This window comes from Notolabrus celidotus, chromosome 4, assembly GCF_009762535.1.
Source record: "Notolabrus celidotus isolate fNotCel1 chromosome 4, fNotCel1.pri, whole genome shotgun sequence".
Taxonomy (NCBI): domain Eukaryota; kingdom Metazoa; phylum Chordata; class Actinopteri; order Labriformes; family Labridae; genus Notolabrus; species Notolabrus celidotus.
The window spans coordinates 37,423,850-37,696,111 of NC_048275.1; the positions used below are offsets into that span (position 1 = coordinate 37,423,850).

The 272,262-nt window shown below is 41.5% G+C and overlaps 5 protein-coding genes and 1 long non-coding RNA gene across 8 annotated transcripts in view; 3 read left to right on the plus strand and 3 right to left on the minus strand.

Moving 5' to 3' along the window:
* shtn1 (shootin 1) overlaps positions 1-8,670 on the plus strand; it is an 85,882-nt gene extending 77,212 nt beyond the window's left edge. The window contains exon 17 of one of the 2 annotated variants that reach the window (XR_004631006.1): positions 8,253-8,670. The gene's annotated coding sequence lies outside the window, so the exon portion shown is untranslated. Of the gene's footprint in view, positions 5-8,252 lie in introns of those variants that run through there. The other variant, XM_034681740.1, reaches the window with a different exon arrangement.
* A 71,499-nt stretch (positions 8,671-80,169) lies between these two features.
* Positions 80,170-83,164, plus strand: LOC117811967. Its single transcript, XR_004631097.1, has 3 exons — positions 80,170-80,327; positions 80,546-80,638; positions 83,118-83,164. It is a non-coding gene; the product is annotated as an uncharacterized LOC117811967 (long non-coding RNA).
* Positions 83,165-87,753: 4,589 nt separating this feature from the next.
* On the plus strand, positions 87,754-190,249 carry hspa12a (heat shock protein 12A). Of its 2 annotated transcripts, XM_034682440.1 has the most exons (12): positions 87,754-88,120; positions 116,919-116,995; positions 120,734-120,858; positions 132,551-132,737; positions 135,643-135,747; positions 138,990-139,106; positions 162,900-163,071; positions 171,293-171,379; positions 172,961-173,065; positions 173,156-173,414; positions 179,276-179,379; positions 183,512-190,249. In XM_034682440.1, the coding sequence occupies exons 1-12, from the start codon at positions 88,078-88,080 to the stop codon at positions 184,141-184,143; spliced, it is 2,013 nt and encodes a 670-aa protein (XP_034538331.1). In that variant the 5' UTR covers positions 87,754-88,077; the 3' UTR covers positions 184,144-190,249. The 2 variants fall into 2 exon arrangements, with proteins under 2 accessions (XP_034538331.1, XP_034538332.1); XM_034682441.1 differs by lacking the exon at positions 171,293-171,379.
* LOC117811941 lies at positions 148,270-159,506 on the minus strand. The gene is made up of 2 exons (XM_034682442.1): positions 159,000-159,506; positions 148,270-149,559 (listed from the first exon to the last, which is right to left on the minus strand). The coding sequence occupies exons 1-2, from the start codon at positions 159,195-159,197 to the stop codon at positions 148,351-148,353; spliced, it is 1,407 nt and encodes a 468-aa protein (XP_034538333.1). The 5' UTR covers positions 159,198-159,506; the 3' UTR covers positions 148,270-148,350.
* Positions 152,972-154,555, minus strand: LOC117811942. Its single transcript, XM_034682443.1, has 2 exons — positions 153,843-154,555; positions 152,972-153,764 (listed from the first exon to the last, which is right to left on the minus strand). The coding sequence occupies exons 1-2, from the start codon at positions 154,457-154,459 to the stop codon at positions 153,053-153,055; spliced, it is 1,329 nt and encodes a 442-aa protein (XP_034538334.1). The 5' UTR covers positions 154,460-154,555; the 3' UTR covers positions 152,972-153,052.
* A 25,637-nt stretch (positions 190,250-215,886) lies between the features above and the next one.
* On the minus strand, positions 215,887-237,039 carry LOC117811602 (inactive pancreatic lipase-related protein 1-like). Its single transcript, XM_034681980.1, has 14 exons — positions 236,783-237,039; positions 236,412-236,597; positions 236,268-236,322; positions 233,808-233,959; positions 233,466-233,585; positions 233,087-233,221; positions 230,012-230,120; positions 228,101-228,220; positions 227,842-227,958; positions 224,610-224,728; positions 221,752-221,878; positions 220,763-220,877; positions 219,994-220,161; positions 215,887-216,016 (listed from the first exon to the last, which is right to left on the minus strand). The coding sequence occupies exons 2-14, from the start codon at positions 236,514-236,516 to the stop codon at positions 215,947-215,949; spliced, it is 1,512 nt and encodes a 503-aa protein (XP_034537871.1). The 5' UTR covers positions 236,517-236,597; positions 236,783-237,039; the 3' UTR covers positions 215,887-215,946.
* Positions 237,040-272,262: the final 35,223 nt, after the last annotated feature.

Sequence of the window (272,262 nt, forward strand, 5' to 3'; positions counted from 1 at the left end):
GAACAAAGAGAAACTAAACCATGGTGCAGGTCAGTCTTTCTAAACATACTCCACACTGTTGTTGTTGTTGTTGTTGTTGTTGTTGTTGTCTCTGCTCTCCGACCAGTTCAAAGTTATTTCTCTGAGATTCAATATTTCCGTAATACACTAAACATCATAGACTTTGAGTAAAAAATAATATGAAACATGATCAGTCACTCAATGCAGAACAGGTCACGTTCACTGAGAACATCTTTACGTTAGAATCCGCTCGTCTTTGTTTACAGTGCAACACAGCTCATGTTGTGACAGTGTTTACCAAACCCTGACAGGAAGATACATTCTGCTGCTTCATTTCCTAAAACCTCATTTAAATACGTTCTCCTCCTGTGTGATTGATTCAAGACGAGGTGCTAAATATAAATACTGATATTATCTCTCCATGAATATTTTCCCTTTTTTCATAATTCCTGAACATGTTTCTGTAAAATAAGCGAGGGTGTTTCTATGCAGTTCAAGAATATATCAGTGTTTGTAATAATAAGAACACAACACTCTTTACCCTGGAACTACGTGCGTTTCGACCAGTAGACCCAGGGTCTAAATTTAGTTCAGGGGTAGATAATCTCCCCCCTGAAAAGCCCCTGCTTGGGGGGTAGTATTTTTCAAAGGTCCCGGGACTTTCGGGGGGCAGTGCCTGCAATGCTGAGCGTGTCTGATTGGTAGATTAACCTCAGTGTTTTTATTCCTCCCGCCGTCCACAATAACATCACACACATCTGTGATTCACTTGATTTCTCTTTCTTTCATTAGTTTTTATTTGTTCTATCTTTTTTGTATGTGTGTGTACTTTTCAAAAGAAGAAGCTGTGATTCTCTTGATTTAGCAGCTTGTAACAGTAGTCTTCTCTCAGCCCACCGTGAATGCGTCTCTCCCGGTGTTACCGTTTTAAAAGTGACCCTGTAAACTGGAGACCTTCAGCTGAACGTGTCAGTGTTTGTAGAGTTTACACAGCTGTTGAAACACAGAGGGAGTTCCTGGGAATGCAAACTAGTTTAGTTTTTATTAAGATTTCAAAATATCCTCATCAGATATTTAATGATGGTCTAAAGACGTTTATGAGGGATGCATCCGGCTGAAAGTCTCCAGTTAACAGGGTCGCTGTTTAAACCAAAACACCGGTCGATCTCTGCCACAGCTTTTTGAGTTCAAAAGGATTTTAAAGGCGTGTTGAAACATCTTTGCCACTCGCGCTTATCTCCTCTCACGTGTTGATTCAGTGAATCCATCTGTGATGAAATATAGCACCATCTAAAACAGACCAGCTGAGTCTCTTCATGCTAACAGGCTAACTGTTGTGTTGCTCATAATGATACCTGCCTGTCCGTCTGCTTCTATGGTGTCATCTGTGATGAATGGTATTCCTCTTTGTTTTACTGCCCTCTACTGGTCTGGTGGTGTAGTGCATTTACTTTTTTTTCTCCATACGTCACTGGCCTGATTTACACAATCTACTCTGGACTTCAGGCCGCGGTTGAAACGCAGACAACAATGGGGGCACAGGAACCTTTTAGTTCAGGGTAAAGTAGTTCTGGGGGCTGAAAGACCCTGGAACTCTTGGTCGAAATGCACCTTCTGATCAGATGTAGAGAAAGACCCTGAATCACCAAACCCTCCCTCCTCACTCCACTCTCAGGGCTTTCGTAGTTCAGAAAGAACCCCAAGAAAGTACGTTCAGTGTGGACCCAACATTTCAGCTTCACACAGAGGAAACAGAGACGTGGGATGTACTCATGTTTGTGGTTCAGTTTGAGTTTGTTCACATGTTTTTGTTTAAAGTGTAACAAACATAATTCAGCTGCAAAGCATTCTAGTGCATTAATACAGAAGGCCTGACACACATCCACACATTTTATTTACTGACTCATTTATCTCGTTATCTGAAATCATAACGCTGGTTTCCTGTGACAAGACGATGACAGATCACTATTATAAAATGAATTCTTCTTAAGTTGGCATCAAGCTTAATGGTGCATTACCTCCACCTATTCTAAACACAGAAACAGGCTTCATTTATAGGATCAGTGTGGGCAGTGTGACACGTCGTGGTCTGGCCTGTCACAGACACCAGCTTGTTTTTTTGATTTCTAGACCGCCAGAACTCCATCCAGAGAAATAAATCATGAGAGACAATCTTTGTAATCTTGTTATATTGAGATAAATGAATCCATTATGAAAGGAAAACAAGCTTTGTTATCCCGAGGTCATGAAAACTATACACTGAGATCTGTAGAAAACAACCGCAGCTCCTCATTATCTCTGAAAAGTGTTCTTACCTTGAGATAACAAGAGAGATCGGGATCTTAGCGGGACAATGGAGTCAATAAAATGTATGTTTGCGTGCACGGGGCTTCTAGGAGAGATTTCTACCATGTGTATGTCAGAAGAAGATGTTTGCAGCTGCTTTAAATGCATCCTTTTTTTGCAGCCATCATATTCTAAATGAGGGGTTCCCAAAGTGTGGGTCACAACCCCCTGGGGGGTCACGAGACATCAATGGGGGGTCGAGAGAAGTCTTTCACAGCAGCACAGGAAACAGCCACACATGCATGTACTCATTTACGTATGAAGCAACATTTAACCACTTCGAGGGGCAGTGGGGGTCACAAGTCTTTGGCACCTATATTTTGGAGGTTGCGGGCTGAAAAATTTTGGAGGAATAAAAATCAAGAAGACTGTCAGACCTCGAGTATTTTTGCGACAGTCCAGAAATGCAGGCGCCCTCAACACAGGCTCATGTGTTACAGTGTTAAAGCGTCTTAAGATGGATTTTGCCTCTAAGCCTCAGTCAGAGGTGTGTGTTGGTCCGGTCTGGAGGAGGATCAGCCTGTGCCCTTTGAAAAATCACAATGACTGCGCCGGTGATTTTACCACAATGGAGGGCTGCTCGCGTGTCGCCCTGTTTCCCCCCCGACACCTGCCCAAATTTCCCAGACACTTCCTCCAGTGAGGAGGGATGGAAACATGAGAGCTGTGAACTGTGGATAATGTCCATCACCTATTGTGTTGCTGCTGTTAATTAAAGCTCAGGCTTCGTTTAGCACTGAGGTGCAATTTCCAGCTCCCAATCCCCCCTCCAGCCGAGAGCGGAGGAAATGTCATTACGGCTCAAAGTCTCTCCTCTCTAACCTGATTCATCTGCAGCAGCTTCAAAGACTGCTCTCCATCTTCTGCACTTTCATTCATTCCTCGCTGCGCGGAACCAAATGTCGCAGAGGAAGCCACACTCTAATTCTATTTAACAGCAGATTAAGTCACCACAGTGGCCGTGGTGAAAAAGGAAATGGTCTGTTAGGCGATTCAACGAACTCAGAGAGCAAATGTGGCGTCTCCTCTCTTCTCTCATGGCAAGAGTAGCATGAGGATGTGGGAAGTCTGGACCCAATCTTAAAGAGTAGAGTGCGAGTGCTTGTAAAAGAAGAGAAGGCCTCTGTATCGATTTATATTTCAGCCTGCTCATATCCTCCATATCTGACGAGGTTTCTCTAGTAGAGGTCATCCTGGCACAGCTCGATAGTGTGCCAACATACAATGCGCTCTTTGATTCAGAGGAGGAGTGTTGTTTGGATCTGTTGTCTCCCTCTTCCTTCCTTTAAGAGAAGCAAAGTCAATGACCAGCTCGATTCCTTCCTCTGCCATCTGCTCCGGCTCCAGTTTGCTGATGTTGATTGACGGACGGGTGCACACACTGCTGATGGAGGCAAAACATGTAATTACAGCGAGCATGCTGTGTCCTTTTCTTCCCCTCAGCCTGTCCTCCATCCTCAGCTCTCCGTCGTCTCCCTCGTCATCGTCGGCCGATACAATATAATGTTTTGTTGTTTTTGTATTTTTGTGCCTTCAGGGACCAGCAATTAGGGAGGTTCTTTTAGTGTGTCTGGGAAACACTTAATTTGACCTATTTTGTTAGTCATTTCATTTATTTTCCCCAAACACAGTAATTGCCTGCTGGGGAGCCGGGGCTGAGACGCCGCTGTGTGTCCGGCCTGCACGTTTCATTGATTAGAGGTTGTCTTCAGCCCCGACATTTGGAGGAACAGCGAGTGTGAGCTCGCAGCAGACCAAGAAACCATGAACAATGTGAGTGGAGGAACGAACAGTGGGAGCGCTTTTCATTTAATTTATTTGCAGATGAAGTCCATTTAAAAACAGGACGGCCAAGAAGCAGCAAAAAACACAACGTCATGCTAATTGTTGTGATTGTTTCCGCGAGGACAGAAAGGAACACACGTGTCAGGTTTGTGTTTGGACGACTTACGGATCAGTCTAAATGTGTATCTGCAGACTTATAAAGTGCAGCAGGCTTGTATAGGAGTGTCAGCAGGGCCGTGTCAGTTAGATTCTGTGTGTTTTTACAGAAAGGAGGCTGAATGAGGGATAACTCACTTGACAGGCCCATTGATGCAGCTGTATGCGGCTGGTACACAAAGCACTTGTGAAGCTCCTCCATGCCTCACTGTATACAAGCAGCCTTTTCTCCCCGGTGCAGCGGGGCCGGGCGGAGAGATGCTCCTCCAGCCTCTCCTCTCCCGTCTTTACACACTGACAGAATCACTTCCTCCAGGAACTGAGGAGCCATGAGAGGGGTCAGTGAGGGGGCTGACCAGCGATGAAGAGGCCTTTACCTCACCACGTCCTGAACAGACGGGAGGCAGGCTTTGTTTGACAACACTGACACAGCTGTGTGTGTGTGTGCGTGTGTGTGTTAGTGTGTGTGTTTTCTGGCATTTATCCTCCCACTGCTCAGCGCCTTTTATTATTTAGTTGTATTAACATGCCGAGCTTTCCTGACAAAATACACACAATGAACCAGGATCTGTGTGTTTCAGTAGAATCCCTCTCTTTGACTCTTACATCTGTTTTACTGTATGTTTATTTAAAGCCTCAGTCACACATAATTTATTAAATGATTTATGCAACATCGTCTGCCGGCTCATATTGACGTTGTTTCTAATTTTTTTATCAATCTTAAAATGAGTATTTTTGAAGCGGGTCCCGGAGAGGTCTGAACTTCAAGCTTTGTTTTTAAAGATTTGGAGGGGGAAACAAATCTGAATCAACACGTTGTTTGTCAGACTTTTCAAAGTGAAACCAAAGAAGGCCAGGGACACATGTTGATGCAAAATAAATGTAAAAAAAAAATCAAGTGTGTGAACATCTAGAGTTTTTCTACCTTGACTTTCAGGTTAAAAAAATCCTAATTAAACAGCAACGATCTGAGTTCATTCAAACAGGATTGAAATAGCAGGTGTCACATGAAATAAAGAGCTGTACCAGTTGATCTGACTCCATTGAAGCAGAGCCTGCAGGCTGTGTGCAGCTTGCTTGTCAGGAGTGCTGCTGTGTTTGCAGATGATTGATTGTGACCTAAAGCAGAGCAGTGCTTGTGTGAGGAGTGTACAGCACCTGATGGTATGTTTATACCTGAAGTGGAGACGAGACGTTTGAGGGTTTTAGAAACTGTTTTATCGAAGGTCGTGTTTCTCCACTTAGCCCCTCGCTAAATAGGCTCATATTGATTTTTCCCTCCGTTTTTTTAAATCAAATAGGACAGTAAGACTAATGCACTCAGTGCAGAATCAGATAAGCCGCTTTTTCTCTCTCCCGGTGAAATCCTGACCTGGAATAATGAATTGAAATAAATGCAGCAGCAGCAACAGATTTGAAATGTTTCTTATTTCCTGGTAGAAACAGCCGGAGCTGTGATGTGGCTGCGTCAGGCAGAGTGCCCTGCAGCACCGGACTGCTGCCGTGCTTTTTCAGTGGGCGGTGAAGAGGGGAGCGTCTCCTGTGAGACTGTGGACCAGACAAAATAAAGAAATAAAGAACTGAAGGGACAAAAGCTGCTGCACCAAAGCCTCAGATACAAGGATGGAAACGCTGCTCCTCGCTGTCGCAGCTGCAGAACACTGAGCCGTTCATTTCAGGATCCAACGTGTCCCGTCAACACAAACATTAAACATCAATAAACATGTTCGATACACTTTAAGGAGGAAAATGATTGCACACAGATTTGGGCTCATCTCTCATTAACCCTCCGTGTCCCTGCCGGCTTTTGGGGGGAAATGACGGATGGGAACAAATCTGTCCCTGTGTGTAATTAGGCAGCCAATTAACAGATCCAAAGGAGGGGTCTCCATTCTTCCTCTCTCTCTCTCTCACACACACACAAATACACATTTGTATGATTCCTCACACAGTTTGCTTTCAGACAACAGAGAGAGAGAGAGAGAGAGAGAGAGAGAGAGAGAGTGTGTGTGAGAGAGATGTGCTCTCAAGCATTACCCCTCTCTCTCTCTCTTTCTCTCTCTGTCTTTGTCTGGCCTCCTTTTTCCCTAAAAAAAGACAAGGGATGAGTAAAAAAACCTGCCCAGGATTCCCTGTTGGGCCAGTTCTTCCTCTAAAGAAAAAAAAGCTGGTTGTATTTGGTCATCCTCTCAGCACCGCTCAGACCTCCCAGTTTGACAAAGTCCAGGCGCAGACCCAGAGTCTGAATGAATGCAGAGGGTTTGTGGCCTGAAGCAGACAAACTTTTAACAATCATCTGTCCAGATTTATTTAAGGTAACCGTGTTTCAGACGTGTTAGTGACACTTAGTTCAACTCCACCTAGATATTTTTTATATTTATAGTTATAGAGGTTTATTGTTATAACTTGGTGGCTCCAAATTATTGTACTACAAAGAAATAATATTAAAGAGTTTAAACTCAGAGAATATCGCAAACATTTTTACCCATAAAAAAACATGTTTTAACACAACTTCTTACAAGTCTACCTTCCACAGGGACAACCAAGACCAACCAAGAGGGCTGCGCTGCAGACAGCCGAGCTCTGTCATCATCATAGACTGTATAATAAATGGACGTAGTATCCGTGACGTCACTCATTTGTTCCTGAGCGCTGTTTTGAAGCAAATCGACGGGAGCCATATTGGAAATGCTGAACTCAACCAAACTTAGTGGGAAGTAAAGAGGTAGGGGTTTGAGCCTCCTAGCCAACAGCTATAGGTTCCTGCCTGTCAACCAAGTCAGTCATGTCCTTATTTGGGCAAAAACGTATAATCTTAATATCTTCTGAACTGTTGTGCTAGAAAAATATTCACCCCCCGTACAGTGTGTGCCGATAGAGAAATGAGCTACATAGACCCAAGCCGTTTTTTTCTACCAGGCTGTAAACATGTTTATTAATGCTGCAAAGATTGTCTTTTTTGAATGGGTGTGTATGTGCTTTCTGGTGTTTCTGCAGCCAGCCTCTAGTGGACGCTCGAGGAACTGCAGTTTTTAACACTTCTGCATTGGTTTCATATTTTAACACTGTAGGTCTTGGTCTGCAGCCAGGTCCCTCTCCATAATACAGCAGACTGTCTTTGACACACAGGTCATACTCCTGAAGTCTGCAGGGACCCCAGCAGAGGGCGCTATGATGCCATCAATACAGTACGCACAAAACCAAAAACTACCAAAGACTTCATTTAAACCAAAACCTTTATTAAAAACCACATCATGGGGCGCCTTTGGCCTAGTTGTTGAAGCGTAAGCTCCATATACAGAGGCGACAGTCCTTGTTGCAGCGGTCACAGGTTTGGAGGTTTCGCAGGTTCCTGTGGGCTTGGTATGACTGCTGCAATAAAGGTAAGATAAATTAGCTTTATCGCCCCCTGGTGGCTAACAATCTTAATCTTTACAGATGGAACATAGGCCAAACTAAATTTTAGTTTGTTGTTTGAGCTTTAAAGGGTTGTACATCATGATGATGATATCATGACAGACTGCACAGAAGATACTAACTAATGCTATGCTAATCCCTTTATGTGCACAGACAGGACCAGACTTTGGAAGTTTTCGTGTATCCATGTAGTCTGAGTAGTACTAACCAATCAGGTATCATAAGGCTTTGGTGTCTGCAGGAAAAACAGTCTGTATGGAGAGCAAAAGCAGGAGGAACACAATGAAGCGTAATGACAGCGCCCATGGTTGTTAATGTGAGGAGGATTCATTTCTCTATGAACAGATATCTGCATGAAGAGCAGCTAACAATCTGTTCTAGATCAAACATTTACACTGAGACACAAATCTGCTTGATGCTGTGTCACTAAAGACTATCAGCGTTTAGATTCCCTGACTTCCTGAATGCATCAGAAATTATTGATTCAACATCAGACAAAATGAGATGTTCAAATTCTGATTTTATTTCCTCTGTGTGAATTTTCATAGGATCAGGGTGATGCACTGAGGGAGTGATATGTCCTCACACCCTGTGGCCTGGCTTTGGTCGGATGGACACACCGACTGCCCAAAGGTTGATGCCCACAAGCTTCCTGAACATACAGCCAGACAAGAAAACACATTAAAAAACATCTCTGAACTTGTGCAGTGACGTCTGCAGAGCACTCAGCGCAGATCAAGACCTCTCTGTAATAAAACTTCACTGTTAAGTCAAGCCAGAGATGCTTGTTTAAATGCCAGCCATCATCACAGCCTGGCAGCACCAGGGCAATCAGCAGGGCTGCTTTTTGCCACATGTTTGAGGTGGGAGAGAACTGCAAAAGGTCAAAGCTGCAAGTTTGTGGAAACTTAGTTCTGAGTCATGATTTTCCTAAAAAAACAACAAATAATAAAAACTTGAGTCTTTAGAAGGTGTGGCCTCCTGTCATCACTGACTGCGTCTTATTTTACCTCCGCTTCTTAATTATTGTTGAACCCCAGACAGTCCAGTGTTCACATCCAAAAACATCCAAGATCTTGCATGCTATTTTAGAAACTACCATCTGAGTTCTCCTTATCTCTGCAGAATACGCCCAACCGGGACTATAGTCTCAGTAAAACAGCTTTGAATAGCTACTGCATCACTGCTTTTAATACACAATACTGTCTGCAATATTCAAATATTGTCTGAATTTGGATACGTTGAGAGAAACTGGACAAAAGGTATATTGTTTGGTCACGCAATTTGTCTCTTAAGTGGCATCACCTGAGATTTGTGGGAGGAATAACAAGGGATGCTGCAGCTTGGGAGTAGGGGAGAACGGGGTTGGTTGTCACACGGGTTGGTTGGCACACTCGTTATATCTCACCACTAGAGGGCACTGTCTCTCAAATTGGGGTATGGACATTTCCAGAGTTAGAATCAGAGCTCACCTACATAGTCTTCTCTGGAGTAAGACAGCTGAACTTGAGGTGAGAGGACTTTTGTGTTTTTCATGTCAAATTGTAAATATTTTCAGCTCCTCAGTATTTTTCTTCTAGGCTTTTAAACGATGGGTTTATAACAAAACAAGTGTTACCCTTACAAAGTGTGAGGGGAAAGCTATAGTTTAGATTTTTATTAGCTAGTTAAGTAGTTGTTAGATGGTTGTTAGCCTGGATGCTAGCAAAAAATTACAGTTTGGGTTGGTCGTCACATTCTCTTTGGGGTTGGCAAAATCATGCATGGTGAAATGAGTTGGAGTGCGCAGACCCTACATTTGCCATCACTGTAACTCAGACAGTGGCTGCATGTAGCCTAGTTGAGTAGGTCATCATTGTTAGGCCTATTTGTTTGTTCTTTATGTTGTTATATAGGCTGGCACTAAAGATGTGTTTCCTGTTCATGTTCCTTGCTCATTTTATCTTAAAATGCATTAAGTTATGTAGGCCTATCACTTGTCAGAGCAATTAAACTTTCAAATTTAGTTCTGCCTTCTTGCCTTTTTTAAAAGATTTTTCCCATTGAAATACCATTGTGACAACCAACCCCATAGTGTGTGACAACCAACCCCATAGTGTGTGACAACCAACCCCATCGTGTGTGACAACCAACCCAATAGTGTTTGACAACCAACCCCATAGTGTGTGACAACCATCCCCATAGTGTGTGACAACCAACCCCATCGTGTGTGACAACCATCCCCATAGTGTGTGACAACCAACCCCATCGTGTGACAACCAGCCCCATAGTGTGTGACAACCAGCCCCATAGTGTGTGACAACTAACCCCATCGTGTGTGACAACCAACCCCATAGTGTGTGACAACCAACCCCATTGTGTGTGACAACCAACCCCATAGTGTGTGACAACCAACCCCATCGTGTGTGACAACCAACCCCATAGTGTGTGACAACCTAGTGTGTGACAACCAACCCCATAGTGTGTGACAACCAACCCCATAGTGTGTGACAACCAACCCCATAGTGTGTGACAACCAACCCCATAGTGTGTGACAACCAACCCCATCGTGTGTGACAACCAACCCAATAGTGTGTGACAACCAACCCCATAGTGTGTGACAACCATCCCCATAGTGTGTGACAACCAACCCCATAGTGTGTGACAACCATACCTGTGATGGGGTTGGTTGTCACAATGTTTCAGAGTGTCTTTGATAGTTAATTGCCTCTTTGTTACAATTAGTAACTCAAAAAAACACTTTAAATCAGATTTTGGTCTGCCTGAAAAACCCTCTTCTTCAGCCCTGCTCAGAACAGGCTGTTTTCTCTCTGACCACGCCCCCTCAGGAAGTGGATGTGGCCTCAGCTCTCCAGCACGTTGATCTAATGTTTACATGTTGGCTGAATATACACGGCTGCTCTCAGACCCGCGTTACTTCAACCCTCTGAATCTGATCCAGAATCTGATCCTGACGGAGAGGCACCTGCAGCAGGACCTTTCTGAACCATTGGTCACAGATTTAGTGTTTCTTGTTGTTTTATCTGTCAGTATGTCGACAAGGGCGGCTGGCCAATAGGGGTGCTAGGGCGCCACCCCACCACCCACCATAAGACATTTAAAAAAAAAATTAAATAATAAAATTAAATAATAAAATAATATTCTGAACTGTATGTATATATATATTTTAGATGAGAAAGATAAATATTACATAGTTAAATAATTATTAGTAAAGCTGTTTCGTTAATCTGTGTTGTCTGATTGGTGACGTATGTTCCCCATGGGGTTTCCCCATAGACTGGTTTTCTCCGGTTTTCCTCCGGGGCGCAGAAATCTTTGGCCATAGACTCTGGTTAAAAGTTGTACATGCGCAGTAGCTCCTCTTCAATACAAGAGATAGGGCCGTGTCGGGGCGCACCTTTCCTGCGCCCAGAGCTGAATGCAGCTTGATTTACATACCACCACCCTCCTGTCATGGGGCTGACGTCACAGCTGTCAAAGCGCCGCTGATTGACAGCTCGAGCGTGGGAGTAGGAGACGATCGGACAGAGACGCAAAATGGAGGGAGAGAAAGTAAATAACTCAGTGAAGTCACTCAAAACATCACCTTTAGAGAGGAGAACGTACCAGGAGAGTGCGGACCTGATCAGCCCAACATCAACATTAATCATCAGTCCACAGAGAGAGGGAGACAATACACCCGGTCTTTTTCCAGGACTTGGTTTAGCAACAAGGCTCAGCTAACTGTATGCAGTGATGCTAATGCGTTATTCTGCTTTCCCTGCCTCCTTTTCCAAACGTCAGGATCTGACCCAGCATGGATAAAGACAGGTATTACTGATCTAAAGCACTTTTCAGAAAAGTTAAACTGGCAGGAATAGTAATGCTATTATTTGACAGATTATTTGTTAACAAGCATTATACATAATGTAACAGTGCCCTCTGCTGGCGAGCATGTAATATCATTACTACACACACATTAATTGGTGATACATGAATAATATCTACACCTCTTTAAATAAGTACTGAGACAATGATTAGCTTACACAGCTTATACAAATGGTAAACAAAAATCTTATTAATCAATGATCTACTGTAGCTATTTAGCCTACTGCACCAGTGGCAGCATGAATACTACAGTCACGAGACCCCATCACCATGGTCACTTATCTATTACAGGTGATGCAGCAAGACAATCAAATGAATCTCGCTGAATCTGAGAGGTGCTTCTCAACACTGAAGAGAATCAACACCTTCCTCAGGAACACAATGTCACAGGATCGTCTCAATGCATTGGCCGTGCTCTATATGGAGAAGAAACTTGTGAAAAGCATCCCTGACTTTAACCATAGAGTGATTGAGAAATTTGCTTTTCTCAAGGAAAGAAGAGCAAAATTTATGTACAAAAGTTAGAACAGTACATGACATTATAATGTTGCTTTTGCTGTTTTCGTGTATGTAAATACACTGGTGTGATACCTCAGACATTTACCAAAAAGCAAGCAAACATGTACTATTTTGGAGTTATAGCCCCCCCTGGAGAAAACTCCCCTGGGGTTGAGTTGTATTGTATACAGTCTATGGACTGAACAAGCTCTGAGCTCTGACTCCGTGACAGACCGGATATTGTTGTTACTTAACAAAAACACTGAAAACTGAAACGGCTCGTTTCACACACATTTACAGAAAGGTGGAGAAATCAAAACAGGGGCAGAATGGATTCCTTTCATTCTCGGGGGGTTTGTAGACATGCCAGGGACACATATTTCAGGTAGAGAACCATTAAAAAGTCCATTTTGCATGATATGTCACCTTTAAAGTATGATTGTTTTCAGCCGCCACATTTATCAACACTTGGTCAGGCGTACGCCGTGATTGACCCAGATATGCATGTTTCATAAATAACAAGTGAACGTTGTTGTGAGCTGATATCTGCACTCAAATCTGCACTGGTTTCAACGAGATTGATAAATGAGGTCCACTATGTGGGCTTGGTAATATGGCAGATCATTTATTAGACTGATGTGCAGTATGTCTTGCATCCAAAATGTATTTGTCATGTTGATCTTGTTTGGGTTTGGATTTTTCTGTGTGTTTTATCCGTCTGTGTTTCCTGATTTGTTTTGTAGATTCCCATATGTCATGCCTTGTTGTGATTATTCTGTGTTATTAGTTTCCTTTGTCTTTCCTTGTGTTTAGTGATCCATGTCTTGTGTTTCTTAGTCTTGTCTTGTGTTTCCTGTTTTATTTTGTAGTTCTTGATCCCTGTGTACCAAGTTTAGATTACTTCCTGTTCTTGTGTGTTTCCCTCCTTTGTGATTCCCCTCATTAGTTTCACCTGTGTTCACACCTGTGTTAATCACTCTGTGTATTTAGTTCCTCTGTTTCTCCTGTCCTGTGTTGGATCATTGTACGTCTTTCTTGTGTTTCCAGTGTTTTCTTTTGGATTTAGTTTCTTAGACATTTCACTAAGTCTTATTTGAACCTTTTTGTTCTTTTATTATTAAAATCCTACTTTTCTGCACATGGATCCCCCCCTCTGTTTTTCCCATCTTGACACTTGTGCAATTTAACTTACATGGTGCCTCCAGAGGATTCATCACATTCACCTGATTTGAGTCTTAGTTTGATGCAAACTTATATTGTAGCTTATTATTTGGTCGCAGTAATTGTGAATATCATGTTGAACTTAAAGCTAAGTCTTAATGTAGGGATGTTTATGAGAGAGGAAATGTTCTTGATTTGAGGTCCATTTGTGGTCTGCCTCAGGAGTCATTAAGGACACATTAGATTCTCTTTATGCCGATAGTCTCCATCAGCTGTGGGTTTGCTGGATTTGCATGTGAGCCGACCTCTTCGTCTGTATGCCTTTAGAATTAATTTACACGAGGACTCCTACGCAAGGACTCTCTGCGACTTGGCTCATATAAAAGACAGGAACTTCAGCTCACATTGTCCATTAGCTCAGGGGCGGCACAGTTTATTGCTAAATGGATCTGTGTCCCTTGTGCTCCTGCAGAGTTAGTGCAGGCCTGAGATCCAGAGACTGCTCATGGAGCTGGATGTCACAGCTGCTGCTCGACTGTTGTGCGGCCTTGGAGCAAAGACGCGGTTCACCTTGACGGCATCATCACACTGAACCACGATAAATACATTAACCTACACTGTTCTTTACATCCCCTCTGTGGATACACGTTGAATAGAAGCTGGATGTGAACGATAATAGATGAACATTCATTCAAAGGTTTGAATGAGACGTGTGCCACTGGAAGTTTACCAGGAGACGAGTTTGTTCTGCTCACCCTCAGCAACGTGAAAGTGAGGGGTCAGTGAACAATGCAGGAGATAACTGTGTTAACAGTACATGTAAGAAAAGGTAAATAGGAGAAGTAATGAATGCTTCAATAAGCATTTAGACATACCTCAGCTCTACATACCTGAGTTAATTGGAAGATAAACTGTGAAAGTAGAAATGAAATCACCTTTTTTTGTGTGTCTTTTAGGAAAGCTTTGAAAACCCCTCCGACCCCCTCCACCCCTTACATTCTGTTTTCTCTTTAAGCCTGTTTGAACTCAGTTCTTATCCTTCAAGCAAATAAATAGCGATGTCCCTCACCCTGGCTTTTGTTGGAGTGTTTATTATTCTCATCATCTCCTTCTGTAGCTCAAGGGTCATTGTGATGGTCTGTTGAAGGAGTTCACAGGTCATGGGTTCAGTAAATGCCATAATGGAGACTGAATATAGGGAAACCGTGGGGCCAATTACCAATAATATTCCACATAAAAGCAACAACAAAGGAAGCAAAGGAACACGCACAAAGAACAGCATCTTTACACGGTGAATAGGCTTAAAGCAGATACTCACTCCCAGAATGAAGACACAACATCACAACGTCACAGAGATATCCACTGGAGAAAACTTCTTCCAGTCTTTGTCCCACCTCAGGGATCAGGAGGACTTCCAACTCTTTAACTTCTCCAGCAGTTCTCACCACAAGGGAGCAAATTACAGAGGCTGACTTCCACCAGATCCGTCTCTGATCCGCTGCTACCTGGCTCCATGTTCTCTCATCTGCCAACACCCACCTGTTGTGTTTTTAGAACGCAGCACGGAGCAGGACTGACAGACAGCTGGAGTCATGTGACCGAGGTTTCCCGTGGCAATCACTGAATCAAGGATTCTCCTCCTCCTCTCCTCATCCATGTTGTCTTTCTGGTCCTCTGAAAACCTCTGACCTGTTGACTCCAGGCCTGGTTCCGCTCATCATGACTTTGGTTTGTTGTTGTAGTTAAGTGAAATACGATCTGGTGATAACACAGAGTGTTTTGTTCTGAAAAATAACCGGATGTTTTCATTTTGTTTTGTTGAAACCTGACTTCCTGTCCCGCTCCATCTGCTCTGTTGAGATTGATGCGTCGTGCTCTGCCATCGGGAAAAAATAGAAGTAGTGTGTATCTGATCCGGAGGACTCCGACCTGCCGGATCAGATACGCAGCAACGAAGCGGATCCAGTGGATGTTAACACATTGACTAGAATAGAAACCTATCAGATCCTGTGTCATGACTGATCGGAGACGGACCGGACACGGATCTGGTGGAATTAGGCCGTAAGGAGTCCAAACTGTACTGGAGATGTTGAAGACATCATGAAGTTGTTGCTCCTCCTGTTTTTTTGTGATCATGTATGTTGTACCTCGGCTTGTCCAGCCTTTCTGTTCTGCAGAGCAGCACCTGAAGAGAGGGGTCCCTGCAATCAGCCCCAGTTTTGATTCACTCCAGAGACAACAGTCACAAACATATCGCAAGTCTGCAACAACTCGATAGCGAACAACTTTGTTCTTTCATATTGATCTTGCAACGGTCACTGGTGTTTCAGGATTTCACATTGCATTAAGACATTGAGGAGGCATGAGAGGTAAACACACGGTGGGAGCTTCCCATACAAAGCAGTGTTCTGCCGGCTCACAGTGATCCTGTCTCGCCTCTGTTACTACCTCTGTTACTGCATCTACCACAAGCCCAGTGTAGAGACAACTCAATCCCACCAAGGTGAGACGACACAGGGGCATGAATATTGTGCCTTGGACTGCGCTCCTGAGTGAATCACCAATGTGGTTCTGGTGGATCTGAAGGACACAATGGACTACAGTGTTCCTCTCATGTCTGCACATTTTTGGCTTTCAGGTTAATGCTCTCACTAGAGTATGTAAAGTAACAAAAACATCAATCAATCTTTATTTATATAGCGCCAAATCGTAACAAACATTATCCTACCAGAGCAGGTCTAGACCGTACTCTATGTTCTATTATTAACAAAGACCCAACATCAAGACAGGATAAGATCCAGTCCCATCTTACAGACAGGACTCAGTCTGATCTCATCTTAATCCACCATGAGCAGAGCACTTTGCAGCATTTAGCAAGTTACAGTGGCAAGGACAAACTTCCTTTAACAGGCAGAAACCTCCAGCAGGACCAGACTCATGTTAGACACACATCTGCTGAGACCGTGTTGGAGAGAGGGATAGAGGGAGGTGAAGAGAGAGAGAGATGATAGTGGTGAGACGGACAGTAGTAGTTGTATCTGCTGGAGTCTGGCACGTCCACAGCAGCAGAGATCCAGAGGAACCTACGAGACAAGGGAGCTCAGGGACTCCAGAAAGGTCTATGGTTAGCAGTGGTGGACAAAGTACAGCTTCATTACTTAAGTCAAAGTATAGATCATCCAGGTCCAATATTACTCCATTACAAGTACTTGCTTTTAAAAATACTTAAAGGTGACATATCATGCAAAATTGACTTTTTAATGGTTCTCTACCTGAAATATGTTTCCCTGGCATGTCTACAAACCCCCTGAAAATGAAAAAAATCCATTCTGCCCCTGTTTTGATTTCTCCACCTTTCTGTAAATGTGTGTGAAACCAGCCATTTTAGACTTCAGTGTTTTTGTTACGTAACAACAATATCCGGTCTGTCAGGAGTCAGAGCTCGGAGCTTGTTCAGTCCATAGACTGTATAAAATACAACTCAACTCCTCCTCCGTTTTTCATTCCCTGCACAAATGTGTGCTAACAAGGAGCTTAGGGGGGAGGCATGCTAGTTGTAGGCTGTCTTAATAAACACAGAGGTCGGTTTTACTCCCCACGTCTGCAGATTTGAAGATCTAGTGGATGATTTTTATTTATCATGGATAAGTGCTAGCGCTAGTTAGCATAGCTACATAGCTACATGTCGTAGCTGTAGCTGTGTACCAAGACACACGTCGACATACTGACAAATAAAACAACAAGAAACACTAAATCTGTGACCAATCCTTCAGAAAGGTCCTGCTACATAATATTCCACATAAAAGCAACAACAAAGGAAGCAAAGGAACACGCACAAAGAACAGCATCTTTACACGGTGAATAGGCCTAAAGCAGATACTCACTCCCAGAATGAAGACACAACATCACAACGTCACAGAGATATCCACTGGAGAAAACTTCTTCCAGTCTTTGTCCCACCTCAGGGATCAGGAGGACTTCCAACTCTCCGTCAGGATCAGATTCAGAGGGTTGAAGTAACGTGATCTCTGAGCAGCCGTGTATATTCAGCCAACATGTAAACATTAGATCAACGTGACGGAGAGCCGAGGCACATCCACTTCCTGAGGGGGCGTGGTCACAGAGAAAACAGAGTGTTCTGAGGAGGACTGAAGAAGAGGGTTTTTCAGGCAGACCAAAATCTGATTTCAAAGTGTTTTTTTGAGCATAAACTTTAAAGACATGTTTTGGGGACCTCTTAGACCAATATATATTGATGAAAAAAGCATGATATGTCACCTTTAAGTATTCAAAGTACTTTTTAAAGTACCTCAAAACTTTGCATTTTCACAATACATGAGTGCAGTCAAGACTGCAAAGGAGAACATTATGTTATAATATTATATATATTAATATCTAGAAACCATTACTTGAAATCTCTAAAAACTATACCATGGAATAAAAACTAAGTTACTCCAAGCACAGACACCTTAGTTTGAAATGTTCATCTTGAATTTAACAAATCTTATGTAGCTCGATACGATATGTATCATTCTTCATTTCAAAAACCTCTGACACGGGCTGAAGATATGACCATGGGTGCTCAGGTGGAGAATTATAGCCATCATTACCACCTCTAAATGAACTGCCTGATCTGAGTGAAATCTGCTCTGTGTTTGCTCCACGTTCAACCATGGAGACGCACGATATACAGGTACGACTAAACCACTGAGACAAACAGAACTACACAAACACAGTTTACTGTCTTAGGATCAGATTTCAGAAAAGAGAAGGAAATTCATGATCTGACTTCAAAGATAAAGTAGTGAGTAACTAGAGCACCGATAGAAATGTAGAGGAGTAAAAAGGATGATATTTGTCTTTAAACGGAGTAAAAGTAATAAGCATCCCCAAAAAAATAATACTCAAGTAAAGTACAGATACTCAAAACATGTACTTAAGTACAGTACTCAAGTACATTTACTCCGTTACTGTCCACCACTGATGGTTAGTAACTTTAATGGGACAGGAAGAGTTAAAGTAAGAGACAGGCAGAAAGATGAGAGAGAGGGAAAGACAGGATCCCAGTGTGTCAGTCTAAGCCTATAGCAGCATAACTAAGAGCTGGTCCAAGCCTGATCCAGCTCTAACTATAAGCTTTATCATAAAGGAAAGTTTGAAGCCTGTTCTTAAAAGTAGAGAGGGTGTCTGCCTCCTGGACCCTGACTGGTAGATGATTCCAAAGGAGAGGGGCCTGATAACTGAAGGTTCTACCTCCCATACTACTTTTAGAGACTTTAGGTACAACCAGCAGACCTGCATGTTGGGAGCGTAGTGTTCTAGAGGGGTAATAGGGCACTATGAGCTCTTTAATATAAAACATGTTTTTTTTTTCATTTCAGTCCAGTAAATAGAAGTATTTGTCCAACAATCCACATGTGTATTTAAAGTTCTTATTTTCAAAACAAACATTCACTGCTGTAAACTAACCAGATGTTGCAGCATTATCACTGAAAACGTAAGAAACAGAGTTTATAAAAAGTTGTCAGAGTTAGGAAGGAAAGATATGCTGTGATGTGACATGAAAGCTGCAGCCCTTCACAGTCTTTGTGTTTGTTTTACCAACGTGAAGCTACCACAGCTCATTAAGTGTTCATCAAAGGAGAGATTACTCATTTAGTTTAGAAAAAACATCCATCTGGTCGGGGGATAGTTTGCTGGAAATCGCTAAAAAGGTTTGAGAGCCACTCCTTCAGAGGTCCAATGAGGGATTGGAGCTGGTCCCAGCTTCCCCACTTGGTGAGAGGCGTTTTACACCCTGGACAGGTCGCCAGGTAATCACAGGGCTGAGACAGACTACCATTCAAACTCAGTGACAATTAAGAGTTGCCAGACATCCTAACCTTCCTGCTTTTGCACCGACAACACTGGAGGGGGGGAAGAAAGATTAGAAACCAGAACCTTTCTGATGTAGACCACACCACCGTGTGTCCAAAGGATTGGTAACGTAGTATTATAGATTATTAACCTTAGAAAAGCATGAATGAGGGAGGGAGAGAGGCATCGATGAAATATGTAAAAGAAGCACACAGATAAACATCCATATGTTGACAGAGCGTCATGTGTCTCTCTGAATGTGAGGGCCTTGAATTTCTAAAGGCAGCGCATGAAGCTGAACTGAAGACAAAGACCCAGAATGCCACAATTTTCACTTACTTCCCATAATGAGTGGAACGCAGCCAAGTAATGAGTGGAAAGTTGTCTAATAATGAGGGAAAAGCTGCCTAATAACATTGGTGCATAAATACAGGCTCTCTGCGCCTGTCAAGGTCATGCATATGTATGCAAATTATATCTCGCTCGAGATGTTTTCAAGTCACGTAATTAATTTGTTGGCAGGGTCATGCAATTCAAAACCTACTTACTAACTCTCCATTAACTCTATGTAACATTTCCAAGAGTGAAAAGCCGTTTCGTTGGCTCCGCACATTAAACAATGAGAATACTGTTGTTCTGTGTGTCGATTTTCTCAGTGAAGGCTTTAAATGAAGCAGAGTTGTGTCTGCGGGGCTGAATGGGGCAAAGGAACATTTATTTCTGTGTTTCATGAATGAAGCAGATGTTCAAAGAAAGCCTGAGGAGAGCACCCGGTGTGTCTTCAGATCTTAAAGGGGACATATCACGCTTTTTTCATCAATATATATTGGTCTAAGAGGTCCCCAAAACATGTCTTTAAAGTTTATGCTCAAAAAAACACTTTGAAATCAGATTTTGGTCTGCCTGAAAAACCCTCTTCTTCAGTCCTCCTCAGAACAGTCTGTTTTCTCTCTGACCACGCCCCCTCAGGAAGTGGATGTGGCCTCGGCTCTCCAGCACGTTGATCTAATGTTTACATGTTGGCTGAATATACACGGCTGCTCACAGACCCGCGTTACTTCAACCCTCTGAATCTGATCCAGAATCTGATCCTGACGGAGAGGCGCCTGTAGCAGGACCTTTCTGAAGGATTGGTCATAGATTTAGTGTTTCTTGTTGTTTTATTTATCAGTATGTAGACGTGTGTCTTGGTACACAGCTACGAACATGTAGCTATGTGGCTATGCTAACTAGCGCTAGCACTTATCTATGATAAATAAAAATCATCCACTAGATCTTCAAATCTGCAGACGTGGACCGACCTCTGCCAGAAAGGCAGCAGGACCTTTAATGAAGGATTGGTCACAGATTCTGTTTCTTGTTGTTTTATTTGTCAGTATGTCGACGTGTGTCTTGGTACACAGCTACAGCTACAGCTGCAGCTATGAACATATAGCTATGTGGCTATGCTTATTAGCGCTAGCACTTATCCATGACAAATAAAAATCATCCACTATATCTTCAAATCTGCAGACGTGAGGAGTAAAACCGACCTTTGTGTTTATTAAGACAGCCTACAACTAGCATGCCTCCCTCCTAAGCTCCTTGTTAGCACACGTGTGCAGGTAATGAAAAACGGAGGAGGGATTCAGTATTATTTTATACAGTCTATGGGCTGAACAAGCTCCGAGCTCTGACTCCGTGACAGACCGGATATTGTTGTGACGTAACAAAAACACTGAAGTCTGAAACGGCTCGTTTCACACACATTTACAGAAAGGTGGAGAAATCAGAACAGGGGCAGAATGGATTCTTTTCATTCTCGGGGGGTTTGTAGACATGCCAGGGAAACATATTTCAGGTAGAGAACCATTAAAAAGTCAATTTTGCATGATATGTCACCTTTAAAAACATCTCTGACATGTTAAACTCAGTATTTGGACGATTTGGCCACTTGATAAGCTGAAGTGAAGGAATGTGAAAGAGAAGGGTTCCTACAACACACATAGGGTGTAAGAAGGCTTCATCATCTCTGGGGGGCCTCGTATTTGTGCAGTTGGTTGATAGGAGATGAATGGAAGGGGTGAGAGCCAGCGTGCTTCATGAAGGACTCATTGAAGATTACCTAGACTTGCTTTATGTGGAGAGAGCTGCTCGTCTCCTAAAATACTTTGATCAGGGTCTGAATGAGCACTGGGATGTCATCTGGGATTTAGTATGACTTACAAAGCAGTCACCAAAACCGCTCCAGTTTACCTGGAACCCCTCATCCAGGTCTACTGCCCTTCTCGCCCGCTACGCTCAGCCTCTGAAAAGCGCCTAGTGCTTCCAGCACACAAGGCCTCAAAATCACTAGCTGGACTCTTCTCTTCTGTTGTCCCTAAATGGTGGAATGAATTGGCCAACTCCATTCGATCTGCAGAGTCCCTCTCTACTTTCAAAAGACAGCTAAAGACCCAGCTCTTTAGGAAGCACTATGCACTTAGCTAGACTGTTCTCCACTGTTGTCTCCAGTGGCAGATCATGTCTTCCAGCTACAGTTGACTCGCACTGTCCTGCTCTACTCTGGGAATCTGTGTTCAGGTCTTGAGTGACCCAGCACTTGGTACTTTGGTCATTATTCTGTCTTGACTTCGCACAACATTTTAGATAAATTTCAATCTGGTTTCCGCCAGAAGCACTCTACCGAAGCGGCTCTTCTGAGAGCGTCCAATGATATTATGATGTCCTCTGATGTTGGTGAATGCTCTGTTTTGGTGCTGCTGGATCTTAGTGCGGCCTTCGATACGGTTGATCATTGTATCCTGACTGAGAGGCTGAGGCAGTGGGTAGGTGTCTCTGGGAGTGCCCTGGATTGGTTCTCTTCCTATCTCTCTGACAGGAGTTTTTCTGTGTCACTTGGTCCATACATGTCTGAAACTGCTGCTCTCTCCTGTGGTGTCCCTCAGGGTTCTGTATTGGGCCCTGTATTATTTGCCTTGTATTTGCTGCCCTTGAGTCACATTATCAGTAAATTCAAAGGTATTTCTTATCATTGTTACGCTGATGACATCCAGCTGTATGTGTCTTTTAGGCCTGATGACACAGACAAGCTGATAGTTTTGCTTGATTGTCTGACTGCCATTAAGGACTGGATGTCTGACAACTTCCTGCAGCTAAACGCTGACAAGACAGAGGTCCTTATTGTTGGTTCTGATACTATAGCTTCCAGGGTTGCTCAGTGTATTGGTTCCCTCTCCTCTGCTGTCCAGTCTAAACTCAGAAATCTTGGAGTTATATTCCATCAGTCCATGTACTTTGATCACCACATAAAACAGTTGTCCCGGTTATGCTTCTTCCATTTACGAAACATTGCCAAACTCAGGTCTGTTGTGTCACATCCCGAACTGGAAATGATCATACACGCTTTTGTTTCATCCCGACTGGACTATTGTAACTCACTTTTCACCTGCCTCAGTAAATCGTCCCTCCATCGTCTTCAATTAGTCCAGAACGCTGCTGCAAGGCTGTTGACCAAGTCCAGCCGGACAACCCACATCACTCCGATTCTAGCTTCCCTACATTGGCTTCCAGTTAAATTTAGGATTCACTTTAAAGTCCTCGTTTTCGTGTATAGAGCTCTGCATGGTCAGGCTCCTGAATACATCGTCGACCTGCTCCACCCCTACCTTACCAGTAGGCCTCTCAGGTCTTCTGACCAGGGCTTGCTGGTTGTCCCTCGAGCACGCTTAAGAACAAAAGGTGACCGTGCTTTTGAAGTTGTGGCACCGACATTGTGGAACGCTCTTCCTGTAAATGTCCGTTCTGCTATATCTGTTGTCGCCTTTAAAAAACTTGTGAAGACACATTTATTTAAACAGGCCTTCGACTCACTGTGTTCAGACTAATGTTCTATTTATGCTATTGTCTGTTTCTTTTAATGTGTTGGATATTTTCCTGTGAAGCACTTTGTGATTTTATTCTGTGAAAGGTGCTTTACTAAATAAAATTTACTTACTTACTTACTTGTGGTGATGTTAGTTGTTGATGATGATAATGGAAGGTCTTAAATTGTTTGGTTGCTTCATTGTAGATGTTCCTTATTTAAAAAAAAAAAAAAAAAATGTACTACTTTTATTTACTTTTGTGCATTGCCTTTACACTGCTTGGCAGTACCTGCACCCAAATTGGTTTGAAGCACTCTGTTACTCGTACTGATCTTGTTTCCTCTTGTCTAGATCTTTGCTTGTGTTGTTCTTGTTCTCGTATGTACGTCGCTTTGGATAAAAGCGTCTGCTAAATGACATTGTAACATTGTAACATTGTAGTATGGGAGGTCGAGCCTTCAGTTATCAGGCCCCTCTCCCTTTGGAATCTTCTACCAGTCAGGTAGTCCGGGAAGCAGACACCCTCTCTACTATTAAGAGTAGGCTTCAAACTTTCCTTTTTGATAAAGCTTATAGTTAGAGCTGGATCAGGCTTGGAGCAGCTCTTAGTTATGCTGCTATAGGCTCAGACTGACACACTGGGATCCTGTCTTTCCCTCTCTCTCCTCTCTCTGCCTGTCTCTCACTTTAACTCTTCCTGTCCCATTAAAGTTACTAACCATAGACCTTTCTGGAGTCCCTGAGCTCCCTTGTCTCGTAGGTTCCTCTGGATCTCTGCTGCTGTGGACGTGCCAGACTCCAGCTGCTACAACTACTACTATCGGTCCCACCACGATCATCTCTCTCTTTAAGAGACTGAGGATAACATTTGTTGGGAATTGGTGCTGTATAAATTAAGATTGATTGATTGATGTGGTCTGTGGTCATGATGTTAGTGCTGATCTGTGTATATATCCTTTTCTTTGCATATGACAGAGTGCTGCACAGTTTGTATATGGACCTGTACATCAGAGCTGAACTCTGTGCCTATAAGACTAATGTGTTTCACTCATTAGAACCTCTTAAGACCTCATGCCTGAGCCTGATTACAGAGTTATCCTGTACTTTCAGTCTGCTCATCCATCCATCCACCCATTAGCTATACCCCTGATCCTTAAAGAGTCAGGGGGGTGGGGTAGAGGGGGTGAAGCCGATCCAAGCTGACACCGGATGGGATGCAGGATACACCCTGGACAGGTCGCCAGAGTTATCACAAAGCTGACGCATAGAGAGAGAGACATCTATTCATGTCCACATTCAAACCTGGAGGGCGAGTTAGACCTATAACTCACATGTTTTTATCTGCTGGAGGAGGCCTCCCTATTCTAACTAATGAACAACAGCTAATACACAGTCTGATATTATTAATCCTCAAACATCAATGCTCTACATTTCATTACATTACAAGACGGGCAGTGCCATAGAAATATATGATGTCGCCCAAACATGCCCCAGAGCCATACAGCTGCATAGAAGCTCATTAAGCATGTGGAGTGGGTCATGAAACAGATGGAAGAAGCGACCAATGAGAGTAGCTCAGTGCACCATGATGATATGATACGCTGTGACAATAAGCAAATGAGTGAAAAGCATTGACCCCCGCATGACCCCATTTCAGGAGGTCAACAAACGGCAAACTACACATGACCCCATTGGAGGCTAATGCACAAATATGTCTTGTTATGTCTGTTGATTTCTAACTGAGTTCATTTATGACTTAACGGATTGAATTTTAGCACCATGTGAGCGACGGTCCCATTAAAGTTACTAACCATAGACCTTTCTGGAGTCCCTGAGCTCCCTTGTGAGCTCCACTCCAGCTGCTACAACTACTACTATCCGTCTCACCACTATCATCTCTCTCTCTCTCTTCATCTCCCTCTATCCCTCTCTCCAACACGGTCTCAGCAGATGTGTGTCTAACATGAGTCTGGTCCTGCTGGAGGTTTCTGCCTGTTAAAGGAAGTTTGTCCTTGCCACTGTAACTTGCTAAATGCTGCAAAGTGCTCTGCTCATGGTGGATTAAGATGAGATCAGACTGAGTCCTGTCTGTAAGATGGGACTGGATCTGATCCAGTCTTGATGTTGGGTCTTTGTTAATAATAGAACATAGAGTACGGTCTAGACCTGCTCTGTTTGGAAAGAGTCTGAGGAGAACATTTGTTGGGATTTGACGCTTTATATATAAAGATTTATCTGCATCTATATTCTTTTTCAGTAGAGCCTCCTATACTTCAGTCTCCAGCCCTTAATCACTGACATTTACTAAACTACATGAATTACTGTATTCTACTATAGAATTATAGACAGTTATTAAGTGTAAAAGACAAGAAAATCCATGTTAAACATGAAAAAACTGCAGATTTGAAAACTTAGAAACACACGTAGAAACAACTCTACACGCCGTCAGCTGAATATTTGGCAAAAGGATCCAGGGAAAAGAGGGGAAAGAAACACTGAACAAACACTAAGGTGAACTACTCCTCATTCTCAGAAAGCCACACCTCTCTAAAAGCAGACCAGCTTGTTGGGGTCTATCCTGATTCATTCAAAAAACTCCTTCAAATGTGACAGCTGCTTCCCAGGTTCCGCTCACTACATCTGGATTACTAAAAGTACAGTATAAGCCATGCTGAAGGCCTGTAGGGTGCCGTAAACCTGACTTCAGCTACAGTAAACACAGCACTCTGTAACTCTTGATAACACCCGATGGATCCTCTCTGAATGTGAGCGGTCATTCTCTGCCTCCATAGTGAACTACGCTAACGTTCCTGTTCATGAGCTGCAAACCAAACCACGAGTGTGTTCATTTTAGTGCATTAACACTCAACACTGGATGTAACCCCTAACTGCACATGACTGAATGTCTTGAGCCAGTTGTGCCAGACTCAGTGGGTCTCATTCATGAAAGGTGAGTAAATCTGTTTGTAGATTTGCACATAAAAGCTCACGCTACTAAAACTCCACTCCGGATTCATGAACGGTGCTGGAAACTCAGAGTTGAATGTAAACACGTGTGTAAGATCATGAATGATCGTAAACTGACAGCGCGTTCCCGGTGATCATCAATTAGCATAAATCCCCGCCCATGATTAGCAAGACCTGTGCCCTGTGCCCTGCAATCATGGCGCAAGGAAAGAGGGATAGAGAGGGAAAAAAGAACTTCTCCAAGGCGGAGATTGAAATTATTTTGGGCGAAGTGGAATCTAGGAAGCACATTTTATTTTCTATGGATATAAAATGTTAAGTCTCTACATATAAAACACATGCATTTGTATAGAAGACTACATTCTTACCGACAAGTCAACCATCTCTCACAGCTCCATTCTCCAAACGGGTGCTAGTATGAAGCTGTCATGCGTCCCACCGGGTCACCAAGCCACCATGTTGAGCAACACACAGTCTGCATCACATATCAGCTGCACATTCACGGAATGAAAGTTTTTCAGGTTTATGCATGCAAATGCATCATCAGATGGAGCCTTGTGGCATTTGTGTGTGCAGTCTACGACACCGATGAGATTTGGCATGTTGGCCTTTACCTCGATTTGCCGTTGTGCGCCATAGGGGGAATTGAATGTACTCCGGCCTTAATTCAATAATGCCGGCAAGTACTGCTGGGAAAATGCGGCTCATTGATGGCTGGGAGATTCCAGATCTATCTGCCATCTCCCGCTGGAAGGTCCCTGTGGCTAAGAATCCCAGCACAGAGAGAGCTAGCAAATGTGCGGGTATGGGTAAGGCTCCAGAATGTTGCATAAATGCAACAGAATTGGTCTCGGTAGTCAGAAACGACTAATCAACCATTCATCACTCTCAGCCAACAAATCTGCCCGGTCCCTGAAAATCCTCTCTGTCCAGACAGCACCTTGTCCCAAATCATGCAGAAGTGCAAGTTCAGCCATTGTTACCATTGTCTGAGACGAAAGGCCTTTTATACTGTGATGTATTTCATTATAATTGACACCACCTGGTGAGCCATATGTTGCATGACCGTGACAATGGTTCACAAACTTTTTTGTTATTATTATTATAATAATATATTTATGGTATAAATAATATATTTATTTTTATTGGTATCATTAAACATGTAGATAGCACATTTAGTCTGTGTGGTTTTTAACAAGTAGTTCACCTTCTATATAAACCTAATCTAGATCTGAAAGCTTTAATTGCCAACTTATTTGTTGTAAAAATATGTTATATATATATTTTTAATATTGTGTCATGTTTAAATGACGTGTCTCACAGGCATCTGTGTATTGTGTACATAACAGAGAACAGTATGTATTACAATTGTTATTTCTGACAGTGATAAGCAGTATTTATGTGTATTCCTACATTTACACAAGCTCTACACACAGTCAGGAGCAGGTGTAGATTTTGTGAGTAGTAACTCACAGATCAGCTCTACTAAAAAGTTTGATGAATGTGGAAATACACAGAAATTTCTGCTGCACGTGATTTACACACAAATTTGTGCTGCTCACGTTTCATGAATGAGACCCAGTGAATATAAACATGTGACTTCTAAAGGAGGTTTTCTTTTAGGTTGTTTGAAAATGTTGAATAGAAACTACAGCGCAGTGAGCAGTTTGTTGTAGCACAAGGTGTGCAGGACCTCTTCGCTTCAAGGCATGGGTCCAGCTCACCCTGAGGGGACTCAACCCGCTCACTTTACATTATAATACTTATGACTCGGCTGCTTACAGTTCCCTTACACACACAGTCTGAGTGTCAATAGTGACAGGCAGCTCTGTATTAATCTTACTGCCACAGAGGGGTTTTAAGTAGCCAGTGTGAGTGTTGATCTTATCTGAATCCATAACCTGTTTGGACCATGGTGTCTTTTGGAGCCCCCCTGCTGCGCATGCGTCCTGGGTTCAGAGAGGCATGTTGAAGAAGGCGTCCTCTCTCGGCTAATTCCAACAGATCCGTATCCGGTCTGTCCCTGATCTGTCACAGCACTGGATCTGATAGGTTTCTATTCTAGTCAATGTGTTAACTTCCACTGGATCCGCTCCGTTGCATTCCGGCTGCGTCTCTGATCCGGCAGGTCGGAGTCCTCCGGATCAGATACACAAGACTTCTAGTTTTTCCAGATGTCCGAGCACAATGCATCAATCTCAACAGAGCAGATGGAGCGGGACAGGAAGTCAGGTTTCACCAAAACAAAATGAAAACATCCGGTTAATTTTCAGAATAAAACCCTCTGTGTTATCACCAGATCGTATTTCACTTAACTACAACAACAAACCAAAGTCATGATGAGCGGAGCCAGGCCTGGAGTCAACAGGTCAGAGGTTTTCAGAGGACCAGAAAGACAACATGGATGAGAAGAGGAGGAGGAGGAGAATCCTTGATTCAGTGATTACTGTGGGAAAACCTTGGTCACATGACTCCAGCTGTCCGTTGGTCCTGCACGGAGTCGGACCGCAGCGGATCAGAGACGGACCGGACATGGATCGGACATGGATCTGGTGGAAGTCCTGTGTTACAATGAGCTAACTTAGCTTAACAGAGTAACAGAATAATAATAAGAGATTATTTTCTTATTTTCATCATGTGATGACACAAATATAGAAACGGTCTTCTCAGAAGTAACTTCCCAATTTTCCCCAAGTGCCTTTTTCTATCAAATAAGAACATTTTATCAGGTTTTAATGTCCAAAATAGAAGATTGATGCACAATCCAAAGGCAGAGCACCGACAGTGATGTGTGAGGATAGGAAACCAAGTGTAAGAGTATACACTTAAGAAGGGGAGGTAGAAAGAAGGATGTTGTGGATGATGGAGATGGCAGATATGAACTCAGGTCAGGTGGATGTGACTGAATCCTTAGTTCAGCTTCTCAAAGATTTAGCTCCACGTTTATTTTGGCAGCTTACTTGAATAAAGTTAATTTCAGCACAAACCCTCTTCCTCTGAGAGAAAGTCCCTTCAGGACCTCTTTGGTTTTTGCTACAGAAACTGTGAGCAGACATGCTTCCATACATGTTCCCCGCTCTGTTTACATGTGATAACTTCGGCACTCCGCTGTTTGTAAAGGTCTTGACCTATTTTCCTTGTTATCTCCAGAAAACAAAGCTGTCTGTCCCATTTTAACGGATTAACTTATCCCATTATCTCATTATCTCGAGATAACAAAGCTTGTTTTCTCGTGATAATAGGATAATTTTCTGGCGTTTTAGAAAACAAACAAAAGGCTGGTGGCTGTAAAAGGCCAGGCCTGGGACACGCTGACACTGCCCACAGCCTGTTCCTGTTTGTTTTGAGCTTTCACGTCTCTGGAGAAACGAGTGATGATCATCTGAAGTTAATTTGATATCACGGGAAAACTGAGTGAGTACAGTGAGTGGATGCATGTCTGCTCAGGGCTTCTGTATTATGCAGAGTGTGCACTGCATGTTTTTGGATGGTTGAGAATGAGGCAACCGTTAAAATCAGGGCATCTTTATTGATTTGTGGCAGATAGGTTGTTGCTGTGAATGCATTGTACTGTATGTTTTTGTCTCTTCAAGCGTTCAGAGTATGTCCCCAGCTGCTGTGACGAGCCTCTCTGGACCCAGGAAGATTTTAGAGGACAGGAGAGCCAGTCTCTTTTTTTGTCTGTATTTATCAAGCAGCAACCTCCAGCGCTGAGAAATGATGCCAAAGCTGAAGTGCAAAATCACAGTTCTTCAAGTGTCTTCTTAAGGCTGGCTCCAAAAGCAGAGAAATCCCCATCAGAGCCCAAATGTAAGAGTCAATTTTTCCAGCAAAACTGAACGTTTACGACCTGAGGGGAGATCATTATACCTCATTAGTTTTAAAGGTTTGAAGGTAACAAGTTTTTCTGGCTTGACTGTTGTTTGTCAGAATACTCACCTCAACTCAACCGCTCTGCCTTTTTGTTAGGTTGAAACTTTGCAATATGGCTTCAAAACTCCCCTTCAGAAACCAGTGGGTGACATCACCGAGGCTACGTCCATGTTTTATACAGCCTCTAATATTTACCTGTGAATTGCTCAGGTTTCATCTCAGGGACCAATACAATATTTGATTACTAGCCCTGTAAAACCTGAACCATCAAATAATTGCAAGGAAATTCTAATTCTTTGAACATGGAGTGTTTATTGGACCTTCTGATAAATAAAAAAAAATAATTAAATAGCAATTTTCATATATGAGATTTAATTTGTATCATATTTGATACATCAGGCATTTTGGTGCAAATGATTTTGCTCAAAGTTTCTTCTTTTTTAAACAAACTAAAATATATAAAAACATCATTTTTAGCCTATTAAACTTTGAGTTTCCTTCAAATTTTTCCCAAACTAATTTCAAACCTAGAAATGATTTTTTTTCGAAATTGCACGACAGCATCATACATATTCTGTATCTACTACACAACAAAAACAAAAAAAAATTGTATATTTCTTCTCTGAATTGTTCAGTTTTTAGAAGAAGTCAATGAGAAAAAGACAATTATTAACTAGGGAGCCATGGCAACATTCAACCAGTCATTAACAGCTCCACTGGCTCCCTGTTCAGTTCCGCATTCAGTTCAAAGTCCTCCTGTTGACATTCAAGACCATCCACAACCTCGCCCCCCCATATCTGTCCGACCTCCTCCATGTTCCCACTCCCTCCCGCTCCCTCAGATCCTCTTCCTCCATACACCTGTCTGTCCCCTCCGCCCGTCTCACCACTATGGGGAGCCGAGCATTCAGCCGCTCTGCTCCCCGTCTCTGGAACTCATTGCCACCTCAACTCAGAAACACAGATTCTTTCCCCCATTTCAAATCACAACTCAAAACATATCTGTTCAACACCGCCTACTCCGTCTGACTCCAATTGCACTGTCATTTTGTTATTGTTTCTATTTTTTTCTTACCCCTTGTTAGTTTATATTGTTTTCATTTCTGACTCTGATTTTGTTTCCTTTAATGTGAATTCGTGTATATATATATTTATATCTGTGCAGTGTCCTTGAGTGCAGAGAAAGGCGCCTTTAAATACAATTTATTATTATTATTATTATTATTAATCATCATGTTACAACAGGTTACATATATAAAAATACATTATACTTTATAAATATCTCATTTAATTGTCTAAATATACCTCATTATGTCATTTAAAAATGTTCTTAAATAATACAAAAGACTGTATGTTGCTTTATGGAATGCATAATGTATGACATTTAATACAATGATGATTGACAGATCTCTAAATAAATGTCCTTATATACCTGCTGTATCAATTCTGATACACACATTTTCAACACGGTTTGACTATAAATTAAGTAATGAAATATTAATTAGTTTTACATTGCATCAATCCAGTAACTATTCCTCTTGAAGTTTCAGGAACAATTTGAAAGTTTTTTTTCATCCAAACTTTTTCAAACTTGGTAAAAATATCCCTGAAAAACCTCGGGTGGGTCTCTGATCCACAGCTGACATTTTGGATGTCTCAAGTGACGTCCTTCTGCTGCATGAGTTACTCACACCTGGTGGATTATCCGTGCACTGCTTGTATCTGATTGTATACTTAAGTTTTTTTCAGAAAAAAATATATCACACTGATGATGTAGAGGTCTCAAAAACTGATGTTTCAAATATGATGCGCTTGGCGTTATAGGATTAAGAGAGTTAACCTCTATGGAGAGGTATTGAGACCTGTCTGTTGATACTTCACACATCAAATAGGAGTTAACTTACTATTACATCTTATATCACATTTGAAATACTTTCTGTTGCTTTGTCCCTTGCTCGCTTTAAACAGAAATGAAATATCTTTATTATTATCATTCTGCATCACAGACAGACACCTCCTGCTGACACTGACAGTAAAAGCACTGATGCATGCCTTTAGGCCACGCCCCAGGTTTGCCCCCAGTGACCTCACCGCGACCTTAGTTCATGGTGTCACATCTCATCCGTCTGCCTTCAGACGTACTGTACGAACTGAAACAAGAAGGGTCAAAGGTCGTTTACTGAAAGCTGCCTTCTTTCCTCGCTTCTCGCCTGCAGCTGCCTCTTCACGTCAGGACGCTCTCCGTCATTTCAAACCATCAGCACATCAACAATGAGTCACAGCTCTTCAGTTAAATCTTTACACTTCATGGATAAACCCAACTGAACTATTGATAGATAGATAGATAGATAGATAGATAGATAGATAGATAGATAGATAGATAGATAGATAGATAGATAGATAGATAGATAGATAGATAGATAGATAGATAGATAGATAGATAGATAGATAGATAGATAGATAGATAGATAGATTTGTTAGGGACCAGTAGTATTCAAAGCAGCCTGATAATGATGATCCCCTTGCCACAGTCTTACACGCATCGTTAAGGATCTTTAAGTTCAGGAAACGATCTGCCCTTCAGTCTGCTGGAGTAGGGCCCCAGATGTGCAGACCGTTGGATTCTTCCACAGTGCTGAGATTAAGATTTATTCCTTTAAGGGGGTCCACTGTGTCTCAAGGTTTGGAGAAAAGACAAGCACTACAGGGCCATGTTGACCAGGGCCCGATTGCACGTCCAGCCATTAGCGATGACCAATGGTGGATAAAAAATAGATTAGCAGCATGCATGAGTCAGGTTAACACCCCAACAAAGCATTACATTTAATGGAGGTAGACCCCACCATTACAGGTGCTAACGGCAGGATTACCTCACCTGTTAGACTGTTTAAAGGATGGAGGACATCAGGCTTATGTGTTACAGTTTAAGACAAAATATACAAAGACGGCGGATATTTTGGGATTATTTCACATGAATGAATTAGAACATCATTCTTAGGTAACCTACCAGCAACACCGTGAAGTGAATCCTTCCCAAACAACTCCATTAACAAGTCCTCATCCTTCAATGGGGGGACAGGTGGTCCTCAACCTGGACCACTTTGGTGGCAATGCTTGTTGTGCAAAGCCGCTTTCATGGTTCAAGACCTTAAAGGTGACATATCACGCTTTTTTCATCAATATATATTGGTCTAAGAGGTCCCCAAAACATGTCTTTAAAGTTTATGCTCAAAAAAACACTTTGAAATCAGATTTTGGCATGCCTGAAGAACCCTCTTCTTCAGCGCTCCTCAGAACACTCTGTTTTCCCTCTGACCACGCCCCCTCAGGAAGTGGATGTGCCTCGGCTCTCCAGCACGTTGATCTAATGTTTACATGTTGGCTGAATATACACGGCTGCTCACAGACCCACGTTACTTCAACCCTCTGAATCTGATCCAGAATCTGATCCTGACGGAGAGGCGCCTGTAGCAGGACCTTTCTGAACCATTGGTCACAGATTTAGTGTTTCTTGTTGTTTTATTTATCAGTATGTCGACGTGTGTCTTGGTACACAGCTACCAACATGTAGCTATGTAGCTATGCTAACTAGCTCTAGCACTTATCCATGATAAATAAAAATCATCCACTAGATCTTCAAATCTGCAGACGTGGGGAGTAAAACCGACCTCTGCCAGAAAGGCAGCGGGACCTTTCTGAAGGATTGGTCACAGATTTAGTGTTTCTTGTTGTTTTATTTGTCAGTATGTCAAGGTGTGTCTTGGTACACAGCTACAGCTACAGCTATGAACATGTAGCTATGTGGCTATGCTAATTAGCGCTAGCACTTATCTATGACAAATAAAAATCATCCACTAGATCTTCAAATCTGCAGACGTGGGGAGTAAAACCGACCTCTGCCAGAAAGGCAGCGGGACCTTTTCTGAAGGATTGGTCACAGATTCTGTGTTTCTTGTTGTTTTATTTGTCAGTATGTTGACGTGTGTCTTGGTACACAGCTACAGCTACAGCTACGACATGTAGCTATGTAGCTATGCTAACTAGCGCTAGCACTTATCCATGATAAATAAAAATCATCCACTAGATCTTCAAATCTGCAGACGTGGGGAGTAAAACCGACCTCTGTGTTTATTAAGACAGCCTACAACTAGCATGCCTCCCTCCTAAGCTCCTTGTTAGCACACATTTGTGCAGGGAATGAAAAACGGAGGGGGGATTCAGTATTATTTTATACAGTCTATGGACTGAACAAGCTCCGAGCTCTGACTCCGTGACAGACCGGATATTGTTGTTACGTAACAAAAACACTGAAGTCTGAAACGGCTCGTTTCACACACATTTACAGAAAGGTGGAGAAATCAGAACAGGGGCAGAATGGATTCTTTTCATTCTCGCGGGGTTTGTAGACATGCCAGGGACACATATTTCAGGTGGAGAACCATTAAAAAGTCAATTTTGCATGATATGTCACCTTTAAGCCAAAATTTCCCTTTCTCCTTGTTTGTTCTCTTTGAGGATTGACTTGCTGATAACCGCTGTTTGTTCATTCTGTATTCTTCTAATCAAATGTTCATTTCTTCTTCTGCTGAAACATTGTTTCTTCTTGATCTTCTCTCAGTCACAGCGGTGCCGCTCGCCATGTTTATTATTGTTTATGTGTAGTAGGCATGCACAGTTTGAATTTGTTGGATAGGGGTTTTCCAGGAGGTTCACTGGACATATGACGTTTTGCACCAGCCTTGCTTTCATGGCGCAATTAGTTAACTGGCCAATTATTTGCAGTCTTGCATGCGGCTAACACCACGGCCAAATGGGCCGTTCCATAACGGTACGTTAAGACTAATGGTCCCGTTTGTGTAATGGCTGGACGTGCATATGGGCCCAGGACTGAAGTATTCAGGCCCTGGTCTGGTTCTCAGATACATGAACTCCCAGAAACTGTGTGACTATTCAGGGAGTGTATGTTGTATTTAAGTTCTGCTGTGAAAACATACCTTTACCTTCTTGCAGAAGACCTGTGTCTGATTGTGAAGTTGTCTTTATAAACACAGACCTCTGTGTCAGTCAGCTGATGGTGCTGCTGCAGAGAGTTTTGTAAGTAATTTGACTAAAGTGAAAAAAGAGAATTAGATAGATTTTCTGCTGATCTTGTTTGGAATGATGTGATCCTTTCAGCCTTTGAGTCTGAGTGTCATCATTAGCGGATGCTTTTACAACTCATGCCCTTGATTAGAAAGCTCCTTACAATAGCAGTTTGCAGAGTAATTTAAGATCATCTCATGGAGATGTGTTTAAAACTGTTTGATGTACAAACATTTACCTTATCAATATAAGCTCATTCAGATCAAATACCCTTCACTGTTACAGTCAGGGACAGACAAAAAGTTCATTCTTTAACTCTTTATTCATCAGGGAAGTTTATACATATGGTATTAACTCAGGTTTTTTAAGCCTCTCTATCTTTCACAGCGATGAAATGCCATCACTGAGAGGAACAAAAGAGAAGTCTAACACGGCAATTCAAACATGATTGAAAAACTGTGGAATGAAATGCAAAAACATGTTTGGGATCATTTTAGAAAGACCTCTTAAACATTGGTTATAATCACCCGAATGAAGTCCTTCTTCCTCTCAGCCATTAAAACCAAGACATGCAAACAAGACGTTACTCATTACAACCAACAGATATACATAGTTTGTGTGCAATGTGGTGAACTTGATTGTATTTTGTCATTACCACTCAACAAATATAGAGAAACACCCTGTCCCTTTATTTACAGAGTGTATTTACAATCCAAGATGAATTAAGAGGGCTAGAAAATGAACTACACAGAAACTCAATAATAATGTATTATGTTAGTTGAGTTCTGAGACTTAAGGAAGTAAGGAATACAATCCTCTGAGCTCAATCAATCGATCTTTATTCATATAGCACCAAATCCCAACAAATGTTATCCTCAGACTCCTTCAAACTTCCTTTAACATGTTAGACACACATCTGCTGAGACCATGTTGGAGAGAGGGATGTGATGGAATTCAGCAACAAACTGGACACTGGACGCAGAAGACTCAGGAGACTCGGACGGCTTACGTTGAAATAGTTTATGTAGAACTTGATCAAGGAGAAATAACATAACAGTACACAGGCAGGAGAGTGCAGTGCAATGCCAAGTCAGTTCTCACAGACAAATCCTCAGGCCTGGTATTTATTCCCTCTGAAGACAACACTAAAGTTAGATAACCCTGTTTGGACAATAGGAACACAACAAGTGGGAAGAAGACCTGTGCTCTAGTTCTGGAGACAGTAAGTCAGCCACAACACATAGATAAAGACGGGAGCAGGGGGAGAGACCTTGACTACTACCCTGACACTATCTCGCCCGTCACAGACGACATAGGAATCAAGTTACTCTAACTTGACATTTAGACTGAAAGAATACAATAGTTAAAAATTCTTACATACACATATATAAGACTATGAAAATTCCACGACAAGGGATAGAGGGAGATGAAGAGAGAGAGAGAGATGATAGTGGTGAGACGGATAATAGTAGTTGTAGCAGTTGTGCCAGGAGTCTGGCACACCCACAGCGGCAGAGATCAAGAGGAACCTACGAGACAAGGGAGCTCAGGGACTCCAGAAAAGTCTATGGTTAGTAACTTTAATGGGACAGGAAGAGTTAAAGTAAGAGACAGGCAGACAGAGGAGAGAGGGAAAGAAGGATCCCAGTGTGTCAGTCTAAGCCTGTAGCAGCATAAACTAGGAGCTGGTCCAAGCCTGATCCAGCTCGAACTATAAGCTTTATCAAAAAGGAAAGTTTGAAGCCTACTCTTAAAAGTAGAGAGGGTGTCTGCTTCCCGGACCCTGACTGGTAGATGATTCCAAAGGAGAGGGGCCTGATAACTGTAGGCTCTACCTCCCTAATCGTTTTAAGACATTTTTTTTGTCCCAGCTAATTAAACTTATTTGGGCTTCCGGTGTGTGCAGCATCATGTTCTTCACATTTTATTTAACATGCTTGATAACCCCTAAAAGATGGTAGAAGGTAAAGACTGGGAACATTAAGATCAGTATGAAGGTTGCACACATGTTGTTTATGTCTCACAGGCATGCAGATTTAAAACCTGTAAGAGATGGCGTCTTGGATTTTGTTTATCATCTGATAAAAGAAACATTTAAATGTGACACTTATTGAATGTGCTGCTGAATTTTGTACACATTAAATAAAACATCTCTTGTGAATTTTGTGCAAGCTATCTTTTAAGTTTTTAATAACATCATAGTGCTGTTCCATTCTTTACAGTAGCCAGTAGTTTACTGCAGTTTAACAGATAAATGTGTCACAGTGTTTGGGACAGGATGTGATTGTTTTTCATTGACCTGCTGATTCTCTTATTCACCTTCTCTGAGCTGAAAGTGTTCCCCTTAAAACTGCCCTCCTGTCCTCAGACATGTCCGGTCTCACCATGCAGCAACCTCAGGTGTCGAAGAATGGAGAAGCTAAAAGCTTTAGTTCTTTGAGTGTTGGCTGCTAAAGTCAAGGAAACCCCATTAGGTCCCTTGTTAAAGTGCCTAACTTAGCAGCAGAATGAGATGTGGTCTTCGTGAAGATAATACAGAGGCAAGGTTAAACATAATTAAGTATAATTATAGGTGGGTGTGTTGTTGCTGTTTGCCAGGCAGCTAAAAGCCGCCTCAGCTTCACATCTTTACATGTGTTTAGGTTGACCAAAGTCAGGTCGGGTCAGCATTTCCAACACGGAGACCACAAACTCTGGGCTTCAGAACGCCTCTTCAGAAAGACTACGTCCATGTTTCATAAAGTCTGTGAGTCTGACACAGATCACACTGTCAGCCAAAAAATAGATAATAGAGCTGAGACCCTCACCATATAGTCTATGTTAAATTGAATATATTTATGATTATATAAATACTACAAATACTTTAGAATCTCTGTGGTAACAAAGCTGGTTCTTCTACGATGATGGAATAACAAGGCTTGTTTTTATCTTGTGATAAAACAGGTCAGCAAGGTCTCATCAGATGTGTGTCTAACATGAGTCTGGTCCTGCTGGAGGTTTCTGCCTGTTAAAGGAAGTTTGTCCTTGCCACTGTAACATGCTAAATGCTGCAAAGTGCTTTGCTCATGGTGGATTCGGGAGCTGCTAGTCTCCTAAAAGACTCTGATCAGGCTCTGATTGAGCACTAGGATGTCATCGGAGATTTAGTATGGGAGGTAGAACCTTCAGTTATCAGGCCCCTCTCCTTTGGAATCATCTACCAGTCAGAGACCGGGAGGCAGACACTCTCTCTACTTTTAAGAGTAGGCTTCAAACTTTCCTTTTTGATAAAGCTTATAGTTAGAGCTGGATCAGGCTTGGACCAGCTCTTAGTTGTGCTGCTATAGGCTTAAACTGCCGGGGGAACTGGCACACTGGGATCCTTCTTTCCCTCTCTCTCCTCTGTCTGCCTGTCTCTTACTTTAACTCTTCCTGTCCCATTAAAGTTCCTAACCATAGACCTTTCTGGAGTCCCTGAGCTCCCTTGTCTCGTAGGTTCCTCTGGATCTCTGCTGCTGTGGACGTGCCAGACTCCAGCTGCTACAACTACTACTATCCGTCTCACCACTATCATCTCTCTCTCTCTTCATCTCCCTCTTTCCCTCTCTCCAACATGGTCTCAGCAGATGTGTGTCTAACATGAGTCTGGTCCTGCTGGAGGTTTCTGCCTGTTAAAGGAAGTTTGTCCTTGCCACTGTAACTTGCTAAATGCTGCAAAGTGCTCTGCTCATGGTGGATTACTTACACACTGGACTCTCTCATAATTTTACCTTACAAGAGGTCCAGCATGTCCATATCAGCTGGAGTCTGGAACGTCCACAACAGGAGGATGCCTACTGCAGCTCATAGGAACCTACAAGACCACAGAACTCAGGGACTCCAAAAAGGTCTATGGTTAGTAACTTTAATGGGACATGAAGAGTTAAAGTAAGTGATGAGGGGGTTGGGGGAAGGGGGTAAGATAGGATCCCAGCGTATCAGTGTGCCAGTTCCCCGGCAGTCTAAGCCTATGGCAGCATAACTAAGAGCTGGTCCAAGCCTGATCTAGCTCTAACTATAAGCTTTATCAAAAGGGAAAGTTTGAAGCCTACTCTTGAAAGTAGAGACGGTGTCTGCCTCCCGGACCCTGACTGGTAGATGATTCCAAAGGAGAGGGGCCTGATAACTGAAGGTTCGACCTCCCATACTACTTTAGAGACTTTAGCTCTTTCAGATATGAAGGTGTCTGATCATTAAGAGCTTTGTAGGTCAGAAGAAGGATTTTAAATTCTAGTCTAGATTTTATGGGGAGACAGTGTAGAGAAGCTAACACTGGAGATATAACATTTGAGTCTAGGATGGTCATGTTCTTTGTCACAGTCAGGGGAAAGAAACTCCCTCCAAGGAGCTCCTCTGGTGCTCTCTCTCTCTCTCTCTCTCTCTCTCTCTCTCTCTCTCTCTCTCTCTCTCTCTCTCTCTCTGTGTGTTAACCCTTTCAAACTCTCCAGCAGCTTCTTTTTTTTATGCCATAGCTGTCCTTCCACCTCTCAAAAAGACAGCTATTGAACCTTTAGTGAGACATTTTCCAGGTGTCATCACTCACTCCCTCAAGTCTTTGTGTTGTCTGTTACTATAGAAACAACCCGTTCAAGTGTCAGCGGGAGCCCAGGAAATCAGAGTGACGTTGCTCCCTCCTTTCATTACCATCCTGTGTGGGGTTTTTTTTGCCATCCCGTGCCTCCTTGGAGCCTTTCACTGTTCCGCCTGTGACGGTGTGATACTGTGGAATGTGTGGGCTCTGTTTGTGACCCCCTAAAACTGAAAAACATAAACACAAACATGTGTTCGGCCTATGGTCAAACATTCAGGAGTACTTTTATTACAACAGTAATCAAAGTTTAAATGCTTCCTCCTCTTTTGCTCTAAAGGAGTTTTTCCACCGCAGGGACTTTACCCCTGAACTACGTGCGTTTCGACCGGTGGACCCAGGGTCTAAATTTAGTTCAGTGGTATTCAATCTCCCCCATAAAAAGCCCCTGCTAGGGGAGTTGTACTTTTCAAAGGTCTTTCAGGGGGCAGGGGCCTGCAATGCTGAACGTGTCTGATTGGTAGATTAACCGCAGTGTTTTTATCCCGCCCTCCGTCCACAATAACATCACACACATCTGTGATTCACTTGATTTCTCTTTCTTTCATTAGTTTTTATTTGTTCTATCTTTTTTGTATGTGTGTGTACTTTTCAAAAGAAGAAGCTGTGATTCTCTTGATTTAGCAGCTTGTAACAGTAGTCTTCTCTCAGCCCACCATGAATGCGTCTCTCCCAGTGTTACGGTTTTAAAAGTGACCCTGTAAACTGGAGACCTTCAGCTGAACGTGTCAGTGTTTGTGGAGTTTACACAGCTGTTGAAACACAGAGGGAGTTCCTGGGAATGCAAACTAGTTTAGTTTTTATTAAGATTTCAAAATATCCTCATCAGATATTTAATGATGGTCTAAAGACGTTTATGAGGGATGCATCCGGCTGAGAGTCTCCAGTTAACAGGGTCGCTGTTTAAACCAAAACACCGGCCGATCTCTGCCACGGCTTTTTGAGTTCAAAAGGATTTTAAAGTCGTGTTGAAACGTCTTTGCTACTCGTGCTTATCTCCTCTCACGTGTTGATTCAGTGAATCCATCTGTGATGAAATATAGCACCATCTAAAACAGACCAGCTGAGTCTCTTCATGCTAACAGGCTAACTGTTGTGTTGCTCATAATGATACTTGCCTGTCCGTCTGCTTCTATGGTGTCATCTATGATGAATGGCATTCGTCTTTGTTTTACTGTCCTCTACTGGTCTGGTGGTGTAGTGCATTTACTTTTTTTTTCTCCATATGTCACTGGCCTGATTTGCACAATCTACCAGGGACTTCAGTCCGGGGTTGAAATGCAGACCACAATGGAGGCACAGGAACCTTTTAATTCAGGTGAAAGTAGTTCAAGGGGCTAAAAGACCCTGGAACTCTTGGTCGAAATGCATCTTTAGATTATTTCATCTGATTGTACTCATCATCTCTTCTCTTCCTTCCTGCTTGTGAATAGAAACATATATTTTCTCATTTGATCAGATGGCTTGGGACTGAGTGTAACTGCTGTTTCTGCAGCCTGTTGACAAGGCCGCTCTCTTTATGACACTTCAGCATTTGAGTTGAACATAAGCTGCAGCCAAGAGGATGGTGGTCTGCAGCAAGAAACAACAACACTACAATAAGCAAAGAATGACTCTTGGCATACCAAGATATCACACTGGTGCAGCTCTCCTGTGCAAGGTGAAACATACAGACGTACATTATTTGTCGGGTGGAGGTATACGGGGGAGTCAGGAGCTGCCTCAGAAGGTCATAAAGTATTGAAGTTTGTAAATAAATATGAAAGGCTTTTATTGTTCCATGGCCATACATCAATGTGTTCTCAGAGATGTTTAACGTCTCATCCTTGAAGAAGGACCTGATGTTAGAAGTATGAAATAACACAAGTTTATGAAAAGGGTTCAACAACAATATTACAAGTGTTAGGAGTGAGAAACTTTTCTGGTTGCTGTTTCTTTTGTTTCTCAAAAGAAAAAATGAACATGCAAATCTTTTTCATCAGGAGATGAATGATAATAAGGACAACGGGGTGTAAATCATTAAACAGGGCAATGTTAAGCCTTTAATAGTCCAGTAGTTACCAGAATAACAGCGGGGTTAAAACATGTTATAGGGAATGCCTGTTTTATTTTTTCAAACATGCTTAAATAATTATTTGAGTCACCAGATTTGAAAGAAGTATGTCCTCTATTTAAATAACCACTGCTTATTTTTCCTGGCCTGAGAGTGTGTGCTGTGTCACTCCTTTCTCTTCTGTCAAACTTCAATCCTTCATTTCACTTCACATCCTTTCTGTCCTTTAACAGGCTTTCAGTCCCTGCAGCCGAAAAAGATCTACATGCCCTGTGCTGGAAATGATAAAAGTGAGCACATTGGCCATCCACTGTAAGCAACTTCAATATCAAAGTATTGGCACTCAAACCCACTGATTGTCCACGGACAAACCCACTCAGTGTGCCCCCTCCCCGCCTGAGAGCGTGCATTATTTTGAAGGCCTTAACCCCGCGCGCGTTTCTTTACGTGGTGTGTCAAGTTATTCCTGAGCTGTGGATTGGACTCCCTGCATTCAGCCACAGCGCAGACACTCAAGGACATAAAGACTAACTTTAGAAATGTATTTCAACAAAGATACACAAGACCAAATCAAAGAACGTGTGTGTGACGCACGGACACGAGGGAGCTATGTTAAAGCAGGGGGTCGGGACCCCTTGGGGGATCCCTAATCACTAATTTGGGGGGCACAAGATTTTTTTTTTTAAAGTAATTTTAAAATATGTTTACATTACTGTAAATATATATTTTTGACAATTAATTCATTTAGAAATAAAACCTTACAACTACCTTTTTGTCATTCGTTTTCTGCCTTTCTTTAGATGACTCCTAAGGTTAGGGTTAGCATTAGAGTGAGTTTACAGTCAATTAACAAAAGCATCAGTAGCTGCATGTTAATTCATAAAAGCCACATGTGCATGTAGGTGGCTACTTTTCTGCAGACGAGCTAAATTAAACCATGGAGCTAAATTTTAACCATTTCGAGGGACAGTGGGGGTCGCAAGTCTTTGGCACCTACATTTTAGGGGGCTGAAAAGTTTGGGAACCCCTGTGTTAAAGAAATTGCTGCGGGTTCTCTGAAGGAGGGGAACTATGGGGAAATTAAATCAAATAATATTAATTTATTAATTTAAATAACGTGTATTTCCAGTCAGATTCGTCCTGGTTTTTCCCTCCTCTGTCTCACACACGGGGTCCTCCTCACTGCTCCCGTCCTCCGCTCGTTTCTGCATGATTTCCTGACGCATGTGTGAAAAAATCCACGACCTGAACCCTTGGACGGTTTGTGACCTTAATCACCCGAGGGAGACCGTTACACACCCACAATGAACTCTTGACTTTCAAATCCTGTTGCAGAGATAATGGACGATTCTCTCTCACACACACTAACACCCGTTTAAGCCTCACAGCAGCAGCAGCAGCGGCAGGAGCAGCAGCGGCAGCAGGAGTGAGAGGATGGAGCTTTCATTGCGTCAAGCCGGTTCCGGTGCGGCGCCTGCATGCGGGCCTGCATTCTGAGGAAATAATAAAATACACTCCAGAGTTCCAGTCCTCCTTGTACAGTCCCTTTAAAATAGTCAGCCCTCGTGTCTTAATTTTAAAGGATAATTCAGGGAGGCAGCTTTAATTCTCACCTGCTCCTGTTTTAATAGTTTAATTTATTTCTGGAGAGCTGTGATATTCACTGGGCCCTCTGCTCTGCCACGCTGATAAAGACCTGACATGTGGACAGCTGTCTGAGTGTCTGTGTGTCTGTGTTTGTGTCTCTGCAGCTCTTCAGGTTTGTGAGGCAGGAAACGGGCAGAGGTGAGATTTACAGCTCGATGAACGCAGAGCAGCTTCACATAAATAACGAAGGATCAGCGAGTCAAGAGCTCCTTCATGAACACAAAATAAGGTTTAAGGCTGGTTGAACTCCGCAGGTTGTCAACAGAAAAACACCACAGTCTCCGCCTCCCCGTGCACACCAAAAAACCGTCCAGTCACTGTGTGCGTGTCTGACTCCAAAATCTCATTTTATCCTCCACAGTTTGCCTTTTTCTGCAGCTCGTGCGCTTTCTGCGTGTCCACACTTAATTTATCCTCTTTACCTCGAGTCCTGGGGAGGATTAGACTCCACGGGCCTGCAGGAAACGAAGCAGAATAGATTCTTTGATATGACACATATTTATCAAATATAAAGTCAACATTTTAGAATAGTTTAAAATTATGGCTGGCAAACATCAGTGAGACGCATTTTTAATTTTGGCGCATGTGCGGTTGCCTTACTTCTCCCTTCGAATTTTCAAATATTGCGAAACATTCAACTTTTAAAATAATTTTGATTAAACTCTGTTAAATGTCGCTCACGTGGTTGTACATATGAAAACCGAAGGAACGGAATAAATACGTTTAAACATTTAAAATGTAGTGTGCGCGTTAAGCGTCACTGCACGAGAGCGCGAGACATTTCCACTGTTATAAAGGGGTCAGGTAATATACAGTTTTATAGGGTGTGAAAACCCGGCTGTTCTTTTAATACTATTATTATTATTATTATTATTATTATTATTATTATCATTGTTGTTGTTTTAATAATAATAATGATAATAATAATAATACTATGAAGCGTTTTTTGTTTGTAATAGGCCCCCTCGAATTATTTTGTGAAGCGTAGGGTCTGACCGCTGTTGTGCATATAATAATAATAATAATAATAATAATAATAATAATAATAATAATAATAATAATGAAGATAATTATTATAGAAATAAAAAATAAATGTGTCTTTTAGATGATCGCAATGATTCCTCGGGTCCGTCCACTTTGCGTATTTGGAGTCCGTGCTGGACTTGAGGCCCAAGGTGACTCACGAGGCTCCTCCAGCGGCTCCAGGGGTCACCCAGGGGTCACGCTTTTCTCCGGGGCAGGGAGTGAAGCGGGCGCCGGCACCGTGGCTTCACGTGTATTTTCGTGTAGACACACATTAAGAATGTGCACTTTTTTTTTTTACCCTCATGGCTATGCAAAGGTTTCACCTCCATGTTTGATGTCACTACACGATCTTACCTTTCCTCCCCGAGAGGTGCAGATCCGTCCTGAGGTCGGTTACCTTCAAAATGTGAGCAAAGCTCATGAAAACATCAGCACACATTTCTCATAATAGTGTAGCAACAGCTGCAAAACGGCCGTGAGACTGTTGGAGTTATTCATCAGGTGTAAATTATATATATTGTTGCAACCTGTGAAACTGAATCACCAAAACACAGACAATGTAAATGTTTATGTTTCAGATATCAGACAGTTTTTCCCCTAATTCCAGTAAAAAATGAGTAAGTGAGAGCAACCTGCAAGCAAATAATGAGCTGTACAAAGAAATATTTGCTTCATATAATCATTGAAATTCCTATTTAATCAAAGGCCAAAAATAAATGAATAAATAAATACATGTGGACAGGAAATATACACTTTTTTCAGTTTGGCATTATTTATCATCATGTCCTTTAAAGGCTCACACATTGAATCTCGTGTTTCCATGCACATCACATTACCTACTGTAGATCAGGTCACGATCTGAGAGTTAGTGCCGCCACCGCCTGGATGCAGAGGAGAAGAACGCTGTCTTTGCTCTCTTCTCTGCAGGATGAGTCCAGACCACCTTCAGAAATGATAAGAGACTCTGTGTCAACAAAAATAAACCACCACAGTCATAAATAACGCTACTCCACTAAGTCATGCAGGGTGCAGGCCTTCCAGGACCAGGACCAGGACCAGGAGGCCTGGAGCAACAGTTTGAGCCGCAGCCTTAAACAACATTTTAAAAGAAAGTAAAACCCATTCAGGCCCGTCAGAAAGGGACTCACTTTAAAACGCTAAGTCCTAAAAAGGAGCAGCTTTCAGCCAATGAAGACGAGCCGCAGCCTCCTCCAGGACACTCTCCCCTTACATCTGAGGCTATAATAGGGCCATCATTCCTTTCTTTTATTTTTTCCTTCTAAAGGATGGTCGGCTGCAACAGCAGGGTGCCTACAGGCTTTCAAAAAAACACAGGGGCAGCTGCCAAGAAAATGATTCACGTGTGATGGCCAGTTTGGTCTAAGTGACACAAATGGTGTATGAAATTGGACTGTATGAAAAGTGTTTATAGCTAATTTGTCCCAGGAAGGAGAAATCTGAATGTCTCTTTTTTTTAAAGCACTGGTGCCCAATGTGGGGGTCCACCAGGAGACCTTGAGGGAGGTTCAGGGCTCTTCAAAGGACTTTCACTAGCAAATTATGAAACACTACATTTTACTGATATATATATTTTTAAGAAGTTTGAACAGGAAGTCAGAGTTTTGACGAGATAGAGAAAACCGAGGTCACATTTGGTGTGTTTATGAAGCAGAAAAAAGGTCCACATACATCTTACACTCCCACACACATCATTGGCACTGTCTTTAAATATATATTTATGAAATATTCTGTCACACAAAATGGTTTTATGGAGGCTCATCATGTAAGAACTTAAGGAGGAGTTGTCTTAAAGGAAACATGGCTGCAGACCGTGGTTTTAACCCCCTCCTCCTCTGCTAGTCACCTGTTGCTGCGTCCATTCAGACCATTCTCAGCTCAGAGACGACTCATCCCACTGCACTGAATGTAATGGTGTCTGTTTATGTCAACACGCACGGCTCATTCAAATGAATTCCACTTTTAATTGTCAGAGCGGTGGCGTTAAACAGCTTGCGCGGGGTCTCCACAGGTCACATGAATAAAAGTAGCCTCCGGCCTAATTAGAGCATCTTTTTTTCCTTCAGTGTTAAAAGCAGGGGGCTCATCCAGCGCTCTGCATGGCTGCCATCTCTAATTGCGTCTAATTAAAATCCCCTAGTCATGTTTTCAAACTTGACCAGGTGTGGCTTGAATGGTTGGCTTTAAACGTCTGGAGGAGATTCACTCTCGGTGGTGATCCAAGGAGCTGAGGTGCTGCAAGAAACTCCTGAGTGTTATTGATGGCTAGTGTGTGTGTGTGTGTGTGTGTGTGTGTGTGTGTGTGTGTGTGTGTGTGTGTGTGTGTGTGTGTGTGTGTGTGTGTGTGTGTGTGTGTGTTCTATTGAGATGCACCTCTGAATCAGTTTGCAAACATTACAAGTCTTGTGTGTGAACAAAAACAGAATAAGGATTGAGGCGCTCTGAATATGTGCTCAAATATTCACGCATTATTTCTCTCACACTGAAAATGTTGATCCTCGTCACGCCTCATGTTTTACTCACTCGTGTGTGCACTTTGATTTTTGTTCTTTCTTTCCTTTAAAATCCACGTCATGAAAGATCTCAACTTTGAACTCAAAGCTCTGCAGTCACTTTGTGAGTGTGCATTTTTAAAATAATGGATAATAAAATACTAAATGATTTTAAAACCTAGTATTCTGCATAATGCACAGTGCTTTTTTTTTATTTACCAGCTTAAACCTGCAGAAAGGAATTTTATAAACCATACCACAGTTGTATAAAGCAATCTGGGTTAACTGTTTTATTTTGGATGATCTGAAGCTACTTAAAATAATTGTAGAGATCATTTTAATCCTTCAGTTTCTTAAAAAATAAATTGAAAAAATTAAACATAATTTTGGCTGGAAATATATTATTTGTGTAAAAACAACAAATCTGATTTTACCTTGGAGAACACAAACACTATTTTTTTCTGAGTGTATCTTTTTTTCAGTAAATTACATCTTATGGCTGTTTCTTCATTGATTGATTTATTCCTAAATAGATTGGGAATACTGCAGATTAGCAGATGAATAACAGGAAGGGTCCAAAAAAATCTAGTTTAAACACCCTGAAGCTCAATTCAGCTCCATGGGGCCAGTGTGGAAGTATTATTAACACAGGCCTGCATGCTGCTGATCAGAATCTAAATTTATCTGTCAATTATTTTATGTAATTACTGAAAAGTGTGTTTATTTATCATATTATTATTATTATATATTTATATTTATAAAAGAGCTTTTTCCCTTTTTGAATTTAAATCCATCCCAAACTGAGGAAAATGTTTAAATAAAATACTTGTCTGACTCCTCTGAGAGTCATGATATTGATCTTAAACTCACATTAAACCTGACATGACAGCGTGGTCATCATGTTTGAATGTCTGACTGGAGGAATGGCTCGTGTTGCCGGCCGCTGAGACTCCCAGAAGGAGCTGAGAAGAGGTCAGACCATCAGCACGGCTCTTCAGGTAGCTCTGTGCTGTTTTGAGTCACGTACGGCTCTTTTGTTTAAGCCTGAGAAGTGGCCGACCCGTTGGTGAACCCTTTCCCAGCATGCTTAGGGGGGATCGAACTTGTTAAGTCTCAGAAGTGTGGTTTACAAAACAACACGTCTCGTTTTTTGACATGAGCATGCTGGGTAATTCTCACCAGCTATAATCTTTGTTTTTAACATACATCAGCATGTTTGAGCAAACTGTAAATTAATGACCTTTCTGCACACAATGAAATAATCTATATGCATCAAAATATATTCATAATTCCATCAAAATATTGGTATTTTTAATGCATTTAGTTCTTAAAGAGACTTAAAGGTCTTTATGTAACACAGTGAAATATGTAGGCTGTTTTATACTTAAAGAATAAACTATAACATCACTTTTCACATTCAATTACTCTAAGATATTCATATGAAATTATACAGGACCTTTTCCAGACTGCCTCTCCAAAAATCCTCAATAATTTCATGATTTTGAATACCACTCCATTCACTTTGACTGCATGGTTATAACATTAAAGACGTGCTTTTGAGGCCTTTCTTAAGAGCTTGGAGATTTTAGAAACCTGTGCCCTGAACTGCCAACAGGAAATCAGTGATCAAAACACTGAAATTCACTTCTGTCTGGTTCTGCTCACACAGCTGATTGCACAATTTTTGTTTCATAAACGACTTATAAAGTCCACCAGGAAGCTAACTCAGCCTGACAGGCTTTCTTTGTCCAAACCATAAACCAATTACTCCATTCTGAAACCTGAAGTCCTCCAGTCAGCCTCCAGTTTCTGCACCTGTGCTGCCCTCTGGTGGTGTTTTAAGAGTACTACATATCCTTTAATCCAACAGAGCACGTCATCGAGAAACCACTGATATATGAAATTATCACCATGCCTAACAATCAAACCAGATGATAAACAAACATTAAATCACAGAAATGTTTGCTTTATGACTGTGTGAAGCTGTTGAAATTAAAGGTGCAGTGTGTAGAATTTAAAGGTGCACTGTGTAGTATTTAAAGGTGCACTGTGTAGTATTTAAAGATGCAGTGTGTAGTATTTAAAGGTGCAGTGTGTAGTATTTAAAGGTACAGTGTGTAGTATTTAAAGATGCAGTGTGTATTATTTAAAGATGCAGTGTGTATTATTTAAAGATGCAGTGTGTAGTATTTAAAGGTGCACTGTGTAGTATTTAAAGGTGCAGTGTGTAGTATTTAAAGATGCAGTGCGTAGTATTTAAAGGTACAGTGTGTAGTATTTAGATGTAACCGGCTGATTAGCGCTCATGCCCCACAGCTGGGTGGGAACCAATCACCTGCGGTTACCTGGTTGTTTGCGGGGATAAAATTGAGTGACGGAGCTCCCTTCAGTCTCTGCAGAGCTCCGGGTTGAGAGCAGGACGGTGTTCCTTTCGGGTTGGCGGATCGTTGTCCTGGAAGCGCATATAGTACGCGGTACGAGCGTGAGGTAGTGACATGATCGGGTCGCGGACGGCCGAGATTGCCACTTTTGCCTTGTCTTTTTGTCTCTTTTTGCTTGTCTTTTTGTGTCTTTTTGTCTTGATTTAAAGACTCTGCTCAGTAACTGTGTGATTTAAAGACTCTGCTCAGTAACACTGTTAAAGTAATTGTTGTGTTTTTAAAAACTACTTTGTCTAAATTAAATAAAGCTTGTATATATATTTTTCTTAAACCATGCCTTTGTATTCATTTGTGAACTCACCTGTGTATTGTTAAAGGGGAAACCCTCTGTTAAAGGGTCGGTAACTAAAAATAAGTATATTGTTAAAACTCTTTGGGTGAAAGTCCCAAGGTGGCGTTGTTGGTATTTTATCGTCTAAATCCAGAAATCCCTTTCCAGCCCTAGCTTGGTTACATAAAGGTGCACTGTGTAGTATTTTTTAAAGGTACAGTGCGTAGTATTTAAAGGTGTACTGTGTAGTATTTAAAGGTGCAGTGTGTAGTATTTAATGATACAGTGTGTTATATGTAATGGTAAAGTGTTTAGTATTTAATGGTATAGTGTGTGGTATTTGTAGGTAAAGTATGAAGAATTTAAAGGTGCAATGTGTAGTATTAAAAGGTACAGTGTTTAGTATTTAAAGGTACAGTGTGTAGTATTTAATGGTATAGTTTGTGCAGTATTTAAAGGTACAGTGTGTAGTATTTAAAGGTGCACTGTGTAGTATTTAAAGGTGCAGTGTTTAGTATTTAAAGGTGCAGTGTTTAGTATTTAATGATACAGTGTTATATGTAATGGTAAAGAGTGTAGTATTTAATGGTATAGTTTGTGTAGTATTTAAAAGTACAGTTTGTAGTATTTAAAGGTGCACTGTGTAGTATTTAAAGGTGTAGTGTGTATTATTTAAAGGTGCAGTGTGTAGTATTTAAAGGTGCACTGTGTAGTATTTAAAGGTGTAGTGTGTAGTATTTAAAGGTACAGTGTGTAGTATTTAAAGGTGCAGTGTGTAGTATTTAAAGGTGCACTGTGTAGCATCTAAAGGTGTAGTGTGTAGTATTTAAAGGTACAGTTTGTAGTATTTAAAGGTGCACTGTGTAGTATTTAAAGGTAGAATCTGTAGTATTTAAAGGTACAGTGTAGTATTTAAAGGTGCACTGTGTAGTATTTAAAGGTGTAGTGTGTATTATTTAAAGGTGCAGTGTGTAGTATTTAATGGTATAGTTTGTGCAGTATTTAAAGGTGCACTGTGTAGCATCTAAAGGTGTAGTGTGTAGTATTTAAAGGTACAGTTTGTAGTATTTAAAGGTGCACTGTGTAGTATTTAAAGGTAGAATCTGTAGTATTTAAAAGTACAGTTTGTAGTATTTAAAGGTGCACTGTGTAGTATTTAAGGTGAAATGTGTAGTATTTAAAGGTACAGTGTGTAGTATTTAATGGTATAGTTTGTGCAGTATTTAAAGGTACAGTGTGTAGTATTTAAAGGTGCAGTGTGTAGTATTTAAAGGTACAGTGTGTAGTATTTAAAGGTGCACTGTGTAGCATCTAAAGGTGTAGTGTGTAGTATTTAAAGGTACAGTGTGTAGTATTTAAAGGTGAAGTGTGTAGTATTTAAAGGTGAAGTGTGTAGTATTTAAAGGTACAGTGTGTAGTATTTAAAGGTACAGTGTGTAGTATTTAAAGGTGCAGTGTGTAGTATTTAAAGGTGCAGTGTGTAGTATTTAAAGGTGCAGTGTGTAGTATTTAAAGGTGCACTGTGTATTATTTAAAGGTGCAGTGTGTATTATTTAAAGGTGCACTGTGTAGTATTTAAGGTGCAATGTGTAGTATTAAAAGGTGCAGTGTGCAGTATTTAAATGTACAGTGTGTACTATTTAATGGTATAGTGTTTGTGGTATTTAAAGGTACAGTATGTAGTATTTAAAGTTACAGTGTGTAGTCTTTAATTGTATCGTGAGTGTAGTATTTAAAGGTACAGTGTGTGTAGTATTTAATGGTATAGTGTGTGTAGTATTTAAAGGTACAGTGTGTAGTATTTAAAGGTACAGTGTGTAGTATTTAATGGTATAGTGTGTGTAGTATTTAAAGGTAGACGGAGTCCTGAGGAAATGCTACATTCAAATTCATGCTAGTGTTCTGTGACTACCAACCCTAGCTTTAATTGTTGGTTCAACTAAATAGCTGATTTTGAGTGCTGTACCCTTAATGGCTATGAATTAGAAGAACTGTTCAGGTTTTCAGTGTGTGAACATCATAAAAATTTCCCTGAGACCATTTCTGTGGTGGAATGAGTTTGCACTGACGACTGAATGTAAGCAAACAACTTTAAAAGATTAAGATAGCTTCATTTCATCTCTACCACAATGAGCTGTGTTCAACTGTGTGCTCCAGTCTGCACACTGCTGAGAGGCAGCAGTGCAGAAGACTTCATTTCAAGTCACCACTAGGTGGGGCAGGATGCTGACTTGTAGGGTGTAAGAAGAAGAAAAGACCACACCTCCTCAGCACATTGAAGAAATCTAGCTCCATACTGCACAAACTCTGAACATGTTCACCTGATATTCAGCCCTAAACTCAAGATAATCAAAAACCAGCCAGTGGGCCAAGATCATGTGACCACTTTCATATCAATGTTAATGAAATTATTTTATATTACTGGTTAAAGAAGCAAGTAGCAACACTCGAAAGAGGAGACACACCAAGTGAGAAAATTTGACTTGACTCAGAGTGCTGCAGAATTAATAAAAACATGCTTTTAAATATTAAAAGTACTCATCCTGCAGAAGTTATGTGTATCATATTTGGATAGAACACCTGAGGAGAGACAGGAAATGTAGGGAGTACAGAATTGGGGAGACATGCAGCAAAGAGACTGCTGTAACGAGGTCTAAAGCCTCTATACATGGGGTGCACGCCTAAACTGCTATGCCAGCAGCACCCCATTGTTGGATTTTAATGCACTGCAGTCTAAGTGCATCAGTAAAGGTGAGTTCACTGTTAGGTATTCACATGATAAAGCTTATAGTTAAAGATGGATCAGGCTTGGACCAGCTCTTAGTTATGCTGCTATAGGCTTAGACTGCTGGGGGAACTGGCACACTGACACACTGGGATCCTATCTCACCCCCTTCCCCCCAACCCCCTTATCACTTACTTTAACTCTGCCTGTCCCATTAAAGTTACTAACCATAGACCTTTCTGGAGTCCCTGAGCTCCCTTGTCTCGTAGGTTCCTCTGAGCTGCCGTAGACGTCCTCCTGCTGTGGATGTTCCAGACTCCAGCTGACACGGACGTGCTGGACTCCAGCGGCAACAGCTTCTACTACTCGTCTCATCACTATCACCTCTCCCTCTCTCTCTTATTCTCCTCTATCCCTCTTTCCAGACCCAACTCGGTCGAGGCAGATGTGTGTCTAACATGAGTCTGGTTCTGCTCGAGGTTTCTGCCTGTTAAAGGAAGTTTGTCCTCTCCGCTGTAACTAGCTAAATACTGTGAGGTGCAATGCTCATGGTGGATTAAGGTGGGGTCAGACTGAGTCTTATCCTGTCTTGAAGTTGGGTCTCTGTTCATAATTTGACATAGAGTGGTCTGGACCTGCTCTGTTTGTAAAAGTGTCTTGAGATAATGTTTGTTGTGATTTGGCGCAATACAAATAAAGATTGATTGATTGATTGATGATTAGAAGTTTTGTTTTTTAAAAAGCTCATCATGGAGACAGTTGACAACTTACAAAAACCTGAGTTTCCATGTGGCGTACCACATCACAGCTCAGTGATGATTTGATGAGAATGAAAATAATGTGAATCACAAACTGGAGAATTAAAAGAGATTTTGGGTGATGGATCGGATAGAAATCTTCAATAAATGTTGAAAAATACAGATTGCCTTTGACAAGAGTATAGACTAAGACTCAGGCTACATCTGGAAAACTATGTCTGGCACAATGGATGTGATGTATGACAACACTGAAACATGTGTTCTATCATTTAAGATTATAACCCTCCATTGTCGCACAGTTACTGTCTGCGTGGAGAGCAGCAGAGAAGCTGTGGGGATGCCCATCACCATGGAACCCTGGTTCCCCATTATTTAATAATGCAATCCATCCTATCCAATTTCCTTGTAGGAAAGAGAAAAGTATAACTACACTAGGGGACATTTATAGTGATGAGGGTTTACGATCTTTTCAAGATTTTTGCTCGGAGTTCAACTTACCACATTCTTCCCTTTTCTTTGAATTACAGTTGAGATCCGCATTAAAGGTTTGTGGAGTCCACTTACAAAGTCCTCTCACACAACACCCATTGTTTCTCTTCTCTCTCTCTGCCTCCTTAAAGCTTTCTGTCTAAATGTCGTCAACAGTCACTGCTGATGTGGTGGGATCATTGCTCTCCTTTATGCAACAACACACAGAGGCCAGACAGTTGCCCATGGTCTGCTTTCTGATGAAGATATACAGAAGCAAGACTGCCAGAGGACTCAGACTAACAAATATACCGGACGTGTAGTGAAACATAACAGAGTCAAAGCCAGTCGCCTCTAACAGGAACTTAATAATGATGGGCAGGAACAGCAGCGTGTAAGTCAAGTCAAGTCAACTTTATTTATATAGCACATTTAAAAACAATCAGTGTTGGCCAACGTGCTTTACAAGGTAAAAAGTAAATATTACATGAAGACAACAATAAACAACACAACACAACAGGATATTAATGTCCTCTTCACGAGTAGAAGGCCAAAGAGAAGAGATGGGTCTTCAACAAAGATTTAAAACATTCAACAGTTGGGGCCGATCTTAATTGGAGTGGCAAGCCATTCCAGAGCTTGGGGGCCGCTGCTGCAAAGGCTCGGTCTCCCCGGGTTTTAAGGCGACTTTTAGGCACATCCAGGAGCAGCTGGTTTGTTGACCTCAGTGCTCGGGTTGGGTTGTGAGCATGGAGAAGATCAGCCAAGTAGGATGGTGCCAATCCATTTAGGGCCTTGTATGTTAAAAGTGCAATTTTAAAATCAATCCAATAAATAAATGAGCAGCACCACCACCAAAGTTCCAACTATTCGTCGTTTCTCATCAGAGCGGACCGAGACGGAAGAAGAGAGGGCTCTGAGGGTCCTGACCAGGAAGAAGATGAACAGTGGGAAGGGGATGATGAGGATAATGGGGAGTACTTTTATTGTTACTGTATAAGTAACCCAGGGAAACACAATAAGGAAACAAACTGGGACCCCTGGCATGAGATGGTTTATGGAGGGCAGATATCCCGGATCTTGTCTCAGCTTTTGATTGGAATAAAGTCTGGGCAAACATTCTATTGACATCTAGAAAGCCAGACCATCAGCAAATGCATTACAACTTTGTTCATAGAGTTTAAAAGGAACCCCGACTGTGGGGACTAATAGGCATAAATCTGCTTTAATGTTTGTCTCATAGTAGAATGCTTTGTTCAATAGACATGAAGAATTGTTATTTCTTTAAAGAGCGACATTTATGACACATATTCTAACCTATGAGCGCAGCCATTGTTTAACTAGCGCAATGCATGCTGGGTTGATGACATGTAATGGTTGCGTCTTGCCGAGCCTCTGGTTTTCGTGTGTTTACTCGCTGGCTTTCAGGAGCGTGAAAACCATAATAATGCCACACTGTGCTCGTTTGGGTGTAATTTCCAGTGGAAGGGAAACAAGAGGACTGGTGTAAGTCTACACAGCTTTCCAAGAGACACAAAGAGAAGAAAGTAGTGGGAAATTGCTTGTGGACGTACACAACTCCCGAAGGACCCGCGGCTATGTTCTCGCCACTTCACTCCAGATGCATTTCAATCAATCAATCAATCAAGCTTTATTTATAGAGCACCTTTCATACAAATAAAATGCAACCCAAAGTGCTTTACAACGATTGAAAACAAGAAAGAAGCAGAAATGAAACAATGCTAAGACATTTTAGTGGAAGATAATAATAATGATAATAATAAAACTCATAAAAATACAAATTAAAAATAAGAACAACATAAAAATAAAATAAAATAGAGACCAATGCACACCAAAATAAAATATGTGTAATTAAAATAAGTTAAAGCATCAAAATCAAGAAATAAAAATAGTTAAAATAAATAGATTTAAAAGGTAAGGATAAGAGTTGAAAAATAAAACTAAGGCTGAAAAATATCAATAAAACTGAGTAGATAAAATTAAATAAATGAATGAATAAATACATACAAATAGAATAAGATAACAGTTAAAAAAATAATAAAGCAACATTTAAATCAATATTATAGTAAAAGGTAGATAATAAAATTGTTAAACCCTACATAAAAGCCAGACTGAATAAATACGTTTTTAGTTTACGTTTAAAAGTCTCAATATCTCCATCAGCTCCTCTCAGATCCTCCGGCAGGCTGTTCCATAGTTTGGGAGCGTAGTGGCTGAAAGCAGCGTCACCAAATGTTTTAGTTCTGCTCTGAGGAACAGCTAAAAGAGAGGAGCCGGAGGATCTGAGAGACCTACCTGGTTTATATACTAAAAGCATCTCTGAGATGTAGTCTGGTGCAAGGCCATGCAGCGCCTTAAAAACTAGTAAAATAATTTTAAAATCAATACGAAAAGCAACAGGCAGCCAATGTAAAGATTTTAAAATAGGCGTAATGTGTGCTCTCCTTCTGGTCCTCGTTAAAACTCTAGCTGCTGCATTTTGTATTAACTGCAGTTTGTTTATTGTGTTCTTTGGAAGACCAGAAAGGAGAGCATTGCAGTAGTCCAGCCTGCTGGTTATAAAAGCGTGCATTAGTCTCTCTGTGTTGCTCAGAGAGAGAAACGGCCTCACTCTAGAAATGTTCTTTAAATGATAAAAGGCTGTTTTGGTGATAAAACGAACATGTGGTTTAAAATTAAAATCAGAATCAAATAAAACACCTAGGTTTCTGGCTTCTTGGCTTGGATTAAGTCCATGAACATTTAGTGTGGAGGCCAGTTTCTCTCTCTGAGCCTTTGAGCCGATGACAAGTACGTCCGTTTTTTCCTGGTTGAGCTGTAAAACGTTATGTGACATCCAGGTTGATGCATTTAGCCGACCCACGCTGGTGAAAGAGCTCACAGGTGCTGCTGGTTATAAACAGAGACTGAAGCAAATGCTGTGCCGTCAGTTTTCACTCATAAAAGGACAAAACGCCCATGGGAAAAGAGCGAGGTCCGCTCGAGGAAACACCATAGGCAGGAGACGCTGGATGTGCTCCTGCGGGGATGTCAACAACCCGCTCCTGCAGATGTAGCCTCTGATGGCGAACCATCGGGAACGATCACGACCAAGACCACGATCAGGGAGGAAGCTGACGATGAGTCCCCCGATCAGTCAACACAGCAGTCCGTAAGTGTACAGTGTTCTCCAAATAAGAGTGATGTTGATCAGATGGACACATCTGATGCAGCGGTACAGTGGCCAGCTGATGCACACCAACTTATTACTCAAGACCATGTTTCTGCTGCTAACTGTGAAAATGAACTGAAAGAACAGTTTCAGGAGGACAGTCAGTCTCTGGATCTTTTCCTCTCAGATGATGACTTTTTCAGCGAGGGCAGTCAGCCACTGTACAGACAGTCTGCTCCCAAATATAACACAAGTTCATCAGAGCCTTCACAGAGCACCCAGGAATCACATGCTTCAGCTGACACGCATGAAGAAAACAGACTGTTGCAACCAAATGATGTCACTACCCAAACATCATTGCGACGCAAAGAACAATGGCGGCCTACTTTTCCAGTTTTATACAAACTAAGATATTTTGAGAGATTTTATTATCATTTTTATATAGCTGGTACAAACATTCATCATATAGGAAAATACATTTTGGTTGCCGGGGTTCCTTTTAACACCAAGGAGGCTTTTTTCAGTGAAAGTGATATCTGACCCTACCTGCTCTGAGAACACCTCCAGTACTTTTGCTCACATGTTTTGGGAGTTCTCTCCGGTGGCCTGTTTTTGGGGGGATGGTTGCCTCCAATTTATCTGAGATGTTTGAGATCAATGTACCTCTTTTGCCTGCTACACTTGTGTTAAATGATCTTGCTAATATAGGCTTGACAATTAATAAGAAAAGGGTGGTACTAGCTGATCTCACAGCAGCGAAAAAGCTTATTGCAACGTGTTGGAAAGCCCTGCATGTACTTTCCTTTTGAGTATGAGTCTTAATGTCAGAGTTTGTGAGTCAAAAGAGGCAACAACAGAGATCTGGCAACTGATTTCAATCAATCAATCAATCAATCAATCTTTATTTGTATAGCGCCAAATCACAACAAACGTTATCTCAAGACGCTTTTACAAACATAGGAGGTCTAGACCACACTATGTCAAATTATGAACAGAGACCCAACACCAAGACAGGGTAAGACTCAGTCTGACCCCACCTTAATCCATCATGAGCATTGCACATCGCAGTATTTAGCTAGTTACAGTGGTGAGGAAAAACTTCCTTTTAACAGGCAGAAACCTCGAGCAGAACCAGACTCATGTTAGACAGCCATCATGCCTCGACCGAGTTGGGTCTGGAAAGACAGATAGAGGGGAGTAAGAGAGAGAGGTGATAGTGATGAGACGAGTCGTAGAAGCTGTTGCCGCTGGAGTCCAGCACGTCCGTATCAGCTGGAGTCCAGATCGTCCGCAGCAGGAGGACGTCTACGGCAGCTCAGAGGACTCTACGAGACAATGGAGCTCAGGGACTCCAGAAAGGTCTATGGTTAGTAACTTTAATGGGACAGGCAGAGTTAAAGTAAGTGATGAAGGGGTTGGGGGGAAGAAGGTGAGCTAGGATCCAAATGTGTCATTGTGCCAGTTCCCCCGGCAGATTTCCAAACTCAAAAGCCTTCTACGTTGATTATGTTGATATATGATGGCCTGGAATGGGGAGGAGGATGAGCTTTTGGGTTTAATTTCTTTATTATTATCATTATTTATTATTGGTTTATTATTATTATGATGTTTAATGTATGATGTTCCCCCTTCCTTATTTGTATAAGATTATCTTATCTCACAAGCATGCTGTTGCTGCTTGTGTTGATCAATATATTGCTTGTAACCACCGCTTGTATCAACCTATATACATATACCTATAGACATTCGAGAGACTGGTTCTTCAGCACCCGAGGACACTGCTGACTGCTTTCCTGGACCCGCTGCAGTTCGCATATAGGCCGCACATCGGTGTGGAGGATGCCATCATCTTCCTCACCCACAAGTCTCTCTCCCACCTAGAGAAGCAGGGAAGCACTGTGAGAGTCATGCTTTTTGACTTCTCCAGTGCTTTCAACACCATCCAGCCCTGCCTTCTGAGAGACAAACTGCTGGCCATGCAGCTTCACCCGGACACCACAGACTGGATCGTGAACTACCTCACTGGACGGCCGCAGTACGTCAGAGTGGATGGCTGTACCTCTGAGGTGGTCATGAGCAGCACTGGCGCCCCCCGGGGGACTGTTCTGGCGCCATTCCTCTTCACCCTCTACACCTCCGACTTCCGCTTCAACTCCGGTTCCTGCCACCTCCAGAAGTTTTCGGACGACTCCTCCATCGTTGGACGCATCAGTGAAGATGACGAGGAGGAGTACAGAGGACTGATAGAGAGCTTCATCACGTGGTGCGACAGCAATCATCTGAAGCTCAACATCAGCAAGACTAAGGAGCTGGTGGTGAGCTACCGGAGGAACAGGAGGCCCCCAGCCCCAGTCCTCATCCAGGGGGAGGAAGTGGAGAGGGTGGACTCATACAAGTACCTTGGGGTCCAAATAAACAATAAACTGGACTGGTCCACCAACACTGATGCCATCTACAGGAAGGGACAGAGCAGACTGTTCTTCCTGAGGAGACTCAGGTCCTTCAGTGTCTGCAGCAGGCTTCTGAAGACCTTCTATCAGTCTGTGGTGGCCAGTGCTCTCTTCTTTGCTGTGGCGTGCTGGGGTGGAGGTATCAAGACGGGTGAGGCCAGCAAGCTCAACAAGCTGGTAAAGAAGGCCCGCTCTGTGGTTGGCCTAGAACTGGACAGTCTGGAGTCAGTGGCTGAGAGGAGGTTGATGGACAAACTGCGAGCCATCCTGGACAACCCCTCTCACCCTCTCCATGATGAGCTGTGGCTGATGGGGAGCTCGTTCAGTCAGCGCATCATTCCACCACGGTGCAAGACTGAACGCTTCAGGCGCTCCTTTGTGCCCACTGCAATCAGACTGTTAAACAGTAACGGAGGCCACAGACTGCACCATGCTGACCACTGACACCCCCCCCTCCCATGAACAGATCCATAACATCCCTGCTCTGTCTGTCACACTCCATCATCTCATCCTGAACTCTCTCTTGACTGCTGCTGGCATTATAATGTATAATATACTGTATTATATAATTAACATGCTATATTATATTTTGTTATATTACATTACTATTCTAACTACAACCCATGGTCACATTACATACAAATATTCTTTCTATTTATTGCTTAATTTGTCATTTGTCAGAGTTCTATCCAACCAGTATTTCTTGTTTCAGGGTTTTAGTTTGAAAAGACAGTTCATCAGATTTTCACTTTGCACAAGAGGCGTTCCAACATTTAAATCTTTCTTTTGATAATCATCATATGGCATTCAAATAAAGTACTGATACCAGAACAGAGAGTGAAATCAGGTTTCCTGGTTTCTAAGGAATATAGACTTTAAATGATTTTAAAACCATCAAAATCTTTTTTTTCAGCATTTTACACAGTGTCATAATGTTTTTTGGAATCAGGGTTGTAAGATGGACGTTTGGTGTATTTCCAAATTCTTATCCATGTTAATCCTTTTAAGGCCAAAATGTTTGTATACTTATGATTGATCCTTAAATCATAAGCTCATTTATTACTGACCCTTAGATTGCTCTATAAATTGATATTTTCTCTTTTTGGCACAGACTCAGTACCCGAGCCTCTTCTGAGGTGATTGATTGTATCCTCTGTTTCCGGCATAAACTGCAAGAGAAGCAGGACTCACTGCTGAGTCACTGCTGCCACTGACACAACCTCAAATATCAATCTCTAGATTTTTCTGCTGGTTTGATGGATCACAGAAAATAAGCTTGCTGAAACTCTCAGCATGCTCTTTGGATTTAAAGCTGATACCAGAGCAAAGAAAAAGATCTACTGTATCTCTGGTCTGCACATCCAAAACAAAATAAGCACGACACCGTAACTTGACCAAAAGGAGATTTAACTAACACACTGAGCATGCACCACGGTCTGTGTCACATCATTCACGGACCCATAAGGATAATAAATCAGACCTGATGACAGAGTGAGTCAGAATGAGACTGAATGGAGTCTCATGAGATCAGAATGAGTAACAAAAACTTTGGTCCTGGGATGTCTCCAAGTATTCAGTTAGCAGCTCAAACCTTTGGTGACAAGCTGACTCAGGTTTCTTTTAATTCAACACGAGTGTGTAGACTGAAGGAGCTAATGGAAGAAATATTTGAAGACATGTTCATCATTCATCAGTTTGAATTAACTGAAGTAAGAGTTGTTATGACTGTTCAGGCAGACATCCAGGTAAACATGTTCAGCTGGTCTGTTTACTGTGAATGTGCTTTCATTGTGTCAGAAGTCTTTCATGATTTCATTTCATTGAGCTGCCACACTTTGTGATTTTATTTCTGTAGGTTGTCTTATTTTTGTTGTAATGCACTAGATGACCTTGTCTGTTAAAGGGCTACATACATTAAATTACCTGATCTACCTACTGACATGGCTCACTGAAGACCCACAGCAGTGTTTCTCCTGCTCTGTCAATAAACTTCAATCAATCCATCTATATTTATAAAGCACCAAATCACAACAAATGTTCTCCTCAGACTCTTTCCAAACAGAGCAGGTCTAGACCGTACTCTGTTCTATTATTAACAAAGACCCAACGTCAAGACAGGATCAGATCCAGTCCCATCTTACAGACAGGACTCATTTAGCAAGTTACAGTGGCAAGGACAAACTTCCTTTAACAGGCAGAAACCTCCAGCAGGACCAGACTCATGTTGTACGAAAAAAAAAAAGGGAAACTTTTCTAAGCTGAAGAGCGACACCACAGCTATAGAGGTAGAGACATAAATCTGTGTTCTTTGGCAGTCTGAAAAGTGACTTTACATGCAGTAAGAAAAACCACGTCTGTATGAAAATCACTGCAGCAGTCAACATTGTGGGAAGTATAAACATTTCATATTCTCCGTGAGAGTCTCACATTGTTCCTGACTCATACTCGTATGTTTAAATAATTGTAAATGTAGTCCTCTGAGTTACCTTTTCTGATCAAAGTTAAAACTATGCATAAGGGGTTTTGACCAATCAGAGTCAAGTATTTATTATTTTTTTTAATATAATGTTATTTTATTGAGTGTGCAGGTGTAAATACATCAGTACAGTCTGTGATTCAAATAATTAGTCGTCTTGATTCCAAAGAATAAAAAATAAAATTAAAATAAAAACACAACAAACAAGCAAAAAAACAAAACAAAACAAGGAAATCAAATTTCATTTCATAGATCCTGTGTTGTTCATTCACATTACAGTTATGTTAAATTGATCTCACAGGTAGTTTGTATCCCTTACACCCACTCTGACATGTTCACACGAACACTTGCAAACACTTACACACACTTGCATTAATACAACAAGTCTGAGGGGGGGACCTTAGAGTTTATGGTACTCAGGTGATTTTGTGGCTTCTCTTGTCTACAGAGCTTCATAAATCTTGCTCCATATACTGTCAAATAGTTTTCCTTTACTGCTGTCCTCTGATATTGTCCTTTCAATACTCAGATAATATTCCATGAGTGTTTTCCACATGTGAAGTGTAGGTGCTTCCTTATTCTTCCAATTTTTCTAAATAAGTTTCTTAAAAGCTAATGATGAAAACAGAATGTGACATCCAGACGGGTTTCTTACTTTGCCACAGTTTTGAAAAAGACAAATCACAGGTGAGAACTCAACTTTGTAATCACATATTTTAGACATCCATGTTTCAATATTATCCCAAGTTGTCCTAATTTTGGCACAATACCAAAAGGCATGTATGAGGGAGTTACATTTTAAACATCTATCTGAGCAGCTGGGGTCAAATTTATGGATTTTGTCTCTCCTATAGTACATTCTTGTCATTACCTTATACTGGATTAGGTGCAGATTTTCATTAGTGCTTATGTTATATGTTAGTTTTAAACAATCCTTCCATTTTGTTTTTGCATCTACAGTGTTGAGATCCTCATTCCATTTATCATATATCTTTTGTAACAGTTCTTCATTTCTTTCAGCCCTGATAAGAATATTATACACAGCACCTACTAGTCTTTTCTTTTTATTCTTTTATTTAGAATTTCCTCTAATTCTGTTGGTATTCCATTTTTGAGGTTGAGGTTTCCTGTTATCCAGTTTTTCAATTGTAAATACTTAAAAAATGTAGTGTCTATTAGTTGATATTTAGACTTCCGTTCTTGAAAGGAAAGAACAACATTTTGGTTTATGATGTTTGATAAATTCTGAATTCCACAGTTAATCCACGTCTCCCAATGGAGCTGGGAGTTTTGAATAGTTATGAATGGGTTATCCCAAATTTGAATGTGTTTTGGGATTCCTATTTCTTCCCCTATTATTTTTTTTAATTTTTTCCAAACATTTATAGTACTGTTAATTACAAAATTTACTGTTTTCATTTTGTGTTTGGAAAAAGAGCTAAAAGTAAGCTGTTGGGCTGTAACTGTTGATTTTCTATATCTATCCAAGGCTCCTTGTTTGTGTGGTTTATTACATGGTCAATAGAAAACATCTGAGCTGCACTATGATACAGTCCTAAGTCGGGAAGACCAAGGCCTCCTTCTTCTTTTGGGTAATGCAATATCTTTCTCTTCAGTCTGCAAGCTTTCTTAGCCCGAATAAAGGATGACAGGAGAGAGTTCACTTCATTGAAAAAATATTTTGGAGGAGAAATAGGTACTGTCTGAAATACGAACAGAAATTTTGGTAACCACATCATCTTAAAGAGATGTATTCTACCTATTAAATTTATCTTCAAATCACACCACCTTTCCAAGACTTTTTTCAGGTCTTTAACTAATGGGAGGTAATTGTCCTTGTATAGCTGGAGCTTGTCTGCACTAATATAACAACCAAGATATTATCTTGATTTAAATGGTTAGTAATGGAGTTAATAATGAAATTAAAAGAATGTGTATTGGGATTTTTGGGGGGTTCTGACACTTTTGGATAATTGAATATGCACCGGGTCAAATTGACCCAGGAACATTATTCTTGTCCAGAGAAACGAACAGGAGGGTTAATCCACTTGTTGTTCAGAAGGCTGCACTTCTCATCATTTAGCTTTTTATTTTTGTACCTGGCAGGATCCAATTCATGTACAGTAGACAGACTCTCCCCTCTTTTGTCATCTCTCTTCTATCTTTGTCTCCCTTAGTGCTGCTCTCCCTCTCTTGTCCCTGTGAGTCTGCTTCACTCTTTCCTTCACCCTCCTTTTCTGTGTCTCTCTGCGGTTGATCTGCGTTATCAACACTTCTGCCTCCACGCTGTTCTCTTTCCGTTCCTTCATCCACTGTCTGTCCCTGTCTGTCCTCACTTGTCTCTCCTGCTAAATTATAAGGAGGATCATGAAGTTAAATAAAATACACCTCCTTCATATCAACATTGAGACACATTTAAATCATTCAAATACTAAATAGTGACACAACAGCACAAGAGTAAAAGTAAAATTTAGGTTACACAATGATCCTATTACTCTTACAGTTGGTATGTTGTTAAATTTAGGCTATATAAGCTCCATTATGATTGCCACAGAAAACCTCTATGGTCATTACATTGTTTGAACTGGATGAGGACAGTATTGTTTGTTCAACATCAGTGTGTGTGTGTAGTATATGGTACAAGGATAATCCTGTCCTGTGTGGGTAACTGTGGGCAGCACTTGACTTCTCACTCACCACTTTTCTTATTTTTTATCCCCCTATCATCCTCTTCCTGTCCCATGGGGAATAACGTTAAATGTAACCAGGAACTTTTATTGCGTTACCTGCACTGTTGTAGAGGTCTGTACATCAGAAATCGGTATAAATCTAGCAGGCAGTTATATCACCTTATCTTTGTCACTTGAAAAAAATACAGAGGACATGACCTCGGTGTCCTCAATAGTAGTTACGGCCCTGGCTATAGGGATGGTTCTCACTTTCGTGAAAGTGCCATTTTAGCAGAAGATGAATTCAGAATCGCCCTGAGCTTGTATATCGACGACTTTGAGGTTGCAAACCCACTAGGAACATCTAAGAAGAAGCACAAGTTGTGCGCAGTTTATTGGGTTCTTCATGCCATACAGTTAGCTGTTTTATGCAAGGTAAATACAGTTAAAGAAAGGGGGTATCACGAACTTTTGGGTCCACTTATTCAAGACCTAGTATCTCTTGAGGAGAATGGAGTTTACATTGACAAGTTGGGAGCAAGCATCAAGGGGACTGTGCTCTATGTTGCAGCTGATAACTTGGCTGCCCATGGACTGGGCGGATTTCTAGAGAGCTTTATTGTGGATATAATGTGCAGGTTTTGTATGGCCAAACAAGAAGAAATTCAAACAAAAAATGCCAGCTCAGGTTTTTACACTTTGAGAACCAAAGATGCCCATGATGCACAGGTTCAGGAAGTCAAGCAGGACCCATCTAAAGTAGCACATTATGGTGTCAAAGGTGGATGGCTGTTTCCGAAATCGCCTACTATACTAGCAGTACGTACTGATTTGTCCAAAATTCAGTATGTAGTAAGTAGTATGTGAACAAGAGCAAAATCTGCAGTATGCCAAAACTCCCCGGATGTCTACTGATTCGGGAAAATATCTCAGTATGCATCGGACCAGTCTGCCTCGCGTACTGTTTCCCATAATGCACAGCATTATTTTTTTGCCGGAAAGGAAATCCGTTTTTGGGTGCTGTGAAAGTTATCAAATTACATATAAACCCCTTCCTAACTTTTTAAATCATAAATGGATGATAAATAAACATTTTATTTATCGGCTTTGCCGTTGTTTACTTCTGCTTTCCGAAACCGGAAATCCAGCGAAGTCTGGCTCAGCATGCTGCATGACAGATCGAACAGAACAGTCATACTACAGACTAAATTCAAACGCAGTATGTAGTAGGCAATACCTACTGCCTACTACATTAGTAAGTAGTATGTAGCAGGCCGTTTCGGAAACAGCCGATGTGTGCTTAGTGAAAGCTTAAAATATTTTCACGTGATCTATGGATTTCCTCCAGACATTCTACATGATTTTTTTGAGGGAGTGGTGCCGTTTGAATTGTTCCTGTGCATTCAAGATCTGATAAAGAAGAAGTACATCTCTCTTGAGACACTAAGTCAGGCTATCAAAGAATTCCCATACTCCTTTTCTGACAGAACAGATAAACCACAGCCCATTCCAAAGACATTTTCCTCAAAGAAGACGATCGGGGGGAACGGTTATGAAAACTGGTCTCTGATCAGACCGCTTCCTTTAATGATTGGGCATCATGTACCTGAAGGAGAGGAGACATGGGAGGTGCTCATGGTCTTAAAAGACGTGCTTGAGTTGGTTGTTTCTCCGAGATTCTCAGAAGAGACTCTGTTCTATCCAGAGTCTCAAGTGTCAGAGCATAGAGAGCTACTGCTGAATGCTTCTCAGGGTTGCAGACTCCGTCCAAAGCATCACTATATCGAGCACTACGCGTACTTGACAAAAGTATTTGGACCTCTATTAGACATGTGGACAATGAGATTCGAGGGTAAGCACAAGTTCTTCAAAAAAGTAATTTATGAAACTCAGAACTTCAAAAATGTTCCCCTTTCTTTGGCCAGGCGACATCAAAAGATGATGGCGTACCATTTGGACTGTGCTTTGTTTTTCAAACCAGCACTCCAAGCAAACAAAGTAAAGAGCATAATGATCTCTTCTCTCCCTGTGAACATTCAAGAAATGTTGCACCAAAGATGTCCTCTTCAAAACACAGTCATGTCAGCAGTGTCTGTCATTATTGATGGAATGAACTACGCTGCAGATATGGTGGTTTCTGCGGGTTCATTTGGAGACCCTCCGGAGTTCAGACAGATTAAGCAAGCGCTGGTGCTTAACATGGGCATTGTTTTCCTGTGCAAACCAATGATTGCTTGGTATCATGAACATGTCCGTGCTTATGAATTGACCTTAAGCATCTTAGGCTTGGTTACCACTGAGTTGACAGAGTTAAATGATGTAATTCCGTTGTCAGCATACCGAGTCAGATGCAAATTGTTTGTTTCTTTAAAACGTTACACATTATGCTAACTGCACTTATATGTCTCTGTTCTTTTAGGACCATGGAACAGAAGTGACCAGTCAGAGTTATTGTTACTGATGGTGACATTACAGTAGAAGACTCAATCTTGATGAGAAACCAAGCAACCTTGAGTCTCTTTTGACTGATTTGAAAGTCAAATTGGCACTAACATATGACTTCAGACTACAGTATAAAAACCCACTGTTTAACAATGCTCTTTGCAACGTGACAGACGTGTCAGAACAGCCAGATCGAGCCACGCTCAAAATTATAAGTCTTGAGCTGCTCTCTTCGGTCTCTAGCTCACTGCCATCATCAAGTTTATCTGATATAGATACACTGCTGCCAAGCAAAGAACAATCTCAACTGATAAGGCAGGATCCCTGGCCTTCTGCATTTGGCATTCCAGAATTTTCTGTGGACATAAATCTCCGACTGAGACAGGGAGACCATGCCTACATGAACGATGGAACTCGGATGGAAGTTTCTCGGGGCATCAAACATGTGATCTTAGAGAAACTTGCAGAGACGATGTACATGTACACGCCATACCCCAAGGAGGAACACTTTCGAGAAGTGGCCGCTGCACTGATTGCAAAGCATCCCTCTTTGAAAGAAGCTAGATCACCCTCTGGATATTGTGGATGGAAAAATAGCTTAAAGGTCAAGATGGGGAATTACCGTAAAAAATGAGAAGATCTGGAATGGCGGATGTCACAGTGAATGGCAACAAGCGAAGGAGGGATTTCCCTGATGGAGAGCCATCACGATCAAATTTTCCTGATGGTGAAAATGCAGATACCCTCGAGACCATAAGAAGACGCCTTGAAAATGAAGCTAAGAAACGTCTTCCAGACTCAACTGATGTGAGGAAAATGATGGACCAGACATTCTCTCTGCGACGTAAAGAAATCGTGGGAGAACAGCCTCAAGTCCACAAGATGATGGAACTAGTGATGTGTCGCGAGCCGCGCTCTAAGAGCCGGCTCTTTGAAGTGAACGACGGGAGCCGGCTCCCAGTCCCACGTGATTGGTCAAGACATGGTGGTGTCTTGACCAATCACGTGTCTACATTGAGAGAATGGGGAGGGGAGGGGTTACAGACACACACAGCACAGTGAGAACACCAACAGGAGGGAGACAAGAGGGAGAACATGCGCGACAGAGAGAACGCACTGGAAAGGTGAGCAAACGAGTGACTGCAGGAAACACAGTAAACTTTAGACCGCTTTAGACACACTGAAACAGCATAGACTCTTAAAAGGCAGAATGTAGACTGTGCAAGGTGAAAATGTCATGTTATATTACATTACTATTCTAACTACAACCCATGGTCATATTACATACAAATATTCTTTCTATTTATTGCTTAATTTGTCATTACCAACCGTAATCACACCATGTCAACCTGTCACTACTGAAACATTATTTAATACTGCCTGTAATTACTTCTACTTAATTTAAATTCCATTTGTAACATTGTATATATCTAAATTGTACTCTAGCTTTATTTATCTATTTTATTTTACTTATTTTTATTTGTATTTTATTTATTTTATTTTATTTTATGTTATTTTGTTTTATTTTAATTTTATTTTGTACTTTATGTTGTCCCCCCCGGGGGATCAATAAAGTAATATCTTATCTTATCTTATCTTATCTTATCTTATACAAACATTAATAAAGTAAAAATGTGTTCACAAAAAAGATGATAACTCTTTACAGAATGAGTTGTTGAAGAATGTGCTTACATGTTTACTGTGTTACTCCTCTGAGATTTCAATCAGCAGCAAACTCATTTACTTCATTACATTTGAACATGCGTCTTTCATTAGAGTTCTACCGAACCAGTCTTTCTCAATTCAGGGTTTGAGTTTGAAAAGACAGTTCATCAGATTTTCACTTTGCACCAGAGGCGTTTCAACATTTAAATCTTTCTTTTGATAATCATCATATTGCATTCAAATAAAGTACTGATACCAGAACAGAGAGTGTAATCAGGTTTCCTGGTTTCTAATGAATATAGACTTTAAATGATTTTAAAACCATCAAAATCTTTTTTTTTCAGCATTTTACACAGTGTCATAATGTTTTTTGGAATCAGGGTTGTAAGATGGACGTTTGGTGTATTTCCAAATTCTTATCCACGTTAATTCTTTTAAGGCCAAAATGTTTGTATACTTATGATTGATCCTTAAATCATAAGCTCATTTATTACTGACCCTTAGATTGCTTTATAAATTGATATTCTGTCTTTTTGGCACAGACTCAGTACCCGAGCCTCTTCTGAGGTGATTGATCGTATCCTCTGTTTCCGGCATAAACTGCAAGAGAAGCAGGACTCACTGCTGAGTCACTGCTGCCACTGACACAACCTCAAATATCAATCTCTAGATTTTTCTGCTGGTTTGATGGATCACAGAAAATAAGCTTGCTGAAACTCTCAGCATGCTCTTTGGATTTAAAGCTGATACCAGAGCAAAGAAAAATATCTACCGTATCTCTGGTCTGCACATCCAAGACAAAATAAGCATGACACCGCAACTAGACCAAAAGGAGATTTAACTAACACACTGAGCATGCACCATGGTCTGTGTCACATCATTTAGAGACCCTTAAGGATAATAAATCAGACCTGATGACAGAGTGAGTCAGAATGAGACTGAATGGAGTCTCAAGAGATCAGAATGAGTAACAAATACTTTGGTCCTGGGATGTCTCCAAGTATTCAGTTAGCAGCTCAAACCTTTGGTGACAAGCTGACTCAGGGTTCTTTTAATTCAACAAGAGTGTGTAGACTGAAGGAGCTAATGGAAGAAATATTTGAAGACATGTTCATCGTTCATCAGTTTGAATTAACTGAAGTAAGAGTTGTTATGACTGTTCAGGCAGACATCCAGGTAAACATGTTCAGCTGGTCTGTTTACTGTGAATGTGCTTTCATTGTGTCAGAAGTCTTTCATGATTTCATTTCATTGAGCTGCCACACTTTGTGATTTTATTTCTGTAGGTTGTCTTATTTTTGTTGTAATGCACTAGATGACCTTGTCTGTTAAAGGGCTACATACATTAAATTACCTGATCTACCTACTGACATGGCTCACTGAAGACCCACAGCAGTGTTTCTCCTGCTCTGTCAATAAACTTCAATCAATCAATCTTTATTTATAAAGCACCAAATCACAACAAATGTTCTCCTCAGACTCTTTCCAAACAGAGCAGGTCTAGACCGTACTCTGTTCTATTATTAACAAAGACCCAACGTCAAGACAGGATCAGATCCAGTCCCATCTTACAGACAGGACTCATTTAGCAAGTTACAGTGGCAAGGACAAACTTCCTTTAACAGGCAGAAACCTCCAGCAGGACCAGACTCATGTTGTACGAAAAAAAAAAGGGAAACTTTTCTAAGCTGAAGAGCGACACCACAGCTATATAGGTAGAGACATAAATCTGTGTTCTTTGGCAGTCTGAAAAGTGACTTTACAAGCAGTAAGAAAAACCACGTCTGTATGAAAATCACTGCAGCAGTCAACATTGTGGGAAGTATAAACATTTCATATTCTCCGTGAGAGTCTCACATTGTTCCTGACTCATACTCGTATGTTTAAATAATTGTAAATCTAGTCCTCTGAGTTACCTTTTCTGATCAAAGTTAAAACTATGCATAAGGGGTTTTGACCAATCAGAGTCAAGTATTTATTATTTTTTTTAATATAATGTTATTTTATTGAGTGTGCAGGTGTAAATACATCAGTACAGTCTGTGATTCAAATAATTAGTCGTCTTGATTCCAAAGAATAAAAAATAAAATTAAAATAAAAACACAACAAACAAGCAAAAAAACAAAACAAAACAAGGAAATCAAATTTCATTTCATAGATCCTGTTGTTCATTCACATTACAGTTATGTTAAATTGATCTCACAGGTAGTTTGTATCCCTTACACCCACTCTGACATGTTCACACGAACACTTGCAAACACTTACACACACTTACACACACTTACACACACTTGCATTAATACAACAAGTTTGAGGGGGGGTCCTGAGTGTTTATGGTAGTGATTTTGTGGCTTCTTTTTTTTTTTTTTTTTTTCTTGTCTGCATATATATTTCTGGTTTGTGTCATGTTTGTCACAAACTGTCAAATATTAATGCAATTTATTCTTGCAGCAAAAGAAAAGAAAGAAAACCTTTTTCTGACTGTGTGCATGCAACCATCACCATCCCTCTTAGAACTCTGGCCTATCTTTTATTGACAGCTAATATCATGTTCTGTAAAAGAGGGCGTGCACACCTAGGTGGGCCAAAAAATAAAAAAAAATAAGAGAAAGTGAAAGAAAGATTACATAAGGATATACAAAGGGACAGGGAGAGAGAAGGAGAGAGAGACCTAACACACTTAGATGGAGAGGGACCATCTCACCATGATGCCAAAAAAACTCCTTAGGGGGGATACTAATGATTAAGCAACCCTTAGTGTCCACAATCATTACTGAAGCTTGGGTCGCAGAGGGTTGCCGCCTTGCTGTGTTCTATTTGTGTAACAAGACCACCACTGGTGCAGATGAAACCACTTGGGTCAGATCAGCCGAGCGGTACGGCCCGGCACCCGGGCCGCGAGAGCCGTCAGACCGAAGGACCCAACCCGCCGCGGGAGACCCAGGCCAGGGGACAAGCCAAGGACCCAGACCGGAAGCAAGCAGGTACCGCCGGAGCACCCAGGGCGACCCCCAGGTCACCCAGTAGGAGGAAAGGGGGGCGAGGGGGGAGAGATCCCGCAGCCCCCCCAAGGGACACCCCCACAACACCGCCCCCACAGCCCCCCAAGACGGAGCCAAAGGAGCCTCCAGGGCCGAGGGGGCCCGGCACCAGGAGCAGACAGCCAGGCAGACGGGCAGGACCAGGACCAGAGCCCACCAACCGGCGCGCCGGAGCGGGGGGAGGGCGGAGGGGGCAGGGCCAATCCCCCCTGCCCCCCCCAGACGGCCTGACCACTCCCCCCAGCCACGCCCCCCACCCACGCCCTGCGACTGATGGACCAGGCCAGGTGGTTTTGTGGCTTCTCTCGTCTACAGAGCTTCATAAATCTTGCTCCATATACTGTCAAATAGTTTTCCTTTACTGCTGTCCTCTGATATTGTCCTTTCAATACTCAGATAATATTTCATGAGTGTTTTCCACATTTGAAGCGTAGGTGCTTCCTTATTCTTCCAATTTTTCAGAATAAGTTTCTTAAAAACTAATGATGAAAACAGAATGTGACATCCAGACGGGTTTCTTACGTTTTGAAAGAGACAAATCACAGGTGAGAACTCAACATTATAATCACATATTTTAGACATCCATGTTTCAATATTATCCCAAGTTTTCCTAATTTTGGCACAATACCAAAAGGCATGTATGAGGGAGTTACATTTTAAACATCTATCTGAGCAGCTGGGGTCAAATTTATGAATTTTATCTCTACTATAATACATTCTTGTCATTAGCTTATACTGGATTAGGCGTAGATTTTCATTAATGCTTATGTTATATGTTAGTTTTAAACAATCCTTCCATTTTGTTTTTGCATCTACAGTATTGAGATCCTCATTCCACTTATCATATAACTTTTGAAACAGTTCTTCATTCCTTTCAGCCCTGATAAGAATATTATACACAGCACCTACCAGTCTTTTCTTTTTATTCTTTTATTTAGAATTTCCTCTAATTCTGTTGGTATTCCATTTTCGAGGTTGAGGTTTCCTGTTATCCAGTTTTTCAATTGTAATACTTAAAAAAAGTAGTGTCTATTAGTTGATATTTAGACTTCAGTTCTTGAAAGGAAAGAACAAAATTTTGGTTTATGATGTTTGATAAATTCTGAATTCCACAGTTAATCCACGTCTCCCAATGGAGCTGGGAGTTTTGAATAGTTATGAATGGGTTATCCCAAATTTGAATGTGTTTTGGGATTCCTATTTCTTCCCCTATTATTTTTTTTAATTTTTTCCAAACATTTATAGTACTGTTAATTACAAAATTTACTGTTTTCATTTTGTGTTTGGAAAAAGAGCTAAAAGTAAGCTGTTGGGCTGTAACTGTTGATTTTCTATATCTATCCAAGGCTCCTTGTTTGTGTGGTTTATTACATGGTCAATATAAAACATCTGAGCTGCACTATGATACAGTTCTAAGTCGGGTAGACCAAGGCTTCCTTCTTCTTTTGGGTAATGCAATATCTTTCTCTTCAGTCTGCAAGCTTTCTTAGCCCAAATAAAGGATGACAGGAGAGAGTTACCCTTCTTTGAAAAAATATTTTGGAGGAGTAATAGGTACTGTCTGAAATACGAACAGAAATTTTGGTAACCACATCATCTTAAAGAGATGTATTCTACCTATTAAATTTATCTTCAAATCACACCACCTGTCCAAGTCTTTTTTCAGGTCTTTAACTAATGGGAGGTAATTGTCCTTGTACAGCTGGAGCTTGTCTGCACTAATATAACAACCAAGATATTATCTTGATTTAAATGGTTAGTAATGGAGTTAATAATGAAATTAAAAGAATGTGTATTGGGATTTTTTGGGGGTTCTGACACTTTTGGATAATTGAATATGCCCCGGGTCAAATTGACCCAGGAACATTATTGCTGTTCCAGAGAAACGAACAGGGGGGTTAATCCACTTGTTGTTCAGAAGGCTGCACTTCTCATCATTTAGCTTTTTATTTTTGTACCTGGCAGGATCCAATTCATGTACAGTAGACAGACTCTCCCCTCTTTTGTCATCTCTCTTCCATCTTTGTCTCCCTTAGTGCTGCTCTCCCTCTCTTGTCCCTGTGAGTCTGCTTCACTCTTTCCCTCACCCTCCTTTTCTGTGTCTCTCTGCTGTTGATCTGCGTTATCAACACTTCTGCCTCCACGCTGTTCTCTTTCCGTTCCTTCATCCACTGTCTGTCCCTGTCTGTCCTCACTTGTCTCTCCTGCTAAATTATAAGGAGGATCATGAAGTTAAATAAAATACACCTCCTTCATATCAACATTGAGACACATTTAAATCATTCAAATACTATAAGTGACACAAAAGCACAAGAGTAAAGGTAAAATGTAGGTTACACAATGATCCAATTACTCTTACAGTTGGTATGTTGTTAAATTTAGGCTATATAAGCTCCATTATGAATGCCACAGAAAACCTCTATGGTCATGACATTGTTTGAACTGGATGAGGACAGTATTGTTTGTTCAACATCAGTGTGTGTGTACAGTGTATGGTACAAGGATAATCCTGTCCTGTGTGGGTAACTGTGGGCAGCACTTGACTTCTCACTCACCACTTTTCTTATTTTTTATCCCCCTATCATCCTCTTCCTGTCCCGTGGGGAATAACGTTAAATGTAACCGGGAACTTTTATTGCATTACCTGCGCTGTTGTAGAGGTCTGTACATCAGAAATTGGTATAAATCTAGCAGATTTTTGAGGCAGCCCACCCACAAACCACTGCGATGACCAAAGATCGTAGAGTTACGAGAGGATGATCTAACGCACGGTGATGTAAGGGCACAAATGATGTCCTAAACAAAGTATATTTGCAGTCAGTTATATCACCTTATTTCTGTCACTTGAAAAAAATACCAAGTACATGACCTCGGTGTCCTCAACAGTAGTTACGGCCCTGGCTATAGGGATGGTTCTCACTTTCGTGAAAGTGCCATTTTAGCAGAAGATGAATTCAGAATCGCCCTGGGCTTGTATATCGATGACTTCGAGCTTGCAAACCCACTAGGAACATCTAAGAAGAAGCACAAGTTGTGCGCAGTTTATTGGGTTCTTCATGCCATACAGTTAGCTGTTTTATGCAAGGTAAATATAGTTAAAGAAAGGGGGTATCATGAAGTTTTGGGTCCACTTATTCAAGACCTAGTATCTGTTGAGGAGAATGGAGTTTACATTGACAAGTTGGGAGCAAGCATCAAGGGGACTGTGCTGTATGTTGCAGCTGATAACTTGGCTGCCCATGGACTGGGCGGATTTCTACAGAGCTTTATTGTGGGAAAAATGTGCAGGTTTTGTATGGCCAAACGAGAAGAAATTCAAACAAAAAATGCCAGCTCAGGTTTTTACACTTTGAGAACCAAAGATGCCCATGGTCTCTCTGACCATGTTTTATCCTGGTTTAGTTCTTATCTTTTTAACAGACAGTTTTTTACCAGCCTCGGTGCCTGTGTGTCTCAGACACACGATTTTAACTATGGGATTCCTCAAGGAAGCATTCTTGGGCCTATTTTATTCTCTTTATACATTTTACCCCTTGGACACATTATCTCAAGTCATCACATCAATTACCATTTCTATGCAGACGACACCCAACTATACATCTCTGTCTCACCCAATGACCCAAATGCTCTTCACTCCCTCACCGCCTGCCTTTCTGACATCAATGTATGGATGAGCAAGAACTTTTTAAAATTAAACGAAGACAAAACTGAAATTCTTTTAATAGGACCCAAAGCAGCCCGAGAACAGCTCCAGACTACACTGAGAGATTTTAACAGTCAAATTAAACCAAAGGTCACAAACCTGGGAGTGGTTTTAGATCCAGATTTTAATTTTAATGCTCATTTTAACAAGGTCGTAAGTACTTCATTTTATCATCTTAGAAATATTGCAAAAGTCAGACCTTTTTTAACGCAGAAAGATGCCGAAATTTTAATTCATGCTTTTATTACAAGCCGCATTGATTACTGCAACTCCCTTTTTACAGGCCTGCCCAAAATATCTCTCAGAAAGCTGCAGCTTGTTCAGAACGCTGCAGCTAGAGTTTTAACAAGGAGAAAGAAAACTGACCACATAACTCCTCTTTTAAAAACTCTGCACTGGCTCCCTGTTTCTTTTAGAATTGATTTTAAAGTCCTTTTACTTGTTTTTAAAGCTCTTAACAGCCTTGCTCCTCCATACATCACTGATCTCCTGTCATTTTATGTTCCAGCCCGATCACTGAGGTCCTCGAATGCTTCCCTTTTAAATGTTCCTCGTGTGTCTCACACAGGTACCGGCCAGAGGGCTTTCTGTTTTTATGCTCCTAGGCTGTGGAACTCTTTGCCTCTGGACATGAGAACAGCGAGCTCTCTGGGTGTTTTTAAAAGTAAACTTAAGACTTACCTTTTTAATCTAGCTTTTAATGTGGAGTAATTTATTTTAGCCCTGGACTGCATTATCAGTATCATTATTATTATTATTTTTATTATTATTTTATTATTTTATTATCATTTTTATTATTTTTATCATTATTATCTAAACCATTGTTTTAACATGTATTTATTCATCTTATTTATTTATTGTGTTCACCTGATCTCGTTAACTCTACCTTATTTTTAACTTTTATTTCCACTCTTACTTATTTTATTAATTTTACTGTGTTGATTTTCTTTTCTTTTTTAAGTATTTCTTCTTTTTTCATGCCTTCTATAATTCTACCATTGCTGTTGTTTTCTTACTGTCTGTTACTCTGTGAAGCACTTTGGGCTACATGTTTCTATGTATGAAAGGTGCTATATAAATAAAGTTGAGTTGAGTTGAGTTGAGATGATGCACAGGTTTAGGAAGTCAAGCAGGACCCATCTAAAGTAGCACATTATGGTGTCAAAGATGGATGGCTGTTTCCGAAATCGCCTACTATACTAGCAGTACGTACTGATTTGTCCAAAATTCAGTATGTAGTATGTAGTATGTGAACAAGAGCAAAATCTGCAGTATGCCAAAACTCCCCGGATGTCTACTGATTCGGGAAAATATCTCAGTATGCATCGGACCAGTCTGCCTCACGTACTGTATCCCACAATGCACAGCGCTCGTTCCTCTTTTTCTTTTTCCTTCTTTCTTGACAGGAGGAAATCCGTTTTTGGGTGCTGTGAAAGTTATCAAATTACATATAAACCACTTCCTAACTTTTTAAATCATAAATGGATGATAAATAAGCATTTTATTTATCGGCTTCGCCGTTGTTTACTTCCGCTTTCCGAAACCGGAAATCCAGCGAAGTCTGGCTCAGCATGCTGCATGACAGATCGAACAGAACAGTCATACTACAGACTAAATTCAAACGCAGTATGTAGTAGGCAATACCTACTGCCTACTACATTAGTAAGTAGTATGTAGCAGGCCGTTTCGGAAACAGCCGATGTGTGCTTAGTGAAAGCTTAAAATATTTCCACGTGATCTATGGATTTTCTCCAGACATTCTGCATGATTTTTTTGAGGGAGTGGTGCTGTTTGAATTGTTCCTGTGCATTCAAGATCTGATAAAGAAGAAGTACATCTCTCTTGAGACACTAAGTCAGGCTATCAAAGAATTCCCATACTCCTTTTCTGACAGAACAGATAAACCACAGCCCATTCCAAAGACATTTTCCTCAAAGAAGACGATCGGGGGGAACGGTTATGAAAACTGGTCTCTGATCAGACCGCTTCCTTTAATGATTGGGCATCATGTACCTGAAGGAGAGGAGACATGGGAGGTGCTCATGGTCTTAAAAGACGTGCTTGAATTGGTTGTTTCTCCGAGATTCACAGAAGAGACTCTGTTCTATCTAGAGTCTCAAGTGTCAGAGCATAGAGAGCTACTGCTCAATGCTTCTCAGGGTTGCAGACTCCGTCCAAAGCATCACTATATCGAGCACTACGCGTACTTGACAAAAGTATTTGGACCTCTATTAGACATGTGGACAATGAGATTCGAGGGTAAGCACAAGTTCTTCAAAAAAGTAATTTATGAAACTCAGAACTTCAAAAATGTTCCCCTTTCTTTGGCCAGGCGACATCAAAAGATGATGGCGGACCATTTGGACTGTGCTTTGTTTTTCAAACCAGCACTCCAAGCAAACAAAGTAAAGAGCATAATGATCTCTTCTCTCCCTGTGAACATTCAAGAAATGTTGCACCAAAGATGTCCTCTTCAAAACACAGTCATGTCAGCAGTGTCTGTCATTATTGATAGAATGAACTACGCTGCAGATACGGTGGTTTCTGCGGGTTCATTTGGAGACCCTCCGGAGTTCAGACAGATTAAGCAAGCGCTGGTGCTTAACATGGACATTGTTTTCCTGTGCAAACCAATGATCGCTTGGTATCATGAACATGTCCGTGCTTATGAATTGACCTAAAGCAGCTTAGGCTTGGTTACCACTGAGTTGACAGAGTTAAATGATGTAATTCCGTTGTCAGCATACCGAGTCAGAGGCAAATTGTTTGTTTCTTTAAAACGTTACACATTATGCTAACTGCACTAATATGTCTCCGTTCTTTTAGGACCATGGAACAGAAGTGGCCAGTCAGAGTTATTGTTACTGATGGTGACATTAGAAGACTCAATCTTGATGAGAAACCAAGCAACCTTGAGTCTCTTTTGACTGACTTGAAAGTCAAATTGGCACTAACATATGACTTCAGACTACAGTATAAAAAACCCACTTTTTAACAATGCTCTTTGCAATGTGACAGACGTGTCAGAACAGCCAGATCGAGCCAAGCTCAAAATTATAAGTCTTGAGCTGCTCTCTTCGGTCTCTAGCTCACTGCCATCATCAAGTTTATCTGATATAGATACACTGCTGCCAAGCAAAGAACAATCTCAACTGATAAGGCAGGATCCCTGGCCTTCTGCATTTGGCATTCCAGAATTTTCTGTGGACATAAATCTCCGACTGAGACAGGGAGACCATGCCTACATGAACGATGGAACTCGGATGGAAGTTTCTCTGGACATAAAACATGTGATCTTAGAGAAACTTGCAGAGACGATGTACATGTACACGCCATACCTCAAAGAAGGAACACTTTCGAGAAGTGGCTGCTGCACTGATTGCAAAGCATCCCTCTTTGAAGGAAGCTAGATCACCCTCTGGATATTGTGGATGGAAAAATAGCTTAAAGGTCAAGATGGGGAATTACCGTAAAAAATGAGAAGATCTGGAATGGCGGATGTCACAGTGAATGGCAACAAGCGAGCCATCACGATCAAATTTTCCTGATGGTGAAAATGCAGATACCCTCGAGACCGTAATAAGACGCCTTGAAAGTGAAGCTAAGAAACGTCTTCCAGACTCAACTGATGTGAGGAAAATGATGGACCAGACATTCTCTCTGCGACGTAAAGAAATCGTGGGAGAACAGCCTCCAGTCCACAAGATGATGGAACTAGTGATGTGTCGCGAGCCGCGCTCTAAGAGCCGGCTCTTTGAAGTGAACGACGGGAGCCAGCTCCCAGTCCCACGTCATTGGTCAAGACATGGTGGTTTCTTGACCAATCACGTGTCTACATTGAGAGAATGGGGAGGGGAGGGGTTACAGACACACACAGCACAGTGAGAACACCAACAGGAGGGAGACAAGAGGGAGAACATGCGCGACAGAGAGAACGCACTGGAAAGGTGAGCAAACGAGTGACTGCAGGAAATGCAGTAAACTTTAGACCGCTTTAGACACATTGAAACGGCATAGACTCTTAAAAGGCAGAATGTAGACTGTGCAAGGTGAAAATGTCATCAATCAGGGTCCACAACAAACCTGCAAAGGCACATTAGAAGTGTCTGTGAAGGATCTCAGTCCTCCAGGTCATGGACATTAGAACTGTTTATCCATCAGTGCAGTTGGAAGAATAAAGACAGTGAAGGGAACCTGCTGTTAATGAAGGTGTTTAAAAGTTTATAAATAATATACATGCAATCAGAGATTTGACCTTTTTGTCTAATTGTGATGAGTCTTGTTTTTGCACTTTATAATACATTTTTGTAGCACTCTGCTATATGTTTAGTATAAAACCTTATGAATAATAAACATTTGATATAATGTATGTTTTTACATCAGTAATTCATTTTACATATGATTTTATATGATTTTAGGTCATACATTAATTTAAACAAGAAAAAATCTGAGGAGCCTCTTGGGAGCCAAAAGAGTCGGCTCTTTGTAGTGAGCCGAGCCAAAAGAACCGGCTTTCCCAAAAATAGCCGGAATTCCCATCACTAGATGGAACGCTGGCCTGCACTATTCATAGAAAGTCAGGTATGGCCCTCATGTGATGCACTATATAGAACCACACCACAAGTAATCATTATTTACATAGTAGATTACTCTGTTGTTTCATTAGATTATTTTAATGTTTTATGATAAATCTAGCTGTACAAAGTAATGACAAATGGTGATGGGAAATTAGTAGAGCCCACAATACATTTAAAACATCATTAAATAGACCACTCTATGAATTCATGAGGTTTTTTCATTTATCAGATTTTTTTTGTCTACATTTGTCAGTTCCATTCACATACGTTAACGAATTGAAATGTTATTTTAAAAAAACAGTATCTACACCATGTTCCACCATATGCACATACCTACACCTACCTTCCATAATCATTAAAAAAGAGATAAAGCCTTTCATTAAAACTCAATCTTAAAAAAGTAGTGTTACAATATATGAGGCTCCCACACATCGTCCTGCTCCAACTTCAAGTTTATTGTCCTAGTATTAGATCTTAAGTATCCTCCATCCATCTTTGCAATCTGGAAATTAATTTTTGAGGAATGTATATGACAGTTAAGTGAACTGTTGGCATTAAATGATTACCTTGATAGAGGAAATAATCCTTTGAATGTGTTTTTTTTGTTTCTTCAGGTGTTTGCTGAATTCCAGCGAGTTGCCAGTAAGAACCTCAGGAAATACTTCTATGAAGCACTGGACCGCCACACCACTCGTCTAATTGAGATGTTCAGATGAAAATAAAAGAGTTGTAGGCCAGTCAATTGATCGCCTCCTCCAGCAAATTAATACACAAGTAAGTGTTCTTTCAGATTGATCAGTACCAACTTAAATCTGTGTGCTTCCTTTCTGTAACTGTGCCTATATCTACTACTACTACTACTTTGTATAATAACTACTACTTATACTACTGCAAGCGATTGTTTTACTACCTCAAGCACTTAAAATTCAATGTTGTAAGTTGAACCCACAAGTAGTCTTCAGCTTAATGTCTTTTGTCATCTTTTCAATTAGACCCAGAACATCACCGCAACACACACTGCTGTCCTCCAATGTCTGCCCCTGTATCTTGGAGATGTTTCCAGTGAGTTCTTCCTCAGATGCTCAGTAAGTACAGTCATTCATAATGATCACATTATGTCCATGGTACTCAGAGGCATCATGCCCATTGAAATGTGCACGTGCCCCTCCAGATTTTTGATATCTAGATTTTTTAAAAATGTATTATTAGGGCCTGAGCACCACTGGTGGCGCAGGCCCTATTGTTCTTCAAATGATCGATTTTTATTCTTTGTCGCGCGACTTCAAACGCATTTTTGGCCCCCTGAACGTGCATGAAAGCGCGGATATTTTTGCACACTTATCAGGCCTGGTGAAAAATTTACTAATCTATGGGTCTCGCAAAAAAATTAGCAAAATTGTGCTCGCTAGCGGCCCCTAAAATTTTCAAAAACCCCTCCCCATAGGGGTTATTTTGAGCAACATGCTTGAAAAAATGTACACATATTCATGGAATCAGGATGCACAAAAAAGCCTCTTGCACCCATATCCCAAACTCAACAGGAAGAGCGCCACCTAGCTTTGAACATGAAAAATGGCGTCAAAATAAGGGGGCATACTTTCGCCATTAACTTCTAGAGCTTTTCTCCAATTCAGTCCAAACAAAGGGCAACCTATAGTAGACACCTTGAGGAGAAAAAAATATCAGAACAAATTTTGAGAGCTCCTCCTAGAGTTTTTCTCTGATTCAGTCCAAACAAGGCACATTCTATAGCAGACATATTGATGATTAAATTATTGTTAAAGGAATTCTGTTCAGACTAAAATTGTGGGCGTGGCACTCTGTCAAATTTGGAGCTTTTCTTGGCAATCTGCCAAAAACTTGGAACAGTTGCACCACCTAAGGCAGTCTATACTCTCACATCTAGCTTTCGCATTGTGTGGTGGCAAATATCAGGCGGCGGTTTACATGTGGCGGCTGCTCGTGTAGGCGGCGGCCGCGGGTGTGCAAGGGCCCGTTCATCGCTGCTTGTGGCTTTAATTTTATATTCTTTTTGATATGTTATTTAGAATATGCAGTAATGCTCGCTTTTTTTTCTAATTGTGCTCCCCTAGAATTTTGGCTTGCCCCTGATCGTACTGTGTTTATTTTAGCTCCAGTTCCTGTCTTAAAGGGACAGTTCACCCCAAAATCAAAAAGACATATTTATCCTCTTACCTGTAGTGTTATTAATCAATCTAGATTGTTTTGGTGTCAGCTGCCTTGTTCTGAAGATATCGGCTGTAGAGATTTCTGCCTTCTCTCTAATATAATGGAACTAAATGGTGCTCTGCTTGTGGTGCTCACAGCCCCAAAAATATACATTTGAAAATTTCAACAACAATGTCTCTTTACAGAAACTATGACCCCGTTACACAAGATAATCCACAGACCTTATTGTGAGCAGTTAATGTAGGAACTACTTTCTTACTTACCGGAACTATTTTCTTACTTACAGAAAACTACTTACAACCAGGTGTGTGGATTATCTTGTGTTTCAGTCACGATTTCTGGAAAGAGACATTGCTGTTGAGTTTTTCACCACAAGCAGAGCACCATTTAGTCCCATTATATTAGAGAGAAGGCAGAAATCTCTACGGCCGACATCTCCAGAACTGGGCAACTCACACCAAAACTATCAAGATCGATAAATAGCTCTACAGGTAAGAGGAGGAATATGTAGTTTTGACTTTGATTTCTAAAAAATGAAATTCTACCTACTCTTCAACCAATCGATTAGTCGAAAAAATCTGCACATTACTTCTACATTAATTAAATGCGCACCAAAGCGTTATCAATAATCACACTTCTTCGCATTGAGTGCACTCTATCTGGTAACAAGGTTGTGTGTCCACCAAAGCATTATATTCCAGAGGCCAGTGTTGCAATGGGAGCGCCTCATATTTACTCTCTGCTATAAACGGCAGCAGCGTGACAAGGCACTGAGTGTCTATTCTGCGCGGAGTGCTGCACGTTTAGTGGTTTTTTCCTGGTCGACAAGAGTTGGAAAATGTCAAACTTTAAATACAACATACAAAGTACAACACTTTTTACTGTCACTCTGTCGTCCTAGCACAGTCGAGCAGGGACGGGACCAACCGGATCCGTCACATGTACGAGTGCTGAACAACAATGGAGTAGAAATGATACTGCAGACAGCAGTGGGTTTGTACTCTCTCCCTCCGTGCTTCAGCCTTCCCTTTATCCAGAGCAAGGGCTAGAGTTAATACTCTACCTTGTACCGAAATTTGAATACCGCACATTTTCATTATCAGAAACAAGAAGCAACCGAAGAGTCTCATCTGAAAAAACACTGCAACTCCAGCTGGACGTTTTTGGAAAAGCACCTGGTGTTCTCAACGATTGTCTAACCATATTCTAAATTATTTTTCTTCCTGCATAGTCCATATGCTATATTTGTTTTTTCTTCTGTATGACTTTTAACTGTGATCATGCGGTCACATTTATTACAGGAGTAAAAACATTATAACTGTGGGTCAAACACTCTACTTTAATTTATTTCCTTGTGTTTTTTTACTTGTGCAGGATTCAGACACAGCAGCTGACTTCACCCAGGTACCTGTTGGGGTACTTGGGGAAAAATCCAAACTAATGCTTTTTTCAAATGCATCTGTTCCCTCGGAGGGTATCCCCTCAATTAGAACTGTCCAGGGTAAAACTTTAGAGCTGGTCACCAGTTACAAGTACCTGGGACTAATTATTGATGGGAACCTTTCATTCAAAGTGCATGTCAAAAACCTGATGGTGAAGGGTGAAGCTCGGTTTCTATTACAGAAACAAGTCATGTTTCTCCCTTAGAGCTCCGAAGCTCCTAATGTCAGCTACTTTCTTGCCTGTACTTGATCATGGCGATGTTGTGTATATGTGTGCTTCACCCAGCTGCCTACAGACCTTGGTTCCGGTCTACCACTGTGCTCTGAGGTTTATCACTGGTTGTAGCCGCCTCACCCACCACTGCGAACTGTACGCTAAAGCTGGCGTGCCTTCCTTAAATGTAAGGAGGCATACACACTGGATGACTCTGGTGTATGAGGCTCTTCTTGGCTTGGCTCCTACTTATTGATGCACTTTTCTCAGGAGACCTGGAAGCCGTTATGCCCTACGATCAAATGACATTTTGCATCTTTCTACTCCTCGTGTTCGAACTGAAACTGGAAAAAAAGCATTCAGTGTCTCTGCCCCCTCTGCTTGGAATGCCCTCCAATCTGAACTGAAACTGTCAGCATTTGTTTCATTGGAAGATTTCAGCTCTATCTTAAAGGTGACATATCATGCAAAATGGACTTTTTAATGGTTCTCTACCTGAAATATGTTTCCCTGGCATGTCTACAAACCCCCCGAGAATGAAAAAAATCCATTCTGCCCCTGTTCTGATTTCTCCACCTTTCTGTAAATGTGCTAGTTGTAGGCTGTCTTAATAAACACAAAGGTCGGTTTTACTCCACACGTCTGCAGATTTGAAGATCTAGTGGATGATTTTTATTTATCATGGATAAGTGCTAGCGCTAGTTAGCATAGCCACATAGCTACATGTCGTAGCTGTAGCTGTAGCTGTGTACCAAGACACACGTCGACATACTGACAAATAAAACAACAAGAAACACAGAATCTGTGACCATCCTTCAGAAAAGGTCCTCTCCGTCAGGATCAGATTCAGAGGGTTGAAGTAACGTGATCTCTGAGCAGCCGTGTATATTCAGCCAACATGTAAACATTAGATCAACGTGCCGGACAGCCGATGCACATCCACTTCCTGAGGGGGCGTGGTCAGAGAGAAAACAGAGTGTTCTGAGGAGGGCTGAAGAAGAGGGTTTTTCAGGCAGACCAAAATCTGATTTCAAAGTGTTTTTTTGAGCATAAACTTTAAAGACATGTTTTGGGGACCTCTTAGACCAATATATATTGATGAAAAAAGCGTGATATGTCACCTTTAAGAAAACGACAACGGAAATCCTTCAAGCAGTGCCTGTGTTCTTAAATTGTTACTGTAAAATAACTTCTGCACTTTATTTGATCAAATTGCTTGTGTTTTATATTTTAATGTTTGTTGTCGTTGTTATCTGTTTTGTTTACTATGACGTATGTTGCTGCCTCTCTTGGCCAGGTCACCCTTGTGAAAGAGGTCTCGATCTCAATGGGTCTTTTATTTGATTAAATTAAGGTTAAATTAAAAAAAAAATAAAAAGCTTGCAGTCGTGACTGAGTACAGGCCACCAGAGCTGAAGTCCATTGCAATCATCCTTGAAGGAAAAATGGTCATGGATGACATTCCCACACACTCTCAGGCAATTTGCCTTCTATTTGAGTTGATATACACCCTCCATCTGGACTATCCGAACACATTTGAGTTCATCCAGAAGATACTGTTGAACCTTGAGCAACAAAAGCTCAGCCCAAAACTGCAAACGTTAAAAAATGCTCTTTTGAGCTAGATGCAGTAGTAGTAGTTTTGTCCATATGTGTTTATAAAGGTAAGCAGTGACAAAATATTATTATAAATGCAGTTTTGTGGTGCTTCAGGGTCTAAATATTGTATTTTCCATTAATATTTATTTGGTTCAAAACACAGCAAGAATGATCCCGCCCACGAACATTCTGTCAGAATAACTGCATTATCATTTGTATGGTTTTTTTTTTTATTCAGCCTTAGAATGAGTCAGTGTTTGAGAAGGACCCTCGGTGGTAAACACTGTTAACATGTTATGTTACACCTGTTGTTTAAGAAAAAATTGTTAAGCAAAAAATAAAGAAGCTTTTCATAATCACATTGTGTGGGTTTTTTTGGTCAGATGCACTAAGGTATATTGCAGTCATGTATTTAAAAGTGCATTTCATTTAAAATGATGCAGTGCCCACTTACTTGTACACAGTATATTAGGTTAATGTTAATTATCCTTATTGAGTTCCTGCCAACTTCATCAAAGTTGACTATATTTAAATGTATTAATTGTAATGTATTAAGAATTTCAAGTAATGGCCACTTGTTCTGGCAGGATATTTTAAGTTACTGTGACTCATACTTTTGGAGTTGTGATAACTTAGTTAAAGTTGACCATACTGAGATATATTAAGTGTATTTTATTTTTAAAATTAAGTAATGCCCACTTGTTGTGAAATAATATATTGAGTTAAAGTGACTCATCATTTTTGAGTTGGAGCAACTTGGTTGAAGTTGACTATAAAGATATACATTAAAGGTGACATATCACGCTTTTTTCCTCAATATATATTGGTCTAAGAGGTCCCCAAAACATGTCTTTAAAGTTTATGCTCAAAAAAACACTTTGAAATCAGATTTTGGGCTGCCTGAAAAACTCACTTCTTCAGTCCTCCTCAGAACACTCTGTTTTCTCTCTGACCACGCCCCCTCAGGAAGTGGATGTGCATCGGCTGTCCAGCACGTTGATCTAATGTTTACATGTTGGCTGAATATACACGGCTGCTCACAGATCGCGTTACTTCAACCCTCTGAATCTGATCCTGACGGAGAGGACCTTTTCTGAAGGATTGGTCACAGATTCTGTGTTTCTTGTTGTTTTATTTGTCAGTATGTAGACGTGCGTCTTGGTACACAGCTACAGCTACAGCTACGACATGTAGCTATGTGGCTATGCTAACTAGCGCTAGCACTTCTCCATGATAAATAAAAATCATCCACTAGATCTTCAAATCTGCAGACGTGGGGAGTAAAACCGACCTTTGTGTTTATTAAGACAGCCTACAACTAGCATGCCTCCCTCCTAAGCTCCTTGTTAGCACACATTTGTGCAGGTAATGAAAAACGGAGGAGAAATTCAGTATTATCTTATACAGTCTATGGGCTGAACAAGCTCCGAGCTCTGACTCCGTGACAGACCGGATATTGTTGTGACGTAACAAAAACACTGAAGTCTGAAACGGCTGGTTTCACACACATTTACAGAAAGGTGGAGAAATCAGAACAGGGGCAGAATGGATTCTTTTCATTCTCGGGGGGTTTGTAGACATGCCAGGGACACATATTTCAGGTAAAGAACCATTAAAAATTCCATTTTGCATGATATGTCACCTTTAAGTGCTCACCACTTGACACAGTTAAACTAGGTTACTTCACATTACTTACTTTCCCCAAAGTAATCGGTTTCCTAATATTAAGTAATCTTGACTTGTTATAACTTACAGTGTGGTGGATGGCAGAGGAGAAGCCGGTGAGCGAGAAATGATCAAGTGGTCCAGTGTGTGGAAACACTTTGGCTTTTACAAAGACAGAGATGTTCTAAATAAGTCACTTGCTGTTTGTAGGATATGTAAAGGTCAAGTAAAGTTACCACGGCAACACCACAAATCTATCCAACCACCTTCTAAGGCGCCATGGGATTTCACACAACGCCGGCCGTTCAGGCTCCTCTTGCAGCGTTCATCAAGGTAACATCAGCTCTGCAGAAGCCTCAGGCCTCTCCAGAATGTTATTCAGAGACCAGGACGAAACTCAGCTCGGGACAAAAACATCACAGGAGTCTAGGACTGTCCAGTATCAAGGTGTTTATTTCACAGTCACTGAGTCGTTTCAGATTGTATCGTTCTAAATGAACCAATATCGTCCTTTACTCGTATCGGCAACCACGAATCATGATACAAATCGAATCGTTGTTAAAAATAATCGGGGCACTGGTGGCCTAGCGGTCTAAGCGCCCCACATACAGAGTCTACAGTCCTCGTCGCAGCGGTCACCAGCTCGATTCCCGGCCGGTCAACCATTTCCTGCATGTCTTCCCCCACTCTCTGCTCCCCACATTTCCTGTCTCTCTTTGGCTGTCCTCTCAAATAAAGGCAAATAGGCCAAAAATACAACTTTAAATAATAGTAATAATAATCATTACACCCCTACTACCAAGTTCGAACCCTATCATTGTGAGACCCTAAATATTCTAGCACTTTGTTCTCTGTATGCACATACATGGTTTATTAGGGGCTTTATAATACATCCTTTGTCAAATGTTAAAAGTGGTGAGCCAATGTGTCAGTTTATCTGTTGATAATATTAGTGAACCAGCTCCAGGCTGTGTTAAAGCTGGTCTTATTCTCATGGTTGGCTGTATGAGAGGGTCCCTGCCGGCTGTCCTGAGCTGCAGCAGGCTGGGCAGCAGCAGCAGCAGCAGCATTCCTGGCCAGGACAGCCTGAATGTGATTGGGAGGGGCGGACAGAGCAGCAGCAGCAGCAGCAGTCTGGGGTCCAACATCCTCTCTGCTGAGGCTCACGTCCCCCCATTTGCCTACTTCAAAAGCCTCCGGACCCCGACTCCCCTCCATGTGCTTTTCCCACGGCTTGTCCATTCCACGTGAAGCGGTGACACGAAGTGAAGTTTAAAGGAGACCCTGAAAGCAGCGTGGAGGCTGTGCTCGTGAATGTTTTTCCTCTTTGGCCCGGTATCCTCTGTAAACCAGGACCATTGCTTGGTGTAGCTGTATCGGAGAGAAGGCTCGGGAGGAGGTGAAACTGCGGGAGATGATGACTGAGAAAGAAACAGCGGCAGAGAAGATCATATCAGGTAAATCATTTCATTTCTCTCCATGTGTGCAGCTCTGGTGATAAATGAATGAATAACGCGCACTAACGCAGTCTGAGCATAGGTGTCTGTGGGACGTTCATGTGCACTCTACTCTGCTGAGATTTCTGCTACCTGCAGTGCAGGGGAAGGCTTTAAACACGACATATTGATGCATCAGGGGGGGTTTTCAAATCTGGTATAGTATACCGTGCACCTTTAAATGCACCGTGAGGAGGCTGCATGAGCTCTGAAGCCCTGCGTGTGCTTTCCAAGGGCAACCGCAGTGTGCAGGACCTCGCCTACACCGCCCTGCACAGAGTAAGCTCTCTGCACGGAGCAGCTCTCTGCAGGCGAACATGGCGATCCTTCAAACTTTCTCACTCTGGGCCGTGCTTGTGGACCGTGACGCTGCAGCTCGGTGTGCCTTGTGGTTCATGGTCTTCAGGAGAATAGATAGCGACCAGATCGGTTCCTCCATAACGGTGCAGAGTTTGGTCACATGGCCCCGTCCCACTGGAGTTGTGACTCAATGCAGCAAAAAAAAAAGTCTGCTGCACCATGGCCTCAGGTAACGCAGTGTTCATCACCCGCCCAGACCGTGATGCGGTACTCTGATGTGTGTGTGTGTGTTTCAGAGGACTGACACAGGTGTGCACAAGCTGATGTGTGTCTATCTGCAGGAGGAATAAGAGAAGTTATACTTCTTCTGACACAGGTACATAACGTACCAAAATGTAAGTCAGGAGAACCTCATTGGGATTTCTCTGACTTTACCTTCTCACGCTTGTTTAAAGGCACACATGCAAAGAAAGCTCTTCACATTAATCACCATCCTTTACATTTAAGCACACTGTGAAATTCGGCTTGCATGCACACACCAGATAAAGGTTATTTCACCAAGTTTTAGATTATAGATCTGTCCATCATTTTCTTAAACACTGTGGAGGGCGACAGTGAGCTCTGTGCAGAATATAATGCTCTTTAACATCATGTCAGAGGCGTCTTGTAACTGTGTGGTAACATGGATCTCACTGTTAAAACAAGCTTGGGTTCACAGAAAATGTCTGATACTGGATTTGTGAGTCCCTCCCTCTGTAACAAGCCTTCCTGTAGTGTTATGTAACTGGAAGAGTGCTCCACAGACTACACCCTGATGATGTCCCACAGGGAGGAGAGCTAAATACCAGAGTTTCAGGGACTTGAACTCCAAAAGATAAAGGGCTTTCTTGTGCTCCTTAAATGTATTGCTCTGCAGTGAGGACACACAGTTACCTGGATTTAATTATGGGTCAGATGTGAAGGCAGAGTTTTATGATGTAAATGAAGAGATTATCACACTTCACAGGGGTCAGCTGGGAAGTTGTTTGTCTTGACACCCCCTACAGTCTGCAGATAAAGCTTGATTTGACCTTTTTAAAAGCAAATTAAAGTGCCAGTGAAGCTCTCCAACATGCCGTGTGTTAGTCCGGCCTCTGTAGGGGTGTGAGTTTGGTGTGTGAGCAGCACCCACACTTTAAAAACTTTTATAGCATGCTGAATTGCTTTTTTTTTTTTTTTATAGAATAACACAGGCTTCACCGCAGTAAGAGATCACACTGTTGTTGCAGTCAGTTTGAGAGAGTGTGAGTTTTTTTGCCGTGCAACATGAATGCAGCATCATGCCAGTGATCCACTTTATACTAGCCCATCTCTCCAGCAGTGAACTCAGCTGTTCCAGCTTGCAGCAGGAAGTTGCGGTCATGATATAATGACACTCACAGCCTGATGTCACTTTATTGAGTTTGTCTATTATTGTCATTACGCTTAACGTCTCTTAATCCATTGTGTCCGATTCTCCGTGTCTAACTTCATTTACATTGGTAATAAACCACTTAATATGTGTTTGATATCCTCAGAGCAGACAAAGGGGGCCCTTTGTTCATGAATTGTATACTGATATGCTGCAGGCTGGACCCTCTGACCCCTCACATGCAGGGGGGCAAACCAAGAGCTTTATTCTTACCTCACTGTCCACTCAAAGTCTGTGGGTGATAGGAGATGTAGTGCAGTGAAGGCGGCTTCTGTAATGTACTGTTTGAGGGTTTTTATCAATATTTGGAGCTGTAAGTGACACAGCAGTAAGAATCAGTCTTTCCACCTGCATGCTCCTCTTTGCTTTGGACATTACTCTGACACAGGTGTTGAAATGAATGGAAACAATGCACTCTGATTGGGTCACAAACATCTGATGTGACCAGAATGTTGAAGATGTCAGTCAGGGCAGCTTTGTGGATTTATGCTGGTAATCAGAAGAGACAGATCTAATCAGGAAACCTCCAAAGACTAGCAGGTCTGTGAAACTTTCAAAAGACATTCTAGCTCTGCAGACCTCCACAGTCAGGCGTCTACCTCTGCAGACCTCCACAGTCAGGCTTCTACCTCTGCAGAACTCCCCAGTCAGGCTTCTACCTCTGCAGACCTCCACAGTCAGACCTCTACCTCTGCAGACCTCCACAGTCAGGCTTCTACCGCTGCAGACCTCCACAGTCAGACTTCTACCTCTGCAGACCTCCACAGTCAGGCTTCTACCTCTGCAGACCTCCACAGTCAGGCTTCTACCTCTGCAGACCTCCACAGTCAGGCTTCTACCTCTGCAGACCTCCACAGTCAGGCTTCTACCTCTGCAGACCTCCACCGTCAGGCTTCTACCTCTGCAGACCTCCACAGTCAGGCTTCTACCTCTGCAGACCTCCACAGTCAGGCTTCTACCTCTGCAGACCTCCACCGTCAGGCTTCTACCTCTGCAGACCTCCACAGTCAGGCCTCTACCTCTGCAGACCTCCACAGTTTGGCTTCTACCTCTGCAGACGTCCAAAGTAAGGCTTCTACCTCTGCAGACGTCCAAAGTAAGGCTTCTACCTCTGCAGACCTCCACAGTCAGGCCTCTACCTCTGCAGACCTCCACAGTCTGGCTTCTACCTCTGCAGACGTCCAAAGTAAGGCTTCTACCTCTGCAGACCTCCACAGTCAGGCCTCTACCTCTGCAGACCTCCACAGTCAGGCCTCTACCTCTGCAGACCTCCACAGTCAGGCTTCCACCTCTACAGACCTCCACAGTCAGGCTTCTACCTCTGCAGACCTCCCCAGTCAGGCTTCTACCTCTGCAGACCTCCACAGTCAGACCTCTACCTCTGCAGACCTCCACAGTCAGGCTTCTACCGCTGCAGACCTCCACAGTCAGGCTTCTACCTCTGCAGACCTCCACAGTCAGGCTTCTACCTCTGCAGACCTCCACAGTCAGGCTTCTACCTCTGCAGACCTGCACAGTCAGGCCTCTACCTCTGCAGACCTCCACAGTCAGGCTTCTACCTCTGCAGACCTCCACAGTCATGCCTCTACCTCTGCAGACCTCCACAGTAAGGCCACTGCCACTGCAGACCTCCACAGTCAGGCTTCTACCTCTGCAGACCTCCAAAGTCAGGCTTCTACCTCTGCAGACCTCCACAGTCATGCCTCTACCTCTGCAGACCTCCACAGTCATGCCTCTACCTCTGCAGACCTCCACAGTCAAGCTTCTACCTCTGCAGACCTCCACAGTCATGCCTCTACTTCTGCAGACGTCCACAGTCAGGCTTCTACCTCTGCCATCCTCCACAGTCAGGCCTCTACCTCTGCAGACCTCCACAGTCAGGCTTCTACCTCTGCAGACCTCCACAGTCAGGCCTCTACCTCTGCAGACCTCCAAAGTCAGGCCTCTACCTCTGCAGACCTCCACAGTCAGGCTTCTACCTCTGCAGACCTCCACAGTCAGGCTTCTACCTCTGCAGACCTCCACAGTCAGGCTTCTACCTCTGCAGACCTCTGCATTTAAGGCTCTCTTCTTACAACGTATCTCAGCTGAAATGTACCTTTTTAATATTGGAGTACGTTGCTTGAGACAGTACTGCACTATAGGCTGCTAACTCTAAAGTAGAACTTTTATTATTTTAACTTAACCTTGTGCATTATTAAGTGCTGTAATTTAGAAAAGCAAAGAACACAGACTGAACAATGCTAGAAGGTTCTTTATTAATGAACTTTATTATGACCTGGTCCAGCCTCAAACTTCCAGAGGGACCCATGAAGTCTTGGACACTGTGGGTTCACATTTATTGCACACAGGTTACACCAAGCCTTGTGCTTCATGAAGTGATGGAATGCTGAATCTACAACAGATAGAGGAACTGTAATAAGTCAGATCTGCTTGGTAAACAAAGTTCAGATTAAACAAGATTCAATCACGCAGCAGAGCAAAGTTTTTGTGTGCTCATTAATTATGAAATCATGAAATCATGTTCAAGTTAACATTTTCTCCTTACGGCCAGACCGACAGTAAAAGTCTTCATCTTTATTACAAACTTAAAACCTCTTTAGAAAACAAATAACTGATCTGAAAAACCTCTTTACAAAAGTTTTTAACCAAGCTCAAAAATGAACGCTAACATTCGTGGGGAGCGTGCTTATGTTCCCTTAATTGTAAGATTTTTTTCAATCTGGTTTTGTTTGTCTGACTTAAGGAAATGAAAACAAGGGTTCAGCATCTATAAGCTCTGCTTCAGCCAAAACCCTTTTCAATCAGCCTATTTTATTTTTCTTGTAATGATTGTGATTGTGAAGATTTCTGCTGTTGCTGATCGACATAAAATGAATGATTCATTAATTCATGTACTCTGAAGTGCTTCCAAAAATCTTGTGGGAGGATAGAGCTTAATTTGAAGGGAAATGTAGGAACACAAGAGCTTATTTTGAAAATGTCTTAGAAATGTGGGAACATAGGGCTGACACCCATTTGTGAAGCACAGCTAACGCTAACATTCGTGTAACTATTTTAAAACAAAAAAAAACATGGTACTGGTGTGACATTCAGTCGTTTGATTAAAATCTAAAATTAACAAATGTAAGTTTGGACCATAAATAATTCTTTATTCACTGTTTTGGAGACTTAAGAATAGCCACCTACCGTTGTCTCCAGACGTAATCGCTACAACACATTGTACCACTTCTGTCTGCAGAGATAGGGGCCTGGCTGTGGAGGTCTGCTGAGGTAGGGGCCTGGCTGTAGAGGTCTGCTGAGGTAGGGGCCTGGCTGTGGAGGTCTGAAGCTGGACCCTCTCGAAACTTCGCTCTTCTCTGTATTCTGAAGCCTTTGTTTAGAAATTATTCATTTCAGCTGAATATACTACCGCACGTACAATTAAAACGCCTTTTCATGTTCCTTAAGGACACTTATTCACACACTGTTTATGACTCATGCTAAATAATACATTATACATCTCCATCCATGAGTGTGGGTTGGACTGTACTGTAGATCTGTCTCTGCTGAATCATGTCTCTGTCTTCACTGCAGGAGAGGTAGAGTTAGTTGAATGCAGCATCTTCTGTTCACCTCACCAGAATGCTGAATGACTAAGCATTCGTTCAGCCCTTTAGATCAGGGATAGCTCCTTATTCATCCGTCTGCAGAGGTGCTGTCTCCTGCCTCAGCACAGTGTAAGGTGTGGCTGTCGGCTGAGGAGGCGTTTTCTCTGTATTGACCGTGGACGTCTGAAGTCTGGTGGCCTGGACTCTGCAGCACAGAGCGGTGCAGTGAGTTAACACGGCAAATTGACATCAGTGGTATTACCGCTCAGCTGATTACCTCCACGATAAACAACATGAGAAGCAGTTATTGGATAATCAAGTGTTTTATTGAGTGTGTTGGCTCAATGTGTGTCATTTATCTACACACACTTCACCTCTTTTATAAGAACAGGTCGTACGTGAAGGGAGGATGTAAGAATATGACTTTCTCTGACCAAACAGGAACCAAAACTGTGACATTTGCTGAGCATTAATACTGTGTTGATACTTTGACCCTCCTGTGTGTGCATCTCATTTCCAAAATGACCCTGGGATTTTTTTCTGGAGCCCTATTTGTCAGGATCCTGATCTGTCAGGATGCTACTGCAGAGGCAACAAGGAACCTTTGTCTGTACTTCATGTCAGTGTTTGTAAATAGCTCTCATAAATTATTTGCAAACCGAACAGAGGAGGATTGATCCTGAATGACAGTCTGAGAAGGTTACCTGAATTCTGAGGCTAACAGTGACTTTGAGAACACTACTCCAAGACAGGACTGATGATGTTTAAAGGATCATTTAAAATCTTACTGAGTAGTCTAAAGCTACGTTGTAGGAAAACACTCAAGCAGTCAAAAAGAGCACAATATACGTATTTAATGCAGATAAATAAGTGATCACATAGTCTGCAGGTAAATATTGTAGAAGTGTTGAGTGTAGCTAACATTAGCAGAGCTAGCACCCCCAGCCTTCAGTCCTCCTTGTAGGTTAGCGTCCTCATGCCTGTGCTGGTTCCTCATTGCTCTGGTGAAGTGGTTATACAGTGCTGATCAAAATTTTAAGACCAGTTGTAAAATTGCAAAAATTTACATTTTGGACTGTTGGATCTAATGAAGGTTATAAGTAAAGCTTCAAATTGCAAATAGAAGAAATGGGAGGGAGACAAAAAAATTAGAGGAAGCAATTTATTGAAAACAACTGTTCATCAGCAGATCACAAGTTTAAGACCACAGCCTTTAAAAGCCAATCCCCCAAAAAATGTGGATTCAGTGTCATTTCCTGTCAGGTATTCACACTGTCATGACCTCCTGATGGCAAAGGCAAAAAAGCTTTCTCTCATTAAACGTGGTCGGATTGTTGAGCTGCATAAGCAAGGCCTCTCGCAGCACGCCATTGCTGCTGAGGTTGGACGCAGTAAGACAGTCGTTTTTAATTTCTTAAAAGATCCTGAGGGTTATGGAATAAAAAAGTCAAGTGGTAGATCCCAAAAAAATTAACCAGTGCTGAGCCAGAGGATCTGATTGGCTGTCCAACAAGACGCTGGACGGTCTTCGATTCAAATTAAGGCCGTTACTGGTGCCGACTGAGGCCCAATGACCATCAGACGGCATCTGCGAGAGAAGGGCTTTAAGATCTAAAAATGTCTTCAAAGGCCTCGTGGAGGGGGCGCCATCATGATCTGGGGCGCTTTTTCCTTTTTTGAGCTGTGGTCTTAAACTCAGTTTTTTTTGTTTCCCTCCCATTTCTTCTTTTTGCATTTTGAAGCTCTACTTAGAACCTTTTGAAGATCCAACAGTGCAAAATGTATTTTTTTTTATCAGCACTGTATGTCAGTTTAACCAGGCACAGCCTACATACACCTTTATCTCCCTACTAGGTCAACATACTGACAAACCACGCTGTGCTACCAGGTGACATCATCACTAGGGGGTGCAACGATACACAAAATTCAGAGTTCGGTTCGGTACGTTTTTGTCACGGTTCGATAGGTTTTCAATACAGAAAAGGAGAAATTTCCATGCCTTTTTTTACTTGTAGTGTATTGAAATGACCACCATTTGTTTCAGCTCAAAAGCACAGTTTTTAATTTAAAGGTGAAATATTCCGCTTTTTTCATCAATATATATTGGTCTAAGAGGTCCCCAAAACATGTCTTTAAAGTTTATGCTCAAAAAAACACTTTGAAATCAGATTTTGGCATGCCGGAAAAGCCCTCTTCTTCAGTCCTCCTCAGAACACTCTGTATTCTCTCTGACCACGCCCCCTCAGGAAGTGGGTGTGCCCTCGGCTCTCCAGCACGTTGATCTAATGTTTACATGTTGGCTGAATATACACGGCTGCTCACAGACCCGCGTTACTTCAACCCTCTGAATCTGATCCAGAATCTGATCCTGACGGAGAGGTGCCTGCAGCAGGACCTTTCTGAAGGATTGGTCACAGATTCTGTGTTTCTTGTTGTTTTATTTGTCAGTATTTCGACGTGTGTCTTGGTACACAGCTACGAACATGTAGCTATGTGGCTATGCTAACTAGCGCTAGCACTTTTCCATGATAAATAAAAATCATCCACTAGATCTTCAAATCTGCAGACGTGGGGAGTAAAACCGACCTTTGTGTTTATTAAGACAGCCTACAACTAGCATGCCTCCCTCCTAAGCTCCTTGTTAGCACACATTTGTGCAGGGAATGAAAAACAGAGGAGGGGTTGAGTTGTATTTTATACAGTCTATGGGCTGAACAAGCTCCGAGCTCTGACTTCCTGTTACAGACCGGATATTGTTGTGACGTAACAAAAACACTGAAAACTGAAACGGCTTGTTTCACACACATTTACAGAAAGGTGTAGAAATCAGAACAGGGGCAGAATGGATTTTTTTCATTCTCGGGGGGTTTGTAGACATGCCAGGGACACATATTTCAAGTAGAGAACCATTAAAAAGTTGATTTTGCATGATATGTCACCTTTAAATTAAATGTATCAGGGGCAGCTATACCTGACACATGTTCTGCTGTGCATGGGGGGTTGCATGTGTGTGTGTGTGTGTGTGTGTGTGTGTGTGTGTGTGTGTGTGTGTGTGTGTGTGTGTGTGTGTGTATGTGTATGTGTGTCTGTTTGCGTGCACATCTGCTTTGCGCCATAGAGAGCAGAGGAGAATTGTGAACCATGTAGAGACAGAAATGACATCCCATCATGTAAATAAGATAAGTAACATAAGGATATTTAGTCTGTTAAATAAAAGAACAAGGTATAGACCTGATCCATGAGAGAGGGAACCTTAAATCACTTCTGCTTTGACTTCCAAGGGGGGGTGGGACCCGGCGGGTGCCCCCCCGATATAACATCAGGGAAACACTGTCCGGTATCAGCCTGAAGTCTTACACAGCATGCAGTATAAGACCACAAGTAATGCATATACGCACTTATGAACACATCACCCAGTCTAGCATCACTACAGGACCACGGAACAACTCTGCTCTGCAACCAAAGAGGACCCCTGTGCTTCCCTCTCATGCAGGCGCGCGCTCACACACACATACGTGAACATATGAACCCAGCAGACCGTCGTATGGTGAAATATATATTTCCATATGAAGCACAGTTAAAACAAACGTGACAAGCTTGGACTGAATGAATGTGGAAGGAGTGCACAGTTCAGTGGACCTGCGCTCAACACTGCAGCCCAGAGGAGTCAGAGCAGATCCACTGAACTTTCAGCACAGAGTGCCTCGTCAGAAGTTGATCAAATAAATATAAAACTGCGTATTGTTCGGTTCATAGGGCGTACCGAACCGTGACCACTGTATCGAACGGTTTGATACAGATGCACGTATTGTTGCACCCCTAATCATCACCTGTGCTCCTTTACATCCAGGTAGTAGAGCTTTAGAGCATAACGCAGCAGACATTAACCAGAGCCACAGCCCCGGCTCGTGCTGGCTCCATTCCTTCAGTCTCAGGGCAGACAAAGTTTACTTGAAACTCCAAAACACTGTCCAATAATGCTGCATGTGCTAATGTTGTATCTCTGTACCTATCTATTTTGTAAATACTCCTTCAGTTGTAAATTTTCAGAGCACTCACTGCTGTTGAGCTCTAAATTGAAGTTTCCCGCCTGAGTGAGAAAAGCCTCTTCAGGTGAAGTGACTTCATTTGGCTCTCTGCTCTGGGCTCGCGAGGTGACCTCTGCCTGTTGTCGACGTCTGTCTGTGAATCGTCTGAGGGAGGGGGAGGGTGTCAGACGAGGGGGAGTTTGGTGACGGGTGTTGAGGGGGGTTGGGTGATTTAACACCCGGGCCATTAACTTCTTTAAGATCAGCTTGCACCAGCAGTCACAAATCCTGAGTGAGAGACAGAGAGGTGAAAGTTTTATCTCTCATTCATCAGAAATAAAACACAGACTGCAGCTTTGAAAACCTCACTTCTGAAGACTTTGCTTACTTCCACATTTGATAAACTCTACATGAACACAAACAACTAAATACAGATACCAATGTTTGGTTATGAAGGTCAAGCTGCATGTTTTTAATGGTGTGGGAAAAAATGCTCTTAAAATTCCTTTTGACTCTTAATTTCCTGATGATTTGTTCAGATACTTACTTCTGAAGGGTTCAGTGGAAAAGTGGAAACTCCCAAATGTATTTAGCAATTATTATTATTTCCTTTTTCACAGTTTGCTCTCTGAAAGAAAGTTTGGTTTGCTGTCTGAAAGTAGCCTTTTTTTATTCTGAGAATCCACAACAACCCGTGAGGATCCTGAGCCGTTACACAGGCTTTGTTTTTTAACACTGACCCAAACAGTGCTGTGATAAGTGAGGGACTTTACATAGTATTCAGTGATGTTTACACCCCTGTAACGCCTCACCTTCAGTATGAATGTCTCAGAGGTGTGATGGTCGGTCCAAGTCGCATCAGAGCAGTCTCCTCCAACACAGATTTACCTCACAGCTTAAACCTTTGCCCACATTTAGTGTTGCCCTATTAACTTCCTATTTGTTTATAAAATATTAACAAAGCTTATTACCCGGCTCTCTTGCTGATATTACGGTTATGTAAGAGGCTTGATTCTGATTGGTCAAAAACCTGTGACGACGGTTATTAACTTTTACTAACATGAGCAACACGACCAGAGACAAACTGATCACACGTCATGTCAAATCAATCCACAGAAAAGAGTTCAGACACATTTAGCTTCTGCTTGTTGACACCACAGACCGTAAGGTGAGGTAAAACCATTAGCTTCAGTTAGCATCAAAACAATGTAACTAAAACGTTAGCTTCAGTTAGCATGCTAAATCGGCAGGCTGCGAACATTTCCATATTGGAGCCTGTCCATCAATGTAATAATAATAATAATAATAATAATAATAATAATAATAATAATAATAATAACAATAATAATAATAATAATAATAATAATAATAATAATAATAATAACAATTATAGTAATAATAACAATGATGATAATAATAATAATAATAATAATAATAACAATAATAATAATAATAATAATAATAACAATAATAATAATAATAATAATAATAATAATAATAATAATAATAATAATAATGATAACAATAATGACAATAATAATAATAATAATAACAATTATAGTAATAATAACAATGATGATGATGATAATAATAATAATAATAACAATAATAATAACAATGATAACAATAACAATAATAATAATAATAATAACAATAATAATAACAATGATAACAATAACAATAATAATAATAATAATAATAATAATAATAATAATTGTATGTATAGAGCACTGTTCAAAAACCCAGTTACAGAGTGCTTTACATGGGCAGCAAAATAAAAGAGGCAGTTCATAAAATCACACAAGTCAAGATAAAGAAATAAAACATATTTTAAAAGACATAAAATTCCCCTAAAATAACTCTAAAAGGATAAAATGAAAGACGGTTGAAATAAAATAAAATAAAATTCAGGTAAAATCAGGAAAGGCTCTAGGATAAAAGTATGCTTTCAGAAAAGATTTAAAAGAGCTCACTGACTCAGCAGACCTCATCTCCTCCTTATCAAGGAGCAGGTGAGAGAAACTTTAGGTTAGTGATCTCTACAAAGAAAGTTAAACCATGAGCGGTGGTGATGATAGCAGCAGGGTTCAAAGTTGTGACATTAGTTTCTTTTTAAAGGTGTGTGAACCACAGAGCTCAGAGAAGAAGGAGAGCTGAATGAGGACAGGTTCATGTTCAATCCACCACAACAGGCAGAGAAGAATCCATCACCATGGAACGATCACTGACGAGGAATCACTGAGACTATTTTTAAAAACTGTAAACAGAAATCATTTAGATGAATAAAATCATCTTTAATAAAGGTTTTTAACAACAAGTGTGTATCTTCAGTTAGTAGCTTCATGTCAGGGTCTTGTCTCACCCTGTCCGGATTCTATTTCCCATAACTACGTGCTACGTACCCTTAAGTCATACCTCCTCTTCTCATAAAGCTGTTGCAGCAACCAAAGAACTTCTACAAATAACTAACATTAAATACTATAACTTTTCAAAGTTGATAAATCTGTCACAATGGTGTCAGAAGTTTGAACTTGTAATTCCTGAGTTAGCTGGTTCTTGTACGGCTCTGATGCATCTGTGATCCTGATTACACTGAGGTCATAAAGAACAGCGAAAGTAAAAGTTTGTTGGTGCCAAACTGACCTCCCTCTCAAAGACTCCTCTCACCACGGCAGACCAAAACAAACCACAACAGGATGAAGTCATTGTCCCACTCCCAAAATCATATGTTATGACTCAGGACACTGTGGGCCAAAAGTGGGACCAGCCTGAGCCTGGTGTCATGTTGACATGAGCCATGTGGAGGAGGAGGAGGAGGAGGAGGAGGAAGAGGAGGAGGGGTTGTGCTCTGTGGAGTGGGAGTTACAGGATGGGGGAGGTGCCACACACAGGCCATCAGATAGGAGCTGTGAAAGAGAGAGAGAGGAAACTGTGCTCGTTTGGAAACAAAAACACCGTGAGGAAGTCATCTCAGTGACACATTCCTCCGTGTCCTATCTGTGGACGAGGTTTCCCTTTCAACACTCTCACAGGGAAACATATTTGATCTTAAATTCTCACACCACACACACCACGAGTTCATAACAACACGCCGAGTCCTCAGCCAGATGGTAATTGGTTTCATATGTTGCTGTGGCATGTCAAGTATGTAAATCATCACAGTGTTTGCTTTTTGGTCAGAGAACAGAGCGGGTTTATCTTTCTGCTGTTGTGATGAAGCTCGTCTGAGCTAAGAGGAACAACACACCACAAAGCTCACAGTAATATACAGTTGTGCTCAGAAGTTGAAATACCCTGGCAGAATTTGTGATTCTTTTGGCCATTTTTTAGAGAATATGAAAGATAAGAGAAAACCTTTTTTTTCACTCATGGTTAGTGGTTGGGTGAAGCAAAATTTTTATCAAACAACTGTGTTTAATCTTTTTATATCATAAAGACAACAGACACTACCCAAGAAACCATACATTCTGCCAGGGTATGTAAACTTATGAGCACAACTGTAGTTTGAGTCAGGGATTGGATCATTTTCAGACATACAGTATTTACAGGATTCAAGTTTCAACTGCTCAAGAACATCAAAACAGTCTGAGATACACTGTCTCCTTCCGTCACTGCTAACATTTTGGTAAAGTAAATTATAATAAATGGACGTAGTATCCATGACGTCACCCATCTGTTTCTGAAGCGCTGTTTTGAAGCTGACCATCAGCGGGTGCCATATTGGAAATGCTGAACTCAACATAACTTCTGTGGAGCTAGTGTGAGGTAAAGAGGCGGGCCTTTAGCCTCCTCGCTAACAGCTTAAATGTGCCCGCCTGTCAATCAAGTCAGCCATGTCCTTATTTGGGCAAGTTGAATATCTTTAAAAAATACAGTTATACAAAATCCCCCTGTACAGTGTGTGCTGATAGAGAAATGAGCTCTTCAAACCTAAACCGTCTTTTGAACCAGGCTGTAAACATGTTTGTTTCTGCTGTAAAGGTCGTCTTCTTTGAATGGGTGTGTATGTGGTTTCTGCAGCCAGCATCTAGTGGACGCTCCGTGAACTGCAGTTATTTGCACGTCTGCATTGGCTCCATATGTTAAGACCGGAGCTTGCTGCTTGGTTAGCACCAGCTGTTATTGATATTTGTATTATCGTAGGCCTGAAATGTTGGTCATAGGTTGTGTCTGAGCTGTAGCTACAGTCGCTACCAGCTGCCATGATGCTATAATACTCTGCTACCTGGATGTAAACAGGCACAGAGGTCAGACGGCCTATCACAGCGTGGTTTGACATATTTTGATTTAGAGATGAAGTCGTGTGCAGGCTGTGTCTGCTTAACTCCACCAGAGCAGTGAGTATCCAGCACAGGTGTGTAGATGTTAAAGTTCAAGGAGGACTGAAGGCTGATGGTGCTAGCTCTGCTAATGTTAGCCACATCCTGTGCTAGGGATGTAAGGAGACACTCAACCCAGATTCGAATCCTGATGGTTGGTTCACGATACGATTCACTCACGATTCTCTAACGATTTTCAAGAAAACTGGATTGAACTCAAAATTTAAATAACTATAATTTTATTTCAATTCTCAGATATGAACAGTTGCAATATATATTTGTTCTCTTATATTTCTTTGTAAAGAAAGTTTTTCATGTTTAAGGTGTGTTGTAACTCAAATTAAACCACTGCACACGTAAAATGACCGTACAAAAATACCTGGTTGGAAAATCTCAGAACAATTATAGAGAAATGGAAAATGAACAATTCCCAAATGAAGGTATGAAATATTAAAACAAATAAGGTCAATCTCTTTGAATTAGGGATGTAAATTTAAGTATTCTCCTTGATCGATCTTTGGAAATGTTAACGATCAATTATCATTTAATCATTAAAAAAACGTTTTCTTAACGTCAGCTCGCCTGAATTTAAATTTCCGTTGGACTGAGCAGGAAATGAGCCGCTGCAGAACGTCCGTAAGCAGAACATTGTTTGTGTTTGGTGTCTCGGCTCAGACATGATCGCTCCTTACAGATTTGTTTTACGTACAGAAAATACAGGAGTGATGAGATAAAATCTTACACTCTTGGTCAGAGCCTGCAGGTGGATGCCTGGAGGTGGTGCAGGGCAGCTGTGACAATGACAGCCGAGGCAGAGACCAGAATCTGTCCGCTTTAATAGACAACTAAAATGTGTTTCATGCATTAAATGTGAAATCAGTGTAGCTCAAAATTAGCTCGCAGGCATTGCTCCATTTTTTTTTTACCTCGGCCTGTAATCAGGTACAGAAATAACAGTGTGTTTAAGACAGACTAATAAAAGGCAAACGTTCGACCCTTATGGACCTTCATCATGCAAACGTTCATCATGACAGAGACAGAAGTAGTCTGTGATATGGACACTTAGTGTTTTCCAATCAATACCTGTTTAAAGGTCAATGAACTGCTCTAAGGAAGCATGTCTTCTGACCTTTCAAAGCACTTCACCGTGAAAATCCACAGTCATCTCACAGACACTTTCATTCACAGGCTAATGAGGGTCAGAGTGTAGATCACTTTAGACCATCAGATCCTTTCAGAGTGATTATTGTGATCAGAGAGCGGCACAGTTTGAGGCGGAGTTACAGTGAAACACTGTGTTGATATTAGTCCTGGTGTTTCAGAGGAAATAGATGAGTGTTTGAGTTTCAGAGTGACCTTCACAGAGCGGAGGTCAATCAGTCATCTCCAGATTGGTGTGCCGTGGTCTGCAGTGCATCCTTTACCTGAAGCCTGACTCAGTGCACCCTGACTGCAGTCTGTCCAGTGATACGCTGTTGTGGGGTCAGTACAAAAGATGTGAAGACAGCACTGTTGATGACTCGCAATATGAAACGTACTCCTGTTACCTCGTGTTCAAATAGTGTATTGACCAATCCGAGTCTGTGTTTGAAACTTCAGCCAAGCAACATGTAGATTCCATAATCTGTGTTTAGCATCATAATGTACTTTAAAGTATTGACTTGAGTTTCTTTCCATTTCTACGTTTTTTATTTTGCATCTTAACCATAGACTGTATAGAATATAGACATAGTATCCGTGACATCACCCATCTGTTTCTGAAGAGCTGTTTTGAGACCAATCGCTGGCGGCAGCCATATTGCTTCTGTTGAGCCAGTGTGACGTAACGAGGCAGAGTTTGAGTCTCCTAGCCAACAGCTGCAGCTTTCCCGCAGGCAGCTGTGCCTTTCATTGGAAGACTAGTAATCTCAATATCTCTGAAATTGCCACGTTAGAAAAAAATTCACCCCCCTCACAGTGAGAGGACATCAAGAAATGAGCTATCCAGACTACACTTGTGTTTTGAACCAGGCTGTAAACATGTTTATTTCTGCTGTAAAGATCGTCTTTTTCCGATTCATGTGTATGTGACTTCAGGTACTTACAGAGCCAGCCTCAAGTGGATCTTCGATGAACTGCAGCTTTTAACACTTCTGCATTGGACTCATGTTTTCAGACCGGAGGTTGCCACTTGATCTTAACACAGATTTCACCTGAACTCATGTCAGAAGACAAACAGCTCTCAGCCAGCAGCTCTTCATGGAGCCGATCTGTTACTTTTATTATTTAATGTCTTACATCAGACTTACACCAGATCCATGTTCGCCCCCGTCTCCGATCCGCTGTGGTCCAGCTCCGTGCTCTCTAGTCCGTCAACACCCACCGGTTGTGCTTTCTGAATGCAGCACAGAGCAGGACCTCCTGACAGCTGGAGTCATGTGACCGAGGTTTTCCCGTGGCAATTACTGAATCAAGGATTCTCCTCCTCCTCCTCTCCTCATCCATGTTGTCTTTCTGGTCCTCTGAAAGCCTCTGACCTGTTGACTCCAGGCCTGGCTCCGCTCATCATGACGGTTTGTTGTTGTAGTTAAGTGAAATATGATCTGGTGATAACACAGAGTGTTTTATTCTGAAAATTAACCGGATGTTTTCATTTTGTTTTGGTGAAACCTGACTTCCTGTCCCGCTCCATCTGCTCTGTTGAGATTGATGCGTCATGCTCCAGCATCCGCCAGAAATAGAAGTCATGTGTATCTGATCCAGAGGACTCTGACCTGCCGGATCAGAGACGCAGCCAGAACGCAATGGAGCGGATCCAGTGGAAGTTAACACATTGACTAGAATAGAAATCTATCAGGTCCAGTGCTGTGACGGATCAGAGACGGACTGGACACGGATCAAGTAGAAATTGGCCGTCACATGGTCAAGGCCAAACACTACACATCTTTACATCTTTAATTGTAACTTTGAAAGAAGCTGCAAAGACAGTTTATGCTAAAGAAGGGCTGGGACTTCATTAGAGGTGATTGAGATGATCTTCCCCTCCCTCCATGTCTCTGGACTTTAGGCTGAAATTGGAGCATAGAAACCCCATGCACAAGGAGAACATGAAACTACAGGACTTAGAGGATTCTCCTGCTTGTCTCCAGCTTATAGTTTTCTGTTCCTCATTTACAGAAACCTCTCTAAATATAAGTATTTGATGTCTGAAAACCGGTCACATCAAACTCCATATAAACCCTGTTGATCCAGATGTGTGTTGAACAGATTACTACAGACAATGACGTGTTAACATGCTTTTCAGCACAATACAGATCTATTTTTGGTCTTGGGCCTGCTCAGCAGAAGGGCCGTCACTTATCAGGTCCTGTTTGAGCAGATCTGTGGACATTATCAGCCTCTGCATTACAGACAGGCAGGAAGGAAAGCCATTGTTCAGCCCAGATTTTAAAAGCATTTCCTCAGTGTGACCGAAAAGCTCTGCCCTCTGCAGGAACTCGCTCTGTCTCTCCGTCAGACAGCTCTGCTCGTGTTTATAAAAAGTCTTTGTTTCTTTGTAGTGAGGAACAATGAACCACTCGGGTCTTTACACATCTGTTTCACTAAAGTCACGCCCTATACGGCCACGTTTGAAGCACTTATTATATTTAACAGGCATTTAGAGGCAGTCAAAGGATTGATGTTTCCTGGCTTGGAGTTTGGGTGGACTCGGCTGGATACTTTGAACTTGCCCTTAGTCTGCATATCAGCCATTGTCATTAACAGTAGCTCTCTCTACACACATCTGCACTCCTGAAAAGTCCTAACATTACTCGGTGAGCTCATACTGAACTGTTTTATCTTTTTCCTGCTGGCCTCAGTAAAATGTCCGCAGGAAGTTCGGGTGAGCTGAGGTGAGAATGCAGCAGGTAATAGTCTGGAAAATTCCTGGCGTGCATGTTGGCGGGGCGATGATGTCATTTCTGTGTGTTACACTCTTTACTGCTTGCCTCAGCAGGCTGTTACTTTTTCTACCGTGGTGTTTGTTTTCTTTTGAACTTGAACTGTATTGACAGACAGCGTTACCATCCATCAGTCAATCAATCAGACTTTGTATCATTTGTAAAGCACTTTCATACAATAATACTAGAAATACACAAAAACGATACAGTCTAATAAAGTAAAGAAATAATAAAAATTCCAGAATAAATAAATAAAATAGATACAAATAAAAAAATAAAGTGAATAAATATTTACAGTTGTGCTCACACGTTTACTTACCCTGGCAGAATTTATGGTTTCTTGGGTAGTTTCTGTTGTCTTTATGAAACACAGTTGTTTGATAATTTTGCTTCACCCAACCACTAACCATGAGTGAAAAAAAACCTTTTCTCCTATCATTCATATTCTAAACTTTTCAGCACAACTGTATATGTGTCTATGATCATTTAAAATAATAAAGTATATGACTTAAAATGTGACCAAAATTTGAACTAGATAATAAACAAATAAAGTAAGATAGAATAAGACTCAACTAAAGTGAGACTTAAAAGGTAGCCATAGAGTTTGCTTTTAAAAATGTTGATACTATGTGCAGCCCTCTGATCTTCAGGTAGGCTGTTCCACAGACAAGGGCCATAATGATCCATCCATCCATCCATCCATCCATCCATCCATCCATCCATCCATCCATCCATCCATCCAGACAGACAGACAGACAGACAGACAGACAGACAGGCAGACAGGCAGACAGGCAGGCAGAGTTATTTCTTAGAATATTGAAAAGATAAAAATATGAGGTCATGTTTTAATAATGCAGATAAATATTCAGATACATTTTCCCTCTGAGTCAGCAGCTTCTCAAGATCATTGACCCACATGTCCCCACCAAGCGGCAAACTCCGGTCTCAAACGATGAAGCCAATGCGGAAGTGATATAAACTGCAGTACATTGAGAATCCTCTTGAGGCTGGCTGCAGAAACACCGGAAACTACATAGATATGAATGGGAAAAAGACGATCTTTGCAGCATTAATAAACATGTTTACAGCCTGGTTCAAAAAACGGCTTGGCCATATGAAGCTAATCTCTCTAATGGCACACACTGTACGGGGGTGAATTTTTTTCTATCGTGACGGTTAAGAAGATATTAGGATTACGAGTTTTGCCCAAATAAGGACATGACTGACGTGACTCCCGGTCGGGAACACACAGCCATTGGCTAAGAGACTCACACTACGTCACACTCTGCCTAGTTGAGTTCCGCATTACCAATATGGCTGCTGCCGTCGATTTGCTTCAAAACAGCTCTCAGGAACAGATGGGTGACGTCACGGATACTACGTCCATATTTTATACAGTCTATGGTCCCCACCAAGCGGCAACCTCCGGTCTCAAAAAATGAAACCCACGCGGAAGTGTTATAAACTGCAGTTCATCGAGCATCCACTAGAGGCTGGCTGCAGAAACACCAGAAACCACATACACACCTATTCAAAGAGACGATCTTTACAGCAGAAATAAACATGTTTACAGCCTGGTTCAAAAAACGGCTTTGCTCAACGTAGCTAATTCCTCTATCGGCACACTGTACAGGGGGTGATTCTTTTTTCCGAACATGACGGTTCAGAAGATATTAAGATTACGAGTTTTTGCCCAAATAAGGACATAACTGACTTGACTGAGAGGCGGGGAACACATAGCTGTTGGCTAGGAGGCTCAAAGCCCGCCTCTTTACCTCACACTAAGTCAGGTTGAGTTCAGCATTTCCAATATGGCTCCCTCCGACGATTGGCTTCAAAACAGCGCATCAGAAACAGATCGATGACATCACGAATACTACATCCATTATAGTCTGTTTGATAACTGGTAAAAATGTCCTCACAGGAGCTTTAAGTTTTGAATAAATATGTTTCATAAGCACACCAGACTTTTTATGTTTAAATCTGCAAGTGTGAGGTTACATGTGTCTGCTTGAAAAGAAGTTGCCATTATGAACCTGCCAGCTCTCATAAAATCAAACACCCACCTGTACAGAAGCTTGATCCAGCATGTGACGGCTGTGAGGAGTGTGAAGGTGTGGTATGCTGGTAATAGGGATGGGCATTTCAAGCCAAAATACTATTCGATAATCACTGGCATCTATTCGATGATTATTTGAATAATCAACCTCCCACACAAACACAAACACACACACACACACACACACACACACACACACACACACACACACACACACACACACACACACACACACACACACACACACACACAGACCTGTTCCATTAACAGCCCATTTGTGTGGCAGTCTTGTTAACCAGCAGCAGGACGAGGTGCTGCTAGTAGCGGGCACTGACAGCGTCCGTCTCCATCTTTATGTCTGTGTTTCTGTGACGCGACGCGGCGTGGTGTGTGTGTTTACATTTTACAGCCATGCTCAGTCTCTGGAAATATGTGTGTAGTAGTGTGTGTGAAACGGTGAAAATCACAGCGACTGTCACAAATGATTTCTTCTTCTTTTTCTATTAAATGCAGTTAGCATTCCTCTTCTTCAGAAGCTCTGTAGACACCGTCTGGCGGGAATACAGTATTACAACCAGGCACCGGTAAAAACAATGAAAAATTGTACTTTTAAAATGAGAAAATATTCAAAGTAACTCTTTGATTTTTACTAAGAGAACCAATATTTGAATATTCAATAATTATTGCCCATCCCTAGTTGGTAAAACAGTATAATTCAGTGTTATGGTCTATGATGAGTACTTGGACAGAGTGTGGTTCTGCATGTGTGTGTAGTGGTTGCAGCTGTCGTCAGGCTGTTCCTCTGCACTGTGTGTCTGGGCTGATGGCCAAGTGGATGCAGTGAGCCGGGCAGAGAGCAGAGTGTGGAGGGGGGTCGGTCTCTCTCTGCGTGGCATGAATGAATGAGACCTCAGATTGGAAGAAGAAAAAGCACATTCTCTGCCCAAACTCATTTTGCCGTCGCCTTCATGAATGTGTCTCTTTGATAGTCTGTTTTTTGTGTTTGTGCCTCTCAGTTTGCCGCAGTGGATTTAATGAGGCTCCTCTGCTGCCATTGAAGGTAACAGTTGGTGCTTTGCTTTGAGGCTGTCTCCCTGTTTCATCCCAGTCTGTCAGTCAACGCCACTGTCTGCCCAAACAGGCGGCCATTGTCCACCAAAACCTCCCAAGACTCACTGCGGCTTCATTCACAAGTTCATTAGCATGCTATGTCTTAAATGTTTGAACTGGATACAGTGTGCAGACTGAATTCAATCATAGCTGAACTTTCTGGGTGTCAGGCCTGAGGGAGAATGAGGCCGGCTTGTTGTGCGTCTTTTTGAACAGAGGTTGTGTTTGCAGGATGAGAGGACAAGATGCAAAAGGTCATTGGATAATGTGTGCATAATTTACAAAACAACGTTTTTATGCAGGCGGAATAATGGATTGAAAAAGTCCTTTTCAACAGACGCTGTGTTCAGTGGAATAAGGGCGTGCCCAAAGAGCTCTTCAGTCAAAGGAGTAGATAATCCTGCTGTCTAAAGTAGAACGAGCATCGTTTCATCTCCATTAAAGGGAGGAAACGTGCATTTCCATCAAGAGTTCCGGGGTCTTTTAGCCCCCAGAACTACTTTACACTACAAGGTTCCTGTGCCCCCATTGATGTCTGCGTTTCGACCGCGGGCTGAAGTCCCGGGTAGATTGTGCAAATCAGGCCAGTGATGTATGGAGAAATAAAAAAGTAAATGCACTACACCACCAGACCAGTAGAGGGCAGTAAAACAAAGAGGAATGCCATTCATCACAGATGACACCATAGAAGCAGACGGACAGGCAGGTATCATTATGAGCAACACAACAGTTAGCCTGTTAGCATGAAGAGACTCAGCTGGTCTGTTTTAGATGGTGCTATATTTCATCACAGATGGATTCACTGAATCAACACGTGAGAGGAGATAAGCGCGAGTAGCAAAGATGTTTCAACACGCCTTTAAAATCCTTTTGAACTCAAAAAGCCGTGGCAGAGATCGGCCGCTGTTTTGGTTTAAACAGCGACCCTGTTAACTGGAGACTTTCAGCCGGATGCATCCCTCATAAACGTCTTTAGACCATCATTAAATATCTGATGAGGATATTTTGAAATCTTAATAAAAACTAAACTAGTTTGCATTCCCAGGAACTCCTTCTGTGTTTCTACAGCTGTGTAAACTCCACAAACACTGACACGTTCAGCTGAAGGTCTCCAGTTTACAGGGTCACTTTTAAAACCGGAACACCTGGAGAGACGCATTCACGGTGGGCTGAGAGAAGACTACTGTTACAAGCTGCTAAATCAAGAGAATCACAGCTTCTTCTTTTGAAAAGTACACACACATACAAAAAAGATAGGACAAATAAAAACTAATGAAAGAAAGAGAAATCAAGTGAATCACAGATGTGTGTGATGTTATTGTGGACGGAGGGAGGAATAAAAACACTGTGGTTAATCTACCAATCAGACACGTTCAGTATTGCAGGCCCTGCCCCCCGAAAGTCCCGGGACCTTTGAAAAGTACTATCCCCCTAGCAGGGGCTTTTTAGGTGGGTGATTAACTACCCCTGAACTAAATTTAGATCCTGGGTCCACCGGTCAAAACGCATGTAGTTCAAGGGTAAAGTTGCTCCGGTTGAAAAACGCCTTAAGAGTGTGATTTTAAAAAGGTTTGAGCACTACAGGATGCTCCCTCAGCTCCTCTTTCTGGATCAAGTACCCCGTACTTCTCTGTGTTATAGCATCAGGGCATGCTCTGACTTGGCTGCTCTTTAAATCAGGCAGTGACGTCGAAGTGACCACAGGAAGCAGAAAAGACGTCAGAGGATCAACATTTGAGCCCAAAGTTGTACCTGAGTTTTGCAGAAGTACCTGATTATTGTAGTATCTGTCTTTGGTGTCTCAGTGAGTCCTCGGGGGAACAGATGGAATGTGTGGCAACAGGAAGTCCCTGCTCCTGCTGCGAGGAGAGAAAATAAGAGTCTGTACATCCTTTCAGCTGCAGTCAGGACTGCAGTGTCAACACGAGTGCAGCCGGCCGCTCAGAGAGAGTTTCCTGCTCCACATTGTTGTTCTTCACCCACAGGAGCATGCTGTCCTGATCTGTGCTGTGGAAGCTTTGTTAAACACTGGTGTTGTAACAGGACAAACTGTAACATGCAGGGAATTAGATTATTCTGTGAAAATCTCACAATAGCCCCCGATCTCTGGAATAGGTTACCACTTCAGATATGATCCCCACTGTTGAATGTTTTAAATCATTATTGAAGACATACTAACATGCCGAAAACATCGGATCCATCCCACCGGTCTGTTGTCTTTGTATAAAGACGAGGACATGCTCTGTGTAATGTTCTTTGTTGGGGGTTGTTGTGTATTTATTGGTTCCCCTAAAAGAAGAGCTCTTGGAGATCTGGTGCACAGCTGCAGCCCTCAGCTGATCATCTCCATCACCTTCAGTCTGCTGATTCACTGAAACATGCTTTACACTGAAAACTCCTCCCTGATAGCTGAATGTAATATGAGACCACATGATGTTTGTTGATGTTTGTTCAACATGATAGAATATTGTAAACAAAAGTGCATGCTTGAGTAAGTTCCTAATGATCTATTAATCGACATTTGATTTATTGACAACATCCCTACTCCACAATGTTTATTCACTTTATAGTACACAACCGTTTCTCTATGTGCATGGTTTTGCACTCTGTCAGCTCTTCTGTTCATTCGGGATGGTATGATTTTCGAATATTCGAATATTTTTTCACTTTGTAAAAATTGAAGAGTTACTTCGAATATTTTCTCATTTTACAATTGTTCAGTGCGCCGTTGGACTAGCGGTTTAAGTGTGCGCCCCATGTACTGAGACTGTAGTCCTTGTTGCAGCAACCATTTGCTGCATGTGTTCCCCTGCTCTCTCAGCTCCCCTCATTTCCTGTCTATCTTCAGCTGTCCTATCATAAAGGCACAAAAGCCCCCCCCCCCAAAAAAAGAGTACAGTTTTTCACTATTTTTACTGGTGCCTGGTTGTAATACAGTATTCCATCCAGACGGTGGCTACTAACCGCATCAAGCTACAGAAGAAGAATTTTCTCCATTTCTGAAACTCACACTACTGTTTGCTAACCGCATTTCAGTCAACATGACAACTCATGTTTACTTATGATAAAGTTTATTGCAGCATACAGTATTGTGTTTGGCGTCTGGGCTCTGAACCTCATTACTCCTCATAGATTATTTAAATGCAGACATTTAGGAGCAATGAGATAGGACTAACTCCCCTCGGAGCCCGCAGGTGGATGCCGGGGAGGAGGTGGGTACGAAGTTTGCACACAGCTCTGAGCAGGACAGCAGGAGCACTTGCAAAGCACAGGCAGAGACAGAGACGGGGAGACTTGCAGCTTAAATAGACTGCCAAATGAGGATGTAGAGATCAGCTGATTGGGAGGATGATGACGTGTCAGTATGACTGAGCGCAGCTTGAGTTGTCTGCCTGAACTAGCTTGCAGGCAGCGCTCCATTACGTAACAGAAGAAGAAGAATGCTAACTACATTAAATCGCAAAAGAAGAAGAAAACATTAGGGACAGTCGCTGTGATTTTCTCCATTTCTGAATCTCACACTACTACACATGTATTTCTAGAAACTGAGCATGACTGTAACATGTAAACACACACGCCACGTCACGTCACAGAAACACAGACATAAAGATGGAGACTAGGGATGTACATTTTAAGTATTTTCCGTGATCGATTTTTGGAAATGTTAACGATCAATTAGTGATTAATTGATTTAAAAAAAAACATTATTATTCTTACATCAAAAACAATGCCAAATACATTGTTTTACCCCTAAATTGTATTTTCTACATCAACAAAATGCAAATAACTGACGGGATTGAATACGGGTACATGTTTGACACGCAGAATATCAACGATCAGGCTCATAGAAATATTCTCAGCGGACATAATCTTATAAAGTGAAGCCTGAGACTACAAACAGAACAGTACTTCAGACTCACAGTGTCCAGTTTTCTGTCTACTCGTTCTTATTGAGAAAAATAATCATGTGTATTCGGTCAGGTGTCAGCCGGGAGCGCAACCGGGTCATAATCAGTCCCGCTGGAGAAAAGCTCAGACGGCTCTGATGTTGCTGCTCTGTAAACGTAGCGTACCAGAATTTCCCACCAGTCTGTTGCCTTCGTATCCAAAGGTGGGAAATATCCTGTTTAAAGTTGTGAACCTTCGTGTCCGTGTTGTTGGCAGCAGTTTTGTATTGATCCTCTTTTAAAAAGCGCACGTGGAGACCTGACGCACAGCCGCAGCCGCCAGCTGAGCGACTCCGCTGTGCGCAACACCTTTAACAGCTGATTCACAACGAAACATGCTTTAAACTTAAAACACCTCCATGATAGATGAGTGTAATATGAGACCACATGATGTTTGTTCCACGGGACGGAAAATTGATAACAAAAATGTGTGTTTCAAGTCATTTCTTAACAATCAATTAATCGATAATCGATTACTTGTGGTCATCCCTAATGGAGACAGACGCTGACAGTGCCCGCTACTGGCAGCACCTCGTCCTGCTGCTGGGTAACGAGACTACCACACAAACGGGACATTAATGGGACAGGTGTGTGTGTGTGTGTCGGTTGGGGGTGATTATTCGAATAATCGTTGGAATAGATGCCAATGATTATCAAATAGTATTGTGGTTTGAAATGCCCATCCCCACTGTATATCAATGTCTCTTCACTACGGCTGGCTGGAAAAGGTGTTTTTAATACTGGAGGTTGCTCACGCTGCTGTTTGCTAATTCTAACATCGTTGCACAGTTTTGGGGTGTTATCAGGTGGAACTTGTCTTGCAGTCGTTGTGCACGATCTCTCTTCTACAAACTGTACGGACGGACTTAATTTGAAGTCCACATGACCTGATTCTCGAGTCTGTAAATGACTGCTCCAGTCGTTTTCCTGAGAAGAAGCTGAGAACAGTTTGCAGAAATAATACAGCAAACCAGAACACAACTTTGAAACAAGTCCATCAGCTGGTTCTCCTGAGTCAGTGTGTTTACATGATGTTAAAGAAATCAATGTGCTGCTTTAGTCTGATTCACTAACTGGATTTAAAAATACTTACACACACGTTAGTCTGACTGAACTCTCACCAGGTGGACTCTCTCAAAGTGGGACCAACACACTGAGATAATGTGATCGATGGTTCCTGTTGTGTAAAGTAAAAGTTGTATTAAAGTGTTGAAGTTTCTGTTAAACAGCCGCATTAATAGAAGAACAGAAGAAGAAGCTCTTTAGAGAAATGCCTCCTCACATGGAGGTAAACACACGGAGCACAATAACAAAGCACACTCTGCCAAACTGCAGAAATACTGCACTTGTTTACTGCTGCAGCGATCTCTTGATTCCTCTAATGGTGATTTGATTTTTCTGGCCTTTGTTGGAAATAAAAAGTCCAGGTTGTGAAGGTGATTTTGGGAGTGGGCTGGGGGGCTGCAGAGAGACGGTGGGATGGTGGCGAGATGGAGTGTAGCCACAGGTGGTCCGTAATTCTGCACCGTAATTGCCTGGCAAAGTGTATTATGGGTCTTCAGACCACTCATCCACTCTGTAGGGGTGGACAAGAGAAAAGGGTGAGCGAGGCGGAAAAAGAGGATGGATGACATGATGTCCCGCCGTGAGACGATTCTGCCAGACACTTAAAATACATCGAGGGAGTATTATTATTGTGTGCATTCAAAGAACACTTTCTGTGAAGGCTATTAAGCCACACTAATGAAAATGATGGTGGTAAATGGAGAGACAATCTCCAATTCAATGAAATGTCATTGTGTTTTAAAGACAGGTGCCTCGGAGGCTTTCTGAATGGAGGAGTCATGTCTTCTCTGCGCTCTGTTTCAAGCTTCCCTCCTGAGCGAGCCGTGAAGCTCCGTGTTAGGTTACTGAGAATAAAACGCCTGAAGGGAACCTCTGTGAGGCGCCGTACAACACGAGGCTCAGGTGATCGCCCTGTTCTGTAGGATTAAGGTGACACCAGATCACAGGGAGGGAGGGGAGGGATATAAAACCTATATGCTCACCTTTCTCTCCTCACTCTGGGGCTGAATCACTAAATCAACTCACTGATAAGAAAACAGAAAGCTGAGCTGCAGATGTTCTTTTTTTTAAAGTCTTTATTTGATAGGACAGCTGAGGAGAGAGGACATGTGGAGCAGAGAGACGGGAAGACGTGCAGCAAATGGTTAAGGTTTGGAGTTGAACCACTGACCTCTGCAACGAGGACTACAGCCTCTGTATATGTGGTTCACTTAGACCGCTAGGCCACCTGCGCCCTGACCTGCAGCTTTTTATGATGGATTTATAGTCAAACAGAGAAGAACCACATGAAGTTACCATAGACTGTATAATAAATGGACGTAGTATCCACGCCATCACCCATCTGTTTCTGAAGTTCAGTTTTGAGGCCAATCGTTGGCGGCAGCCATATTGGAAATGTTGAACTCAACATAACTGCTGTAGAGCTAATGTGAGGTAAAGAGGCGGGCTTTGAGCCTCCTAGCCAACAGCTACAGTGTTCCCGCCTGTCAATCAAGTCAGCTGTGCCTCTCATTATGGAAAACTCGTAAACTTAATGTCTTCAAAACCGCTGCGTTATGTGTGCTGATTGAGAAATGAGCTATCCAGACTACACTCGTTTTTTGAAGCAGGCAGTAAACATGTTTATTTCTGCTGTAAAGATCGTCTTCTTAGAATTTGTGTACGTGTTTTCCGGTACATTCGGAGCCAGCCTCAAGTGGACACTCGAAGAAATGCTGTTTGTAACACTTCTGCATTGGCTTCATATTTTTAGGCTGGATGTTGCGCTTGAAAGTTACTCAGACTTAAGTCATTTGATCTCAGGTTGTACATGGTGAGTCTGTGTTCAGATATGAGGGGAATCTCTTCCTCTGAACTTTCATTGGCCGTCCACTGACTCCAGGTCAATGACCTCTGACCCCTGCCAGTGGAGGCAGTGAGAGGCTTACAGCCAAAATCCGCCAGATGCTTGTCCGGTCCGTCTCTGATCCATCACAGCTCCAGATCTGATAGGTTTCTATTCTGGTCAATGTGTTAACTTCCACTGGATCCACTCCGTTGCATTCCAGTTGCGTCTTTGATCCGGCAGGTTGGAGTCCTCCGGATCAGACACACAAGACTTCTATTTTTTCCAGATGTCGGAGCACAACGCATCAATCTCAACAGAGCAGATGGAGCGGGACAGGAAGTCAGGTTTCACCAAAACAAAATGAAAACATCCGGTTAATTTTCAGAATAAAACACTCTGTGTTATCACCAGATCGTATTTCACTTAACTACAACAACAAACCAAAGTCATGATGAGCGGAGCCAGGCCTGGAGTCAACAGGTCAGAGGTTTTTCAGAGGACCAGAAAGACAACATGGATGAGGAGAGGAGGAGGAGAATCCTTGATTCAGTGATTACCACGGGAAAACCTCGGTCACATGACTCCAGCTGTCCGGAGGTCCTGCTCCGTGCTGTGTTCTGAAAATGCGAGAGAGCACGGAGCCGGACCGCAGCAGATCAGAGATGGACTGGACATAGATCTGTTAGGTCTGGTGCTCAGCTTCACTTGTGCTGTGTTGAATGTTGCATGATGTTTTTGTGAATTATAAATGAGAGTCTGCTTAAAGGATTTAAAATTTAAAAACAGGATCTAAAGCATGGGACACCAGCTGGTAAATACAGATTTGTAACTGCTCAGTGTCTTCTTAACCACTCACAAAGACACATGCTTCCTTTAAACAAAGTGGATCCCTAATTGCCGGCTTAAAATCTGCTTTTTAAAACTCACACTGCGCCCTGCAACAATCCCCCGGGCTGTCAGCGCTCTGCAGACTCCTTGGAGCTCCTCATCGTGGCGGTGTGGGTCAATTTGGTGTTTTTGCTTTTTGACAGATGATTCAGGCTTTACTGCGTGTTTATAGTCTTTCTTCAGACCAGTACAGCTGGTAGTACAGCTAAAGCTCTCCTGTGATCCTGACGTAGTCCTCTTTCTCTTGCTCCACAGATGCGATGGCCAACCCATCCCCAGCCAAGAGTATGGGCGACCCTGGAATCACCCCGCTGTCTCCCTCACACATCCAGGTAACTCTCCTCTCCTCTCCTCTCCTCTCCTCTCCTCTCCTCTCCTCTCCTCTCAGACGTCAGTAACATCTGTGTCTTGTAGTCCAGTTATATTTGATCCACACAGCAGCAGCTCTCTCTGCTCTGTCCTTCTGGTGCAAACAAACAGTCTGCTCTTCCTCACTCATGAGTCTTCACACATAACGATGTTAGAGGAGCAGATATGATCAATGTAGCAACAAACAGGGAGGTATCCACCCTGCAGCCCTGTGTGTAGCAGAATGAACTAAAACAAGATGACGACAGTGTGAGGAAGTAGATTCTTACTGATGAAGAGGGGGGGTTGAGGAAGGGGCTGAGATAGGATCCCAGTGTGTCAGTGTGCAAGTTCCCCCAGCAGTCTTAGCCTATGACAGCATAACTAAGAGCTGGTCCAAGCCTGATCCAGCTCTAACTATAAGCTTTATCAAAAAGGAAAGTTTGAAGCTCTTAAAAGTAGAGAGGGTGTCTGCCTCCTGGACCCTGACTGTTAGATGATTCCAAAGGAGAGGTGCCCGAGTAAACCGCATCCTAAATTAGAAATCACATTCAAGGCTGCGTTTGAACTTACACAGAGCTGGTGTAACCCAGCGCTGAACCTGTTTTGAAACGTCTAACTTCCCCTTAGTGCTCTCTGGGTCTCTGGATGCAGAAAGAAGGGGAACTAGAGGCGGGGGATAAATTAGGAGCAATGCCACAGCTCCACAAGAGGAGGAGGATGTTCTTCTAAGCCAGGGGTCGGCAACCCGCGGCTCCACATGCCACTCTTTTAACTCAACTCAACTCAACTCAACTTTATTTATATAGCACCTTTCATACATAGAAACATGTAGCCCAAAGTGCTTCACAGAGTAACAGACTGTAAGAAAACAACAGCAATGGTAGAATTATAGAAGGCATGAAAAAAGAAGAAATACTTAAAAAAGAAAATAAAATCAACACAGTAACATTAATAAAATAAGTAAGAGTGGAAATAAAAGTTAAAAATAAGGTAGAGTTAACGAGATCAGGTGAACACAATAAATAAATAAGATAAATAAATACATGTTAAAACAATGGTTTAGATAATAATGATAAAAATAATAAAAATGATAATAAAATAATAAAATAATAATAAAAATAATAATAATAATGATACTGATAATGCAGTCCAGGGCTAAAATAAATTACTCCACATTAAAAGCTAGATTAAAAAGGTAAGTCTTAAGTTTACTTTTAAAAACACTCAGAGAGCTCGCTGTTCTGATGTCCAGAGGCAGAGAGTTCCACAGCCTAGGGGCATAAAAACAGAAAGCTCTCCGGCCGGTACCTGTGTGGGACACACGAGGAACATTTAAAAGGGAAGCATTCGAGGACCTCAGTGATCGGGCTGGAACATAAAATGACAGGAGATCAGTGATGTATGGAGGAGCAAGGCTGTTAAGAGCTTTAAAAACAAGTAAAAGGACTTTAAAATCAATTCTAAAAGAAACAGGGAGCCAGTGCAGAGTTTTTAAAAGAGGAGTTATGTGGTCAGTTTTCTTTCTCCTCGTTAAAACTCTAGCTGCAGCGTTCTGAACAAGCTGCAGCTTTCTGAGAGATGTTTTGGGCAGGCCCGTAAAAAGGGAGTTGCAGTAATCAATGCGGCTTGTAATAAAAGCATGAATTAAAATTTCGGCATCTTTCTGCGTTAAAAAAGGTCTGACTTTTGCAATATTTCTAAGATGATAAAATGAAGTACTTAGGACCTTGTTAAAATGAGCATTAAAATTAAAATCTGGATCTAAAACCACTCCCAGGTTTGTGACCTTTGATTTAATTTGACTGTTAAAATCTCTCAGTGTAGTCTGGAGCTGTTCTCGGGCTGCTTTGGGTCCTATTAAAAGAATTTCAGTTTTGTCTTCGTTTAATTTCGTTTAATTTTAAAAAGTTCTGCGGCTCCCTGTGACTTTGGAAAATAAATGATGAGTAATCAATTTAAGTAGGTTTTTCTTTTTTAATTGTAATGCACAGAGGGATTGAATATTGTCATTCAGATTGTCAATAAAATAATGGCAAATGGTTTAAATCACTGTCAGTTCCGTTCGTTACTGTACGAGGTGGAGAGCAAGTAGGCCTGCTCTGATCTCCTGGCTGTCCAGAGGGGAGCTGCTGAAACGCTTTGCCGCATGTCTGGGACAGGTGCAAACTTTCCTGAGCAGCGAAGGGCTCATCTTTTTTTAGGTGGATAAGCCAGAGTGGCTTGAAAAGCTGCACTTTATGGTAGACATGACAGCGAACCTAAACACACTGAACACAAATCTATAGGGGAGGCCAGGGCTCGAGACTGCAACCTTTTTTCAGCGTGTGCGAGGAAGAATTTCATCTGGTCGCGTTCATGCAAGTGCATATGTTTTAATGCTCCCTCTAACACGGGCACTGTATCAGACATTGTGGTTGAAAGTCTCCCTCTTTTTCACTGGCTTAGTCAGTCTCCTCCACCAGCACTCTCTCCTGTTCTGAAGAGAGAGCGCCATCGCGTACACGAGCAACCCATACGGGCATCACACACCAGAGACAGACAGAGCTTCACAACAAGCGTTTCACTGTTTCCACAAATGAAGCAGTGTGTCGCTGATTATTTAAAAAAAACAGAATGAGGAGAGAGAGGAGGAGGAGGCTGGTGGTGAGGGACAGTCAGAAAAGAAGTGCCAAATCAGACTGTGGTCAAACAAGCCTCCACTTCTGAAACAATAGTCAAGCCGCTGTATTCTGTTGTGTGCGTTTGGAACAGGCATTATGGTAATAACGTGGAAACACAGACTTTACATTTTCTGACTAAATGATGATTTTAGATATTTTCAAAGTGAGAATATTTTGAAAATCCCAGTTACCACTGACTAAATTCAGTTGAGACCGATAGTGGAAAACGTCATGGTCTAATCCTGTCAAGCACTCTGGATCTGATGTGTCATTTCAAAATAAAAGGCCATTGAAATGTAGCATCATTGCAATCATTTGGGATACTTCATTGATTTCATTAGCAACACACTTTAGTTTTTTATACATAGCAGAAAGGTAACTAAAAAACTATATATGCAGTGTTATCTTCATTATAGATGTCAAAAAGGATTGGCGGCTCCCGGTGTTTTCTTATTTGTGGAAAACGAGTCCTAATGGCTCTTTGAGTGTTAAAGGTTGCTGACCCCTGTTCTAAGCAATGCTTGTTATCTAGACCTCTGACACATGAAATCCAGAGGGACTGGACTTTACAAAACAGAACCATGTTTTTTTTTTCTAAACTAAAAGAGCATTGCGCTCGTTTCAGCTCTCTAATTTAAGTGTCTCCTCATTAAAACAATCAGACATTAGCTGCTGCTCTGTCTGATCCTCTGGGTTTGTTTACGCTCACACTGCTCTGGAGATTAAAGCTGGTATCTGTTAGTACGTCGGACTGTAGCGTTGAACAATGACGGTAATGACTCGTCTTTTCAGGGAGCAGGCAGGCAGGAGTGATTTGCAGCTTTTGTCTGTGCTGCTGTTTGTGTGCGAGTCTGTTTTCAGAAGTGATTGTTTGCTTTCTTTCATATTGTTGATGTTATTGATCTGGAGCTCTGATTCTTCTTCTTGTGAATGCTTTTAAATTGTTGCTGCTGCAGCCTGTTTTCAGACGCAAACTCTAGTTTAATGCAGTCAGAGAGCAGCATCATGAGCATGCAGTGTGTCATCACGTGTCCTAACCCTGTCCTCTCTGTCCTTCAGAATGACACAGACCAGGTCCCGTCGGGGCCGGCCTTCGTGGTGGTGGTGGCCATCGACTTTGGCACCACGTCCAGCGGTTATGCTTACGCCTTCACGAAGGAGCCTGAGTGCATTCACACCATGAGGTAGGCCAGCACTGCAATGCAGACACACACCGGGGACGTGGAATGGAGGGAGGGGAGTCTGCAGATTTGCACATCAACCTGCTTAGAATAAAGTGAAACAATACCAGACTCAAACCCTTTAAAAACAACAAACAAAGAAGAAATCATCATGTGATTCTGAGTGAATGTTTGAAACATTACTGATGTCTCTGAAACACGTACACAAGCAGAGGAGACCATCAGATATTACTCTTGTTATTTTAATGCCTGTAACTGCAGCCAGCAGGTCCACGTCTGGTGACGAGATAAACAATTCACACCTTACTCCACAAACATTCAGAGTGAGGGTTAAAGAGGTAATAAATACTGTGCTTACCGGGGTTGCGGTTTAACTTGTGACCCTATTAACTGGCAACCTTCAGCGTCTGTGGTTGACCTACTTGAGGAAAGAGGATCAGTAGTTGTCCATGTGAATGTCTCTTTGTTCATTGTTTTATTATCATGTGAAACATGTTTATAAGATACATCTCTAAAGCCTTGTTGGTGTCAACCAGTGCTGTAATGTCTTTTCAGCCCTTGATAGTTTTAGTCTAGTTTTAGTCGGCGGAAACTCAAAACATTTTAAGTTAAATACTTAAAGCTGGGGTTGGCAGTCTCGGAAAACTAGCATGAATTTGAATGTAGCATTTCCTCAGGACTCCGTCTAACCCCTCCCCTCCTCCCTCAGACGCCCCCCAGCTCACATTCACGAGCGCCGCTGACTTGCGACCATATGATGGTGACTGATTCAAAACCGGTCCTCACGAAAACATTCTCATAGTGAAAGTTAAAAACACAAACAAACATGGCTGCTGTTAGTACTCACAACTGTCATTCTATCATTATCCAGTTGTACTGGTGACATGATATCAGGAGAAAAGTTATAACACATATATAATACTGTAACAGCTCTACTGTTTGTTAAACGTGTTCAGTGTAGATGTTCTTAATTCCTACAGTGTTGACAGTCAGTGAAGGCATCAGGAGAGGTGTAGAGTGTGTGAGCGGGAGAGAGGAGAGACAAGAGGAGAAGTTCTTCATTCATTCAAACATTGATTGTTGTTTTGTTGGTTGGCGTGATCACAGCCGACAGTGACCGGTTATTAAAACTCAACGTGTTCACGAATCGGCTCGTCATCACTACAGTGTACGGACGGACGCTACAGTACATCTACATTTCTGTAGGACTTACTAAATGTCATTCATTCTTCTGCTTGTCAGAGCCCCCGTGGTGAGAGCTTTTCAGACTCTGATCCAGACTACAGTCCTGAGCAAAGCACCTCATCGGGTCAGAGGGGACAGGGCCGATGTTGAGCGAGAGGGGCAGTAAATAGAGTCAGGGGAAGCAGAGGCAGGAGACGGGGACTCGGAGTACACGCCGGGGAAATGTACGCACAGGAGGCGGGCAGAACAACAGGACGGGATTTGAATGGTTTAAAATTTTGGCACCCAAAACGCGGTGATTGGTTGGTGTTTTCCCAGGTTTACTCCGGCTGTAGAAAGCAGCTTTTCTTTGCTCTTTTTTAAGAACACATTATGTATTGATTGCTGTCAGGACATAAAGATCATTTTAACCAGTATAACAAAAAATTTATCTAAATCTGACTACCAACCCCAGCTTTAAGCCCGTCCTTGCTAAAATGTCAAAAGAAAACATTCTTGATGTGACCTCTGTGAATGTATCTTGATTCTATAGATTCACAGAAAAATGTAATTAAAGGGCTGTATTGCACATTTACAACGGTCCCTGAATGCACCTCGCAGCGACAGAGGCAGTGGACAGACGGTCAGTTCACGGTGCTCTGAAATGAATCTGCATCTTTGATGACAAGGAGTTTATCCAAACTTACTAAATGTGTCTGATGTTTCACCAAACTGAACCAGGCTGTAGACAGAGCTTTTCACGGTGATCGTGGCAACAACATCAAATATTAAACAGACGACCCCCGGTTGTGTCTTTGTCACTATAATAATAATAATAATAATAATAATACATTTTATTTAGAAGCGCCTTTCAAAGCACTCAAGGTCACTTTACAGACAGATTAAAACACAATAAATAAAAACAACGTGATAAAATAAGCAGGTTAAAATGAGACAGTGCAATTAGCCAGGGAATGCAATTTTAAACAGATGAGTTTTAAGTTTGGATTTGAACCGGGGTAGTGAGTTGGAGTTACGGATGTCTGGTGGGAGTGAGTTCCAGAGTTGGGCAGCAGAGCAACTGAAAGCTCTGCTCCTCATGGTGCACTAACACACACCGGGGGTAAAAATCCTCAATGAAGATGAGACAGATACATGGAGGTGAGGAGAGCTGGTTCATAAAGCACACCTGCTGCAGGTAGAGACCAAGCTAACACTGAGCCCCTCAGATAATAACTCAGCCTGTCACAGGAAGTCATCACGCCATCTTTAAAGACGCACAGCACAGGGGGAAACATGGATTCTTAATGTCAGACGGTCCACCACTAAAGTTTTCATCTTGTCATTGTCTCGTCAACAAAATCAAAACATAAGTTCGTCTTAGTTTTTATTATCAGTGATGCACTTTAGCTCATCATAGTCTTGTCTTCATCATGAAAAAATTAGTCGTTGACAAAGTGTTTCACAACTCAGCAGATAATCCTCCTCCCTCTCTGTCCTCACAGTGAGCTCCTGTTTATTCCTGATCCCATAAAAACAGGTAGAGTCACAGAGTTCATGGAAGCTGTACAGAGATAGAATCAAAGTGTCCCATATATTCCAGATGAATAAATCTCCACTGGTCCATACCTCACACCACACGTCACCGGGTGATCTGCACGCTGATTGGCTATCGCAGCGTGATAGATTCACTGGAGTTCAGATATTTCAACTCTCGCGAATCATTCGCGCGAATGAATTTGCGTCATTTGTGCCGCCAGACCACTACTCGTGTCTTTTCATTGACTTTACATGTAATTCATTCACGCAAATGATTTTATCCACGTTTGGTGTGAACACACCATAACTGTAACAACCACTGATTCCTCAATCGCCAGTTAACAGGGTCACCTCTAGAACCTAAACACCGGGTCTCTCCTCATCTCCTCATTCAGCGTTTTTTCTTCTTGACTCTGTCAGAGATTTGTACGTTCTGTGTTTGAATGCTAGTGTGCAAGCCTGGTTTGTTCATCGTTCCATGTTAAAAACATTCAGACATCAAGACTTAAAGGTGACATATCACGCTTTTTTTCATCAATATATATTGGTTTAAGAGGTCCCCAAAACATGTCTTTAAAGTTTATGCTCAAAAAAACACTTTGAAATCAGATTTTGGTCTGCCTGAAAAACCCTCTTCTTCAGTCCTGCTCAGAACGGTCGGTTTTCTCTCTGACCACGCCCCCTCAGGAAGTGGATGTGCCTCGGCTCTCCAGCACGTTGATCTAATGTTTACATGTTGGCTGAATATACACGGCTGCTCAGAGATCACGTTACTTCAACCCTCTGAATCTGATCCAGAATCTGATCCTGATGGAGAGGCCCCTGCAGCAGGACCTTTCTGAAGGATTGGTCACAGATTTAGTGTTTCTTGTTATTTTATTTGTCAGTATGTAGACGTGTGTCTTGGTACACAGCTACGAACATGTAGCTATGTGGCTATGCTAACTAGTGCTAGCACTTATCCATGATAAATAAAAATCATCCACTAGATCTTCAAATCTGCAGACGTTGGGAGTAAAACCGACCTTTGTGTTTATTAAGACAGCCTACAACTAGCATGCCTCCCTCCTAAGCTCCTTGTTAGCACACACGTGTGCAGGTAATGAAAAACAGAGGAGGGGTTGAGTTGTATTTTATACAGTCTATGGGCTGAACAAGCTCCGAGCTCTGACTCCGTGACTGACCGGATATTGTTGTGACGTAACAAAAACACTGAAAACTGAAACGGCTCGTTTCACACACATTTACAGAAAGGTGGAGAAATCAAAACAGGGGCAGAATGGATTTTTTTCATTTTTGGGGGGTTTGTAGACAGGGACACATATTTCAGGTAGAGAACCATTAAAAAGTCCATTTTGCATGAAATGTCACCTTTAAGTTCAGTGCTCCATGTCCCCTCTGATATTCCTCCACACACTTTGTGAACTACTGAATCAGACTGATCCAAAGAAGCATATTTATTTCTGAGCTCCTGAAAGCCTCTTCAATCCACCAGCTTCTTACTGAGGGATTAAGTCTCACAAACACAGATTATTTTCCACCAGTGTTGGCCAGCTTTGTTTCCTTCACTTCAGAGGTATCTTCAGTTTTCACACCTCTCAGCCTCTTCGCTTTGCAAGTTCAGACAACAATGCTTGGCATGATTTTTTGCTGACATGATGTGTAGGTTCTGTTAAAAGAGCACATACATCAGGGTTTATTTCCACATGGCTGTCTGGTTAAAAATCATAGACTGTATAATTAATGGACGTAGTATCCGTGACGTCAGCCATCTGTTTCTGAATCTGTTTTTAGTTAAGTTAATCAGTCAGCACTCATTTACATCCCTTCATTTGACTTTTACAACCTCTGCTTTGTTTATCTTTTAAGTGTGATCATTAATGGAAGAAGTGAATACGGTGTGCCTCCTGTGGTAAATGTGAGGGTCATTACATGATACAGTTTTAGTCATGGATTTATAACATGTAAACTGTGAACGTATATTGAACTAGCAAGACCTATGATTTCTCTGTGCAGAGACAAAGTTAGGTCTCGTGACCCCTGAGGTCAGCCCCTCCCCCCTCTGTGCCTGGCACCACAGGGGTTAACAGCTTCCATCGCGCCGCAGGCTGACAGGTGTTTAGTTGACTGGTTCATGTGTGACTCCTCACATTCTCTGCATTGCTCTGTGGAGCTTGTCTTATGTAGCTCCAGTCCATGTGAATCTTTAAATGCTGCTGACCCGGCTGTGTAGAGTAACCAGGCTCAGCTGATACTGAAGATCAATCAATCAATCAATCTTTATTTGTATAGCACCATTCACAACAAAAGTTATCTCAAGACTCTTTTACAAACAGAGCAGGTCTAGACCACTATATGTCAAATTATGAACAGAGACCCAACACCAAGACAGGATAAGACTCAGTCTGACCCCACCTTAATCCACCATGAGCATTGCACCTCACAGTATTTAGCTAGTTACAGCAGAGAGGACAGACTTCCTTTAACAGGCAGAAACCTCGAGCAGGACCAGACTAATGTTAGACAGCCATCTGCCTCGACCGAGTTGGGTCTGGAAAGAGGAATAGAGGAAAATAAGAGAGAGAGGGAGCGGTGATAGTGATTAAAGGAGTAGTAGTAGCTGTTGCCGCTGGAGTCCAGCACGTCCGTATCAGCTGGAGTCTGGAACGTCCACAGCAGGAGGACGTCTACGGCAGCTCAGAGGAACCTACGAGACAAGGGAGCTCAGGGACTCCAGAAAGGTCTATGGTTAGTAAGTTTAATGGGACAGGGAGAGTTAAAGTAAGTGATGAAGGGCTTGAAAGTGTGAACGTAATCCAGATAAATCTGAGTTTATGTAATCTACGCCCTCATGGTTTCACTCACAGTGAAAGAAAGAGAAGACGAGAGAGGAGAAGTGCTGCTGGCTCTTTATATTGATCAGGTGCTCTGCAGCCTCACTGTGCTTCTTTCTTCTTCTGAAGGGGTGAAAAATTGATCTTAGTGAAAACATGAAAGCTTCAATTGTCCTTCTAAATCTCTACGAGGCCGCTGTAGTCCTGCTGCAGAATGAAAATACAAAGTAGCTGACACATTGCAACCTCCTCAGGTCTTCATCAGGGTCTGAGGCTGTTTTCTAAACCGGCTGCTACATACTATCTACCAATGCAGTGTGTAGTGCATACTTCATACTACAGACTGTGTCTGAAGGTACGATGTAGTATGACTGTTCTGCTGGATCTGGTCTGCAGGATGCTGGGTCAGGTGTTGCTGGATTTCTGGTTTCAGAAAGCGGAAGTAAACAACGACCAAGCTGATAGATAAACTGCTTCTTTAGCATCACTTATGATTTAAAAAGTTAAGAAGGGCGCAGACTTAGCCTAATGGTTAAGTTGTGCGCCCATGTAGTGGGTGGCCTGGGTTCGGATCCAGCCTGCGGCCTCCTTCCCGCATGTTGTTCCTCCACTCTCTCCCAGTTTCCTACACTATCCACTGGCCTCTCCTCTATAAATAAAGGTGTGAAAGCCCATAAAATATAATGTATAATGTTTTCTACCTGTGAATCTGTGTCAGCAAATCTAATATTCACTCGTTGTGTCTTTCAAAGTTAGAGCACCACTCCTACCTGGAAGAAGTTCAAACACATTCAAATGTGTGTTTATGATTTGTTTAGTGAGGACACTTCCCTCTCTGACTGAAAGTCTGAATGAAATCTGACACAGAACTTCCACAAGATCTGTGTCCGGTCCGTCTCCAATCCGTTGTGGTCCTGCTCCATGCTCTCTCGTCAGTCAACACCCACCGGTTGCATTTTCAGAACGCAGCACGGAGCAGGACCGCCGGACAGCTGGAGTCATGTGACCGAGGTTTTCCTGCAGTAATCACTGATTTAAGGATTCTCCTCCTCCTCTCCTCATCCATGTTGCCTTTCTGGTCCTCTGAAAACCTCTGACCTGTTGACTCCAGGCCTGGCTCCACTCATCATGACTTTGTTGTAGTTAAAGCTAGGGTTGGTAGTCTCGGAAAACTAGCATGAATTTGAATGACTCCGTCTAACCCCTCCCCTCCTCCCTCGGAGCTCCTCCAAAACGACGCCCCCCCCCCCCGCTCACATGCACGAGCGCCGCTGACTTGCGACCATATGATGGTGACTGATTCAAAACCGGTCCTCACCAAAACATTCTCATAGTGAAAGTTAAAAACACAAACAAACATGGCTGCTGTTAGCACTCACAACTGTCATGCTAGCATTATCCAGTTGTACTGGTGACACGATATCAGGAGAAAAGTTATAACACATATATAATACTGTGACAGCTCTACTGTTTGTTAGACGTGTTCAGTGTAGACGTTCTTAATTCCTACAGTGTTGACAGTCAGTGAAGGCATCAGGAGAGGTGTAGAGTGTGTGAGCGGGAGAGAGGAGAGACAAGAGATTACCATCAGGACATAAAGATCATTTTAACCAGTATAACAAAAAGTGTATCTAAATCTGATTACCAACCCCAGCTTTAAGTGAAATACGATCTGGTGATAACACAGAGTGTTTTATTCTGAAAATTAACCGGATGTTTTCATTTTGTTTTGGTGAAACCTGACTTCCTGTCCCGCTCCATCTGCTCTGTTGAGATTGATGCGTCGTGCTCCGGCATCCGGCAAAAATACAAGTCTTGTGTATCTGATCTGGAGGACTCTGACCTGCCGGATCAGAGACGAAGCGGGAAAGCAACAAAGTGGATCCAGTGGAAGTTAACACATTGACTAGAATAGAAACCTATCAGATCCAGAGCTGTGACAGATCAGAGACGAACCGGACACAGATCTGATGGATATTGGCCGTGAGATCTTCAAAGTGGGCTTTCCCCTTAGCAGCGTTGACAAGTCTTTATTTCAGTCCTGATGTGTCTGTCTGCATCTGTCTACACGCTCTGGCTTCAGGGAAATATGTTTGTACTCATCAGAGGTGCAGATAAAATCTTGCAACTTAATGGTTAAAAGTATCAAAGAAGTGGGCAAAGTTAGCCTACAAAGAACCTTCCAAAGACGCCTACTATACGTGTTTCTGAGACATGAAACACCAGAAGAAATAAAGCATGAGATATATAAAATACACAAGTTACAGCAAAGTGAGACCCTCTGTCATCTCCAGACACACGCTGTCTTTTTTCTCTTCTTGTCCACATTCAGACTGAGTCAGTGTCTCAAAGTCTTAAAATACAAAACTTACATCCTCCTTTTAGAGAGACAAATATCTGACACAGGCCTCTGGACTTTCCTCAGAACTGCTCCCCTGACACGGATCATTAGCTAACATGAGATAAGGTTGAATCAGATAGTCTCTACTCATTACTAGATTTGCAGTGAAAACAGCTCTAGATCCCCCGATTATTTAGTTTGGGTAAGACCGTCCTCAGTTGAGATCCTTACCAAAACAAAGGCTGCTCTCAGGCTGTCTGCGCCCTGTCACAGAGAAGGTTTTTGGTTTCTATTCGGGGGTTCCTGAAAAGAGGTAGCAGAGGGGCGGGGGCGTCTGGTATGAGACATTCCTCACACTATAGTCCTAACATTAGCATTCATCAGCTGTCCTCAAACACATGCAGACAGAACCGGTTCCTAGAATATTCCACACACAGATGAACAACCTGAGGTGTGACGGAGTTTAAGAGTTCATCTTAATTAGATGTTTCTACCTCTCTCAGTGAAATACCGTGTTCATCATCGTTTATAGTCTGACGTGATTCAGACGGTTCATGATGAAAGCTAGCCTGGTTTGTCGTTCATATTGAGCTGCTCTCATTTTGAATGTATCCACAAACAGACTAAAGCAAACAGGATCCTCTCGTAAACAGACAACGTTCTGTTATCTGAGGGTGAAGAAGCTCATTAGAAAATCTCTGCCAGCATGTCAGGAGATCATCAGACTCATTGATTTCCTGTATGAAACAGAAACATGAGGAAATACTGACTTTGTTTGGGATTATTGTTTCAGCATGATAATCCCAAACAGCACCCTCTAGTATTAACAGCTGAAGGCAGTGCATGAGTGCAAAACACTGCAGTTCCTCAAGTGTCCACTTGTCTGTGTAAAGGTCTGTATGAAGTGTTCATTTTTACAGCAGATTAAACATGACTACAGCCTGATACTAAAGCAGTGTTCATCTTTGTTTATAAAAACTATATGTGTGATGAATACTACTATAACTCATTTGTTTGGGTTATATATTAAGAGTTATACAGAGTTATGCATAATTAGTAAGCTGTGCGTGACCTCACTGAGACCAGGTCCATGTTTTCTACACTCTATAAAACACAGGTAGAGCAGTGAAGGTTCTGTGGCCCAACTTATTGACGTCACACATCTGTTCCTGAGCGCTGTTTTGAAGCCAGTCGTCGGCAGGAGCCATATTGGAAATTCAGAACTCAACCAAACTTAGTGTGAGGTAAAGAGGCGGGGTTTGAGCCTCCTAGCAAACAGCTATTTGTTCCCGCCTGTCAGTCAAGTCAGTCATGTGCTTATTTGGGCAAAAACTCGTAATCTTAATATCTTGTGAACCGTTCTATTAGGAAAAAATTCACCTCCCGTACAGTGTGTGCTGATAGAGAAATTAGTGATGTAGACCAAAGCCGGTTGCCGCTTGGTTCCCGCCTGTCAATCAAGTCAGACGTGCCCTTATTTGGGCAAAACTTGTAAGTTTGACATGTTTTTTTTAACCTGGCTGTAAACATGTTTATTTCTGTTGTAAAGATCGTCTTCTTTGAATGGGTGTGTATGTGGTTTCTTGTGTCTCTGCAGCCAGCCTCTAGACTGTATAATAAATGGACTTGGTATCTGTGACGTCACCCATCTGTTTCTGAAGCGCTGTTTTGAGGCCAGTTGTCGGTGGCGGCCATATTGCTGCTGTCGAGCGATTGTGACGTAAAGAGGCGGGCTTTGAGCCTCCACACCAACAGCTACAGTGTTCCTGTCAATCAAGTCAGCTGTGCCTCTCATTGGAAGACTTGTAATCTCAATATCTTCGAAATTACCGCGTTATGAAAAAAATCCACCCCCCGTACAGTGTGTGCCGATAAAGAAATGAGCTATCCAGACTTAAATCATTTTTTGAACCAGGCTGTAAACATGATTATTTCTGCTGTAAAGATTGTCTTTGAATTGGTGTGTATGTGGCTTCTGGTGTTTCTGCTGCAAGCTTCAAGTGGGCGCTCGATAAACTTCAGTTTTTAACATTTCCATATGGGCTTTATATTTTAAGACCATAGGTTGCCGCTTGGTGGATGATGTAGCAGATGTAGCTTATTGCATGCACATAATACTCCAGCTGTGCCAGTCATCAGCAGGGCTGTGAATGATGTGTTATATCTTCTTACAAGTTGTCTTGAGAATGTTAAAGCCAAGCAGCAACCTCAGGTCTAAAAATATGAGTCCAATGCGGAGGTGGTAAAACTGCAGTTCATTGAGGATCCGCTTGAGGCTGGCTCAGGAAGTACCAGAAACCACATACACACTAATTCAAAGAAGTCGATCTTTACAGCAGAGATAAACATGTTTACAGTCTGGTTCAAAAGACGAGTGTAGTCTGGATAGATCATATCTCAATCAACACACACTGTAGAGGGGGGTGAAATTTTTTATAACTGTATTTTTGAAGATATTGAGATTACGAGTTTTCCATTATGAGAGGCACAGCTGATTTGACTGACAGGCATAGCTGTAAGCGAGGAGGCTCAAAGCCCGCCTCTTTACCTCACACTAGCTCCACAGAAGTTAAGTTGGTTTCAAAATTTCCAATATGGCTCCCGCCGATGATTGGCTTCAAAACAGCGCTTCAGAAACAGACGGGTGATGTCACGGATACTACGTCCATTATTTATACATTCTATGGTTAAAGCTCCTGTGAAGAACTTTGGTTTTGGCGCCCCCTGTGGACAATATGATATCTCCTATCTCTTTGCTGGTCTTGTCCTGTGCATGCATAAGTAATGTCTCCTCCTGCAGTCTTTGATCACTCACTGTGAAAAGGTAGAAACACAGTATCTTCAGCTGCTGTCACTCGTCTGGTCTGACACTTCCCCCCTCGCAGAGGTTACGCGTGTTAAAAACACAGTCGAGGAACAATCCATATGTTGCTAACAGGTCTTGTTTGCTTTGTTGGGTCATAAAGAGGCATCACTGATAGATTCAGTCGGTTCAATAAGCAGATAAAAACTCCTCACTGGAGCTTTAAGTTTAGACAAGACAAGGCCAAAACACAAGTTTAGGGCTCGGGTGGGTTCTGGTTTCAGACCACACTTCTCAGAAACTACAGCATGAATCAGAAGAAAAAGTGTGTGTGTGTGTGTGTGTGTGTGTGTGTGTGTGTGTGTGTGTGTGTGTGTGTGTGTGTGTGTGTGTGTGTGTGTGTGTGTGTGTGTGTGTGTGTCTGTTACTGATGTGTTTGGGTGTATTGTTACATCTCATTTCTCTTGAGTGATGCTTATATTAATCACGCTGACTTAATCAGTGATATTAGTCACGGATCATTTACAGAGATCAGATTATCAAACTCTGCAAAGTAAGAGAATTAAAATATCTACTTCAAGATATTTTTTTTTACACACAACAAAACCATCTATCCTGGATTAGAAACCCTGTTAGGAACCCACCACTTCCATATTTCTTATCTTATCAGTCAAACTGGTTCCATCCAGTTCTTCTCAGAAATCCAAAACTGTCTCCTCACATCAGGTGCCTTTTGTAAGATGACCTCGATCATCCCATCATGCACCTCTCCCCAGGAACAGGAAGAGAGATAATAATAGCTGACCTCCATCTGCACAGTTACATGTGGAATTAGCCTCAATTAGCCCGGAGGACTGAATGACACGACTGTTAGATGACTCTGAAACTAGAAGAGTGATGTGCTGACTTCGTACTGATATGAGTACATGTGCACACATACGGTTTTCAGTGGGTTTGATCAAACAGCAGAAACACAGATTGTCATGTACTGATAACGTCCTTGTCTCCTCCCAGGCGCTGGGAAGGCGGAGACCCAGGTGTGTCCAATCAGAAGACTCCCACCACCATCCTGCTCACTCCGGACAGGAAGTTCCACAGTTTCGGCTACGCTGCACGCGACTTCTACCACGACCTGGACCCCAGCGAGTCCAAACACTGGCTCTACCTGGAGAAGTTCAAAATGAAGCTGCACACCACCGCGGTAAGGATGCAGCCATAGTGATGCACAAAGTGAATACAGGCGCAGCAGATCTGCAGGCGCACAGACACTCTGCACCCTCATCACTCAGCGTCTCACCTTGGATGGCGTTATTGAGTTTCTGTCGGGTGAGCCTGAGCTGATACTGCAGCACTCTGCTGACTCTGACTGTTTCTCTAATGTGGGAGGAGCTTCAGCTGGCGGCTGTTGGCTCAGGGACTTTTACTGCATGTAAGTCTGCAGGACATCTAGAGGAAGCTGTTAGTGTCAGCAGTGTGTGTGTGTGTGCTGCAACAGACAGGTCTGCAGTGTGTGTGTGTTTTAGCCTGTTCAGACTGTTCTTCTCTGTGTGCTCACTGGAGGATGTTTATGCTGGCATCACAGAAATAAAAAGAGAAGAAAGTAGATTTTTTTAAGGACTACATTGATCACCTGTTTAAGGAGATAAATGAGCATATTACAAAAAAGGGATGACATGTTTTGGATTCCAAATTTGATATGAGAAAGCTTCACTTAAATTTTGTGCATAAACATTCCAGGCAGGCTTGATACATTTCTTTAAAATCCCCACAATGAGCTTTGTAGTTTGTGGCTGCATTGTTTGGACATCTCAACCTCAAATCCCACATCTTTATCAGAAAATACAACATTCCTGCTCACGTCTGTTTTTTTGGTTTTGATATCAAGGTTCCTCTCTTTGTAACGCAGGTGAAAATCAAACTAGCTTTCTGTCTAAAAAAAGAGGTGGGAGGAAAGTTCAAAGACTGGGTTGTGGCCGATGATAGCACCAAGTCTTGTGCATCATTTGCCCCCAGTATCTGCTCCATCTCAGGGTCTGATTCACAGAGCACAATGCACCAATGACATTCAAGTTCAAACACACCCACAAGGTTTGCAGCTCTGTGCAGTTTGCTCTTGTTTCATGGCTGGTAGTGAAGCTGAGCTGTAAGCATCACTCCTGTCTGCTCTGCATTCTCATCCTAACGGAGCTCAGATCTGTCCACACAAAGACGATAACTAGTACCGTGAAGCTGATTCATGGCAGCATGAAGCATACTCTCTGGAGCGAGCAGGCCAGAGCAGCTCACACCACACAAATGTGGAAAAGTGTGTGAAAAACAATTGATTAGCGATCTGCATGAGCCAGGTTAACGCCCCAACAAAGCATTACATTTAATGGAGGTAGACCCCACCATTACAGGTGCTAACGGCAGGATTACCACACCTGTTAGACTGTTTAAAGGATGGAGGACATCGTGCTTATGGGTTACCGTTTAAGACCAAATATACAAAGACAAGGGATATTTAGTGATCCAATGAATCCTTTGGAAAAGTATGACGATGTTGAAATATACAGCAAATTTAGATTTAGGAGGCGTAACATAATTCTTAGGTAACCTACCAGCAACACTGTGAATCCTTCCCAAGCAACTCCTTTAACAAGTCCTCATCCTTCAATGGGGGACAGGTGGTCCTCCACCTGGACCACGTTGGTGGCGGTGCTTGTTGCTCAAAGCTGCTTTCATGTTGCTGATTTTATTTTGTAGGTCTTCTACTGTGCGCTCAGAAACACCACACGCAATTACCCGGTTCAAGATCTGAAGCCAAACTTTCCCTTTCTCCTTGTTTGTTCTCTTTGAGGATTGACTTACTGATAACAGCTGTTTGTTCATTCTGTATTCTTCTAATAAAATGTCCATTTCTTCTTCTACTGAAAACATTGTTTCTTCTTGATCTTCTCTCAGTCACACCAGTTCCGCTCGCCATGTTTATTGTTGTTTATGCGTAGTGGGCATGCACAGTTTGAATTTGTTGGATGGGGTTTTCCAGGAGGTTCCCTGGACATATGACGTTTTGCACTAGCCTTGCTTTCATGGCGCAATTAGTTAATTGGCCAATTATTTGCAGTTGTGCATGCGGCTAACGTAACGGCCAAATGGGCCGTTACATAACGGTACGTTAAGACTAATGGTCCTGTTTGTGTAATGGCTGGACGTGCATACAGGCCCTGATTATAACAACAGAGCAGCATCAAAGTAACATTAACAGACTTAATGTGCAGGTGATAACATCTTTATGTCATCCAGAGAGTTGTAGTCATGATCACTGATCATGAAACACTGAAGCACTGTTACACCAGCTCTCAGCAGGAGTATAGCTTTCACTCTTAGTTAGCATGCCTGTGAGAGAGTGAGACATGCTTTGCAGTGACGCTTGTTTGCATACATTTCATAATGGCTCTTTTAAATATGTGCAAACAGCACCGAGCACAGAGATGCTGTTTGTTCTGCAGCACGGTTCATGGTGCATTTAACTCTTTGTGTGTGCTTCGTGAATTTGAAAGTATCTATACTGTACGTCTCATTTGGATGGGTTTAGCGGGTGCAGAAGCTGTGCTGTCCTTTTATGAATATGCACTGTCACAGAGAATTACACTGAATAATAATTAAGACTCATTACAAACTGGGAATACATTCATAGTGAGGATATTATTCAAAATCAGGGAGCATGTCAATGTAGAAGATTTAAACCAGAGCCAGATCTCATCCTTTGAATTTAAAGTTATACAAACTGAGATCATACTTAGAGGAATGGTTGTGTGGGGTGTGATAATAACAGTATCCTTCAACTCGTGGGCAGAGCAGGAGGAAGATCTCTGACGTACCAAAGCCATTAAGAGTCCTCCTCTGCTGCTCATGAATATTTGATGGTTGTCTGTCTGACAACATTATGGACTAAAGTCTGGGATCAGGGATTTTACTGACGATTAGCAGATAAACACTGACGTCTTCAGATGCTGCCATGAGAAGACAGAAGTACACAGTCTTTCCTGAACCTCATACCCCATCTTTGTGGTTTTTATGTCCTCTCTGCATCTCTAACTCTGTCCTCTTCTCCCTGTGAACAGAACCTGTCCATCGACACAGACCTCCATGCAGCCAACGGGAAGCGAGTCAAAGCTCTTGATATCTTTGCATATGCACTGGCCTTCTTTAAGGAGCAGGCACTTAAGGTAAAACACCTCCAAACTCACTCTCATATCCAATCCTGTTTTAACATACATTGTTTTGATGCTAATGGAAGCTAACGCAGGGTTCCCACGCGTCCTGGAAAAACTGGAAAACCAGTGACCAGTTTTCCAGTACTGGAAAACACCTTGAAAATGGGAGAACAAAGTAAAATGTCCTGGAAAATGACGGATTATCCTGGAAAAAGATTCCAACATGACTGCGTGCGACCTGACACAGTTAAAAAAACACATCCCCATTCAACATTTGTGGCTGTTTTTGTCATTCAGATCTATTTAGGTCAATTTATGCACTGATCCTCTGATTATTATTATTATTTATCTATTACAGTAAGGCAGCTTCCAGATTCCTTTGCTGGCTCTTTTGTTTTTTACTTAGCTAATTTTATAATTTTTGAGAAAAGAGAAAGCTGAGATGAGAGTTGCCCATCATTGTTACTTGGTTGCACTAATGAAGTACTCTACATCTGTGGTTGCATTATTCTATAATCAATTTGCCACAATTTTTAAGCATGTAAGAGATGATTTCATGGATAGCCAGAGACTGCACGTATTCAATATAGACTTCCACTTTGAGGAACATATTAGACTATTAAGTAACTAAATTAGGAACTAAATTTAGACTGTCACACCAGCTTGATCGTCACTGAAATTTTCTGTGAAATGTCCTGGAAAATTATCTCTGGAGAAGAGTGGGAACCCTGTATCGGCTTAGCCACATTGTTTTGACCCAGTAAGAAGCTGACCGTTTAGTCACATTGTTTTGATGCTAACAGAAAGTTACGGTTAAGACACATTGTTTTGATGCTAGTTGAAGCTAACGTTTTAGCCACATTGTTTTGATGCTAACAGAAAGTTACGGTTAAGACACATTGTTTTGATGCTAACAGAAAGTTACGGTTAAGACACATTGTTTTGATGCTAGTTGAAGCTAACCATTTAGCCACATTGTTTTGATGCTAACAGAAAGTTACGGTTAGGACACATTGTTTTGATGCTAACAGAAAGTTACGGTTAAGACACATTGTTTTGATGATAGTTGAAGCTAACGTTTTAGCCACATTGTTTTGATGCTAGTTGAAGCTAACCATTTAGCCACATTGTTTTGATGCTAACAGACAGTTACGGTTAAGACACATTGTTTTGATGCTAACAGAAAGTTATGGTTAAGACACATTGTTTTGATGCTAACAGAAAGTTATGGTTAAGACACATTGTTTTGATGCTAACAGAAAGTTACGGTTAAGACACATTGTTTTGATGCTAACAGAAAGTTACGGTTTAGACACATTGTTTTTAAGCTAACAGAACGTTACGGTTAAGACACATTGTTTTGATGCTAGTTGAAGCTAACGTTTTAGCCACATTGTTTTGATGCTAACAAAAAGTTACGGTTAAGACACATTGTTTTGATGCTAACAGAAAGTTACGGTTTAGACACATTGTTTTTAAGCTAACAGAAAGTTACTGTTAAGACACATTGTTTTGATGCTAACAGAAAGTTATGGTTAAGACACATTGTTTTGATGCTAACAGACAATTTTGGTTAAGACACATTGTTTTGATGCTATTTGAAGCTAACGTTTTAGCCACATTGTTTTGATGCTAGTTGAAGCTAACCATTTAGCCACATTGTTTTGATGCTAACAGACAATTACGGTTAAGACACATTGTTTTGATGCTAACAGAAAGTTATGGTTAAGACACATTGTTTTGATGCTAACAGAAAGTTATGGTTAAGACACATTGTTTTGATGCTAACAGAAAGTTACGGTTAAGACACATTGTTCTGATGCTAACAGAAAGTTACGGTTAAGTCACATTGTTTTGATGCTAACAGAAAGATACGGTTAAGACACATTGTTTTTAAGCTAACAGAAAGTTACGATTAAGACACATTGTTTTGATGCTAACAGAAAGTTACGATTAAGACACATTGTTTTGATGCTAACAGAAAGTTACGATTAAGACACATTGTTTTGATGCTAACAGAAAGTTACGGTTAAGACACATTGTTTTGATGCTAAAAGAAAGTTACGGTTAAGACACATTGTTTTGATGCTAACAGAAAGTTACGGTTAAGACACATTGTTTTGATGCTAGTTGAAGCTAACCTTTTAGCCACATTGTTTTGATGCTAACAGAAAGTTATGGTTAAGACACATTGTTTTGATGCTAAAAGAAAGTTACGGTTAAGACACATTGTTTTTATGCTAGTTGAAGCTAACGTTTTAGCCACATTGTTTTGATGCTAACAGAAAGTTACGGTTAAGACACATTGTTTTGATGCTAACAGAAAGTTATGGTTAAGACACATTGTTTTGATGCTAACAGAAAGTTACGGTTAAGACACATTGTTTTGATGCTAACAGAAAGTTATGGTTAAGACACATTGTTTTGATGCTAACAGAAAGTTACGGTTAAGACACATTGTTTTGATGCTAACAGAAAGTTATGGTTAAGACACATTGTTTTGATGCTAACAGAAAGTTACGGTTAAGACACATTGTTTTTAAGCTAACAGAAAGTTATGGTTAAGTCACATTGTTTTGATGCTAACAGAAAGTTATGGTTAAGACACATTGTTTTGATGCTAACAGAAAGTTACGGTTAAGACACATTGTTTTGATGCTAACAGAAAGTTACGGTTAAGACACATTGTTTTGATGCTAGTTGAAGCTAACGTTTTAGACACATTGTTTTGACGCTAACAGAAAGTTACGGTTAAGACACATTGCTTTGATGCTAACAGAAAGTTACAGTTAAGACACATTGTTTTAATGCTAGCTGAAGCTAACATTTTAGCCACATTGTTTTGATGCTAACAGAAAGTTACGGTTAAGACACATTGTTTTGATGCTAACAGAAAGTTATGGTTAAGACACATTGTTTTGATGCTAACAGAAAGTTATGTTTAAGACACATTGTTTTGATGCTAGTTGAAGCTAACATTTTAGCCACATTGTTTTGATGCTAACAGAAGCTAACGGTTTTACCTCACCTTACGGTCTATGGAGTCAACAAGCAGAAGCTAAATGTGTCTGAACTCTTTTCTGTGGATTGATTTGACATGACGTGTGATCAGTTTGCCTCTGGTGTTGCTCATGTTAATGAAAGTTAATAACCATCAGTAAGAGAGCCGGGTAATAATCCACCAAAGTAAAGTCCATGAAACCCTGCTCAGGAGCTCTCTAACCTGCAGGCTGTATTTGATTCTCCTCCTACAGGAGCTGAGTGATCAGACCGGAGGAGACTTCGACAACAACGATGTGAGATGGGTGATCACTGTTCCTGCCATCTGGAAGATGCCTGCCAAGCAGTTCATGAGGGAAGCTGCGTATAAGGTGAGAAACTTCATTCACATCCCAACACTGACTTTAGATTTCTGACTCCTGCTCAAACTTCAAGGAGCAGGAGGAAGCGTCTGAGTGGGAGAAGTGTGTAGCACCGTGAGCAGCCTGGAAACACACATCAGCATAGTTTCCTGTAGCTCATATTTCACTGTTCCTCCATACACACATGAGCAGGGAGAGTGTGTGCCAGAAATAGAGTTAGAGAGATGAAGAGATGGAGAGATAGAGAATGACACAACATCACTAAGGACCAGAGTGCTCGCCTTGTTCTCTGTCCAAAGAAAAGAAGATTCTGAAAACGACTTAAAGGATGAGGTGACAACAAAATCTCAGGTGTTGCTGCAGAGGAAGACGGTGATGAAGAATCAGTGAAACATGACTGACACACACACACACACACACACACACACACACACACACACACACACACACACACACACACACATACAGTGACCTCCAGATCGTGTGTTAGAGGACACAGAGGGGGAGTCACAGTCATCGATGGAGAGACACAAGACACTGAGAGGAGGGAGGAGGACAAACTGTTTTCAATAGAAGATCCTCATGAGGAGAGGATTTATGCTTGCTTCAGTTTGTGTATATATGTGTTTGTGTGTGTGTGTGTGTGTGTGTGTGTGTGTGTGTGTGTGTGTGTGTTTGTGTGTGTGGGAGAGTAAGTCTGCCCTGAGTGGTCGCCTGGGTGTGGCTGTCTGCAGTGAAGAAAGAGGCTTGAGGGGGAGAGAGGAGAGACAGAGGACAGCTGTGATGGGAGGGGGAAGACACATATGTGTGTGTGTGTGTGTGTGTGTGTTTGTGACATGAGGGAGGGGATTGAGGGATCTGACCCTTATGAAAACACCATGAAGGAGCATAACTGATACTCATGTACAGACTCTGACGTTAGTTCCAGCATTTCAGTCTTTGAATGTTTCCCTGCAAACCTTAGCGAGCTTGTTTGTATAATATCTAGTCAGAATATTTCTGAACACTTTAATAACACCGTGTCCCAACAGCATGCACAGTGATACATGCATCCATCCATTTTCTTCCTCTTATCCAGGATTGGGTAGCAGGGCATCAGTCGCAGTAAGTTGACCTGAACTCTCTCTCCAGCAACATTTTCCAGCTTCACTTGTTCTCCTCAGACTCTTTCCAAACAGAGCAGTTCTAGCAAGTACTCTATGTTCTATTATTAACAAAGACCCAACATCAAGACAGGATAAGATCCAGTCCCATCTTACAGACAGGACTCAGTCTGATCTCATCTTAATCCACCATGAGCAGAGCACTTTGCAGCATTTAGCAAGTTACAGTGGCAAGGACAAACTTCCTTTAACAGGCAGAAACCTCCAGCAGGACCAGACTCATGTTAGACACACATCTGCTGAGACCGTGTTGGAGAGAGGGATAGAGGGAGATGAAGAGAGAGAGAGAGATGATAGTGGTGAGACAGATAGTAGTAGTTGTAGCAGCTGGAGTCTGGCACGTCCACAGCAGCAGGTCGTCTACGGCAGAGACTGCCCAGTGAGCTCACCACAGGGCCTCCTCCCAGGTGGGCGGAACACCTCTAAAGGGAGGCATCCTTATCAAAAACCCAAACCAACTCAGCTGACTCCTATTAATGTGAAAGAATGCGGGCTGTACTTTGAACTCCCTCCTGATGTCCAAGTTATCTCAAGACTCTTTTACAAACAGAGCAGGTCAAGACCACTCTATGTCAAATTATGAACAGAGACCCAACACCAAGACAGAGTAAGACTCAGTCTGACCCCACCTTAATCCACTATGAGCATTACACCTCACAGTATTTAGCTAGTTATAGAAAGAAAGAAAGAAAGGTACTTTATTGATCCCCAGGGGGGAAATTCAATTTTTTCACTCATGCTATTTTGGACATGCTACACCTACCACATGCAGTGAACATGCTAAGGGAGAGATGAGTGAGGATACTGCCGTCAACCAGCGCAGTTGGGGGTTCGGTGCCTTGCTCAAGGGCACCTCAGCAGTGCCCAGGTAGGTGAACCAGCACCTCTCCAGCCACCAGTCCACTTGCCAAACTTCGTCCATGCTGGGACTCGAACCGGCGACCCTTCGGTTCCCAAGCCAAGTCCCTATGGACTGAGCTGGAGAGGAAAAAGCATCAGTTTCAGTAAGTTGACCTGAACTCTCTCTCCAGCAACATTTTCCAGCTCCACTTGTTCTCTTCAGACTCTTTCCAAACAGAGCAGGTCTAGACCATACTCTATGTACTACTACCGTACTACAGTGGCAAGGACAAATTTCCTTTAACAGGCAGAAACCTCCAGCAGAACCAGACTCATGTTAGACAGCCATCTGCCTCGACCGAGTTGGGTCTGAAAAGAGGGATAGAGGAGAATAAGAGAGAGAGGGAGCGGTGATAGTGATGAGACGAGTAGTAGTACCTGTTGCCACTTGAGTCCAGCACGTCCGTATCAGCTGGAGTCTGGAACGTCCACAGCAGGAGGACGTCTACGGGGGGGGGGGTAGGATCCTTGTGTGATCCTGTCCATTAAGATCACAAACAGGATCAGTGACGGAGGCCAGCATGCATCGACAAAGTGCCTCAAAGTGACACAGCTCTCACTTTGGTCACTCGTGGACCAGAGAGCTCATAGATTACATCCTTTCCTATTTGAGCGTCCTTGAAGCGAAAGATACCCCATGTTGACTGTGGCGCTCTGTGTCTGCGTTCTTTCTTGTTGCTACAAGAAATGAAAATAAGATCCTCATTTCAAGAGACTTGCGGAGTTTTTGCAGTGTAAGCTTTTATCACATTTATAACTTCTGATAATTCAACCAATGCTTTTTATAACAATGACGTGCACTTTACAAAGTCCACAGTGTAATGAACACAGGGAGGTGTAGGATGCAGTAACAGCGGTTACAGGGGCGAGACGGCATCCCTGTACGACGTTGGAGCTGTCTGTGTGTGCATGTCTGAGTGGATGTGTGTGTCTACACGTCATGCCTCTCTGTAATACGACACACTTGGACTGCAGTATCATGCTGCTGCAGATTAAATGTAAAGGTAAAAGACACACTGAAGGCAGATCTTTGTTGCAGTGCAGCGGCGTCATCTCAAGGCAAAATAAACGTCAGATGTGAGGTCTTCCCTTTTGTCTCCACTGTCTGTGTGCTGCAGACACATGAATGCATCATTTATTAACCTGACCACTAATGGCTTGATGGAAATCATGCACACAATGAAAAACCTGGATCACCCCATTTATGTCAGACCTCATTCACGTCAACAATCAACAACTCATCTCCAAAGAGTTATGATTCTGTAAAATATCAGGCCTTTAGAAAAATCTTAAATTCTTCATTATTTCTCTCTCTTCATCTCCCCCTATCCCTCTTTCCAACCCCATACCGGTCTCAGCAGATGTGTTTTTTAACATGAGTCTGGTCCTGCTGGAGGTTTCTGCCTGTTAAAGGAAGTTTGTCCTTGCCACTGTAACTTGCTAAATGCTGCAAAGTGCTCTGCTCATGGTGGATTAAGATGAGATCAGACTGAGTCCTGTCTGTAAGATGGGACTGGATCTTATCCTGTCTTGATGTTGGGTCTTTGTTAATAATAGAACATAGAATAGTCTAGACCTGCTCTGTTTGGAAAGAGTCTGAGGATAACGTCTGTTGGGATTTGGTGCTATATAAGTAAATATTGATTGATTGATTGATTGATTGATTGATTGATTGATTGATTGATTGATTGATTGATTGATTGATTGATTGATTGATTGATTGATTGATTGATTTTGCTCAGGTTAACCAGGTCCTGACTTTACCTTGGTACTTTAAGCTAGACTTGTAAGGATTTACTGATGAGGTAGGTTAAGGTTGTAAGAGGTCAGTGTGAACTCTTGAAAACGTTTTGGGCCATGACTCAAGTTTTTCTAACAGGATGAAACAAGGATTAGAAACTCTCTATTTCCTACACTTATTCTCTTCAAACAATGTCTGGGGGAATATCTTCAAACATAGCTGGGGTATAACATAGACTGTTTAAATAATGGACGTAGTACCAGTGACGTCACCCAAATGCTGAACTCAACCAAACTTCTGTGGAGCTCGTGTGAGGTAAAGAGGCCAGCCTTTAGCCTCTTCGCTAACAGCCCTTATTTGGGCAAAACTTGTAAGTTTGATATCTTCAAAAATAAGGAGTTATAAAAATAGTCACCTCATGCAGTGTGTGTTGATAGAGAAATTAACTATTTAGGCCTAATGTGCTTTTTTATTTCTGCTGTAAAGATCGTCTTCTTTGAATGGGTGTGTATGTGGTTTCTGGTGTTTCTGCAGCCAGCCTCTAGTGGACGCTCGTTGAACTGCAGTTTTTAACACGTCTGCATGAGCTTCATATTTAAAGACTGGAAGTTGCAGCTTGGAATATATACATAATTTAATTCTAAATAAATCCCTCACACCTGCCACAGTTACACTTCCATTTAGTTAGATGAAGTCTGACTGGTTGGGTGAACAACCGTCAGACTGCAGATATTCTTCCTTTCAGCCACTGATCTAAAAACAAACCTCCTCTAGCTGTGTTACTGGATTCGTTTTGTGCTTCGCCTTTTAAACACTTTGCACCAGGAGCAGTTGTTCAGTTTCTTGATTCTTAGAAAGGTCACATTTCTATTTTCCTTTCTGCTTTTTCTTTGCACCACTAACTCCTTAGAGGACTACAGCCGCAGGTCGTGTTCAGTGAGCTGACAAACACAGAGCTGTGTGGAGCTGAGGTGAACAGTTCAGAGCCGACACCAGCACTCCTTCCTGACTTGGAAAGAAAACAGATCTGCCTTTTTATGACTAGAAGAAGACGTCCAGTTCTGTGATCACTGATCCTGGACTGATTTAGAGTCCTGCTGCGTTCCCTGATCATCGTTTTGTCCTGATCACATCCCCGGTGTGCGCGTGTGTGTGTGTGTGTGTGTGTGTGTGTGTGTGTGTGTGTGTGTGCGTGTGTTTGTGTGTGTGTGTGCTGAAATAGGAGGAGAAGAGGAGGGGATGTAGATGAGGCAGAAACAGAGCTGTTATCTGCAATATGGCTGCCGGCAGGAGGGATGGAGGGATGAGCTGATGGAGAGGAGGAGAGAAAGTGAGCAGAGGGAAACTGAGCATCTGCAGTGACTCAGCATCAGGCAGCGTGCAGCTCTGATTGGCTGTTCACGGAGGACAGAGGAGGGAGGGAGAAAACAGCAGCTCACTGTAGCCCCTCCTCCTCCTCCTCCTCCTCCTCCTCCTCATCTTCACCCTCCTCTGATTTCATCATCTGTTAGCTCATCTTAGACCATTACACAACCCCTCCTTAACCCCTCATCTGATTCATTCCTAACACCAGACATCATGTCGCCTCTGGCTCCTCTCCTCTTCTCCAAAAACGACTTCCTGTCTGAGTCTCTGGTTCTGAAATACGTCTCCTTCCTCTCCTGCAGCAGCTTTTAATAAGAACTCTGCTTCCATGTGTTGCAGTCATCTGTGAACTTTATGAAACACTTAAAGGTTTTGATTTGGACTGTGCTCAGAGCCGTCTGTTACTCCTCTCTCTCAAACCTGAGGAGCAGCTGTGAAAAATGTTGCTCTCTCTCTCTCGTCTTCTCGTCTTCCATGCAGAGGAGGCGTTTCTGTAGTACTGTTATTTTTATTTCTGCTTGATTTACCCTGAGTGTAGGCGTTAAATCACAACCTGCAGTGTATCTCCATGCTTTCTTTAACAATGCGTGAGTGGGTTCTTAGTGCTGACAGTATGTGGGTGACCTACACTCAGAGCTGTACCTGAACGCATCCTATGCAGAGCTGCATGTTCTGGATAAGCTCATCATTTTCATCCCTTGTTTTTGGGCGTAGACCTGGTCACTTTTGGCACTGAGCCGATCGCATTTGTGCCTACATGTCCCAGCATGCATCAGACATCAGAGAGCATTCAGAGAAGGTAACAAACCCAGCTCTGTCCGTGATGTCACCACACAGCTCTGGGCGATGTATTCAACATAGACATGTATTATTTATGTTCCTGTTGTTGAAGCTTGAGGACACAGACAGAGACAGATAGAGGGGCTGGCTGCAGGTTTTTACAGACTCACATGTTTCAAACAATCCGATGATTTCAGAATGATTTTGTGTAATTGCATCGTTTAAATATTTTTCTCTTATCAAGATATGATGACGCTGATTGTGGCTGACAAAACTGCAAGTTAGCTGGTAGTCCTGGCTTACATGGGTCTCCCTGGTGTATCCAATGCATTCATTCACTCCAAGGCTGTTGTTGTATGTGAAACACAAACAACTTTATTCCAAAAGTGTCACAAAACCACATATTTACAAGATGATGCTGGAATCAAAACTAAAAAGACAACATAACACGACCACGTGGCAACCTCAGGTCTCAAAATATGAAGCCCATGCGGAAGTGTTATAAACTGCAGTTCATCGAGAATCCACTAGAGGCTGGCTGCAGAAACACCGGAAACCACATACACACCCATTCAAAGAAGACGATCTTTACAGCAGAAATAAACATGTTTCCATTCCTCTATCGGCACACACTGTACGGGAGGTGAATTTTTTTCTAATGCAAAGGTTCAGGAGATATTAAGATTACAAGTTTTTGCCCAAATAAGGACATGACTGACTTGACTGACAGGTGAGAACACAGCTGTTGGCTAGGAGGAACAGATGGGTGACGTCACAGATACTACAATCATTATTTATGCAGTCTATGAACACGACAGACACGTTAAGAAAACAGTGCGACTCCACAGCTGGTTGAGCCTCCACTGACTCCAGCACGGTCTGTATGCAACTAACAACTCTATCTTAAAGAGACCGCGACTCAAAACCTCTATCAAAATAAAAAAGGAACAAAAATAGCCGAAAAAAACCTCAAAACCCCAAATCCAAGAACAAATGTCTTATGCATTAAAAAAATCATTAAAGAGTGATTTTCCTCATACATTGATTTTTATCCTTACATTGTTGATGTTAAAGAGTATTTTGCAACCAATTTCAATCAACCAATCAATCTTTATTTATAAAACATCTAATTACAAACAGAGCCGGTCTAGACCGTACTCTATGTTCTATTATTAACAAAGACCCAACATCAAGACAGGATCAGATCCAGTCCCATCTTACAGACAGGACTCAGTCTGATCTCATCTTAATCCATCATGAGCAGAGCACTTTGCAGCATTTAGCAAGTTACAGTGGCAAGAACAAACTTCCTTTAACAGGCAGAAACCTCCAGCAGGACCAGACTCATGTTAGACACACATCTGCTGAGACCGTGTTGGAGAGAGGGATAGAGGGAGATGAAGAGAGAGAGAGATGATAGTGGTGAGACGGATAGTAGTAGTTGTAGCAGTTGGAGTCTGGCACGTCCACAGCAGCAGAGATCCAGAGGAACATACGAGACAAGGGAGCTCAGGGACTCCAGAAAGGTCTATGGTTAGTAACTTTAATGGGACAGGAAGAGTTAAAGTAAGTGATATATTATAATTGAGGTGTAAAATAAGGTCTAAGTTTTGGTATTGTTTTGGCTCAGTGGTAGCATCAGTTGTCTCTCAGTCGGCAGCTCCGTCACATGCTGAAGTGTCCTTGAGCAAAACACCGAATCCCAAATTACAGCACAGTCAGTGGTGTGTGACTGGGATTAGTTTACACTGATGCATCCTCTGCCTTCACAGTGTGTGAGTCAGTGTATGAGAAAACACTGTATAATTACAGACCATGTTACACTCAGGTAAATATAGTGAAGCTTGCCTGCTCAGTCCAGTTTAGACTGTTTATATTTTCAGGTGTAGAAAAGGTTGCCCATGGTTTTATCTCCTCCAGACTTCTCTCCTGTCTTTATTAACATATCAGCAGGTGAAACATGTATAGGCTGACACGTGTGTACTTCCTGTGTACGTCAGAGGTTACATGCAGGGTGCGATTTGTGAAAAAAACAGAGGGGGGGGGGATATCTCAAAAAAAATGTCAAAAATTTTGGTAAGCTTGCAAACAAAAATAACGAATATTCCTTTTTCTGAAACAACCTCTCTCCAACACATTGAAATGTAGCCATTATGTATTTTAATTAGTTAATGTATTCACATAAGTAATCAGTTATCACAAAATTACAATAGATGTCAAAACATAGCAATTCTCACCCTGACTTTAACCCAAGTAATAATCTAATGGAACAATTTCCACTTGTATTGGATTCATATTTGACCAGGAGGAGTCTTTCTGTGTGGAGTTTGCATGTTCTCCCTGTGCATGCGTGGGTTCTCTCCAGGTACTCCGGCTTCCTCCCAGAGTCCAAAAACATGCACTCCAGGTTAATTAGTTCCACTAAATTGCCCTTAGGTGTGAGTGTGTGTGTGAATGGTTGTCTGTCTTTCCATGTTTTCCCTGTGATTGGTTGGCGACCTGTCCAGGGTGTAACCTGCCTTGCGCCCAAAGTCAGCTGGGATATGCTCCAGCCCCCCGTGACCCAAAACAAGATAATGGATGGGTGGTCTACAAACACAGTTGCACACCAACAAGGCTAATAAATCAAAATAAGTAAATGACTGTGACTGTATCAGTGAAATATCAAGATGAATGGAACACCTGCATCAACACATTATATAAGAAGGTTCAAGGTTCAAGGTTCAAGGGCCTGAATTCAAACCCTGATATTTGAACTGTCACAAATATGAGCAGTTTAGTGTCCTGAGGAAGAAGCAGGATCGCTTTAAGAAAACTGCTGTGAAACCAACCAACGCTGTCTGCTGTTTGACCTCTGGAGCCAGATCTAGTTTTTGACCATTTGATTTTTGCATTTAGTCAGCAAAGACTTGTTGATAATCAGTTACTAAAGATTATATCTATTAATATTACTTCAGATTATTATTTATTACCAGGGCTGCAGGCTGCAAGGAACCACTCTGTAAGTGAGTTTTAAATGTTGGCCTTATTCTTTTCTTTTTGAAACACAAAGAGTTGACTTGTATTGGGTGTAAAGAGTTACTCGCCCTTTAAGAAGAACACAGACCCATAAGCTGATGTGAGTTGGACCTTGACATTTAGCTGCCATACAACATAAATCCTTGACTTCAATGATGCATTTAAACACATTTTATTGCAACACATTCACAACAACTACAACAACTTAATGCTGGCAAAAGCCAAATTTTATTTTGCAGTGAGCCCCAGCTGTTGATGCTTGGGCTTATTGTCTTTGTTTTTTGTTCTATCTATTTTTCTTGAAAGGTTTACAGAACCAAGAGATGATTCTGTTCCTCTTGGTTTCCTCTGTCTTGACCTTCTCTCTGGTTCCTGCCTGCTGCTCCTGCGCATGGAGCTCCAGCTGGGTCAGCTCTCTGCCTGGTTCTGTCGATTCCCTCTTGATGGGAATGTTGAGGCTGTATGGGGTCTCGTCTCCTGGCTTTGTGTCAGGCGCAAAACTCACAGAGGGCTTGAGATAGTTCATGATCTCTGAAGATATGAGACTGCAGGCTGACAAAGCAGCCTGAGCATCCTCCATGAGGTCTTCTCTCTTCAGGCGGGTGTTCGGCAAAACCTCTCTCAGTCTGGCTTTGATTGGCCGATGCAGTTTCTGGCTAATTTTGACCTCTTCTTTCGGGTCTTTGAGGCGGTTGAGGTGTTTAAGAAAGATTCGGTTCTTCCTGTACTTCTTAGCCTCCTTTTGGAGCAACATGTGGATGTGCTCCACCATCTCATCATCAAAGTCCTGGCTCCTCTGGCTCCTCGGTGTGCAGAAGTTTGGGGGTTTAAAGAGCTTCAGCAGGACTTGTTTGATAGTGGATTGCTCCACCACAGCTCTGTTAGTCTGCAGATTTTGTTCTGCAGTTTGGTCATCATCAGCCATAAGCTGGTCAACAGACAGTTCAGGTAGTTGGATGTTTTGGGCTCCATCATCAGATTGTTCTTCTTCAGAGTCAGAGACTTGTTTGTGGTCCTCACTGCAAGGTTCTTGCTGCAGGCAGCAGGTATCATCTGCAGTTTTCTCCTCCTCTTCACATGTTTTTGGGAACGCTCTCTGGAAGATCTTCATGCGTCTTATCCAGGGTCCATACTGCTCCAACATTTCCTCCTTGATGTTCTCAGGAAGAAACTGGGAGAACAGCAGGCCGTCTTCATCCAAGGGTATCTGTGGGGGAATCCACACATCTTCAGACTGGTCCTTGTAGATTTGAAGGACAGACTCAATGATTTGGTCCGGGATGAAGCTCAGGAGGGCCGGGTCTTTGTTCAGCACTAGCTTCCTTATCCGGTTCGTTGTCCCAAACCTCTCCATGACGCTGCAGACAAGAAGCGCCACAGCTCTCCAAACCTCACAGGAAGGAGGAGGGAGGTCCTCGTCCACAGAGACACCAGGGTCTTTCCTCAGGGTCTCCAGAGTTGTTGCACTCAAGTGGAGACAGTGTGTCAGCAGTTCTTGTTGGTCTAGATGAGCTTTGTGACTTTCTAGAGGGAACAGCTTCAGTAGCAGCTGGACCAGCAGATCCTCAACCAGGTCAGTGCTGACAGTGACCACAGCAGGGGCAGAAAGGCTGGAAACGTCTTCCACAGGGGAAGTGTTGAAGCTGTCGCCGGTTTGAGCCTCAGCTCTCTGCATGTTGGAGTTCATCATCTTAACAAAGTGGATACCAGTGAAAGTTTGCAAGAAGCAAAAGTTAAAACACAATGGAAAACAACGAGCAGACACGATCAATCAGTGACTTGCTTGTAGAGAGGGTTTGTGTGAAATGAGACATTTGAAAGTTTCTCCTGAAACAGTGTTGGTACTGTGACATCATAAAGTTACATTATTATGCAATGTGATATCACAGTTGCATTGAATTCAGGCAGCAGCCCTGTCCACTTTGCCTCTGTTTGTCTCTTTAGGTCTTTTCATGTATATCTTAATGGCACTCCCAAAGCAAAGCTTGTCTCCTTGGTGATGAAAACATTACCTGTATACCACACAATAGGTCTCTGTCCAGGATTTGAACCCTAAACTATATCACTGAAAGCACGCAGGTCCTGCCACCTCACCACAGGCCTGCCTGGCAGTGCATATCTAACTGAGATTTAGGTGTTTTCATTGAAACATTTTTTAAAAGCACATGTTAGACAGTGTGAAAAAAACGTTTCTCACATTGAAAGCCTCGGTCCAGGATGTGAACCAAGAATTATCTTGTTGAAGATTGTCAGTGCCAACCACCACACAATTGACATGTCTGTAATGATCAGAGTTCTTTCTCCAAACTAATCAGAAAGACTACCATCCTGTAACTGTTCCTAAAGTCATCACATTACATGTTATCAGAGTACTCCCACAAAAGCATTCAGATTACATCTAATCAGAGTACTTTTCCCATTTTATGATGAAAACTTAAGTAACTTGAAGGAAAGGTGGGTTAGTACTACAATCATTATTTATGCAGTCTATGAACACGACAGACACGTTAAGAAAACAGTGTGACTCCACAGCTGGTTCAGCCTCCACTGACTCCAGCACGGTCTGTATGCAACTAACAACTCTATCTTAAAGAGACAGCGACTCAAAACCTCCATCAAAATAAAAAAGGAACAAAAATAGCCGACAAAACCCTCAAAACCCCAAATCCAAGAACAAATGTCTTATGCATTAAAATAATCATTAAAGAGTGATTTTCCTCATACATTGATTTTTATCCTTACATTGTTGATGTTAAAGAGTATTTTGTAACCAATTTCATTCAATCAATCAATCTTTATTTATAAAACATCTAATTACAAACAGAGCCGGTCTAGACCGTACTCTATGTTCTATTATTAACAAAGACCCAACATCAAGACAGGGTCAGATCCAGTCCCATCTTACAGACAGGACTCAGTCTGATCTCATCTTAATCCACCATGAGCAGAGCACTTTGCAGCATTTAGCAAGTTACAGTGGCAAGGACAAACTTCCTTTAACAGGCAGAAACCTCCAGCAGGACCAGACTCATGTTAGACACACATCTGCTGAGACCGTGTTGAAGAGAGGGATAGAGGGAGATGAAGAGAGAGAGAGATGATAGTGGTGAGACAGATAGTAGTAGTTGTAGCAGCTGGAGTCTGGCACGTCCACAGCAGCAGAGATCCAGAGGAACCTACGAGACAAGGGAGCTCAGGGACTCCAGAAAGGTCTATGGTTAGTAACTTTAATGGGACAGGAAGAGTTAAAGTAAGTGATATATTATAATTGAGGTGTAAAATAAGGTCTAAGTTTTGGTATTGTTTTGGCTCAGTGGTAGCATCAGTTGTCTCTCAGTCGGCAGCTCCGTCACATGCTGAAGTGTCCTTGAGCAAAACACCGAATCCCAAATTACAGCACAGTCAGCGGTGTGTGACTGGGATTAGTTTACACTGATGCATCCTCTGCCTTCACAGTGTGTGAGTCAGTGTATGAGAAAACACTGTATAATTACAGACCATGTTACACTCAGGTAAATATAGTGAAGCTTGCCTGCTCAGTCCAGTTTAGACAGTTTATATTTTCAGGTGTAGAAAAGGTTGCCCATGGTTTTATCTCCTCCAGACTTCTCTCCTGTCTTTATTAACATATCAGCAGGTGAAACATGTACAGGCTGACATGTGTGTACTTCCTGTGTACGTCAGAGGTTACATGCAGGGTGCGATTTGTGAAAAAAACAGAGGGGGGGGGGGTATCTCCAAAAAAATGTCAAAAATTTTGGTAAGCTTGCAAACAAAAATAACGAATATTCCTTTTTCTGAAACAACCTCTCTCCAACACATTGAAATGTAGCCATTATGTATTTTAATTAGTTAATGTATTCACATACGTAATCAGTTATCACAAAATTACAATAGATGTCAATTCGGTGCAATTCTCACCCTGACTTTAACCCAAGAAATAATCTAATGGAACAATTTCCACTTGTATTGGATTCATATTTGACCAGGAGGAGTCTTTCTGTGTGGAGTTTGCATGTTCTCCCTGTGCATGCGTGGGTTCTCTCCAGGTACTCCGGCTTCCTCCCAGAGTCCAAAAACATGCACTCCAGGTTAATTAGTTCCACTAAATTGCCCTTAGGTGTGAGTGTGTGTGTGAATGGTTGTCTGTCTTTCCATGTTTTCCCTGTGATTGGTTGGCGACCTGTCCAGGGTGTAACCTGCCTTGCGCCAAAAGTCAGCTGGGATATGCTCCAGCCCCCCGTGACCCAAAACAAGATAATGGATGGGTGGTCTACAAACACAATTGCACACCAACAAGGCTAATAAATCAAAATAAGTAAATGAGTGTTACTGTATCAGTGAAATATCAAGATGAATGGAACACCCGCATCAACACATTATATAAGAAGGTTCAAGGTTCAAGGTTCAAGGGCCTGAATTCAAACCCTGATATTTGAACTGTCACAAATATGAGCAGTTTAGTGTCCTGAGGAAGAAGCAGGATCGCTTTAAGAGAACTGCTGTGAAACCAAGCAGCGCTGTCTGCTGTTTGACCTCTGGAGCCAGATCTAGTTTTTGACCATTTGATTTTTGCATTTAGTCAGCAAAGACTTGTTGATAATCAGTTACTAAAGATTATATCTATTAATATTACTTCAGATTATTATTTATTACCAGGGCTGCAGGTTGCAAGGAGCCACTCTGTAAGTGAGTTTTAAATGTTGGCCTGATTCTTTTCTTTTTGAAACACAAAGAGTTGACTTGTATTGGGTGTAAAGAGTTACTCGCCCTTTGAGAAGAACACAGACCCATACGCTGATGTGAGTTGGACCTTGACATTTAACTGCCATACAACATAAATCCTTGAATTCAATGATGCATTTAAACACATTTTATTGCAACACATTCACAACTACAACAACAACTTAATGCTGGCAAAAGCCAAATTTTATTTTGCGGTGAGCCACAGCTGTTGATGCTTGGGCTTATTGTCTTTGTTTTTTGTTCTATCTATTTTTCTTGAAAGGTTTACAGAACCAAGAGATGATTCTGTTCCTCTTGGTTTCCTCTGTCTTGACCTTCTCTCTGGTTCCTGCCTGCTGCTCCTGCGCATGGAGCTCCAGCTGGGTCAGCTCTCTGCCTGGTTCTGTCGATTCCCTCTTGATGGGAATGTTGAGGCTGTATGGGGTCTCGTCTCCTGGCTTTGTGTCAGGCGCAAAACTCACAGAGGGCTTGAGATAGTTCATGATCTCTGAAGATATGAGACTGCAGGCTGACAAAGCAGCCTGAGCGTCCTCCATGAGGTCTTCTCTCTTCAGGCGGGTGTTCGGCAAAACCTCTCTCAGTCTGGCTTTGATTGGCCGGTGCAGTATCCTGCTAATTTTGACCTCTTCTTTCGGGTCTTTGAGGCGGTTGAGGTGTTTAAGAAAGATTCGGTTCTTCCCGTACTTCTTAGCCTCCTTTTGGAGCAACATGTGGATGTGCTCCACCATCTCATCATCAAAGTCCTGGCTCCTCTGGCTCCTCGGTGTGCAGAAGTTTGGGGGTTTAAAGAGCTTCAACAGGACTTGTTTGATAGTGGATTTCTCCACCACAGCTCTGTTAGTCTGCAGATTTTGTTCTGCAGTTTGGTCATCATCAGTCATAAGCTGGTCAACAGACAGTTCAGGTAGTTGGATGTTTTGGGCTCCATCATCAGATTGTTGTTCTTCAGAGTCAGAGACTTGTTTGTGGTCCTCACTGCAAGGTTCTTGCTGCAGGCAGCAGGTATCATCTGCAGTTTTCTCCTCCTCTTCACATGTTTTTGGGAACGCTCTCTGGAAGACCTTCATGCGTCTTATCCAGGGTCCATACTGCTCCAACATTTCCTCCTTGATGTTTTCAGGAAGAAACTGGGAGAACAGCAGGCCGTCTTCATCAAAGGGTATCTGTGGGGGAATCCACACATCTTCAGACTGGTCCTTGTAGATTTGAAGGACAGTCTTAATGATTTGGTCTGGGATGAATCTCAGGAGTTCCGGGTCTTTGTTCAGCACTAGCTTCCTTATCCGGTTCGTTGTCCCAAACCTCTCCATGACGCTGCAGACAAGAAGCGCCACAGCTCTCCAAACCTCACAGGAAGGAGGAGGGAGGTCCTCGTCCACAGAGACACCAGGGTCTTTCCTCAGGGTCTCCAGAGTTGTTGCACTCAAGTGGAGACAGTGTGTCAGCAGTTCTTGTTGGTCTAGATGAGCACTAGTGTAGCTTTCTAGAGGGAACAGCTTCAGTAGCAGCTGGACCAGCAGATCCTCAACCAGGTCAGGGCTGACAGTGACCACAGCAGGGACAGAAATGCTGGAAACGTCTTCCACAGGGGAAGCCTTGAAGCTGTCGGCGGTTTGAGCCTCAGCTCTCTGCATGTTGGAGTTCATCATCTCAACAAAGTGGATACCAGTGAAAGTTTGCAAGAAGCAAAAGTTAAAACACAATGGAAAACAACGAGCAGACACGGTCAAACAGTGACTTGCTTGTAGAGAGGGTTTGTGTGAAATGAGACATTTGAAATTTTCTCCTGAAACAGTGTTGGTACTGTGACATCATAAAGTTACATTATTATGCAATGTGATATCACAGTTGCATTGAATTCAGGCAGCAGCCCTGTCCACTTTGCCTCTGTTTGTCTCTTTAGGTCTTTTCATGTATATCTTAATGGCACTCCCAAAGCAAAGCTTGTCTCCTTAGTGATGAAAACATTACCTGTATACCACACAATAGGTCTCTGTCCAGGATTTGAACCCTAAACTATATCACTGAAAGCACACAGGTCCTGCCACCTCACCACAGGCCTGCCTGGCAGTGCATATCTAACTGAGATTTAGGTGTTTCCATTGAAACATTTTTAAAAGCACATGTTAGACAGTGTGAAAAAAATGTTTCTCACATTGAAAGCCTCGGTCCAGGATGTGAACCAAGAATTATCTTGTTGAAGATTGTCAGTGCTAACCACCACACAATTGACATGCCTGTAATGATCAGAGTTCTTTCTCCAAACTAATCAGAGAGACTACCATCCTGTAACTGTTCCTAAAGTCATCACATTACATGTTATCAGAGTACTCCCACAAAAGCATTCAGATTACATCTAATCAGAGTACTTTTCCCATTTTATGATGAAAACTTAAGTAACTTGAAGGAAAGGTGGGTTAGTACTACAATCATTATTTATGCAGTCTATGAACACAACAGACACGTTAAGAAAACAGTGCGACTCCACAGCTGGTTGAGCCTCCACTGACTCCAGCACGGTCTGTATGCAACTAACAACTCTATCTTAAAGAGACAGCGACTCAAAACCTCTATCAAAATAAAATAGGAACAAAAATAGCCGACAAAACCCTCAAAACCCCAAATCCAAGAACAAATGTCTTATGCATTAAAAAAATCATTAAAGAGGGATTTTCCTCATACATTGATTTTTATCCTTACACTGTTGATGTTAAAGAGTATTTTGTAACCAATTTCATTCAATCAATCAATCTTTATTTATAAAACATCTAATTACAAACAGAGCCGGTCTAGACCGTACTCTATGTTCTATTATTAACAAAGACCCAACATCAAGACAGGGTCAGATCCAGTCCCATCTTACAGACAGGACTCAGTCTGATCTCATCTTAATCCACCATGAGCAGAGCACTTTGCAGCATTTAGCAAGTTACAGTGGCAAGGACAAACTTCCTTTAACAGGCAGAAACCTCCAGCAGGACCAGACTCATGTCAGACACACATCTGCTGAGACCGTGTTGGAGAGAGGGATAGAGGGAGATGAAGAGAGAGAGAGATGATAGTGGTGAGACGGATAGTAGTAGTTGTAGCAGCTGGAGTCTGGCACGTCCACAGCAGCAGAGATCCAGAGGAACCTACGAGACAAGGGAGCTCAGGGACTCCAGAAAGGTCTATGGTTAGGAACTTTAATGGGACAGGAAGAGTTAAAGTAAGTGATATATTATAATTGAGGTGTAAAATATCCTGCCATGCATGAATATTCTGATTTGTACTTCAAGGTCTCAGTTTTGGTATTGTTTTGGCTCAGTGGTAGCATCAGTTGTCTCTCAGTCGGCAGCTCCGTCACATGCTGAAGTGTCCTTGAGCAAAACACCAAATCCCAAATTACAGCACAGTCAGCGGTGTGTGACTGGGATTAGTTTACACTGATGCATCCTCTGCCTTCACAGTGTGTGAGTCAGTGTATGAGAAAACACTGTATAATTACAGACCATGTTACACTCAGGTAAATATAGTGAAGCTTGCCTGCTCAGTCCAGTTTAGACTGTTTATATTTTCAGGTGTAGAAAACGTTGCCCATGGTTTTATCTCCTCCAGACTTCTCTCCTGTCTTTATTAAGATATCAGCAGGTGAAGCATGTACAGGCTGACATGTGTGTACTTCCTGTGTACGTCAGAGGTTACATGCAGGGTACGATTTGTGAAAAAAACAGAGGGGGGGGGGGGGTATCTCCAAAAAAATGTCACGAATTTTGGTAAGCTTGCAAACAAAAATAACGAATATTCCTTTTTCTGAAACAACCTCTCTCCAACACATTGAAATGTAGCCATTATGTATTTTAATTAGTTAATGTATTCACATAAGTAATCAGTTATCACAAAATTACAATAGATGTCAAATCATAGCAATTCTTACCCTGACTTTAACCCAAGTAATAATCTAATGGAACAATTTCCACTTGTATTGGATTCATATTTGACCAGGAGGAGTCTTTCTGTGTGGAGTTTGCATGTTCTCCCTGTGCATGCGTGCGTTCTCTCCAGGTACTCCGGCTTCCTCCCAGAGTCCAAAAACATGCACTCCAGGTTAATTAGTTACACTAAATTGCCCTTAGGTGTGAGTGTGTGTGTGAATGGTTGTCTGTCTTTCCATGTTTTCCCTGTGATTGGTTGGCGACCTGTCCAGGGTGTAACCTGCCTTGCGCCAAAAGTCAGCTGGGATATGCTCCAGCCCCCCGTGACCCAAAACAAGATAATGGATGGGTGGTCTACAAACACAATTGCACACCAACAAGGCTAATAAATCAAAATAAGTAAATGAGTGTTACTGTATCAGTGAAATATCAAGATGAATGGAACACCCGCATCAACACATTATATAAGAAGGTTCAAGGTTCAAGGTTCAAGGGCCTGAATTCAAACCCTGATATTTGAACTGTCACAAATATGAGCAGTTTAGTGTCCTGAGGAAGAAGCAGGATCGCTTTAAGAAAACTGCTGTGAAACCAAGCAACGCTGTCTGCTGTTTGACCTCTGGAGCCAGATTTAGTTTTTGACCATTTGATTTTTGCATTTAGTCAGCAAAGACTTGTTGATAATCAGTTACTAAAGATTATATCTATTAATATTACTTCAGATTATTATTTATTACCAGGGCTGCAGGTTGCAAGGAACCACTCTGTAAGTGAGTTTTAAATGTAGGCCTGATTCTTTTCTTTTTGAAACACAAAGAGTTGACTTGTATTGGGTGTAAAGAGTTACTAGCCCTTTGAGAAGAACACAGACCCATAAGCTGATGTGAGTTGGACCTTGGCATTTAGCTGCCATACAACATAAATCCTTGACTTCAATGATGCATTTAAACACATTTTATTGCAACACATTCACAACTACAACAACTTAATGCTGGCAAAAGCCACATTTTATTTTGCAGTGAGCCCCAGCTGTTGATGCTTGGGCTTATTGTCTTTGTTTTTTGTTCTATCTATTTTTCTTGAAAGGTTTACAGAACCAAGAGATGATTCTGTTCCTCTTGGTTTCCTCTGTCTTGACCTTCTCTCTGGTTCCTGCCTGCTGCTCCTGCGCATGCAGCTCCAGCTGGGTCAGCTCTCTGCCTGGTTCTGTCGTTTCCCTCTTGATGGGAATGTTGAGGCTGTATGGGGTCTCGTCTCCTGGCTTTGTGTCAGGCGCAAAACTCACAGAGGGCTTGAGATAGTTCATGATCTCTGAAGATATGAGACTGCAGGCTGACAAAGCAGCCTGAGCATCCTCCATGAGGTCTTCTCTCTTCAGGCGGGTGTTCGGCAAAACCTCTCTCAGTCTGGCTTTGATTGGCCGATGCAGTTTCTGGCTAATTTTGACCTCTTCTTTCGGGTCTTTGAGGCGGTTGAGGTGTTTAAGAAAGATTCGGTTCTTCCTGTACTTCTTAGCCTCCTTTTGGAGCAACATGTGGATGTGCTCCACCATCTCATCATCAAAGTCCTGGCTCCTCTGGCTCCTCGGTGTGCAGAAGTTTGGGGGTTTAAAGAGCTTCAACAGGACTTGTTTGATAGTGGATTTCTCCACCACAGCTCTGTTAGTCTGCAGATTTTGTTCTGCAGTTTGGTCATCATCAGCCATAAGCTGGTCAACAGACAGTTCAGGTAGTTGGATGTTTTGGGCTCCATCATCAGATTGTTCTTCTTCAGAGTCAGAGACTTGTTTGTGGTCCTCACTGCAAGGTTCTTGCTGCAGGCAGCAGGTATCATCTGCAGTTTTCTCCTCCTCTTCACATGTTTTTGGGAACGCTCTCTGGAAGATCTTCATGCGTCTTATGCAGGGTCCATACTGCTCCAACATTTCCTCCTTGATGTTCTCAGGAAGAAACTGGGAGAACAGCAGGCCGTCTTCATCCAAGGGTATCTGTGGGGGAATCCACACATCTTCAGACTGGTCCTTGTAGATTTGAAGGACAGACTCAATGATTTGGTCCGGGATGAAGCTCAGGAGGGCCGGGTCTTTGTTCAGCACTAGCTTCCTTATCCGGTTCGTTGTCCCAAACCTCTCCATGACGCTGCAGACAAGAAGCGCCACAGCTCTCCAAACCTCACAGGAAGGAGGAGGGAGGTCCTCGTCCACAGAGACACCAGGGTCTTTCCTCAGGGTCTCCAGAGTTGTTGCACTCAAGTGGAGACAGTGTGTCAGCAGTACTTGTTGGTCTAGATGAGCACTAGTGTAGCTTTCTAGAGGGAACAGCTTCAGTAGCAGCTGGACCAGCAGATCCTCAACCAGGTCAGCGCTGACAGTGACCACAGCAGGGACAGAAATGCTGGAAACGTCTTCCACAGGGGAAGCCTTGAAGCTGTCGGCGGTTTGAGCCTCAGCTCTCTGCATGTTGGAGTTCATCATCTCAACAAAGTGGATACCAGTGAAAGTTTGCAAGAAGCAAAAGTTCAAACACAATCGAAAACAACGAGCAGACACGATCAAACAGTGACTTGCTTGTAGAGAGGGTTTGTGTGAAATGAGACATTTGAAATGTTCTCCTGAAACAGTGTTGGTACTGTGACATCATAAAGTTACATTATTATGCAATGTGATATCACAGTTGCATTGAATTCAGGCAGCAGCCCTGTCCACTTTGCCTCTGTTTGTCTCTTTAGGTCTTTTCATGTATATCTTAATGGCACTCCCAAAGCAAAGCTTGTCTCCTTAGTGATGAAAACATGACCTGTATACCACACAATAGGTCTCTGTCCAGGATTTGAACCCTAAACTATATCACTGAAAGCACACAGGTCCTGCCACCTCACCACAGGCCTGCCTGGCAGTGCATATCTAACTGAGATTTAGGTGTTTTCATTGAAACATTTTTAAGAGCACATGTTAGACAGTGTGAAAAAAATGTTTCTCACATTGAAAGCCTCGGTCCAGGATGTGAACCAAGAATTATCTTGTTGAAGATTGTCAGTGCTAACCACCACACAATTGACATGCCTGTAATGATCAGAGTTCTTTCTCCAAACTAATCAGAAAGACTACCATCCTGTAACTGTTCCTAAAGTCATCAGATTACATGTTATCAGAGTACTCCCACAAAAGCATTCAGATTACATCTAATCAGAGTACTTTTCCCATTTTATGATGAAAACTTAAGTAACTTGTAGGAAAGGTGGGGTAGTATCCTCTCTCTACCCTATATAAATATATACTAGGGGTGTAACAATACGTGTATCTGTATCAAACCGTTCGATACAGTGGTCACGGTTCGGTACGCCCTATGAACCGAACAATACGCAATTTTATATTCATTTGATCAACTTCTGACGAGGCGCTCTGTGCTGAAAGTTCAGAAGATCTGTCGCTATCCCTCGCATTATCTGTTCTTGACTTTTTCGGTTGAATTTTTGCTGAAAAAAATGAGGAAATGCTTTGTTGCCGTTTCATGTCAGTAAACATCTCTCATTACGTTGCTAGTAAACTTAAAACGCAGCCTAAACTATATTGTTTATATTTATATTTGTTCACTTGTCAGGAGGCGGGTCGGTTGGCACCATCTGCTGGCGGTAGGAAATGCATTTAATATTACCAGAGGGGGGGAAATCCCTCCCTGATTGGTAGATTAACTACAGTGTTTTTATTCCTCCCGCCGTCCACAATAACATCACACACATCTGTGATTCACTTGATTTCTCTTTCTTTTATTAGTTTTTATTTGTTCTATCTTTTTTGTATGTGTGTGTACTTTTCAAAAGAAGAAGCTGTGATTCTCTTGATTTAGCAGCTTGTAACAGTAGTCTTCTCTCAGCCCACCGTGAATGCGTCTCTCCCGGTGTTACAGTTTTAAAAGTGACCCTGTAAACTGGAGACCTTCAGCTGAACGTGTCAGTGTTTGTGGAGTTTACACAGCTGTTGAAACACAGAGGGAGTTCCTGGGAATGCAAACTAGTTTAGTTTTTATTAAGATTTCAAAATATCCTCATCAGATATTTAATGATGGTCTAAAGACGTTTATGAGGGATGCATCCAGCTGAAAGTCTCCAGTTAACAGGGTCGCTGTTTAAACCAAAACACCGGCCGATCTCTGCGATCACGGCTTTTTGAGTTGAAAAGGATTTTAAAGGCGTGTTGAAACGTCTTTGCTACTCGCACTTATCTCCTCTCACGTGTTGATTCAGTGAATCCATCTGTGATGATATATCTTCCATAGCTTCACATAACTTTTTACAGCTCAACCAGGAAAAAACTGACGTACTTGTCATCGGCTCAAAGGCTCAGAGAGAGAAACTGGCCTCCACACTAAATGTTCATGGACTTAATCCAAGCCAAGAAGCCAGAAACCTAGGTGTTTTATTTGATTCTGATTTTAATTTTAAACCACATGTTCGTTTTATCACCAAAACAGGTTTTTACCATTTAAAGAACATTTCTAGAGTGAGGCCGTTTCTCTCTCACGCTTTTATAACCAGCAGGCTGGACTACTGCAATGCTCTCCTTTCTGGTCTTCCAAAGAACACAATTAACAAACTGCAGTTAATACAAAATGCAGCAGCTAGAGTTTTAACGAGGACCAGAAGGAGAGCACACATTACGCCTATTTTAAAATCTTTACATTGGCTGCCTGTTGCTTTTCGTATTGATTTTAAAATGATTTTACTAGTTTTTAAGGCACTGCATGGCCTTGCACCAGACTACATCTCAGAGATGCTTTTAGTGTATAAACCAGGTAGGTCTCCTCTCTTTTAGCTGTTCCTAAGAGCAGAACTAAAACATTTGGTGACGCTGCTTTCAGCCACTACGCTCCCAAACTATGGAACAGCCTGCCGGAGGATCTGAGAGGAGCTGATAGAGATATTGAGACTTTTAAACGTAAACTAAAAACGTATTTATTCAGTCTGGCTTTTATGTAGGGTTTAACAATTTTATTACCTACCTTTTACTATAATATTGATTTAAATGTTGCTTTATTATTTTAGTAATTTTAACTGTTATCTTATTCTATTTTTATGTATTTATTCATTCATTTATTTAATTTTATTTATCTACTCAGTTTTATTGATATTTTTAGCCTTAGTTTTATTTTTCAACTCTTATCCTTACCTTTTAAATCTATTTATTTTAACTATTTTTATTTCTTAATTTTGATACTTTAACTAATTTTAATTACACATATTTTATTTTGGTGTGCATTGGTCTCTATTTTATTTTATTTTTATGTTGTTCTTATTTTTAATTTGTATTTTTATTAGTTTTATTATTATCATTATTTTTATCTTCCACTAAAATGTCTTAGCATTGTTTCATTTCTGCTTCTTTCTTGTTTTCAATCGCTGTAAAGCACTTTGGGTTGCATTTTATTTGTATGAAAGGTGCTATATAAATAAAGCTTGATTGATTGATTGATATATCACCATCTAAAACAGAGCCAGCTGAGTCTCTTCATGCTAACAGGCTAACTGTTGTGTTGCTCATAATGATACCTGCCTGTCCGTCTGCTTCTATGGTGTCATCTGTGAAGAATGGCATTCGTCTTTGTTTTACTGCCCTCTACTGGTCTGGTGGTGTAGTGCATTTACCTTTATTTTTCTCCATACGTCACTGGCCTGATTTTCACAATCTACCCAGGGCTTTGGCCCCGCAGTCGAAACGCAGATAACAATGGGGGCACAGGGACCTTTTAGTTCCGGGTAAAGTAGTTCTGGAGGCTAAAAGACCATGGAACTCTAGGTCGAAATGCACCTTTACCCGCTTGATTCGACCCAGCTCATACAAGTTGAATAATTGAGGACCAAGGATTGAACTGTGGGGGACTCCAAGGACGTCAGGCTGGAGGGTAAAATGGACGGAGTACGCTGAGCCCTCATGTGAGGAAGGAACACATCAAGACTTTTAGGTTTTTGTTTTACGCCACGTCAACATTACCGCACCTTGTGGTGATTTCCAGAGTTTATTTAGTAACCTGTGGAATCATTAAGACGCCTGCCATCAGCTGAGGACTTGACCTGATAATCCCGACCCCTGTCAGAGTCCGTCCACTAAGACTTTGGAAACGAGATCAGTTTAAGCAGAGACTTTAATGTTTGTTGTCTGTCTGTATTCTCTCCTCTGTAGTCCGGCCTGGTGCCCCGTGAAAGTCCAGAGCAGCTGATCATCGCCTTAGAACCTGAAGCGGCATCAATCTACTGTCGCAAGCTCCGCCTCCACCAGATGGTGGACCTGGGCACCAGGACCACCCAGAACGGCTTCAGCCCCACGGAGAATGTGGGGAGCGGAATGACCCAAGGTAGGTCACATGATCTCAGGGGTTCGTTTACGATGATGATGATGATGATTATTCTGACGTCATGCCTCATTGATCATCCGTCATTCAGACTCCTCTAGGATTGAATCCACATCTAACATGCTGTCTCTCCTCCCTCTGAATATTGTCTCCTCCATAGTTTCTCCTGGTCATGGTAAACATGCTCTCTCTTTTTAATCCAAGGAATCCAGGACTGCATGAGACTGACAGAAACTATCACTTTTTATTTGTTTTTCATTGTCATGTTTACACCTTTGCCTTTGCTCCTTCTCTGAAACTCCACCCTTTAAAGAGAATACCTGATTGAAAATGGGAAGTTCAGGGATAAATTATTTCTAGTTTTTAATAAGGAGCCCAAAACTCCTCCCTGATCCCTACTGGTGACGTCAGTAGGGGGCCTGGAGGAAATGCAGGGACTTTAAAGCCTCAGGAAACTTAAATGGAATATTTAAAATTCACATAGAATATCAAAATGTAATGTATAAACAAGCATCAACAAAAACCTTGAGTGAAAATAAACATCCACAACTCTGAAAACACTCTGTTCAAAAACAGCTTATTTTACAGGTCAGAGCATTTCTCAGGACTGTGTGGGCGTGGCCTAACTCTCTGATTGACAGGTCAAGAGAGCGTTCACAACCTGCATGTTTGAGCCGTCTGACTCTGAATCTAAAGACATCAAAACTCCAGAATCTGAAAATGATTCATTTACAATGGTCTCTGAGTGCTGAGTCACAAAATCCTTCAGAATCAGGACTTCTATCATTTATTAGTTTTGTCACTCCGTAGTCTCCGGGCCATCAGGACCATGGGACACCCGGAGCAGAGGAGGCTGAAGTGTAGTATGTGCACGCAGAGGAGCTGATTGGTTGGATACTTGGTACATAATAAATATCAGTTTAAACCAGCCCCCTTAAAACCCAGTGTGAAAACATGTTGAAAAACGGAATTGAACATATTTAAAAAATGAATCGAAGTTGAGTTCTAATATTTTCACAGTTTTTAGTATTTACATATGGTCTGAAATATCATAGGTAGAACGTCTTTGTATATTTGGGTTCCCAGAGGCTTTAAGAAAATTTGGTGTCTATCTTCACACCTATGGATGCATTTCTTACCCACTAACCTTAAAAAAAAGAAACTTCAAATCTTATAGTTTGCATTTGTTTGATAAAGGAAAACCAAATACTAAAACCCTGAACACCTGCAGCTGAGAGTTAGTCAAGTATTCTTACTTACAGTTACACAGAAACTGTAAACATTGAGTCTCAAAGGTCAAATCTCTCTATTTCAGCAAAGCAAACCAATTTGAAACAATTCAGACTGAAAGTTTGTTCTGTTCTTAGCAGCATGTGAAGCAGCAACAGCAAACACCCACCTCTCCTTCTTTAACACCGCTCTATCACTTCATGTTCACCATTTTTATTTTGTCACCCACAAACTCACATCACTGCTGTGGTCTCCAAAACTCTCTCATCCCCTCTCTCTGAAGCTCTCTGTGGAAGAATAACTTTGTTCAGTGCATGGTACCCAGAGCTGGGGTAGTGCACCATCTTTAAAGCTTTAGTATTTAATACTTTGAGAGTTTAATGTCAGTAAGACTTCAGACAGAAACACAGCATGGTGTGTTCATACTTAAAGAAGAGGATTAGTCTTTCATTCATCTGCATTGATCATGAAGTATCCCCCCCTCTCCTCACATCCTGCTGTCTCCTAATAAACAGAGATGTATCTTTTAACATGTCTTCATACTGCACACACACATTTACATCTCCACATTATATTAATGTACTCATGTCATCAGACTACCAGCTTTGGCTCAGGGCTCTCACCTGTAAAAAGACATCTCCGATGGACTCAGACCTCTCTGCTCCTTTTTTTACTTCTGCTCTGCTTCGCTCTGAGTGTGTATCTGTTGTTATGTTTGCATGTCTTTTTGTGGTCCATGGTACCTTTCTCAGCAACTTAACTTCATCAGAAAAAGTACTAACTATTAATATTTAATAATTGATGTTACCTTTACATGGCCAGCTTAGTCCCTGAGAGATCAGAGATGTCTTCTCCAGCCAGCAAGACAAAGTTTCAACAACAGACAGAAAAAAATCATTGAAGTAATACACTAAAACAGTTACACACAACTCTTCAACACATTCAGGGTATCAAAGTTCTAAGACTTAAAAGCAGTCTGTAGTTTTCTGCAGCCTAAAGCAGGAAACCTGAAAGCTTTAAATCAGAGGTTCAGACTTTTGGAACAACATATCCTCCGAACAAAGGCTGTAAAATCTATTCTTTAAGATTAAAAGAGAGTCGTCTGGAAGTTTCCCACATTGACTTCATGAATGAAGATGAACTAAAGCTGGATCCAGTGAGAGTAGATGCATTAATGATCAATCACCGTACATCTTTATAATCAGGGAATCTATGAAACAGAGTTACAGATAAACTTGTCTCTGTTCACACATGTCACTGTTTTGAATATCAGTGCATGTTTTTGATTGTGCAGGATGTCAGTGAGCTCACAGAGTGTGAAGACTAAAGGCTGATTTATACTTCTGTGTCAAATCGACGCAGTAGCCTCGCCGGACATCCGAGTAGCTACGCAGAGGCATAAGCACATAGCTGACATGCACCTCCTCCAAAATGTAACTACGCGTAGAATCAACTCGGACTGCAAGCCCTGTGATTGGTCGGATCGGCGGTATTGTATTTCCCGCATTTACAGCACTTTCGGGATCCCCGCTCATCGACTGTGTATTTCAACTCCTCTCTATTCTTCATGTAATCATGTCTGTATGATAAACAGCAACATGTATCAGCTGTAGATTAACATAACACGCTCTGAATCTCTGTGGAAAAGTAAACAGAGATCGTTGCGGGGCCAGAAACAGGCGACCGGCTATCAGAGAGATCACACTGCCCTCAAGAGTTTCAGAGGAGAATTGCTGCGCGACACGGACACATCGACGCACAAGTATGTGGTGCTCATGTCCCCGTCAGCCCCTGCTGCGTAGGGGAGACACAGAAGTATAAATCAGCTCAAAGAGTCTGTGTTTAAGGTAGAGGTAGTGAAGTGAATCCGCTCTAATGCAATCCAGGAACCCATATGCGATTATTTGACGCCTCGAAGCATTTTTACTCATCTCTTTAAAGAGATATCTTTATGCGAGTGCAGCTCCATTCTTACACTTGGCTTCCAAAGTTTCTTAGTCAGGCTGCAAAAAATAGAAACAAAGTGAAAAGACGTTTTGGCTGGAAGCCCTGATCCATTCAGCTTCTTCTGGCTGCATTTGGAGTCCCAAAACGTGTCCGTTGCTCCCAGAGGATTTGTTTTCACTCAGGGATGTTGGCTAGCAGACCTTTCAGTCCTAGCTTCACACAGCTCCAGTTTAAGACTCCTTTAGAACCTCCAGCCAGATTACTTTATAAATCAGCGTACTGACTTATCACACTTGTCTAGCACCTCCAGCATGTACACACAAACACTTTCCAGTGTTGCTTGGAGCCATAACATGAAAGCAAACATTCTTTTAATGTGTCTTTAAAGCTTCAGCAGCAGGTTTGTTTTAAAGACTCCCCCTGTTTAATGAGTTTAGCTCACAGACGCGGTAATGAGCTGTTTCAGCCGAGTACTGATGAGAGAAGATTAGCCTTAAGCTCGGAGCAAAGAGGGAGAGCAGCCTGAAAACATACTATTACATTATTCATAGAAAAAACAAATGTCATTAATCTGTGGGGAACATATGATCTGTTACAGTGAGACAACTAGAGGAAGAAGAACAAGGGGGACTCAGCATTAAAGGTTATTCCCTTCTTGTGATAATAAACCCTATGCATGGACGTTCCCAACTTTTAAAGGACTGAAATAAGCTTTACATGTTTTAACGGCAAACCAGAATGTTAATGAAGATTTGTGAGATAGCGTGAAGTCCTCCAGACTTGTTAATGGGCTCAGGATTCAAATCTTCTTAAAAGGTGCATTTCAACCAAGAGTTCCGGGGTCTTTTAGCCCGAATGGATCAGGGCTTTTAGCCCCCAGAACTACTTTCCCCTGAACTAAAAGGTTCCTGTTCCCCCATTGTTGTCTGCGTTTCGACCGCGGGCTGAAGTCCCGGGTAGATTGTGCAAATCAGGACAGTGATGTATGGAGAAAAAAAAAATGCACTACACCACCAGACCAGTAGAGGGCAGTAAAACAAAGACGAATGCCATTCATCACAGATGACACCATAGAAGCAGACGGACAGGCAGGTATCATTATGAGCAACACAACAGTTAGCCTGTTAGCATGAAGAGACTCAGCTGGTCTGTTTTAGATGGTGCTATATTTCATCACAGATGGATTCACTGAATCAACACGTGAGAGGAGATAAGCGCGAGTAGCAAAGACGTTTCAACACGGCTTTAAAATCCTTTTGAACTCAAAAAGCCGTGATCGCAGAGATCGACCGGTGTTTTGGTTTAAACAGCGACCCTGTTAACTGGAGACTCTCAGCCGGATGCATCCCTCATAAACGTCTTTAGACGATCATTAAATATCTGATGAGGATATTTAGAAATCTTAATAAAAACTAAACTAGTTTGCATTCCCAGGAACTCCCTCTGTGTTTCAACAGCTGTGTAAACTCCACAAACACTGACACGTTCAGCTGAAGGTCTCCAGTTTACAGGGTCACTTTTAAAACCGTAACACTGGGAGAGACGCATTCACGGTGGGCTGAGAGAAGACTACTGTTACAAGCTGCTAAATCAAGAGAATCACAGCTTCTTCTTTTGAAAAGTACACACACATACAAAAAAGATAGAACAAATAAAAACTAATGAAAGAAAGAGAAATCAAGTGAATCACAGATGTGTGTGATGTTATTGTGGACGGCGGGAGGAATAAAAACACTGAGGTTAATCTACCAATCAGACACGTTCAGCATTGCAGGCCATGCCCCCTGAAAGCCCCGGAACCTTTGAAAAGTACTATCCCCTAAGCAGGGCTTTTTAGGGGGAGATTAACTACTAAATTTAGACCCTGGGTCCACCGGTCGAAACGCATGTAGTTCTGGGGTAAAGTTCCTGCGGTTGAAAAACACCTAAAGTTGATGTCAGGAAAACCAAAGGAGAGGTCTGCTTCAACACCACAGCTGCTGTTTCCCTTTCCCATGGTGATGTAATGTCTGAAGCAGCCTCCTCCTCATCATAGATCTCTTACTTTAAGTCTCTTTGGATGATAACTCTCTTGTCTTATTACATTTAACACTTTATAACTCCATCTTAGTCTGATTGATTTCCCTTGAAAAGCCGTTTCGTTGACATATCACCACTTTTCTAACATCAGGCTGACGTAACGTTAGCTGTCGACCTCTCTCACGCCCTCTGAGCGGCTAATGAGGGCAGAAAGAGTAATCCTTCCTTCCCCGTGTGTTTTCCTCCATGTGGGAGGAAATGTTCCTCTGACTCTTACCTCTGTCAGATCTTCCTGCTATCAGCCGGCCGACCTCAGGTCGCACAGCGTCACTGTGCTGTAGGTCAAACAGCCTGAAGAAGTAGACAGCGGTGGTTAGAAAACAGAAACAGTCTTTGAAGGTGTTTTTGGAAAATGTTCTTCTGTATGTTTCCTTCTTAGAGTCCCAAACTGGAACAAAGACCTTTATCCATTGAGCTTCCCATTTATGCAGCATGAGAGTATAACCATAACCCGCCTGATAGATGATCCCGTCATGCTGCCCTCTTCCTGTGTTTATTCTAAAGAAACATTAAAGTTAAAGTGAAGGTTTGATTAAACCCAACATGTCCTGATGGAGTCTTAATGCTCTGTTCCAGTTCAAACCCCTCACTTCACTGCATGTTCTCACTGTGAGCAACGAGCCCGATCACCTGACTGTAGAGGTTTCACGATTTCAAACGATCGTCCTGCCCTCCTGAATCAATCAGACTTTATCTATAAAACGCTTTTCATACAATAACTTTGTAACACAAAGTGCTGTACATAAAAACAACTTAAAAAAGAATAAATTAAGAAAAAAAAAATATATATATATATGTAAATAAAAAGACCCCCCATCCTAATCCCAACCCCAGCCCTGACCCCAAACCCACCCCACAATCCTAAGGTTAAGAACACAATATATGAAACAACAAGGATAACAACAATGAAAATAAGTTAAATTAAAAAATAAGAAAGAAGTTCCTGAAGTCATGACCCTGATCATTTCCGTATCAGTCGCGTGTACATCTACGTGCACGAACTAATCTGGTTTCTTTACGTACTCTAAAAAGTTAATACTCCCACCATGCTGCTGTTTTCACAGCTTATGAAAATGTGCAGCTGTTTGTGCTGACATGAACCTCAGATCTGTTGGCCTGTTGCACTGTTTGGCTACTGCCTGGATATAAAGGAGCACAGGGGATTATGTCACCTGGTAGCACGGCGTGGTTTGACATTATGTTGATCTAGTAAATGGAGACACCTTTCATTCAACGGTTTGTATTTATTGTAATGATTGTAAACACTGTAGATTAATACTGAAGACATCAAAACTATGAAAGAACATATATGGAATTATTGAATGATCAAAAAAGTGTTAAACAAAGCAGAATCTGTTTTATATTTTAGATTCTGTAAAGTAGCCCCCTTTTTCCTTCATGACAGCTTTGCACACTCTTGGTATTCTCTCAGTCTGCTTCATGAAGTGGTCTCCTGGAATGGTTTCTAATGAACATGAGCCTTGTCAAGAGTTCATTTGTAGAATGACTTGCCTTCTTAATGTGTTTGAGACCATCAGTTGTGTTGTTCAGAGGTAGGGTTAGTACACAATGGAGAGCCCTATTTGACTACTGTTGTAATCCAGATTATGGCAAAACCAGATTATTTCATACTTTTGATGTCTTCAGTGTTAATCTACAATGTTGAAAATAATTAACATAAATAAAAATTGAATGAGAAGGTGTGAACAAACTTTTGACAGGTACCAGAGAAATGAGGAACCAGTACAGGCATGAGGAGTGAAGTCTGCTGGTGTTAGACACACTCTGCAAACCAGTTTAAATTGTTCCACTAAACTTTATCCTGATAATTAATAATGAAAGAAATTAAGAAATTGACACAAAATATAGATTTAAAAATGATTCTTTATGCAGATTAAAAAGACAGTCCCTCATCTGGTTCCAGTCTGTGATGCCTCCATGGTGACAGACTCTCATCAGACTCTTATAATGGACAATTTAATTCTCAGTCAAATTAAAACATCAACCTGCGTATTTATCATAATTCATATCAAACTGAGACCAGCCTGAAATGGACGCTAACGTTTATTAACTACAGTGTCAACAGGAAGAGGAGAAACAGACTGTCAGTGAGCAATAATCTGAATAGTTTCTGCATATCTCTCATGAATTTGGAAAATGCTTCATTTAATGATGGATTATTTAGGATGCCGAGCCTTCAGGCTAATCTTTAAATGATATCAGAGTAATGTAAACTAAAGGGTCAGGGTAACTTTCATTAACATAATGTACTGTGTCTGTAGCACTCAGCCCTAACAGTAATCTCTCCACTACTGGGGTCCTTGTTGGAAACTGACATTTAAAAGGTGTTAAAAAGATTGACAGTGATTAAAAGACACAAAAGATGAGCACATCAGTATAATACAAGCATTAGGTAGTTAGAAGATGACATAGGGCTAACGTTAGCATTAGGTGTTTGGACCGTACCTTCATAATTGTGGATGTAGTTTTAAACATAAAGTTTGAAGCCTTTCTCCTTTTTAGTCTTTGATGTGTGGCTAGAGTCATGAAAAACTGGACTTACATCGTTCACTGTTATTTTTGACAATTCTTAAAGCGATGGAGTAAAAAACGCCAGAACTTCCACTTTGCAATGACCGGAAGTAACAGAGCTGGCTGAGTCAGAATACGGAAGTGGGCGTGCATATAACATATTGGAAAATCATATCAAATTAAATAATGTCTGATCTAATGGTGGACCCTGAACATGGTGACAGCCGGACCTGAGGTCTTTTATTAACTCATCAAAGGTTGAAACTCTACAAACAGCTTCAGCTCCTCTGATCAGGACCGAGAGGTAACCTTGCTCACAGTGTGGACCCCTGCTCACCTTTAGCTTGCAGCTTGCCTCACCCCCCCCCTGTTCACACAGCACAGCTTCCCGCCTTCATCACACTCACCAGAACGTTCTCTCTCTGTTAACAACCAGCTAAGGAGCATGTTCGGCGCAACCGGCAGAGCCGCACATTTATGGTGGAAAATGTCGTAGGGGAGCTTTGGTCGGAGCTGGAAGAAGGTAGAGTCTTTCTCTTCTCTTACTCATCTGTTTATGATTTCTTTCCTCTTTACCTCCAGGCTAAATGCTCTCGCTGTTTCCTTTGCTGCTAATCTGTCACTCCAGGAGCTAGCTGCAGGAGTTAGACTGTGGTAGAAGACACAGAGCATGCTGTAGGAAACTGGAACTATCTAGACAGTAGCAGAAGTGATCAATAATGTGTTTTTATTCATGTTCTTTTCATTGTATGTTGATATATTTGATTTAAGTGCATGAATATCATTTTGATTGTGCCAAAAAAGTTCATTTAATATTCAGAGACCATGTTTCTACTTAACCTGCAAGGTCTAACATTTAGTTTAATTCTCTACTAAAGGTCAAAGGTCAGTTATAGAGTTAGAAGGTTTATTATTGGTGGTAAATATTTATTGATTTAAACACATAAAGCACCAAAACCCAAGAATTAGTTGATTTGTTCTTCAGTTCTTGTAAGAATCTGGATCATGTCTGAAGCATATAAGGAGATTTATTGACATGCTTTCTATCAAATACTGAGCAGAGTTTCCCCTCATATATAAAACACTCTGTTCAGACATGTCAAATATGAAATACACATTACATTAAATATCCAGATATATGAACACCAGATCTGTGAATATCCTCACTCTTCGTCATTGAAGCTTAAAAACACTGAGCTGAAATGTGACGTTGGTGGCATCAGTCACACTGGTGAAACTCCATATTCTGACAGTACCAAAGTGGTCCCACTGTGGAGATCAGGTGTGCTCACGGTAGGACACTTCACAGATCTGGACAGATTTCGTTATATATGTGTCTTACTTTAATATATCCGGGCTGAAACATCTCCAGATTCTGAGGTGTGCTGCTCGGTTCAGGTCCACAGATCTGTTTGTGGATCTGTTTGAGTCAGCGCTGTGTTTTCAGTCTTTTGGGATGATTACATTTGACCCTTGTAGTCCCATTTAGCAATCCTAAGACAACAAGTTCAGTATATCAAAGTTCCTGTTGTCTCTTTTGATATAGAAACATAAAAAACAGTTCCACAATTACAAACATGCAGCTGTTCACATCAGAGGATCTTTTTTTCTCCACTGTGAACTAAACACAGAGTTACAGTGAAGCTATAGTAAGAAGCTGAGCGTAGTTTACCTCGTCTCTGTGCCACAGCTCTGCTCACTCTGAACCTGAAACAGGAGTGAACTCTCAAAGAATGTTAACATACAGATGTGTTATCCTTTGAGTGTATCTTAGAGAGCTGTACACTCACACTTATGGTTTATTAAGTGGTAGTGTTAGAAAATCAACAATCAAAATGTGACTGTGTCCACTGTGTTTATCGTGATGTTACACTGTCGGCTGCTGTCCACCATTATGTCTTTGCCAAAGCCAAAGTCCAGCCCTCTACCTCATCGTGTTTCTCCTCTCTCATCCCGTCACCTGTGAGCTGCAGGGATGTAGGTCAGCTGTTCCCTCTGTGCTCCTGTTCAAGCAGCTCTCTCAAAGAGTCCCGTCCTCCTCTCTTGATGATGTTTCTATAAAGAGCAGAGGCTGCGTGTCTGATTCATCTTTAACTCTGTGCAGGTGACCGTTACGTGGTGGTGGACTGTGGGGGAGGAACAGTGGACCTGACAGTCCATCAGATCCGTCTCCCAGAGGGACATCTAAAGGAGCTCTACAAGGCCTCAGGTAGGACCACATGGCACTCCTCCTCTCTTCTGAGTGCAGCTCAGGTTACATCATATTTTAACTCACATGCCTCCTCCCCTCGTTCTGCAGGTGGTCCCTACGGCTCCATTGGGATTGATTATGAGTTTGAGAAGCTGCTGTGTAAGATCTTTGGCCAGGACTTCATCGACCAGTTTAAGATTAAGAGGCCAGCAGCCTGGGTGGACCTGATGATCGCGTTCGAATCCCGGAAGAGGGCAGCCGCCCCTGACAGAACCAACCCGCTCAACATAAACCTGCCCTTCTCCTTCATCGACTACTACAAGAAGTTCAGGGGTCACAGTGTGGAGCACGCCCTGCGCAAGAGCAAGTGAGTACACGCAGGAAAGCAGCGACCAAACACAGACGCTGCATAATGTACGAGGTTTCAGAGCTTTAGCACCACAAGACCGGAGAAGACCCTGCTCTCAAAGCGCAGATTGTTCACTCTTCTGATCTCACGCCGATGAATGCCATAGTCTCTCTTGCGGTGGAAGCTCATGTCTGGGATTTTTAATGTGCATATGTAAACACCTCTGCAGTGCCCATTCAAGGGCGTGAACCTACAGGGCTGTGTGCACGCACAGAAACCACACACGACTGAAAAAAAAGATGCAGAGAGGCATGAGATGTCTTAAAACAACTGCTCAAGTGTGAGACAAACTTCAGTAGCTCTGAAATAAAGGTAGTGCTTTAGGAAGGGAACCACATGAAGGGTGATTTACAGAGTTAGGTTTAGCAGCATCATTAGTGGATATGAGGGGTGATAAAAGTTCAGAGAGCACTGTCATCAGATAAAGACTGAAACAGACGGTGACATAAAACAGTTTGAGCTCAAATCTGAGGCATGCAAAAGTACAAGATACAGGAAGGAGACACTGAGCATGTTTCATATTTTGAAACAACATTTATTTTGTTAGCTGCTGATGTAGAACAACATGTGACATACATGTCATCTGAAGGAACATCTCTAAAGGCAGGGTGTCATTGTTGTAAATGAGGCGTGAGTGATTTTCAACCATAGACTGTATAAATAATGGACGTAGTATCCGTGACGTCACCCATCAATGGTCGGGGCAGCCATATTGGAAATGTTGAACTCAACATAACTGCTGTCGAGCGATTGTGATGTAAAGAGGCGGGCTTTGAGCCTCCTCCCTTCAGTGTTCCCAATCAAGTCAGCTGTGCCTCTCATAATAGAAAACTCGTAATCTTAATATCTTTGAAACTGCCACATTATGAACCCCCCCCCCCCCCCCCCCCCCCCCGTACAGTGTGTGCCGATCAATAAGTGAGCTATCCAGACTACACTCGTTTTTTGAACCAGACTGTAAACATGTTTATTTCTGCTGTAAAGATCGTCTTTTTGAATGGGTGTGTGTGGGGTTTCTGGTACTTCAGGAGCCAACCTCAACTGGACACTTGAGGAACTGCAGTTTTTAGCACTTCCGCTTTGGCTTCAAATCTCGCGGCTGGAGGTTGCCTCTTTTTTCAACATATAGTTAGAAACAAACAGATAAGTTTGAATTAAGAATGTAACATTTGCAGAGTGAGGTCAATGGGGTCAGATTTTTAAAAAGGGTCTGATTATAGTGTTGGAAACAGACAGGGACATAAACTCAGAGAAATGTACACCTGCATCAGGACTGAAGTGTGGTACAGTGACATGTCTGATGTGAGGGAAGACTTAACTGGAATGTGATTTGGGAAAATGCCGGAAGTTCGCGTAGCTCCCGTACCTACGCAGAGGCCTACGCACGTAGCTGACGTGCACCTCCTCCAAAATGTAACTACACGTAGAATCAATTCGGACTGCAAGCCCTGTGATTGGTCCGCTCAGCGGCATTGTATTTCCCTCATTTACAGCAATTCAGGGATCCTCGCTCATCGGCCGTGTATTTCATCTCCTCCTCTCTATTCTTCATGTAATCATGTCTATATGATAAACAGCAACATGTATCAGCTGTAGATTAACAGAACACGCTCTGAATCTCTGTGGAAAAGGAAACAGAGATCGTAGCACAGCGCCAGAAGCAGGCTACCGGCTATCAGAGAGACCACACTGCCCTCAAGCTTTTCAGAAGAGAATTGCTGCACGACACGGACACATCAACGCACAAGTACTGTATGTGGTGCTCATGTCCGCGTCAGACCCTGCTGCGTAGGGGAGACGCAGAAGTATAAATCAGCCTTAAGACACCAATGGGTTTGGGGATTGATGTCTGACCCGTGTTGTTCCCTTTGCCCTCTGGGAAACTTTGGCTCCTCTATATGTGTTGTTTGGGATTGTTCAGTTTGGCTTTTGGTTCGTGGTTTGGTCTCACTCACACCTGCACACCAGATTTATTGCAAAACGCCTAACTTGCAAAGTAGTAGCCCCAACATGCTGATTGAACTGTCAACAAAAACACTGCTCTCTAAACATGGATGAAGCTTCAGAGCTCTGCACGCAGGAGGTTTTAAAAGTGGATACAGCTTTTTTACAGAGAGACACAAAGCGCTGATCCAAACCAGATCAAAGTAAGCTGAGCTGTTAGCTGGCGGCTAATGATAGCTTGTAAATAAACACAAACACCTATGGCTTCTATTTTAGCCTCTACACATATTATCATCTCATAGTTTAGCCTTTAAAGGTGACATATCATGCTTTTTTCATCAATATATATTAGTCTAAGAGGTCCCCAAAACATGTCTTTAAAGTTTATGCTCAAAAAAACACTTTGAAATCAGATTTTGGTCTGCCTGAAAAACCCTCTTCTTCAGTCCTGCTCAGAACACTCTGTTTTCCCTCTGACCACGCCCCCTCAGGAAGTGGAGCCCTCGGCGCCTGTAGCAGGACCTTTCTGAAGGATTGGTCACAGATTTAGTGTTTCTTGTTGTTTTATTTATCAGTATGTCGACGTGTGTCTTGGTACACAGCTACAGCTACAGCTATGAACATGTAGCTATGTGGCTATGCTAACTAGCGCTAGCACTTATCCATGATAAATAAAAATCATCCACTAGATCTTCAAATCTGCAGACGTGGGGAGTAAAACCGACCTCTACCAGAAAGGCAGCAGGACCTTTTCTGAAGGATTGGTCACAGATTTAGTGTTTCTTGTTGTTTTATTTGTCAGTATGTCGACGTGTGTCTTGGTACACAGCTACAGCTACGACATGTAGCTATGTAGCTATGCTAACTAGCGCTAGCACTTATCCATGATAAATAAAAATCATCCACTAGATCTTCAAATCTGCAGACGTGGGGAGTAAAACCGACCTTTGTGTTTATTAAGACAGCCTACAACTAGCATGCCTCCCTCCTAAGCTCCTTGTTAGCACACATGTGTGCAGGTAATGAAAAACGGAGGAGGGATTCAGTATTATTTTATACAGTCTATGGGCTGAACAAGCTCCGAGCTCTGACTCCGTGACAGACCGGATATTGTTGTTACGTAACAAAAACACTGAAGTCTGAAACGGCTGGTTTCACACACATTTACAGAAAGGTGGAGAAATCAGAACAGGGGCAGAATGGATTTTTTTCATTCTCGGGGGGTTTGTAGACATGCCAGGGACACATATTTCAGGTAGAGAACCATTAAAAAGTCAATTTTGCATGATATGTCACCTTTAAATAATCTTAAACTTTCCTCCGTTTGCAGCTTAAAACGCTTTTAATACTATAAACTGAATTTATAAAGAAAACATATAACCACATGGGAAGGATGACGTTGGTTTGAGGCTCTGAATGTTGGTTCAGATTATTTCAGTAACAGAGGATGGAGCTGACAGAAAGTTTGTACGCATGTTTGAGACTGAAATGTGTCCTGATAGAAGGACGCAGCACAGACAGAGGAGACATTAATGAAGAGCACTGCACAGACTGACTCTTTGGACCGTCATGGAGTCTGGATGTTAATGGTCTCATGTCTGTGTGGGTTTTCATGACCCCACAGTGAGGGACATTAAAAGATGTTCATAAAGCTGAGGGCTGAAATTGAAGCCCTCAGTGCCCCCCAGACGCTCCTTCGACGCCTGAATGGAAGCACTCAGTCTGACTCGTGTTGAAAGGATCGACACACACACACACACACTGACACATTACACACACACTGTACATGACGCACACACACAGGATCACAGCAGATGGACTCTATGGATCCTTGTAGGATTTATTGCCGGACATTCAGACGACAGGAGGCACGATAAGATGTGACGTAAGCCTCGAGGGACGGAGCTGACGGTCAGAGCGGAGCTGCACACAGAGTCCGGGTCACATGGTCTCTGTAATGGCACATCTGAAAATCAATACAGACCAATGTACCGGTTTATGAAGGGGAAGGGAAGGGCAGGCTTCATGGACCGTTAAAATAAAAGTCAAATATCAATCAGAGCTGCTCTTATCAATGATTTTAAACAAAGGATCTCAGTGTTTTATTATATGATAATAAACTTTATTTAAAAAGCACTTTTCTGAACAAAGCTACAAAATGCAGAAAAATAAAAAGCAGATGAAAACAGTGACATTAGGACAATCCAGTAGGGCTGCATCCACTGATCTGAGAGTCAATGTCTGTGTCTGAACTCAGTCTCAGAAAGAGTTAGACTTTCAGTCTGTCTTCTCTTCTTTGTGGTTTTAGTTTTTGTGATTTTTAAACTGTATCATTTGTTGGAGCTGGACCTCGTCTGAGAAGAGAGGCCGTGCAGAAAAGAGATATGAAAGCAAGCTAACAACTGATCAATGAGCTGACAATCTCTGTGCCAACACTTTCTATCACTTCTCCTACCCTCCTCCTACTGCAAGATGTTTAACAACTTAACAGATCCACAATCAGAGAAGTCCTGCTACATGAGCAAAGACGCAGAGAGAGTAAGGAGAGCCAAACAAAAGGCCTTTTTCAACCGGAGGAACTTTACCCCTGAACTACGTGCGTTTTGACCAGTGGACTCAGGGTCTACATTTAGTTCAGGGGGAGATAATCTCCCCCCTTAAAAGCCCCTGCTAGGGGGGTAGTACTTTTCAAAGGTCCCGGGACTACAATGCTGAACGTGTCTGATTGGTAGATTAACCTGCAGTGTTTTTATTCCGCCCTCCGTCCACAATAACATCACACACATCTGTGATTCACTTGATTTCTCTTTCTTTCATTAGTTTTTATTTGTTCTATCTTTTTTGTATGTGTGTGTACTTTTCAAAAGAAGAAGCTGTGATTCTCTTGATTTAGCAGCTTGTAACAGTAGTCTTCTCTCAGCCCACCGTGAATGCGTCTCTCCCGGTGTTCCGGTTTTAAAAGTGACCCTGTAAACTGGAGACCTTCAGCTGAACGTGTCAGTGTTTGTGGAGTTTACACAGCTGTTGAAACACAGAGGGAGTTCCTGGGAATGCAAACTAGTTTAGTTTTTATTAAGATTTCAAAATATCCTCATCAGATATTTAATGATGGTCTAAAGACGTTTATGAGGGATGCATCCGGCTGAAAGTCTCCAGTTAACAGGGTCGCTGTTTAAACCAAAACACAGTCCGATCTCTGCCACGACTTTTTGAGTTCAAAAGGATTTTAAAGCCGTGTTGAAACGTCTTTGCTACTCGTGCTTATCTCCTCTCACGTGTTGATTCAGTGAATCCATCTGTGATGAAATATAGCACCATCTAAAACAGACCAGCTGAGTCTCTTCATGCTAACAGGCTAACTGTTGTGTTGCTCATAATGATACCTGCCTGTCCGTCTGCTTCTATGGTGTCATCTGTGATGAATGGCATTAGTCTTTGTTTTACTGCCCTCTACTGGTCTGGTGGTGTAGTGCGTTTACTTTTTTTTCTCCATACGTCACTGGCCTGATTTACACAATCTACCCGGGACTTCAGCCTGTAGTCGAAACGCAGACAACAATGGGGGCACAGGAACCTTTTAGTTCAGGGTAAAGTAGTTCTAGGGGCTAAAAGACCCAGAACTCTTGGTCAAGATGCACCTGATGGTGTGCAGAAAGGGACAAAAAAAGCAAGGATAGCGTTTTTCGCAGACAAAGACGTCACAAAGTACAAGACATACAGACGATTTAAAAGGCACTTCCTAAACGGCATTAGCATCAACACTTTAAAGCCGACAGCCCTGATTATATCATTGTTTGACTTGATGGTCTACTCTAATTGGCTGAACTTTGTTAAATGAGCGTCTGTTTACTGATTCTCTTGTCCTCCCTCTACAGCGTGGACTTTGTGAAGTGGTCGTCTCAGGGAATGCTGAGGATGAATCCAGATGCGATGAACTCTCTCTTCAAGCCCACCATCGACCACATCATCCAACATCTCAGTAAGCTTCAACACAACTTCAACACTATAACACAAACACTAACACTCATCTCTCCTCACTGAGGTTCATAAAGTCTCACAGTGGATTAAAAAGTTGTTTTGTTGATGTTATTGAGACAGAGCGTATCGTCCCTGCGTCTTCTCTGTAACTTAAACTATATCCACACATGGAACAACATTTCATCCATAATCCACCAAACCTGTTTCAGCTTTTTAATGTGGAGGCATGCTGAGGAGTGAGGCTCTGTTGTGTTAAAGAGGAGGGCTGGTCTCTCCTTAAAACCAGCCAGCCTACATAATTCATCACTTCCTCAGCCAGAGGAAAGTGGGTCACATTACTTTAGCTCGGATCGTCCTGTTCTGCTTTCCTAAAGAAGGGCTGGGACTGAAGAACTCATAAAATGTGTATTAAATGTTCCTACGAGAGGAGTGCTGACCGAGGCTGTGACTGAACAGAGAGTATGAGGTAAAAATGTTCCTCCAGTCGACCTGCGGTTCATCATGAATGCTTAAAATCTACTTTTTCAGTGATAGTTTTTTAAATGTTGAGTAGTTTACACTCTAATGTGAGCTTTTTTTTTTACAGCCCAGCTGATCTAGCAGAGTCCTTACACCACATTGATGAACATAAAATAGCGAGCAGCACTTACTTTGTTCTAGAAACATGTAAGAAAGAAAAATTGTGTAAAGCTGTTGAAATATTTGGATGCCCTGCTGAAATTCAGAAGGATAAATCAAAGCTAAAGAGAGGCCTAAATCATATCATAATAATCAGAATCAGAATCATATAATATTATTAATAATAATAATAATAAACTTTATTTATATAAAAGGTTTAATCTTCAGTGGCAGGGAGTTCCACAAACTTGGAGCTCTGACTGAAAAGGCCCGGTCACCTTTTGTTCTAAGGCGGGATCTTGGCCCAACCAGCAGAGCTGCATCCACAGATATGAGGGTCCGTCCAGGCACATATGGGGTTAAAAGGTCTCTTGAATAGTTAGGAACCTGTCCATTAAAATGTTTAAAAGAAATCAATAAAATCTGACACAATAAAAAACTGGCAGCCAATGTAGGCTGGCGAGGACGGGAGTGATGTGTTGGTATTTAGTTGTGCCTGTTAAAATCAGAGCTGCTGCATTTTGAACTAGAAGGGTCTTAAACATGTGAAGTAATGGAAGTAGTAGACATAGTAGAAATAGTCGTAGTAGTAAGAGTAGTAGTACAAGTTGTTGTGAAAGTAGTAGTGGTAGTAATAATACCAGTAGTAGTAGAAGTAGAGGGAGGAGTAGTACTCCTACTAGTAATAGCAGCAGTTGTAGAAAAGGTTGTAGAAATAGTTGTGTAAGAACTATAAGTTACAGTTAAGTTAAAATCATGGTCAAGTTTTAGTCTTTTAATGTGTTGTGTGTGTGTTTGAGAGAGAGAGAGAGAGAGAGAGAGAGAGAGAGAGAGAGAGAGAGAGAAAGGGAACAAAGATAGAGAAGAAGGCAGAGACAGGGTGTGAAAAGAAGAGGAGATGATAAGAGGAGATAATAGAAAAGAAGAAAGGATAAACTGAGAGTCCGAGCTGTGAGCTGGAGTTTGTCTCTTTCTCTTTCTCTTTCTTAAGAGGAGGTTGGATTTCTTTCTAAGCTGCAGCCACCCCTCCCTGTCTTTGTTCCTCATGCTCTGACCTCCTTTATAATGTGCGGCTCATTGTTAGTGAAGTGTAACATGGTGAGGAATAAAATCTACAATCTCAAATACACACACAGACTAAAGTCCACAGACTGAGAGATACTGACACAGACAAAACCCTCTTCCTCTGTGTCTTGAGTTTGAATGCAACAGACATGAAGCAGGATTTACATACACAACATGAAACATGTGTGTCATATGTTCATGATTAGTGTGGTGGCTCCACAGTAAAGGGGAACATGTGACGGACCAAATATTTCAGTACTTCTTTCAAATGTGAAACCTGAGGCTCTGGACATGAGTACGTCCTGTTTGAACCACTGAGAGTCAGACTCTGAGATACTAAAGGTAAAGATCCAGTGAGATCCAACACCTCACATCTGTTTTTAAGAGATGTGTCCTGGTTCCAAACTGATTTTGCAGATGGAGCCATTAAACAAACTCCTCACAGCAGCAGCTCTACTTTTATTTATTTATTTGACACATTTTGAGTCTTAAAGACGACAGAAAACACAAGAACACAAACAGATCATGTGATCAGCTACAGCCTGATAGAGAAGGACTATGATGCAACACTAATTAAGTGTAGAGGTGAAAACAGGAAGTAAGTTTCATTAAAGGTGACATATCACGCTTTTTTCATCAATATATTTTGGTCTAAGAGGTCCCCAAAACATGTCTTTAAAGTTTATGCTCAAAAAAACACTTTGAAATCAGATTTTGGCATGCCTGAAAAACCCTCTTCTTCAGTCCTCCTCAGAACACTCTGTTTTCTCTCTGACCACGCCCCCTCAGGAAGTGGATGTGCCTCGGCTGTCCAGCACGTTGATCTAATGTTTACATGTTGGCTGAATATACACGGCTGCTCGGAGATCGCGTTACTTCAACCCTCTGAATCTGATCCAGAATCTGATCCTGACGGAGAGGCGCCTGTAGCAGGACCTTTCTGAAGGATTGGTCACAGATTTAGTGTTTCTTGTTGTTTTATTTATCAGTATGTAGACGTGTGTCTTGGTACACAGCTATGAACATGTAGCTATGTGGCTATGCTAACTAGCGCTAGCACTTATCCATGATAAATAAAAATCATCCACTAGATCTTCAAATCTGCAGACGTGGGGAGTAAAACCGACCTCTGCCAGAAAGGCAGCGGGACCTTTTCTGAAGGATTGGTCACAGATTTAGTGTTTCTTGTTGTTTTATTTGTCAGTATGTAGACGTGTGTCTTGGTACACAGTTACAGCTACGACATGTTGCTATGTAGCTATGCCAACTAGCGCTAGCACTTATCCATGATAAATAAAAATCATCCACTAGATCTTCAAATCTGCAGACGTGGGGAGTAAAACCGACCTTTGTGTTTATTAAGACAGCCTACAACTAGCATGCCTCCCTCCTAAGCTCCTTGTTAGCACACATTTGTGCAGGGAATGAAAAACGGTGGAGGAGTTGAGTTGTATTTTATACAGTCTATGGGCTGAACAAGCTCCGAGCTCTGACTCCGTGACAGACCGGATATTGCTGTTACGTAACAAAAACACTGAAGTCTGAAACGGCTCGTTTCACACACATTTACAGAAAGGTGGAGAAATCAGAACAGGGGCAGAATGGATTTTTTTCATTCTCGGGGGGTTTGTAGACATGCCAGGGAAACATATTTCAGGTAGAGAACCATTAAAAAGTCCATTTTGCATGATATGTCACCTTTAAAGGGTTTAAAAGATGTGAAATGTTCAGTCTGGTCATGCTGTGGTATCAATCAATCTTTATTTATAAAGCACCAAATCCCAACAATTGTTCTCCTCAGACTCTTTCCAACCAGAGCAGGTCTAGACCGTACTCTATGTTCTATTATTAACAAAGACCCAACATCAAGACAGGATCAGATCCAGTCCCATCTTAAAGACAGGACTCAGTCTGATCTCATCTTAATCCACCATGAGCAGAGCACTTTGCAGCATTTAGCAAGTTACAGTGGCAAGGACAAACTTCCTTTAACAGGCAGAAACCTCCAGCAGGACCAGACTCATGTTAGACACACATCTGCTGAGACCGTGTTGGAGAGAGGGATAGAGGGAGATGAAGAGAGAGAGAGATGATGGTGGTGAGACAGATAGTAGTAGTTGTAGCAGCTGGAGTCTGGCACGTCCACAGCAGCAGAGATCCAGAGGAACCTACTAGACAAGGGAGCTCAGGGACTCCAGAAAGGTCTATGGTTAGGAACTTTAATGGGACAGGAAGAGTTAAAGTAAGAGACAGGCACAGAGAGGAGAGAGAGAGAAAGACAGGATCCCAGTGTGTCAGTTTCCCCCGCAGTCTAAGCCTAGAGCAGCATAACTAAGAACTGGTCTAAGCCTGAGCCAGCTCTAACTTTAAGCTTTATCATGAAGGGAAGTTATATGATAGCATATGTTGCATGTCCTCTGACAGTCACGTGTTTTCTCCTCCTCCTCCAGCTGAGCTGTTCGAGAAGCCCGAGGTGTGCGACATTAAGTTCCTGTTCTTGGTGGGAGGCTTCGCTGAGTCTCCTCTTCTTCAACAAGCCGTCCAGAACATGCTGCAGGGCCGCAGCCGCATCATCATCCCCCACGACGTCGGCCTCACCATCCTGAAGGGCGCCGTGCTGTTCGGCCTTGACCCCAGCGTCATCAAAGTGCGCCGCTCCCCCCTCACGTACGGCGTGGGCGTCCTCAATCGCTTCGTGGAGGGCAAGCACCCGCCGGAGAAGCTGCTGGTGAAGGATGGCACGCGCTGGTGCACTGACGTCTTCGACACCTTCATCGCCGCCGACCAGTCTGTGGCTCTGGGTGAGAGCGTGAAGAGGAGCTACACGCCGGCCAAACCGTCTCAGCAGGTCATCGTCATCCACGTCTACTGCTCCGAGAAGGAGAGGGTGGGCTTCATCAGCGAGAGCAGCGTCAAGAAGTGTGGGACACTTCGCCTGGATGTTAGCGGAACGGAAAGTTCGGCACCACGCCGAGAGATCCAGACGCTCATGCAGTTTGGAGACACGGAGATCCGAGCCATGGCGGTGGACGTGTCCACCGGACGCACCGTCAAAGCTAGCATTGACTTCCTAAGCCATTAAGAAGGGAACAAAGGGTTAATGTTAAAGTGAAGGAAGCAGAAACATAAACACACACACACACACACACACACACACACACACACACACAGAACAAGCTGGAGGTATTTACTGGAGGAGGTTAATGTTACTGAATCTTGATGCTCGGTCAGAGCGTGGATGTAAGACGGTGTGAGTAAAGATTCAGGATGAAGGGAAAGTTCAGTGTGTTTAAGGTCAGTCACTTCACTCGGTACCTGAGGAGCTCCAAAGCGTTCACTCACTCATATTAAACCCATCATCACCCCGCGCTGAGGCTGCAGCTTAGCTGAGTCAGGTTTGAGTCCCTGACAGAGAAGATAAAGGCTTATTCACTGTTAGAGCTTGATCCCGCAGTCCATTCTGTCCATCCGTCCAGCAGAGACAATGTTTTTATGATTTAAGAATCAAAGCTCACAGTATCATTGAACTGTGGTTGAAGGTCTTCATACTGCTCATGCTCTACACTTCTTTATCTTTATCTCACTTCAGTCCTGAAGGTCTGAGCGGTGGTTTTACAGGATTGAGCTCTTTAAACAGAAGAGGAGAGAAGCTACTCACATTCCCAAAGCATGCCACGTGTTTCAGACTGATGTGGTGCTCTCCAGGAAGCCTTCAGTGATATACACTACCAGTCAACAGTTTAGAATCACCTTCTCATTCAAGGGTTTGTATTTATTGTAATGATTGTAAACACTGTAGATTAATACTGAAGACATCAAAACTATGAAAGAACATATATGGAATTATTGAATGAACAACAAAGTGTTAAACAAAGCAGAATCTGTTTTATATTTTAGATTCTGTAAAGTAGCCCCCTTTTTCCTTCATGACAGTTTTGCACACTCTTGGTATTCTCTCAGTCTGCTTCATGAAGTGGTCTCCTGGAATGGTTTCTAATGAACATGAGCCTTGTCAAGAGTTCATTTGTAGAATGACTTGCCTTCTTAATGTGTTTGAGACCATCAGTTGTGTTGTTCAGAGGTAGGGTTAGTACACAATGGATAGTCCTATTTGACGACTGTTGTAATCCAGATTATGGTAAAACCAGATTATTTCATAGTTTTGATGTCTTCAGTATTAATCTACAATGTTGAAATTAATTAACATAAATAAAAACCATTGAATGAGAAGGTGTGTCCAAACTTTTGACTGATAGTGTATGTCCAACAGTAAGTCAGTCACTTCTCATCAGAGCTGTTATTGTAGAAGGTTATCTTTGGTAACGTCTTGTAAAACAAACTGGACAAAAGACAAGATCGGGGACAGGTGGTTTACCTGAGCTCTGTCACTAAGAACAGCTGCTGCCTGTAACAAGGCCGACTCATTCTGTGACACTGAACCAAAGAAGAGACGCTCAAACTTGATCTGATGTTTATTGTCAAAGTGCAGCGCTCTTTTGTCCTTTCACTTACAGATATCTTTAGCATGTGACTCGTGTTGAACTGTTCATTGGTAGTCTAACTGGTGCTGTATGGCTGCTAAAAACACATCAGGTAAATTAAGAGTGGAACAAGATTTTTTTTAAAGTTGAATTCCTGCAGATTTATCTTCTGCTTGTTCAACAGCTTGTTGTGGTTCAGTTGAACAGGCAACTTTAGGGGCTTGGAGTTAAACGTATTACTCTTAATTTGTTGCACTAAAGGACAAGATTGTGACGGTAGAATATGCCCCGTCCAGAAGCATCTTTCCACTGCTGTGAACTCAACATAAAAATCCCTCCGATCGCCTGCTAACTCAAGGCTAGTGGCTTAAAACCCCCTGAAGATAAGAGCATGATGCTGACACCAACCAAACAGCCCAGGCTTGATCTCCAACGCCTTCAAAGCAGAGATGAATAAGCTTGTAGCAGCATTATGCATCTAACATAGAGTTCTGCAATAGTAGTGTAAGTAGTGACTTTCAGCAGAGAGTAATAAGAACAGTGATGTTTAACTTTTCTGCTGATTGGTCAGTACCAGGAGAGCACGACCTCAGAGACAGGGAATCAGTGTAACACCTGTCGGCATGCTGTGGAGGACAAACAGCAAAGATGTCAACTGAATATCTCACCTTTTACTTAAAGGCTAATCCAGTGAAACCACCGTTTGTTCCTCAGAGATCAGCCACAGTTCCTCTCAGTAATCCAGTAATGTGAACACGCTGCAGCTCAGTCTGAAGAGCCAGCTCAGCCGTCGATGTGCTCCATGTCGCCTTTCTTTTCTTTGTTTCTGCTTCGGCTTTTCCCACGCTGTGGACAGACGGTCAGTTCCCCGCTCCAACATCACTAAGAACCCGGAGTGACAAACAGTGGAGTGTTTATTTCTGTAAATACAGTATTTAAATATTGTACAGATTTTTAGCTTTGATTCAGCAGTGTTAGAGCCGAGAGTGCGTGCTATGTGTGCGAATGCCTGTGTGTGCATGAGTGTGTGTGTGTGTGTGTGTGCGTGCTTTCACATGGACATCTCTCAACATTTGTTCTCTCACCAGCCATAGCATGAGAGGCCGAGGCGCGTCTGATAGCGGTGTTGGCTCAGAGTGAGAGATCGGATGTGTCGCCTGTTGCTGTTTTTTGCAATCACAAAAGAAACTTGAATACCTCCGTCCTTAAGAAGCGTTTCTGTCCACGTTCACGTCCTTCTTTTTTTTTTTTAAATGGTAGCTGAATGTGTCCCGTTTCTTTTCCATCTTCTTCACAGAACTTGAGCCATGGATTTAGCAGAGCGATGAACTCTGCGTTACAGAACGAGGCATTTTTAGCAATAATTATCCAATCAAACAACCCGCATTCACAGATCATGATGAAGGTGTTTTAAAGAGTGCCTCTTTTGGATTAAATGTGATGTCAGTCACACGCCGTGCATCCATTCTCCCTCCTACATGATAGCTAGCTTTATGTAGACGTGTGACTTCAGAAGTAATCACTGAGCCTCACACTGATCGTGAACTCATCCAAGGCCTTTCATCAAAACATGGCCAGAAAAGTACAGGAGAGGATTAGGGTCACTGAAAAAAATGTGCTAAATTTAGGTCCAATATATATTTTGTATTATTATTCTCAGATTAAAGTCAGAATTATGACTTTAATCTCAGAATTCTGACTTTAATCTCAGAATTCTGACTTTAATCCGTAAATTCTGACCTTAATCTCAGAAGTATTACTTTAATCTCAAATTCTGACTATAATCCCTGAATTCTGACTTCAATCTCAAATTATGACTTTAATCCCTGAATTCTGACCTTAATCTCAGAATTATGACTTTAATCTCAGAATTATGACTTTAATCTCAGAATTATGACTTTAATCCGTGAATTCTGACCTTATTCTCAGAATTACGACTTTAATCTCAGAATTATGACTTTAATCCCTGAATTCTGACCTTAATCTCAGAATTACGACTTTAATCTCAGAATTATGACTTTAATCTCAGAATTATGACTTTAATCCGTGAATTCTGACTTTAATCTCAGAATTATGACTTTTAATCCCTGAATTAATCTCAGAATTATGACTTTAATCCCAGAATTATGACCTTAATTTCAGAATTCTGACTTTAATCCGTGAATTCTGACCTTAATCTCAGAAGTATGACTTTAATCCCTGAATTATGACTTTAATCCCTGAATTATGACTTTAATCTCAGAATTATGACTTTAATCCCAGAATTCTGACCTTAATTTCAGAATTATGACTTTAATCCGTGAATTCTGACCTTAATCTCAGAATTACAACTTTAATCCATGAATTCTGACCTTAATCTCAGAATTATGACTTTAATCTGTGAATTCTGACCTTCATCTCAGAATTATGACTTTAATCTCAGAAGTATGACTTTAATCTCAGAAGTATGACTTTAATCTCAGAATTATGACTTTAATCTCAGAAGTATGACTTTAATCTCAGAAGTATGACTTTAATCTCAGAAGTATGACTTTAATCTCAGAATTATGACTTTAATCTCAGAAGTATGACTGTAATCTCAGAAGTATGACTTTAATCTCAGAAGTATGACTTTAATCCGTGAATTCTGACCTTAATCTCAGAAGTATGACTGTAATCTCAGAAGTATGACTGTAATCTCAGAAGTATGACTGTAATCTCAGAAGTATGACTTTAATCTCAGAAGTATGACTTTAATCTGTGAATTCTGACCTTAATCTCAGAATTATGACTTTTTTCTCAGAATAACAGTGAAATAAATAAATATATTGGACCGTAATTATTATTATTTTTCTTCAGTGGCTCTTATCCTCTTTTGGAGAAAAGAGCTTCACGGGCTGATTTAAAGGGGCATTATTATGAGACAACTTATCCTCTGGCTTCCTTTGATCTGAGTCTTCTGGGGTCCTTTAAATGTCAGCACTGCTCTCGCTAAGATTTGAGAGTGTGCTGTAAACTAACAAAGAGTCACTGCTGCCTGAAACTCCTTACAGGAACTCGTCTTTTAGTTCTGTGGTATACATTTGGGTGGATGATGTGCTTTCATCGTGAGCAGGGAGAAGATCCCTTTGGACTGAGAGACATTATCACTGGCTTCAAAGGAGAGAGAGTGACCCTGCAGACTCAGATTCTTTATGGTGTGGTTAAGAAGTTTCATTCAAACTCATTTCTGTGCACAGAGGGGATTATTGTTCCCATTATTTGTTGATAACTATTGATTTAGCAAGTGTTTTCAGACTAAACAATGACAACTTAGTTTGAAGCGTTCAGAGGCCCTTCAGGTTCTCAAAGATTAAACATCTCCATCAATCATCCCGACTCCATTCAAATGAGAACTCTTTCTCCAGAGCTATCGCCGTCATAAACGCTGGTGTGATTGGGCCCTTAAATCCGCTTCAGCCCTTTAGCTTGCACAGTTTGTCTTGGCTTACACCCGACCCTATCCGAACTTTACAGAGGAGGCGTTTGTTGTTTACAAGACTAGACTCGACTCTCCAAGCTAGCTGATCAGCATGAAGCTAGAGACGGGACTCCACGCCGTGAACACTCATCACCCTGATGAACTAAAGGAGAAGTGGAGGGAGGCGGTGTTTGGACTGTATCTGACCTCTCCACGGTTCTACGAGTCGTCGTGTGTCCTAGCGTTTGCAGATATCAGAATAAGCAGGTGTTAGCCCGTTTTTAAAGCCGTTTTATTTCGACTGTGAATTACAGCTTGTCTCGCTTTCAGTGTCAGTGTACAGAGTCGCACAAGCTGCTGTCTGCGGCACTATCTCTGCAATGCATGTTTCGCATGTGTCACATAGGAATGACTTAACAGCAGGCAACAAACAACAAGGTGATCGCTTTTACTAACACACGTATCACGGTGTGTCACTGATGATGACGATGGCGTGCTGTGTTCTCCTCGGCCTGTCGCAGTGGTGGAGACCGGCGGGGCTCTGTGTAATACTCGCCGCTCCCTGACCTGATGGAGTTGATGTAAACGCGGCTCACAGCAGGGCGGCTCTTCACATATTAAATGATAACTAACCTCGTAACCTTTTACTACTCCACACTTCTCTGTACTCACAACAGCCGGATGAAGAGGAAGGCTTTAATAACAGCACATTGTTTCCTTGGTTACATGGTTCTCATGTATCTTGTGCTACCTTGAGTATTATGTGATGCACAGGATACTGTTATGTAGCAGCTTTATTCAAAGCTCTGATAAATATATGAAGACATGTTTAGCTACAGTTAGCCTTTGATTCTTGGTGCGTGAGACACTCTTCTGCTGAGGCTGAGACGTCACATTTTATGACCTTTTAGTCCGGAGTCCACGGCTTCAGTGGGTTTGTTTTCAGGTAGCAGTCTAGCCAGCTTGCATCTTGTTCACGTATCTGCTTAACAATATCTAAAGTGTACAATCATTCAGAAGATTTTACAGCTAAAATGATTGAGCTTGTAGTTAGGATAACCTCTCTGAAACGCAACACAACGTACACTTTGTTCTCTTAGTTCCTTATTGATGATGCAAAGTAGTTTTCTTTGTTTTTTTTTATTATCTTGAGTTACTTCAGTGTCTTGTTCTCTTGCGATTTTCACACAGTTATGAGTGTATTTTGATCAATGCCAGATATTCACTGTCAGACTGTCACCAATAAAATGTACGTGTATTTCAAAGAACACTCCCTCCTGTTGTGTTTTCTGCTCCCTTCATCTTTTTCTTTTTATCCAATGCAGACAAAACTTTATGACTTCTACATCTCAACTATAGCAAGGATTTTAAAATGTAGTTTGTAAAGTTATACAATTACATTGACTCAGATTATTTACTTAAAAAAACAACTTTACTATTTCATTTGAATGTATCCTACACTGGAACACTGTCTGATGCAGAGATGGCGTGAAGTATGTGCACACATTAACGTCCTAATATTCAGATATTTCTGTCCAACACACAGTGGTGTACACAGCTTCACTACTTAAGTCAAAGTATAGATCCTCCTGGTCAAATATTACTCCCAACACAAGTTATTCAGTCAGATTATGACTTGAGTTAAAGTCCTTAAAGCTGCTGTGAGGAACTTTTAGCTTGTATCGATTCTGGCGCCCCCTTGTGGACAAAGTGATACCTCTTATCTCTTGTCCTGTACATGCAAAATAATTGTCTTAAGGCAATAACCTCATCCTGTTGTCTTTTAACCTTTAGACTTATATTACAATGTGATTATTTGCAATGAAAACAGCCAAAAAAGGGTGTTTCTAAAGCGAGATGTCAATCATCTGTTCTGACACCTACCCCCTCAGAACAGTTTTAGACATTAAAATGACAACAGAGAAAGTATCAGTGTTGTTGTAGATGGTCTTGTTTGCTTTTGAGGGTCATAAAGAGGCATCAGTATCAGTTTCAGCCTGTTTCTCAGCCAGTTAAAAACTCCTCACAGGGCCTTTAAGCGATTGCTTTTAAAAATACTGAAGTATTTAAAGTACTTTTTAAAATATCTCAAAACTTTGTATTTTCAAAATACACAAGTTCTGTCAAGAATACATAGGAGTACATTCAGTTACATTATGATTATTTAGAAACCATTACTTAAAATCTGTAAAAACTCTACCATGGAATAAAAACAGACACTAAGTTACTCCAAGCACAGACACCTTAGTTTGAAATGTTCATCTGGAGTTAAACAAACGTTACGTAGCTCAACACGCTCTCTCAGGTTGGACTGTGAATGTGTGTATATTTGAGCAGAGTGGGAAACAAGGAGAACATTTCAAACCATACGTATCATTCTTCATTTCAAAAACCTCTAACAGGCTGAAGATATGACCATGGGTGCTCAGGTGGAGAATTATAGCCATCATTACCACCTCTACATGAACTGCCTGATCTGAGTGATGCTCTGTGTTTGCTCCACGTTCAACCATGGAGACGCATGATATACACACTGTAAACCCGAACAGTACTTCTAACTCATCCATTAAGAGTACAGCACTCAAAACCAGCTATTTAGTTGAACCAACAATGAATTATTGAGTTATCTGAACGATTAATGTTGTTTTAATTATATGTGGATCCATTTTATTGAGTTAATATCCATGTCCAAATAACAACTTTTGAGTGTACAGAGGAACGCTGCGTATGACGTCATCAACGTCACCACGTCACCATGTCTTCACACACTTGAAAAAACACAATGGTTGTGCTTTGCGAAGTTGCAAAACTAAACTGGAGACACAAGGATTCAGAACTACAAAATAAAACAGGAAACAAAAGGATTCAGAACTACACAATAAACAGGAAACAAAAGGATTCAGAACTACAAAATAAAACAGGAAACAAAAGGATTCAGAACTACAAAATAAAACAGGAAACAAAAGGATTCAGAACTACACAATAAAACAGGAAACAAAAGGATTCAGAACTACACAATAAAACAGGAAACAAAAGGATTCAGAACTACACAATAAAACAGGAAACAAAAGGATTCAGAACTACACAATAAAACAGGAAACAAAAGGATTCAGAACTACAAAATAAAACAGGAAACAAAAGGATTCAGAACTACACAATAAAACAGGAAACAAAAGGATTCAGAACTACACAATAAAACAGGAAACAAAAGGATTCAGAACTACAAAATAAAACAGGAAACAAAAGGATTCAGAACTACAAAATAAAACAGGAAACAAAAGGATTCAGAACTACAAAATAAAACAGGAAACAAAAGGATTCAGAACAACAAAATAAAACAGGAAACAAAAGGATTCAGAACTACACAATAAAACAGGAAACAAAAGGATTCAGAACTACAAAATAAAACAGGAAACAAAAGGATTCAGAACTACAAAACAAAACAGGAAACAAAAGGATTCAGAACTACAAAATAAAACAGGAAACAAAAGGATACAGAACTACAAAACAAAACAGGAAACAAAAGGATTCAGAACTACACAATGAAACAGGAAACAAAAGGATTCAGAACTACACAATAAAACAGGAAACAAAAGGATTCAGAACTACAAAATAAAACAGGAAACACAAGACTAGACTAAGAAAACACAACAAGAGACATGGATCACTAAATAGTCAAGAGAGACAAAGGAGAACTAACACAGACTAAACACAGGGAGGAACCAAGGTAGGCTGTACGGTGTTGTGGTGGGTATAGCGCTGTTGCCTCACAGTGAGAAGGTTCCTGGTTCGAGTTCAAGGTCTGGCAGGTGCCTTTCTGTGTGGAGTTTGCATGTTCTCTCCATGCTTGCATGGGTTCTCTCCGGGTACTCCGGCTTCCTCCAACAGTCCAAAAACATGCTTAGCAGGTTAACTGGTCACTCTAAATTGCCCATAGGTATGTGTGTGCGCGTGAATGGTTGTCTTCCATGTTTGCCCTTTACATAAGTTGACGACCTGTCCAGGGTGTATCCTGCCTGAAGTCAGCTGGGATTTGCTCCAGCCCCCCGTGAGCTCAAAATTGGATAAGCTGTCAAGATATAGGATGGATGGATGAAACCAAGGCATGAAACCCAAGTAAAAACTAAACTAACCAAACCATGACATGGACTCTGTTTCATCTAGTATGTATGAATTAACAATATAAAAATGTAACTAATACAATTGAGTTGGGGAAACTTGAAAATTAAAAAAAAGAAAGAAAACAATTGAGTAAACTAAAATCATATTTTATAATTTCAGCTATACTCAAAAATTGTATTTCCGCTACTTAAAAACTCTGATGTAATCAGTTACCACAAACATTCTGAGTCATTTCAACTTGTTCAGGTTTACAGTGAAGGTACGACTAAACCACTGAGACAAACAGAACTACACAAACACAGTTTACTGTCTTAGGATCAGATTTCAGAAAAGAGAAGGACATTCATGAGCTGACTTCAAAGCTAAAGTAGTGAGTAACTAGAGCACTGATAGAAATGTAGTGGATTCAAAAGTACAATAATTGTCTTCTGATGTAGTGGAATAAAGTAATAAGTATCCCCAAAAAATAATACTCAAGTAAAATACAGATACTGAAAACATGTAGTTAAGTACAGTACAGTATTTACCTACACAACTGACATTCAGAGGTGTAGGTTCTTTGATTGAAGAAATACTCGACACAGCACATACACAACTTTTCAACCTCTCAAAGATTTTTCTAACAGTACTCAAAAAGAGAATTTATCTTTAAAAAATCTTGAGATTTACACAGGCAAATATGTGCACACAAGAAAATGCAACAAAAACAACAGAGGCGGGGCTTAAACTGTACGATAACATGGTGGAAAGCAAACTCAATGTGAGTTAATAGTTTATGATGCACGATAATGCTCACACTGTACGTGTATAAATTAAGACGGAGCTTTGACATCTGTCGATAAAGTTTCCTTTAAGAACTCGCAGCCACAGATATTGAAGTCGGAGAGTACAACTGTAACAATAATTATAAAGAATATTATTACCCGGCTCTCTTACTGATCTTACGGCTGTGTAAGATGCTTGATTCTGATTGGTCAAAACCCCTTGACGACGGTTATTAACTTTCACTAACATGATCAACACCAGAGACAAACTGATCACACGTCATGTCAAATCAATCCACAGAAAAGAGTTCAGACACATTTAGCTTCTGCTTGTTGACACCATAGATTTTATGTTAAATTCATGTTCAATCCACCACAACAGGCAGAGAAGAATCAATCACCATGGAACGATCACTGACGAGGAATCACTGGGACTATTTTTAAAAACTGTAAACAGAAATCATTTTAGATGATTTGTGAGAGGCTTGGTATAATTTTAGTTTGTGGTAGAGCTGATATATTGGAGTGCATTAGACTGCACAGCTGGTAATAATGTTACAGATGATCGGTGTGTATTTATCCTGATCTGCCCTCCTGTACACTGCACAGTAAACGACCCGCAGTAGAGCTGAAAGGAAGCCCATTTTTAGAAACCAGGTCAGTCAGGCCTGGGTTCACTCAGTGTCTGACTGTCCTAACAGGCTGCTGCAACACGGCTCATTGAGTTGGTTTCAGTTTAAGTCCTGTGTCTACCAGGCAGACAGCCAATCATAGTACAGTACAAGATGAAGGGCTGACCAATCAGGAACCAGGGAGGCCAGTCCACCCTTCAGACACTCCCTGTTCTGTTCTGCTTAACTATACTGACTGATCAGCCATTGCAAACAGTCCTGACCTGACGAGACCTGGACTCCTCTCGACCTCTGAAGGTGTGCTGTTGTATCTGGCACCAAGACGTTAACAGCAGATCCTGTAAGTCCTGGACGCAGTGAGGTGGAGCCTGCATGGATCAGACTTGTTTGTTCAGCACATCCCACAGATGCTGGATTGAATTTAGATGTAGGGATCTAAGAGGACTGAGTCAGAGCCAGAATTCACTGTGTCAGCAGTCTGAGCTCCAGCATGATCCAACAGGAGCCTTCACCCTCACACTCATCAGTGAACCTTGGCTGGCCAGACCCTGTCACCTGTTCACTGGTTCTCCTTCCTGACCCCTGCAGACCAGGAACACCCCACAGGAGCTGCAGTATAGGAGACACTCTGACTTCGCCTTCTAACCATCACAGTTTGGTCCTCGTCAGTCGCTCACATCCTCACCTCGCACATTTTTCCTGCTTCATCATGTTGACCTGCTGCCTGACCCGTCCCCCCTGCTGAGAGGTGACACTGTAAAGACTTAATCAGTAATGTGTACCTCACCTGTGTGGGGACATAATGTTGCAGCTGATTGGTGCTGTTCTCTTTTCTGCTTTTAAACAATAAGGAATAAGGTTTGTTAAGAGTTAGTTTAACAAAAGATGGAGGATGTTCTGAAGTCTTACAGAAACTGTTACTCCTCAGGCTCTGAAAATCTTTATCAGGTGTTCTGAAGCTGTGGTGATAATGAAGCTCTTCTTTGTCTGTTGAAAGAAAGCTGTTGGAATTAAATCTGTGGCTCTATAAAACCTGGATTACACCATCGATTCCACCCTCAAGCCTCCTGTAGTAAGAATGATAACTGCTTCATTGACTGAGGGCTCAATCGTTGGAGGAGTCTTTGTGAGGCAACACTGCCACCAAGTGGACACAGTGAGGCTTACTTTTTAAGGTCCTCCCTACATTGTCCTTTAGAAACTACAACAATAAGATCAATACAAAACAACGAATGTGCTTTCAGAATGAAATGTCTTTGTCTCTGTTGAACTATAGTTTGGAACAGTAATGAAATAATAGTGTTCCAAAGGCTGCTAAAGTTCAATCAGTTTAGTACCCACGTGAGCCAAACCAGTGACAGGAATAAAATGAGTCCATGTCAAAATAAGCAGCACAGGTAATAATAATATAATGTAATAATAATCTTTATTTATAGAGCACTTTTCAAAAACTATGTTACAAAGTGCTTAACAACGCCTCAAGGACATGTGCAATAAAAGAGCATTTTAAAAAGCCATACAGACAGTGCAAGTGTCATCACTATTAAGAGAACATGAAATCATAAAAACCAAATAAAAGCAAAATAAAACAGGTAACAGGTGATACTGCTTTAAAACAGAGCAGACGTGTGCACGTGTGTTTAGAGAAAGAGCAGGATGGGATGATGATGTACCAATCCAGATCATTTCACTGCTTCTAATTAAACTGAAGATGATCATCTTGCTTTTTTGACAATTTAAAGATGATTTTATTGATTCAAAATGTATATAAATAGAGATCAATCAATCAATCAATCTTTATTAGTATTGCGCCAAATAACAAACGTTATCTCAAGACACTTTTACAAACAGAGCAGGTCTAGACCACTCTATGTTAAATTATGAACAGAGACCCAACACCAAGACAGGATAAGACTCAGTCTAAAGGCTGATTTATACTTCTTCGTCACCCCTAAGCAGCAGGGGCTGACGGGGACGTGAGCACCACATACTTGTGCGTCGATATGTCCGTGTTGTGCAGCAATCCTCCTCTGAAACTCTTGAGGGCAGTGTGGTCTCTCTGATAGCCGGTCGCCTGCTTCCGGCCCCGCTACGATCTCTGTTTACTTTTCCACAGAGATTCAGAGCGTGTTATGTTAATCTACAGCTGATACATGTTGCTGTTTATCATACAGACATGATTACATGAAGAATAGAGAGGAGGAGATGAAATACACGGACGATGAGCGGGTATCCCGGAAGTGCTGTAAATGCAGGAAATACAATTCTACGTGTAGTTACATTTTGGAGGAGGTGCACGTCAGCTACGTGCGTAGGCCTCTGTGTAGGTACGGGAGCTACACGGACCTACGGCGTAGGGTACGCCGTCCATTCGACGCAGAAGTATAAATCAGCCTTTACCCAACCTTAATCCATAATGAGCATTGCACCTCGCAGTACTTAGCTAGTTACAGTGGTGAGGAAAAACTTCCTTTAACAGGCAGAAACCTTGAGCATAACCAGACTCATGTTAGACAGCCATCTGCCGTGACCGAGTTGGGTCTGGAAAGAGGGATAGAGGAGAATAAGAGAGAGAGGGAGCAGTGATAGTGATACAGACTGTAGAGTTAAAAGCAATAGCCCCTCTGGTTCCACTGTTTCTAGCACCTTGGCTAATCCTCCTCCTTGCAGTAAAGCAAACATAAAACCAAACATTTCATTAACCTGTTGAGTTAAAACATTTAGGAGTATTGATGTTGACATTTCTGTCCTCATTCAGCTCCACTTCTTCTCAGAGCTTTGACGTTGACTCACCTTTAAACACGCCTTGGTTTCATTGACTTTGCAGAGATCAGCAGCTTAGAGGTGCTTTCACCAGCTCTGAATGGCAGGACAGGATTCGATATTGAAATATCCTTAAACATATATCTAATATGTTGTTTAGCCTACAAATTAAGCATGCTAACGAAACTAACTTTTTACCAGAATGCTTACTAATGATTCTAACAGGAACCAATGATTTTGCCCAACCATATGTATACTGTATACTGTATATAACATACAGGGGGCCACCTGTCAGTCAAGTCAGCCATGCTCCTAATTTATGAAAAACCTGAAGTTTAATATCTTAAAAAATTAAAAAGTTATTAATGAATTCCCTCCAAATACAGTGGGAGCTGATAGATAATTTTTTTTGAATAGGTGTGTATGTGGTTTTCAGGTGCTTCTTTAGCCAGTCTCAAGTGGACACTCAAGGAACTGCAGTTTTTAGCAATTCCACATTGGCTTAATATTTTTAAAGACCTGGGTTGCTGCTTGGTGTCAACAAGTAGAAGTAAAATGTGAACTCTATTCTGCAGATTGATTTGATATGACGTGTGTGATCTGCTTGTCTCTGACGTTGCTCTTGTTATGCAGGATTAATTAGGGGTCGGGGGGCGTTGACCAATCAGAATCAAGTATTTAACACAGTAAGTAGTCGGTGAATAATTACTGTAAAAACCAAAGGGATAACCTCCAAGCTTACAATATGAAGCCCATACGAAAAAGCTAAAACTGCAGTTCATCGAGCGTCCACTTGAGGCTGGCTGCAGAAACACCAGAAACCACATACACACCCATTCAAAGAAGACGATCTTTACAGCAGAAATAAACATGTTTACAGCCTGGTTAAAAAAATGTTTAGGTCTGAATAGCTCATTGCTCTATCGGCACACACTGTACGGGGGTGGATATTTTTTTAACTCGTTATTTTTTAAGATATTTAACTTACAAGTTTTGCCCAAATATGGGCGTGGCTGACTTGATTGACAGGTGGGCACCCTGTAGCTGTGAGCGAGGAGGCTAAAGGCCTGCCTCTTTACATCACACTAGCTTGGACAAAGTTAGGTTGCGTTCAGCATTTCCAATATGGCACCCGCCTGTTCAGGAACAGATACTACGTCCTTTTTTTATACAGTCTGTGGAAAAATCAGACATGAACCGTAGTGCCACAATGATTCATGCGTTATCCAACAGTGGTGTCATACTTTGAGTAGAGAACATTTCTTTGATGTGATGGTTACAAAATCTACCTACGAGTACAAAAAAGATAACCTTGAACCCTGACATTGTAATCAGGACGTTCATTTTCATTTCATTAAATTTGCTGTCCTCTCTATAATGGAAGTTCTTTTTGTGCAGGAGCAGCTCCAACAAAAGTGGATGCTGTACTGCACTTCTCTCAATCATCTAATCCCAACAGAAGTTTTCACATAACTGAAGATATTGTCAGATACAGCTTAAACAGCAGCTGTTTCATAACTTTAAGCACCACACAGCTTTATTTAAATTGTGTAGTGTGTTATTTTAAAACGCTTAGGTCCCGCTCCCCCTTTCAGAATCTAATTCACATATCACCTGATCACTGTACATTATCCCTTACTTGTTGAATATGTCCTTTACAAGACCCAAAAATGATTAAAGATCATCCTCCTGGGCCCAGACTTAGCCTAATTGTTAAGTTGCATGCCCACGTAGCAGGCAGCACGGGTTCCAGCCTGTGACCTCTTACCTGCAAGTCATTTCCCCATTCTCTCCCAGTTTCCTCTTCTCTATAAAATAAAGGAGTAAAAGCCCCACAATTATAACTTTAAAAAAAAGTAGAAGAGCATCCTTCCTTGTCAGTATTTTATTCTAATTTGCCAATAAGGGGTCGCGTTGGCGTTGTCACTTGGGAACCAGAGGGTTGCAAGTTCAAGTCCCAGTACGGACCCAGGTATGGATATTGGGAGCGGTTACAAGGTGCCACTGCTAGTGCTCTTCCTGTGCATTGAGCCCCTGACTGCTTGGCAATCCTGTAGTCCTTTCCATAGGGGCCGGCCGGCTGGGGCTCAGGAGTCTAGTGGGTAGTGGCTCAATCTGAAGGTCGGCGGTTCGATCCCAGCTCCTGCAGTCACATGCTGAAGTGTCCTTGGGCAAAACAGAGTCCAGGGAAGCGGGCTGGATGGCCATCATACGCCCCGTGGAGGTGTGATGCAGAGGGTTTGACTGTTCCTCAACATCTCGTCTGCTGCGGGACTTAGGGTGTACTGGAGTAAGCCATTGCAAAGCTGTCAAGGAGCTAAGCAAGGAGGCAGAGAAGGCCAGCTTCTGGGTCTGGATAAGGAGGAAGCAAAGAAGTTGGGGGCCAAATAACATATAAGGGCATCAGCAGGGGTGGCCATCGCTCCACCACCAGGAGATGTACTGGGGTTAAAGGAGCGAAACCTCAATGGCTGGTGGTCCCCAGCTGATGACCCTAGTAGACCCATGGTGTTGAAGGAGACATCCCAGGAGGAAGTCCTGTAAGAGGACCTCAATGCATGGCACAGTAGGAGGTGCGTTAGGCAGCAATGCCCAGCAGGTATACCAGCAGCCTGTATGAAGTTCTGATGGTCAAAAACAAGAAAAAAAAACATGTTTCAAGGTACTTTTACCTTGAAATAAGCAAAACAATCTGCCAACAGAACAAGTGAAAATTAGCTTGGTAAGATTTCTTATATAAGACTTAATGTTTAGAAAACTGTGATCTTAAAATTAAAAGGGAAAACTTATTTTAAGCAATATTGTACCAGTATTTTAAAGCTAAGTGTCTCAGAATAAAACAGGAACGCTAACAATTAGTATTTTTTCACTCAAAAAGAGATTTCTGCACTAATACATTTCATGTCAACTTCTTCATTTGAGATATATTCACCTTAATTTGAGTTGTATTACAGCAGCACTTCTCTAGGTTTAAGAGCACCTTGTACTTAAAATAAGATGACAAAGTTTAATTTGAGCATTTTGAGATATAATGTCTTCTCATAGTGAGCTGGATATACTAATATTCAGTCATGTTGTTTTTTAGGATAAGCCAGCTATGCTCTAAAGTAGGTGTTTCATTGTGTGCATGTAGTTTGAGGATGTATATTTTGATCTGATTTAGAAGAAACAGTGTCTGAAAACTGAAACCCACCCTTAAAAACAACTTTTCTTTCTTTCTTTCTTTTATCAATGGAGCTGTTTTCTCATAGATTCTCCAATAAAATGCATTTCCTTAAATCAAGTAAAGGGTTTGTCTGTAATCAAGATTATCCGTCTTCTACAAATAAGATCTCAGCTTGAAAAATGTCTGAAATGTAAAATAAACCTTGTTTCTTCTAAATTACAACTCAAAACAAGATCATTTCAAGATTGTCTGACTGAACAAGATATTTAAGATGCATTAAAACAAGTCCCTCATCTTGCTCAAATGTTACTTGTTAAAGGTGACATATCATGCAAAATTGACTTTTTAATGTTTTTTTACCTGAAATATGTTTCCCTGGCATGTCTACAAACCCCCCGAGAATGAAAAGAATCCATTCTGCCCCTGTTCTGATTTCTCCACCTTTCTGTAAATGTGTGTGAAACCAGCCGTTTCAGACTTCAGTGTTTTTGTTACGTAACAACAATATCCGGTCTGTCACGGAGTCAGAGCTCGGAGCTTGTTCAGCCCATAGACTGTATAAAATAATACTGAATCCCTCCTCCGTTTATCATTACCTGCACACGTGTGCTAACAAGTTAATAAACACAAAGGTCCGTTTTACTCCCCACGTCTGCAAATTTGAAGATCTAGTGGATGATTTTTATTTGTCATGGATAAGTGCTAGCGCTAATTAGCATAGCCACATAGCTATATGTTCATAGCTGTAGCTGTAGCTGTAGCTGTAGCTGTAGCTGTGTACCAAGACACACGTCGACATACTGACAAATAAAACAACAAGAAACACAGAATCTGTGACCAATCCTTCAGAAAGGTCCCGCTGCCTTTCTGGCAGAGGTCGGTTTTACTCCCCACGTCTGCAGATTTGAAGATCTAGTGGATGATTTTTATTTATCATGGATAAGTGCTAGCGCTAGTTAGCATAGCCACATAGCTACACGTTCGTAGCTGTGTACCAAGACACACGTTGACATACTGATAAATAAAACAACAAGAAACACTAAATCTATGACCAATCGTTCAGAAAGGTCCTGCTACAGGCGCCTCTCCGTCAGGATCAGATTCTGGATCAGATTCAGAGGGTTAGAGTAACGTGATCTCTGAGCAGCCGTGTATATTCAGCCAACATGTAAACATTAGATCAATGTGCTGGAGAGCCGAGGCACATCCACTTCCGGAGGGGGCGTGGTCAGAGAGAAAACAGAGTGTTCTGATGAGGACTGAAGAAGAGGACTTTCCAGGCAGACCAAAATCTGGTTTCAAAGTGTTTTTTTGAGCATAAACTTTAAAGACATGTTTTGGGGACCTCTTAGACCAATATATATTGATGAAAAAAGCGTGATATGTCACCTTTAAGTAAATTTATCTTAAAAAAAAGTGGGAGAAGACATTTGGACTAAAAATGAGACAATTTCACTTGGTAAGATTTGGAGTTTTTGCAGTGCAGGAGCCTCTACCATCAGTGAGTGAATGTGGTGTGAATGGGTGAGTTTCTGAGTGCTCAGAAAGAAAAGAGATATACAGTTACTAAGTACAAGTCCATTTACCATAGGATGCTGTTTGTGCATGTGTGTGTGTAATATGAACAATAACAGAGTGTCAACATTTAACATTTAAGTTCCCCTCAGGAATTAAAACCTTCTTCTTCTTTTATTTGTCAACATGTTATGTGCCCCCCTGTGACGCACACCTATTATCCACAAGATCATGAGTGGATGTGTCATACCAGTAGTGCATATCTTCTGCTGCTTTAACGTGCTAACTACAATTTCAGGCTTGTTTCTATAATACCTGCTTTAAAAAGGCCACAAACCACCTATGTGTGGAGCAGCTGTCAATCTAAAGCTGCTGAGTAGTGTATCAGTAGGATCACATATCCTGGTGGTTAAATTAGACATTAGGCAAAAAATAAAAATCCCACATAGGAACAGTTTTCCATTAAACTCAGTTGTATTTCTTTTAGTTCCCCTTCACACCCCCACCAGTGATTCACCCAGTGGAATATGAAACTAAACACAGGCACTTATTGAGTAACCAGAATACATTTACGCAGTGAGTGTATTATTCTTACAGAAGTGGCAGTAGAGAGCCACTCAACCCTTTACAGGGCAAGGTTGTTTTTAGCTTGGATGTGGTGTGTGTGTGTGTGTGTGTGTGTGTGTGTGTGTGTGTGTGTGTGTGTGTGTGTGTGTGTGTGTGTGTGTGTGTAGGGGGGGTTAGGAGAAGGGGACTGTGGAGACGGGGTGAGAGGGTTGGATAGGTGTGGCCGGTTTCCCTCAAATAGCTATGAAGTAGAGTAGTTGCTACGGCAATCTGGAGGGACCCAAACTCTCCAAGTGGCTCTTTAGTTGTCGGCTCGGCTGCCCTCCCACATACTCGCTCTCTTCCAGTTAATGGAGGGGTTCAGAGCTACATCACTAACCAATGAAATCATGGGACCATAACAGGGGGCCTGACACACTCTGCGCTTGTTGAAGCTTCACTTGGATGAAAACAGACAGAATGTAAGTTCATTAGAATTTGTTTGTTTGAATTGAATATTTGCGTAACCTTCTTAAGTGTTCAGGTGTAAAGGTACGCCGGAACACTTAACATGCACACACACACACCCTCACTCACCCACACACACACACACACACAAACACAAACACAGGCACACACTCTCATGCTGATGTTGACTGACTGAAGCAGATTGAGGCTATAGCACCAGACTCTAAACGTACTTTGGTGTTTTTAGACTGTTAAATATGGCGTCTGCTCTCACACTGTCTCAGTAAAACAGACGTGGTTCACAGTTTCACAAAGAGCTTTACTCTAACTGTATGAGTCCGTGTCCAAGAGTGATTTTTTTTTTGTGCTTGTAGTATCTGTTTTATCAAAACCAAAGTAGTTCAGCATTTTCAGTCCCATTTTCAGCATTTTCACACCCTCAGGTTCAGTGTCAGTGTGTCTGCAGACCTGGAGGCTGCAGATTCAGGACCACATTCTGAGACTGCAATTCTAAGACCCTTGCTGTTTGTGACAGCACCACCTAGTGCACTGGATCCCCAAGGACCAGATGTTTTTAATCACGTCTAACCTTAACCCTAACTGTTGCAACAACACAAGAATCCTATGGGCGCTGTTTGTAAAGTTGTGCACACTAAATATAACAGCTACAGTTCTCCAATTTTAGCTCTAAAATGCCGTAAAAATGTAGTGTGAAATTTTAAAAATCACTTTTATCACATCTAAAGCAAAATTTGAGATTATTTTCAGACAAATATATTAAGCTAAAATCACTAAATCTAAACGTTAAATATAAATATAAATGTTAAATATAAATAAGAATGGCAAGTTTATTTATAAAGGCAAGAATGTTAAATCTAATTGTCAAATTTAAATATTAAATACAAATGTTAAATACAAATGTTCAATGTTAAATCCTAATGTAAGATATAAATCTTAATGTGCCTTTATTTGTTTTTCTCATATTCTTATTCACATATACTCAATTGAATGATCATGGAATAATCGGACACCCCCCCCCCCCTCCCCCTCCCTAGTCCCCCCCCCCCCCCATCAGGATGTAAAGTCAGGGTTCAAAATATATCACTGAAATCAAAAACAACAGTACCAACCTATCACAACCATTGAAAAGAAAAAAGAAAAGACCTAGTTGACCAAAACCTCATCTAGAGGCAGGTACCCCCTTATCCGTGTCAACATATATCTGCCTGCACAGACATGCACAAGCACAGGCACGTCCACACAAGTGCACACATATACATGCCCGCAGAGACACACAAGCATACATACATATACATCTACACGGGCGCACACATTGACCCACATGTCAAAATACACACCAACAATACAAAATTGACCAAACACAATTGGAGGGGAGGCCGCTATACACAAACTTCTGTCGAGTCAACACAACGTCATGAAAAGGTGAGCAAAAGATATAAATCTTAATGTTAAATGTTAAATAAATAAAATTTGAATAATAATAAAGAAATATTTATCTTATATGCAAATTCACCCTGCCGCCCAGTGGAAGTACCAAAATATCCCAACCACAGTCGCTCCATACCAAAGACTAGGTCAGTACTGATTTAACATCAACATTTAGATTTACATTTAACATTTAGATCTAAATTCAGCATTTAACTGTAACAGTGATTTTAACTTAAATATATTTGTCACAATTAAATGTGAAGAAGATCACAAATATTCCTCTAATTGTGATAAAAAATAGTGACTTTTATAAATTCACATTAAATTTGTATGACGTTTAAAGCTAAATGTGGAGAATTTTTGCTGTTATTTTCAGTGTGCAAAACATTACAAACAGCGCCCCATAGGGTCCTAGAGATGCAATCCCATAATTGAGGTCCTGAAACTGCAGTCTCTGGCTCTGCAGACGCATACTATTGTCACTGTCCCTTCTTCATCACAGACCAATCAAAATAAAGAAGAGGCGGGACTTCCAATATCAAGTCTGTCAATCTATGGCAGAGGGTTCTATGGAGGAAAAACTAAACTCACCTGTTTTTTTAGGGTACAGTTTCCAGGTCTAGAGCTGCTGCTAAATCTACAACACCATTACTTTAATTTACTTCTATCAGTGAAGAGTACTCTGAAAATGAAGTTGATAGCTGCCAACATTAAAGGGGTTAACACACACAGGCCCTAACTAAACCCAGTAGTCCCAGGAACAACAAAGTTCTTCAGACTACTGTTTTCTGCCCTATACCCCCTAAAGACAAGCCAAAATGAGGATTAACTAGTAAAACTCTCACATTTAGAAAAAAATCTTTTGACAAGCTGAAACCTCAAGCAGAACCAGACTCATGTGAAGAGCCATCAACTGTAATGGTATGGGGTTAGAAACTGAGAGAGAGAGAGAGAGAGAGAGAGAGAGAGAGAGAGAGAGAGAGAGAGAGAGAGAGAGAGAGCTGACCCAAGAGCTGAACCCTGAAAACTGTCCCCTTAGTCAGCTGGTGAGGAAGCTAATCAGCCAGACTCCAGTCAGCACTGATCCAAAACACAACCAAATGAAACTCATCATGAAGCACTCCAAAGATCTGTATTTAGATCACTGGAGAAACCAAACAAAGACTCAAAGTAGAATTAATTGTTATTTGACCCTAAACCGTGATTCTAAATGATCTGAATATCTGTACAGTGTCAGAGATACAAAACAAAGATGTATCCTGACCAAATACAGGCTGAGTGACCACCAGCTGGCTATAGAGACAGGGAGATACAGACAGACATGGCTGCCCAGAGAGGAGCGTCTATGTGCTCACTGCTCTACAGGGGACATAGAGACAGAGATGCACTTCCTCCTCCACTGCAGCAAGTTCTCTTCTCTAAGAGATGCCCACTACAGGGACATTACTAAAATGGTACCAAACTTCCCAACATTAACCCCAGAAGAGAAACTGTCAGTTCTCCTGGGGGAAGGGTCAGCAGCTCCTCTGGCTGCTAAATATGTGTCTGCCTGTCACAGCCTGAGGGACGCACCATCCCATGGGGTTTGATTTTGGGTGGAGGTTTTGTGAGTGCGCCGCATCGGGTGAGGACATTGAGATATGCTGTATAGGTGACACCATCGTTCATTAATGCATATAAAATATGTAATATATGGTTGATATGTATGTGATGAATATAATATGTAATGAATATGGTGTGTGATTAATCTATATATGGTGAGTGTAGTGTGTTGTGAATATATATAATGTACTGTATGAATTTATGTGCTTTGGCAATAATATCTCATTGTTCACGCCAATAAAGCAAATTTGAATTGAATTGAAATTGAATTGAGAGAGAGAGTGAGAGAGAGAGAGAGAGAGAGAGAGAGAGAGAGAGAGAGAGAGAGAGAGAGAGAGAGAGAGAGAGAGCTGCATAAAAAGAAAAAACTAAGTTTAGTAAGAATAGCTGAACGGCTGCATGGCCTTAATAGTGTTCTCGGCCTCCCGAAGAGCATCTTCAGTTAGACTGCTGAGGAATTTAAAGTCCGCTCTTGATGAGATTGAGAGAGTCATCCATACTGCTGACTGATGGATGATTGCTGTAACTCTTTTTATTTTGTTGCTGATTAGTCGTATCTTCGTCACTTTCCACTGCTCCAAAATGCAGCTGCACTTCTACTGACATCACACCCATAGACTGTATTATAAATGGACATTGTGTCTTTGACGTCATCCATCTGTTTCTGAAGCTCTGTTTGAAGCCAATCGTCGGCTGGTGCCATATTGGAAATGTTGAACTGAACCAAACTTCTGTGGAGCTAGTGTGAGGTTGAGAGGCCGGCCTTTAGCCTCCTCACTAACAGCTTCAGTGTTCCCGCCTGTCAATCAAGTCAGTCATGTCCTTATTTGGGCAAAACTTGTTATCTTAAATCTTCTAAACTGCTGAGTTATAGAAACATTCACCTTGCACAGTGTGTGCTGATAGAGAAATGAGCTATTCAGACTGAAACCATCTTTACAACCAAATCTGTAAAGATCAGCTTCTTTGAATGGGTGTGTATGTGGTTTCCGCTACTTCCAGAGCCAGCCCCAAGTGGATGCTTGAGGACTCTTTCAGGTTCCTGGGATCCACTATCTCCCGGGACCTGAGGTGGACCTCCCACATAGACACAATCAGAAAAAAGGCCCAGCAGAGGATGTACTTCCTGCGTCAGGAAGTTCAACCTGCCCCAGGAGCTGCTGATCATGTTCTACACCTCCATCATCCAGTCTGTTCTGTGCACCTCCATCACTGTCTGGTTTGGATCTGCAACCAAACTAGACAAACACAGACTGCAGCGGACTATAAGGACTGCAGAAAAAATCATCGGTGTCGACCTGCCCCCCATCCAGGACTTGTACCGGTCCCGGGCCAGGAAACGGGCAGGTAGCATCACCGCTGACCCCTCACACCCTGGACACAAATACTTCAAACTCCTCCCCTCCGGCAGGCGCTACAGATCACTGTGCGCCAAAACAACCCGCCATAAGAACAGTTTCTTCCCCCAGGCTGTCACTCTGATGAACACTAAACCAGTGGCGGCTGGCCAATAGGGGCGCTAGGGCGCCGCCCCACCACCCACCACATTAAAAAAAAATAATAATAATAATAATGTTTAATAATAAAATAATATTCTGAACTGTATGTATATATATTTTAAAATGAGCAAGATTAATATTGTATAGTTAAATAATTATTAGTAAAGCTGTTTCGTTCATCTGTGTTGTCTGATTGGTGACGTATGTTCCCCATGGGTTTTCCCCATAGACTGGTTTTCCTCGGTTTTCCTCCGGGGCGCAGAAATCTTTGTCCGTAGACTCTGGTTAAAAGTTGTACATGCGCAGTAGCTCCTCTTCAATACAAGAGATAGGGCCATGTCGGGGCGCACCTTTCCTGCGCCCAGAGCTGAATGCGGCTTGATTTACATACCACCACCCTCCTGTCATGGGGCTGACGTCACAGCCGTCAAAGAGCGGTTGATTGACAGGTCGAGCCGTGGGAGTAGGAGACGATCGGACAGAGACGCAAAATGGAGGGAGAGAAAGTAAATAATTCAGCGAAGTCACTCAAAACATCACCTTTAGAGAGGAGAACGTACCAGGAGAAGCTCCACGTGAAAGAGCGTGGACCTGATCAGCCCAACATCAACATTAATCATCAGTCCAAAGACAGAGGGAGACAACACACCCGGTCTTTTTCCAGGACCTGGTTTAGCAACAAGGCTAACTACATGCAGTGATGCTAATGCGTTAGTCTGCTTTCCCTGCCTCCTTTTCCAAACATCAGGATCTGACCCATCATGGAAAAAGACAGGTATTACTGATTTAAAGCACTTTTCAGAAAAGTTAAACTGGCAGGAATAGTAATGCTATTATTTGAAAGATTATTTGTTAATAAGCATCATACACAGTGTAACAGTGCCCTCTGCTGGCGAGCATGTAATATTACTACGCACACATTAATTGGTGATACATGAATAATATCTACACCTCTTTAAATAAGTACTGAGACAATGATTAGCTTACACAGCTTATACAAATGGTAAACAGAAATCTTATTAATCAATGATCTACTGTAGCTATTTAGCCTACTGCACCAGTGGCAGCATGAATACTGCAGTCACGAGACACCATCACCATGGTCACTTATCTATTACAGGTGATGCAGCAAGACAATCCAATGAATCTCGCTGAATCTGAGAGGTGCTTCTCAACACTGAAGAGAATCAAGACCTTCCTCAGGAACACAATGTCACAGGAAAAGTTAGAACAGTACATGACATTATAATGTTGCTTTTGCTGTTTTCGTGTATGTAAATACACTGGTGTGATACCTCAGACATTTACCAAAAAGCAAGCAAACATGTACTATTTTGGAGTTGTAGCCCCCCCTGGAGAAAACTCCACCAGCCGCCACTGCACTAAACCATAACAGTGTCATACCTGTTGGATAAATACTCTCTGTAAATATACATGTAGATATACAATGCAACAATTCTCCAAGCAGAATTCCATATTTCTATTTATTTTATTATTGAACTACTATTTTTATAATGTAAAACTACCTCTGCTACTCACCACTGCACTTTATCATATTATTTTAGCCTGTACATATTAGTCATGCCTATTTGTTGTTATTTTGTATTTATGGCTGATGTTATTGTTATTATATTTTTATTTTTATTGTAGTTCTTATTCTTATTCTTATTCTTATTCTTATTCTTATTCTTATTCTAATGCCTTGTACAAAGAGAGCACAGTTTACCAAAGTCAAATTCCTTGTGTGTTCAAGCATACTTGACCAATAAAGCTGATTCTAATTCTGATTCTAATTCTGAACTGCAATTTTTAAAACTTCAGCATTGGCTTTATATTTTCAGAGCGGTGGTTTCTGCTTGATCACACCTGGCTTGATTTTCTTACCTGTTTAAGAACTTAACATGGGTTGGTCCCATCATAACTGTCTGAGTTGTTGTGCCTGAATGCACCAAAGGTCAACACATCAGAGGCTTTTGGATGTCTTGGTTTCATTTCATCACTTTTGCTGTTGAGAATTGATAACCGTTGTGAACCGTTGTTTTGACCAATCAGCATAAAATCCTGTTGTTTTTTTTATTGACAAGCAGCCATGACTCTCCAACAAGCAGTAAATCACAATCTCATCAGAGCCAACAATGATGACAAACTGCAGGAGTTGGATATACTAGTTAGTTAATTTCATCCATCAATACATCCATTCATTGGAATGTATCCCAGCTGTCACTGGGTGAGCCGTCAATTACAGAGCTGAAAACAATGATTCAAGCACATACTCACACCTACAGGCAACGAGCAGCCAAATTCCACCAGATCTGCGTCCGATCTGTCACAGCACCAGATCTGATAGGTTTCTATTCTGGTCAATGTGTTAACTTCCACTGGATCCGCTCCGTTGCATTCCAGCTGCGTCTCTGATCCGGCAGGATTTTTGACGGATGCTGGAGCCCGACGCTTCAATCTCAACAGAGCAGATGGTCCGTACTGCGTTCTGAAAATGCAACCGGTGGGTGTTAACCGATGAGAGAGCACGGAGACGGACCGCAGCAGATGGGACACGGACCAGACACAGATCTGATGGAAGTCCCAGGTAAGAGTGACCAATTTAGTCAACAGGCAGGTCTCTAGACTGTGCAAGGAAGCTGGAGTGTCTGGAGAAAGCTCATGCATGGATGGCGAGAACAGGTCCAGACAGAGAGACTCCTGCCTGGCCGAGATGAGTAAATCTGGTCCTATAAGTTTAGAATTGAGAAAAACAAAGGCATGTTTCTCGGCCACATGTGGAGAAGAGGACATCCAGCAGGTAATGAAGTGTTTGGTCATGAAAATTCAGAGTTGGATCGTTTGCTCATTTAATAGACTGATTATCTGTAATGACAACAGATAATCAGTCGCTCAAAATCTTAAAAAAATCACCTTTATACACAGAGAACATCTCAAGCAACAAACTGAGCATTACAGGTGATTCAGTTGCAAATGAATCCTCAAATAGTTTAATATGAAAACAGCTTGAGCAGAAAAAAGTCGCACATACTCTTTAAAAAGTACAGTGACCATGTGTGACCCATCTGCCTCTATTCAACCTCCCTCCTGCTCACTAAAATAGAGTCTTTTGTGTCCTCTCACATTACTGCTCAATCCATTTATTTGAAGGTCAAAAAATATTGTAGTTTTCATTTCAGTTTTTAATGGAGGTCAGATAGACTTCGCCCCTCTCCATGTGACAGATTCAGGCTGGACAATAAAAACCTGAAACCATTCTGCACTGTCTCTCTCTGCTTCATATTCTTTAGTTAAAACATAATGCAGCATTTTGTGTTGCGTCCTTGTTGTTGGACATCCGTGACTTCATTTCGCTCCCGCTTTGCAATAACATACCCGTCTCCTGTTCTTGGGAACAATGCAACGTAAGCATACGGCTCAGGGTTAAGTTTGTTTTGCAAGCACTCCCCACTGAAGCTGTTTCTCTCTCTCCACCTACATCTCCACACCTCACTACTAATATATGACCTGTTTATCAGTGCTTTGTAAGGAACAATGCCACCCCCGAAGCTACTGGCTTAAAGATCAGAAAAAGAAGCGCTGTCATTTGCAAATTTCCTCTGACAAACACACATAATTACAGGAATTAGCCTGCTATTTTGTCATTAGCCTTCACTTTCAATGAGCCAATAATGAAAAGAGAAACAAGAGTCAGAGACAAAGACGGGTGTCTTTAGAGGATTTCAAGACACTTTCTCCCCCCACCTCAGAGCCCACACATTCAATTTGCTGTTTTATTAATATTATTAATGTAGTCAGGCTTGAAGCTTTGATGCTGGGAGTTTTTTTCCTTCTGATTGGTATTGTGTGAGCGCTGATGGCTCAGCTCAGGGGAAGTCAGAGTGATTTCAAATGCACTTTGTTAGTGGCATGATGAAAATGGCAGCTCGCCTTTTTAAAGCCGTGTATTTGCGAGCCTGATTACGGGGTGTGTGTTCAAATAAATGAAGCCAAAACAATGTCACACAATCAGGACTTCATAAACCAGCAAAAGGCCAAAGACAGATTAATAAGTGCCTTGCAAACACACACACACACACACACACACACACACACTTTCACACCCACATGCAAAGGCGTTTTTTTGAATTACAGATATATGTGACACATTAGACAAGATTTGGTCCGGGTACACTCGCTATCCAAATGAGCCGCAGAGAGCAGAGATCTCACCATGTAATTTACTGTTGATTTGTGTTTGCACAAATGGAGCCTGATGTCTTTCAACATTAATAAGGGTAATATTTACCCTCTCCTTGTTCTGACAGGCAGTGAGGCACCGTTAGCTTTGTGATGAGAGGAAGACAGCGGACGCTAGCAGTCGGACGCGTGGAGTATTCTCGTAGTGCTGCTGCTGCTGATGAGCCTGTTCAAGTGACAGTAATAACACCACTGTAATGAGGGACTGTAAATGAAGTTGTCAGGATGGTTTAAAGGGAATTTATGTGGATGCTCAGTTTACTTCAGAGGATAATACATTGTAGTAGTAGTAGATTGTGAGCTTGCAGTTACAGAAGTATTCCCTGATTTTAAAACAGAAGACATAAGAAGGTATTTCTGTTTCAGTCTGGTGGTGTCTGATTATTTGAGTTACCCTGAAAATGACTTTTAAGCAAACTTATGTGTGCATATTATGCTTTATATTATTATCATTGCTGAGGAAATGATTACCTTTGACAAAAATACATTGGATCAATCAATCAGTCAATCTTTACTTGTATAGCGCCAAATCACAACAAACGTTTTTTCAAGATGCTTTTACAAACAGAGCAGGTCTAGACCACTCTATGTTCTATTATTTACAAAGACCCAACATCAAGACAGGATAAGATCCAGTCTGATCTCATCTTAATCCACCATGAGCAGAGCACTTTGCAGCATTTAACAAGTTACAGTGGCAAGGACAAACTTCCTTTAACAGGCAGAAACCTCCAGCAGGACCGGACTCATGTTAGACACACATCTGCTGAGACTGAGGGAGATGAAGAGAGAGAGAGAGAGAGAGAGAGAGAGAGAGAGAGAGAGAGAGAGAGAGAGAGAGAGAGAGAGAGAGAGAGAGAGGTGATAGTGGTGAAACGGATAGTAGTAGTAGTAGTAGTAGTAGTAGTAGTAGTAGTAGTAGTAGTAGTAGTAAATGTTGCCGCTGGAGTCCAGCACATCCGTATCATCGACACCTGGCACTCCCACAATATTGTGCCAGGTGTCGATGATATTCAACAACCCACCAACCTCTGCAGTCTCATCTAACCACAGGTATAAAGTCATGTTGATGTGAGCATCAGCAACTGTTGACATGCACAGCAAAAACCCCTGCAGAATAAAAATAAGAAACTCTGTAAGGGAAGAGAAGAGGGGAAAACACCAGCAGCTAATACTTTAGAGACAGACTCAGATATCTGATCTCAGCATCTCTCCAGAAGAGGCCTGATAGGACAACCTGCACCAACATCCACAATGAACTTTGGGTCAACTTAGGTCAACATACACACATCTCTGACATGAGAGGGAGACGTGAACATCCAGCATATACACATACTCACAAACACTCACACATCGGGAGGGCTGTGGGAGGGTATTGATGCCCAGTGCAGCACCCACACCCTGAAGTCAGAGACTAGATGTCAAGAGTCAGACTGTCGGGGGAACTCACACACTGGGATCCTGTCTTTCCCTCTCTCTCCTCTCCTTGCTTTATTGGCATGAACAAAGACATGTTGTTGGCAAAGTCCACACCTCTATCTGTCTGTCTCTTACTTTAACTCTTCCTGTCCCATTAAAGTGACTAACCATAGACCTTTCTGGAGTCCCTGAGCTCTCTTGTCTCGTAGGTTCCTCTTGATCTCTGCTGCTGTCGACGTGCCAGACTCCAGCTGAAACACCGCTCTCTCTTCATCTCCCTCTATCCCTCACTCCAACACGGTCTCAGCAGATGTGTGACTAACATGAGTCTGATCCTGCTGTAGGTTTCTGCCTGTTAAAGGAACTTTGTCCTTGCCACTGTAACTTGCTAAATGCTGCAAAGTGCTCTGCTCATGGTGGATTAAGATGAGATCAGACTGAGTCCTGTCTGTAAGATGGGACTGGATCTGATCCTGTCTTGATGTTGGGTCTTTGTTAATAACAGAAGATAGAGTACGGTCTAGACCTGTTCTGTTTGGAAAGAGTCTGAGGAGAACATTTGATCAAATTTGCCTCTATATAAATAAAGATTGACAGATTGAATGATCCAACGCTGGTCCACAGATCTCTCCCTCACACACTTTTTCTTCTTCCTCTCCAGCTAAATGGTGGAAACCTTTGAATCTTATAGAACTCTTTTAGGACAGAAAATCAGACTTCACCTTCACAGAAACCTAGCGTACAGGTGGAAAACACACTGAAGTGTTCACACTAAACTTTAAATATAGGACATTAACTGAGACATAGAAAAGCTCTCTTCTTTAAAGGAGCCTCAGTCTCTCTGTGGTGAGAGTATTACTCTCTGATCGTTCTCCACAGACAGCTTAGGTTGTTGCTTTTACCTGTTGGAGCTCAAAGAGAAGCTGGAACTGACTGGAGATCACTAATTGAAATACGTTTCACACTTCAGGCTCGGGTGGGACGTACTTCCAGTAACTTCTCCTAACAATACAAGAGCTCAAATTCAGCAGTGAGGTATTTAAACTCTTTATGTTTAGAAAACCAGTGCAACTCTGACTTCCACATGTACCTCCTGTCTCTTTTTTAACTGTTTGGATCCTGTGATGGTATAGTGTGTTTCTCTTTGAGGAAACCCTGTCTCGTAGTAGTTTGATAAAGTCTAGTGTGTGGTTTTTTTTTTCTTGACTTTTGTCATCTCCTTTTCTTTTCACAGCTGTTTGGAGTGTTTATCCCTACTTCATTCTTTTTGGTCATGCTTGTCTCTTTGACGTTGTTGTTGTATTTCTCTTCTGGTGACTTTTCATACACCTCTTTCTCTTGGTAGTTATTTCACACCCTGTTGTCCAAACCATAAAGGAGCCACTATCATCTAACTCTTACATCAGTCCGTCAGATTCAGAGAACTTTATTAATCCCAGAGGGCAATTTGGTTTGCAGTGTACCAGCTTGTAATGAACAAACAACACTCAACAGTCAACATGTCAGGGACAACAACAGTGCAAGATGGGCTTGTCATAAAGAGGAAAAGAAAGTTAAAATATACTAAAATAACTAAAAGACAGTAGCCAGAAATAAATACTAAGAACCACCTTCTAAATACACAACTTCCACAATCTGTTACAAACTGTTAATAACTTGGAAAACCAGCGTTTAGAAGTCTGATGGTAGAAGGAATAAAAGAGAACTCCTTGGCCAGGATGATTCCAGGTAGGCCTATTATCCCTCTGGCTTGATTGGTGATGTGGTTCCTCCAAAGGGAGCCCAGATTTTGCTGCTGTAAGCCAATAAATTTGGAGCAGACTTTAACAATCTAGTTCAGAGTCAGACTGCTCTTGTCTTTCAAAGAGAGACCATGAAACCAGCAGATAAAAGAAAAGGGTTAAAGACTTTCAATAAAAGAGTGATAAAAACTGGATCAAATGTTCTCTGAGACTCTAAAAGAGTTCAGATTGTGCATCAGGTGTATCCTCTGTGGACCACGTTTTAAAATCAGCTCTGTGTTTTCTGTGAATTTGAAGTTGGAGTCAAACAATGTGCTAAGGTATTTGCATGTGGACTTCCCCTTCATTGATAATGCAAGCTTTGGGTCTGGGGCAGTCTTTTCTTAAAGCAATGATAAGCTCCTTGGTCTTACTCACATTAAGGTCTCAGTAGTTTTTGTCAAATCATTGGACAAAAGATGACAAAGCCACACCGTGGTCAGAGTCTGGGCCTTGAAGGAGAGACAACAGAGCAGTGTCATCTGAGAACTTAACCAGATACTGACCCTCTTGAGAAGTTCTGCAGCTGTCTGTGTACATGATAAACAGCAGGGGAGAAAGGACACAGCCTTGAGGGGAACCTATATTGGACTTAATAGACTGTGACATGCAACCATTCACAAAAACTTGCTGGACCCTGTCTGTTGAAAAGTTTAAAAGCAACAATGAAATCTGATCAGGCAAGTTCAAACCAGAAATTAGTTTTTCATAAAATGTGAGGCTGCATCTTTTTCAAAGCTGAAGAAAAATCTGCAAATAAAAGTCTCACACTGGATTGAGGTTTTTCAAGGTGCTTGTAAATTGTGTCTAAGATGAAAAGCTTTGCATCATCAACTCCTTTCCCAGCTTGGTGTGCATCATAGCATCATCTTCTGTTTTCTGTCTCATCTATGTCTTGAAGTGATACAGTGGATATATTAAAACTCACAGAGACAGCTGAGCAGGTTTGACAGCAGAATCTTTATTGAAAGAGTCCGAGTGACGAGGAGACTGAAGCAGGTTAGACCGGACAGGGTAGCACGGACTGGATCTTCATCTCCTCCACGTTATTTGTTCCACAGAAGTGAGAGCTGTGAGAGGGAAAAGAAGACATGTCAATAACTTTCCATCACGAGCAGATCCTCTTCCCCATCATAGCATCACTGAGCACCAGCTCTGACCTCTCTGCTGCCCTAACCACTAGAGGGCATCAGAGGTGGTACCATGCTGCCCTCTAGTGGCACAGACAGGCCACGTTACAGTGTGTGGTACAGAGATCTGCAGAAAATGCAGAGGCACAGCTGAACTATTGTCAGCATTTTACAGAACTTGACGAGACTACATCTCTGTTCACTTTGATGATGGATGACTTTGAGATTTATAACGTGCTGTCATTCTCCTTTTTTATCAGATATACCTGAGATCAGTTATTTGTTCATGTTTAAGTCGTTCTTTAAGCAGGACTTTGTTGAACCTAGAGGAGTTTGTCATTTTACTTTTGTTCAAGTCTTTCAGGTTTTCATGAATAAATTATTTAATGAACATTTTGTTTATTTGAAACCTTTACATAAGCGTTTCTCTCTGATCAGCACTTATTATAATCTCTTCATGCTGATATCTATATTCCTGAATCAGAGCACCAATGACCTGCGACCCGTTCCCCTCTTAAGACACTTTCTGATTCACGACTGATGTCTCATAGTTTAAATTGCAATCAAACTCCGGCTTTAGATCGATAAGTGTATTGTTGTGTGGCTGTTTGTATGATGTGCTGTGTGTTTTGAACAGAGGCGTTGTCTCTGTCTCCTGCCCAGGGACTACAGATGTAAATCAGCAACTAGCTAACTCTGGTACAGCTAAATGACTGTACACTGTCCCTGTCAAAATAAACAAAGATACAATAAAATACATAAAGTTTGACATGTAATAAGAAAGCTATCTCTTACAGCTCAATAAATATAACAAAACTTAGATTTTCAGGATGCGCTGAGGAGAAGAGGACAGTTTTATTGAGCGAAGTGCTGCAAGATTACAACTCTGGAAAGAAGTTAGAGGTATAGATTGACTGTTTCTAAAGATGTTCTGAATACTGCTTCTTATTTCGGACTAAGCAAAAAAACTTCAAACCGATTTAAAGTGAACAGGTAAAGATAAATTTGTCTCCTGCAAGCAAACGGATCAGTTAAATACAACACATTGTAACTTTAAATACTTACCTTTAAATGTTACACACTGTTCCTTTAAATACTACACACTGTTCCTTTAAATACTACACACTGTTCCTTTAAATACTACACACTGCACCTTTAAATACTACACACTGTACCTTTAAATACTAAACACTAAACCTTTGAATACTACACACTGTACCTTTAAATACTACACAATGTACCTTTAAATACTAAACACTAAACCTTTAAATACTACACACTGTAACTTTAAATACTACACGCTGTACCTTTAAACACAACACACTGTACCTTTAAATGTTACACACTACCATTAAACTACACACACTGCACCTTTAAATACAACACATTGTACCTTTAAATACAACACACTGTACCATTAAACACCACACACTGTACCTTTAAATACTACACACAGCATCTTTAAATACTGCATACTGTACCTTTAAATACTACACACTGTACCTTTAAATGTTACACACTGTACCTTTAAATACTACACACTGTACCTTTAAATACTACACACTGTAAATACTAAACAATTGATCATTACACACCACACACTGTACCTTTAAATGTTACACACTGTACCTTTAAATACTACACACTGTACCATTAAACACTGGACATTGTACCTTTAAATACTACACACTGTACCATTAAACACTGGACACTGTACCTTTAAACACAACACAATGTACCTTTAAATGTTACACACTGCACCATTAAACACCACACACTGTACCTTTAAATACTACAAAATACACACTGCACCTTAAATACAACACACTGCACCTTTAAATACTACACAATACACACAGCATCTTTAAATACTGCATACTGTACCTTTAAACACTGGACACTGTACCTTTAAATACAACACACTGTACCTTTAAATACTACACACTGTACCTTTAAATACTACACACTGTACCTTTAAATACTACACACTGTATCTTTAAATACTACACACTGTACCTTTAAATACTACCCAATGCACCATTACACACCGCACACTGTTCCTTTAAATATTACACACTGTACCTTTAAATACTACACACTGTACCTTTAAATACTACACACTGTACCTTTAAATACTACACGCTGTACCTTTAAATACTACACACTGTACCTTTAAATACTACACACTGTACCTTTAAATACTACACACTGTACCTTTAAATAATACATGCTGTACCTTTAAATACTACACACTGTACCTTTAAATACTACACACTGTACCTTTAAATACTACACACTGTACCTTTAAATACTACCCAATGCACCATTACACACCGCACACTGTTCCTTTAAATACTACACACTGTACCTTTAAATACTACACACTGTACCTTTAAATACTACACACTGCACCTTTAAATACTATACACTGTACCTTTAAATACTACACGCTGTACCATTAAACACCACACACTACCTTTAAATACTACACACTACACACAGCATCTTTAAATACTGCATACTGTACCTTTAAATACTACACACTGTACCTTTAAATGTTACACACTGTACCTTTAAATACTACACACCGTACCTTTAAGTACTAAACACTTCACCTTTAAATACTAAACACTTTATCATTACACACCACACACTGTACCTTTAAATACTACACACTGTAAATACTAAACAATTTATCATTACACACCACACACTGTACCTTTAAATACTACACACTGTACCTTTAAAGACTACACACTGTAAATACTAAACAATTTATCATTACACACCACACACTGTACCTTTAAATGTTACACACTGTACCTTTAAATACTACACACTGTACCATTAAACACTGGACATTGTACCTTTAAATACTACACACTGTACCATTAAACACTGGACACTGTACCTTTAAACACAACACACTGTACCTTTAAATGTTACACACTGCACCATTAAACACCACACACTGTACCTTTAAATACTACAAAATACACACTGCACCTTTAAATACAACACACTGCACCTTTAAATACTACACACTACACACAGCATCTTTAAATACTGCATACTGTACCTTTAAACACTGGACACTGTACCTTTAAATACAACACACTGTACCTTTAAATACTACACACTGTACCTTTAAATACTACACACTGTACCTTTAAATACTACACACTGTACCTTTAAATACTACCCAATGCACCATTACACACCGCACACTGTTCCTTTAAATACTACACACTGTACCTTTAAATACTACACACTGTACCTTTAAATACTACACACTGTACCTTTAAATACAACACACTGTACCTTTAAATACTACACACTGTTCCTTTAAATACTACACACTGTACCTTTAAATACTACACACTGTACCTTTAAATACTACACACTGTACCTTTAAATACTACACGCTGTACCTTTAAATACTACACACTGTACCTTTAAATACTACACACTGTACCTTTAAATACTACACACTGTACCTTTAAATACTACACACTGTACCTTTAAATACTACACACTGTACCTTTAAATACTACCCAATGCACTGTACCTTTAAATACTACACACTGTACCTTTAAATACTACACACTGTACCTTTAAATACTACACAATGCACCATTACACACCGCACACTGTTCCTTTAAATACTACACACTGTACCTTTAAATACTACACACTGCACCTTTAAATACTACACACTGTACCTTTAAATACTACACGCTGTACCTTTAAATACTACACACTGTACCTTTAAATACTACACACTGTACCTTTAAATACTACACACCGTACCTTTAAATAATACACGCTGTACCTTTAAATACTACACATTGTACCTTTAAATACTCGTCTCATGATAGGGTATGAGGTGTCGGAGTTCAAAGACGAGTCAGACTTACATCTTGTTGTCCCTTCCTCTCTGCAGCTCCACCCTGGATGCACCGTACTTTGGATTCATGATGTTAGGATGGTGGTTGTTCCACCTGAACTTCACCTCCGCCACATCACCCACATCCACCTCAGCGTCGATCAGCAGCTCGTAGGTCCGCCCAGGCATCATGGTTCCCCTGGAGAGTTGAAGGAAGAGATTGACACCATAGACTGTTACAGACATTTTCATCTTGGATCCTGTCCATCAATCTGATGAAGGAGCAGAGCAGGTGAGAGAAACTTTAGGTTAGTGATCTCTACAAAGAAAGTTAAACCATGAGCGGTGGTGATGATAGCAGCAGGGTTCAAAGTTGTGACATTAGTTTCTTTTTGAAGGTGTGTGAACCGCAGAGCTCAGAGAAGAAGGAGAGCTGAATGAGGACAGTTTCATGTTCAATCCACCAAAACAGGCAGAGAAGAATCCATCACCATGGAACGATCACTGACGAGGAATCACTGGGACTATTTTTAAAAACTGTAAACATAAATCTGTACCTTCGGGATTCTATTTCCCATAAGTACCTGCTAACCATAAACGATCTCTTACTCTGATGAAGCTCAGTGAACAACAAAGTTTTCATAAGGCTGGCTTGAATAAAAGGGCTCAGGTGCTGTTTTTTTTTGCATGTTTCTATATGTTTGGAAGATACATCAGGGACTTTAAGGTGTTGGAACTTCATTTGGATTCAATGGGTGATGAAAAGTTGATCTAAACCCTTTGAGTCATGATGAACTTACACATGAAGCCTGTACTCCTTGGTGCTCTCATCCTCTCCAGCCAGTGCCACGTACATGAAGGCTTGATTTGGGTAGCTGGGACCAGCGATGGTTACCAGCATTTTGTACGAGTACGCTAAGAATAGGAAGAAACACGAACAGTAACATTATCAACACAGGACTACAGAGCATCACAACATCCTGAAACATTCTACTGCATGGGAGGGAATTATCAGCTGTAGCTGTTCTGTAAGATCAGGTTTAATCCTCTATTTTAACCCTTCAGCTACAGTGCATAGACGTCGACACAGCCTGACCTAATGTGTGAGAGGTCAATGTGAAAATGTTTAAACCTTCATGATGTTTCAGCCCAGCAGGGGGCGTCTCACTCGATGTGTCGCCTCAGTTTACACTTTCTTAATGACTCTCTGCTCCAACAGACCAGATACAAGTCTGATTGATCACAGCACGGTGTTATATTTGAATAAGACTCATATTTAATGTGGATGAGACGGTGAAAAGGGATCAATAAAGGGCGAGGGCTTGTGATCAACATGTTGTAACCTGTTAAGTGTCCAGTGTTCAGTCTGATTCAGAGACGTTTTCAGAAGTCAGCATGGCAAGTTCATTTTTTAAGCTTGTTATTAAATTGTAAGATTAGCATTCTGTCTAAAACTGAACAGAAGAGAAGGATAAAGGAGCTTTCATCCTTTCACTTAGTCTCCCTCACTCTCTGTCAGTGAGCCCTGCTTCTTTAGGATCAGAGTTGTAACACCTAACGATCTTACACTCTGGATATTTGAATGTTTGGTTTATGTAGAGGTCCAGACAAAGGTGGCACAGCATCAGCACTACTCAGATCTCACCATGCACCAGTTATGATGAAGATGCATGTTTGACTGGCCCATTAAAAACCTGTCTCTGTGTTTTTCACATCCAGACACGGAGTTCTTTCCAACCGTGGAAGTCAACTTTTAGTTTTGCTCACACTTGAAGGGCAGGGTACTTACTGCCAAAGGGATTTGTTTCGCCCGTGTTGAGGAAGTACTTTGTCTTGGAAAAGCCATCAGTCAAAGGGAACTTGTCAGCAAAGTGGCCCATCAGAGGACACTTGTCTGCGCACGGGAAACACTTTCCCTGTGAAGACAAGGACATGGTGAGGTGTAAAGAAGCAGCTCTGCGCATGATGAAGTGTAAGAGTCTCTACCTGTCAGAGAACAGCCAGTGAAAAGTGTCAACCTACGAGACTCTCTTTCCTACGCTCCTTAAAAATGTTGCAGATTGCCACCTTATAAATACGTAGGTGCAGAATGGTGCTGGTTTTTCATACCACACTGTATGGGAACAGGCTGACTTTGCGGCTGTCAGCTATCACTGCAGGAATAACACCACAGAGCGTTTACGAGGTGAACGACAAGGAGGTGCTGTCATCTCTCAACGGGGACATAGTCATATGAGGTCATGCTCGGCGCTCCTCCGGCCTCCTTTGATCGGGGACATGTGTCCAAAGCAGGGATAAAGTGTCATTAGCACGGACAGCTGCAGATACAAGTGCCCCCCCCCCGAAGAAGACATGAGGGAAGCCCATTTACAGCGCCCTCCTCCTCTGCAACAAAAATCCAATCTCGCCAAATCAAATTCTAAAACCAAAGAAAAGTTTCACAGACATATCAGTGTCATACAGCAACAGGTGGCAGTCCCAAACACATGCTGGGCTGCTGGAGATATGGGCCTCTCGTCCTCCTTCAGCCCCCTCTCTCGTCTGAGCCCGTCTGATAGCACCGAGTCACTCTTTAAATCTGAGGACATCAGATTCCTGCAGGATCCCCACGTCTGTGTCTACAACTGGAAACACAGCGGGGATCCTCAAAGCTCCTCGAGACATGAAGTGAAGAAGCATAAACCTTCACTCAGAGATCAGATTTAAGGACTTTGATACGCTTTCTGCAACTATAAACCATCTTCACGTTGCTGACTCCAGACCTGATGAGCCTACATAGCAGCTTCCATGAGAGCTGTGTTGAAACACCTGTTTATTGTTAGTGAACTCTGTCACTCTAGTGCAAGATACAAATGGATCAGGATCACATCGTAGCTTAAAAAAATTATATCAGTATCTTATTCTTCCTGTTTGGATCTAAAAATGGAGCAACGCCTGCTAGCTAGTTCAGGCGGACAACTCGAGCTGCAATGCCATACACGTCACATGTCCCACTCTCATAACCATCATCCAATCCTGCCCTCTGCCTCTCAAATTGGCGGTCTATTTAAACTGGGGAAAAATCTCCCATCTCTCCCTCTGCCTGTCAACGCCTCTGCTGCTGCATGCCATTGCTGATATTTTCTTCTTCCCCGCCGCCTCCCCAGCTTCCACCTGCAGGCTCCAGGGGTGTGTTCAGTATGTTTTGCTCATCACTCCTCAAAGTCTGCATGTAAACTTATCTGCAGGGAGTGATGAGGCCGGAGCCTGGGCGCCAAACATGAATATGTATTTGCTGCTACAATAAACAATTTAAACGTGAGTTGTCTGACTGAAATGACAGTATGGGAGTTAGTTTAGCTTTATTTCAACCTTGGGCTTCATGATAAGGATATTATGGCTTTGCTTGCACATTTTCCCAGCTTTCTAGTCTCAGAACGACACCTAAAACGGATTGCATGCTCATAAGAAACATTCTGGTGTGCACAGGAAACTTTCTTGTGCACATGAGAAACCTATCTTTGTGTTTTTTCTGAGATCTGAGAGAAAAGGTGAATCTGTTTTGTTTGACATGGTCAGAAACAAGCTCAGCTCACAATGACCAAACCACTTTTTAAAAGATATAGGGTTGAATCACCAATAGGACACTTTTTCATGTTCCATCAATCAATCAATCAATCTGTATTTATATTGCCCCAAACCACAACAAACGTTATCTCAAGACGCTTTTACAAGCAGAGCAGGTCTAGACCGTAATCTATTATTAACAAAGACCCAACATCAAGACAGGATAAGATCCAGCCCCCTAGACAGGATCCCAGTGTGTCAGTGTGCCAGTTCCCCTGGCAGTCTAAGCCTATAGCAGCATAACTAAGAGCTGGTCCAAGCCTGATCCAGCTCTAACTATAAGCTTTATCAACAAGGAAAGTTTGAAGCCTACTCTTAAAAGTAGAGAGGGTGTCTGCCTCCTGGACCCTGACTGGTAGATGATTCCAAAGGAGAGGGGCCTGATAACTGAAGGTTCTACCTCCCATACTACTTTTAGAGACTCTAGGTACGACCAGCAGGCCTGCATGTTGGGAGCGTAGTGTTCTAGAGGGGTAATAGGGCACTATGAGCTCTTTCAGATATGAATGTGTCTGATTATTAAGAGCTTTGTAGGTCAAAAGAAGGATTTTAATTTCTAGACTAGGTTTTATGGGGAGGCAGTGTAGAGAAGCTAACATGGGAGAGATGTGCCCTCTCTTCCTGGTTCCAGTGAGTATATGTGAGCTGCAGCGGTTTGGAGGAGAATCTCAGAGGGCATGGTATAACGTTCTATTCACTGGAGGTTCATTCAGGGGGAACTTTCTTAATGGTTTTACTAGTGGAAGGGCATCATCAGGGCACCAAGAGGGCACCCTCTCCACAGGTGGTACTGTACTTAGTTACATAACAGTGACTTCTTTTTTATTCTAGAACCTCCTTTCTTTTTGTCCTGTGACATTAGAAAGATTTTAGAAGCACTCATCTCAGCATTTTGTGTATTTATTTAGTCTGATTCTGTCATAGCTGGAACTAAAACACTTCCAGACTCACTTTCTTTACTTATTCAAAAGGACTTTGGACCAGAGCAAGTACTCCTTTATGTTCATTTGTATTAAAAACAACCACAGACTGCAGACTCACCTTAGCAAAGCTGTCCTTGTCAGAGCAGGGGAATCCCACAAAGCCTTTGGGTTTTACGATGCTCTCGCTGTAGTACTGGTAGGCTCGGACGTGGTTGCAGGTATCAAACTTCTTGGAGCCTGGAAAAAGATAGAAAAGGGGATGACAGGGTGGAGGAAACTAATTTAGAGGGATGTAGAAGTAAAAGATAAACTAAAGAGGATAAAATAAGATCTGAGGCCAAATATTCAGATAGCTAAGTATAAAGTCATGGCCTTCTGACAGGGCTGTTCTTCCTCATATGTCGTAATAATGAAAATCTGAGGGTCAGAGTAAGAATGTGAGACACAGAGAGAGATAGACATGAAAATATGTCCTGGCCTCTTTTGTTTCCTCTTCTAATTTATGGCATACACCAGACGCTCCAAGATCACCAGATATGTCTCTCTCTCTCTCTCTCTCTCTCTCTCTCTCTCTCTCTCTCTCTAGCATCAAACAGGGCAGATTCAGCTGTGCTACCCCCCACAGTCAGCTCTAAACCCCAGAGTGTCCCTGGCATGGCACCAAAGCTACTTAGCGGCCTGTTTCAAAAGAAGGCCGTTGTCGGCCATGATAGAAAGTATTTGCTCGGCCCGGTCCAGAGAGGACTTCTCTGCAGAGGGTTTTCTTTTTGTTTGTTCATCAGGAGGACTCTTGTATTCCCCTGGGGCTCTGCATTGTGAGTAGCATGGTGCAGAAATAGGATGTATGAGTCATTGTGTTGTATACGGGAGCATGCCTGTGAGCTATATGCTTCTGAAACACTGCACATGTGCTGATCATATCAAAGCTCTGTTATATCACAGGACATATTTAGCATCTCTAAACACATATAGCACTTTGCTGACTCACATCCTCGTCCAACTTGCAAAATAGTTACAAGGGAACTACCTGGAGGGGGAAAGAGTTATTTCTGCAGAGCTGATCAGAGCTGTTTTTTGTTTGCAGTTTTCTGCTGGTAACTTTAAAATGCAGTGTAACACTTCAACTTAGTAAAACCAGGTTTATCATAGCTTTGTATTAAGAGGGGCTTAAAGTTAAGTTTGGCTCCATGGTTATAGTTTTCTTGTAAATAGGTGTACGGTGTCCTTTCCCCTGTTGATGTGTGTCTCATGAATGAAGCAGGAAACAGGAAGTTGACTTCAGTAGCCCTCGCTTTGTGGACAGTCAGTCCAGGTTCACAAGTCAGTCCAGGTTCACACAGTCAGTCAGGTTCAGTCAATCAGTCCAGGTTCAATCAATCAGTCCAGGTTCAGACAGTCAGTCCAGGTTCAGACAGTCCGTCCAGGTTCAGTCAGTCGGTCCAGGTTCAGTCAGTCAGTCAGTCCAGATTCAGTCAGTCAGTCAGTCCAGGTTCACACAGTCAGTCCAGGTTCAGTCAGTCAGTCATTCCATGTTTAGTTAGTCAGCCCAGGTTCAGTCAATCAGTCCAGATTCACACAGTCAGTCCAGGTTCAGTCAGTCAGTCAGTCAGTCCAGGTTTACAGAGTCAGTCCAGATTCACACAGTCAGTCCAGGTTCAGTCAGTAAGTCCAGGTTCACAGTCAGTCTAGGTTCAGTCAGTCAGTCATTCCTGGTTCGATCAATCAGTCCAGGTTTAAACAGTCGGTCCAGGTTCAGTCATTCAGTCGGTCCAGGTTCACACAGTTACACAGTCAGTCCAGGTTCAGTCAGTTAATCCGGATTCACACAGTCACATGAGGTTCAGTCAGTCAGTCAGTCCTGGTTCAGATTGTCAGTCCAGATTCACACATTCAGTGTAGGTTCAGTCAGTCAGTCCAGATTCACACAGTAAGTTTAGGTTCAGTCAGTCTAGGTTCACAAAGTCAATCCAGGATCACCAATAAGTCCAGGTTTGCAAAGTCAGTCCAGGTTAACAAAGTTAGTCTAGGTTCAGTCAGTCCAGGTTCACAAAGTCAGACCAGGTTCACAAAGTCAATCCAGGATCACCGATAAGCCCAAGTTCGCAAAGTCAGTCCAGGTTCACAAAGTTAGTCTAGGTTCAGTCAGTCCAGGTTCACAAAGTCAGACCAGGTTCACAAAGTCAATCCAGGATCACCGATAAGCCCAGGTTCGCAAAGTCAGTCCAGGTTCACAAAGTTAGTCCAGGTTCAGTCAGTCCAGGTTCAGTCAGTCCAGGTTCAGTCAGTCAGTCAGTCCAGGTTCAGACAGTCAGTCCAGGTTCAGTCAGTCAGTCAGTCCAGGTTCAGTCAGTCAGTCAGTCCAGGTTCAGTCAATAGTCTTTAGTCAAAAGAGTGGTTAGTAATAAATTATGATATTGACAATAAGGATTTGACACAGCCGGTCCCAGGTAGACAGGATTGGACTCAGATTCTTCTCAGGTGATTGGCCACGGTTACATGATGTTTTTTAATTCAGAATTAAATCATTCTGAATTAAAGTATTCTCCTTCGTCTTTAAATGGAAATAGTAAATCCAAACAGAGGTTTCATAGGAAAACACGTTTAATCATCTTTATTCAATTCCGCTTAAGGTCTGGGGGTTGGGAAGGGTTCTGATTGGACATCGGCGGGCGTGACATATTTACGTCTACTGGAAGAAAACAGACTCCAGTTCCTGCTTCTTTTATTTTGGGTTACAACATGGAAGACCACACAATAAGTACAACTTTCACTTTGATTTTGATTATAGTTTGAATAAGCAGCTCGAAACAAACATACTGCTTCACTTTCATCAGCTGAGGAGGAGAAGAGAGATAAAGGACCGCAGAAGGGAGGCGGAAGACCGTACTGTGGCGAATCAAAGCGGTTAGTGCAACAGCTGCTCTACCTCAGCCTGGAATATGAGCCCACCAGCATGGAATATGTGTGTCATCGCGACAGGACAAGGGAACGAGCATGCTCAGAACGACCAGAATGAATTTAAAGCAGAATGAACGTATACATGATCGAGGAATTATTCAATTCAGATTTAAAATCAGAATAAACCAGATATTTACTTCAGATTTAAGTTTAATTCAGAATGGTCATTTCATTCTGAATTAGGTGTTTATATGGTCATTTTTAATCTTTTTAAAGAGGATTTAATTTAAATTCTGAATTAAAGAGGAATTAAAAGTCTCATGTAAACGTAGCCAATGAGACTGGATCTGGCCCTTGATCCTTCAGAAGCAGCATTAACTCTCAGACTCAGTGACTGATGCCAAACAGAGGACTTGATTCATGTAATGTGTTTGTGTGTCTCGGTGTCTCACCCTCCCAGAAGGCGTCCAGGTCACTGGGCTTGCCTCTGTTGGAGGAGCAGCCGGACATCAGCTCTCCTCCGTTTGGGTAGAAGTCGATGTGGCCCACAGGCTCAGTCATCCCCAGACCTGAGGGGAGGGAGACAGATATAAAGTCTTCTTACGGAGGCATGAGACTCCTCCATGTTTGACCACATTACATCAGGATAATGAGTCCACAGATCTCATGTCATGGGTATCGTTTTTGCATTTGACAAATTCTGTAACTAACCAAGTTTGGAGTGGTAAGGAAGAGCGTCTGTGTGGATGACATCCACAAACAGAGCATCGCTGGTGTCCAGACGCACAGTGGCATTAGCGCCCTGGAAGTAGGGTTCAGTTGGGTCCAGTCCTGCATAGGGATGAAGATAAGAGTGATTGGTTTTGCGGTAGATTAACACTGAAAGCATCATCACACAGTCAAAGACCAGGGATTTGGCCTGCTTCAGTGTGTTTGTTCTGTGTCCCTCGAGCCATTTTAATAAAGTTTGTTTTTTTGAAGAATAATGTTTCATTCTCTAAAATGTGCGCCTCTCTTTGGGTGACTTGACATTTATTCACTCTTGTACTAATATTCTCAGCCAGTGTCCAGATGGTGACCAGCAGCACGAGCCAGAAGATAAGCCTGAGGCTCAAAAGGTTATTACATCACACTCTTGTTGTGGCATTGAGGCGGCGTGTGCATGCTCTTTCTTCTTCAGTTGTTTATTCATCCTTTCAATAAAATGCAGCTTCTCAAGAAGTTATAAAATTATAAAAATTTTTAACTCACCAGGTATTCCTTTACACTAAATTAAAAGAGGTTATAATGTAGGAAAAAGAATAACTGCATGATTTAAATAATCCTCATGTGTTAACGTGTGTAAAGTACTGTATGGGGCACCTTTTTGTTAAGTGAAAATAACAGCTACAATTCGCCACATTTAGCTCCGAACGCCATAAAAATGTAGTGAATTTTTAAAAGTCACTTTTTTGAATCACATTTAAAGGAATATTTGAAATCTTCTTCACATTTAATTTTGTTGTGAAAAAATATGTTATAATCACTGTTTTAAATCTAAATGACAAATCTAAATCTAAATGTTAAATCTAAATCTAAATGTCAAATATAAATATAAATGTTAAATATAAATGTTTAATATAAATGTTTGATATAAATGTTAAATCTAAATGTTAAATCTAAATGTTAAATGTTGCTCTGCAATCCTAAATATTTAGCTAATATGCAAATTAAAACTGCCACCTAGCTGAAATACCAAAATAAAAGCTTCATAGAGCGATACAGAATCAGGATAGCAACTAAGCTTGTCCGTACCATACATAGACTGGGTCAGTTCTGTCTCTGAGCGTTGTGAAATCTCTTACTTGTCTCCAGAACTGCCTATCCAGCATTTTTACGGTGGGCAGTCCGGCTACAACCCGTAGGGGTCAGATATCCGTATCGCTTTATGATACTTTTATTTTGGTACTTCCGCTAGGCGGCAGTGTGAATTTGTATGGGGTGCCATTAGTACCCAAATAAAGCTTCATAAACTGATACAGATATACTAACCATAGTCTGTCAGTACTGACTCCTACGGGTTATAGCTGGACTGCCCGCCATAATTGTTTTAAAGGCAGTTTTGGAGGCCAGTAAGAGATTTCACAAGGCTCAGACACAGAACTGACCCAGTCTATGGTACGGACAAGCTAAGTTACTATTGCTAACTCTGTATCGCTTCATGAAGCTTTCATTTTGGCACTTCCGTCTGGCAGCAGTGTGAATCTGCATATTAGCTAAATATTGAGGAACGAAGAGCAACATTTAGCACTTAGATTTAACATTTAGATTTAAAATTTAACATTTAGATTGAGATTTAACATTTATACTAAACATTTAACATTTATATTTATCATTTGGATTTAACAGTGATTGTAACCTAATATATTTTTCACAACAAAATTAAATATGAAGAAGATCACAAATATTCCTCTAAATGTGATTTTAAAAAGTGACTTTTAAAAATTAACATTATGTTTTTATGACATTTTGGAGCTAAATGTGGAGAATTGTAGCTGTTATTTTCAGTGTGCACAACTTTACAAATGGCGCCCCCTAGTACAGAGTTATTTCCACACTGCAGTATTTGAGCCCTCTCTTTACCTGTGATGCGTGCGATGCCGCTGATCCTGCTGCCAACGTCTCCCGCAGCATGAGCTCCGACACTGTGTCCGATAATGTGGAACTTCTCACCACTTTGCTTGAACTTGGTCTGCGTTGTGAAACATGTGTTAAATTCAACACAACATACGATGTGTCCTTCAACCTCTGTGTGTGTGAGAGCACAATATCTGCTCCCAGTTGCATGTGGTTGGGCTCCTTTGACCTTTCCTGTTGTGTTCTTCTGAATTTATTTTTGGCTTCTGTGATTACGCAGCTGTTCAGGAGCAGAAGTGTCACAAAGCGTCACATACAAAGAGACACGTATTCTGTATAAGTGCTCATTTCATGCTCCTTTCTGAAAACTCTTTTTGAATCTACCTCTTGAGGTTGAATCAACTTTATGAAAACACAACAGAGTAATTTATTCTTCTTTAAAGTAACCTCAGTTTGGGAAATATTTTTTATCTTATTTTTATCTATGTATGTAGTACTGGCATAAATGACACATAATAGGGGTAAAACAAAATAAAAAAGGCAGAGTAAGTAAATCTAAACCTAACTACTCAGGGCCTGATCTACTAAGATCCCAAATAACAAGCTCTAAATTGAGTATTTAGGGGGATGTGTTGCGGGTGATCTACTATGACTGCGTGCGCAATTGATAACAAGTGGAAAAGTTGTACACACCGCCCTTAAAGCTGGGGTTGGTAATCAGATTTAGATCCACTTTTTGTTATACTGGTTAAAATGATCTTTATGTCCTGATGGTAATCAATACATAATGTGTTCTTAAAAAAGAGTGAAGAAAAGCTGCTATCTACAACCGGAGTAAACCTGGGAAAACACCAACCAATCAGCCTTTTTTGGGTGCCAAAATCTTAAACCATTCAAATCCCGTCTTGCAGTTCTACCCGCCTCCTGCGCGTATTTCCCCAGTGTGTACTCCGAGTCCCTGTCTCCTGTCTCTGTTTCCCCTGACTCTACTGACTGCCCCTCTCGCTCGACCTCGGGCCTGTCCCCTCTGACCAGATGAGGTGCTTTGCTCAGGACTGTAGTCCGGATCAGAGTCTAAAAAGCTCTCACCACGGGGGCTCTGACAAGCAGAAGAATGAATGACATTTAGTAAGTCCTACAGAAATGTAGATGTACTGTAGCGTCTGTCCGGACGCTGTAATGATGACGAGCCAGTTCGTGAACACGTTGAGTTTTAATAACCGGTCACTGTCGGCCGTTACCACGCCAACCAACAAAACAACAATCAATGTTTGAATGAATGAAGAACTTCTCCTCTTGTCTCTCCTCTCTTCCGCTCACACACTCTACACCTCTCCTGATGCCTTCACTGACCGTCAACACTGCAGGAATTAAGAACATCTCCACTGAACATGTTTAACAAACAGTAGAGCTGTTACAGTTTTATATGTGTTATAATTTTTCTCCTGATATCGTGTCACCAGTACAACTGGATAATGCTAGAATGACAGTTGTCAATCAATAGCCATGTTTATTTGTGTTTTTAACTAATGTTTTGGTGAGGACCGGTTTTGAATCAGTCACCATCATATGTTCGCAAGTCAGCGGCGCTCGTGCATGTGAGCAGGGGGGGGCGTCGTTTTGGAGGAGCTCTGAGGGAGGAGGGGAGGGGTTAGACGGAGTCCTGAGGAAATGCTACATTCAAATTCATGCTAGTTTTCCGAGACTGCCAACCCTAGCTTTAAATGAGGATTTTGCTTGTGCAACCGGCTGTCACCATGGGAGTTTGAGAGAGCAGAGTGGCGGTAACGAGAAATGAAGTTTGAAGCCATGGAGTTGGAGGTCTTTGTGGAGGAGGAAAATAAACACTTTGGTGAACTCCAGCAGAGACATCTCAGCACTGCCAGAGGAAACGCGATTAGGAAGAATGGAAAAAAATAAAATCTCTTTTTTCTTAAATGGAGAATCTTCATCAGATGTCTGACAATCCCATCAGCTCAGACCAGAAAACACCTCAGCAGAGCCCCGGAGGCATCCAGATTGTTATGATTGCATTGATCAGGAGTTGCTGCAGCAACAAAGAAATCAGACAGATGTGTTACAGGCCATTGATCAGGAGGTGAGAGCTGTGTCCAATGTGGCACACTCCCTCCGCCATGACACTCGGACCATCGTTGGGCCCACAAGGCAGCTGGTCAGTGCTGTGTCTGGGCTGACAACGGCCGTCAATGCCCTGGAAACTGTCGGGAGGTCATTCAGTGGCAGTCCTTCAACTGAGCCGCTGGCAAATGAAGAGGGAGGGGAGAGCACAGGAGATGAACGTTCATTACGCACGGGTGGACACTGGGAGACGCCGGCACTAACTGCGATGGTGCGCTGGAATGATCCAGACGCAAGAAAATGTGTTGCAAGGAGTTTCTCCATAGAAGATATGACATGGCTCCTTTTTGTGACTGGCTCCAAATCAGCCCTTAATTGGGTCATCCAGCAGTAACACTGTGCCAGTTTGCACCTGCCTTTCAAACGTCCTAAATATAGACGCAAAAACACCGACCGCAATCGGTTTCAGGTTTGATAAATCACATTGCGTGTGCTAAATGATTACATTTGCATCTCCTCCTCCCAGTATTATGCGCGTTCTGATAATCTGCATATATTCTGCATATTCATGAAGGCAAACACGCTAAATGGATAGCGAGTGCTATTTTGCTCATTTGAAAGACGCAATCTTCGGTGCACCCGGTTAGTAGATCAGTTTTGCGTGCGCTATCAAGTTTGCACGTGTTTTTATACACGCAAACCTTTAGTAGATTGGGCCCAGAGTGTTATAATCTAAATCTTAATAAAGTGCAGCTGATTGATGATTTCTCTCTGCTGGTAATGGTAAGGCATCAAGGATGGTTAGGTTTAGGAAAAGTTCATGGTTTGGGTTGTACGGAGACCCTGAGTGGACATGCATCCACACTCGGGGACAACAAAGCTGTCCCTTTGAAACAGATGTATTAATCTGATTAACTCCAAATAACTATAGCTTGTTTTCTGGTGAAAAAGGGATAAAAAAAAATTCATGAAACAGATGGAAACTGCTAGCCCAGGTCTTACCATTAAGAAGTCGATCATGTCTGCCACCTGAACAGCCACCACACGGGCGTTGTTAGCAGCCCTAGCGTAAGAAGTCATCACACCTTTCTTCCACTCCACAGCGACGCAGTTCACTTTCTCCCATGACACCATGACCTTGACACAGAAACAGGTTTTATCTTAATCACCTGAGCATTTTTAAACACTAAGTTAAAAGGGGTGTTGAATCGAGAAGTGGAGTTTGATATCCAGAAAACAACAGCAGGGAAGGTTTGACCCCCAACCAGAGTCTGATGGTCCACGAACAAACTGAGGGAAAGGACCACTTTGATTTACTGTTCCTCCTGCTCTGAATTAGAGGACCACAAAGAGCTACCACCAAACAAGAAGTTCTTCTCACCTTGCACATATCCCGAGGCCAGTCCTCCTCTCCTTTTTGCAGATATCCAGGGATGACGAATCGAGTCTTACTCAATCCACTGTAGTTTGTTGCTTCGATGGTTTTGTCAGCCTTGATCTCCTGATTGATTCAACAGAAAGGAGAGTGAGAGCCTGCAGCATGGTCCACATGTTTCTTCTGCTTTATAAAATACTCCAACCCTCACGCCCTCGATTCTCTCTCTCTCTCTCTTTTTGTACTGTTGACCTTCTTGCTCTTTCTGTTCCACTTAAAAGTGACAGACAGTTGAGAAACAAAAAAACCCCAACCGTTTCAATCAAAGACACATTAACCCTCTCTTACCTGATAGTAACGGTTCCTCTGGGTGTAGAGGAGGAAGCGGGTGCCGATCATCTCTGGGTCCCATGGCAGGATTGAGGCGGGTCTCTCAGCGGTGCCCCCCCAGGGAGGAAGGTCATCAAAGCAGCCTACCTCATCGTAACACACCTCAGCCGCTGTGGAGAGCACAACACCGAGATTAACCCTCACACCGCTGGTTTGGAGGGAACTTAGGAGTCAGTCTGATCTCATCTTAATCCACCATGAGCAGATCACTTTGCAGCATTTAGCAAGTTACAGTGGTAAGGACAAACTTCCTTTAACAGGCAGAAACCTCCAGCAGGGCTAGACTCATGTTAGACACACATCTGCTGAGACCGTGTTGGAGAGAGGGATAGAGGGAGATGAAGAGAGAGAGAGATGATAGTGGTGAGACGGATAGTAGTAGTAGTAGCAGCAGCTGGAGTCTGGCACGTCCACAGCAGCAGAGATCCAGAGGAACCTACGAGACAAGGGAGCTCAGGGACTCCAGAAAGGTCCATGGTTAGTAACTTTAATGGGACAGGAAGAGTTAAAGTAAGAGACAGGCAGACAGAGGAGAGAAGGAAAGACAGGATCCCAGTCTGTCAGTCTAAGCCTATAGCAGCATAACTAAGATCTAGTCCAAGCCTGATCCAGCTCCAACTATAAGTTTTATCAAAAAGGAAAGTTTGAAGCCTACTCTTAAAAGTAGAGAGGGTGTCTGCCTCCCGGACCCTGACTGGTAGATGATTCCAAAGGAGAGGGGCCCGATAACATGCAGGCCTGCATGCTGGGAGCGTAGTGTTCTAGAGGGGTATTATATGAAGATATGATGGTGCCTGGCATTTAAAGCTTTACCACTAGGGAGGTGGTCTAGTTGAGGTGCAAGATTTCTGGTCTCTGCTTATACTTCGCCGACGCCCACACTTCCGGCCCTACCTCCAAGACTCCGATCGGGGGTTTAAGATATAATACCAACCCTCCTTAATTCTGCATGTAAAGTTAATCCGTGAGGTTTGGAGTCTGGACGCAAAACACAAACAATGTTCTGCTGCTGAAATAAAGCTCTAATCAATGCAACGAGCTGAGCTGACTGAAAGGTTTTGTAGGAAGGAGAATAAAGGAGGTTATTTGTGTAAGATAAACCTGCATGTGTCAGTCCCCGCTTAGGGTCCAGACTTTATCTAAAACCCAACATGTATATACTTACATCAGCACTTGTACACAGGTTTTCAGTCTGGTGTGATACTCTGGATATTCATATTGCATCATGCATTATAACCAAGCGGCAACCTCCAGTCTTAAAATATGAAGTCTATGCAGAAGTGTTATAAAATGCAGTTCATCAAGTGTCCACTAGAGGCTGGCTGCAGAAACACCAGAAACCACATACACACCCATTCAAAGAAGACAATCTTCACAGCAGAAATAAACATGTTTACAGCCTGGTTCAAAAAACAGCCTGGCTCTACGTAGCTAATTTCTCTATCAGCACACACTGTACAGGGGTGAATTTTTTTATAACACGCTATTCAGAAGATATTGAGATAACCAGTTTTGTCCAAATAAGGACATGACTGACTTGATTGACAAGAGGGAACACATAGCTGTTGGCTAGGAGGCTCAAACCCTGCCTCTTTACCTCACACCATTTTGGTTGAGTTCCGCATTACCAATATGGCTGCTGCCAATGATTGGCCTCAAAACAGCGCTCAGGAACAGATGGGTGATGTTACGGAGACTACATACATTATTAATACAGTCTATGATTTTAACCCTGGATTCTCAAACACCTGACTCGGCCTTCTTCTATGAATCTATTCAAGCTGATTTAACTCTGCAGTTAAAAGTCTGCTGCAGTCAGACCTCCAGTTTTATCTCTGCATGTTGACATTTCTTATCACTGTTTTCCATTACAGAGAGCCTACACACACGTATGACAGAGTCAGGCTACTGAAAACATTTGCAAAACAAAAAGGAGACACATAGTATCATAACTCATCTGATCTGAAACTAACTCAGCTAAACTAAAGCACTTCAAAGACATAAGCAGAGTCAGCTGCTACACGGGTAATCGAAGATTGGAACACTACAAAGTTGGCAAATTTTGTCAGGAACACACGTAGGTGAGTAGCAGTGTGCACAACTCTTCAGAACCCCTTTTGAATTGCATTGCAGATCCCAAACTTTAAGAGAACAAATTTGATTGTTGGATTAGATGTCAAAAATAATCAGTAAGAAATTGAGAATATTTGCATTTGATAGAACTGTGTGGCCATAAAGAACATGAAGTCTTAAGTCTGAGTTGTCGTCTCAAGCTGATATACAGTGGATGAAAAAGTGGAATAAGATGATTCAAGACAGCTAAAGGTGTAACCATGCAGTATAAGAGGTGTTATACAAAGAAATGTTATTGTTAAATATAAGAGCAGAAACATACTTGAGTCCAAAATTTAAACTCACCATATGACGCTCCAACAAGGAGACACAGCAGACCCAAACTCCACATCTGAACCATCTGTGGGAGAGAAACTCTCATGAGTACGTTTAGTTTCACTGAAGAGAAAGACCCTCCAAAGACCAGAACGGGTAGCTTGGTGTACTCACCTTGACGCCAGACAAGACCGTAGTGAACAATCTGCGCACGTCTTTAAATACTGTAGTCAGAGGACTTTCTGTCCACGTAAGAGGTGGGAAACGCACAGGTGACATACTGACAGGTGAGAGCGCAGGTCAGCAGCAGGTTACTCAGTAAATACATGGGTAGTTCATACATGCTGGATTCATGTGCTGCTGTCAGGAAGAAGATAGCAGTGAATCAGCCATGTTAAAATTTTCTGCATCAGGAAATTTTAACATGGCAATAAATGCACTTGAAGAAAAAGCACGAAGGGCAATCTATGCATTAAAAAACAAATTATTCAAGATTAACATTCCAATTAGAATCTGGACCAAAATATTTGATAGTGTGATTGTACCTATAGCTCTGTATGGAAGTGAGATCTGGGGCCCCCTCAGTAGACTGGAGCATGGCTCATGGGACAAACACCCAATAGAAGCTCTCCATACTGAATTCTGTAGAAGAATCCTAAATGTTCAAAGAAAAACTCCAAATAACGCCTGCCGAGCAGAACTGGGACGTTTCCCATTACTGTTAAACATTCAGAAACGGGCAATCAAATTTTGGACCCATCTAAATTTAAGCCCAAAAGACTCACTTCAATATAAAGCACTAAAAACCCAAGAACTGAACCCTGAAAACTGTCCCCTTAGTCAGCTGGTGAGGAAGCTAATCAGCCAGACTCCAATCAGCACTGATCCAAAACACAACCAAATTAAACTCATCATGAAGCACTCCAAAGATCTGTATTTAGATCACTGGAGAAACCAAACAAAGACCCAAAGTAGAATGAATTGTTATTTGACCCTAAACCGTGATTATAAATGATCTGAATATCTGTACAGTGTCAGAGATACAAAACAAAGATGTATCCTGACCAAATACAGGCTGAGTGACCACCAGCTGGATATAGAGACAGGGAGATACAGGCAGACATGGCTGCCCAGAGAGGAGCGTCTATGTGCTCACTGCTCTACAGGGGACATAGAGACAGAGATGCACTTCCTCCTCCACTGCAGCAAGTTCTCTTCTCTAAGAGATTCCCACTACAGGGACATTACTAACATGGTACCAAACTTCCCAACATTAACCCCAGAAGAGAAACTGACAGTTCTCCTGGGGGAAGGGTCAGCAGCTCCTCTGGCTGCTAAATATGTGTCTGCCTGTCACAGCCTGAGGGACGCACCATCCCATGGTGTTTGATTTTGGGTGGAGGTTTTGTGAGTGCGCCGCATCGGGTGAGGACATTGAGATATGCTGTATGGGTGACACCATCGTTCATTAAAGCTGGAGTAGGACATGTTATTTTCATACATTTTTATCAATCACTAGCAAAAAGCGATGTATACATCGATAGGGAGTAATACACAAAGTGATCTAACACTGAGATGAGAAATCTCAGTTGTCTGTGTCAGCAGCTAGACTGCAATAAGTTCGTCCAATCATTCATTCGCCACCGAGCGCAATGATTGGCTGACCAGCCGGATGACCTGCCAAAAGACACACCTCCTGTTTACAGGAGTGCGCGTGACCTGACTGAGATTGTCATCAACAGGCTGTTCACTAGAACACCTGATAAACATGTCAGAGAGAGAGAAACCGACGGTTTTAGCCCAACTTCTGCCCTCAAGTTCTGCCGCTACGCAGAGTAAGAAGAGGAAGACTGTGATGGAAAAGGAGACGACTTAAAAACACTGGATGAAGATACAAACACAAGTCAATGTTCGGGATGCATTTCTGCGACGGCTGAAGGATTTGAAGGGTCTCTAAAGCGACGCCATGGTTGCTGATTTTCTACTGGACAGGTAATCATGTCATTTCATTTGTCTTTGTGTTCATGGTTTAGTTCATCAATGAGACAGCTAAAGATAACTTCGGCTAATGCTAGCGGCCGGCAAACAGCTTGTAGCTCTGTTTATAGAGACCTGTATACAGTCTGTTAGCTTGTAGCTCTGTTTATAGAGACCTGTGTACAGTCTGTTAGCTTGTAGCTCTGTTTATAGAGACCAGTATACAGTCTGTTAGCTTGTAGCTCTGTTTATAGAGACCAGTATACAGTCTGTTAGCTTGTAGCTCTGTTTATAGAGACCTGTATACAGTCTGTTAGCTTGTAGCTCTGTTTATGGAGACCTGTGTACAGTCTGTTAGCTTGTAGCTCTGTTTATGGAGACCTGTGTACAGTCTGTTAGCTTGTAGCTCTGTTTATGGAGACCTGTGTACAGTCTGTTAGCTTGTAGCTCTGTTTATAGAGACCAGTATACAGTCTGTTAGCTTGTAGCTCTGTTTATAGAGACCTGTATACAGTCTGTTAGCTGCTAGCTCTGTTTATAGAGACCTGTATACAGTCTGTTAGCTGCTAGCTCTGTTTATAGAGACCTGTATACAGTCTGTTAGCTGCTAGCTCTGTTTATAGAGACCTGTATACAGTCTGTTAGCTTGTAGCTCTGTTTATAGAGACCTGTATACAGTCTGTTAGCTTGTAGCTCTGTTTATAGAGACCTGTATACAGTCTGTTAGCTTGTAGCTCTTTATCAGACCTGTATACAGTCTGTTAGCTTGTAGCTCTTTATCAGACCTGTATACAGTCTGTTAGCTTGTAGCTCTGTTTATAGAGACCTGTATACAGTCTGTTAGCTGCTAGCTCTTCTGTTGCTCTGTATCAGACCTGTGTACAGTGTGTTAGCTGCTAGCTCTTCTGTTGCTCTGTATCAGACTTGTATACAGTCTGTTTGCTGCTAGCTCTTCTGTTGCTCTTTATCAGACCTGTGTACAGTCTGTTAGCTGCTAGCTCTTCTGTTGCTCTTTATCAGACCTGTGTACAGTCTGTTAGCTGCTAGCTCTTCTGTTGCTCTTTATCAGACCTGTGTACAGTCTGTTAGCTGCTAGCTCTTCTGTTGCTCTTTATCAGACCTGTGTACAGTCTGTTAGCTGCTAGCTCTTCCGTTGCTCTGTTTCAGCATGAATGGGATGTTGTATAAAGTCTACATGCTGTCTTGTCTGTGTTGTCATAGCTACGAGAAGGAAACATCGACGTCCACACCGTTAAAACACGGGACGCAGAGGCTTGCGTGAGCTGGGGGGGATGCCCAAGAAGAGAACAAGGAGGCCGGATGATCCACGCCAACATGTTTACCTTCAACAGCCATTATTTTTATTTCTGTAATAAATACATTTTCTAATAAAAGTAAATGTAAAACAACTCTTTGATATTGCAATTATTTGTGTATAATGTTGTATGTTACTTGATATGGATTTAATTATTTTGTAATTTGAAGAGAGAAGGCCAGTGTACATTTAAAGATTTATTTAACAAATGTATACACAGCACACTCAAGTATTTTTTTTACATGAAGATAAATATAAAATATATACAAAGGAGCTAAAGGGTCACTATACAAGTATTGTATGTAATCATGTCATAGTTTCATTCACTCCCCACTGAAACCTTTATACTGTCCATGTGGATCTGGGTAAGGGTCACAGATTTTCCAGATACAGCAACAAAGTATTACTCCTCTATGACCTGCACCAAGTGCTCCATGTTGCCAGACAACAACCTGTCTGTGCAGCATGGCGGAACTTTCTGTTGCTGCCCCCAGGATCTGGAGCTCGTCCCCGGTCGTTGCTCTCCCTCTCGCTCGTTTGGCTCTGCCTTGCACTCGACCCCGGCATTGTCCTCTCCGACCTGAGGTGCTTGGCTCAGGATCGTTATCAGCAGTCATCATGAGAGCTCTAACAAGCACAAAAAACAGTCAATATGTTGAAGTTCCAATACGTAAATGAAGACTGTCAACAATGGTGAACGCTAATAAATATATAGGCACTGTAGCCGTCTAGTAACTAAACATCACGACATGCTAAATCAAAATAAACATGGCTAGCCAGGAGTTATTAGCCCGGCAGCAACAACTTACTCTGAATAAGCTGTATTCAGATGATAAAAACAAATACAAGCTAACATGCAGGCTATGCTGCGCATTCTAACTAATTACATTATTTTTTAATGTGGTAATATAATCGGTTTACTTACATGGGAGATAGACGTGTTTTTCCTTCCATGAAAATAAAGTCAATCGCTTGCCGCTCCACAGCTAGCTATCGTGACGTCATCCTCCAGCTGTAGTCTGCCACAGCGCGTCCATGTGTTTGGAGGCGTGTCCCTCCCCTCTCCCTACAGGCTGCTCTGAAGGAGGGGGAGGGCTCTGTTCGGCTGTGTGCTTTCAAAATCAAGCTAACTGCTGCGGCTTTCTCAGGATCTCCTACTCCAGCTTTAATGCATATAAAATATGTAATATATGGTTGATATGTATGTGATGAATATAATATGTAATGAATATGGTGTGTGATTAATGTATATATGGTGAGTGTAGTGTGTTGTGAATATATATAATGTACTGTATGAATTTATGTGCTTTGGCAATAACATCTCGTTGTTCATGCCAATAAAGCAAATTTGAATTTGAATTTGAATCAGGAGAAACAGCATTGACCCAGTGCTGAGGAGATCTCCCATCAAGACTTTAGAAGGGTCTGAGGATTATCTATAGTGGTGTTTAACACAGTTTATGTCTGCTGAGCAAACACTCACACCAGGCTGAGCCTATAGCTGACTCACTACTAACTTATCAGACCAGTATGGGGCGCCGTTTGTAAATTTGTCCACACTGAAAACAGCTAAATTTCTCCACATTTAGATCCGAACGTCACAAAAATGTAATGTTAATTTTTAAAAGTCACTTTTTTTTTTAATCACATTTAGAGGAATATTTCTGATCTTCAAATTTAATTTTGCTGTGTAAAATATATTAAGTTACAATCAGTGTTAAATCCAAACGCTTAATCTAAATCTAAATGTTAAATCTAAATCTAAGTATTCAATCTAAATCTAAATGTAAAATATAAATATACATGTTAAATATAAATATACATGTTAAATATAATTATACATGTTAAATATAAATGTTAAATATAAATGTTAAATGTTGCTCTGCGATCCTAGATTTAACATTTAACCTTTAGCTTTAGATTTAACATTTATATTTAACAATCAACATTTATGTTTATATTTAACAATCAACATTTATATTTATATTTAACATTGGGATTTATATTTAACATTTAGATTAAAATGAAGTTTTATCATCTAACATTTATATTTAAAATGTATATCTAGATTTAACATTTACATTTAACATTTATATTCATATCTAATATTTAAATTAAACATGAAACTGTTATATTTATATGTAGAATTTGTATTTAACAGTGGTTATTACTTAAATACATTTTTCACAACAAAATTAAAAGTGAAGAAGATCACAAATTTTGCTCTAAATGTGATAAAAAAATTAACTAAAAAAAGTTTTTTTTATGACATTTAAGAGTGTGGAGAATTGTAGTTGTTATTTTCAGTGCGCACAACTTTACAAACAGCGCCCCATAGACCAGTACGACGAAAACCACCACAAAGAGGGCAATGTGCAAAACTCTCAAATTCAAAATGGAAGAGTCCAAATCTACAAAGTGGAACTTGTCAGATTGAGTTTCACTGGATGAGGCTGAAGAGAATAAAGTTTGGTGATTATTCAGTTCTGAGCCCACAGAAAGAGTTTGTTACTGATCAATGATGATGCTGTGATGATGAGGGATTGCTCACACTACTGAACTTAATGTCAGGCTCAATTATTACCCAGCTCTGTTACTGATCTTCCGGCTGTGTAAGATGCTTGATTCTGATTGGTCCAAACCCCTTGACAACGGTTATTAACTTTCACAAACAGAGTCAAACTGATCACACGTCATGTCAAATCAATCCACAGAAAAGAGTTCAGACACATTCAGCTTCTGCTTGTTGACACTATAGACCGTAAGGTGAGGTCAAACCGTTAGCTTCAGTTAGCATCAAAACAATGTGGTTAAAACGTTAGCTTTAGTTAGCATGCTAAATCAGCAGGCTACAGACATTTTCATCTTGGATCCTGTCCATCAATATGATGAAGGAGTGGAGCAGGTGAGAGAAACTTTAGGTTAGTGATCTCTGCAAGAGACTTAAACCATGAGCGGTGGTGATGATAGCAGCAGGGTTCAAAGTTGTGACATTAGTTTTTTTAATTTATTTTATTTTATTTTTTTAAAGTTATATTTTGGGGCTTTTTGCCTTTATTTGATAGGACAGCTGAAGAGAGACAGGAAATGTGGGGAGAGAGGGGTGGAAGATATGCAGGAGATAGGCCAGGGATCGAACCGGCGACCCCTATGACTAGGAACGTAGCCTCTGCACGTTGGGCAGCCGCTAGTCCCCAGCGCCCCTTATTAGTTTCTTTTTAATGGTGTGTGAACTGCAGAGCTCAGAGAAGAAGGATAGCTGAATGAGGACAGTTTCATGTTCAATCCACCTCAACAGGAAGATAAGAACCTAATTTGGGGTCTTGTCTTCTATTTACCATAACTGCCTGCAAACTGTACATTGTCCCTTACTTAGTGTGCCGTTGAATGAATGGTCTTTCAAATGGTAGTTAGAAAGTTTTCTTGTTGTACCTCATTAAATGCGTCCAGCCAGCCAAGGTGAGCACAGGGGTCCAGGCCCAAACTGGATGACTTCTATGCCTCCCAATGATGTTTTATAAAAAATGTGTCACTATCTGTAGGGGGTGTTGCAGGTATTTTTATGTAATATTTCAAATAAAACAGTTTCAAGTTGGTACAGTGTGGCTGACCAGTCTGAAGGGACCACCTCCTTTGGGCTGAAGTGGGACAAAGGGAGCACAGCAGGTCAGTGTTTTCTGTTTGTTGTTTGTTTTGTACAGAAGCCTTTCTATCTTAATAATTAAGAATTAAATTACTTATCGTACACGTAGCCAAAGTGGGGCCCCAAGCATACATTTACAATGAGGCCCCCACTGGCTCACATGACACACTACATTACAGTGCCCCAACAAAATCTGTGACACTGTACCTAGAATAAGAACCAGAGGCAGGACTCTGGAGGCGGGCAAACATTCAAAGCCAGTTTAATCAAAACCAAGGTTCAGAGCACAGCTTGGATGTCAAACATGTCGAGGTTTCCAATAAGGAGGTGAGGACATAATCATGAGCACTGATCAGAATCCCTGAAGGTAAACGAATGAGGGAACAAAGGCTGGGGAGTTCAAGACATTCTAAAAACACAGAGTGGGGCTAACCAGACACAGGTGAGCAACATTAGGGTAATCAGGGAGGCAGGAAACACAGAGGAACAGGAAGTCATTGGAACGATATAAAACAGGAAACGTGTGAAATATAAGGGAAGGAAATAAAACAGCTTTACTAACCTGGAGATGAGACAAAATCAACACTCAACAGAGCATCATTTAAGCTTTACAAACTTTGTTTATAAGAACCAGTTAGAACTAACCTTACTGCTTTACATTAGATACATTAATGTTAAATCAAGAATTCTGTCGCATTCATCTTTTGACTGTTATTATTGATATTAACAATACAATTTTTATTGTATTTATTTGTTTTTATTAGTATTATTATTATTATTATCACTAATATTATTAAAACTATTATTATTATTATTTTATTTTGTATTGTATTATTCATTCATTTATTGATTAACTTATTTTTTAATTATTTGTTACTATTATTATTGTATGTATTTTTTTAGCCACTCAATTTCTTACTTGTCTACTCACTACTTATCCTTTTCTTTGAATAACTTATTTATTTCATCAATTATCTTATTCATAAGTCATCAATTGACTGTTATTATGTTTATTAGCACTACCATTTTCATTGTATTCACTTGATAATTCATTATTATTATGATTAATAGGATTATTATTATTTATTTGTTAACTTTTTTTTATTTCTTTGTTACTATTATTGTTATAATTTTTTTTTTCCTACTCAATTTCTTACTTGCCTACTCACTACTTATCCTTTATTTGAATCATTTATTTATGTAATGTATTATCTTATTCATCAGTCATCTTCTTGGAAACCACATATAGATTATATGAAGGGGAAAGTGTGTAAATGTGTTGGTGTTCTAGCAGGGGCGATTCTAGGATCAAATGTTTAGGGGTGCTGAGCACCCAGAGAGCTGCCCGGCCAGGCAAGATACATTTCACTGTTTTGTGTATATATATTTTTTTTTGGGGGGGGGCTTTTTGCCTTTATTATATAGGACAGCTGAAGAGAGACAGGAAATTTGGGGAGTAGAGAGTGGGGGAAGACATGCAGGAAATGATCGACCGGTCTGGAATCAAACCAGCGACCCCTGCGACGAGGACTTGTAGCCTCTGTATGTGGGGCGCTTAGACCGCTAAGCCACCAGCGCCCCACTGTTTTGTATATTTTAATGGAATTTCATTCCAACATTTGTAAAAGAAAAGTATAACACTTTTTGAGAAAGTCTTTGACTAAACCATCAAATCTGATAAAGGTTATTTAAATGCTGAGAGACAGCAAAAGATAAAGGGATCAGAATCATAAAAGAAACATATGGTAGCCCTGATTTCTAGGGAAAGACAATTCATCACTGAAGTATTTTTTTTCTTAAAATATTACGTTTCAACCAAGCGGCAACATCTGGTCTAAAAATATGAGTCAATGTGGAAGTGTTAAAAGCTGCAGTTCATCGAGGATCCGCTTGAGGCTGGCTCCAGAAGTACCGGAAGTCACATACACATGAATGGGGAAAAGACGATCTTTGCAGCATTAATAAACATGTTTACAGCCTGGTACAAAAGATGAGTGTAGTCTGAATAGCTAATTTCTCGATGTCCTCTCACTGTATGGGGGTTGAATTTTTTTTTTACGTGGCAATTTCGAAGATATTGAGATTACTAGTCTTCCAATGAGAGGCACAGCTGCCTGTGGGAACACTGCAGCTGTTGGCTAGGAGGCTCAAAGCCCGCCTCTTTACGTCACACTGGCTCAACAGAAGCAATATGGCTGCTGCCGACGATTGGCTTCAAAACAGCTCTTCAGAAACAGATGGGTGACATCACGGATACTACGTCCATATTTCATACAGTCTGTGGTTTCAACCAAGTAGCCTACTGTATGATTTTGAAACTTCTCTAGCTTGTTATAAAAGACATACAGTGGAAAAAAAAAAAAAAAAAAATCTCTCAAATTTTAGGGGTGCTGGGGTTCAATTTAGGGGTGCTCCAGCACCCCCAAAAATTGCCTAGAAACGCCTATGTGTTCGAGGCAGGGCCAAGGGCAGTTTGGATTCTGCTTCTCATCGTATTTTGTACTGTTCACTTGTTCTTCCATGTTTTAGTTATTGCTAATGGGGCAACACATATATGACTAATATTAAACCTTTGTATGTGTTACAGAAAAGAGCAATCAGACTTATACATAAGGTGACTGTTAGAGAACATACTAACAGTTTGTTTATCAGCTCACACGTGTTGAAATGTAAAGATCTAGTTAACTTTAAAACATTATTATTTATGTTTAAAGCCAGAAACAGATTATTAACTGAAACTTACAGACGTTGTTTGTGTTTACATCTCATGGGGAGGCTCACAGATGGAAATTTAATTTCAAAAGTCCGTACATGCACACTACACTAAAGCAAATGTGTGTTTCAGTTTGTGGAGTTAAACTTTGGAGTTCTCTGGATGATTATGTAAAATGCTGCTCTAATATTTTACAGTTTAAAAGAATGTTAAAAGGTAAAGTAATGAGGAACTACAAACTCATCCAGTAAATCTGTATTTGATTGTTTCAGTGTTTCTTGTTATATTTGATGTTTGGTGAAAAGAGAAGGTGATTACTGACGGGTTAGCCATCTGGTGTAGTGGTAGATCATGTTTTGATTAAGGGGAGGAGCAGGTACTATAAGTTTTTCTTCTTCCTGCTCCTGTTTGTTCATGGACAGTGTTCACTCTATTTTGTGAAGATGTGTATTGAATATATTGTGTTGTCAAACACTGAAGAGAGCCAATAAAATTCTTATGAATGAATGAATGAATCTATTGACTGTTATTATGTTTATTAACACTACCGTTTTTATTGTATTTATTTAGTATTCATTAGTATTATAATTATCATGATTATTATTATTTATTATTATTCTTATTATTTCTATTCCTTTGTTATTATTATTATTATTACTATGTTTTACCTACTTTCTAATTCTAATTTCTTACTTGCATCCTCTTCTACTTATCCTTTTCTTTAAATAATTTGTTTTCATTAATGTTTGGTTGAACTGTTTATTATTTATTTAGCTCAAACCCTTCCTAAGATCTGTTTTGCCAGCTTGTTCTTCCTATCAGTTACTCGAAAACCACTATCCTATGGTACCCTTGACCCTTGATCACACACACACACACACACACACACACACACACACACACACACACACACACACACACACACACACACACACACACACCCTGAGCCTTTTTACCTCCTCATCATTCCATATTATAATATGCATTTTTTTCTGTGTTGTCTTTTGTTTCTTTTTGCACTTGAAGTTGTGTTTTCCAAATTGTTTTGTATATTGTCTCTCACCTGTCTTGTACCGCTCTGCAACACATGAACACATGTTTTTCCTTAAAAAATGAGCTGTAATTGTCCCACCCTCTTTCTTTTTCTTACAAGTCCCTTCATTATTAAAGAAATGAATATACTTAAAGGTAAAATGTCTCACCATTTTACACAGGTGACTGTTAATACACCTGCATGTGACACTAGAAGCTCATTACCTCCGTGGTATTTCTCATATTACAGACACTAACCTGATGAGGAGGCGGCCTCGAGCACACACCTGCACAAACATGTGGCCCGATGATGACGGTCTATGTGCTGCACATGTTCTGTGTGTGAGGGACAGCACTGAGTGTTCTCATGATCTGTGAGGAAGATATTGAGGTCCATATAATTAAAGATGCAGCATTAGTTTTATGTTGATCAAAGATGATGGTAAAAAAAAAATGGTAGTGAACCCTGATTTGGTTCCCCTTATCAATAATCCTAAATTACATTATAGTACTGATCAATAATATCATCAAGATCATTTTTTTCTTATCATTCCAAATAAAGCATAATATAAAATAATCAATAGATGCTCTACAAGTTTGATTAGCACTTACTTATTAAATGAGTGATCTCTGGCAGTTTTTGTTCCAGATTTTTTTTTGTTACCTGCTGAATATTTTCTGTCCCTTATTCTAAAGTGTCACTAAAATGACCTCTTGTATGTCAGCAAAAAAATAACTCTGGCCTTAGACCCTTACATAAGACCCCTATGTATGTATACAGTATGTGCATCTGTGAGGATATTGAGTAACCTCAGGTGACCCAAACAGACCTGTTTCCCAGACTCCACCACAGAGACCCTGAGAGAGAGAGAGAGAGACAAGAGCACAACCACACAAGACGCAGAGCCCACCATTCACACAGAGAGAGGGGGAGTCAAGAGAAGAGGTAGAATCTCCTTCAGGGTCAAGATAAAGATCCAAACATCAAGACCAACAGCAGCCAGGAGAGAGAAAGAGAGGTATCAGGACGGCTGATGGACAGACAGCCTGAGTGAAAGAGGGGGTGAGTAAGGGGTATCTATGGAGGGACAGAGAGAGAGAGAGAGAGAGAGAGAGAGAGAGAGAGGGGGGGGGGGGGGGGGGGGGGGGGGGGGCTGCAGGGGTTATACAACCAGACTGAACCAGAGACAGCCCAACATAGAAAAGACACCCTCTCTACTTTTAAGAGTAGGCTTCAAACTTTCTTTTTTGATGAAACTTATAGTTAGAGCTGGATCAGGCTTGGACCAGGACTTAGCTATGCTGCTTTTGGCTTAGACTGACACACTGGGCTCCTGTCTCCACCTCTCTTTACTAACTGTAATTCTTCATTTACCATTAATGTTAATAATACTTTTGTCTTCTCTGGAACTTTTGGGCTCCCTTGTCTCGTAGGTTCTCATAGGTTCTAATTCTCATTAAATGGCATGTCCTTTGAAGGTAATATTAAACTAAGTGAGCTGGACTTCTGTTGTCCTCATTTAGCTCTCCTTCTTCTCAGATCTTTGACATTGAAACACCTTCATTATTTCCCCTCTCTCAAGTCCAGCCTGAGACCACACTGACGTTTGCACCACAGTGTCAACAGGCAGAGGGGGAATGTGCAGGACTACTGAAAGATTGATTGATGTGATGTATTTGTGATCAAGTTGTTCCTGGCAATGCTTTCAGTGTTGAGAGTTAAATACCGTTGTCATAGGGTATCAACCAATCAGAATCAAGTATTTAAAACAGTCAGGTTGTAATTAATGTTAAATCTAAGAGCTATGACTCCAAATATCAGACCTGCTGACTTTGACTTTTGCTACTATTATTATAACTCTGATTATTACGATAGTGCTTTTGCTATTATTACATGTTTCATCATTATTATAGGGATTGCCGTGAGTCTGTATTATCAGCTGTTTCTGCTATTTGTTTGTCTCCATCCATCCCTTTCTTTCTGCACCTCCTTCTATCCCACCTTCTCAGCCCATCTCTCACCGTCAGTCTCTTCTGCTCCAGGTTTCTGCCTGTCAGAGGAAGTGTTTATTGCTCAGTGTGGACTAATGTTGGGTATCTGTTGAGAGTACGGTGTATACCTGCTCCTTTTATAAAATGTGTTGGGATCACTTTTCTTATGATCTGATGCTTCACAATGAAATATTTACCTGAAAAATATACATTTAAATTCTGTGTTTTACGACTCTACATTTGACTAAAGCATGCTTTCATATTTATTAATAAATGTATGTGTTTATTATCATTTTATTTATTTATCAGGGGTAGTGTGGAATGACATTAATCATTTATACAAAGAGAAATGAAAAGATGGTTGCCCCAGATTTAGCAAGCTGATGATTTCCACCTGTAGTCCCTCTTTATGATCGCTCACAGGAACCAAACATACTTTAAGAAATGATTCATGGTGATGCATCACATAAGACATTTATTTTTCAACTCACATTAGGATAAATCTTTTGCTGATATAATGATAATAATGAAGTTTATTTATATAGCACTTATTAAAACAGACGTTACAAAGTGCTTTTCATCATAAAAACCCAACAATAATAAACAAAGCACGATACGATGCGATACGATGCATTATGGTACGATACGATACGGTACGGTACAGTACGATATGATCAGTACGGCACGATACGGTACGGTACGGTACGATGCGGTACGGTACGAAACGGCACGATACAATACGATACGGTACGATACGGTACGGTACGGTACGGTACGGTACGGTACAGTACGATGCAGTACGAAACAGTACGGTACGATACAGTACGGTACGATACAGTACGATACAGTACGGTACGATACAGTACGGTACGATACAGTACGATACAGTACGGTACGGTACGATACAGTACGGTACGATACAGTACGATACAGTACGATACGTTACGGTACGATACGATACAGTACGGTACGATACAGTACGGTACGATACAGTACGATACAGTACGGTACGTTACGGTACGATACGATACAGTACGGTACGATACAGTACGGTACGATACAGTACGATACGATACAGTACGGTACGATACAGTACGGTACGATACAGTACGATACAGTACGATACGTTACGGTACGATACGATACAGTACGGTACGATACAGTACGGTACGATACAGTACGATACGATACAGTACGGTACGATACAGTACGGTACGATACAGTACGATACAGTACGATACGTTACGGTACGATACGATACAGTACGGTACGATACAGTACGGTACGATACAGTACGATACAGTACGGTACGATACAGTACGGTACGATACAGTACGATACAGTACGATACGTTACGGTACAATACGATACAGTACGGTACGATACAGTACGGTACGATACAGTACGATACAGTACGGTACGATACAGTACGGTACGATACAGTACGGTACGATACAGTACGATACAGTACGGTACGATACAGTACGGTACGATACAGTACGGTACGATACAGTACGGTACGATACAGTACGGTACGATACAGTACGATACAGTACGGTACGATACGATACGATACAGTACGGTACGATACGGTACGATACGGTACGATACGGTATGATATGGTACGATACGGTACGATGCAGTACGGTACGATACAGTACGGTACGATACAGTACGGTACGATACAGTACGGTACGATACAGTACGATACAGTACGGTACGATACGATACGATACAGTACGGTACGATACAGTACGGTACGATACAGTACGGTACGATACAGTACGGTACGATACAGTACGATGCAGTACGGTACGATACAGTACGGTACGATACAGTACGGTACGATACAGTACGGTACGATACAGTACGATACAGTACGGTACGATACGATACAGTACGGTACGATACGGTACGATACGGTACGATACGGTATGATATGGTACGATACGGTACGATGCAGTACGGTACGATACAGTACGGTACGATACAGTACGGTACGGTACAGTACGATACAGTACGGTACGATACGGTACGATACGGTACGATACAGTACGGTACGATACGTTACGGTACGATACGATACAGTACGGTACGATACAGTACAGTACGATACAGTACAGTACGATACAGTACGGTACGATACAGTACGATACAGTACGGTACGATACGGTACGATACGATACAGTACAGTACGATATGATACGGTACGATACGGTATGATATGGTACGATACGGTACGATGCAGTACGGTTCCATACAGTACGGTACGATACAGTACGGTACGATACAGTACGATACAGTACGGTACGATACAGTACGATACAGTACGATACAGTACGATACAGTACGATACAGTACGGTACGATACAGTACGATACAGTACGGTACGGTACGATACGGTACGATACGGTACGATGCAGTACGGTACGATACAGTACGGTACGATACGGTATGATATGGTACGGTACAATACGATACAGTACGGTACGATACGGTACGATACAGTACGGTACAATACAGTACGAAACAGTACGATACGGTACGATGCAGTACGGTACGATACAGTACGTTACGATACAGAACGTTACGATACAGTACGGTATGATACGGTACGATACGGTACGGTACAATACGATACGATACAATACGGTACGATACGATACAGTACGGTACGATACGCTATGATACGGTACGGTACAATACGGTACGATACAATATGGTACGGTACGATACGGTACGGTACGATGCAGTATGATACAGTACGGTACGATACAGTACGGTACAATATAGTACGATACAGTACGATACGGTACGATACGGTACGATATGGTACGATACGGTACGGTACAATACGATAAGATACAGTATGGTACGATACGGTACGATACGGTACGATATGATACGGGACGATACGATACGGTAAAATACGGTACGATACGGTACGATGCAGTACGGTACGATACAGTACGGTACGATACGGTACGGTACTGTACGATACGGTACGATACGGTACGGTACAGTACGGTACGATACGGTATGATGTCCTTTATTGTCCTCGTAGGGAGATTTGTCTTTGACATCAGTGCTGCACATGTTACCTGCTCTTTAACAAAAAACACAATGACACAATGTCACTTTTGTGTAATGTTTATGCAGCCTTGAAAAATTTGCATTGGGGAGACATATAGAGCTAGCAAGACAATTCAAGAGGAACAGCTGAATAAAAGAGTAAAAGAGAAACTACTAAAAGCAATTAAAAAAATTAAGCATTTGAAATCAGTAAAACAAATATTAATAAAAGTAAATTAAAAATCAATGTAGCATCATGGATAAAACAATATTACAAGAAGGCCTTTGATAAAAATGTGTTTTCAGCTGTGATTTAAATGAAGATACTGATGTAGTTCACCTCAGATCCTCAGGCAGGTCGTTCCACAGTCGTGGAGCCTGAACATTGATTCAGGAAGCAAATGAAGAGCTATCGTCTATTTCTGAATGGTTTCATAAATTCAAACTCTCACTCAATATAAATAAATCTCATTTCATAATTTTCTGTAACAAAAATAAAAAGTATAATAGAGGACAGACCCAAAGTATTTACAGATAATCTTGAAATAAATTAAGTTCGTTTCTTGGAGTCCTGGTGGATGAAAAGCTTTCATGGAACGACCACATTGAACCGGCATGTGTGCAAAAAGATAATGAAGACGAATGGTATTTTGAGTAGAGTTTGTTTAAGGGTAAATCATTCTTGTATTTTAACCTTTTATTCCAGTTTAATTCATCCTCACATTATGTACTGTAACACTGAGTGGGCAGCTACTTGTCCCACTAATCTACATAAGATTTTGTTAGTCCAAAAGAAATATTTGAGGATGATTAGTTTTTCCTAAAGATGTGACTCAGTCAAAACTTTGATCAGTTTTTAATGTGAACATGTATCAGACCTGTGTGTTTATATATAAATACGTACTCTTAACCTGAGACCTGCCCTGTACTTTTAAAAATGTCTTTACGTTTTCCTCAGACATTCATTCTTACAATACCAGACACTGAAAAAACATTCACCTCCCTTTTTGCCAGACTCTCCTTCATCAGTTCCAGAGGTGTCAAGTAACAAAGTACAAATACTTCAATTACTGCAATTATCTGTACTTTCTACTCCTTACATTTTAAAAATAGCTTTGTTTCTCCTATTTCATTCCAGCTTGTCATCGTTAAAAAAAACACATTTATGTACATTGACATTCCAATAAAGTCTATTGATAACATGCCTGTGAAGTTTGACTTTTTGCACCACTACAATACTTCTAGGCAGCTAGTCATCATATCTTCTGCTCCATGAAACACGTTAATGCTCAGTAGTACACATGTATGGTTCTTTAATGTGTTTGCATTGTACGAAAATGCCTTCATTTTCAATGGGCATCAATGGGGCTGTAAAAAGGGGCAACCCAGATATTTCAACATTAACATATAAATATGACATTATAGTCATTATGGCCTTTAGAAACATGTTTTTTTTTGGGGAGGTGGGGTCGTACACTATAGACCCCTGTGGCACAGCCTAAGCTTTTGTCCTCAATGGGGGTTTTTTCCCCTTTACATTACTTTGACTTTTATACTTGAAGTTGCTTTTAAAGCAGTACTGTTACACCTTTACTTGAGTAAAAAGCTACAGAAGTCTTTTTAAACCCTAGTATCTATACTTCTACCTGAGTAATGAATGTGAATACTTTGGACACTTCTTATCAGTACACATTGAAATACAGAGGACCATCTCTCTGGAACAATCTGCCCACATCTTTGCAATCAGCATCGTCACTATCATCCTTCAAAAAGCATCTGAAAAGGTCCCTTATTTAACAAGTCTCCACATACTTGTCTGATCTAATAGTACATATTGTGTCTTGTAAATGTAAAGTTATGGAATTGTTTTTGGTAACTTATCTACGGTGGCCCTGAAGTGCAAATCACAACGGCAAATCAGAAAACACTACGACAATTCAGAAAACACTACAGCAATTCATGTAAACCGCGTCCTTCCGGGTCAAAGGATAGACCAGTTCAATCAGGGATGAGTCATGTCCCCTGAGGGTACCAGCGTACTTCTTCCGGTTTGGTTAATGTCGTAGTGTTTTCTGATTTGCGGTAGTGTTTTCTGAATTGCCGTTGTGATTTGCACTTCAGGACCACCGTACTTATCTGTATTTCTGCTTTTCATAACTTTTTGTTTAGCAAGAGGGAAGGTGTTTTTCTAAGCCTCTTTGGGCTTCTGACCTCCCCTGCACAATGTTTTTGATTCCATTACTTATATTTTTGTTGTTGTTTTTATTATATTCTAATAAAATAAAAAACAGCAAATGCTCGGCCACCATTAGATTTTAAGTTTGCGATGAGAACTGATATATGTGCAGTAATTGAATCTTTATTGTCAGTAATTTTCAGTTTTTATGTTTATGTGAGTTAACAGGATGAAGTGAGGTGTTATAAACCATCTAATACCTATTTTCAATGATGTTTAAAAACAGTAAACTCTTACTAGAGTAGGTGTTGACCTTTATAACACAAGGTCCATTTACTTTCCTGACTGCTGTGTATCCAGTAGAGCACAGACTCTCCTGTCATCACGGCACCACACGCCGTCAGACCTCAGTTTAGTCCTCCTCGATCAGTGTGCTGTTTGAAGTAAAGTCTTCATGTTTCCAAGTTTAAGATTGATGATGTACTTTTAACATACTGAGGAGTCTGATAATGTTTAAAAATGTGTGAGAGATTCTGTGTTTACAAACACTTTTGCCTTTGAGCCTGCTAAAGGTCTGAGAGTCTGCTTGCAGATGGTTTACCTACTATGCACTTGATTCTCTTGTCTCCATACAGACTTGCTTCTTATTATGGATAATGCTCTTCATATCATTACACTCCTGTTTTATATATATATTTTTCAGACTATTTATTTATTGTAATTTACACATTTCTCATTCATTAACTACTATTATTATTATTATTGTTATTATTAATTTATTTTTTTTTAATTTATTTGTCATTTTCCTGTCTTGTTTTAAGGCCTTCTGGGTGTCGGGTGGTTCAAGGGGTGTTGGGGATGTAAATGTATGTATTTGTACATGTACTTACCTTAAATTATAAATAAAGTTATATTAAAAAAAGTGTAAGAAATACAAAAACATAACACATATTAATATAACTGTGAAGTGTGACAGTTGGTATTTTTTTTTTATTTGTGAAACATCACTGATATATGATGTGAAGCTGTTTGTGCTTTCCTTACTGGAAAATTAATTTAAATAATCATAACAGCTGATATGTTTTGAGGGAAATGTGGACAAAATAATAATTTATATTACCATCAGGTGGAAATATTTTTAAATTTACATAAGACAAACTGCAATAATGTTCATATTAATTTCTCCAGCCTGTTTAACGTACAAAGATTTAAAAAAAAAACAGCAATGACTTAATGAATTTTTTTAAAGAGCATTTAACCAGAACACAATCATTACATCACAGAGGACTGTAACATTTGGTTTACAAAGCATGCAAAAAGCTGCTTCAGGTTACTGTGTGAAGGTCAGTATCTGTCTGTATTGTTGAAATACTGTGATAAAGTAAAATATGGAAATGCATCCAGAGTGGAAATCAAAATCCTTTAATGCAAGGGTTCCCAAAGTGTGGGTCTGGACCCCATGAGGGGTCGTGAGATGTCTTCCAGATTGTTTTTTTATTTTAAGTTATCTAGAAATAGTATATTTACCCATTATAGTAAAACATATCAACAAGAATAGTAGCTAAACTTGAAATAAAACCTTGAAAATATAAAATGTAATGAGTTTTCTGCCTTTCTTTTCACCAGATGACTCCTGAGTTTAGGGTTAGTGAACAGTTAATTATCAAAAGCATCAGTAGCAGCAGGTTAATTCATAACAGCACAGGAAACACAGACACATGCTCATAGAGGTAGGGTCATTCTCTGCAGACCAGCTAAATGAAGCCACATCAAATCACTGTGAGGGACAGTGGGGGTTGTGAGTCTTTGGCACTTATATTTTTGGTGCAAACTTTGTGTCGTCTCTTTCCATATCTATGTGTAACCGTTTCTTTAGCATGTGCACTCTAACATATAAAAACCTGCTTGTAAGCAGTAAGAGAGGTGAGAGAACTTCTCTCTTTAGTGCAGAAAATAAAACACTTGTTGAACTTGTCTCATATTTCTTCAGGACTCTGAGATTTAAAATCTTTTAAGTGTGCATTCCTCTGAGGACCAGTGAACCACAGCGATGTCAATAAGTCTTTGTAAGAATCACTCTTGGTTTGCATGCACTGCAGGATTTGTTAACAACAGTAAAGTCATAGAGCATTGCCGGCTTTATAAATTGCAGGTAGTTTGATGTAATGTGTGTATCACCTTTAAGCCCCGCGGCCTGCCAGAGGAGCAGCAGCTCAGAAACACTGAGCTAAATCAGAGTCGTCAGATAGAGTAAACAGGCCGGCAGGGGCCAATCTGTGCCAGATGATGCAGTGAGAGTGTTGGGCTTTTCTCTGTGAAGTGTGTTGGGATTTGGACCTGGGTTAATCCCATGTGAAAACAGCCCAGGGTGCACTCTGCTCTCCTGGGCTCCTGGATAAATAGCCGCCAATTAGAGGTGTCTGGGAGAGGTTTTAGACCCAGAGAGCAGGGCTTCAGCCGCTGGGAGCCTGAGCGAGTGGACATCTGTGAAAAGTTTCTCATCTCCTCTGCGTTCTGCTGTTTTTCATGCATTTTAAATCTGATCAGATTATTCCTACAATTTATGAGTGAGTGTAAAAATGCTAGATTTACATATGAAACAGTGACAGACGATGACACCTGTAGTCTTTATTCATCTTAGTGTCAACTAATCCACGGAGCAGATCCAGATCAAATGAAAGCTGGATCATTAAACTCCATGACTATCCTAAAACTGTAAATCTTCATCATGGAGCCACATTGTTTCTCTGGGTGACATGTTTCCTTTAATACAATGAACAAACTCCTCTGTTTGTTTTGAGCTGATTTAATCCCTCACTCTTTACTGCAATGTGCTGCCAGATGCTGAGCAGACATATGACAAGTAGAGCATTTTATAACTGCAGACATGAGAGTATTTTGAAATATGATAGAAATAAAGATTAAAAAAGACCCCACATTAGTTAATTAGCATTCTAATATTTCCATCATATTATTGAATAATGCTTCAGGGGTGTGTGGTTTAAAAGACTCGTAAGAGGTAGATACAACACAGCATCTTCCTGGGGTTCATGAATGTGTCCGGAAATTCAGGGACACATGGGCTGAGCTCCACACTTGAGTGTCTGTTTTATCAACATAAGTACAACAAGTAGCTTCTATTATATTAATTCATGTATAGTGGTTAAACATTTTTAAATCATGTAGTTTTAACATGACATGCAAAATCCTTCAAACTACAAGATTGCTTTATGTCAACACAACCTAAAGAGTTTAGGTAGGAATCCCATCTGCAGTACCTCTCCAGAGCAGGAAGTGGCAGTAACGTGTGACAGGCCCTATTCTGCTTCTGGCAAAGAAGAGCCATTACGGGGAGTGGGGTGAGATCGCCTGTGACTGACTGCAATTGGGGCGCTGGTGGCCTAGTGGTCTAAGCGCCCCACGTATGAAGGCTATAGTCCTTGTCGCAGTAGTCGCCGGTTGGACTCCCGGCCATTCAACCATTTGCGGCATGTCTTCCCCCACTCTCTACTCCCCATGTTTCCTGTCTCTCTTCAGCTGTCCTGAAAATAAAGGCCAAAAATATAACTTAAAAAAATAAAAAATAAGTTATCCATAATCATGTTATAAAAGTTATTGTGACCCAAGACAAGGAAGTCAGATCCTTCCTTAGTAAATATGTTGAAACAACCTTTACAAATTAAGTTGGACCCAAACATTGCAAATAAGTAAAGGTAATGTCAATACTTTATGTTCACTCTACATATTTACAATGAGTTGGTTCAACAAAATTGTGTCTTGCTCAATAAAAGCATTTTAATTAGGTGGAAATTCTTTCCATAATTTGATTACGTTCACCCAACAAATCATTTCTTTGAGTGCAGAGTCCTGACCTGATGGTGGAATCGACTGATCTAAATGGCAGAACACAGAATAAATAAAAAAGTATTAACATGGAGCAAATGACTTAACAGTCCGTGCTGGGCAGAGAGCATCACATGATTTCTGAGGAGGTGGAAATACTCTACAGGAGTAATCTGTGCTGTAATGCTAACTCTAGGAAAGATAAGCTCTTTCTGAATTAGAAGAGAAATGCTTTAAAAAAAAAGGTCCGTCCAAACCAAAACTACGAACACATGTGCAGATCAAGAAGCGTTTAAGCTCTGAATTATATACAGCACTCATTTCTGTAGAAGCCAGAGATCCTCACGGGCACAGTCAGGATCTCTGAGGTCGGTCAATTTAAAAATACCCCAGAAGAAAACCGACTCTGTGAGTTGTATGATTTGGATGAAACTGAGAACTCTGATGACCTCAGAGAGTTATTGTTTCTCGTCCGAAATACTGAAGGTGGCCACGTGAGCCAAGCACTGGATGTTTAAGGTTGACTTTAAGTTGTTTATTTTGTCTCACAAACCTGGAAAAGAGGACGAGATAACAGTCTTTAATAAATGTTTATGATGTGCTCATTTCTTCTTCGGTTCTGAAACCATGAACAGGTCCACTGTGCTCTCTGATCCTGGACTGTGTAAACTCATGGTGTCATGTAAGCCCATGCAGACTGGGCATATAAATGTGTTTGTATAAAACCAATAATCAAATAAAAACTTTAAACTCTAATCCATTTATTTCCATGGTGTTCCTTGAATCAATGACGTCTCTATTTGTTCCTTTTATCAAGAAGGTTCAGCTCCATTCGTCTCTTTTTAAGTCACTCGTTTTAACTTCAAATTACAATCACATGCCTCATCATCTCTGTTTATGTCTTATCACAGACTCTGAATCAGTTAGCTGGTTATGAAACAGAGTAAATGTCTCTGTGTCACTTGCAAAAGCAAAAGACAGCATCAGAGCGACAGGAGCGTGTCCATGTGAGCAGGGTTGGTCTGGGTCCCAGTTTCAAATCTGGTTGGACGCCTCAAGATTATAAACTGTGATTGGCTATTGCCCTCGTCAGAGGAGGGTCTAAATCAACCATTTGGATTCACAACAGGCTGCTGGTAACTCTCTCTGCATCTAAATTTAGAACTTTTATTCCTGCTGGTTAAACTGAGGAAACATAGAAACAGACGGAGTGTATGAGTGGAGTCAGTGCATCAGATACACTAACAGTCAAAAGTTTGGAAACACCTTCTCATTCAAGGGTTTGTATTTATTGTAATGATTGTAAACACTGTAGGTTAATCCTGAAGACATCAAAACTATGAAAGAACATATATGGAATTATTGAAGGAACCAAAAAGTGTTAAACAAAGCAGAATCTGTTTTATATTTGAGATTCTGTAAAGTAGCCCCCTTTTTCCTTCATGACAGCTTTGCACACTCTTGGTATTCTCTCAGTCTGCTTCATGAAGTGGTCTCCTGGAATGGTTTCTAATGAACATGAGCCTTGTCAAGAGTTCATTTGTAGAATGACTTGCCTTCTTAATGGCTGTTTTCTAAACCTCCTGCTATACTAGCAGTATGTACTGATTTGGTCTAAATCCAGTATGTAGTATGTGAACAAGAGAACAATCTACCCAGATGTCGTACTGATTCAGGAACATGTCTCAGTCTGCAGCGGACCAGTCTCCCTCATAAATGTTCATAAATAAATGTATTTATATAGTCTCTACTTTAAGTTGTGACTTTGGACAAACTTCTTCTTTGTGTGGAAATTAAAGAATCACACTGAGAGGATTTAAATGTTTCCAGTCTGTTTTTTAACTTTAAAGGTTAAAGATATGACAGGAGAGGAGACAGGAAGAGTAAATAAATGATCACTACTTCTACTGCACTTTGTTCTTCAAAAACCTTTGGGTTAAATGTTTCAGGCTGTATCAGAGTGATGTTAATGTTGAATGTTGAACAGAGAGAGCAGAGTTTCCTGGAGTCCTTGTTTGTACACACACCTGGCCAATGAACTGATTCTTATTCGGACACATTCATGCCACCTGTGTGAGTCAAACTCTGGACCCGTCCCTGCAGAGAGAAGACTGATAGAGTTGTTTTAGATGTCAGTCCGTACTGCTGCAAAGTAAAACGCGGACCAAACTCACACATTGTTTTTCTTTTTCTTTTTTTTTTTTACTGTTTATTTAGATTTTTCTCAGCTTGACACACAGTTTCTATATGACTTACCATCTATATAATGAAAAATAGATAATAATAAAAAGGAAAAATAAACCCTAACCCTAAATAAATCAAATAAACATTTATATATAAATTAAATACAATAATAATAATAATATTAATAATAATAATAATAATAATAATAATAGTAATAATGATTATGATGATGATAATAATAGCAACAACAATAAATGGTAAAAATAAGAATAAAACATAACCTAATGACAGGCAGGGGTCAGGGCCACCCATACAACCACGCTCTATGCCAAGCCCAGCTACGTCATGCAGATCACATGGTTACATGTCCAAATAAATACAAACGCAGTTCCACCTTTGCATAAAAGAGTCTGTCTCCAGTTGTAGATTTGCTGTCATCTGTTCCATGATGTAGACCTGCTCTAGTCTCTGTTTCCACTGAGCAGTTGTTGGTGGCTTTGTGTCCTTGCAGTTGATAGTAATCATTTCTTTGGTATAAGTATACGTGTTATGTAACACAATCTGTCAAAGACAAATATTCATTGTGAGTTACATTAAAAACAGTGAAAGATGGTTTTATTATTATTTGTTTTTCAGAAATCTTGACACATGTCCAGGACGAGAGCAGCGAAAGACAAACTGTCCCACTTCATCCACAGGGTGCCAAAACTTAAGCTGTGAAGATTACCCTTTCACCAATCTGTAACACAATCTGTCAAAGCATCCCCTGACAAATAAAGACACACCTCATGGGACATGAGTATAGCTCCTGGTGAGGAGGGATGTTATCTGTATTCATCTACAGCTGAAAATAGTCCAGGGAGATGAGTGTTATTCTTCTGTTTGACTAAAGTTTGCTTTAAACGTCTGTGTTCAGCTGTAACAGAGCTTTTTTTAAATTATGAATCAAACAAACCATCAGATTTTAGAGCTTTGGGGTCCTTCTGAAAGATTGAAGACGTTTGTAAGAAATAAGGTCTCTAGTTTGGAATAAACAAGACGAACTGAAGCTGATGAAGCTGCTAAATTAAGTAACTGACCTCCAACATTTAGAGTTTTATTCTGACGCATATTGTCAGTATTCTGCTGTTTTCTGAACCCTGAAATGAAAACAAACACCCCTGTGATTCGTAGCATTTGGTTCCCCTCATGTCAAACTAGAGTCCATGCAGTCAGCTCAGTTTGTGTCTGCATGTGTACCTGCCGCTCGGACTCACAAACAGAACCAGGGTCTGTGTGCGTGGCGTGCATGTGGGAGGACGTTATTAGGATGGTGGGGGAGTTCTAAGGCAAACGGGAAATTACATGCAAGACAGCACAAGCTGGAGGGGCTGAGGGAGAGGACAGAAAAGCTCGGGAGGTTGGGTCTGCAGCTTACTGTAGGAATGTTAATCCTCCTAATGTATTACAGTTGGAGGAAGAGCAGGACCACAGGCTGAACTGGGCCTTCAGGGCACGAGGAGGAGGAGGAGGAGGGGGAGGGGGTGAGAAGGTGAGAGGAAAAGAAGAAACAAAAGAAAGTGGAGAGTGGTTGCACTGATTGTTCGTGTGTGTGTGTGTGTGTGTGTGTGTGTGTGTGTGTGTGTGCATTGCATGTGTTGTCAAACACCCTTGGGAAAATGAAGCAAATTACACACACCCAAGTTTCTCCTCTACATCACTTTTAAGGTCTCTGCACACTGAGTCTGTTTTCTTCTTGCTGCAGGTTTAAAAAGAAATACGACGTCATGCTGTCTGAGTCATGTTTGCACAATGATTCAGAAACTTTTGTCCTTTGTGATTTTTTTTTCAGAACAGGTTCAGCTCCCTACATTTTTCTGCATCCGTCTCATTGGTTTGCAGGGTGCTGTGAGTGGATCCTGCCTGAAAATATGGACAACCATTGAACATGATCTTGTCTGATTATCTTCAAACCCTCGGTATATGCACACTTTTCAATGGTGCATTTTGTGTTAATTGTGTGGTGTGTGTGTGTCCCTAAGTAAACACACTGCTCAGGATAACAAATCACACTTATCGTGCAAAGTTTCTACGTGTAAAATTTTGTATCAGATTATAGATCCAAGAAACGCATCAGGAAAAACCAAGAGGCAGCCTCTGATCTAAAAAATATGAGGCCAATGCAGAAGTGCTAAAAACTGCAATTCATTGAGCGTCCACTTGAGGCTGGATGCAGAAACACCAGAAACCACATACACACCCATTCAAAGAAGACGATCTTTACAGCAGAAATAAACATGTTTACAGCCTGGTTCAAAAAACGAGTGTAGTCTGGATAGCTCATTTCTCTATCGGCTCACACTGTGAGGATATATTTCGAATATATTAAGATTACGAGTTTTCCAATCGGAGGCCCAGCTGACTTGATTGACAGGCTGGAATGCTAGCTGTTAGTGAGGAGGCTCAAAGCCCGCCTCTTTACGTCACACTCGCTAGTCAGAAGTTGTCCTTTCCAATATGGCTGCCGCCGATAGTTGGCTTCAAAACAGTGCTTCAGAAACAGATGGGTGACGTCACGGAGACTACGTCCATTATTTATACAGTCTATGGGAAAAACAGACTCAGTGTGCAAAAGCCTTTAGACCTGTTTGTTGCTTGGTTGGTGTACAATATAGAAGCTGGTCTCTTTGTGTCCAAAGACTTATTTCATTTGAATGAGAAGAAATAAAGTATCTTCATAAAGTATTTTCCTGCATATGTCTCGAGATACCCTGACCACAGAACAACACAGCTGAATAGAATGAAGGATTATTGGCCTCACATTTAACCAATCAATGTCCACTTTTTATCCAATACCAGAGTGAGATGATTGAAAGTCTCTTTTTTTCTTTCTTTTTTTTCTCTTGTCTGCATATATATTTCTGGTTTGTGTCATGTTTGTCACAAACTGTCAAATATTAATGCAATTTATTCTTGCAGCAAAAGAAAAGAAAGAAAACCTTTTTCTTCTGTGCTTGTGACTGTGTGCATGCGACCATCACCATCCCTCTTAGAACTCTGGCCTATCTTTTATTGACAGCTAATATCATGTTCTGTAAAAGAGGGCGTGCACACCTAGGTGGGCCAAAAAAAATAAAAAAAATAAGAGAAAGTGAAAGAAAGATTACATAAGGATATACAAAGGGACAGGGAGAGAGAAGGAGAGAGAGACCTAACACACTTAGATGGAGAGGGACCATCTCACCATGATGCCAAAAAAAATCCGTGGGGTGATACTAATGATTAAGCAACCCTTAGTGTCCACAATCATTACTGAAGCTTGGGTCGCAGAGGGTTGCCGCCGTGCTGTGTTCTATTTGTGTAACAAGACCACCACTGGTGCAGATGAAACCACTTGGGTCAGATCAGCTGAGCGGTACGGCCCGGCACCCGGGCCGCGAGAGCAGTCAGACCGAAGGACCCAACCCGCCGCGGGAGACCCAGGCCACCGGAAGCAAGCAGGTACCGCCAGGGCACCCAGGGCGACCCCCAGGTCACCCAGTAGGAGGAAAGGGGGGCGAGGGGGGAGAGATCCCACAGCCCCCCCAAGGGACACCCCCACAACACCGCCCCCCACAGCCCCCCAAGACGGAGCCAAAGGAGCCACCAGGGCCGAGGGGGCCCGGCACCAGGAGCAGACAGCCAGGCAGACGGGCAGGACCAGGACCAGAGCCCACCAACCGGCGCGCCGGAGTGGGGGGAGGGCGGAGGCGGCAGGGCCAATCCCCCTCGCCCCCCCCAGACGGCCTGACCACTCCCCCCATGATTGAAAGTCTCTTATCCGTGTTGTTCTGTAAACCTATCACTTAGCTTAGCCTAGCATAGCTGAAGAATTGGAACAGCTAGCATGTTTGAAGTTCCAAATTAATGTTGTGGATGAAAAGTTGTCTTCTAATCTTTAAGACAAGGATAAATGAAACAAGACTGAACCCCTTTTCCAACAAAGAATAAAATAAAAATGAAGAAAATCTGTTTAAAAGTTACAGAATGACAGAAAACACCTTTTAGGACAAGACAGGAACATAAAGAGTGAAGAATGAAATGGAAGAGTCCCTGAAAGGAAACTTTCATCACAATCCGAGTGCAGAGGGAGTGTTAATGAAGTCTGGGAAACATTACCTGATATCGGGAGCTACCTGCTGAGCGTGCAGAAATCTGTGAACTACTGACTGAATTCCAAAACCTGAATATCCTCTGGAGGATGAACACAGTAGATCTTCTTCTTTGTGTTTTAAAAACTGCAACCGTTAAGGGAGGAGTGTCCACACGTCTCTTAATAAATTAAGCTGATAAAGCTCCTAAAATAACTTCAAATAACAATCCTCCACAGCCTTCAGAAAAGATAAGGGCCCTTTGTACACACAAGTTAGTATTCAGAAATATTTCAAAATTAATCTTATTCATTATTTTGAATAATTCTTAATATGCTACTGTATGCCTCTGTTATACTAAGTTTTAATCAAACTTGTCTATCATCTTTTTTTAAAAAGCTGAGGGTGCTGGGCGTCAATAATATCCAACAAGTGATCGCCGCAGAGCTGTCACAAAAAGTATCAAGAAAAATGACCACAGTTAACATGTTCCAAAAATCTTCAAAAATGTGTAACCTTGCGGACCAAATGTGTCCAAAAATAAGTTACCACTGTAGATCTGTCGAAAAGCTTCCATAAAAGTTAAAACAAACAAAACTTGTCATGAAAAAATAAACCAATAAAAACTAAGAGTGACCATCGCCGATCTGCTGTGAAAATCCTGAAGAAAGGGGCCGCTGCAGACCTGTCATGAGGGTGTCTCTGTTGCGTTTGTATTGAAGTTCAGCGTGCTAACTCTTTTTGCAGCATGTGTGATTCCAGCTAGCCTTCAGAGCATTTATTCACTGTTGCAGTCAGAGGGCTGAGGACGTCCCTGCTTGTGTTGCACATGTATGCTAACTGCTTGTTACGCTATGGACAGCAGGTGATTTGTTACTCATGATTAGTAGAGATTCATATTTCAATCATCAATCAATCAATCAATCAATCTTTATTTGTATAGCGCCAAATCACAACAACAGTCTCTCAAGACTCTTTACAAACAGAGCAGGTCTAGACCACTCTACTATGAACAGAGACCCAACTTCAAGACAGGATAAGACTCATTCTGACCCCACCTCAATCCACCATGAGCATTGCACCTCGCAGTATTTAGCTAGTTACAGTGGCGAGGAAAAACTTCCTTTAACAGGCAGAAACCTCGAGCAGAACCAGACTCATGTTAGACAGACACCATGCCTCAACCGAGTTGGGTCTGGAAAGACAGATAGAGGGGAGTAAGAGAGAGAAGTGATAGTGATGAGACGAGTCGTAGAAGCTGTTGCCGCTGGCAGATATTAGAGGCTTTCAGCTATTTCACTGAATTTCACTCTGATGACTCACGACTCTGATCATTCCTCATGCTAGTTCTGAGTTTGGAACCAGGAGAGATGTAAGACCCCTTTTGACATCTTGTTTTATTTTTAAAGTTTAAATTCTAAAAGCTTTCATGACATTTGCTGATATAACTTCTCCACTGCCACTACTTTTTGTTTTCCATGCAGGACTTTTGTACTTAATGAAGCAGTTGTTAATAAAGTGTTACTTTACTCAAGTTAAAGACAACGTACTTTCACAATAAAGTCTGAACCCTGAAACGTGCAGTTTGATTGTGTCAGGCTTCAAAGAGATGGTAGATAAATCCTTGCAGACATTTCCTTCTGTATATACTTTAATTTATCTTATTTTATTCATATTTATACCTTATTTTATTTCTTCTTCTATTGATATTTTGTCATTCTTACATACTGTTTATAAGAGCTCTGTAATGACCGAATTCCCCTCCCTAGGATAAATAAAGTATTTCAGATTCTGATTCTTGTTCTTTCCATGTTAAAGGTGACATATCATGCAAAATGGACTTTTTAATGGTTCTTTACCTGAAATATGTTTCCCTGGCATGTCGACAAACCCCCCGAGAATGAAAAGAATCCATTCTGCCCCTGTTTTGATTTCTCCACCTTTCTGTAAATGTGTGTGAAACGAGCCGTTTCAGACTTCCGTGTTTTTGTTACGTAACAACAATATCCGGTCTGTCACGGAGTCAGAGCTCGGAGCTTGTTCAGCCCATAGACTGTATAAAATAATACTGAATCCCTCCTCTGTTTTTCATTACCTGCACAAATGTGTGCTAACAAGGAGCTTAGGAGGGAGGCATGCTAGTTGTAGGCTGTCTTAATAAACACAGAGGTCGGTTTTACTCCCCACGTCTGCAGATTTGAAGATCTAGTGGATGATTTTTATTTATCATGGATAAGTGCTAGCGCTAGTTAGCATAGCCACATAGCTACATGTTCGTAGCTGTGTACCAAGACACACGTCTACATACTGACAAATAAAACAACAAGAAACACAGAATCTGTGACCAATCCTTCAGAAAGGTCCCGCTGCCTTTCTGGCAGAGGTCGGTTTTACTCCCCACGTCTGCAGATTTGAAGATCTAGTGGATGATTTTTATTTGTCATGGATAAGTGCTAGTGCTAATTAGCATAGCCACATAGCTACATGTTCATAGCTGTAGCTGTAGCTGTGTACCAAGACACACGTCTACATACTGACAAATAAAACAACAAGAAACACTAAATCTGTGACCAATCCTTCAGAAAGGTCCTGCTACAGGCGCCTCTCCGTCAGGATCAGATTCTGGATCAGATTCAGAGGGTTGAAGTAACGCTATCTGTGAGCAGCCGTGTATATTCAGCCAACATGTAAACATTAGATCAACGTGCTGGAGAGCCGAGGCACATCCACTTCCTGAGGGGGCGTGGTCAGAGGGAAAACAGACTGTTCTGAGGAGGACTGAAGAAGAGGGTTTTTCAGGCAGACCAAAATCTGATTTCAAAGTGTTTTTTTGAGCATAAACTTTAAAGACATGTTTTGGGGACCTCTTAGACCAATATATGTTGATGAAAAAAGCGTGATATGTCACCTTTAAAACTGTCTCGTGATGGAGGTTTTGACCAAAGCTTCATGAACACATCTGCTTTAAAACCCAGAGTCACGAGGCAAAGGATGAATTTGTTCATTTGATCTTCACATCTTTCAAACTTTTCTCCAAAATCAGAGCTTCATTACCTCCCGAGGTTTACCTTCCTTAAATAGATGGAGCAAACAGCTCATAAAAAGTAGCACCAAAAGTCACTTTGTTTAGTTAATAACTTTGAGACGCCAGGTCTAATTTTTACTAATCCCCAACCAGGAACAAATAGTAAGAAGAGTCTGCTGAACGACTCCGTCTCTCTGTTTCCTGCACAGCAAATTACCATGAAGGTGTTTTCTGCTTCAGTCCTCATTATATAAATCACATTTCTCACTTTCGTTTAGTCCTCTTGCTCTGAGACAGTAATCGACCTTATCAACGAGGAGCTGTGAAATGCAAATACACTGTACTTCCTCCAATCATGATGAGATGCTTAATGCATCCAGCAGATTTACGATCAGAGGTCAGTGAAGCTCAGCTGACCCTTCACGTCTGATTTAATGATACAAGCATCGACAGCATCTCTAAACATTTCACTACACTCCTGCATGATCTGATGTTAAACTTCCATGTGCACATTTGACTCGCAGGGATTCAAACTGTGTGTTTACAGAATGCTGCTTCATAACTGCAGCAGGATTTTATTTGTGGCTGAATTTCAGTATAAAATGGACCATCATGCATTTGTGGAATTCTTATTTGATGGCACTGTGTTACAGACAGGATCACGGGTGTATTAATTACATGAAACTGTGATAAAATATGATCTTAAATCCCCCTGCATGTCAGCGGGGTGTATATCAGAGGTCTGAACAGATGCAAAGTGCCCGTCTGTAAAAGTGATCGAGGTCCACAGGAAGCAGCAGTGACGGCTTGCAGACGGATCCTGTTGCACAGAAACGTGTCATTACAAGTTTTTGGCTGGGTGCTGTAATGACGCTGTCTGTATCGGGTTCTTAGAGAGAAATAAAAATCCTGGCCTTATTCTCCTTTTTTTTCAGTTTGACTTTGAAATGTGTCTGGAGCGAAATAATCCAAAGAAAAAAATCCAGACAGCAGATGTGATGTAAACACTGAGCCCAGCTCTGAGTACGAGCAGAAACACTGAGATACTGAAGTCTGCTCGCTTGTTTCTGAGCTGAGAGGCAAATAATTCAACTGCACTGTGATTAAGGATTAATGCAGGTGTTAACGTTCATGCTACATGCTACATGCTAAACAGTTTCTGCTGTTTGGATCTGCTGTATAATATTTTCTCTTCACTGCCTCCCCATAAAATCTAAAATTTAAAATCCTTCTTCTGACCTACAAACCTCTTAATGGTCAGACACCTTCATATCTTAAAGAGCTCATAGTGCCCTATTACCCCTCTAGAACACTACGCTCCCAACATGCAGGCCTGCTCATCGTACCTGAAGTTCCTTTTTGATAAAGCTTATAGTTAGAGCTGGATCAGGCTTGGACCAGCTCTTAGTTATGCTGCTATAGGCTTAGACTGCCGCGGGAACTGACACACTGACACACTGTGATCCTGTCTCACCCCCTTCCCCCCCATCACTTACTTTAACTCTCCCTGTCCCATTAGAGTTACTAACCATAGACCTCTCTGGAGTCCCTGAGCTCCTTCACAATCCTGGAACAACAACACGACACATCATGGATCATAAACAGCTTCACACCCTGTTCACTGGATTTAATTTACCTGAAGAACCTGTGTATCAGTCTGTAACACCTGAGACAGCAACACACAGCCACCATGCATTCACAAAACAGAGATAAGGATGTAGTGAACACACCAACACACTGATTTCAATCAGACCTGCTGAAGTTCACAGCTTAAAGCATGTTAGGTCCTGTGTGTTTGCTGTGTTGGTGCTCTCTCTCTCTCTCTCTCTCTCTCTCTCTCTCTCTCTCTCTCTCTCTCTCTCTCTCTCTCTCTCTCTCTCTCTCTCTCTCTCTCTCTCTCTCTCAATTCAATTCAATTCAATTCAAATTTGCTTTATTGGCATGAACAACGAGATATTATTGCCAAAGCACATAAATTCATACAGTACATTATCTCTCTCTCTCTCTCTCTCTCTCTCTCTCTCTCCACACCTGTGCCAACTTTCTAATCAGGAAGCAGAGTGTAAAGAGCAGGAGAGACGAGGCGCTCAGTTTCTAGCGGGTCATCTGCGTGTGTTGGTTTAAAAAATAAACATGTTCTAACTGAAAGGAGGATTTTATTTGATCTTTAATTGTCTTTTTACCTTTCTTATTTGTCCAATTTGTCTATTAAATAAAACTCTTTCTGAGTTGTCACTCTTATTTACTTTAGCTTGTTCCATAATTCGCCCTGGGATAGGTTGGCGATCTGTCCAGGGTGTACCCTGCCTTCCGCTCGAAGTCAGCTGGGATTGGCTCCAGCCCCCCGTGACCCCAAACGGGATAAGCGGTCAAGATAATGGATGGATGGGATGTTCCATAATTCAATACTTTGTTCATCTTGAGTCTCTCTAGATCTTTTCTTTGTCTTTCTTCAGTATTGTTCTCCTCATCCTCCAGTTATCAACAAGATACATAACCAGCAAGAAATAAATTAGTCCCAAACACACAGATACGATACTGGAACAATAATAGAGAAAGTTTAAAACAGTCTGATTGATTCATACATTGATATTTGTGTTGAGAGGTTCAATAGGATGAGTTTGAACTTCATCCTGCTCCTTTCAGACATGCTCTTTACACTTTTTGTTTTTTAGTTGGAACGGCAGCTGAAATTGTTGTTGAGGTTTACTTTTTGTATTGTTCATTGCTTTACCTGTTAAGTTATTTATCTACCTTCATTTATCATCATGTTTGAAATAGATGTCCATAAAGAAGTGCATGCATATCTGCAGTCCAGTGCTTGAGATGCTGAACATGTCATTCACTTTAAGTAGAGTCAATAGGTGGATGGATCGAGAAGTCTTAAAATGCTCATATTTACTGAATCTCATTCTTTTTTAAAACATGGAGGGTTTGGGTGGGACCACAGTCTGTATAATAAATTAACATAGTCAACCGTCAGTTTCTGAAGCATTGTTTTGAAGCCGATCGTCAGCGGGTGCCATATTAGAAATGTTGAAGTCAATCTAACTTCTGTCGAGCTAGTGTGAGCTAAAGAGGCGGGCCTTGAGCCTCCTCACTAACAGCTACAGTGTTCCCGCCTGTCAATCAAGTCAGCCATGTCCTTAAATGGTTGCGTTATAATAAATTCACCCCCCTCACAGTGTGAGCCAATCCAGAAATGAGCTATCCAGACTACACTCGTCTTTTGTACCAGGCTGTAAACATGTTTATTTCTGCTGTAAAGATCATCTTCTTTGAATGGGTGTGTATGTGGTTTCCTGTGTTTCTGCAGCCAGCCTCAAGTGGACGCTCCATGAACTGCAGTTTTGAGCACTTCCACATGGGCTTCATGATATTTTAAGACTGTAGGTTGCCGCTTGGGTTGGATCTGTGCATGAAAACTGGGGGGGGTACTTCAAAAACCTGTCGAACACACCAGCTGGATTGTTTATATCTTTAGGTAAGAACATTCAAACTAATGTTTCTTTTTGACAGCTATGCATCACTGTTTCTGTCAGAGCAAATGTGCTGCAAATACTGATAAGAGACTAACTGTACGCTAATCCAAGGCTAAACATAGTCCCCCACAAATTCACAATTTCCTCCTGTTAGAGGAAACATTTTAAAATCTACAGCAGCAGGAAACCACTGAGTCTTTAAGGACAGGCACATTTAAGGTTCATATTATTTTAGTGGTTTCTGGAGAAGTTGGAAGATACAGAATGCATATTGTCAGTGAAAAAAGAAGAGGTGACTGCTGGTCCTGACCTTTAAGAATCAGATAACAGGGTCATTGGTTCAGCTCAGTCCGTAGAGCAGACACCTCCACACAGAGGCTTCAGTATGGATGCATCGCTCACAGGTCCAACACTTTGCCTCATGTGTACTCCTCTCTCTCTTCCCCAACTCGTACTGTCTCTCCTCAGCTGTCACGTTCAATAAAGCCTGCTAAACTTACTGTAGGGTTCAGATATGTGACACTGAGCCAGTTATAAGTTATAGCTATGAGTTATATGTTTATTCTGAAACATATACGGATATAAAAATGTGTTTCAGGTTAATAATAACCGACAATCATTCACAAAGGCAAGCGGATATTTTAAACATGATGAAAAGTCGTATTTCTAATGCCGTGGCTCAGGTTTAACTCCCATCTCAAAGGTTTGTTTGACAGATTTATAAATCTATGATTGATATTTCATGTTACAGAGAGCATATGTCAGATATCAGCAGGTAGGTACCACTACCCTGTTACCCTCTTCTTGGTTAACATCTCTGACCACACCAAACCTTTCTTTCAGTCAGCGTCTGTTGAGTTTTTCCACAGACAGGCCTCTTTGATAAAGTACTGATTTTTTTTTTTTTTTTTTTTTAATATATTTTATTGTTTTCTTCTCTCTTGTCTGCATATATATTTGACAGTTTGTGTCATGTTCGTCACAAACTGTCAAATATTAATGCAATTTATTCTTGCAGCAAAAGAAAAGAAAGAAAACATTTTTCTTCTGTGCTTGTGACTGTGTGCATGCGACCATCACCAAAGTACTGATTTATAGATCACCTGAGAAACCTTTGAACACAGCCGAGCTGCTTGATTTGAGTGTGCAGTGTCAGAACGTCATGTAACAGCACAGTGACAGACCGGGTCAGCATGCAGAGACCAAGCAGCAACCTCCATCCGCGAGAATTGAAGCCCATGCGGAACTGTTAAAAACTGCAGTTCATCGAGTGTCCACTAGAGGCTGGCTCCGGAAGTAACAGAACCCACATACACAAAAATTCAAAGAAGCCGATCTTTACAGCAGAAATAAACATGTTTACAGCCTGGTACAAAAAATGAATGTAGTTTGGATAACTCATTTCTCTATCTGCACACACTGGGTGACTTTTTTCATAACGCAACAATTTCCAAGATATTAC

Excerpts from the sequence above, each read along its gene's own strand:
- hspa12a (XM_034682440.1), top strand. The coding sequence starts at position 88,078 with ATGATGACTGAGAAAGAAACAGCGGCAGAGAAGATCATATCAG. Across the intron at positions 116,996-120,733 it reads TGTCTCCCTCACACATCCAG|AATGACACAGACCAGGTCCC; the intron begins GTAACTCTCCTC and ends TCTGTCCTTCAG. Across the intron at positions 135,748-138,989 it reads TTAAGGAGCAGGCACTTAAG|GAGCTGAGTGATCAGACCGG; the intron begins GTAAAACACCTC and ends CTCCTCCTACAG.
- LOC117811942 (XM_034682443.1), bottom strand. The coding sequence starts at position 154,459 with ATGATGAACTCCAACATGCAGAGAGCTGAGGCTCAAACCGCCGACAGC. Across the intron at positions 153,765-153,842 it reads AGAGCGTTCCCAAAAACATG|TGACTCTGAAGAACAACAAT; the intron begins TGAAGAGGAGGA and ends CAAACAAGTCTC.
- LOC117811941 (XM_034682442.1), bottom strand. The coding sequence starts at position 159,197 with ATGATGAACTCCAACATGCAGAGAGCTGAGGCTCAAACCGCCGACAGC. Across the intron at positions 149,560-158,999 it reads GTGCTCATCTAGACCAACAA|GAACTGCTGACACACTGTCT; the intron begins GTACTGCTGACA and ends CTAGACCAACAA.
- LOC117811602 (XM_034681980.1), bottom strand. The coding sequence starts at position 236,516 with ATGTCACCTGTGCGTTTCCCACCTCTTACGTGGACAGAAAGTCCTCTG. Across the intron at positions 233,586-233,807 it reads AGAGGAACCGTTACTATCAG|GAGATCAAGGCTGACAAAAC; the intron begins GTAAGAGAGGGT and ends TGAATCAATCAG. Across the intron at positions 230,121-233,086 it reads ACATGATCGACTTCTTAATG|ACCAAGTTCAAGCAAAGTGG; the intron begins GTAAGACCTGGG and ends TTCACAACGCAG.